At 44.9% G+C, this 288,358-nt stretch overlaps 2 protein-coding genes across 4 annotated transcripts; one reads left to right on the top strand and one right to left on the bottom strand.

The window, feature by feature from the left end:
• Positions 1 to 35,506: 35,506 nt before the first annotated feature.
• On the bottom strand, positions 35,507 to 137,671 carry LOC142296295 (programmed cell death 1 ligand 1-like). Of its 3 annotated transcripts, none has more exons than XM_075339728.1 (7): positions 137,613 to 137,671; positions 68,566 to 68,636; positions 59,023 to 59,382; positions 54,729 to 55,019; positions 52,673 to 52,771; positions 41,231 to 41,377; positions 35,507 to 36,088 (listed from the first exon to the last, which is right to left on the bottom strand). In XM_075339728.1, the coding sequence occupies exons 2-7, from the start codon at positions 68,627 to 68,629 to the stop codon at positions 36,048 to 36,050; spliced, it is 1,002 nt and encodes a 333-aa protein (XP_075195843.1). In that variant the 5' UTR covers positions 68,630 to 68,636; positions 137,613 to 137,671; the 3' UTR covers positions 35,507 to 36,047. The 3 variants fall into 3 exon arrangements, with proteins under 3 accessions (XP_075195843.1, XP_075195824.1, XP_075195833.1); XM_075339709.1 differs by lacking the exon at positions 137,613 to 137,671 and adding an exon at positions 112,036 to 112,106; XM_075339718.1 differs by lacking the exon at positions 137,613 to 137,671 and adding an exon at positions 72,366 to 72,413.
• A 201-nt stretch (positions 137,672 to 137,872) lies between these two features.
• Positions 137,873 to 239,988, top strand: PLGRKT (plasminogen receptor with a C-terminal lysine). Its single transcript, XM_075339742.1, has 5 exons — positions 137,873 to 138,104; positions 154,138 to 154,220; positions 217,571 to 217,701; positions 230,968 to 231,077; positions 239,661 to 239,988. Exons 2-5 carry the CDS (start codon positions 154,140 to 154,142, stop codon positions 239,780 to 239,782), a joined length of 444 nt encoding a protein of 147 aa, XP_075195857.1. The 5' UTR covers positions 137,873 to 138,104; positions 154,138 to 154,139; the 3' UTR covers positions 239,783 to 239,988.
• The last annotated feature ends 48,370 nt before the right edge of the window (positions 239,989 to 288,358 follow it).

The following is a 288,358-nucleotide window of genomic DNA, read 5'->3' on the forward strand; positions in this document are numbered from 1 at the left end:
TAGCGAGCGTGTAAGTACCCGCCCCCGTCGCGCATGCAATTGTTTGTGATCGCTGCCGTAGCGAACATTATCGCTACGGCAGCGTCACACATACTTACCTGGTCGGCGGCGTCGCTGTGACTGCCGAACAATCCCTCCTTCAAGGGGGAGGGACGTTCTGCATCACAGCGACGTCACCGCAACGTCACTAAGCGGCCGGCCACTCAAAGCGGAGGGGCGGTGATGAGCAGGACGTAACATCACGCCCACCTCCTTCCTTCCGCATTGTAGCCGGCGGCAGGTAAGGAGATGTTCCTCGCTCCTGCGGTGTCACACACAGCGATGTGTGCTGCCGCATGAGCGCTGAACCACCTGGATAAACAACCCTTACCGATTTTTGAGTTTCGGACGACCTCTCTATGGTGAACGATTTTCACCATTTTTGAGGTCGCTTAAGGTCGCTGGTCAGTGTCACACGCTGCGATATCGTTAATGACGCCGGATGTGCGTCACTAACAACTTAACCCCGACGACAAAACATTAACAATATCGTAGAGTGTAAAGCCCCCTTTAGTCTTCCAGTCAGTATCATTACAGCGATACCACATTTATGTAGTTTTTTTATGTTTTCCACTTTTATACCATAAAAACTATTTTATAGAAAAAAAGCCTGTTTTTGAATTGCTGTATTCTGCTATAACTTTCTTTTATTTTTTTTGCTGATAAAGCTGTATGGTGGTTGTTTTTTGTGGAATAAGATGACGTTTTCAGTGGTACCATTTTTATTTATATATGACTATTTGATTGTGTTTTATTCCACTTTTTTTGTCAGCTGTATGATGAAAAGGCAGTTTTTGCAACATTTTTTATTTATTTTTTACTGTGTTCACTGAAAGGGTTAACTAGCATGACAGTTTTATAGCTCGAGTTGTTATGGATACAACAATACATATTTTTTGGAATTATTTATTTATTTTTCATTTCCCAATTTCTTTTTAATACTTTTAACATTTTTTTTTACTTTATTTTTACTTTTTTACTTGGTCCCTTTATGGGACACTAAGTTTCAGTGATCTGATTACTGATATAATCCACTGCAGTAATTGATCAATGCAGTGGAATATAATTGGCAGAGCTGCAGTAGCAGCTCTGCGAATTCGCCTCAAACACCATGCATGCAGCATGGTCTGTGAAGCGATCCATAGCTCAGTAACCAAGGGTCATCATGGTGACGACCCTGGGCTACCATGGCAGCGATATGATCACATTACAGGGACCCAATCGCCAGGGATTCCTCTCCGTGCCTCCTGAATGCTGCGATCGCATTGGTCACAGCATTTAGGAGATTAATCTGCCAGGAGCGGCATGGGGAACGCTCCTTACAGTGAGAGCTGGGTCTCAGCTGTAAGATCAGTCGGTGACCAGGTAGCGTTCACGGGGGTACAAGCACAAGAACCCCTGCGATCGCATGACATACTGGTACATCATCGGTAATTAAATGACCTAAAAATATGACATACCAGTACATCATAAGTCGGGAAGGGGTTAACATCTCTCCACAGGTGTTCAATGGTATTTAGATCCGGACCCATTGCTTGCCACTTTAGAACTGTCCAGCACTTTATTTTCATCCATTTCTGGGTGCTTTTTGAAGTATGTTTGGAGTCATTGTCCTGCTGGAACCCCTATGAGTAAGACACAAACCCAGCTTTCTTACATTGTGCATTACATTGGGACCAAAAATCTTTGGTAATCTTCAGATTTCATGATGCCTCGTACATAGGTAAGACACCATGTGCCAGCAGCAGCAATACAACCTCAAAACATTTTTGAACCACCATATTTGACTTTAGATACTGTGTTCTTTTCTTTGTAGGTCTCATTACGATTTTGGTGAAACATAGAATGACGTGCTTTACCAAAAATTGATATTTTGGTCTCATCAGTCCACAAGATGCAATAACAGAAAGGTTTTGGCTTACTCACGTACATTTTGGTAAACTGCAGGCTAGATTTTTTATGTCTCTGTGTCAGCAGTGGGATCCTCCTGGGTCTCCTGCCATAGGATTTAATTTCATTCAAATGTCAATGGAAACACAACACACAGCTAGACAGTACCCCTATTGTCATGTAGTGTGGCCGGTGGCGGTAGTCATTGGCCAGGTAATCATCCTCCATGCCGTGCCACCCTACATGAAATTGGAAGCCCTGGCTGGGTGTAGATTCAGGCTGGGAGAAATATATAAATTCCACAGCCTGTTGTTTGGTTCGTAGGTTGGTTCACCCTGAGATTTCCTTAAGGTACATCATTACCAGTTGCACCGGAGAGGGAAGCTCTTTCTCTTGTTTCTATAGCGTCACATGCCAGTTGCTGTTCCCATCTCTGTGTACTATCCACACAGACATGGTCTTGTTCAGTGGCCCAATCAGCATCCTTCGATGTCACCTCTCTCTCTCTCCTCTCCCTTTTTTGAGCCTTTTAAGATTCTCTCTCCTCTGTCCACTTCTCTATCTCAGAGGCAGTGCTTGGCCATTCAACTCCCTCAACATACTAGACGGCCGTCCACCTTCATGAAGAATGTCAAGGTGCCACCTCGCATACCTCTTTAGTGCTGCCCCTCTCATCATGGTAATTTTTAAACTACGGCTTTCTGGTATTGCACCATTTTACTAGCCCTCTCTGCTGCAGCTGCAACTGTAGAAGTTTGTGTATATCCTTCTTTGTCTATGTCCCTCTGTCCTCCTTCCACTGTGTTATTGTCACGTCCCCACCGGAGCCCGCTCCTGCGACTTCTGCTCCGATCGCCAGACGACGCCATGTTCCCACCATGGATAGTGCTGGTGTTGGGAGAGGATTCGGTGCCCGTGGCTCTGCGGAGCACAGGCTCCGCTCATCCACTAGGCTGGGTTTCCCTGGAACCTGCAGTACCACTGGCTGACTGTAGGTGGTGTGTGTGTCTTCCAGCTGAAGTTGCCAACATTCACCTGCAGCCAATGGGAAGACACCACACCCTTCTTATGTCCCCTCCTGTCACATGACCACTGCCAGAGATAGTTCTGTACTCCTGGCTCATGTGTTGTCTGTATGTTGATTCCTGTGCGCTGACCTTTGCTTGTTTTTTGACTACCCTCCTGCCTGTCGTTTTTGTACCTTGCTGCCAGTTCCGGATTTGACCTCTGCTTTGTCCCCTCACTACGCACTTGCCTGCCGATTTGGTTCCTGTTTTGCATCTCCTGGTTTTTGACCCTGCCTGATGACCACAGACATCAGCCTACCACAGGTAGTTATCTCTAGAGCTCTGTGTAATTCCAAATCCCTGTATAGGGGTTAAAGGGTTGCAGAGTTCTTGGGGTCCTGCTTTGTAAGCGGCTTTTCTCTAGACTCCCCTTACAGCCGGTCTGAGTCTGTGGCTCCAATCAGGCATTACATTATCTCTGGCCCACTAACACAAAAAAAAAAAGAGATGGATCCTCTCCAAACTGTGATGGACCAGGTGCTGACCCTGTCTGGCTTGGTTTGGGGACTCGCACAGCAAGTACAAGAGCTCCAATCTGCCAAGGTTTAAGCTTCTGCAGCACCTCCCTCATCATGTCCAGAGTCCCGTCGACGTCAAGGGAGCAGATCACGTTGGGGAGACCATCATGGAGAGCCTGGATATCAGAGACAATCGCTTCCAGAGCAGCAACTGCACCTGAGTGAGCCCCAGGATACTCACTCAGGTGCCCAGGTACTTCCTGTAGACCCTATAAAGTTAATGTTACCTGTCTCATTGTCTCACCAGGGAAAAGCTGTGTGGCTGCAGGCTTTTGTTGATTGTGGCTCTGCTGCTAATTTCATAAATTCTGATGTAGCAAAAGAGCTGGGTTTGCCTTTGCTGAGACTGAACTCTCCCATTAAAATCTCTGCTATTGATAATACCCCTCTCACTCAGGGTGTGGTTAACCTTGTAACTCCAGAAATCTCTATCCTTGTTGGGGCTCTGCATGTAGAATCAGTGTCATTTTTTGTTCTTGAGAACCTGACAGCAGCAGTGGTATTGGGCATGCCATGGCTGCGCAACATAACTCGGTCATAGACTGGCACCAGGGTGAGATTGTGCGCTGGAGCGATGAGTGTCAGGAGACGTGTATGCCGTTATCTGTTAACCTGACTAGAGCTGAACCTGTCCTCGTACCTCATGCATTCAGGGAATTTGCTGACGTGTTCTCTGTTTCTGACTCTCAAAAATTACCTCCACACAGAGATTATGACTGCCCCATAGATTTGGTCCCCAATTCCCGACTCCCCAAGGGTAGGATTTATAATCTTTCTGGTCCAGAACGTCAGGCTATGAAAGATTATATAGCAGACAGTCTGCAGAGAGGGTTTATCAGAGCATCCAGGTCACCAGCGCTGGATTCTTTTTTGTGGAGAAAATAGATGGTGGCTTCAGACCTTGTATTGACTACCGTGAACTTAATGCTATTACTGTAAAGAATCAGTACCCTCTGCCACTCATCCCTGATCTCTTTAACCAGCTCACAGGAGCCCAGTACTTAACGAAGCTGGATCTCAGGGGTGCATATTGTCAAGGTCAGAATGACGATGATGATGAGACTCAAAGGATCTCTCGATATCCGGCTGCTGTTTCTAATTAAAAATGTCATGTGTGCACACGAGAATGAAAAATAACTGCACAGCAAGTCAGTTATATCTATCTCCATGACTGGCTCTTAACCAAGTGTGTTCTTTATTGTTTGAAAGAAACTCTAGACCAAACAGTAAGGGGGTGTAAACAAAAGTTTTAGTCCAATCAGGTATCGTAGGTCAGGGCTTCATGACGTAGAGAGATCTGCATATTCTTCTTGGATTGGTCAGTCCAGGCTCCAGGAATTTTCCTTTGTCCATCTGTGTTGGGTGTAGAACAGGAAATGGTGGCCATTTTCAAGCTATACATATAGTATATACTGAGTCTAAGGAAAATACACTGAATATGCAATATACATATATACATGTTAGTAAGAAACAAAAGCATTCACAAATATGTGTGTTAGTTCACATCTACTGAACTATATAACTGAGTCTATGAAATGGCTGAATTAAGTATTTTTGGATACTCAATTCTTTATCCTCAACAGTCCCCCCTAAAGACTTACTTCTGCCATTTCTAAATTCTAAGGGTACTGTGTTCCCTTAGGAAGAGAGGTAGAAAGATCTGTTGAAAAACCTGCCTAACTGAACGTTGAAACATGGGCGGAAAGGGGAAAGGGGTTTTCTTCACCGGTTTGAGACCAAGGACTCCTAGGCGAGTCCTCACCCTTTGTAGTTGGACTTTCCCATGTCTCAAGGTTCTCTAAGTCCTCTCTTCTAACTGTTCTGGCAATGCTGGTCTAAAACTGTACAGGGTTTTCTGAAAAGGATAAGTATGAGCAGGACGCTCAGTGCAGCTCTGGTTGATTAACCCTTCTACAATGCGAGGTGTGGATCCATAGATGTTTCTGTGGTTGGATCAGCTCCTCTAGTGTTGACTCATGGATCTTTCTCGCTTGTCCTTTAGGATCAATCAGTTTCCTGACTGGAGACCATATGCTAATAGCTCTGATTTAAAATCTGGAATTGGAGAATACACCTGTTTATCACACTATTCAGTCAATTATATAAAAATATACATGTCTATGCTAAACCAAAAACATCGTACATAAAAACCTGTTTATTACGAAAAGAAAACAAAACATATACATTTTGTATACGATTTACTAGTTGCCACTTTTCTATAAAATATACACTTTTTGTAAACACATTTTTCTTTACATACCACCTTCATGTGCTTCTCAACAATAATGTCGTTTTCTGCACTGGAATACCTCTGACCAAACCTGGAGAGAGATTTACACAACACGCACAGACTTGCATACAACATGCTCATGATATACATCTATAATCAGTTTGCAGTCTCTAAGAATGGGTAGAGCAGGTGCAGGGTGTTTCTACGGACTCTTTACAGTTTTTTTTCTCACTTCGTTCTAAGCACTTGTCTCACAAGACTGGGTGAATCTGCCCACCTGGGTACTGAACCCGGTGTCACCAAAGCACACACTGACAATTGTCTTTCACAGATGTTACCTGGGCCATCATTAAGAAGAGCTCTCATGGCAGAGAAAGCTTACCACCCTTTGTCCACAGACCTTCCTCAGTCAGCTGGCTCCTTGCATGTCACACTCCATTCCTTGTTGTATCGCTTGTTCCTGTAGGGATTTAAGAACACAAGGAGTGACAGAAGTCACTGACGTGACCAATGTCACCAAGGCATGGTTGGTATTGGTGAAAGACTCTCAACTCTAGGCCCGTTCACTGCTTCTTGGTCAGCTGCACCTCTGCGAGGATCTCCATCCGAATCCATCAGCTCAGATCTAGACTTTCTTTTCGGCATACCTAATTCATTTGACAATAGGAAATAATCTACAACCTACATACACCTCTAAAGACTCTTACCCACTCCTGTTCTACCCATCAAGAGAGGCATTTAATGCATCACTGTCTCCTGTATCAATAGGATTGGAGGGAGTGGTCGAATTTAGACTACCTCATGTGGTGTAAACAGCAGCATATCCAATGCAGAATCGACCACCATCTGGTTTCATCTATAAAAACAAAAACTAAAAAAAAAAAAAATATACATTAGATCATTCTTATAACTTTATCTCTGATCATAATACAGTTAGTGGTCATCTATACCTCACATGACTGAGAATACTAAATAAATAAACAAACAAATAAATAAACAAATAAACATATAAAACAAGACTTTCCTATTTCAGTTAACAGATATACCTCATAGTAATCTAATAAACATAGCCTGTGGGGAAAAAGGTCAGCTTCAAAACCTATCTAATATGCCTGCTGCGCCCTCCAAGAAACTGGAGAATATAATTAATACCTTATTCCCCCCTTGTTTAATTGTTTATTTACCAATATGGCGAAATTCAGCATTTTTATGCTGGTATTCCCTAAAAGAAAAGATAAAACAGCAGGTAATAAATTAGCCACATACTAAAACCTAAAATGGACAAACACTGAAAATAACGTACATCTCACAACACTATACATTACTGGGAAATTTTAAAAAACTTACAATAAACAACACTGTATCCATAAAGAAAAGAAAAACCTTTCATAGTAGAAACAACTGAGACATGATTAAATGACAGCTGTGACTGGGCGACTAACCTGCAAAAATATATGAATTGTTTAAAAATAATCGTAAAAAACAGAAAAGGTGATAGAGTCACAAAATAAAAATATATTGTTCAAATAAATCGCCATTAAAAACAAAACAACACAGAAATTAAATTGCACATCCCATGAAATTTAATATTCCCTATTCAGGTATAAGCAATAAACTAAAAATGGGAAATCCTAAACTCCAAGGGTTAAACCAAACTTACGTCACTATTGGGGAAAGACACATTCCATCAAGACACATTCTATCCTTATCTCTTAAAAGTGAGAGAGGAAGAAGAAAAAAAAACCTCATCCTTTGTTATAACAAAGACGTAGCAGTGAACACATACATTACCCATATCTACATTGGATGCATTATACATTTTTCCTAATTCCTTTTTACAAATGGATTTGATACATTTTGACATCAGTATGGGTAAGTCGTTTACAATTTTTGTTTTAAATTAACTAACAGTACAAAGATATATATATATTTACCTTCCTCTATTTTATTTTATGATATAATGCTGCAGGACTTCTAAAATACCAATTGATTTTATGTAAACAGATATCTTTCCACATCAATTCTGTAAAAGTTTCACTTACTTATCTTTGACTTGCATTTATGGGATAGCTGAGTAAACAAATATACTATTTATACTTATTCAAATATGTTAGTCAATTATACCACAGAACACCTCCCACCGGGGATGGGTGGAGAGCTTTGAACAAAGAGCCATTGCGAGGGGTGTGGCTTATGAGGTGTACTGCCATCAGTGGGTGTAGCAAGACGGCTGCCACAGGAAGTTCCAGGCACCTGACTTCCGGGTGTAGCATCCATGTTGTGACTCTCTGGGTGTACTGGGAGTGGCTGGAACTACATAGTAAACCAGGGATACTTTTAGTGCCTGTAAATTTGCATTCCAGCATACAAAGGAGAGATTTGATTAGCACCAGATATAATGACTTCTAGAGAAGAACAATAAGGCACCGCTAGAGAAAAACATTTAGTGATTCTACAAACAGCAACAGACAGTGAATAGGGTCTTTGTCCTTCATTATAAACTCACTACAGATTAATCTGAACTTCAATACATGGATTGCAGTCTGCCATCTAGTGGTAGTCCAACGATATTACACAACTTTTTGCAATCTTTTATATTTTTTCCGTTTTTTGTAACTAGGGCGACAGCGTTCTCAGCTTTTACTAAAAACAACATATTTATCTTTTGAACAGAGTATACAGTGCTTAATTGGACCGGCCGGCTCCAACCGAAATTCTTTCCCGTCTCGTTATGAAGACCTACCCTCTCATAATAGTGACTCACGTTTAATACGCAGGGGAATACGCTAATTCCGACACTTTTACCTTAACTAAAGTGAGTTCCTTTCCCGCCTCGTCTGCCACGCAGACAGTGACATGCGCCTGAACCGCAGGGGAATACGCTAAATCCACTTTAAGTTAACAGAACCCTTCCCGCCTCGTCTATTATTTATCCAACATTCAATATTCAATATCTAATATTCAATATCTAACAAACAGTGGCTGTGTTATCCGCAACAAAGGGGAATCGCTAGTTCTCATACTTCTGTTCAAAAACAAACAATTTAAAAAGACTGAAAAACGCATTAATTTCTCTCTAATCCAAACCAAAATAACACTTGTCTTTCTTTCAAATCATTACAACTCATCTGTTTGCTTTACTATACAAAGGCTGCAGCCATCTCCTGTATATTACCCAACTGACCCCTCCTTTCTCTTCACTGCAAAAAGCTGTGCTGTTTTGACCACTGGTATCTGCCTCTTCACTCTTCCACCCCCCTTGTTTCTCAGCTAAAAGACAGCAGAGACCGAGCTGTGTAATTTGATCTCTGCTCTGTCTCAAGCAGCTGGTGGACATATGGCCCCCACCTTTTTGCTTCCTCTGAGTGTAAGAATGTAAGGGCTTCTGCTCCCCCCTCTCGCATTCTTTGTTCTCAATAGAAAGACTGTCATGGATATCCCTGGGCTTAACCAGACCCCCGCAGTCTGCCTCTTCGCTCTCAGTGAAGAAGAAAAAAAAAACTGCAGGCAGTGGGTGATTAACCTCCCCCCCTGCTTTTTCACAGAACAAAGACAGCAGCTCCTTAGCCTCCATTTTCTCTCCCTCCGTGAACAATAACAGACAATTAACTCTCCGAGAACCAAACAGAGAAATCACAAGCCTGATTAACTATACACTTTATACAACCCAACAGCTACTCAAAAAAAACACCCCATTTCTAATTACAGACAGCCGGATACTTTAAAACCTACCCCTAGCCCCTATGGGGATTGGGTCCGTTTCTTGCCCACCGGCGAGTGACAGTCACACCGTTAGGTCTCCGGTGCACTACCATTCTCCGGACTAGTGACCACCCACTTTCGCCAGGTGTCTCTCGATCCACAGATAAAACAGCACACACAATGTATATGATGCTCACCGTGAAACGGAGGGTGATCAAGTCCTCGATATCGAGCAACACCTGGATACTTGTGGAGCAGCCCCCAGACATCCGGAAAATGGAAGCTCTGACTCACCCTTCTCGGTGGTCCCATCTGGGGTGCCAACTGTCAAGGTCAGAATGACGATGATGATGAGACTCAAAGGATCTCTCGATATCCGGCTGCTGTTTCTAATTAAAAATGTCATGTGTGCACACGAGAATGAAAAATAACTGCACAGCAAGTCAGTTATATCTATCTCCATGACTGGCTCTTAACCAAGTGTGTTCTTTATTGTTTGAAAGAAACTCTAGACCAAACAGTAAGGGGGTGTAAACAAAAGTTTTAGTCCAATCAGGTATCGTAGGTCAGGGCTTCATGACGTAGAGAGATCTGCATATTCTTCTTGGATTGGTCAGTCCAGGCTCCAGGAATTTTCCTTTGTCCATCTGTGTTGGGTGTAGAACAGGAAATGGTAGCCATTTTCAAGCTATACATATAGTATATACTGAGTCTAAGGAAAATACACTGAATATGCAATATACATATATACATGTTAGTAAGAAACAAAAGCATTCACAAATATGTGTGTTAGTTCACATCTACTGAACTATATAACTGAGTCTATGAAATGGCTGAATTAAGTATTTTTGGATACTCACTTCTTTATCCTCAACAATATAACCTAATCCGCATCAGAGAAGGAGGATGAGTGGAAAACAGCATTTAATACTCCAGAGGGACACTATGAGTACCTAGTAATGCCTTTTGTGTTAAGCAATGCGCCGGCTGTCTTTCAGAGCTTTGTTAATGACATTTTCAGAGATATCTGTGATCAATATGTGGTGGTCTATCTGGATGACATCCTGATTTATTCTCTTGATGCTAAGTCACATGTCAAACATGTCCGCACTGTACTCCAGAGACTCAGGGAGAACTCCCTATTTGCTAAGTATGAAAAATGGGGTTTTTTTTGTTGATGAGGTTCATTTCCTGGGTTATATATTGTCTGCAGAAGGCTTCCGCATGGATCCCTCTAAGCTACACCCGATTAAGGAGTGGGTGCAACCCAAGTCCCTGAAAGCCTTGCAGCGTTTCCTTGGGTTTGCAAATTATTATCGCAAATTTATTAGGGATTTTTCCAAGATTGTCAAACCCCTCACTGATTTGACTAAAAAGGGGGCTGATGTGGTTAATTGGAAGCTAGAGGCGATCCATGCCTTCGCTACATTAAAAGAATGTTTTTCCTCAGACCCGATTCTGGTTCAGCCTGACCTTATGCGTCCGTTTATTGTGGAAGTCGATGCATCCGAGGTTGGAGTGGGAGCGGTGCTATCCCAAGGTACTCCGTCTCTCACTCAACTCCGTCCTTGTGCCTTCTTTTTCCGCAGATTTTCTCCCACCGAGACAAACTATGATATTGGTAATCGTGAGCTGTTGGCCATTAAATGGGACTTCAAGGAATGGCGCCACTTCCTCGAAGGCGCCAAATATAAGGTCACAGTCATCACAGACCATAAGAACCTCTCTTATCTGGAATCTGCTAAGAGACTCAATCCTAGGCAAGCTAGGTGGGCATTGTTCTTCTCCAGATTTGATTTCATGGTGACGTTTTGGCCTGGTACCAAGAACACAAGAGCTGATGCACTTTCCCATAGCTTCTGTCCCTCTCAGTCAGAAAACATCGAACCAGTCCCTATTTTAGGTAAGGGCATTGTTGTATCATCGGTATCCATAGATTTGAGAGAACAAATCCGTGATGCCCAAGACCAGGCCCCTGAAACCACTCCTGACCGTAAACTGTTTGTCGCTTCCCCACTTCGTTTACGGGTACTTCAGGAGTCCCATAATTCTGTCCTTGCAGGTCACCCTGGTATAGGCAATACCCTCTGACTTGTAACTAGGAGGTTTTGGTGGCCAACCATAGCAAAGGACTGTAAGGAATACGTACTGGCCTGTGAAACTTGTGCTCGAGCCAAGACACACTGTACCCATCCCGCTGGATTTCTCCAGTCCCTACCTATTCCAGAAAGTCCCTGGACCCACATCTCCATGGACTTCATCACTGACCTTCCACCCTCAGAAGGGAAGACTTGTATCTGGGTAGTAGTGAATAGATTCAGTAAACAGTGTCATTTTGTTCCATTGTCCGGTTTACCTAATTCTGAAACGCTTAGTAGGTTGTTCATTAGGCATATTGTGCGGTTACATGGGGTTCCTGAAATATTGTTTCTGACAGAGGAACGCAGTTCGTCTCGAAATTCTGGAGGGCTTTTTGTAAAAAGATTAATATAGAGTTATCTTTTTCTTCTGCCTACCACCCAGAGACCAATGGTCAGACTGAACGTACTAATCAAATATTAGAACAATATCTCCGGTGTTTTGTGTCTGATCATCAGTTTGACTGGGTGGAATATCTGCCGCTAGCTGAGTTTGCCATTAATAACCAGTATCAGGAGTCTATCCAGACTACCCCTTTTTTCTGCAATTTCGGATTGCATCCACATTTTGGGTCCTTTTCTTTCGCTATGGTGGATACTCCTGAGGCTGAAAGCACTGTGAACAAACTGAAGGCTATCTGGTCTGAGGTGAAAGAGAACTTGAAGAAGGCACAGGGTGGTCAAGCCTCAGCTGCTAATAAGAGGCGTTCCAAGGGCCCAAGCCTTGAAGTTGGGGATAAGGTATGGTCGTCCACCCGTCATATTACACTCAAGGTCCCTTCTGCTAAACTGGGTCCCAGATTTATTGGACCTTACAAGATAGTCGAGGTCATCAATCCCACAGCTTTCTGCCTGAACCTCCCTCAGTCCTTCAAAATATCGAACGTGTTCCACAAATCTCTTTTCAAGTTGTATCGTATTCCCATTCATCCAGTCAGGCCCCCCCTCCTCCTGTTTTGGTCAAGGGTAACCTGGAGTAGGAAGTACAGAGAATCCTTGACTCCCGTATTGTTAGAGGGGCGGTGCAGTATCTTGTACATTGGAAGGGTTATGGCCCGGAGGAGCGGTCATGGGTCCCAGCAAGTGAGGTCCATGCTAAAGGTCTTGTCAGGCGATTTCACCTCCAGTTCCCTGACAAGTGGGGTTTTGAGGGTCCGGTGGCCTCTCGTGGAGGGGGGGTACTGTCACGTCCCCACCGGAGCCCGCTCCTGCGACTTCTGCTCCGATCGCCAGACGACGCCATGTTCCCACCATGGATAGTGCTGGTGATGGGAGAGGAGTCGTTGCCCGTGGCTCTGCGGAGCACAAGCTCTACTCATCCACTAGGCTGGGTTTCCCTGGAACCTGCAGTACCACTGGCTGACTGTAGGTGGCGTGTGTGTCTTCCAGCTGAAGCTGCCAACATTCACCTGCAGCCAATGGGAAGACACCACACCCTTCTTATTCCCCCTCATGTCACATGACCACTGCCAGAGATAGTTCTGTACTCCTGGCTCATGTGCTGTTTGTATGTTGATTCCTGTGCGCTGACCTTTGCTTGTTTTTTGACTACCCTCCTGCCTGTCGTTTTTGTACCTTGCTGCCAGTTCCGGACTTGACCTCTGCTTTGTCTCCTCACTACGCCCTTGCCTGCCGATTTGGTTCCTGTTTTGCATCTCCTGGTTTTTGACCCTGCCTGACGACCACGCACTACAACCTACCACAGCTAGTGATCTCTGGAGCTCTGTGTAATTCCAAATCCCTGTATAGGGGTTAAAGGGTTGCAGCGTTCTTGGGGTCCTGCTTTGTGAGCGGCTTTTCTCTAGACTCCCCTTACAGCCAGTCTGAGTCTGTGGCTCTAATCAGGCATTACAGTTATATTGCCATAAAGGTAATCGGTCTTAACTAGAGATGAGCCACCCCCCTAGTGTTCGAGTTCGGTTCGTCGAACGGAGGCTCTGTTCGACGAACGTTCGACGAACTCCTTCATACCCCATTGAAAACAATGGCAGGGAAACACAAACACATAAAAACACATTATACATGTACACATACAGTTAATAAACATTTCCATTACACTTACAGGTCCCCGCGACACGTCCTGCACACTGTCTCCCGCCACTTTTCCTTCCGATAATCGCTGCGTCCTCCCGGTAACCAGCACTGATGATAGGACCTTCCGTGACGTCAAAATAGCATGTGACCAGTCACGTGTGTATTATCTCATTGACTACAGACTGGTCACATGGCTAGACATCATGCTAGCTCCTGTCAGTGCATCTCTCCAGTACGCAGTGCTCGTTTGTGCATCTCCGTTTACCGGCGAGATGCTCTGGCACACGGTCGGCTTCCCTGTTCCTGCATGTGGGCGCTCTTTACAAAGTAAGCCCACATGCAAAGACTGGCTGCCACAGCTGGTGAATTGCGGCACTGGGAATCACGTGATCGGAGCACCGTTGCTATAGTAACCTGCCTGTCAGATTACTTTAGCAACAGTGGCAGCAGTGACGTCACCGCTTACAGCCCCCAGCCTCTGCTCACTCACTGAGTGATTAGACTGCACGGGAGCAGCAACATCTTTCTCCCATGCAGTGCTGTCTGATGTAGCAGAGCTGCATGGGTTGAAGGAGAAAGAAGACAGAAGACCAGGATTGTGGAGGGATGAGAGGGAGTAATAAACATGGAGTCTCTAAGTGTGTCTGTGTATTTATTTCTATTAAAGTATTTTTGCTCTGTGTGGTATAATTTTTTTAAACCCTTTATTGGAGATTCTTAATGGCCGGGTCAAACTTGCCTGACATTAAGAATCTCTGGCTTAATACAAGCTAGTAAAACAAAGCTAGTATTAACCCATTATTACCCAGCAAGCCACCCAGCTTCAGGGCTGCTGGAAGAGTTGGATACAGCGCCAGATGATGGCGCTTCTATGAAAGCGCCATTTTCTGGGGCAGCTGCGGACTGCAATTCGCAGCAGAGGGGCCCAGAAAGCTTGGGCCAACCTGTGCTGCGGATTCCAATCCCCAGCTGCCTAGTTGTACCTGGCTGGACACAAAAATGGGGCGAAGCCCACATAATTTTTAATTATTTCATGAAATTCATGAAATAATTTAAAAAAAAAAAAGGGCTTCCCTATATTTTTGGTTCCCAGCTGAGTACAACTAGGCAGCTGGGGGTTGGGGGCAGTCTGTAGCCCACATAATTTTTTTGGGGGGGGGCAAAAAACTCCTGCATACAGTCCTGGATGGATTATGCTGAGCCTTGTAGTTCTGCAGCTGCTGTCTGCTGTCTGTCTGTATGTATGTATGAAATTCCTGGTGTCACTCCAATATTAGACATGGCCACCATGAATTTCTAGTACAGATAAAAAAAAAAAAGCACAACACACAGAAAAATATTTTTATTAGAAATAAAACACAACACAATTAGTGACTCCATCTTTATTGAAATAAAGAACTCCCATCCGCAGTAATCCTGGGTCAAGGGTCCCGCGCCATCCAATCCGGATCCAATATCATCTGATCGGTTTGCTGTAAGGCAAAGCGACCAGATGATGTGTCAGATTCAAGGGCCTGAATCACATGACCCAGCAGCTGATCATATAAACGGCTTTTATACAATCAGCTGATGCATCTGTGCAAAGAAAAAAAAAAAACAAAACACACACTTCTGTGCAGACTCCTATCCGACAACAGCAGCTGATAGTTTAGCCGGCTGGGCGGTAAAAAGCCGGCCTCACCGCTCGACTTATAGTGTCAGCTGATGCCGTCAGGTGACCGCATCAGCTGATCATCGCCAGGTCTGACAGAGAGAAAAGAGAAGAGAGAGAAAAGAGAGAGAAAAGAGAGATAAAAAAGAGAAAAAGAGGGAGAGAGAGAGAGAGAAGAGAGAGATAGAGAAGAGGAGAGAGAAGGAAGAGGGAGAGAGAGGGAGAGAGGGAGAAGAAGAGAGAAGAGAGAAGAGAGATAAAAAAGAGAGTGAGAGAGAGGAGAGAGGAGAAAGAGAAGAGAGAGGAGAGAGAGAGGAGAAAGGCGTGAGAAGAGAGAGGAGAGAGAGAGAGGAGAGAGAGAGAAGAGGGGAGAAGAGGAGAGAGAGAGGAGAGAGAGAAAGAGAGAAAAGGGGAGAAAAGGAGAGACAGAGAGAGAGAGGAGAGGAGAGGAGAGAGAGAGAGAGAGAGGATGGAGAGAGAGAGAGAAGAGAAAGAGAGGAGAGAGCAATGTAGCCTCATTCCGTGAACTGCTCTGATTTTAGAGGTGCGGCCCGTGGCTCACAGATGATGTCCGGCTCCTTCCCTCAGTGCATAATTAAATTAAATTAAATTATAATTATAAATTAATAATTATAATTTAAAATTAAATTCTTTACCGGGGCGGCCGGGACTTGAACTCGTGAACTAATGCTCCCTAGGCAGTAGTGCTAACCATTGAGCCACGTTTTCTAATGAGAAACATAGGAAGATTTAGTCATCTTGACCTCTGCATTGCAGAGTGAAGTCTCCGGTGACAGCGCGGCTCACTTCAGGTGCTGCGTGAAGAGGACACAGATCGCTCGTTTTCTATGGGGCTCCCTGTCATCTTCATGTAGTAGAGCTGAAAGCGTCATGTGGATTACTTCGGACCTGGATTGTTGTTTGGGGATTAATAAAGAGGTAAATGAGGTGTTTTTTTGTCTTTTATTCCAAATAAAGGATTTTTCCTTGTGTGTGTTTCTTTACTTTCACTTACAGGTTAATCATGGAAGGTATCTCGGGGAGACGCCTGCCATGCTTAACCCTGTGATTACCTCGATTGCCACCGCACCAGGGCAATTCGGGATGAGCTGTGTAGAGTCCCGGGACTGTCGAATCTAATGGATGCGGCAATTCCGGGCGGCTGCCTGCTGATATTGTCATGGTGGTGGGCTCCCCATAACGTGGCGCTCTCCATGCTGACAATACTAGCCTCCAGCCATGTGGCTTTATCTGGGCTGGTATCAAAATTGGGGGGAACCGCATTTTTTTTTTTTTTTTAATTATTTATTTATTTTACTGCACGATATAGACCCGCCCACCAGTGGCTGGGATTGGTTGCAGTGAGACAGTTGTCACTCATCGTGGGGGCGCGTCTGACTGCAACCAATCATGGGCGCCAGTGGGTGCGGAAGGCAAGGAATAACTGATTGAATAATGAAGCGGCAGCCATTTTCAAAAGAGGAAAAGCTGCCGGAGATTTGTGACAGCCGTGCAGCGAGGCACCCGTGATCGGTGAGTAGGAAAGAGAGAGGGATTGTGCTGGGGACACAGGACGCATGCAGATACGCAATGTGCGCACATACTTACTGTGAAAAGCCACGCTTTTGTTGATTGAACCGTTCTCGAACATAACTCGAACTGCCGAACTTGAAGCAAATCGTTCGAGTTCGTCGAACACCGCCCAAAATCACTTGAACTTGAAATAGGAGAACCATTCGACTCGAACATCGCTCAACTCTAGTCTTGACAGTATACAAGGTGGGTGGAGGGACAGTTAGAGCCTAGGCATGTGACAGCAAAGAGAGGAAGGACTCTTTTAGGGACATTAGTGGAGCTTAGGGGAAAAACTGGTCATTGTCAGAAAGTCAGTGTCCCCATTGATTCCAGTGTATTTTGCCACGCACAGGACAGTCGTTATCCATATGCATCTATCACGCCATGCACCGGACATTCGCCAGTCCGAGTGTGAAAGCTGGCACTTGCAAGTGCTACTGTAGCACTGCCAGACTAGCGGCAGCTGTATGACTTGCAGTAATGGGCTTACATATGTCATGCCTTCACAAGTATCTATGGCAAATCTGTGTAGGTTTTCAGAACTGCTGAACCACTAAGTTGAACACGTGGACCAGACATAGTCTGGTTTGTTATAGCAGAGCAATTAGTTTCAGAAGAGCCTGTTGCCACTTCACCGAGGCAGTGCTTCCAACTTCGACTGAGTGCTTCGACTGAGAAGGACGACGTGCTTTCAGATGGCAATTTGAAGATGGTGAATGAAAAGGATGGGATACTGGCGTCAATCTCACGAGTATGATTATATAGACCTTCCCCATAACTGCATTGGTCAGGGCATGGGTGATGGATGATGCTGGTCTAACACGGGGATGGCACACTGGGAAAAATAGTGGCGGCTGGAGACAAAGTACTGAGGGACAGCTGTGAGGTTGCGGAATGCCTCATTGTCCACAAGCCTTACCAGCAACATTTCCAGGGCAAGCAGTCTGGAAATGTTCCTGTTTAGTGTTTGGGTTTGTGGGTGGGTATTTACATTTACATACCAAGGCCTGGGGGATAAGGACAGCTAAACGCTGCACTTGGTCAAAGAATTTGTTGTGGCTACTGATGGTGCTTGCAAATGTGCAACGATAAGTGCAGGGTGGGAAGCATCCACGCCTGCATTCTAGACAGGGGATTAGGAAACACAGAGGAAGATGCAGTGGTGTCACCCACAGACTCTGTTTGTAGACCCAGACATTCAGCTCACCTAGTCGGGCACTTTGAAGATATTCGCCTGAGCATGCTGGTGGTGATCAGGCTTTTTAGTAATCAGATACTTCCTGATCTTGGTATTACATGGGTTGAAAATGACCACTCTTTTAATCACCGCACCTCTTTTAAAAAAAGTTCCAGACTGTTGGACACCTAACCCATGACCTGGCAACTTGCCACGTGTGGGTGCAATGGGGAACAGTTGCTCGCCTTCTTCCTCTGGACATCCAAACAAACTGCTAGTTGCTGCAGATTCCTTCCAAACTGCTTTGCTATCCTCGCTCTGCATCGCTCCTTCCCAGGTTGGATCAGTGACTGTATTGTCCACCAACTCTGGTGCACCTGAATTGTTGACTTAACAACATCATTTGTTGACAACTGTGTCTCATCATCTACCTGTTGAGACACTAATTTCTGATCCTCACCGTCGTCTTCTTCTGACTGTCGCTGCTCAAATATTTGGATATCACTACACATGATCTCCTCATGTCCCTCTTGAAACATGCAGGGCGAGATGCCAGAATCAATAAATGGATATTGAAACACCTCCTCGGAGTGTCCAAGTGTGGGATCAATGGTCTTCTGGGACTTGCCATGGAGAAAGGAAGGAGGATCAGGGTTAGGCATATGTGGTCCAGACTCTTGGATAGTTATGCTGGACTGTGTGGAAGACAGAGTGGTGCTGGTAAATGTACTGGAAGAATTATCTGCCATCCAACCGGTCACTTGTAAAGATGAGCAAACCTTTCAAAGCCAAGCCTTACCGAACAAACACTATGTTCGTCGAACCAAACGCCGAACCTTTTCGAATACCTTTGGATTCAATGGGATGCCAAACCTAAGTCAGAGAGAACACATTTAGGGGGCTCAAAAAGTTTCCAAAACAGCAAAAATATGTTTTATAGTGCAGCTCTACTGTTTTGGGATAGCCATTAGCTTCCTAGTCTATTGACATAAGAAATATTGAGGTGGATGAGAGACAGGTGGTTGGTGCTCCACATCTCTGCCAGTATAGACTTACAGTATATGGGGTTCGGCGTCCAATCCCAAACAGAAGTCTGGCCGGACCCACCGAATCCGAACATCTGTGGGTTTCCTCATCTCTACGGTTTAATATAGCGCCCTGGAAAACCAGGTAGATGTACATGTAGGCCCCCGCACAACACCTATCCAACGAAGGGTTAAATCAGCCGACCTGAAACCCTAGTCACCCCCCCTCAGGGAAGGACTGACACACCAGTGAGCGGGACCAGGCGGATAGCGAACGCCGACCTAGGGGTTTGGAGAGCCCAGGGTGGGAAAACAGTGAGTTAACGTTCAAGTCCAAGTGGAGTGGAGGTGCAAGCTGACAGGTGCCAGGGTCAGAGCCCTGACACCTTGGCAAGGTGGCAGACAGTAGCCAGAGTCTGCAGGAGACGGGAAGACGGCTGTGGAGATCCGAGGTGGACCGGGGCAGGGTTGGAGCCCGCTGGTACCGACACCGGAGAACCGACCCGGAAACCGTGTACATAGAGGGGGTACTCGGACCCTGAAGCCAGGACCGGAACCAACGGCCTAGCTAATTAACCGATTGAGGGCAGGATTCTAGGTCCTGTCCCAACCTAAGTCCCGAAAAGTAGACAACCACCCACAGAAAGGGATAAGGCAACCAGCAGGGCCCGTAGATCCCAAGGGTCAGCGTCAGACGGGCACGGCTCCCAACAAAAGGACCGGGAGCGGACTCCCGCGTTTCACACCGGGAAGTCCTACCTACAACACACTGAGTGCAGAGGAGAGAGACTTTGACTACCAACCCGGGTGTGGGATCAGATACACCCATCTGCGGCAGCCGGCCACCATCACCTTGGTTTACCACAGGACTTGTGTGCTTTATTCGACCGTAACATCCCCGGCCTGGCCGGGTGCGCCGGCCCCTGCACTCACTATCCTCAGCATAGAGACACTGGGCCCAGGGACATCCATCCCTACCCATGGAGGGGTTAACATCCAGCTGCCAGCCCAACGTCCCCAGGAGCCCCGCAATGGCAGCGGTGGTGCAACATCTCACGACACACCGTAGGTGGCGTCACAGACATTTTACAACCAATCTCGTATAAATACGTCCCCTTTTATTCGGAGTGTCTGTGCGAGACCCCCGGGTCCGGAGAACCCCTCGAGCCGCACCGTAGATCCGGATCCGAGCAACGCCGGCTGCTGGCATGGGGGTGGCACACCCCGAAACTTGGCGTCACAAACAGGATTCTTACCTAATCAGTTACCCGGTGAAAGTGCGCCTTGTCCTGGACTGTCAGCGGTGCTCCGCTGCAAAATTTTTGAAAACCGCCATCTTTGCCGCCATTTTTGGATGCAAAAACAACAACAACCCAGCGTCTTCTTTCCCGAGAAAAGGGCGTGAAGCTGAATCCCCGCCCCCTGGAAACAAGGCCGGAAGGAAAACCCTGAGGCCGAAATCAAAACTAGCAAGCCGCATCAGACTGCTCCCGAAAAACCAAGGGGGAGTAGCGGGAAGGTCTCCGCCCCAAACGTCGTCGCTGGCAGGGTAGCGCCCGCCGCCGAAGTGGCGGCGCCCATGAATGAAGCGGCAGGCGAAGATGCAGCGGCTCCCGCTCTGGTCGCAGAAGCGGTGGGGCCTACGGTTCCAGCAGTCGCCCAAGTCATGCCGATCACCTTACCTTATGTACCCGGCGCTGCCTGGTTACCTCAGTATGATGGACGACTTGATGCCCTGCAGGTATAAAAGAAGTAGATATATGCCGTTCTTGATATGTACGCCAGCGTGCAGCGGTGGTCTTGGGGCAGCTGACCGGTGCCGCTGAGCAGGAGGTGGAGACTTGGGCTGATGCTGACCGGGCCTCGGTAACCGCCATTTTTGACAAGTTGCAGGTTGCTTTTGAAACGCACACAGAAGCGGAGTTACGAATGCAGTTCTACCATTGCCGACAGCGTCCCCAAGATAGCATCTTGGACTATGCCTTAAGGCTGCAGATTGTCTTGCGTACATTGAGGCAGATGGACTCCATCAATGAGGTTGATAGCAGTAAGATGCTGGTGGAGCAGTTCTTGCAGGGGCTGGGGTCCGCTGAGGATCACAAGCAGCTGCGGCTATGGGCCTTGGAGCACCCTGACTTGAACTTTGCGGTCCTAAAGGACCGGGCCATAAAGGCCCTACAACCATCCGAAGATAGTGCTCCTGCCCTACCACCCTGGCCGGCTGACACTGCTCATGTCTCGGTGGCGCCCCCTCCCTTAGCCTTACCGGCATCAGCCACAACGTCTGAGGCTCCAGAAGATTTAGCATCGCAAGTTCAGCGCCTGAACAAAGACGTCACAAGGATCCTCGCCGCCTTCCAGCTTCCACCAAAGACCAAACCACCGGAAAAGATTCAGCTCGCCGACAGCCCGGAAGACGTCACTTGGATGCAAAGAGGGAGGAACAGCAATAGTAACCGGTATGGACCACCCGTTTGCTACAAGTGCAACAAGACTGGCCATTATTCCCGCCGGTGTCCTTTAAACAAGCAACCCCTGAGGCCAAGGGCCAGTCCTCAGGAATAGACCCTCAAGGCCCAGCTGACTGGCGTGACCGGTATGTTGGAGGACGTCCCATTATCTCCCTTGCGGTGGATGGTATCCCAACATTCGCCCTCCTGGACACTGGCTCGCAGGTAACAACCATTCCTTATGTACTGTACAAACGTTATTGGGCTGACAGTGAACTCACCCCACCTGATGCCAGCTTAACCATCATTGCGGCCAATGAGCTCCCTATGACCCAAGTCGGGTTTAAGGAGGTAACTTTGAAGGTGGAGCGAGTGGAGCTGCAGCATCAAGGACTCATTGTGGTATAAAATGACCCCAGTGACTGTAATCCAAAAATAGTCCTAGGGACAAATGTGATTGAGAACTGCATGAGAGAAGTACTACATTTATTGCAACAACTGTCTGCCACGGCAAGAGTGGGCTGGCAGAGGGCTCTGCAACGTGAAATTCGGGCCCTCCTGCAGCGGCAACAGGTGAACATGTCAGGTGGTGAGATTGGTGATGGATGTAGCACCTCTAGTGGTGCCTCCGTGGAGTGAGATGATGATTTGGTGCAGGGCAGCAGTAGGCCCCAGGGGACAGGATTACCCGGCAGTGGTAGAACCTCTACCTTCAGAGCACTGGCCCACAGTAATGGCTGCCAGAGGGGTGATTGTTGTCCGGAAGGAGAGAGTGCCCGTGAGAGTGATGAATTGCGGAGAGGAAAAGGCTAGGCTACCCCGCTATGCCACTATTGCTAAACTCTTTACAGTAAGCACTGATGCCATCCAGGTGGCAACCTCCACCGTCACCGCATCACCATCAGACAGTGCACCAAACCAGCTAGAAGAGTGGTGTTGAGAGTTACATGTAGGCACTGACTCTACACCCGCACATCACAAGGGAGGGGAGTACAGGGTAGTGCAGGAATACGAGCAGGTATTCAGCAAACACCCGCTAGACTTTGGAAGGATCAAGGGGGTCTAACACCATATTCCTACCGGTACACACCCACCCATCAAGGAGAGATGGGTCTCTGCAAGTTCAACAGCATGCCTTTTGGGTTGTGTAACGCTCCAGGAACCTTCCAGAGGCTGATGGAATGCTGCTTGGGACACCGAAACTTCGAGACAGTTCTGCTGTACCTGGATGATGTTATTGTCTACTCCAAGATGAACGAAGCACATCTGGAGCACCTTGCTGAGGTTATTTGAGGCTCTTTCTAAATACGGGATGAAACTGAAGCCCTCCAAGTGTCATCTGCTGAAGCCTAAAGTACAGTACCTCAGGCACGTGGTGAGTGCCGAAGGCGTAGCGCAGGATCCAGAGAAAGTTACAGCCATTCAAAACTGGCCAAGGCCTACCACGATCAAAGAGGTGAGGCAGTTCCTAGGTCTAGTGGGCTATTACCGTCGCTTCATTAAGGGCTATACCAAAATGGCCGCTCCTATGCAAGACCTCATGGTGGGACAAACCAAGAATAGACAGGTCCCTGGTCCCCCGTTTACTTGGAGTGAAGAGCAGGAAAGGTCCTTCTAGCAGCTGAAGTTTGTCCTGACTGGAGAAGAGATCTTAGCCTACCACCACTATGGCCTCCCGTTCATTCTATACACGGACACCAGTAACGAAGGCCTGGGAACTGTCCTGTCCCAGATGCAAGATGGCAAGGGGAAAGTGTTTACCTACGCAAGCAGGAAGCTCCAACCGACGCAGAGAAATCCCGAGAATTATACAGTAGCTCTTTCAAGCTGGAGTTCCTGGCACTCGTCTGGGCGATAACCGAGAGGTTTAAGCATTACCTGGCTTCCACAAAATTCAGTGCCTATACAGACAACAACCCTCTAACTCACCTGGACATGGTGAAGCTTGGCGCCCTAGAACAACGCTGGGTGGCTCGGCTAGCAAATTATGACTTCACCATCAAGTACAGGGCCAGCCGTAAAAACACCAATGCAGATGCGCTGTCTTGGATGCCGCACTCACCTGATGAGGGAGTGGATGAAGACGAGTTGGAAGAACTTGAGTTGCCTGCGTTCCATCAACTTGACAGTGAGAAAGGAGCCAGGTCATATAGTGGCCAGCAGGAGGCAACCTTCAACCCTTTGCCCCACCATGGGTGGCAGGAAGCTCAGGACAAAGACCCTGCAGTCCGGTTAATCAAGATGCTAATCTCACAAACCCATTCCAGGATGGGGCCTGATGCCCCCACAGAAACACAGTGGCTGTGGAGAGAAAGGGACCGGTTGTACTTACATCAGGGAAAATTGTACCGAGGGCTGATTAATCCTAAGATGCATGAGAAGGTCTGCCAGATCGTAGTCCCGCAAGTGTATGTGTCCGTGGTCTTGGAAGCGTACCACGATGGAGCCGGACACTTTGGCTGGAAGAAGTTGGAGATGCTGCTACGGGAGCACTTTTACTGGATCTGAAGGAGAGAGTCCATCGAAGCATGGTGTAGGGATTGTGGTCCTTGCGTGCTAAGAAGGAAGGATGGAACCAGCCAGCGAGCCTCGTTGCAGCCAATTGTCACTCACGGCAGCCACTGGAGAGGCAGATTGGAGGAAGGGCCTGCGGTAGAGTTGGCCGAGGCCCAGTCACTACCAAAACCAGTGACTAACCTCCAGGCCAGGGGTCCCCGGACTTGGGAGCCCGGAACAAGGACTGCTGGCTAAGGAACATTTAATATGGCCCATGTGGGTGTCACCCGGACCCGTTCCTGGACTTGGGAAAAGGGGTGCCAACCAGTTCTTAGAGGTGGCACCAGGCTCAGGTTTGTTTGGGTGGGAGCAACAAGAAGGTCCCGTTCCGTTTAAATGTGCAATGTTTAAGAAATGTGCCTCCCGTAAGGGAAGAAATTGTAAATATGTTATTATACTTGTATATGTGTTTTTCTACTTTTAAAGTTCCAGTTAAAAATAAATGGTGGTGGTCAGACAGTCCGCAGACGGCCTGTATTCAACCAAGGGGGAATGTAGCACCCTGAAAAACTAGATAGATGTACATGTAGGCCCCCGCACAACACCTATCCCACGAAGGGTTAAATCAGCCGACCTGAAACCCTAGTCACCCCCCCTCAGGGAAGGACGGACACACCAGTGGGCAGGACCATGCGGATAGGGAACGCCCACCTAGAGGTCTGGAGAGCCCGGGGCGGAAAAACAGTGAGTTAACGTTCAAGTCCAAGTGGAGTGGAGGTGCAAGCTGACAGGTGCCAGGGTCGGAGCCCTGACACCTTGGCTTGGTTAGACAAAACAATCACTGATCTCGGGGAGACCAGCCAGAGAAAACACTGCCGACAGCCAACAAAGACACTCAAAACAGTGAAATCCTAGGTGCATTGCCCGCTGGGAAGTATGCAAATCAAAAAAGGTCCGTGGAGCTTTGGTTAAGAGTCTCGACACAGAACTAGCCAGATAGCCAGGACTACGCTGCTGGATTTTTTCTATAGTCTCCAAGCATGTATACTAATTCAGTAGACACTAAACCAACTTGGCATACATTTAAGGGATGTTTTAAATGTGGAATGCCACTTTGCGGTTTATGCAAATATATACACACGTGGTGAAAACTGTAGGTACCCCTCGTTTAATGAAAGAAAAACCCACAGTGGTCAGAGAAATAACTTGAATCTGACAAAAGAAATAAATAAAAAAGCTATGAAAATGAACAAATGAAAGTCAGACATTGCTTTTCAACCCTGCTTCCACAGAATTTTTTTAAAAAATAAAACTCATGAAATAGCCCTGGCCAGAAATGATAGTACACCTGAAAATAATGTGAGAAAAGGGACATGTTAAATCAAGGTGTGTCCATTAATTGGCATCACAGGTGTCTACAATCTTGTAATCAGTCAGTGGGCCTGTATATAGGGCTACAGATACTCACTGTGCTGTTTAGTGACATGGTTTGTACCACACTCAACATGGACCAGAGGAAGCAAAGGAAAAAGTTGTTTCAGGAGCTTAGAAAGAAAAGTATAGACAAGTATGTTAAAGGTAAAAGGTTATAAGACCATTTCCAAGCAGCTTGATGTTCTTGTGACTACGCTTGCACATATTATTCAAAAATGTAAGATCCATGGGACTGTAGCCAACCTCCTTGGACATGGCTGCAGGAGGAAAATCGATGACAAATTAAACAGATGGATAATAAGAATAGTAACAAAAGAGCCCAGAAGAACTTCTACAGAGATTAAAGGTGAGCTTCAAGCTCAAGGAACATCAGTGTCAGCTCGCACCATCCGTCGTTGTTTGAGCCAAAGTGGACTTCATGGGATACGACCAGGGAGGACACCATTGTTGAAAGAAAAAAAAATCATAAAATTTGCCAAACTACCTGTTGACAAGCCACAAAGCTTCTGGGAGAATGTCCTATGGATAGACAAAACAAAAATGGAACTTTTTGGCATGGCACACCAGCTCTATGTTCACAGATAGAGAAATTAAGCATATCAAGAAAAGAACACTGTCCCTACTGTGATATATATTGAATGCTCGGTTATGTTCTGGGGCTGCTTTGCTGAATCTGGCACAGGGTGTTTTGAATCTATGCAGGGTACAATAAAATCTCAAGACTATCAAGGAATTCTAGAGAGAAATGTATTGCCCAGCGTCAGAAAGCTTGGTCTCAGTCGCAGGTCATGGGTCTTGCAACAGGATAATGACCAAAAACACACAGATAAAAACACCCTAGAATGGCTAACATTGGATTAATGGATAACAATGGATAACATTGGATTATTCTGAAGTGGCCTTCTACAAACCATGACCTAAATCCTATTGAGTATCTTGGAAAGAGCTCAACATGAACATGCCGTGTAGAAAAGGCAACCTTCAAACATGAGACAACTGAAGCAGTTTGCTCTTGAGGAGTCGCCAAAATACCTGAGGTGCAGAAGTCTCATTCATATTTACCGGCATCATTTGATTGCAGTGATTACCTCAATAGGATGTGCAACAAAATATTAAGTTAAGGGTACCATCATTACTGGCCAGGCCTATTTCATGAGTTTTATTTATTTTTTTACAATTCTGTGGAAGCTGAAAAGCAGCAATGTCTGACTTTTATTTGTTCATTTTCAAAGATTTTTAATTTATTATTACTTTTCTCAGATTCAAGTTATTTCTGTGACCATTGTGGGTTTTTCTTTCATTACACGAGGAGTATCAACAATTTTGACCACGTGTGTATGAAATGTGAGTCATTTATGTCCGTTACAACTGGCAACCTTTTCACATTGAATACCTTCATCAATTGTAACACTAAAAATATAAAGGCTCTACAATGCGGAAATTATAAAAACTAAAAGTCCATATACAGTTAGGTCCAGAAATATTTGGACAGTGACACAATTTTCACGAGTTGGGCTCTGCATGCCACCACATTGGATTTGAAATGAAACCTCTACAACAGAATTCAAGTGCCGATTGTAACATTTAATTTGAAGGTTTGAACAAAAATATCTGATAGAAATTGTAGGAATTGTACACATTTCTTTACAAACACTCCACATTTTATGAGGTCAAAAGTAATTGGACAAATAAATCAAACCCAAAAAAAAATTTTTTATTTTCAATATTTTGTTGCGAATCCTTTGGAGGCAATCACTGCCTTAAGTCTGGAACCCATGGACATCACCAAACGCTGGGTTTCCTCCTTCTTAATGCTTTGCCAGGCCTTTACAGCCGCAGCCTTCAGGTCTTGCTTGTTTGTGGGTCTTTCCGTCTTAAGTCTGGATTTGAGCAAGTGAAATGCATGCTCAATTGGGTTAAGATCTGGTGATTGACTTGGCAATTGCAGAATGTTCCACTTTTTTGCACTCATGAACTCCTGGGTAGCTTTGGCTGTATGCTTGGGGTCATTGTCCATCTGTACTATGAAGCGCCGTCCGATCAACTTTGCGGCATTTGGCTGAATCTGGGCTGAAAGTATATCCCGGTACACTTCAGAATTCATCCGGCTACTCTTGTCTGCTGTTATGTCATCAATAAACACAAGTGACCCAGTGCCATTGAAAGCCATGCATGCCCATGCCATCACGTTGCCTCCACCATGTTTTACAGAGGATGTGGTGTGCCTTGGATCATGTGCCATTCCCTTTCTTCTCCAAACTTTTTTCTTCCCATCATTCTGGTACAGGTTGATCTTGGTCTCATCTGTCCATAGAATACTTTTCCAGAACTGAGCTGGCTTCATGAGGTGTTTTTCAGCAAATTTAACTCTGGCCTGTCTATTTTTGGAATTGATGAATGGTTTGCATCTAGATGTGAACCCTTTGTATTTACTTTCATGGAGTCTTCTCTTTACTGTTGACTTAGAGACAGATACACCTACTTCACTGAGAGTGTTCTGGACTTCAGTTGATGTTGTGAACGGGTTCTTCTTCACCAAAGAAAGTATGCGGCGATCATCCACCACTGTTGTCATCCGTGGACGCCCAGGCCTTTTTGAGTTCCCAAGCTCACCAGTCAATTCCTTTTTTCTCAGAATGTACCCGACTGTTGATTTTGCTACTCCAAGCATGTCTGCTATCTCTCTGATGGATTTTTTCTTTTTTTTCAGCCTCAGGATGTTCTGCTTCACCTCAATTGAGAGTTCCTTAGACCGCATGTTGTCTGGTCACAGCAACAGCTTCCAAATGCAAAACCACACACCTGTAATCAACCCCAGACCTTTTAACTACTTCATTGATTACAGGTTAACGAGGGAGGCGCCTTCAGAGTTAATTGCAGCCCTTAAGAGTCCCTTGTCCAATTACTTTTGGTCCCTTGAAAAAGAGGAGGCTATGCATTACAGAGCTATGATTCCTAAACCCTTTCTCTGATTTGGATGTGAAAACTCTCATATTGCAGCTGGGAGTGTGCACTTTCAGCCCATATTATATATATATAATTGTATTTCTGAACATGTTTTTGTAAACAGCTAAAATAACAAAACTTGTGTCACTGTCCAAATATTTCTGGCCCTGACTGTATATATATACATATATACAGTTAGGTCCAGAAATATTTGGACAGTGACACAAGTTTTGTTATTTTAGCTGTTTACAAAAACATGTTCAGAAATACAATTATATATATAATATGGGCTGAAAGTGCACACTCCCAGCTGCAATATGAGAGTTTTCACATCCAAATCAGAGAAAGGGTTTAGGAATCATAGCTCTGTAATGCATAGCCTCCTCTTTTTCAAGGGACCAAAAGTAATTGGACAAGGGACTCTTAAGGGCTGCAATTAACTCTGAAGGCGCCTCCCTCGTTAACCTGTAATCAATGAAGTAGTTAAAAGGTCTGGGGTTGATTACAGGTGTGTGGTTTTGCATTTGGAAGCTGTTGCTGTGACCAGACAACATGCGGTCTAAGGAACTCTCAATTGAGGTGAAGCAGAACATCCTGAGGCTGAAAAAAAAGAAAAAATCCATCAGAGAGATAGCAGACATGCTTGGAGTAGCAAAATCAACAGTCGGGTACATTCTGAGAAAAAAGGAATTGACTGGTGAGCTTGGGAATTCAAAAAGGCCTGGGCGTCCACGGATGACAACAGTGGTGGATGATCGCCGCATACTTTCTTTGGTGAAGAAGAACCCGTTCACAACATCAACTGAAGTCCAGAACACTCTCAGTGAAGTAGGTGTATCTGTCTCTAAGTCAACAGTAAAGAGAAGACTCCATGAAAGTAAATACAAAGGGTTCACATCTAGATGCAAACCATTCATCAATTCCAAAAATAGACAGGCCAGAGTTAAATTTGCTGAAAAACACCTCATGAAGCCAGCTCAGTTCTGGAAAAGTATTCTATGGACAGATGAGACCAAGATCAATCTGTACCAGAATGATGGGAAGAAAAGTTTGAAGAAGAAAGGGAACGGCACATGATCCAAGGCACACCACATCCTCTGTAAAACATGGTGGAGGCAACGTGATGGCATGGGCATGCATGGCTTTCAATGGCACTGGGTCACTTGTGTTTATTGATGACATAACAGCAGACAAGAGTAGCCGGATGAATTCTGAAGTGTACCGGGATATACTTTCAGCCCAGATTCAGCCAAATGCCGCAAAGTTGATCGGACGGCGCTTCATAGTACAGATGGACAATGACCCCAAGCATACAGCCAAAGCTACCCAGGAGTTCATGAGTGCAAAAAAGTGGAACATTCTGCAATGGCCAAGTCAATCACCAGATCTTAACCCAATTGAGCATGCATTTCACTTGCTCAAATCCAGACTTAAGACGGAAAGACCCACAAACAAGCAAGACCTGAAGGCTGCGGCTGTAAAGGCCTGGCAAAGCATTAAGGAGGAAACCCAGCGTTTGGTGATGTCCATGGGTTCCAGACTTAAGGCAGTGATTGCCTCCAAAGGATTCGCAACAAAATATTGAAAATAAAATTTTTTTGTTTGGGTTTGGTTTATTTGTCCAATTACTTTTGACCTCCTAAAATGTGGAGTGTTTGTAAAGAAATGTGTACAATTCCTACAATTTCTATCAGATATTTTTGTTCAAACCTTCAAATTAAACGTTACAATCTGCACTTGAATTCTGTTGTAGAGATTTCATTTCAAATCCAATGTGGTGGCATGCAGAGCCCAACTCGCGAAAATTGTGTCACTGTCCAAATATTTCTGGACCTAACTGTATATATATATATATATATATATATATATATATATATATACATACATATATACATACATACATACATACATACATACATACATACATACACACACACACACACACACACACACACCTTTATATATTAGATATATGCATATGGCTGACGATTCTGTCAGGAGTTCATCATTTTAGTGACCCAGAAAACGGTGCATGCAGCTGTTTTTCCGGGCTGTCAAAATGATGATTAGCGGTTAATGTTTGATTGATGAGGACTGTTTGAGAATTGGAGATTTTCCAAGAGTGATGGTGGGATTGTGGAAGGTTGGAGGTCAGTATGCAAAGGAGGATCTCAGCTCCCCCGATAAAGGGATCACATGGGTCCTTTCTCTGTGAGACGGTGCAGGGACGTTTGCTCCATGTTCAAAGAGGCAAAGTCCGGCAATAGAAAAAAGTTGTTTCCAGCATCACGTCAAAGAAATGAGGTTAAAAAACAATTTTATTCCATAACTTACTTGTGCAGATCTAGCCGGATATGTCTAAGACTAAGAACCTCTGTTAGGTGTGAAACGCGTCAGACATTGTTTTATACTTCGTGGACGTCCATCCAACCTAGTGTTGGTTTTAACCTTATTGAATATAATTGTTTTTTAACCTATTCTTGGACGTGATGCTGGAAACAACTTTTTTCTATTGCCGAAGGTTCGAGGGGTAGAGGCGGAGCTGTGGTGGAGTCTGAAGGGGGCCCAAAAATTTTGTCAGTATCGGGCCCGAAAATTCCTGGTGGCAGCCCTGGCTGGAGGGACCTGGGGTGGCTGCCAGCAGTGTGTGCGTTTTCACTTTCATGCATCATGCCCCCGGGGCCATCACCAAGCAGCTAATTAACGCCGCTGGGAGCCGACACTGTTTCTATAACTGCAGACTAGCCAATGCAGAGATGCAGACTTGCCCACACTGCGCGCAGCCTGTGCTGAAGAGGAGGGAGTGGCCAGGCAGTAGCTTCTTATAGTGAGAGATGCCAGGAGGAGAACAGCCAGTCAGGAGAGGGGGAGGGGCTTGTTCAGTACAGCAGCGGGAGAATGAAATGATGAAAAGGAAAACAGCGCAGGAGTGAAAAAGGAGTAGAGACAACAGAAAAGAGAGAAAAGCACAGAGCAGAAAAAAACAGTGAGAAGTGGAGAACAGAAGGAATAGAAAGAAAAAGCAGAGGACAGGAGGAGCAGCCAGGAAGACTCACAGGAAGTGCAGCAGGGAGGCCTGAGCCACTATCATCATCTCTCACAGCACAAGAGCAGGTGAGTATTATAATGTACAAACGTCTGCCTGTAACACTACAGAAAAACTGCCATGTGCTGTGCCATCACTGTGTGTGTGTGTTGCCCCTGTGCCAATACTGTGTGTGTGTTGCCCCTGTGCTGTGCCATCAGTGTGTGTGTGTGTTGCCCCTGTGCCATCACTGTGTGTGTGTGTGTGTGTTTGTGTATTATCCCTGTACTTTGCAGAGTTTTACTATAGATCCTAAGGCTATAAAGAGGGTCATAATCGTTACCATTAAATGGAGGAGACAGGTGTGAAAATGTATATTGTGTGTAGTGAGGGGCACAAAGAAGGACATCCCTACTTTAGGCCAAGTTCACATATTGCAGATTTTTTAGGGATTTGCGGTGTGAATCCACTGGTCTTGGTGCAGTGGCCTTTGCTCAGTAACAGGATGGTGATTATATACAGACTCTATGTGGTGATATTTGGTCATGGTGTGGCAGCATTATTTTGCAATGTAATAATACATTGCAAACCTTTTATATGGTGGGTGTTGTTCAGTAACACTATGTAGTAGTATGTGTTATTTCTGACTATAAGACGCCCCCAGTAAAGCATGCTGGCCCCCAGTAACATGTATAATGATTATTATGATAAAATTTTGTTTGCTTTTTTTATTGGTGGGGGGGCCCCATTCAGACTTTTTGCTATGGGGCCCCATGATTTCTATGTACGCCCCTGCTGAACAGATTAATGGAGTCAAGAGAATTCCTAAAATAAGTAAACATTCCCTTTCAGGAGTATACTGCCATATTCTTGAAGCATTTACGGTGATGTAACTAATATGTCTGTCTGCGGTACAGACAGGGTTAACAGCCCATCTCGAGGTGGTGATTGGTCTCCATTACTTTGTGGACGTGAGGTTTATTGGATTCTATGTATGGAAACTTGTTTTCCACAAAGTTTAAATACAAAACTGATTTATTATACTAGTATTAAGAGAATATCGCTAAACATACAAGCGAGATACATATAAGCCAGATTAGATGTACAAAATGTAATACTTGCTATATACACGTTTATTTATAACTTTCACTGTATCTACATATGAAATAGTTGAAAAAATAATTGTTATATAATTGTAAGTGATTTATTAACTGCTCGACATTCATGTGTTGTAAGATCACATTCTGAAAGTTTTTTCTGTTATCTTAATTTTTTCTAATTATCCTAATTAAGATGTGTCTAATTCTAATCATGGGAGGTCATTTCAATTGGAAACTAGCTAATATGAGATTAGTATAAAAGTTATCTTTTTTCATGTTTGTTATGTTATAATAAAGATTAGTTATTACTCAAAACATGTAGGCGAGTGTTTCTATTTTTAACAATGATTTTTTAAACACTAATACAGTGGTGTTTTTATAGAAGATATCATCAAATTTTGTGCAGGAGGTGGATATACCCTTTCCTTTTCATAAGAGCATAGGTGTAGTGTGCACATAGCCTTATTGATTCTATTTTACTGTTCTTTACCTTAATTCTGAAACAGTAGTGGCCCCAAATATCAATGATATATGCATCCTATATGCATGAAATATATAAATAACCTTACACTAAACAAGAGTATGCAGGACACAATTAAAAGAGAACTATAAATATATAATTTAAAATCTTCCATAATAAAACAGCACTAAAAAAATAGACAAACAACATGGACAAATAGAACAAGAGGTGAGTATTCCTGAATAGTCAACAGGTGTCGGCTCCATGATAAGCACAAAGAAAGAGAAAAATATTTATGTAACAAAAGGAACACCCAAACGTAAATAAATACTTCAGATAAGGTATTACAAAAATATGTATTTATTACAAAAATAAAACGTCATCATAATTATTATGCATTTCATAAAGTGCATTGTAGATATACTATATAACGAAACATATTATTAAAATCTGGAATTGATGTAAGAAATTGCAGTGTACAAAATGGTATCTAAAAGGTAACGTTTCTCGTTGTGGAAAGTGACATACCTGGCATGTAATGTAAGTAGGCTTATACGTGCGCAGTGCAATGTTCCTCTGGGAAATCAAATATGAAGAAGCAATTTGCAGAGAACAAAATATAATCCATATGCCTACTTGAGTTCCACAGAATATACAGCTCTTCAAATGCTAAAAATTGTTTTATTCATCCTTATTCATAGAAACAATTAATTTGACTTTAAAATATTCTACAATTTGTAAGTTTTGGTACATTAAGGGCATGTGTTTATGGCCAAATTTAACTCCATAAAACCTCTGAATCATAAGGAGCCATGATATTACTCTTTGAAGCCATACTGTACCTTTGTAATTCTTCAATTTCATACAAAAGCCAGCATAAAAAAAGTTATGTCAAATTGGATAAAAGAATAAAACAGGATCGGCAGACAACCTGGATGGTTCTGAAAGCACTGCATGACCATTTATTGATATGAGACACACATGGAGGAAAATAATGCCAAATCCCAGGTAGTAGAAAATGAATTATGATTCGAAGAAAGGATATCCAACATCACTAGCAGAGGATAAAATCTTATCAACTCTTTTCAGTTATTTTTAAAATATCCGGATCCTTCATGCCATGGATTACAGTGCTTTTACTCAGGTTCTGTTTAATAATGCGGAAATAAGATGTTTGTCCTCCTCTGGTGGCACTGGATATCTTTTGCTTTCATCATGTTACATTGGATGAGTTATAACCACATTTTCCTCTTGAAATATTGTCATGCAGAGGTGCCAAATGGCTGCACATGGAGAAATAAAAAACAGAGGAGCTATCTTGGTGCAGATCAGCAAGGTAAGAATGAGGAAACAGATGATTGCTGAAGAGGCTCACCTAGAATGGCACAACTCTGTAACAGCACGAACGAGACTGCAGCAGAACGCCGATCCCAATCCAGGATGAAGAGATGAAAGATGTAAGAAGAAACCTCGGCAATGGAGAGGAGCAGTCAGGAACTGGATCAAAGGAAAATGATTTTATTTTAAAACAACGTGTTTCAAGAGCAAACCTGCTCTCTACATCAGGTTTACAAAAAAAGGTAAAAAACCCCCCACATATACCGTATAGCCATTTGAACAGGTGTTGCTTGTCTGGCTAAATTGGCCCATGGTTAACTCCTTGTGAACCAAGTCGAACCTTGATTTAAACAATTCATAATAATATTCAATAATAATAATTAATAATGCTAGTTTTTCATACATGATTTTTTGTATGTTTAAATCAAGGTTCCCCCTAGGTCACAAGAAGCTAACCAAGGGCCAATTTGGCTAGACAACCCCCATCTGTTCAAATGGCTATATATGTGTGGCTTGCCAATTTTTTGTAAACCTAATGAAGAGAGCAGGATACTCTTGAAAAGCGTTGTTTTAAAATAAGAATTTTCCTTTGATCCAGTTTGTGACAGCACCTCTCCATCACCAAAGTTTTTTTCTTTCTTATTTCAAATGGCTACACATGGAGCAGCTAAATCTCCATACTTGCTGAAATGTGCAGAATATTCTATTTTAAGTATAGGAAAAAAAATTAAATACAACACAACAGTGTAAAAGTAGTAAAAATGTATCTCAGCAGATATCTTGGGACACTGCAGGTTATGATCCAGTTATTAACCTTTGTTTTTTCCAATTTTGCCAGTTATTCAGTATACAAGAAATGTAAACAGTTAAGGGTGCTTTACACGAGATGAGCTATCGTGCGATGCATCATCGGGGTCACGGTTTTTGTAACGCACATCCGGCATCGTTCACGACGTCATCTCGTGAGACACCTCCGAGCGGCGCAGTATCGCTCACAAATCGTGAGTCGTGTACTCGTCACTCCGTTTTAAAAAATTGTTTAATTAAAATGGCGCCGGTTGTTCATCGTACCCGGGGTAGCACACATTGCTCCGTGTGACACCCCAGGAACGATGAACACAGCTTACCTGCGTCCCACGGCTCCCGGCGGCAATGTGGAAGGAAGGAGGTTGGCGGGATGTTTACGTCCCGCTCATCTCTGCCCCTCCGCTTCTATTGGCTGGCGGCTGTTTGACGTCGCTGTGACGCCGAATGTCCCTCCCCTTTTAGGATGAGGATGTTCACCGCCCACAGCGAGGTCGCTCAGCAGGTAAGTACGTGTGATGAGGGTTTCATGACTTTGTGCGACACGGGCAACGATTTGCCCGTGACGCACAAACGACAGGGGGCGGGGACGATCGATCGTGAAATCGCACAATCGGTCGTCTCGTGTAAAGCAGGCATTACTCCTATAGAACAGTCTTCTGCTAATCCACATGTTATTCAATCCATAATTGAAGAACTACGGCATACAATTCAATGTGAACTAGAGGTACAGTCAACAAAGTTACATGAAAGTGCTACTAAAGACTTCTAAAAGTGATTAGCTATAGGTTTCTTTATTATTATTGACATATAACACAAAGCATAATTCAAAAACAGACAATTTTCTGAACCTGTCAAACAATCAACCTCAAGGATGTAAACATTCTACTCTCATAAAATAAACATAAAATATTCTCCATCACTTGTAGTTGAATGAATGGGCAGATCTCAGGAACTCTTCAGGAGTCTTGTGACTGTGTTTTCCACATCTGTAAAAATAAATTGAACCCACTATGAACTCAATCACTTAGATGCAGTTAAAGGTAACCTGTCAGCACAATTTTGTAATGTAAAGTATAGACAAGGCCATAATGGCATGGTAATCCAGATTAAATTGATATCTATGGTGAGGAAATACGCTTTTTTGTTCTTTTTTTAAACACCAGGTGAAGTTTTCTGCTAATTAGATTTTGGTATACAGGGGCTAGACTGTACACTGGGTCTTGTCCTCTCAGTCTTTGATTCCCTGGCTTCTCCGCCTGCCTCCGGTCTGTGAATGATCTGCCTCTTCTGTTTGAAATCTCAGCGGTGACCTGTCATTCACAGACCAGAGGTAGGCTGAGGGTCCAGGGAATCATAGGCATAGACGAGAAGACCCAGTGTATAGTCCGGCCCCTGTGCACCAAAATCTAATTAGGAGAAAACTGCAAATGGTGATTAAAGAAGAACCACAAAGCAAATTTATTCACCATAGGGATTCATTTAATTAGTATTACCACGCCATTAGCATTATGTCTTTACCTTACGTTACAAAATCGTGCCGACAGGTTCTGTTTAATATTGTTTAAACCATTTGTAATAAAAGTCTTATAGGAAAAAGTACAGTTTATCAAACTAGAATAGTGAACTTTCCACAGAAGTGCATATTCTTTCATCCCTAGGTTTATATACCAATTCCTGACATATCCAGAACAATACTGAGTATAGGAGGCTTATAACTTAGTCTGTCACTCTCTTTCAATAACTGAGGACTTCTGCCACTCGTATCCCACTGTTATGATCTGAACTGTCCAGGACCAAGATATCCTCTATTGATAGCTAATTGTTGACCCAGTTACAGTGGTGATACCACTTGAGTTATGTTATTACTATCATAATATATATTATGTAGTTATATGATATATTTCCTGAACTAAATTATATTCTGCTATATAGTATATGGTGAGTGCTGCCATGTGCACCCCAAATTTCAAAAACGTTGGGACACTGTAAAATACATTAATTTAATAACTCCTGGTCTGTACTGTGTGAATATATATATATATTATATATACACACACATATATATATATATATATACATAGATATACACACACACATATATATATATATATATATATATATATATATATATATATATATATATATACACACACACACACACACACATAATATATACATATTTGTTATATATATATATATATATATATATATATATATACACACACACATATATACACATGTGTGTATATATATATATGTGTGTGTATGTATGTATAAAACAAACAAACATGTATATATATATATATATATATATATATATATATAGATAGAAATGCAATAATTCATAAATCTCATATAGCCATATTTTATTCTTAACGGAACACAGAACACAGAAGTGAATAGTTGGACATTTATTATATTTAATTTGAAAAAAATATCACCTATATAAACTGAGGACAGAAAGACATTGAAGAAAGTTGAAAAAACGTTAACTAAAGGCTGGAAAAGTAACGTGAGTGGTAATAATGGAAAAAAAAGCCGGAGGGTCAATTTTCAACTAAGTCATATGAGTCTGTATAAAAAGAGCATGTTAGGCCCCTTTCACACATCAGTTTTTTGCCATCAGTCACAATCTGTTATCTCGATGGATCCGTCACAGATTGTGGCTAAACTGATGCGACTGATTGCAGTGCTCCCAGAAGTGTGAAGGTAGAAAGAATATGTCTGGACTTAAGTCCCGACTGTGCTCTTCACCCCAAGCTGTGCCCAGGGCTAACTGATTATGTGTGAAGATGCTTTTCGACAGACCGACTATCTGGGGGCTAAATAATAAATTGGTGCATGCTTAGTTAAAAAAAAAAAAAGGAATTCATCTCCGGATTCCGTCATTTGATGGATAACGACGGATCCTGCGGCCATAGGCTTCCATTCCACCAAACGACAGATTGCAACGGATCCGTACACAAATAACAAATGTTACTTTGGCCGTCATCGCCGTCCGACGGACAAACCTTTTTTGACGGATCTGTCCATCCGTCACTAATACAAGTCGATGAGAAAAAACACAAGATCCATCAGTCGCTGGATCCGTTTTTTTCAAAATTCGATGGATTGTGACTGATGGCAAAAAAATGATGTGTGAAAGGGGCCTTAGAGAGACAGATTAGTATAAATGATGGTCAGAGGTTTACCAATGTGTGAACAACTGAAACTAAAAATTGTGAAAATGTTCATCAATGTAAACTTGCAAATACTTTGAAAATCCCATCATCTACAGTACATAATATCAAAGGGTCTATTGCTAGGTAGTGTCATGCCCTTTTCCGTTTGATACACACTATCATACTACATATTATACTACATATATTTGTATCAGTGATGTGCAAAATCTGTGTGTTAAACAGTGATGCCTGTGTGACAAATACTACCACACTGGGGACTGCAGAAAAGCTGATGGTGGAGTGTGAGGAACTGAAAGGCAGTAACTGTGTGGCTAAGCCACAAGAGTACTAAAGTTCCCAGACACCTACTAAACAGCATTGCTGCCAAGAAAGGTGACCAAAAGAGAGGCTGTGACAATCACGCGAAGAGTGTGGTACATTGAGAATTACACAAAGAATGAGCCAGATTATAGCATAAGCAGCTAAAGACATCACCAGCAGGCTGAGACACATGTCAGTTAAGTCTCACAGTTATCAGCCTACTCTTGTTCTAACTCTGCTTCCCTGTGAATAAGTTGTTGAACAGTCTTCTGATTACGCCTGCATTGCTTCTGAGATCCATGACTGGGGAACAAGCCTACAATAATATTTATAGGGGCATTCCAGAACCTAACCTTGATAATTGCTGCTCCTTTTAAACAGATATGAGGACTGTCCAAAGCAAGTAACCTCAGTTACTCCCATGATTATCTTATATAGGAGGTACTGAATATTCCTAAAGTTCTCTGTCCACTTCAAACCATTAATTCTTAGAGTTAACAGCTTGAGGCCAGACACCATTAGACACATTCAGAGGTTTTGTGAAATCTTCTGGGTCAGAACTGATTAGCCAATACGTGAAGGATTTACATAATGCGAGGCAGCTGGTCTTCATGCTGTGGCTGAACAGTGTACTGTATATTCCTGAAGCGCTGAATGTGAAATGCTTTTTCTAGAATTTCAGGCTCACAAAGGAAGGATCGCAAACATGTTCATGCTCCTCCTCCTTTTATTATGTTCATGTACTCACTCGAACAAAGATCTCTGTATACAGTAAATGTTTCCCTGCTTTTCCATTGAAAGAGCAAAATGTAACATAGACATAAATTTAAAAGAAGCATGGGTCAATAATTATTTCTAGAGAATATGTACAGTTAGGTCCAGAAATATTTGGACAGTGACACAATTTTCGCGAGTTGGGCTCTGCATGCCACCACATTGGATTTCAAATGAAACCTGTACAACAGAATTCAAGTGCAGATTGTAATGTTTAATTTGAAGGTTTGAACAAAAATATCTGATAGAAATTGTAGGAATTGTACACATTTCTTTACAAACACTCCACATTTTAGGAGGTCAAAAGTAATTGGACAAATAAACCAAACCCAAACAAAATATTTGTATTTTCAATATTTTGTTGCGAATCCTTTGGAGGCAATCACTGCCTTAAGTCTGGAACCCATGGACATCACCAAACGCTGGGTTTCCTCCTTCTTAATGCTTTGCCAGGCCTTTACAGCCGCAGCCTTCAGGTCTTGCTTGTTTGTGGGTCTTTCCGTCTTAAGTCTGGATTTGATCAAGTGAAATGCATGCTCAATCGGGTTACGATCTGGTGATTGACTTGGCCATTGCAGAATGTTCCACTTTTTTGCACTCATGAACTCCTGGGTAGCTTTGGCTGTATGCTTGGGGTCATTGTCCATCTGTACTATGAAGTGCCGTCCGATCAACTTTGCGGCATTTGGCTGAATCTGGGCTGAAAGTATATCCCGGAACACTTCAGAATTCATCTGGCTACTCTTGTCTGCTGTTATGTCATCAATAAACACAAGTGACCCAGTGCCATTGAAAGCCATGCATGCCCATGCCATCACGTTGCCTCCACCATGTTTTACAGAGGATGTGGTGTGCCTTGGATCATGTGTCGTTCCCTTTCTTCTCCAAACTTTTTTCTTCCCATCATTCTGGTACAGGTTGATCTTTGTCTCATCTGTCCATAGAATACTTTTCCAGAACTGAGCTGGCTTCATGAGGTGTTTTTCAGCAAATTTAACTCTGGCCTGTCTATTTTTGGAATTGATGAATGGTTTGCATCTCGATGTGAACCCTTTGTATTTACTTTCATGGAGTCTTCTCTTTACTGTTGACTTAGAGACAGATACACCTACTTCACTGAGAGTGTTCTGGACTTCAGTTGATGTTGTGAACGGGTTCTTCTTCACCAAAGAAAGTATGCGGCGATCATCCACCACTGTTGTCATCCGTGGACGCCCAGGCCTTTTTGAGTTCCCAAGCTCACCAGTCAATTCCTTTTTTCTCAGAATGTACCCGACTGTTGATTTTGCTACTCCAAGCATGTCTGCTATCTCTCTGATGGATTTTTTCTTTTTTCTCAGCCTGCTTCACCTCAATTGAGAGTTCCTTAGACCGCATGTTGTCTGGTCACAGCAACAGCTTCCAAATGCAAAACCACACACCTGTAATCAACCCCAGACCTTTTAACTACTTCATTGATTACAGGTTAACGAGGGAGACGCCTTCAGAGTTAATTGCAGCCCTTAGAGTCCCTTGTCCAATTACTTTTGGTCCCTTGAAAAAGAGGAGGCTATGCATTACAGAGCTATGATTCCTAAACCCTTTCTCCGATTTGGATGTGAAAACTCTCATATTGTAGCTGGGAGTGTGCACTTTCAGCCCATATTATATATATAATTGCATTTCTGAAAATGTTTTTGTAAACAGCTAAAATAACAAAACTTGTGTCACTGTCCAAATATTTCTGGACCTAACTGTAGATCTCGCCATAATTCATTGGTCAATCAATTTCACTTGAAGTTTTGAAATGGTTAAACACCGAACCAAGAAAGGTTTATATATGTTAGTTATACTAGGAAAGGTACATGTGAAAATAAAAAGGGGAGTATTTACCAACAACTGAGTTCTCAGATATGTTTCCAAAATGTCCGCTGGAATATTGGCTAGTCGGCATATCAGCATTGAAGCTGAGAGTCTCATTTGTACATATGCTGTTATTCAAGTCTGTTTTTATCTGCTTAAATCTTTTGTTGTATTGTCCTGTGGAAAGTCAAATACCAAGAAACTGATCAAAATCAGACACAATCCTACATGTTTTCTTAAATAGGCAAAATGCAGTGTGAGCTAAGGTTAAACCGGATGGACCTGAGGTTAAACCGGATGGACCTGATGTTGAACCAGATGGACCTGAGGTTGAAGCAGATGGACATGAGGTTGAAGCAGATGGACCTCAGCTTCAACCAGATGGACCTCAGCTTCAACCAGATGGACTCAGCTTCAACCAGATGGACCTCAGCTTCAACCAGATGGACCTCAGCTTCAACCAGATGGACCTCAGCTTCAACCAGATGGACTTCAGCTTCAACCAGATGGACCTCAGCTTCAACTAGATGGACCTCAGCTTCAACTAGATGGACCTCAGGTTGAACCAGATGGACCTCAGGTTGAACCAGATGGACCTCAGGTTGAACCAGATGGACCTCAGGTTGAACCAGATGGACCTCAGGTTGAACCAGATGGACCTCAGGTTGAACCAGATGGATCTAAGCTTGAACTAGATGGACCTAAGGTTAAACTAGATGGACCTAAGTTTGAACTAGATGGAGCTAGGTCTTTTTTTCAACCTATGTAACTATGTAAGTACTAATTTAATTTAATTTGGCAAATAATAAAAATAAGTAGGAAAATCTACTGGAGTTGTAAATTCTGAGAACAGTGACACAAAGCAAAAACTGATGATGGTGACATTATACAATTATATTTTTATTTCTCCATTACAATCAAAATGAATAAAAACGCAACTTTACAAATTAACTTCAGGAAAAATAGTCTTACGGTTTTGAGTCTACAACTCTTAAGCAGAGCTCTGTATTTTCATAGTAACAATCTACAAACAAATTGATTGTTACCTTATCCAGAGTGCAGATATAATGCACCATAACTGCAGGATTAGAGTACAGAGTTTGATTCTGGTACTTGGAGGCAAGCTTATTTAAGTGGTGTGCTTTTATAATTCATTTGGCACACTTATTCCTCCATGCCCATTATTAAGACTAGCATATGAAATACCAGTCTTAACTTCTTCACCCCCTGGCGATTTTTTGTTTTTGTTTTTTCCGCCCCTACTGCCATAACTTTTTTTATTTTTCCATCAATATAGCCATATGGGGGCTTGCTCTTTGTGGGAAAAGTTGTGTTTTTGAATAACACCAATCATCCTGCCCCATATTGTACTGGAAAATGGGGGGAAAAAATTCAAGTGTGGTGAATTTGCAAAAGAAGTGTAATTGCACAATTGTTGGTTTTTTTTTTTATTATGTTCACTATATAGTAAAACTCAGCACGCAATATGATTCCTCAGGTCAGTACGAGTTTGCACATACCAAACATGTGTAGATTTACTTTTATCTAAGTGGTGATGAAACAAAATTCAGACGTTTGGCAAAAAAAAAAAAAAAAGAATTGCACTTTTGTCATTTTCCGAGACCCATTGCATTCTCAGTTTTTGGAATCTGGGGCTGTGTGAGGGCTTATTTTTTGCATCCTGAGCTGAAGTTTTTATTCATACCATTTTTGGGTAGATACTATGTTTTGATTGCCTATTCTTGCATTTCAGTGCAATGTTGTGGCGACAAAAAAAAATAGTTTCGTTTTGTTTTTTCCGTCACTACACCCATTATAAATCAGAATAATAAATCTTATATTTTGATAGATGGGGCATTCCTGAACTTGGCTATTTCAAATATGTGTATTTTTTTTTACTGGGGCAAAAGGGGGGTGATTTGAACTTTTACATCTTTTAATTTTTTTCATATTTAAAACTTTGTTTTATATTTTTTATTGATTTTACGAATCCCCTTAGGGGACTTTATGACTGTACTGTCTGATCGCTTGTGCTGATCTGTGCAATGCTTCAGTACCACTCTGATCAGTAGAAATGTTGATCTCCTGTGAATGCCGGCGCTCTGCAGGAAGTGAGTCCTGACAGCGACAGGGGTCATCAGCTGACCACGTGCTGCCATGGCAACCTCGCTGGAGAACGTTAGATTGAGTTGTCAGAGTTTGACAGCTCAATCTAAAGGGGTTAACAAGTGCAGGTGGATCGGAGCTGACATGCGTGGAGAAACATTTGGGCTTGCCATGTGAGCCCACATCAAAGGGAGAGAAAGAGACCTAGGATGTTTATATACGTCCTAGGTCGTTAAGGGGCTAATAAATTGGGACCTTAATTTTAATTCTGTAGCTTTTAATTGCACCGGGGCATCAAAAAAGGAAAATAAGGCCATGTTCACATGTTCAGAATTTTACCTCAGTATTCGTAAGCCAAAAGTGGAAAAGTCGGAGAAACAAGTATCATGAGAAACACGAGCACCACTTCTGCATTTTTTTTCCCACTCCTGGTTTTGGCTTACAAATACTGAGGTAAAAAAAAACGCATTAAAATACTCAACATGTGTTCATTGCCTAAAAGCAGAACCTGTGTTATTAACATCTGACTTTATTTTCTGCTTATAAACATATGTTGTAAAAAAGACAAAAAAATTGCTCAGCTCTCCAGCCGCCCCTCAGCTTGTTACCTGCCTATGCTACCTTGCCACATCGATTTTATGATGTGCAGTGACCTTTAGGGCGGCTTTGCACGTTGCAACATCGCACGTGCGATGTCGGTGGGGTCAAATCGAAAGTGACGCACATCCGGCGTCACTTTCGACATTGTAATGTGTAAAATCTAGATGATACGATTAACGAGCGCAAAAGCGTCGTTATCGTATCATCGGTGCATTCTCTGACATTTCCATAAAGCCGGTGCCGTGACAGGTACGATGTAGTTCCTCGTTCCTGCGGCAGCAGACATCGCTGTGTATGAAGCCGCAGGAGCGAGGAACATCACCTTACCTGCCGCCGGCGACTATACGGAAGGAAGGAGGTGGGCGGGATGTTTACATCCTGCTCGTCTCCGCCCCTCCGCTTCTATTGGCCACCTGCCGTGTGACGTCGCTCTGACGTTGTACGACCCGCCCCCTTAGGAAGGAGGCGGGACGCCGGCCAGAGCGACGTCGCACGCCAGGTGAGTGCATGGGAAGCTGCTGTAGCGATAATGTTCGCTACGGCAGCTATCACAAGATATCGCTGCTGTGACGGGGTGGGGACTATCGCGTGCGACATCGCAGCATCGGCTTGCAATGTCGCAACGTGCAAAGCCCGCCTTAGGCCTCGACGCAGCTGATATTCCTGACCTATAGTGAAAAGGCTGGAAATGTGACACGTGATGGTGAAAAGAAGAAGAAGACCGGAAGACGAGCACTAAACAGAAGGGTGGCTAGATAGATGAGAGGTGAGTATTTATTTTTTTTATCATTTGCTAGCTGTTTATGGTTTTTGGTTTAGGAAATTAGCTGCGATCTGGCCACCATTTAGCTGAAGTTGCATTGTGTGAAATACAGAGTAATCTTTATTTTGGAGAATAAAGATTTTTGACAATTTTGAGTAGAATTTAATTGAACTACAAGTAATTCATTCATCTCTATTGTTAACTGTTATCAAGGGAATTAATCTGACTTCCACATAAATCCAGAAATGATTGAAAAGTTTGAGAAGGATCATTATTGATAAATGTGTGGCTTTTTATGACCTATGTAATTAATATACAGTCATGGCCAAAAGTGTTGGCACCCTTGAAATTATTCCAGAAAAAGTATTTCTCTCAACAGAGAGAAACATGGGGGGGAGGCAAATTTGACAAAATTATTGGCGCACCTCAACTTAATATATGGTTGCACACCTTTTGGAATAATAACTGCAAATAATTGCTTCCTTTAACCATCAGCAAGCTTCTTACACCTCTCAACTGGAATTTTGAACCCCTCTTCTTTTTCAAACTGCTCCAGGTCTCTAATATTTAAAGGGTACCTTCTCCTAGTAGCAATTTTAAATTCTCTTCACAAGTGTTCAATAGGATTTAGATCCGGACTCCTTTGTGGACACTTCAGAACTCTCCTTATCCACCATCCGGACTATCCTGCGTTGCAAACTTTCATGAGTTTTTCTCTGCCCTCCACGTCCAGGGAGATTAGCAACAGTGCTGTTAGGGCCAGGTGGACGGACAGACCCAGGAGGTGGATCCACTGGGCCGAACTCCTTGATGGTGGTAAGGGGTCCGGTAGCTGGAGCACTACAGGTAGCTGAACAGTCCGTGCACAAGAGTACAACGGAGAAGTCCCTGGGACCACGGAGTCACTGATGGTAGTCCGGGTGACGGAGCTCCGGTTCGGAAGCCGAGATGATGTCAGGCGGAGTCCGGAACCTTGGGAGCGAGATGACGGGTCACCGCAGGGATCAGAGACGGTACGGACTGTCAGGATGGCAGATAGACAGCGTTCGGGTCTCGGGATTCGGCAGGACCGGATGGCACGGCAGGATCGGCTCTAGAAGAGAGAGAGGTGAGTATCTCACAGGAACACAAGGAGACCTGACTCCTAGCTAGAGAAACACGAAGATCAGGCCCCGCCCACTTGGACATTAAACCCCTTTATACCCTGTACCTGTGTGCTTCATTTCCTGTCAATTGACGCTGGCCCTTTAAGAAAGGGTCAATGACCGCGCGCGCGCCCTAATGCGCATGCGCGCGGCCCGGGTGCCAGAAGCCAGAGCAGGAAGCTGAGGGAAGGAAGCAGCAGAGCCAGGCTGGGGCTGAGAAGCCGACGGGCGCCGGGAGCGGGGACCAGGACGCCTGGGAAGCGCAAGCGATGGACGCTGGAGAGCGGGGAGCGGCGGAGACCGGACCGAAGAACCGGGGAGCGAGGCAGGGGAGCCGGAGAGCGTGACAGGTGAGCCGGGGAGCAGCGCAGGGGACCCGGGGAGCGTGACAGTACCCCCCCCCCAATGCCCCCCTCCCCGCAACCGGGACAGGAAGGCACGTATCAGAGGAGTACCCACATTCTCCCGGGGCTCCCAGGACCTATCCTCAGGACCATACCCTGCCCAGTCCACCAGGAAGAACTGTCGACCCCGTACGGTCTTCATGGCCATGATATCCCTTACCGCATAGATGTCGTCATCGGCAATAGGAGGAGGAGCCGAACTGGCAGCAGCGGAGAAGGGACCAAGGACAACCGGCTTGAGCAGGGAGACGTGGAATGAGTTGGGTATCCTCATCGTGGCCGGGAGCTGTAGCTTGTAGGAGACCTCATTGATCTTGTTGAGGACTTTAAACGGCCCGATGTAGCGAGGACCCAGCTTGTAGGATGGTATCTTCAATCGGACGTACTTGGAAGCAAGCCAGACTAGATCTCCAGGAGAGAAACACGGAGGGTCCAGACGTCTCTTGTCTGCGTGTCTCTTCATCCGCAGGGAAGCACGCCCAAGGGACGCCTTGACAGAGTCCCAAATGGTTGCAAAGTCACGGGCTACAGTATCAGCAGCAGGGACATCCGAAGAAGGGGATACAGGCAATGGGACGGAGGGCTGAAGTCCATAAACGACATGGAAGGGAGAGCTGGAGGACGACTCACTGATGTGGTGGTTATGGGAGAATTCAGCCCAAGGAAGAAGCGTGGACCAGTCGTCGTGATGGGCGTTGACATAGTGACATAAGAAGGAGGTCAAGATTTGATTTACCCTTTCCACTTGGCCATTAGACTGAGGATGGTAGGCAGAAGAAAAGTCCAGAGTCACTCCCAGATGTTTGCAGAGAGCCCTCCAGAAGCGGGAGGTGAACTGAGTTCCTCTGTCGGATACAATGTGTGATGGAAAGCCATGTAAGCGGAAGATGTGATGTATATAGGCGTCCGCGAGTTCCTGAGCAGAGGGCAGTCCAGCCATAGGGATGAAATGAGCCATTTTAGAGAACCGATCCACCACGACCCATATGACTGTGTGTCCGGAGGACAATGGCAAGTCCGTAATAAAGTCCATCGCTATGTGTTGCCACGGAACTGAGGGTATCGGCAGAGGCAGAAGACGGCCATATGGCAGGTGTTTGGGCGTCTTGTTCCTGGCACAAGAGGAGCAGGCAGAGACAAAAGCAGCGACGTCCGTGCGAAGGGATGGCCACCAGTAATGACGTACAATCGCACCCCATGTTCTCTTCTGACCAGCATGACCGGCTGTTTTCGAGGCATGACCCCAGTGTAGCACTTTTTGCCTGTCAGTCTCAGAGACATAGGTCTTCCCGGGCGGTATCTGGGCCAGGGTGACAGGGGCCACCGGAATGATTTTGCTAGGACAGATGATGGGTTGGGTAGTCTCCTCCTCCTGCTCCATGGGTATGAAAGACCTGGACAAGGCATCAGCGCGTACATTCTTGTCCGCGGGTCGGAAATGGAGCTGGAAATCAAACCTGGCAAAGAATAAGGACCACCTGGCTTGCCGTGGGTTCAGTCGCTGAGCGGACCGCAGGTATTCCAGGTTCTTGTGGTCCGTGTAAATAATCACGGGGTACACTGCTCCTTCCAGAAGGTAGCGCCATTCCTCCAGAGCCAGTTTGACTGCCAATAGCTCTCGGTCACCGATGGTGTAGTTGCGTTCAGGCACTGAGAAGCTCTTGGAGAAGAATCCGCAAGTCACCATCTTCCCGGAGGAGGACTTCTGCATGAGCACTGCTCTGGCTCCCGAGGAGGAAGCATCCACCTCCAAGGTGAACTGGCGGTTTAACTCCGGACGGTGGAGTACAGGAGAGGAGGCAAATGCCCGCTTCAGAGAGCCAAACGCGGCGTCGGCCGCAGGTGACCAGTCCTTTGGATTAGCCTCCTTCTTGGTCAAGGCGGAGAGAGGAGCAGTCAGAGCAGAGAAGTGAGGGATGAACTGGCGGTAGTAGTTGGCGAACCCCAGGAAGCGTTGGATTGCCTTCAGTCCAGAAGGAGGAGGCCAGTTAAGAATGGAGGAGACCTTCTTTGGATCCATCTGCAGTCCGGTATCGGAGATGATGTAACCCAGGAAGGGGAGAGAAGACTGCTCAAAGACACACTTCTCGTACTTGGCGTACAGACGATTCTCTCTCAGTCTTTGTAGAACCAGCTGCACGTTCTCTCTGTGGGTCTGGAGGTCCGGAGAGAAGACAAGGATATCATCCAGATACACCACCACACAGACGTAGAGAAGGTCCCGGAAAACGTCGTTCACCAATTCTTGAAAGACTGCTGGTGCGTTACACAGGCCGAAGGGCATCACGCAGTATTCATAATGCCCATCGCGAGTATTGAACGCGGTCTTCCATTCGTCCCCAGAGCGGATGCGGACCAGATTGTAGGCACCCCGAAGATCCAGCTTGGTGAACACACGAGCTCCTCTAAGCCGGTCAAACAATTCGTGAATGAGCGGCAGAGGGTACTTGTTTTTCACGGTGATTTGGTTTAATCCCCGGTAGTCTATACATGGGCGTAAGTCGCCTTCTTTCTTCTTAACGAAGAAGAAGCCTGCTCCAGCAGGAGAGGAGGATCTCCGAATGAATCCCCTTGCCAGGCTCTCTGTGATGTAGGTAGACATGGCCCTTGTTTCGGCTGGAGACAATGGATATATCCGTCCTCGAGGTGGTGTTGTTCCCGGGAGCAGGTCGATGGCACAATCGTAAGGACTATGTGGCGGAAGTACCTCAGATTCCTTTTTATCAAAGACGTCCGTGAAGGACCAATATGCCGAGGGTAGTCCCGGTAGGTTTTCTGGAACCGGAGGTCGTCGGATGGGTTGTATGGTCTTCAGACATTTATCATGGCACGAAGAGCCCCATCGGGTGATTTCACCAGTGCCCCAGCTGACTGATGGTTCGTGTGTCCGTAACCAGGGAAGTCCCAGCAGGATTTGATGGGACATGTGTGGGAGGACGTAGAGAGCGATGTTCTCGGTGTGCAGGGCACCGATACGCAGTTCGACCGGCCTGGTGATCCAGGAGATGGTGTCAGAGAGGGGTCTCCCATCCACAGAGGCAATCACTAGGGGCTTGTCGAGTGGAGTAACAGGCACCTGGTACTTGTCCACCGTGGCCTGCTGGATGAAATTGCCTGCGGCCCCAGAATCGAGGTACGCCTCAGCCGTGAACCGCGTCTCTCCCGTTGTCACTTGCACAGTCCACGTAACCGGGTCTGAGAGAGTCCCAGCACCTAGGGTGGCCTCTCCTACCAACCCTAGGCTTTGGAGTTTCCCGGCCTCTCTGGACAGGAGCGTAGAAGGTGTGTGCCCTCTCCGCAGTAAAAGCAGAGGCCCTTGGCGAGCCGCTCGGCTCGACGTTGTTCAGACTGCCGCACATGGTCGATCTGCATGGGCTCGTGGACGGAGACACCAGATGCCGTTGATTGAAGTACGAGGGGCTTCTGCGGAGGAGAGGAATGCCGTACCGGACGTCTCTCACGGGACACCTCTTTGGATCGCTCCTGAAAGCGTATGTCCACTCGAGTCGCTAGAGTAATCAGGGCATCCAGGGTGGACGGTACGTCACGACCCGCCAGCTCATCTTTAATTCGCCCCGAGAGTCCTTCCCAGAAGGCGGCGGTTAGGGCCTCGTTGTTCCACCCGAGTTCCGAAGCCAAGGTGCGAAACCGGATTGCGTATTGACCCACCGTCAGAGTCCCCTGACGTAACCGGAGAAGAGAGGAAGCAGACGCGGAGGCGCGTCCTGGCTCGTCAAAGGTGCCACGGAATGCCTGCAGGAACTCCTGGATGTTTGTGGTCACAGGATCCCCCTTCTCCCACAAGGGGTTCATCCACGCCAGTGCCTCACCCTCTAGATGGGACATGATGAAGGCGACCTTGGCTTGGTCGGAGGCAAACAAATGCGGCAGCTGCGTGAAATGGAGGGAGCATTGGTTTATGAATCCCCTGCAGGTCTTGGGGTCTCCGGCGTACCGGGGTGGTGAGGCCAAACGAAGTCTGGAAGCATCCGAAGAAGTCGCCACGGGAGCTGGAGCCGTGGATTGACTAGTGGAAGCCCGGGATGCTGAAGACGTAACTGACGCTTGTAGCGTGTTCAGGCGGGTGTCCACAGAAGACATGAATTGCAGCATGCGGGTCTGGACTTCACGCTGGCGTTGGAGTTCCTCCTGTACGGCTGCTAGTGCTTCAGCGGGATCCATGGCCTGATCTTACTGTTAGGGCCAGGTGGACGGACAGACCCAGGAGGTGGATCCACTGGGCCGAACTCCTTGATGGTGGTAAGGGGTCCGGTAGCTGGAGCACTACAGGTAGCTGAACAGTCCGTGCACAAGAGTATAACGGAGAAGTCCCTGGGACCACGGAGTCACTGATGGTAGTCCGGGTGACGGAGCTCCGGTTCGGAAGCCGAGATGATGTCAGGCGGAGTCCGGAACCTTGGGAGCGAGATGACGGGTCACCGCAGGGATCAGAGATGGTACGGACTGTCAGGATGGCAGATAGACAGCGTTCGGGTCTCGGGATTCGGCAGGACCGGATGGCACGGCAGGATCGGCTCTAGAAGAGAGAGAGGTGAGTATCTCACAGGAACACAAGGAGACCTGACTCCTAGCTAGAGAAACACGAAGATCAGGCCCCGCCCACTTGGACATTAAACCCCTTTATACCCTGTACCTGTGTGCTTCATTTCCTGTCAATTGACGCTGGCCCTTTAAGAAAGGGTCAATGACCGCGCGCGCGCCCTAATGCGCATGCGCGCGGCCCGGGTGCCAGAAGCCAGAGCAGGAAGCTGAGGGAAGGAAGCAGCAGAGCCGGGCTGGGGCTGAGAAGCCGACGGGCGCCGGGAGCGGGGACCAGGACGCCTGGGAAGCGCAAGCGATGGACGCTGGAGAGCGGGGAGCGGCGGAGACCGGACCGAAGAACCGGGGAGCGAGGCAGGGGAGCCGGAGAGCGTGACAGGTGAGCCGGGGAGCAGCGCAGGGGACCCGGGGAGCGTGACAAGTGCCATGGGTGGTAAACGTCTTCATTATGCTGCACACCGTGGACAAAGGAACATCAAGATCTCTGGAGATGGACTTGTAACCTTGAGATTGTTGATATTTTTCTACAATTTTCGTTCTTAAGTCCTCAGACAGTTATCATCTCCTCTTTCTTTTCTCCTTTCTAAGGGGTACTTTGCACACTACGACATCGCTAGCCGGTGCTTGCGATGCAGAGCGTGATAGTCCCCGCCCCCGTTGCAGCAGCGATATCTTGTGATTGCTGCCGTAGTGAACATTATCGCTACGGCAGCTTCACATGCACTCACCTGCCCTGCGACGTCGCACTGGCCGGCAAACCGCCTCCTTACTAAGGGGGCGGGTCGTGCGGCATCACAGCGACGTCACACAGCAGGCGGCCAATAGAAGCGGAGGGGCGGAGATGAGCCCACCTCCGTCCTTCCACATAGCCAGCGTGAGCCGCGGTGACGCAGATAGGAGATGTTCCTCGCTCCTGCGGTTTCTCACACAGTGATGTGTGCTGTTGCAGGGGAACGAGGAACAACATCGTACTGTCACTGCAGCTACATTATAGAAATGTTGGACACTACACCGATGATACGATTACGACGCTTTTGCGCTCGTTAATTGTATCATAAAGGATTTACACACTACGATATCGACAGCGACGCCGGATGTGCGTCACTTTCGATTTGGCCCCACCGACATCGCACCTGCGATATCGTAGTGTGCAAAGTACCCCTTAGTGTGGCACACACAATGCAAAGATTCAGTCAAATTCTCCCCCCCTTTTATGTGGTTTTAGGTGTAATTTTCATATTGCCCACACCTGTTACCGACCACACTTGTCAGTTTCAATGAGCATCATATACTTAAAACAAACTTATTTATCCACAAATTTGGGAAAATGTCAACAATTTTGTCCTGAGCATTTTTGGGGGTTGTGGGGGAAATTATGTCCAATTTGCCTTATAAACATGTGAATAGCAAAACGTGTAATTCCAATAATTTTATAGGAGAAATAATTAATTTTCTGAACAATTGCCTACACTTTCAGCCATGACTGTATGCCTTGTTGGGCGCATATGTCAATATCAGAGAGAGATCTGTACTTAAAACACACAAGAAAACTAGTACAAAAATCCTCTTGAGGATGTAGCTGGTAGTGACCCATTGAGTTCACCATATAATTAATTGACTCTTTTTCCTGACTATCTTTGCATCATTCCTGATTTGACATTTTAAAACACTATTATTTAAATTCTGCTTTTGGAGGGGGAACTTCATTATTAGAATATTTTAACTGTATTTTAGGATTCATGGAGGGATCTGCACAAGAAAATTGGAAAATTACAAATACGAAATACAAAGAATAAGGGAAAAAAATGTACAACATCTTTAGATCACTATCTGTTGATGTACAGAGAAACACAAGTTTTCTATACAAAAAAAAATAATATATAAATTGACTTACCACACACTACTGCCAAGATAACAACTACTACTACAATAAATATTGCCAAACTGGCAAATGAAAGTTTCCATTCTTGAGATTTCTGATTTTTTACAGTTTCTGAAAAAACAATTATGTAAAAATAACAAAAAAAAATAGAATAAACAATTATATTAACACTACAGTGTTGTGGTCATTTACAATATAGCACATAATTTTGCATTGACAAGTGGCCATATGAACACCTGTGTTTGGGGTCAGAATTCTGAATTCAATACTTACAGGGAACAGGAGCTACATAGATGCATTAGATTCTGTGGATAATGTCAACCTTGTCAATCAAGACAGGCAGACGGTGATTGCAGGGACAGAGGAGACATCAAGCACAGACCAGAGATACCCATATCACCCAGACACACTGATTAGCATAACGCACAGAACAATTATAAAAGTTACTTTCTTAACTATATGGGATAGCTGGGCTCTTATAAAGATATTGTAGGAATGCTTTTAAATGAGACTGAAAGGTATGGTAATAACGTATACTGGTTCACTATAAAAGAACATTACATATGTGCATATTTGTACATAATAATTATGTAGGTTATGCTGCTTGTTCAATAGTATATTGGTATGTGTTCATTATTAGTGGTCACTTTTCACTGTACGTTGCACAGCAATTAGGCCATATGGATCATATTATTTTTGTGGTCAGAGCAATTAAGTATCCCTGAGCTCTCTTTAGTGATCACAAAGATCGCTCATTATGTTTTTTTCCAAGAACTGGTAAATGAGGTATGAATATGACCTAAATGGGGTATTCCCATCTCCAAGAGGCTATCCCAATATGTAGTAGATGTAATAATCTTATATTAATAATATTATCAACTACCTCCAATTATAAATGTAGCATAGTTCTTCTGATTCACCATGTTGCTTACCCCATGTGCAGGGCATTGCAGGACCTTAGGTATTCATGGTTACGACCACAAGCAACTAGCTAACTGTCACTATATGCCTGGTCCAAACCATGGATACGTAAGGTCCTGCAATGCCCTGGCCATGAAACAAGCACCATAGTAAATTAGAAGAACTATACTACATTTCTAATTGGAGGTATTTGCTAATATTATTATTATTATTATTACACCTACTACATATTAGGACAGGATCTTGGAGATGGGAATAACCCTTTAAGGAACCTCATCTATAATGCCTTCCATTTGTGATTATTGAGCTTCACACATGACAGAAGCCATGCTAATAGAATAATTGTTCATATGAAATTCAATTAAGGAAACTGTATGTACTCCTACAAAATGAGAGGTACCATAAGGCCCCATGCTCATTTATGAGAAGCCTGGATTTGTACAAAAAACTGTAATACTGTCATATGCCTAAGGGGTACTTTGCACGTTGCGACATCGCTACTGCGATGTCATCGGGGTCGAATCGAAAGTGACGCACATCCGGCGCCAGTAACAACGTCGCAACGTGTAAAGCCTAGCTGCGCCGATAAACGATCACAAAACCGTCGTAAATCGGTGATCTGTGTAGTGTCGGTCATTTTCATAATTTCGCTGCAGCGACAGGTACGATGTTGTTTCTCGTTCCTGCGGCAGCACACATCACGGTGTATGAAGCCGCAGGAGCGAGGAACATCTCCTTACCTGCGTCCCGCCTGCAATGAGGAAGGAAGGAGGAGGGCGGGATGTTTATGTCCCGCTCATCTCCGCTCCTCCGCTTCTATTGGCCGCCTGCCATGTGACATCGCTGTGACGCCGCACGACCCGCCCCCTTAGGAAGGAGGTGGGTCTCCGGCCAGAGCTACATCGCAGGGCAGGTAAGTGCGTGTAAAGCTGCTGTAGCGATAATGTTCGCTACGACAGCTATCACAAGATATCGCATGTGCGACGGGGGCGGGGACTATCGCGCTCGGCATCGCTACCATCGGCTAGCGATGTCGCAGCGTGCAAAGTATCCCTTAGTGTTATTGCCTTAACAGAAAGCAAAAAACTTGAAAAAAAAGAAGAAAGTGGAAACACATACTGTATAAGTGTTACAGAAAATGGATTACCTGATACCGTAAAAGTGAGGGATGTTGCATTATGATTTATTTCATTCCAGAAGGTACAAGTGAGAGTTGTACTAGATGTTGCTGGGATTCTGACAACACTGGTGACATTGTACAAACTGTCAGCAGTTAGTGTGTAGCTGATGTTCTGGACCACAGTGAGATTCTCTGTGTCTAACACCCAGGTGACATTTGTCTTTGGATATCCAAATGATTGACAGGAAACTTCCCGGACTGTCTCTCCAGAAGTATTAATCACATCTCTGACTTGTTTTGTTATCTTCTTGTATGGTGCTAAGGAAAAATAGTATTGTATTTTACCATTAGATGTAATCACTGAGAAAAATATAATGAACTGGGTATTATTTGAAAGCTCAATACAATGAATATGAGGTGTGGTATGAATTCTACATTTAAAAAGGTATTTTGTCAAGTTACTAATTTGCTTTAATTAGCATGAAAATAAGCAAGTTTGCAATTGACTTGCTCTTTCTATCTGCTACCACTCTACTGATATGATAGCTTTTATCTTACATATTGTACAGCTCGTTTCCATGGAATTGGACTAGTAGTGCTTGACCAGACCCTGGTCGTGTGTGTGCAGGAGTTACATTCCAGTAGAGGAGTTATCTCCTAACATACCAGTCAGCTCTCTCCAGCTCATTGATTTCTATATCGTAGTGAGCTGCTCATCACCCTCAACCACTTTCTCAGCCCTAAACACCCAGCATCACAGCTCTCACTTTCCTGAGCTCTGTGGATATTCAAATGCAGCGTATAGGCAAACAAAGTGATAACAGTACACACTCCAGAACAAACCACTGATAGCCGAATGTGCAAAATCTTGTGAGGAGCTTTACATTTCTTCCAATACAAGAGCTCTACTACTGAACAGAACTGTCACTCAAGGAGGAGAGACTGCCGGAAGCCAGTTTCACACATCCTTCTTTTTGCCGGTTTGGCGGATCCGGCGCGCTCCCGTACAGTGAATACAGTACAATGAGAGCGCTGTTACTTCCGGGTCACATGCGCCGGTCACATGACAGCATGACAGCTGTCATTGTACTGTATTCACTGTACGGGAGGCCGCCGGATCCGCCAAACCGGCAAAAAGAAGGATGTGTGAAACTGGTATTACCAGAAACCAGGTAAAATATATCTTTGTACCGTGTTAGCCAGTAGAGATAAAAAAAAGTTGTTTAAAAGAACTGAGAGGCCTCAGTGGTTGATACCACTATTATTGCCATCTTTTCAGTTAGCCATTAAAAGGTATCAACCACTGAAGACTCTCAGTTCTTTTAAACAATTTTTTTTAACAGAAACCAGGAAGTAAGGAGTCTACAGAGTTATGAGCTGCTCAAGAGACAACTTACTTCTTCAATAACCTTTTAAGTGTAGATACACTTGCAACGTTTCCCAGAAAGTTCAAGGCTTGTATTTTTAGAGTCAAGGACATGATTGACTGAGTCCTGTGATATCAGGAAAATATTGTTCAAAGAATATATAATGCAATTTTTGGCTAATTGAATTGTTTTTAAATAAACATAAATGGGTCTTTACAAAGTATAAGGAAAGAGCCTTAGAAAATAAAAAAAAAAACATTGATTGATAGACTTTTGTTTGTTTTTTTATCTTTTTCTTTATGTTTCTCCTCTGTAAGGTTGGGGGTGGAGGCTAGGGTGAGTTTAACAGGTTCTTTTCACATGTGTTGTGAATTCTTCCCTTTCTTGAAAAAAGAATGACATATGGTAGAACAAATCTTCCAATACCTGTATAAATACAGATTTAAAGCTTTATTTCCTTCTAAACCCTTCATGGCTGAGGCAGTAGTAATCCATCAAGGCCCTGACTGAAGGTGAAGCTACGTGAACAGTCAATAGCAGCTGTGCTACACTTTCCATAACTACCATTCCTTTTTATAAGCGTTACAGAAATAGTGTACCTCAGTCCATCTTGTCTCTATCCATTGTTTTACCTTCAGTGCTTGAAGCCATGAAAGGCTGAGATGGGAATAAACCTTTAGGCTTTATTTAAACTGCTGCCAAACTGTGTTTGGCATATACATCTGCACCAATATGTCTGATGTGCTGACAGGTTGCTATAGGCAAAGAAACCCGATTCATTATAACTGGCATTTTGTACACTAGTCTTAATGAGTGGCAGTCAGGAATAAGACGCAAAGAATTCATTAAGACATGAAAGCCACTTGATGTACTTAACTTTATCAGTGGCTCTGTGCACCTTGCCAGAAATATTACTCCAGTCAGTGGCTGGAGTAACATTTTTGGTGTAAGAAATGTCACCATGTTTAATGACTTTGCTGGGCAAACGTTCCTTCCTCACCCAGCTCCTGGTTAGCTTCGCTAAGCTTCGTGGAGCTGCTCAAAACTGCTGTGAAAATGCTAAAAGTCACAGCATTTTTGCGCAACTTCATTTTGTGCAAAAATTCTCAGTCTTTTGAAGGTGTTCTACAACAGACGTCTGGAGTAAACACCATGATGAATGGGGGCAAAAGGGTTTGCAAAAGGAGGTACTTTTAGAATTGATATACAGTACTGACCAAAATTTTGGACACACCTTCTCATTCAAAGAGTGTTCTTTATTTTCATGACTCTGAAAATTGTAGATTCACATTGAAGGCATTAAAACTATTCATTAACACATGTGGAATGAAATACTTAACAAAAAATTGTGAAGCAACTGAAAATATGTACTATATTCTAGGTTCTTCAAAGTAGCCACCTTTTGCTTTGATTACTGCTTTGCACACTCTTAGCATTCTCTTGATGAGCTTCAAGAGGTAGTCACCGGAAATGGTCTTCCAACAGTCTTGAAGGAGTTCCCAGAAATGCTTAGCACTTGTTGGCCCTTTTGCCTTCACTCTGCGGTCCAGCTCACCCCAAACCATCTCGATTGGGTTCAGGTCTGGTGACTGTGGAGACCAGGTCATCTGGCGTAGCATCCCTTCACTCTCCTTCTTAGTCAAATAGCCCTTACACAGCCTAGAGGTGTGTTTGGGGTCATTGTCCTGTTGAAAAATAAATGATGGTCCAACTAAACGCAAACCGGATGGAATAGCATGCCGCTGCAAGATGCTGTGGTAGCCATGCTGGTTCAGTATGCTTTCAATTTTGAATAAATCCACAACAGTGTCACCAGCAAAGCACCCCCACACCATCACACCTCCTCCTCCATGCTTCACGATGGGAACCAGGCATGTAGAGTCCACCCGTTCACCTTTTCTGCATCGCACAAAGACATGGTGGTTGGATCCAAAGATCTCAAATTTGGACTCCTCAGACCAAAGCACAGATTTCCACTGGTTTAATGTCCTGTTCTTTAGCCCAAACAAGTCTCTTCTGCTTGTTGCCTGTCCTTAGCAGTTGTTTCCTAACAACTATTTTACCATGAAGGCCTGCTGCACAAACTCTCCTCTTAACAGTTGTTCTAGAGATGTGTCTGCTGCTACAACTCTGTGTGGCATTGACCTGGTCTCTAATATGAGCTGCTGTCAACCTGCTATTTCTGAGGCTGGTGACTCAGATAAACTTATCCTTCGCAGCAGAGGTGACTCTTGGTCTTCCTTTCCTGTGGCGGTCCTCATGTGAGCCTGTTTCTTTGTGGCGTTTGACAGTTTTTGCCACTGCACTTGGGGACACTTTCAAAATTTTCCCAATTTTTTTCGGACTGACTGACCTTCATTTCTTAAAGTAATGATGTCCACTCGTGTTTCTTTACTTAGCTGCTTTTTTCTTGCCATAATACAAATTCTAACAGTCTATTCAGTAGGACTATCAGCTGTGTATCCACCAGACTTCTGCACAACAAAACTGATGGCCCCAACCCCATTTATGAGGCAAGAAATCCCACTTATTAAACCTGACAGGGCACAGCTGTGAAGTGAAAACCATTTCCGGTGACTACCTCTTGAAACTCATCAAGAGAATGCCAAGAGTGTGCAAAGCAGTGATCAAAGCAAAAGGTGGCTACTTTGAAGAACCTAGAATCTAAGACATATTTTCAGTTGTTTCACACTTTTTTGTTAAGTATTTTATTCCACATGTGTTAATTCATAGTTTTGATACCTTCAATATGAATCTACAATTTTCAGATTCATGAAAATAAAGAAAACTCTTTGAATGAGAAGCTGTGTCCAAACTTTTGGTCATACTGTACTATCAGAGTACTTTTTTGTTTTTAACTTTACTGAAAAGAATAGTTGTTCAAGGTTTCAATACAATAGAGAAAAGTTGTCCTGTGTATGTACATTATAAAGACACAATAGGAAAACAATTACCTTGCACTTCCAGATTTAGCACTTTATAGTCTGATCCGTGGGAAGATATAATGCACAAATATTGACCTGCATCAGTCATCTTTACTTTATTAATGTGAAGAATGGCCCTGCCATTGTGCAGTTCCTCCAGTAAAAGCTTTATGCGGGCACTGTAGTTCTTGTCTTGCAATATTTCAACATCCTTGCCATTAATATGCTGTACTACATCTACACTGTCCACTTCATCTCTGCTGTGCTTCCATAAAATGGTCAGCTTTTCAACATCTGTTCCCATGTCCAACGTGAATTCACATTCCATTGAAACATTATTTCCATATACTGCAACATAATGGGACTTTTTCGCCCGCACTGTAAATAACCCTGAAATGTAAAATATATCAAGTCAGGAGACATTGATGAAATGATAAATACAGCGGTAACTTCTTATTCTAAGCAGTTAACAAATCAAACTTTAACCATGTCACACCGATCACACAACTGCATTTTGTATTTTGGCAGCAGTACTACACCTCAACCCTCCATGGTTGTATAGAATGAAATTTAAAGGGAACCAACCAGCAGGTTTTTCACATATTAAAGGAGTTGTCCGACATAAACTCAAAAATTTTTGTTAAGCTAATCTGTGCTGTATTGTCATATAAATCACACCTACATTGTTATTTTTTGTTTTCTAACTTTTGTTCCTCTTGAATTATCCCTTTATTCTCTGCAGCTTCTTGTTTACATTCAGATCCAGCAAACATGACCACTTCCTGTGCAGAACCTCAGTCAGAGCTGTCACCACCCGCCTCAGTGTCCAGCCTCGCCCTCTGCCCGCCCCCTGCACACACATTCCCTGTCAATATATTCTGCCCCAGCACCTGACCTATTATCACTACAGCATTGCAAATAACAGCCCCACATCGGGCTGTGCACCGCACACGCACACATATGGCTCTGCACCGCACACATATGGCTCTTTACCGCACACGCACACATATGGCTCTGTACCGCACACGCACACATATGGCTCTGCACCGCACACATATGGCTCTGCACCGCACACGCACACATATGGCTCTGTACCGCACACGCACACATATGGCTCTGCACCGCACACATATGGCTCTGTACCGCACACGCACACATATGGCTCTGCACCGCACACATATGGCTCTGTACCGCACACATATGGCTCTGTACCGCACACATACGGCTCTGTACCGCACACGCACACATATGCCTCTGCACCGCACACGCACACATATGGCTCTGTACCGCACACGCACACATATGGCTCTGTACCGCACACATATGGCTCTGTACCGCACACATATGGCTCTACACACGCACACATATGGCTCTGCACACATATGGCTCTACACACATATGGCTCTGCACACGCACACATATGGCTCTGCACACGCACACATATGGCTCTGCACACATATGGCTCTGCACACGCACACATATGGCTCTGCACACATATGGCTCTGCACACGCACACATATGGCTCGGCACACGCACACATATGGCTCTGCACCGCCCGCCCCCCATCCCATCCCCATCGGGAACACATGTAAGGAATACATACTCACCCGTCCTCGTTCCCCGCCTCTCCTGCACGTTCGCGCGCTGTCTGTGCTCTGACGTCACCACTGTGCTGAAGAGAGCTCAGACAGCGGGAGGGACAGTGATGAGAAGCAGCGCTGCGCTGCTTCTCATCAGCACTTTCAAATGTACCGGCATCTGTGATCTGTGATGCCAGTACATTTTAATGTGTGATCCTGAGCAGGGGCCCGGTGCTGGAGCTGACACCACGGCAGCTGCCGCCAGGCCCCGCCCCCAGGTCACGGACCCCACAGCAGTGCAGGGGGAGGTTACTGGAGAGTAACGGAGGTGCGGGGGAATCTGTGGGAGGGTGAAGGGAAGGGGGCGGTGACTCCTCGCACTGTACAGCCCAGCAGGGAGGCGACATGCTGTTCCACATTTGCATGTCAACATGGTCCTGCCCATGTTGACATGAAATGACCGGAAGCAGCAAAATCGCGGCAGGAGCAGGAGCTCTGAGCCTTGGAAGAGGGGCTGACAGCAGGGCAGGTAAGTGGTCTCTATCTACTTACCTGCCCCAATGTAGCCCCATAGGGTAATAAAAAAAAAGTCAAAGAAGCCGGATAACCCCTTTAAGTAAAGGCAGTGCCATACTTGTGCTAGGATGGTGAATCAAATCATATCTTCAGTGTATAGATTGGATCTTTGATTGCAGAAAAAAACATTAAAAGATTAAAGAAATGAGTGTATTACTTGAGTGGCATGTGCATTGTGCAATGGGGCGGGCCTTTGGGTTGGGCCTTTGGTAATGATTCCTCCTCCAGCTGTTCCTCCTTCTGTTTAAATTTCTCCCCTCTGCCGCCACAATTAACACTATCACCGGGGCTTGTGCAGTATTATGTTCAATTTTGTCTCCAACTCTTCAATAAAATGTAGCCGGAATCAGCACTGCGATCTCTGGTGCTATTTTATTAAAGACACTGTAAAGACGAGTATGAGCAGCAGTCGAACATGCACAGAATCAAATTTTTTTTATCAAGGCATATGACACTGTTCATAGTCATCTTCACAGTCCTCAGTAAAATGGTGCCAGAGATCGCGGTGCGCACATGCGCTGATTCCGGCCCCATTTCATTGAAGAGTTGGAAAAAAACTTGAACATAATACTGCACACTCGCCATCCATTGTATTACTCACAGGGGCAGAGGGGAGAAATTTAAACAGAGGGGAGGCAGGCATCAAGGGGAGGAATCATTACTGAAAACACAGCCCACAAAGTCCAGCCCTGATGCACATGCCACTCAACTAATGCACTCATTTCTGGACCAATGATAATGTTTTTTTCTGCAATCAAAGATCCAAACTCTAAACTGAAGGTATGATTTTATTCACCATCCTAGTGCCAGTATGGCACGGCACTGCCTTTTACTTTATATGTGAAAATCCTGCTGGTTGGTTCCCTTTAATAAGTTTCAGCTTAGTCACCATTTATCATACCCGGATGGTGTCTCTGTTAATGATAGGATTTAACCAGATTTGTTTTCTTTATCATGTGTGTTTTTTTAAAAAGGGCAGTGGATTTGGAGAAGAAAGGAGAAATGGAATGCATATGGTGAAATTCTACATTCAGATGGATTTCCATTTTCTTCCAGTGCACCCCACTAGTTTTCATTTGTTGGGCTACATGTGGGATAGTGAATATTACATAGATTCCTGTTTGCCCATTGTTTGTTCTAGCTTATGTTTTTATTTTGAAGCCTTTAGTTTGTTTGAGTAGTTCGGGATCTGTCTGGAATTTGTACTATAATTCATTACTTGGACGATTTCTTTTGCTTTGGTCCTTCTGATTCAGCAGTTATTGTTCACCTTAAAAAAGGTAGCGTTAGCATACGGGGTTCCATTGGCTGCTGAAAAGATAGATGGCCAGCTACGGGTTATATATTTTCTGAGAATAGCTATTAATTCTGTAACTATGGAATGTAGGTTTTACAGTTGTCAGTAACTGCTTTAAAGTGGCCCAAGAAGGTGCGCTTCTGGGTGATTCAGTTGTTGTTTTGCAAGCTTCATTTTACCTGCTGGATTATGCCATTGGGTTGTGTGTTCTCTAGATGTTTTTCAGCAGCCATGGAGGGTAAGCAGTCTCCAGCATATTTTGTTTGCATCAAATGGCAGATTAGAGCAAATTTGGCAGTTTGGGCTTCATTTTTGGAAAAATACAACAGGGATTCATTGTGGATGGATAAGTTAGTACACTAACAGTTGTTGCAGGATCAGTTGGTTTGGGGGAATTTTTTCAAGGTCACTGGTGTGTGAAGAGTGGCTCAGTTTCTGGCAAGTGATGAATTAGGTAAAGAATCTGGCTTTACTGGAATTTTTTCCAATTATAGAGTGGCACGATCTATGGGGGTCTGTGTTGGTAAACAAAAAGTTGAGTTTTCATTGTGACAATTTCTTGGTGGTTTACACAATTAATACCCTTTTGGCTAAGTCCCCACAAGTTGTGGCTTATTTACATCCTTTGGTGTTACGGTATTTGGAATGGAATGTGTGTTTAGAAACAAAACATGTTACAGGCGTGTCCAACGATATGATTGATGCATTGTTTCTCATTTCAGTTTGAAAGATTTCGGTGGCTGATGCCTTGGAAGAACGAAGTAGGATCCAAGTGCCCGAGCTGGATGTAGGACCTAATAACGATGTAGTTGTTGATTTAATTAGGCAATCGGTGACTGGGGCTACTTGGTGCTAATATAGCAAGGTTTGGGATGAATGGGAGGATTTAGGCATGTGGATTCTTCTTATAAGGATAGGTTATTTCTGCTAATGTCTTTGGTGGGTCAAGACTTTGGGGCTGGCATGTCAGTGTCGGCAGTGATGCAGAAGTTGGTGGTGTTGGCCTTTGTATTGACATTACAAGGTTTTAGGGATGTGAGAAAGGATTTTTTGGTTAAGCATTCGCTGAAAGGTTTTTGCAAAGGTTCTTATAGTTGGGATAGCAGGAGGCCAGCTTCCTTTGATGCTGTGCTTTTTAAGGTCTTTCTGCTTTTCAAATTATGAGTTGTTATTTTTATCTACATTTGCTTTGGCCATTTACAGGACTTTTCATATTAGTGAGTTGTGCAGGAAGAAAGAGGCTTGTTGTTGAAAAGCGTGCAATTGATGGTGGATAGATTGGACTTTTTTGTGGCGAGCAAAAACGAATTAAACTGGTTGGGGTAAAATGGTGGTTTTGTGTGTGGTTTTGGGACATGATGCATGCACTATGATGGTGGTAAAATATTTGAGTATTAGGGATAGTTATCCCAGTTCGTCCTTGCAACACCAGGATGATTTTTCACTTTGTAAATATCAGTTTATTGCTGTTCTGAAGGAACATTTGATACATTTGGGTGAAAAATCGGAAGAGTATGGGTCACGCGCTTTATGCATTGGCGCAGAGACGGAAGTGTTATGCTGGGATTAGGTTGACAAACTTGTTTGTCATATTGGGTGTTGAGAATCTTTGCATTGTTGTTTGTATGTTTGCCTTCATTTGGTTATGATTTAGTTGGCTGTTTGGATTTGTGATATATTGATGGTCCACATATGAGCTAACTTTGTGTTGGTTATCTTTTAATATAGGTGCGTGCTTATTTTCCTAGGACACTAATAGGTGTACTAGGGGACATTTCAATCTGACGTTCATCCCAAAAACCAGCAGTTAGGTCAAGATAGGTACTTGGCAAGGATAAAGTGTCAGGTGTATCATTTTTATATTAATACAGAATGGATCGTTCAGTGAAAGGGCTTATCTTACAAGTGGAAGGTAATGACATTGGTATTAGATCTTCTAGAGAGTTAATTCAGTATATTAATACCCTTAACGACCGTGGGCAGTAAATTTACGTCCTAGTGGTCATAATGTTTATCCCCACCTGCTGTGTGGGCTGCAGATGGGGATCAGCACACATGTCAGCTGATAAAAAATTAAAAATATACACACATTTGAATCACAGAGTGTTGATTTACTGGTCCTGAAGAAGAGGTCTTAGACCTTGAAACGCGTAGACCCATGGAATAAAAGATTGCTTAATTTATCAACATCTCCTTCTGGATTACTGGCGGATTGCGCGGGTTTAACCCCTTCTCCCTCTCCACTTTGAAGTCTGAAACACGTGGGGCCGCTGCAGCTGCCATTATCTCATGCTATCTGTGGTGGTTGTGACCTCTCACAACCTCAATCGGTGAGTGCATTTACCATTTGCTAACCGTGTGTTTTATCTGGTAAAACCCTATCAGCGCTTCTCTTTTCTAGTTTATCTAATGACTCAGCTCCTGGAAGAAACAGCCAAGTGCTGCTTATTAGAAGAGATGATCATTTCTCCCTTTCTGAGCGTTGCTGCTCTGATCAGGAGCAATGAATGAGCGATTAGACTGCTGATTGTTATAGTCCCCTATGGGACCTAGTAAAATAAAAAAAAAAGTAAAAAAAAAAAAAGTTTAAAAAAACCCCAAAAAGCATAAAGGTTCAAATCACCCCCTATTCACCCCATTTACAATTAAAGGGTTAAAAAAATTAAAAATATACACACATTTGGTATCGCTGCATTCATAAATGCCCGATCTATCAAAATATAAAATCAATTCTGAATCAATCTGATCGGTGAAATTTCCAAATGCCAAAATTACGTTTTTTGGTCACCACAAATTTTGTGCTAAATGCAATAACAGGCGATCAAAACGTAGCATCTGTGCAAAAATGGTACCGTTAAAAATGTTAGCTCGAGACACAAAAATAAGCTTTCACTGAGCCATAGATCCCAAAAAATGAGAACTCTGTGGGTCGCGGAATATGGCGCGAAACTTATGCCACTTTGCTCGAACAAACTTCTGATTTTTTTTTAACCCATTAGATAAAAGTAAACCTATACATGTTTCATGTCTACGAACTCACACCGACCTCAGGCATCACACTGACACATCAGTTTTACCATATAGGGTACACAGTGAATAAAATATCTAAAAAACAGTAGTGCAATCTCACTTTTTTTTTGCAATTTTTCCGCATTTGGCATTTGTTTGCCGTTTTCCAGTAAACTATATGGTAAAACTTATGATTTCATTTAAAAATACAGCTCGTTCTGCAAAAAACAAGCTCTTACATGACCATATTGACTGAAAAATAAAAGTTACGTCTCTTGGAAGAAGAATGGCAAACAAAAATGGAAAACGCAAAATCGGCTGCTCGTGAAGGGGTTAAATTTGATTTATTAAAGGTTTTGGTCTACTTACAAGGGGAGTATTATCATCTGGTCAGATAACATGGTGCAGTTGACTTAGAGATATGCAAAGTTTGTTGACAAATGGAATAAAACAATCACTAAAGTGCATAAAGTCATTGCCCGTTTTGTTACCAGGAATGGCAGGATGGTGCTGCATCATAAGGAATTCAAAACCCCTTCGAGGGATAATTTATGGTGTTCATCTCATTGCCATCGGCACTGACTTTTTATTCTGGATCTGAGGATGGTACTGAGCAAACCTTAAAGGTATGGTGGGTCCAAAATGCTCACCTGTCAGTATTCACATGTGGTCAGCAAGCTACAAGCAGGACATCCAGCTCAAAACCAGTCAAATTCGCAGTGGTGCTCAGCGAAAAGTGCCCCAGGCATGGGGAAACAAAGGTACTTCAGCACAGAAGGAAATCCATGGCACTCACTTCCAGTGAATAAAATCTTCTTTTGTTGCAACATATTAAAATGCACCTCTCACTAGAGGCCAAGGCAGGAGTGGGGGGAAGGGAGGGGGAAGGGAGGGCAAAGAGCAGACAAGTGCAGATTTAGTCATACGACGGGCGGACTTGTAGAAGTGCAGTTGCGCAAAATGGTCCGTCATCTGACCGAATCTGCACTTGTCTGCACTTTGTCCTCCCCACCCCCCACTCATGTCTTGGCCTCCAGTGAGAGGTGAATTTTAATTAGTTGCAATAAGAGAAGATTTTATTCACTGGAAGTGAGTGCTGTGGATTTCCTTCTGTGATGAAGTACCTTTAATAAAAGGCTGCTGTGCCCATTTTACCCAAGTCAGTAGCTGAAATGTGTTTATGTTACATACGACCAAATACCCGCTTGAATTTATCATGTTATTTCAGTGGAGTACAAGTATTTGATAAACCAGATGTGTCAGAATTGCTGAAGGCTCTGTTAACATGGGCTCTTTGGGATTGCAAAAAAATGTCATAATATATATATAAGACAAACTTATTTAGCCAAAGATGTTAATTCTGTATAGGCAGGGGTGATCACTTTTATAAGTCCTGGTACACTGTTGGGCCTCATGCAGATGTCCTTCTCGTATATAGAAACATTTACTGTTTTCATCATTTTTTGAATCAGAGTTTGGTCAATGTCAGTTCTTACCATCAGTGGTTTTCAAATATAAAATAAATAGATACATTTCAAAGCTTCTCCTATACATTGCAATGTTTATCAGGGATAGCACACGGATTGCATACTGATGTTACCCATGTGCTGTTTATTATTTCCACAGATCCACACACTTGTAGGAGCAATTTTGATCCATGACTTGGACATGTTGTGATTTTTTGAGGACCCCCTCAGTTCACAATATGGGTACATGGATAACCCCATCTAATTCCCAATGTTTGACCCCATTAAAATAAAAAAAGCTTATAGTCACCTCCTGGTGTTGGCGCTTGCATTCCCATGGCTCACGTGAGGTTGTGACGTCAATCAGCGCCAGCGTCTCTTTCCGTGCCTTCGGATGTATGAGTAATCAAAAGGAAATGAGCGGCCTGCAGTCGCTCTCACTTCCTATTGATTACTCAAATGTCCAAAGGCCACAGGAGAGTGAGTGACGGCACAGCTGGATCCGCATTGGTATGGGAGAGTATAAAGGCCACGTCTCCCTAAGCGACATTGCTGCTGAGTCATGGTGTTCGTGACGCAACAACGATCTTGCTAGCGATGTCACTGTGTGTGACATCCTGCAATGACCTGGCCCCTGCTGTGAGGTCGTCAGTCATTGCTGAAGGTCCTGGACCATTTTTTGGTCTTTGCTCTCCCGCTGTGAAGCACACATCGCAGTGTTTGACAGCGAGAGAGAAACGATCTGAATGTGCAGGGAGCTGGCTTCTGCGGACGCTGGTAACCAAGGTACACATCGGGTAACCAAGCAAAGGCTTTGCTTGGTTACCCGATATTTACCGTGGTTACCAGCGTCCGCAGCTTCTAGAAGCCAGCTCTCTGCTGCCTGCACACGTAGCCAAGGTACACATCGGGTAACTATAAGCAAAGTGCTTTGCTTAGTAACCCGATGTGTAGTATGGTTACCATGCACAGCGTCGTTACACGGGATGCTGGTGGCTGGTGGCTGATCTCTGATCGCTGTGGAGATCTGCCTGTTTGACAGCTCACCAGAGACCATGGAGCGACGCTCCAGCGATCTCTGCTAGGTCAGATCGCTGGTGGGATCGCTGGAGCGTCGCTAAGTGTGATGGTACCTTTAGGCTATGTGTGCACATTGCGTAATTACATGCAGTTACGCTGCGATTTGCGCCGCAGCGTAACTGCATGCATCCTGCGTCCCCTGCATAATCTATGAAGATTATGCAGGAGATGTGCGCACGTGGCATCTTAGAGCGCAGCGCTTCGGCTGCTGCCCAAAGTGCGCGTTCTAAGAAGTGACATGTCACTGCTTTCCTGCGATTTGCCTGCAGCCCCCGCTCTGTCTATGGGAGGGGCTGCAGTCAGAGCGCATGGAATTGGCTTTTTTTTTTTTTTTTATTACGGACTGTTTATGCGGCAATTTGAAGTGCATGTGTGCTGTTCAAATCGCTGCAGAAATTTCTGCAGGGACAGAACGCTACGTGCGCACATAGCCTTAGTGTTTATATTTTAATGAGACCAAACATTGGTATTGAGAAGACGTTGTCCTAGTAATGGACAACCGAATTAAATATTAGCTTTGTTGTTTATACAGATTCCAATGATTAGAAAATAAATAACTGCTTACCACTTATAATGGTACAACACTTCCACAGTAGAACAATAACCAGAAAATAATTGTATGCAGCCATCTGGAGCCTAAACCACAAAGACAATAACACAGTGCAGACTGTTAGAGCATCCACATGACAAAGCATTGTGAACAGTAACTATAAGATTTTATCAAACAACTAGACAGATAAAAAAGATATATAAATTTAATATACAAATACGTTCTGGCATATTATTGTTAAGGAGACATCGTTGCAACATAAAGAGAAGAGCTCTGTATAAGTGTAAGTATAAGTGTAAGAATGACAAAGTTTAATTCCTGTGAGAAATAAAAACTTCACAGTGTTGTTAAGATACTTACGTGAAGTACGGTACTTTTGTAAAGCCCTTAGGATACATTCACATGTGACAAATTTGTTGTAGAAATTCATGCTATTATATAATCAATACAGAAAACTATGGCTTGTTGCCACAACATCTGCATTCAGATGGATAGAAATTATATCAGTTGCAGAATTTTCTGCAACAAGTTTACAATGTGTGAATATATTCTTAAGATCAGCTGCTTGACTTGCAGAACTCGCCATCCAATAGCAGTATGCCATGGTTATCTGCCATCTACAGTGAAGCTGCCACCTGGTCACGACAAATTCTGTTAGTAACTGTTTCTACTATTTGCTGTTATTGGGCAATGAGTGTTTCCTGAAACATGTGCCGTAGCACTGCAGTTAAATGGCAGCAGGAGAACAGTGCGCGAAGGAAGCCACTCATGGTTTCTTATAGCACCACCTCTTATTGAATTGTCTGGAAATCTACTGTATACAGTTAGGTCCAGAAATATTTGGACAGTGACACAAGTTTTGTTATTTTAGCTGTTTACAAAAACATGTTCAGAAATACAATTATATATATAATATGGGCTGAAAGTGCACACTCCCAGCTGCAATATGAGAGTTTTCACATCCAAATCGGAGAAAGGGTTTAGGAATCATAGCTCTGTAATGCATAGCCTCCTCTTTTTCAAGGGACCAAAAGTAATTGGACAAGGGACTCTAAGGGCTGCAATTAACTCTGAAGGCGTCTCCCTCGTTAACCTGTAATCAATGAAGTAGTTAAAAGGTCTGGGGTTGATTACAGGTGTGTGGTTTTGCATTTGGAAGCTGTTGCTGTGACCAGACAACATGCGGTCTAAGGAACTCTCAATTGAGGTGAAGCAGAACATCCTGAGGCTGAAAAAAAAGAAAAAATCCATCAGAGAGATAGCAGACATGCTTGGAGTAGCAAAATCAACAGTCGCGTACATTCTGAGAAAAAAGGAATTGACTGGTGAGCTTGGGAACTCAAAAAGGCCTGGGCGCCCACGGATGACAACAGTGGTGGATGATCGCCGCATACTTTCTTTGGTGAAGAAGAACCCGTTCACAACATCAACTGAAGTCCAGAACACTCTCAGTGAAGTAGGTGTATCTGTCTCTAAGTCAACAGTAAAGAGAAGACTCCATGAAAGTAAATACAAAGGGTTCACATCTTGATGCAAACCATTCATCAATTCCAAAAATAGACAAGCCAGAGTTAAATTTGCTGAAAAACACCTCATGAAGCCAGCACAGTTCTGGAAAAGTATTCTATGGACAGATGAGACAAAGATCAACCTGTACCAGAATGATGGGAAGAAAAAAGTTTGGAGAAGAAAGGGAACGGCACATGATCCAAGGCACACCACATCCTCTGTAAAACATGGTGGAGGCAACGTGATGGCATGGGCATGCATGGCTTTCAATGGCACTGGGTCACTTGTGTTTATTGATGACATAAAAGCAGACAAGAGTAGCCGGATGAATTCTGAAGTGTACCGGGATATACTTTCAGCCCAGATTTAGCCAAATGCTGCAAAGTTGATCGGACGGCGCTTCATAATACAGATGGACAATGATCCCAAGCATACAGCCAAAGCTACCCAGGAGTTCATGAGTGCAAAAAAGTGGAACATTCTGCAATGGCCAAGTCAATCACCAGATCTTAACCCAATTGAGCATGCATTTCACTTGCTCAAATCCAGACTTAAGACGGAAAGACCCACAAACAAGCAAGACCTGAAGGCTGCGGCTGTAAAGGCCTGGCAAAGCATTAAGAAGGAGGAAACCCAGCGTTTGGTGATGTCCATGGGTTCCAGACTTAAGGCAGTGATTGCCTCCAAAGGATTCGCAACAAAATATTGAAAAGAAAAATGTTTTTGTTTGGGTTTGGTTTATTTGTCCAATTACTTTTGACCTCCTAAAATGTGGAGTGTTTGTAAAGAAATGTGTACAATTCCTACAATTTCTATCAGATATTTTTGTTCAAACCTTCAAATTAAACGTTACAATCTGCACTTGAATTCTGTTGTAGAGGTTTCATTTCAAATCCAATGTGGTGGCATGCAGAGCCCAACTCGCGAAAATTGTGTCACTGTCCAAATATTTCTGGACCTAACTGTATATGCAGGAAGCATAGTGTATATTTTATATTCAGATGGCACACTTTGGGCTCGATTCATTAGGACTTGTGTTACACATGCACACCACTTAATGATATAATTTAAATGGCATGCGCTTCCCACCAGAAATACAGTCCAGTCAGAGAACGGAGTACATTACTTGCAAAATTTACTCCACTAAAATGGCATAGTTTTAATTAATCAGATGTGCAAGCTTAGCCACGCTGCACCCCACCCGTGCTACACCCACTTTGCCAAATCTGGCCGTAACTGAAGTGAAAATGTCAAATGTTGCATAGTGTTTGCTCAATTTCTAAGGCTATGTGCGCACTTTGCGCCATCGTAGTTGCAGTTCTAAATGCATCCTCTGGCAGAAATTGCTTTTGCCAAAGTTGCTTTTTGACCACAAAATCGCGGTAAATACGCGTGCGTTTTACTGCGTTTTAGACGCGTTTTTACCTGCGTTTCCATTGCTTAAAGTCAGATTAGTTTTGATTACAAAGACACTACTAAATAAAGTTTAGACATACCACCACTATGAAAAAAGGGGAAAAAAATGAAAAAATATAGTTATTTAAATCATAATGAAAATAGTTATATTTAATATAATTATAGCGGTTTTATACTATTTATCGCTAAAATAGCAATAAAATAATATTTTCCATTAATTTAATTGTCGGACATAATTTATGTAGTCCAAAACGCATTCCTTTCTGTAGGTAAAAAGCAGGTAAAACGCTGGAATTTTGACGTTTCTTGCTTTTTACAACTTCTCATTGACTTCAATGTTAGCAAAACGCAGCCCAAATGGCAAAAACAATTGACATGCTGCTTCTTTGAACGCTGAGTTTTTGCCCAAAATTATGCAAATTAATCGCTGCGTTTTGAACTGCAAAGTGCGGACAAGAATTCCCCATTTTCCATAGACTTTGCTGGAAAATCAAAACGCATGCCTTTTAGCATGAAAACGCTGCAGTTCAAAACGCTGCGGAAAAACACAGGTAAAAACGCAAAGTGCGGACACAGCCTAAGTAGTGCACAAATTTTGCAACAAATTAATGTGTTTTACACCACACCAGAAAACTGGTATACATACCTTCAGGAATCGGCCCTATATTGTCTTACCATGCTCAAAAAAATAAAGGAAGAACTTAAACACCACAATGTAACTTCAAGTCAAACACAAATAACTAAATACTAAATAGCAGCCAAATAACATAGTTTACAACAGTGACCTGTGGCTTGCTATTCTGCACAGTATGTTTTTTAGTCATTTGTAATTTTTTTTCCATCAGGAATCTAAGGACTGAAAGGTTAAGAAATAATGTTCTAGAAAATACTTTGCATTCTTCTCCACAGAATGTTGGCGATCAACTCGCACAAAGGTCATCGATGAGTTTTGCAAGTGCAGATCTAAGGACTTTGGGAGATTTTATCACACTTCCTGGATTTCATGATACTGTATGACAGCCCTATCAAGAAAAAATATGTCAATTGGTCTCCAGAGTTCAGAGGCAAACCACATAAAGTTCTGTTTACACCTGAGTTTTTGAAATCTGGGTCTCTGTTCGGTCCTAGGAAAACAACAGAAGAACTCAACTAACTATAATAGGCTATGTTTTATTTCCAATATGGTATGGCATTTCTATTACTTTACTGGTATATATGGAGAAATAATAATTGTTTCAGAACCGCCATAGTTTTTGTTGTCATTCTTGTAACCATTATATGATAGAGCAAAGAATAATGCAAAGGAGTACATTGGCAACTCTTTTCAGTCACACAAAAAAATAATGGCAGAGCCGCATATGTAAGTTAACAAACCAATAGCACTTAAGACATCTCTAAAGCTTGGCAAAACATAGTAACTACCATAACTTACCTGCTTTTCTTTCTCTCCCTTAAACCCTTTCACAACCTTGGACGTACCTGTATGTCCAAGGCCGTGTCTGCCTTTCTTAATGCAGTTTCGAGCTGTGAGCATTTTTACCCACACGTTGGCTAATCTGATCAGACAAGATGTGCAACTAACAGGCCTGTTAACCAGTTAGATTGCGCTGTCCAACTCTGACAGCGTGATCTAACAAATATTGGTGGGGAGCGCGCCAATCCCTGCCACCATCGGCGGTGCCATGATGCCATCACAGGGCGCTAATGGGTTGCCATGACAGCTCGGGGTCAGATGACAACCCCTGTCGCTCTCTTGGGTCTCTTCCTGTGAATGCCAGCAGAGCGCCAGCATTCATTGGACAATAGCATTTCTACTGATCAGAGGGATGATGCAGCATTGCGCTGAACAGCAGAAGTGATCAGATAGTGCAGGCTTCAAGTCCCCTAAGGGAACTAATAAAATCAATAAAAAGTGTTAAAAAAAAGATTAAAAAATATGAAAAAAAACTAAATGTTCCAATCACCCCCCCTTTGCCCCATTGAAAATAAAACTATTAAAAAAAAAGATACATATATTTGGTATCGCCACATTCATAAATGGACGATCCATCAAAGTATGAAATAAACCAATCTGATCGGTAAAGGGCGTAGCGAGAAAAAAAATATCAAAACTCCAGCATTACATTTTTTTGGTCGCTGCAACATTGCATTAAAATGCAATAACAGGTGATTAAAACATTGCATCTACTAAAAAATAGTATACGGTAATTAAAACTTTCAACTCAGGATAAAAAAAAAAAGCCATCACTGAGCTCCAGATTCAGAAAAATGAGACTGCTACGAAAAATGGTGACAAAAGCGCAATTCTTTTCATTTACAAATTTGAGACTTTTTTTCACGACTTAGATAACAGTAAAACTATACTTGTTTGGTATCTACAAACTCATACTGGGGAATCATACTACCAGGTCAGTTTTACCATATATTGAACATGATCAATAAAAGCCCTAGAAAACAATCTTTTTTTTGCAATTTCACTGCATTTGGATTTTTTTCCTGTTTTCCAGTACAATATGTGACAGAATGAATGGTGTCATTCAACATTACAACTTGTTCCACAAACATTGCATCGCATCGCATTGATACTGCCCCTTTTCATTTGGGCACATGACTGCAGAAAGAGTGAGTCCCACATAGGGACTAAGTAAAAAAGTAAAAATAAACGTTTTTTTAAAAACGTGATAACATTAAAAAACATAATCACAAAAATAACAAAAAATAATTCCAATACATACTTATATTTGTGTAAAATAAAAAAATGTAGAAAACACTGTCATACAGCTTACAAAAAAAGTGGAATAAAACACGATCAAACAGTGATATATAAATAAAGATTTTACCATTGAAAGTGCCATCTTGTCCAACAAAAAAATCAAGCAACCATACAGCGCCACCAGAGAAAAAAATACAGATATACTTCTTAGGAAAAAAATTGTTTTTGCATTGCTGTATTCTATCAAATAGTTTTCATGGCGGAAAAGCAGCAAAACATAGAAAAAAAACTATAGGAATGTGGTATCGCTGTAATCGTACTGATCTGAAGAATAAAACAATTTTATCACTTTTAATGGGTGGGTGAACTGTGAAAAAAACAAAACAAAAAATTCCTGTTTCTTATTGATTCTGCCTCATAAAAAGTAGAATAGAAAGCAATAAAAAAAAAATATATGGCCTGAAATGGTACCAATAAAAACTCCAACTCATCACTCAAAAAACAAGCCCTCATATGACTGATATGTTAGCAGAAAAAGAAAAAAAACCATAGCCTTCAAACTTTTGTGATACAAAAAACATTTATTTTGTAAAGAAACATTTTAAGTGAGATAGAAACCAAACCTAAAAAAACTATATAAATCCGGTATCGCTGTAATCGTACTGACCGGAGCAATACAGGCACCTAATCAGTTATACCGCACAGTGAACGGTGTAAAAAATAAATAAATAAATAAATAAAGCCAATTCTGCAACCATCATTGATTTGTTCCCTTTGCCTCTAAGGCCTCCATCACACATCCGTGTATCCTGTCCTGTATCCTGTCCATGTGATGTCAGTTTTCACATGTACCGGGGACACGGACACATGTAGACCCATTAAAATCAATGGGTCTGCGCACACGTCCGTGTTTTCACATGGACCATGTGGTGCACACAGGTGTTCATGTGCTCCACATGGTGACATGTACGTTTTCCGCCAGCACCGTGGGTGTCACACATACCGCACACTAATGTGATTCGTATTACATCAGTTGAACTAAAATGGGGAGACAAAAGGGCGCAATAGGGTCTTACCCGATATAACATATGATGTTAGAGAAGGTACAGTAACACTCACCTGGTGGGGTTGTGCCAGTCACAACTCCTTCAAAGGCATGTGAGTGTCCGCGTGGTTCAAGCAGCGGCCCCGTAGGCACGATATAAATATAATGGTGAACAAAAGAAAAACGGGTATATGCCGCGCTTAAAAACCACTGAGTTGGAAGTGATATAATATTTCTCTTTTATTTACAGCATTCCTACGCGTTTCAGAGACAACAGACCGTCTCCTTCTTCAGGGAAAAAAAGAAATCATACAGACAATCAAAGGCTGACATCTTATAAAGGATCCATACTGCCACGTTAGCAGCTATGATGTCAATCGCCCCTCAGGATTGCAGGGTGATGACTCAACAACACGTGGAGACAATGGACACATTGAAGGAAAAAGAAAAAGAAAAGGGAGGGTTTTTTTTATATATATATACATATACATATAAAATTTCCATATCATTACTCATTTATGGTTTGGGAATAAAAATGCAAATAAATCTGGATTTTTTTGTGGTTATTTCTTGTGTAGGAAAAAATATATTTGTGGACTTGTAAAATGAAAGGAAAATGGTGCGAACCTATAGATCATATACTTGATCAGGAGGGGGGGGTGAAAGCCCATACCTTTGCTCTAAAGCAACAGACAATCAAACAGTCTAAATTAACCAAGGGCTGATGTGTGATCAGAAGGGAAAACAAAGCCGTGATAAGTGAAATGATTCCGATTTAGTGTAGTCAGTTTTATCCTATTTGCATTTGATTATTTAGTGATTAACAGGATTAGAAGATGTGAAATTTTCACAGTAAAAATGCGTGTTCCCATGACTAAGAGAAAAAAAGGGGAAAGGATTATCCCCGAACTGATGGGACCATTACTAAACAAAGGTATTATCTCCACTAATGGGACCAATGTTTAAAAACAGCAGACAGATCAACTCGGCTGCCGGCTGATGTGTAGTTAGAAGGGCAATAAAAACATCGGTAGTAAAATGGTCCGAATTTTACAGTTGGAAGAAACCTATTTGTGTGCTATTTTGGGCTTGATCATTTATTAATTGGGAGGGATAGTGAAATGTGAAGAATTACGGTGAAGCAATGTTAACGGTATGTGACCATAGCTAGAAGATGAAAGAGGATGATTATATCCACAGAAATGGAATGGTTTCAATTGTCCGGGTGAATGGAGTTCAACTGAAGGTGGAGGAGGACGCATGCGTGAGGGGATGGAGCGGGTGCTGAACTGTCGGGGTGAGAAGAGTTCAAACCGTGGGAAAAAACCTTAGTGCGCAGTCGCATGAAAAAATAGCTCGGCAAGGGTAACCTTGGGTCAGAACTAGAGGTATAACATCCACTGCGATATAGAGTAGTGGAAAGAGGACAAACAAGAATTATCCAGCAAAGACAAAGCTACAATTCAGAGAAATGATCGGATGAAACACCACTAATATTGCTAATAGATAGAAAAAAGGGGAGGGGGGGGGAGGCAATCACCATTCGAAAAAAATAAATAAAAATAAATGAATGGAAAAGAAATTTTGTGAATTGAACATGATTTAAAAGGGAAACTTGCAAATTAATTTTGCAAGCGATCTCTAGGTCAGTTGTAATGATATGGAGATTTGAATTAAATGGATCAAAAATATGAAATATATTTTAGGGAATACGAAATTTACATGTAAAGCGGCAAAACACATATAAAAACATATAATACTTTATGAAACAACTATATAAAACATATAATACTATATAAAACAACAATAAAACCTTCTGGTTAAAATATGGTAAAAACATAAAAACATGGAATCATCAGGACAACAAAATGGTCACCAAACCAAAGGATTAAATCCATCAAAACAATATAAACAATATAAACAAATTTTATACTTTGATCATCTTGTCAAATATGGGTTCATCAAAGACATATAATAGTCACTAAGGACTTGCTAAAAAGGGACCCGGCATTAAAATGAAGTAACAAGATCTGAAGATAAAATATACAGAAGATGGATATAGATATTAATGATTTAACAAGGTTGGAGTCTAATAAAAAAGGTCTGATACCTCATTCAAGCCAAAGGGTTTTAAGGTGTTTAATTTGTGTATCCAGAATGACTCTTTCCTACTCAAGGCTTCGGTCCTATTGTGCTCAATAGGGTCAATCTGCTCAATGGGGGTGATCTTGAATTCCAGTCTTTTCTCATGTATAAGAGTACAGTGTTTTGAGAGCCCATGCAGGAGAAAACCAGTTTTAATATTATGGCGATGTGAATTCAACCTGTTATGGAGGGCCTGGCTTGTTCTGCCCACATATTGTTTGCCGCAAATGCAGTCAACCAAATAGACAACAAAAATTGTTATCTATTTGGTTGACTGCATTTGCGGCAAACAATATGTGGGCAGAACAAGCCAGGCCCTCCATAACAGGTTGAATTCACATCGCCATAATATTAAAACTGGTTTTCTCCTGCATGGGCTCTCAAAACACTGTACTCTTATACATGAGAAAAGACTGGAATTCAAGATCACCCCCATTGAGCAGATTGACCCTATTGAGCACAATAGGACCGAAGCCTTGAGTAGGAAAGAGTCATTCTGGATACACAAATTAAACACCTTAAAACCCTTTGGCTTGAATGAGGTATCAGACCTTTTTTATTAGACTCCAACCTTGTTAAATCATTAATATCTATATCCATCTTCTGTATATTTTATCTTCAGATCTTGTTACTTCATTTTAATGCCGGGTCCCTTTTTAGCAAGTCCTTAGTGACTATTATATGTCTTTGATGAACCCATATTTGACAAGATGATCAAAGTATAAAATTTGTTTATATTGTTTATATTGTTTTGATGGATTTAATCCTTTGGTTTGGTGACCATTTTGTTGTCCTGATGATTCCATGTTTTTATGTTTTTACCATATTTTAACCAGAAGGTTTTATTGTTGTTTTATATAGTATTATATGTTTTATATAGTTGTTTCATAAAGTATTATATGTTTTTATATGTGTTTTGCCGCTTTACATGTAAATTTCGTATTCCCTAAAATATATTTCATATTTTTGATCCATTTAATTCAAATCTCCATATCATTACAACTGACCTAGAGATCGCTTGCAAAATTAATTTGCAAGTTTCCCTTTTAAATCATGTTCAATTCACAAAATTTCTTTTCCATTCATTTATTTTTATTTATTTTTTTCGAATGGTGATTGCCTCCCCCCCCCTCCCCTTTTTTCTATCTATTAGCAATATTAGTGGTGTTTCATCCGATCATTTCTCTGAATTGTAGCTTTGTCTTTGCTGGATAATTCTTGTTTGTCCTCTTTCCACTACTCTATATCGCAGTGGATGTTATACCTCTAGTTCTGACCCAAGGTTACCCTTGCCGAGCTATTTTTTCATGCGACTGCGCACTAAGGTTTTTTCCCACGGTTTGAACTCTTCTCACCCCGACAGTTCAGCACCCGCTCCATCCCCTCATGCATGCGTCCTCCTCCACCTTCAGTTGAACTTTATTCACCCGGACAATTGAAACCATTCCATTTCTGTGGATATAATCATCCTCTTTCATCTTCTAGCTATGGTCACATACCGTTAACATTGCTTCACCGTAATTCTTCACATTTCACTATCCCTCCCAATTAATAAATGATCAAGCCCAAAATAGCACACAAATAGGTTTCTTCCAACTGTAAAATTCGGACCATTTTACTACCGATGTTTTTATTGCCCTTCTAACTACACATCAGCCGGCAGCCGAGTTGATCTGTCTGCTGTTTTTAAACATTGGTCCCATTAGTGGAGATAATACCTTTGTTTAGTAATGGTCCCATCAGTTCGGGGATAATCCTTTCCCCTTTTTTTCTCTTAAGGCCCCGTCACACTAAGCAACATCGCTAGCAACATCGCTGGTAACGAACAACTTTTGTGACGTTGCTAGCGATGTTGCTGTGTGTGACATCCAGCAACAACCTGGCCCCTGCTGTGAGGTCGTTGGTTGTTGCTGAATGTCCTGGGCCATTTTTTAGTTGTTGCTGTCCTGCTGTGAAGCACAGATCGCTGGGTGTGACAGCGAGACAGCAACAACTAATGTGAAGTGAGCAGGGAGCCAGCTTCTGCTGAGGCTGGTAACTAATGTAAACATCGGGTAACCAAGAAGCCCTGTCCTTGGTTACCCGATATTTACCTTAGATACCAGCCTCCTCCGCTCTCACTGCCTGTGCTGCCGGCTCCTGCTCTGTGCACAGATAGCTGCAGCACACATCAGGCAATTAACCCGATGTGTGCTGTAACTAGGAGAGCAGGGAGCCAGCACTAAGCAGTGTGCGCTGCTCCCTGCTCTGTGCACATTTAGCTGCAGCACACATCAGGCAATTAACCCGATGTGTGCTGTAACTAGGAGAGCAAGGAGCCAGCGCTAAGCATTGTGCACTGCTCCCTGCTCTGTGCACATTTAGCTGCAGCACACATCGGGTTAATTAACCTGATGTGTGCTGTAACTAGGAGACTGGGGGCTGGTCACTGGTTGCTGGTGAGCTCACCAGCAACTCGTGTAGCCACGCTCCAGCGATCCCTGCCAGGTCAGGTTGCTGGTGGGATCGCTGGAGCGTCGCAGTGTGACAGCTCACCAGCAACCTCCTAGCAACTTACCAGCGATCCCTATCGTTGTTGGGATCGCTGGTAAGTTGCTTAGTGTGACTGGACCTTTAGTCACGGGAACACGCATTTTTACTGTGAAAATTTCACATCTTCTAATCCTGTTAATCACTAAATAATCAAATGCAAATAGGATAAAACTGACTACACTAAATCGGAATCATTTCACTTATCACGGCTTTGTTTTCCCTTCTGATCACACATCAGCCCTTGGTTAATTTAGACTGTTTGATTGTCTGTTGCTTTAGAGCAAAGGTATGGGCTTTCACCCCCCCCTCCTGATCAAGTATATGATCTATAGGTTCGCACCATTTTCCTTTCATTTTACAAGTCCACAAATATATTTTTTCCTACACAAGAAATAACCACAAAAAAATCCAGATTTATTTGCATTTTTATTCCCAAACCATAAATGAGTAATGATATGGAAATTTTATATGTATATGTATATATATATATAAAAAAAACCCCTCCCTTTTCTTTTTCTTTTTCCTTCAATGTGTCCATTGTCTCCACGTGTTGTTGAGTCATCACCCTGCAATCCTGAGGGGCGATTGACGTCATAGCTGCTAACGTGGCAGTATGGATCCTTTATAAGATGTCAGCCTTTGATTGTCTGTATGATTTCTTTTTTTCCCTGAAGAAGGAGACGGTCTGTTGTCTCTGAAACGCGTAGGAATGCTGTAAATAAAAGAGAAATATTATATCACTTCCAACTCAGTGGTTTTTAAGCGCAGCATATACCCGTTTTTCTTTTGTTCACCATTGTATTACATCAGTGTGACACGTACTGGAGATAACACAAGTCACATAAAAATACAGAAATTTTATATTTACCTGTCTTTGGCGCTGCGGTCTCTGGCACTACTTTTGCTTCTGGGCTCACTCATTATGCTCATTGCATATTCACTGCACTCACCGTGGAAGTAACAGCAGCACCACAGACAGAAGTACTGGGGACAGGTAAGTATACCAGCTCATGCTGTCTGTGTGCTATCTAGATGTCACACAGATAGCACAGGGACAGCACATGTAAAACACACACGAACATACATACGTACCTTCATCACAGACCATGCAAAACATTGTGTTTTGCACGGAGGTGTGAAGGAGACCTAAAAGCTGGCAGTACGATGCGGCTCATATTTATGCTGCGCTCTACGCTGAGTGCTTGCACAGGGGATTACGTGTAAAGGTGCCTGCCCACAATCAATGTTAGCAGCATTTTGGATACAGCATGTTTTCACTGTGTCCAAAATGCTGCAATGTACAGTACAAGCGCAGTGATGCGCTCATATTTATGCGGCTCATATTTATGCTGCGCTCTACGCTGAGTGCTTGCACAGGGGATTACGTGTAAAGGTGCCTGCCCACAATCAATGTTAGCAGCATTTTGGATACAGCATGTTTTCACGGTGTCCAAAATGCTGCAATGTACAGTACAAGCGCAGTGATGGGATTTATAGAAATCTCATGCCCACTGTGCTTCTTTTCTCCGCAGCATAAACTGACGCGCAGCACGGCTTCCAGTCCTATTAACTTATACTAGCGGAGACACGCAAGTGTAATCCACTGGGAAAACAGAGCAAACGTTCACAGCGCCCCAAACCCTGATCGTGGCCATGGGCCACTGCAGTAGTCTGCGGAAAACACTCCTGCACAAAAAGACATGCTGCGTCCAGGACACCACATGTGCGGATCATGGTTACATACCCTAAATCTCTGAAATATGTAATTCAGACAAAATTCCCATAGGAAAATTTACTGTAATGAGAAAGAGGGAGTCACTTTGACCTTGTGTCTGGTCTGTGGTCCAGCTGTGTCTGTCTTTTCATGCCTCTTTTTAGGCGTACAAAAAAGTGTGGTCATCAACAGTTTTGTTCACCTTTGAAAAGACGGACAACGCTGAACAGAAGCCAAAAAGTGTCCGGAGTCACTCTGCTGCCTCATTATTGAATGGATCTGTTGCGGAAACCTCAATGTAAGTGCTCAGCATAGAACACAAGATAAATGTGAACTAATCCAAAATGATCTGTTAACAAAAATATAGGGGGCTTCCACATTACTGGTAGCATAAAGGCTCTTGAAAATCGCAATGGCTCCCCCCTTAAAAAAGAAATCCAGCAAAATCTGCACTCCCAAATCCAAATCCCCCCCTCTCTTCTGAGCCCCACAACGTGCCTAAACCATAGTTAGCGTCCACATGTTTGGCATTATTGTAGTGAGGAGAGCCCGCCTAAATGTAAGGGGTGCAGGTTTCCAGAAGAAGGAGCTTGGCACAATGTACAGGCACTGCAATGCATTGGGCACAACAAGGACTTCTTTGCAATGTTTAATTCTGCAACATTCACTGCTTTTGACACCATGGGTGTTTTCCAGAGACTAAATAGTCACTACAGCCATAGATAAATTCCCAGAGGGGTGTAATTTCCCAAGTTTGGTCACTTGAGGGGATTTCTTCTGTTTTGGCACTTAGGGGCTTTGCAAAATGAGTCCACAAACTATTCTAGGAAAAACTGTGCTCCAAAAATCAAATGGTGCTCCTTCCTTCCCTCATAAGCCCTGTGGTACAGCCAAACAGTACTGTACTGTCACATATGGGGTATTGCCACATTCAGGAGAAATTGTGTTATATATAACGGGGCCTTTTTTTTAACCTTTTCTCCTTGTGAAAATTTGAAACTTGGGGTTAAAACAACATTTTAGTGGCAAAAATTTAATTTTTTCTGTTCACCTCTCAATAGTATAAAATTTTGTGACCCACCTGTACTGTCAATATGCTCACTGCACAGCTAGATGAATTCATTGATCGGTGCAGTTGGCAAAAAGGAGTCACTTTTGTTTTGGGTTTCTGTTGTTCTGGCACCTCAGGGGCTCTGCCAATGTGACATGGCACCTGCAAACCATTCCAACTAAATCTGCACTCCAATATGGCTCTCCTTCCCTTCTTCACTTTGTACTGTGCCTCAAACGTAGTTTTAGACCACCTACGGGGTATTGTCGAACTCAGGAGAAATTGCACAACAAATTTCATGATGCATTATCTTCTGTTACCCTAGTTAATTTGAAACACATTTGAGTTTAAAAATGTATTTTTCATTTTCACAGCTCAACAATATAAACTTCCGTGACACACCTGGGGGTTCCAGGTGCTCATCAAACATCAAGATAAATTCCTTGAGGGGTCTAGTTTCCAAAAGAGCTACACTGTTTAGGCACAACAGGGGCTCTCCAAACGTGTTCAATAATGGTTCCAGCCAATTTTGCAGTGAAATCGCGCTCCTACCTTCCTGCCGTGTGCCCATATAGTAGATTTCCACCACATGTGAGGTATGAGCGTACTCAGGAGAATTTTTACAATAAGTTATATGCTGTATTTTCTCGTTACCCTTATGAAAATGCAAAATTGTATAGCTAAATTACTATTTTTGTGTAAACGTTTCATTTTTTCCTGACTCATTGCTTTAGTTCCAGTGAAGCACCTAAAGGGTTTATACATTTATTGGATGTGGTTTTGAGCAGTTTGAGGGGTGTAGATTTTAGAATGGTGTATCTTTTGGGCATTTTCTGTCATATAGGCCTCTCAAAGTCACTTCAAATGTGATGTGCTCCCTAAAAAAAATGGTTTTGTAAATTTTGTGGGAAAAATGAGAAATTGCTGATAAACTTTGAATCCTTCTAACTTCCTAAGAAAAAAAATATGTTTAAAACAATGCACTGATATAAAGTAGACATGTGGGAAATGTTATTTATTAATTATTTTGTGTGACATAACAGTCGCATTTAAGGGCATAAAAATTCAACATTTGAAAATTGTGAAATTTTCATAATCTTCACAAAATTTCCTATATTTTTACATGTAGATGCAAAAAATATCGTCCTAAATTTACTACTTTCATGAAGTATAATACATCACGATAAAACAATCCGTTGAAGAGTTCCAGAGTTATAACCTGTCAAAGTAACACTGGTCAGAACTGAAAAAAATGGCCTGGTCATGAAGGTGAAAAAAAGCTTGGGGGTGAAGGGATTAAAGGAAATCTGTCACCAGGTTTTTGCTTTTTCTTCTAAGAGCAGTGTGTTGTAGGCAAGAGATTCTGAAACTAACCATGTTTAACTTTGATTACTGGGTGTAGCCGTCCTAACACAGTGTGCATTTGTAGCTTTAGTCATGTAGCACAGTCCCCACCCACACAAGGCCCTCAATAGAGATGTGATTGATACCTCATATTTAATGCACAGCAGGGGGCGGGCCAGAGAACCTGGCACAAGGGAGCCAGCCACAGCAGTGATAAGTGCTAAAACCAAATATAGCAAATAAACAAAAGATTGGATAGTGACAAGACAGACATGCCTGAACTTTCTGTTTAAACCCTTAAAGCATGCTGGCTTTAGCTTATATAGCAAAAACGTTCTGACAGATTCCCTTTAAGTGAAATCCATAGCTGAAAAATGTATGCTAACAAGTTGCAAGGGCAGTGAGTGTTAACTGCACGTACAGCGCTCCTGCTTCTCTGCTTTCCCCTCTCCTATCCTTGACTGAAAAATAGCAAAAAGTTTGGAAAAAAAATCCAGACATTTCACTGCCCGTCTGTTTTTGCACACCTGTATAGTGTATCTGCACATAATGTCGTTATCAGACGATATTGTGCCTGACAAAGTGCTTAAAGGGAACTTGTCATGTAAAAAAACGCTATTAACCTGCAGACATGGGATTAATCTGCAGGTAACAAAGTTCTGACACCATGCGGCCACAGCAGTGAGAACCCCGCTGGCATGAGGAAATATTAAATTCTCCTGGCAGTCTCTGGTTTTCAGTCATGAGAGTGGCATAGGCACGATTTCAGTCATCGCTCTGTACATAGTGAGCGGTTAGAATAAAACTCAATCTTCAAATAGATCTGTTTAACTTTATTCTGAACTATCCTTCAGGCAGTTTCCCCTTGGAAGATGCTCTCTAGTAGTGATGGGCAGACCCGGACTGTAAAAGTCCGGATCTGTACAAGTTCAAAAGTACCCAAGCACCAACCCGGACCCGGAGTTCTCATGGAACTCCGAGTAACAATCCGTGTCCGGCAACTCAGGTAATTAAAAAATATAAAGAAAGAAAAAGGGGAGGGCAGGTGTGTTATACTTACCGATTCTCTCGCGCAACTGTACACTGCTTCCGGGGCAGCTCACACTGCTTCTGGGGCCGCTTATTAACCTCATACATATGCACTGATGCACTGCTTCCCCTGCCCACTGGAAGGCCAAGCACCTCTGATTGGTTGCAGTCAGATGCACCCCCACCCTCTGTGACAGCATGTCTGACTGCTTTCAATCACAGACGCTGTGTGTGCATCTATATTTATATATATATATATATATATATATATATATATATATATATATATATATATATATATTGATAGGTAGCAGCGTTGTTTGGGCAAAAACGTGAGGCAGTGAGGCAGCAGCGTGTTCACACCAACAGTCTATTTATTGTTGCAGCATAAATAGATCCAATTTCCCACAGTCAAAGTCTCTTCCAGATCATAGCCGGTGCATATAGACAAATTCTTTGCATCAAAAAGTCTTGTTACCTTAGGACCCCGATAACCGCAGGGATCTGTATAAGGTTCTCCTAGGCTGACACTCTTGGCCTGTGTTCACTCCACACAGAGCCAGCCCAGCTCACACCGCATGTGTTAGCTTCACCAAGCCTGGCTCTCAACTGAGACACACCCTGCTGTGCTCTGCATGAGTTTAAATGAAAATGCCGGACATGAGGATTGCTACAAAACCTGGACTGGGAGGAGGGATCTGTCTCCCTGTTACCCTTTGTGCTATACTCCCAGTAATAGCTATAGCAAACTCAGAGGGTTTCCAGACACATTCTGGGGGACACATAGCGGTCTTCAAATATTACCCCTGTCACTGCCTCACATATCCCCCCCCTCAGTTCAAACGGGCGGGGTTGAACTTTTGCCAACATACAGGGACCTCTGGACAGGGCATCCGCATTGCCCTGCAATCTACCAGCCCGGTGTTCCACAGAAAAGTGAAAGTTCTGCAAGGAGAGAAACCACCTGGTGACTCTAGCATTTCTCTCCTTAGCATTCCTCATCCAGACCAAAGGGGAGTGGTCTGTCACCAGGCGAAAGTGTCGCCCCAGCAGGTAGTAGCGTAGGGATTCCAGAGCCCATTTTATGGCCAGGCACTCCTTCTCCACTATGCTATAGTTCTTCTCTGCCGGGGTGAGTTTTCTACTCAAATAGGTGACCGGGTGCTCTTCTCCATCTACCTCCTGGGACAGAACCGCACCCAGACCCACCTCAGAGGCATCTGCCTGTACTATAAACTCCTTTTGAAAGTCAGGGTTGACAAGGACAGGCTGACCACATAGGACTACCTTTAGCACCTGAAAGGCTTCCTCTGCTTGTGTAATCCAGTGGACCATGACCGACTTCTTCCCTTTTAAAAGATCGGACAAAGGCGCCGACCGTCCAGCAAAATTGGGTATGAATCGTCGGTAATACCCCATTATACCCAGAAAGGCTCTTACCCGTTTTGTGGTAAGGGGACGAGGCCAGTTTTGAATGGCTTCGATTTTGTTTACTTGTGGCTTGATAACCCCTTGGCCTATCACATACCCCAAGTAACGGGCTTCTTTGAGACCCATAGCACATTTGCTTGGATTCGCCGTCAGACCAGCCGCTCTGAGCAAATCCACTACCGCTTGTACCTGAGATAAGTGGGTGCTCCAGTCACTGCTATAGATGATGATGTCATCCAAATATGCGGAGGCATATGGTTGATGGGGTTCTAACACTATGTCCATTAATCTCTGAAACGTGGCCGGAGCCCCATGTAAACCAAATGGCAAGACGACATAGTGATAGAGCCCCCCTGGCGTGACAAAAGCGGTCTTTTCTTTTGCCGCCTCTGTCAGCGGCACCTGCCAGTAACCTTTAGTGAGATTGAGAGTCGTGAAATACTGGGCCCGTCCCAGTCTCTCTATCAGCTCGTCGACCCTGGGCATGGGATACATATCAAACTTCGATACCTCATTTAACTTTCGGAAGTCATTACAGAATCTTAAAGAACCGTCTGGTTTCGGGATCAGCACAATGGGACTGGCCCATTCGCTCGTGGATTTTTCAATAACCCCTAGTTGGAGCATCTTTTTTACCTCCTCCGCAATGGCTTGCCTACGAGCCTCTGGTACCCGGTATGGCCTCAGGCGTACCCTTACTTGAGGCTCGGTGACAATATCATGGTGGATTACGGTTGTTCGGCCGGGTAGGCTTGAGAACACATCCGTATTCCGCTGCACTAATCTCCGAGACTCCCGTCTCTGCTGTTTTGAGAGAGAATCCCCTATCCTTACTCCCAATTCATCATCAGGGGACTCCTCCTTTGTTGTTGTCAAGGCACCTGAAAAGGTTAGGTCCAACGTTACGCCAGCCACCATACATTCCCTGTCTTTCCACGCCTTCAGCAGGTTTACATGGTAGATTTGCTCTGGTTTTCTTCTACCTGGCTGATAAACTATAAAGTGTACTTCCCCCACTTTCTCCCGGATCGCATAGGGACCTTGCCATTTGGCTAAGAACTTACTTTCTGCAGTAGGTATTAGGACTAAGACACGATCTCCCGGTTTAAAAGACCTGATGGAGGCCTTTCTATTATACTGAGTACTTTGGGCTGTCTGAGCATCCAGCAAATGCTCTTTAACAATGGGCATTATTGCCGTGATACGATCCTGCATACCCATAACGTATTCCACTGTGCTTTTGTGAGGGGTGGGCTCCTATTCCCAAGTTTCCTTAACTATATCCAGCAGTCCCCGCGGATGTCTGCCATACAGTAACTCAAATGGCGAGAACCCGGTGGAAGATTGTGGGACCTCGCGGATAGCGAACATTAAATAGGGCAATAACATGTCCCAATCTTTCCCCTCTTTGGAGACCACCTTTTTCAACATAGCCTTTAGAGTTTTATTAAAACGTTCCACTAGACCATCAGTCTGGGGATGGTACACCGACGTGCGTAGCTGCTTGATCTGGAGGAGTTTGCACAGTTCCTTTGTAATTTTAGACATAAAGGGAGTGCCCTGATCGGTCAGGATTTCTTTGGGTAACCCCACGCGACAGAACATAGCAAACAACTCCCGAGCAATAAGCCTCGCCGAGGTGTGACGTAGTGGAATGGCCTCCGGATAACGTGTCGCGTAATCCATCACTACCAGGATGTGCTGGTGACCACGGGCTGATTTTACAATGGGTCCGATCAGGTCCATAGCAATCCGCTCAAAAGGCACCTCTATAATGGGTAATAGTATCAGAGGACTACGGAAACGGTGCGTTGGTGCGGTCAACTGACAAACTGGGCAGGACTCACAGAACCTCTTAATTTCTGCGCCAACCCCTGGCCAGTAAAACCGCTGAAACATGCGTTCCCGCGTTTTCTCTTCACCTAGGTGCCCACTCATTAGGTGGTTATGAGCCAATTCCAAGGTCTGACGGCGGTACGGCTGAGGGACCACCAACTGTTCCACTATTTCCCCCCGGATTGTATCAACCCGATAGAGCAACTCTCGCTTTAGAGCCATGTAGGGAGTTTCCAGCCTGGCACCAGGCCGCTGGGGTACCCCATCAATTACCTGTACATTTCCACGTCCAGGAGCCAATGTGGGGTCCCGGAGCTGTGCTGTTCCGAAATTATCTGGAGACACGTTCAACTCCGAGATTGCCTCGGGTGGCTCAACCTCTCCTGCCATTACCTCTAGGGGGAACCTGGCAGGGTTACACTCTGTCCCTATACTGGTGACCCCTACGGCAGGTATCCCTGAGTCGGGATCGTCCGGCTCAGGGCCTGGTTCAATCATACACCTCGGAGGGCTAGGTCGCCTCCCACATAATGTCCAGAACAGGGGCAAGTCTCTTCCCAAAATAACAGCATATGGAAGTCTTTTCATCACCCCCACTTCATGTTGTACCTCTCCACACGAGGTAGCAATGGTGACCCTTTCCATAGGGTATTCACGTAGGTCTCCATGAATACAAAGTACCCCTACTTTATGTCCCGTAGGGTTTTCCCCGGAGACCAAGGAGGCATGTACAAGAGTCACTAAACTTCCTGAGTCCAACAAAGCCTCTGCTGTATAGCCATTAACACGTACTTTGCAGAGATGGGGCTCCTCCCCCATAGTAACAGTGCTTACGGTACAAACAGTATGGGCATACATTGATACCCGGCGAGCGTACCGGCAGTCCATGGGTTCTGATGTGAGTGGGCACTGTGCCATCACATGCCCGAGCTGATGGCACCGCCAGCACATAACAGCAGAGGTGTCCCTGTTTCGGGTGTCTGACTTTGGGGAACCGGGACTCCTGCTGACCTTAGTCTGGGGTTTACTCTCTGCCAGGGCTGAAGACGGGGCAGCACCCGAGGAGGGACGGGAGTCTTTTACCAACTGTGAAGGGGGCGTATCCCTACGGAGTGCCCGCCGTGAAGCAGAGTCCCGGACCAACTCATGGGTAGCTGTGTAGCGTTCCACCAAATTCACTAGCTGGTCTAGGGTACCGGGGTCCCCCTGTCCCACCCACCGTTGAATGGGGCTGGCAAAGTCCGCACAAACCGTTCAATCACCACCCGCTCAATCATCTGTCCGTGGTTCAAGGTCTCCGGCTGCAGCCATTTTTTTACAAGGTCCAGTAAGACATGGGCCTGTGAGCGTGCAGGTTTTCCCTCCTCAAAGGACCACTGATTCACTCGTTGGGCCCGGAGATAAGTGTTAACCCCCATTCGTGCAAGGATCTCACCTTTCAGTGTGCCATAGTCCTTGGCATCCTCCGTGCTGAGATCCAGGGGGTTCACCTACCAAGAACGGGGCCACGACATCAGTCCAACGGTCGATAGACAATTTCTCTCGCTCAGCGGTCCTCTCAAACACGGAGAGAAAGGCTTCTGGGTCATCCTCTGCACTCATCCTCATAAGTGCTGCCCTTACTCTGTCCTGGGCCGCAGGAAGGACTGGATGACCTGGAGTTACCGCTGGGAGCGCTTCTCGCAGAGCAGAAAGCTGCTTAGCCAACAAGCTGTTTGTCTCCTGTTGCTGAATGAACGCCCGCTGGAGCTGGACATTGGTTTGTTGCTGCTGAGCATTAGCTTGGGCCAGCTGCTTTACAAGATCCTCCATGGTGGCTGCTGAGTTAAACTGTAACTTTGCAGGCTTGATCATAAACATGTGAAAACTGGGTTGTTGCCCCTAGCGACCAGGCTGCAACGCCTGCAGGCTTCGTGGACCCGCCGATCCACCGCAAACAGTCAGTAGAAAAAAATTATTATTTTTTTTTTTCTTCCGGGTAAGTACCTCTTAAGGCCCCGTCACACACAGTGATAAATCTTTGGCAGATCTGTGGTTGCAGTGAAATCATGGACATATTGTTCCATTTGTACACCGCCACAAACCTGCCACTGATTATCCACAATTTCACTGCAACCACAGATCTGCCACAGATTTATATCTGTGTGTGACAGGGCCTTTAGGCCATTGCCCTTAGCAACCAGGCTGCCATGCCCGCATTCTCCACCATAATGTGAGGTAGCAGCGTTGTTTGGGCAAAAACGTGAGGCAGTGAGGCAGCAGCGTGTTCACACCAACAGTCTATTTATTGTTGCAGCATAAATAGATCCAATTTCCCACAGTCAAAGTCTCTTCCGGATCATAGCCGGTGCATATAGACAAATTCTTTGCATCAAAAAGTCTTGTTACCTTAGGACCCCGATAACCGCAGGGATCTGTATAAGGTTCTCCTAGGCTTACACTCTTGGCCTGTGTTCACTCCACACAGAGCCAGCCCAGCTCACACCGCATGTGTTAGCCTCACCAAGCCTGGCTCTCAACTGAGACACACCCTGCTGTGCTCTGCATGAGTTTAAATGAAAATGCCGGACATGAGGATTGCTACAAAACCTGGACTGGGAGGAGGGATCTGTCTCCCTGTTACCCTTTGTGCTATACTCCCAGTAATAGCTATAGCAAACTCAGAGGGATTCCAGACACATTCTGGGGGACACATAGCGGTCTTCAAATATTACCCCTGTCACTGCCTCACAATATACACACACACACACACACACATACAGTATATATATATATATATATATATATATATATATGTAAAAATAAATAAATTGGCCCCACGTATTATGATACCCAGCACAGATAAAGCATACGGCTACAGGCTGCAAATCCCAACCGTGCGCTTATCTTGGCTGGGTATCAAGGTAAAAGGGGCCGTGTGTGGCTTTTCAAAATTATTTTAAAAAAACGGCATGCGCTCTCCCTAAATTTGATACCTAGCCATGAAAAAGCTGACAGCTGGGGGCTGGTATTCTCAAGCTGGAGAGACCCATACTTGTTGGGCCCCCATAGCCTTAAAATTAGCAGGCTGCAGCCACCCAGGATTGTCGCATCCATTAGATGTGACAATCCCGTAACTTCACCCGACTCATTCTGATTGCCCTGGTGTGGTGGCAATTGGGGGTAATAAGGAGTTAAAAACAGCTCACAGATGCCACTAAGCCCTAGATTAGTAATGGGAGGTGATTACCAAGGTAGATAAAAAAAGAACAATCATGCATAACACCAGGGAAAAAGAGGCATATACAGCAAGTGCATGTAGCAATGGCGTGTGGGTTGTAAGGATGTGACTGGACCTATGGACAATATAATAGAGACACAGAAATATAGAACAAAAGTTCTAAGAGAACTGATAAGGTCAAAAATAGTAATTGTATTAATTAAAAATAGTAACCGACACAACCAGCAGTTAAACAATGAGAAAAAGGCACCACATGCAATGTGAAGAACACACCTGTGCAAAGGATCACAAAACCCCCCAGAAAGCAACTGAAAAGATCCTATAAAAAGACACTTCAGGAATTAAAAAGACCCACTGATTTTGGAAGTGTCTTTCTTGGGGGGAAAAAAACTCAGCTGGTATTCATGGGTCTAAAAAAAAACTGTGTGTATACATACCCCATGTCTGTTTTTGCACATCTGTTTTGCTGATCCAATTTGCTAGTCTAATTTGACACCCATACATGCTATATGGAGCAGCCTATTGGAGTATTTGGATTTTTGGATATGTACCAACCAATCTAGCATTTCTAGAAGGGAGGGAGAATTTGTTTGAAAAAACCCAAAAACCTAGCCAAAATGGTTTTTTTTCTGTTTTTTTTTTTTTTTTTTAAATCCAGACATTTACCTGAGCATGTGTGCGTTTGCACACTTGCTTTACTATTCCACTTTGAGATCTGTACATGCCATACAAATACAGCAGCTTGTTGTCACATTTAGTTTTCTGGACATGTACCTACCTAGCATTTCTTGTTACTCCATTTTTGGCAAGGGGGAATAATTGGGATTGATAAGATTGAAAATATGTAATTAAAGTAATTTATTCATGGAAGGTAAAAGAGAATGTGTCAATGGCAATGGGGAAATAGAAAAATAAAAAAATCATACAATGGCTATGAATGTGGAAGATGCAAGAAGTAGCAGCACCACCATCACTGACCCCAGCCATCCAAGCAGTAGTACTATCAAATGCAATTTCCTATTGGCCTACTTTGCCACTGGCAAGCATATTAGCTGTAAGAAAGTGGATGGTGTTAAGGTATATATGGCACATAATTCATTTCAGTCACAGCTGGATGATGTTACCTCTAACAGTGACACAGTCAGTTTGAGTCATTGTTCTGCACTGTCATCCTCCTCCAACATCATGACAATTAATTTTTTATAATGAAGACTTTTAATTCCATCTATGCTTCTTTGTGTTTTGCTACCTAGTCCTAAAAAAATATGTCACAACAGCTTCTTTCAGTAAATTTTTGGATGAGTCTGCTTTCTGCACTAAGATGATAAGCAGAAGATTGCGGACATGATTCAAATGCCTAGTTGTGTTGGTGGCTCCTATTAGTTGTGTTGGTAGGGGCACTGGCAGTGAAGGTGGTAGTGGCATTCTGGAGTCAGGATATGTCTAGGAGGTGGAAAGTAGGCAATGGAGAAAAAAAGCTAAGAACATTTTCTGTTACGAGGGGGACCCGGGGAAGCGTGCCAAGATGGGGAATGGACAGCTTCCGCCGGTCAAGGTCCACTGTGCGGTGTAAGGGACCGCTGCTATGGTGGGTGAAGAGTGAGCGGGTTGCTGCTAGCGATCGTCTGGAATGTCACAGACGATCTACGTACACCGGTCTGCCCTAACCCGTGAGGGTTGTATGGCAGGGATCACACGGCTCGGTGTACCTGTTGCACGGGGAAGCACAGAGGTGCCCACGCACGTGTGCCAGTGGAAATCACGAGAATATGGCACGAGGGTAGCACAGAGGTGCCCACGCACGTGTGCTTTCAATAACCAGGTGAGTCCGGTGGAGACTCGAGGAGCTCACCTGGAACAGGAACACGGCCTGTCGAAGGAGCTACTGCCGGAGCAGCAAGGCAGGGACACGGCCTGCAAACCAGGTGCTGCCTAAGCAGCAAGGGCCAAGCCCACGGAAGACGATAATGCCTGAGCAGTGGCGTGGCAGCACGCTGCCAGACATCCAAACATAGAAGGACGGTCGCGCGCCGCCATGATGGCAGGAGGAGCTTTTAAGGAGGTGTCGCTCCAGCCAAGGGCGGGCGCGAGGCGGAGATGACGGACTTGACCCAATCAGGATCCACGACGTCCCAGCCTGGCCAGTCAGGATTCACCACGTCACCAGCCTCGTCATCAAGCCGTGTGACGTGAGTGGGCGAATCAGGACCCACCAAGCATTGCACATGCTCACCCTCCTGCCTCTGGGAAATAGAGGCGGGATCCTCGGTCTCACAATGTGTAGAGATAACGGGAGTCTCACTGCTTCCCTGAGCAGAAAACCTCTGCACATTGCGCAACCTCACAGACCTTCGGGGCTGCTGAGCAGGAGGAGCTGCGGCAGGCAAGGAATGGGAGACCGCCTCATTCCTTGCAACAGGAGTACCACTAGGTGTCACCCTTGTGCTGCCTCTCTGAGGAGGTTTCTCCTGCAGTCTGGCAGACCTTCGGCGCTGCTGAGCAGAGGCGCTCGTGGCAGGCAAGGAGACTGCCTCATTCCTTGCCACAGGAGAGCCACGAGGTGTAACATTACCCCCCTGTCTAGGCCCCCCCCTGCCCGTGCTTGAAGGCCGCTATCAAACCCGGGGCGTGGATATGATCCTCCAATTCCCAGGATCTATGCTGCGGACCACGGCCGACCCACTCCACGAGGTAGTACCTCCTGCCCCGTATGACTTTTGTCTCCACAAGCTTCGCCACCTCAGGGTCGTCGGACGGAGAGTCGGTTTGAGGCGTCAGGGACCCTGAGAACTTATTAAGTCGTACGGGTTTCAGGAGGGACACGTGAAAGGTGTTGGCTATAGCCCAGCGTGGAGGGAGCTGGAGTCGGTATGCCACCGGGTTTACCTGCTCTAGTACTTTAAACGGACCCAGGTACCTAGGTGCGAACTTGGCTGCCTGTACCCGTAGGTTAACATTCTTAGAGGACAGCCACACTAGGTCACCAGGGGCGAAGGATGGTGCCGGGCGGCGGCGCACATCAGCTGTTGTCACCATCCGGTCTTTAGCCCTCTTAAGGGCCTCTTGGGTGTTATCCCAGATCTCCCGGGCCTCGGTCGCCCAATCCTCCACTCTAGGATCGGGTGACGTAATGGGCATCGGAACCGGGATTCTGGGATGTTGTCCGTTATTGAGCAGGAACGGAGTCTGGCCAGAGGATTCATGGACCGAATTATTAATGGCAAATTCGGCCCAAGGAAGGAGGTTAGCCCAGTTGTCGTGGTGCGCGGAGATAAAATGGCGGAGGTAAGTTACCAAGGTCTGATTGGTCCTCTCCACCAGTCCATTGGTTTCGGGATGGTATGCGGAGGAGATGTTCAGCTCTATCTGCAGGAGCTTACAGAGCTCTCTCCAGAAGCGAGACGCGAACTGGGGACCCCGGTCGCTCACCACCTTGTCAGGCATGCCATGCAGCCTAAATACATGCCTAATGAATAAGGTGGCGAGAGCACGTGACGTCGGGAGTCGTGGGAGAGGCACCAAGTGGACCATTTTAGAGAAGTGATCCGTGATGACCCATACGACCTTGTGGCCTGCTGACTTGGGCAGATCTCCCAGGAAATCCATTCCCACCACTTCCCAGGGACGATCCGGCACTGGCAGTGGGTGAAGAAGACCTGCCGGTCTCTGCCGGGACGGCTTATTCCGTGCACACGACATACAGGCTCCCACATACTCCTGTATGTCCTGGGGTAGTCTCGGCCACCAATAGTGCCTGGTCACAAGGTCTCTGGTCCTTTTGACCCCAAAGTGACCCCCGACCTTGGAGGCATGGGCCCACGATAGCACCTCATTCCGTAATTCAGGGGGAACGAGGGTCTTGCCAGGTGGCACCTGGTCCAAGGAAGTGGGAGTGACCATCCTCAAGCTGTCCGGGGGTAGTATAAGACGAGGCTCCTCCTCGTCCTCCTCCAACACAACCATACAACGTGACAAGGCATCGGCCCGTACGTTTTTCTCACCGGCCAGGTGGCGGATAATAAAGTGGAACCGGGAGAAGAACAAGGACCAACGGGCCTGCCTTGGGTTCATGCGTTGTGCTGTCTGGAGGTATGTGAGATTTTTATGGTCGGAAAATACTTCAAATGGATGCTTCGCACCCTCCAGGAGATGCCGCCATTCCTGGAATGCCAGTTTCATCGCCAGTAACTCCCTATCCCCTATGGAGTAGTTCCTCTCGGCCGGAGAAAAGGTTTTGGAGAAAAAGAAACATGGATGCTTCCTTCCTCGTTCGTCTTTCTGGTACAGGACTGCACCAGCACCGACCGAAGAGGCGTCTACCTCTAGTAGGAAGGGTTTGGAGATGTCTGGACGATGAAGGATGGGAGCTCTGGAGAAGTAAGTTTTGAGGGTGTGAAATGCCTCTACCGTTTCCCGTGTCCATGCTTTGGGATTAGCGCCCTTGCGGGTAAGGGCAATGATGGGTGCTGCCACCGTCGAGAAGTTGGGAATGAACTGGCGATAATAATTGATAAACCCCAAGAATCGCTGGATCGCTTTCAGCGAGCGGGGCTCAGGCCATTTCATCACTGTCTCCAACTTCCCCGGATCCATTGCTAACCCCTGACTGGACACGATATACCCCAGGAACGGCAAGGATTCACGTACAAAAACACACTTTTCTAGCTTAGCATATAACGAATGAGTGCGGAGCCTCTTAAGTACTCGGATGACATCCCTCCGATGGGTGGCAAGATCGGGGGAGAAGATAAGGATATCATCCAGGTATGCAACCACGGAAAGATACAAATCCCGGAAAACATCATTCACAAAGTCTTGAAATACGGCGGGGGCATTGCAGAGTCCGAAGGGCATTACGAGATACTCGTAGTGACCGTCCCTGGTGTTGAAGGCGGTCTTCCACTCATCGCCCTCTCGGACTCGCACTAGATTATACGCCCCGCGTAGATCCAGCTTCGTGAAGATCTTTGCCCCACGGAATCGATCAAATAACTCCGTAATGAGGGGCAAAGGGTATTTGTTTTTGATCGTGATTGCATTTAATCCCCTGTAATCGATACAGGGGCGTAGATCCCCTTCCTTCTTTTGCACGAAGAAGAACCCCGCACCGACCGGTGAAATAGACTTGCGAATGAACCCTTTTGCCAGGCTGTCCTGAATATATTTGGACATAGCCTCCGTCTCTGGAGCAGAGAGGGGATACACTCTGCCCCTAGGGGGCTCGGAGCCTGGCTTCAGGTCTATTCGGCAATCGTATGGCCGGTGGGGAGGAAGGGTATCTGCGGCCCTCTTGGAGAAGACGTCCCTGTAGGCCTCATAAGGTGTCGGTAAACCTGGCTCCCCTATATTCCCTGAGGACCCAACCGACCTAATGGTAGCGGGTGGTTCGGTAGTCACGAGGTGCTCCCTACAGGATCCTGCTCATGATGAGATCTCCCCTGTTGCCCAGTTGAGTATAGGAGCATGCTGTCTCAACCAGGGGAGGCCCAGTAGGATCTCATCCGTCCCCCCTGGAAGCACCAGGAAGGACACCTGCTCATGGTGTCCTGGTGGTACTTCCATCCTGAGAGGGATGGTGATCTGGGTGATGGAATCGACTAGTAGGGACCCGTTGACTACCCGAACCCTGAGTGGCTTGGGCAAGAGAACCAGGGGAACTGAGTATCGGGTTGCCAGGGAGGTCGAAATGAAATTGCCATCAGCGCCTGAGTCCAGGCAGGCCAGAGCAGAGAAGAGAGTAGTGCCAAACTGCAACTGGGCGCTGATAGTTAACCTAGAGGGAGAAGCAGCGTCTAGGAACCCCCCTCTGATGGAAACTAGACGCTGTCTTTTCCCGACGGTTTGGGACATCGGGTAGCTATGTGTCCCCTCTGCCCACAGGAAAAGCAGATGACACCAGACCGAGAACCTGGGGTAGAGGAGACCGCTTTGGACACCTCCATTGACTCCACGGAGTCGCCTACAGAGCTGGCTGGGAGACCTGTCTGGTGGAAGACGGGAGCCAGACGCTTTTTAGGCCGTGAGGACGTGGGTGCTGAAGAGACCTCGAGCCTCCGCTCCGCCTGGCGGATGTCTATGCGAGAGGCAACCACAATCAAGGACTCTAAAGTAGCAGGCACCTCACGCGTGGCCAGTGCGTCTTTGACGAACCCTGCCAGGCCCTCCCAGAACACAGGGACAAGGACCTTATCCGGCCAGTCCAGCTCTGCGGCAAGTGTCCTAAAGTGTACGGCAAAGTCCCCGACTGAAGCGGACCCTTGCCGAAGTCGTAGGAGGCGCAGCGCGGAGTCGTGGGTGACTTGAGGCCCGAGGAACACCATTCTCATGGCCCCAAGATAGGCTGCTAAGTTATTCACCACCCGATCTCCGCGCTCCCACAACGGCGTGGACCACTTCAGCGCTCTCCCTGTGAGCAGGGACTGGACGAAGGCTACCTTCGCCTTCTCGGTAGCGTAAAGAGTCGCGGACAGCTCTAAGTAGGTGGTGACCTGGTTTATAAAGCCACGGCACTCGGAGCTGTTCCCGCTAAAGCGCTCTGGAAGCGCAAGGCGAGGAGACCTTCCGCCCAATAGCACAGCCTGGGTAGCCGCCTGGGTGGCGACTGTCGTCAGAGTAGTCTTGTCGGAGGAAGACTGCTCCACTGCTGCCAATCGTGATTCCAACTGCTGCACATAACGCAGCAACTGCTGCTGCTCTTCAGCCATAGCCAGACCTTTGGCGCGACCGTAATATTACGAGGGGGACCCGGGGAAGCGTGCCAAGATGGGGAATGGACAGCTTCCGCCGGTCAAGGTCCACTGTGCGGTGTAAAGGACCGCTGCTATGGTGGGTGAAGAGTGAGCGGGTTGCTGCTAGCGATCGTCTGGAATGTCACAGACGATCTACGTACACCGGTCTGCCCTAACCCGTGAGGGTTGTATGGCAGGGATCACACGGCTCGGTGTACCTGTTGCACGGGGAAGCACAGAGGTGCCCACGCACGTGTGCCAGTGGAAATCACGAGAATATGGCACGAGGGTAGCACAGAGGTGCCCACGCACGTGTGCTTTCAATAATCAGGTGAGTCCGGTGGAGACTCGAGGAGCTCACCTGGAACAGGAACACGGCCTGTCGAAGGAGCTACTGCCGGAGCAGCAAGGCAGGGACACGGCCTGCAAACCAGGTGCTGCCTCAGCAGCAAGGGCCAAGCCCACGGAAGACGATAATGCCTGAGCAGTGGCGTGGCAGCACGCTGCCAGACATCCAAACATAGAAGGACGGTCGCGCGCCGCCATGATGGCAGGAGGAGCTTTTAAGGAGGTGTCGCTCCAGCCAAGGGCGGGCGCGAGGCGGAGATGACGGACTTGACCCAATCAGGATCCACGACGTCCCAGCCTGGCCAGTCAGGATTCACCACGTCACCAGCCTCGTCATCAAGCCGTGTGACGTGAGTGGGCGAATCAGGACCCACCAAGCATTGCACATGCTCACCCTCCTGCCTCTGGGAAATAGAGGCGGGATCCTCGGTCTCACAATGTGTAGAGATAACGGGAGTCTCACTGCTTCCCTGAGCAGAAAACCTCTGCACATTGCGCAACCTCACAGACCTTTGGGGCTGCTGAGCAGGAGGAGCCGCGGCAGGCAAGGAATGGGAGACCGCCTCATTCCTTGCAACAGGAGTACCACTAGGTGTCACCCTTGTGCTGCCTCTCTGAGGAGGTTTCTCCTGCACTCTGCGCAGTCTGGCAGACCTTCGGCGCTGCTGAGCAGGAGCGCTCGTGGCAGGCAAGGAGACTGCCTCATTCCTTGCCACAGGAGAGCCACGAGGTGTAACAATTTTCCACACAGACACAACAGTTGAGTCAGGGATCATCATTGTATGGTAGAAAAGTTCTGAGATTAGCATGCAAAGGTGGTAACTTCATAAGAAAATGAGAGTGTTTGCATTGGTGATAAATAGCAGAGCCAATATTTTGCTTAAAGATTTCCGGAGTTAGATGTATTAGCTTTGCAATTAGCTTGGGAGTAGATGATGCTCAACAGCACCTAAAAAGTCTTGTCAAGGTGGTTGCGAGTCCTATGTTTCAGGTGTAGAAATTATTTTCCACACTGCCAGCCCATGAATCTTTTGCTGTGTGCAAGATGAAAATAAGTCAAGGACATCCAGACATGAACAGATTATGAACTACAGGTCTCCATCAACACATGAAGTAACATCACATGCTCATTTAGGAATAGCAAGCTGACCAGTGATATGAGCTAGGTCCAAGCTGTTCAACTACCCCTTTTCCTCTCACTTATCATTCTGGTAGCCAGTTTGCATCCTCAGTAGGAATTTGGTTGGTATCTTCATTATCATCCTCAACTACTGTTTGTCACACATATAACTCCTCCTTTCTGTCTCTCCATCAGATATCCACACCTGATTTGTGTGGCAAGAAAAAAAAGAGAGTGTCTTATGCGCATGTATGCCTACTCAACCCCCACCTGGTTAAGTTGCTGGTGGTGCAGTCGCTGCCATACCACTTAGAGGATTCCACTACCATTCTGAGAAAAGACTGTGTGAACTCAATGTTGCTAGCAGATTTTCAGAGGCTATTATTTCTTGCAGAATGGGGTGCACACTCTATGTTCTCATGTGCAGAAAAACGTGGACTGCACTCTTGACTTGGAATTGAGATTGAAACTGTACTTCACTATGGACAGCAACTATGGACAGAAACTGAATATGTCTTTCATGTCCACTGAGTTCATGTTTTGAGCAGCAGTGATTCATCACTGCAATCAGCATAGGTAGTGAAGCCTCCACAGTTGGTCACTGGGTCGGGTTCCAATGTTTGAGCACTTTCTGATTTGCAACGTTGCAATGCAATTAAATTTAGCACTGCATATGTTGGAGAGTCTGTATGAACAGCATAAAAGGGTGAAAGATAGTATCATGTAGCAGGCAACCTAATGCTTGGGTTACTTTGAATTCTGCTATTGGCAGCTGATGAGGAATGTCTCTTGTCTATTTAAGTTATTAGAAAATGCTACAAAAGTTGTAAGTAGTGAGAACTGTGGCATGAACAATGTCCTCCCCCTAATATTTATATTGGAAAAACATTCACAAGACTACAACAGAGGGATGGAGAAATAAGAGCAACTTATATATGTTAATCGCTAGCCCAGGACTGTTTAAGACCCTTAAGGTTAATGTTATATTCAGCAGAATGTAGAGTAGGGAGGAAGAGATGCAGGAGGATGTAGAAGGGGACATGGATTTATCCCAATAACACAGGCAGAAGACAAGAATGCCAGTTATGTAATGTCATGTGGATGATGACGACAACACAGGCTATAAAAACTGTGATTGCAGGGTGCAAAAAGTGAGTTAAGTGAACAGGGCCCTAGCTCATGCTGGAGGATATAGCAAGCTGCATGCTTCATGGCATATGTGATGACAGGCATATCATTAGCCTTGAGCAAAAGGATGACTATTGAATAGCCATGTTTTTAGATTTTTGTTATAAAAGCAAAATAGAGAAAATATTCCCAGCTTACAAAATGGAGTAAAATTTGACACTTTACCAGGAAAAGCTGTGTAATTGCACAGTAAAATTCACTCAGAGTATGTCTATTAACTACACGTCTGATTAGGAGACCCCTCTCTGATCCTAGCAAATCTAATTCTCCCCTGCCTGTACAGGTGCTGGGGTTGCAACAAGGAGCCAGGCAGCAACTATTATGGTATATACAGTCATGGCCAAAAGTTTTGAGAATGACACCAAAATGATATTTTCACATGATCTGTTGCCCTCTGGTTTTTAATTGTGTTTGTCTGAGGTTTACATCACATACAGAAATATAATTGCAATCATATTATGAGTACCAAAAGGTTATATTGACAGTTAGAATGAGTTAATGCAGCAAGTCAATATTTGCAGTGTTGACCCTTCTTCTTTAGGACCTCTGCAATTCTCCCTGGCATGCTCTCAATCAACTTCTGGATCAAATCCTGACTTATAGCTGTCCATTCTTGCATAAGCAATGCTTGCATTTTGCCAGAATTTGTTGGTTTTTGTTTGTCCACCAGTCTCTTGATGATTGCCCAAAAGTTCTCAATGGGATTAAGATCTGGGGAGTTTCCAGGCCATGGACCCAAAATCTCTGTTTTGTTCCATGAGCCATTTAGTGATCACCTTTGCTTTATGGCAAGGTGCTCCATCATGCTGGAAAAGGCATTGTTGGGTGCCAAACTGCTCTTGGACAGTTGGGAGAAGTTGCTCTTGGAGGACATTCTGGTACCATTCTTTATTCATGGCTGTGTTTTTAGGCAAGACTGTGAGTGAGCCGATTCCCTTGGCTGAGAAGCAACCCCACACATGAATCGTTTCAGGATGCTTAACAGTTGGCATGAGACAAGACTGGTGGTAGCGCTCACCTCTTCTTCTCCTAATAAGCTGTTTTCCAGATGTACCAAACAATCGAAAAGGGGATTCATCTGAGAAAATGACTTTACCCCAGTCCTCAGCAGTCCACTTCCTGTACCTTTTGCAGAATATCAGTCAGTCCCTGATGTTTTTTCTGGAGAGAAGTGGCTTCTTTGCTTCCCTCCTTGAAACCAGGCCTTGCTCAAGCAGTCTCCGCCTCACAGTGCGTGCAGAAGCACTCACACCAGCCTGCTGCCATTGCTGAGCTAGCTCGGCACTGCTGGTAGTCCGATCCCGCAGCTGAAACAGTTTTAAGATACGGTCCTGGCGTTTGCTGGTCCTTCTTGGGCGCCCTGGAGCCTTTTTGGCAACAATGGAAGCTCTCTCCTTGAAGTTCTTGATGATGCGATAGATTGTTGACTGAGGTGCAATCTTTGTAGCTGCGATACTCTTCCCTGTTAGGCTATTTTTGTGCAGAGCAATGATGGCTGCACGTGTTTCTTTAGAGATAATCATGGTTAACTGAAGAGAAACAATGATACTAAGCACCAGCCTCCTTTTAAAGTGTCCAGTGGTGTCATTCTTACTTAATCATGACTAATTGATCGCCAGCCCTATCCTCATCAACACCCACACTTGTGTTAATGGAACAATCACTTAAACAATGTTAGCTGCTCCTTTTAAGACAGGAATGCAGTGATGTTGAAATGTGTTTTGGGGGTTAAAGTTCATTTTCTTAGCCAATATTGACTTTGCAAGTAATTGCTGTTAAGCTGATCACTCTTTATGATATTCTGGAGTATATGCAAATTGCCATTAGAAAAACGTAAGCAGTAGACTTTATAAAAATTAATATTTGTAGCATTCTCAAAACTTTTGGCCATGACTGTAAGGCTGGAACGATGGACCAGATATTTTTTCTGCTGCTGCATCTAACATGACAACTATTAACAGACAGAAATGTACTACTTGTACAGCCGAGTTCAGACGTACCTGGACTGTGTCATTAATGCAGCAGAGACCCTAAGCCCCGACCCTATGGACTTTGGCATCATCAGATTGGACGTAATGTCTTATTCAGCCTCCAATTTACTGTCTGAGCGGGTATTCAGTTCTTCTTTTTCCAAACAGCAAACCTATTGCTGCTCCTAAACAAGGATGCCAAGGCTTGCTAAAAAGATTCCTAATTTTACAAACAACAAGACTGTTACTACTCCTCAAATAGGGATCATTTTTGAACCACCACTTGCCCAAAAGCCACATCTACTTCTCTGTACTTTGCTTCAGTATAAACACTTGCACAGCAGTCATCTGCCCCCCAAAAGGTATACATTGTGAACCATTTGTACATTTTAAATGAGCATAAAATGTCTGTCAGTTTAGTGTGTTAATAGTCAGGCTATGGGTGAACCCTGGTTACCAAACATTTACCCACATTCATATGTGTTGAGGTCATGTGGACATTAATAACGCTTTATTTGTGCTAAAGAACTCAAAATTAGTTGAATTCCTTTCCTAGGAAAGTGAAGAGTGTTACATACAACTCTTGAGGAGAAAAGTACAGAGTATCTTGTATTAAAGGGAATGTGTTATCAGAAATGACCGATTGTTTATTAAATCAGGGTGTTATATGCGTTATATCTATTTATGAAAAAAATGTTGGCAAGTCTTCTCCAGGAAGTTGGAGAATTTACAGTATAGTGATTCACAGCAAATCAATTAGCTGTAAATCAATTTTTCAGGAAATATTTCACCAAGCTGATGTATGTGAATTTCAAGACATTAATTATATATATAATGGGCGGCACGGTGGCTCAGTGGTTAGCACTGCAGTCTTGCAGCGCTGGGGTCCTGGGTTCAAATCCCACCAAGGACACTATCTGCAAGGAGTTTCTATGTTCTCCCAGTGTTTGCGTGGGTTTCCTCCGGTTTTCTCCCACACTCCAAAGACATACAGATAGGGACTCTAGATTGTGAGCCCCAATGGGGACAGTAGTGCCAATGTATGTAAAGCGCTGTAGAATTAATAGCGCTATATAAATGAATAAAATTAATTAATTAATTATATATGTATATATGTATAATAAAACAAAGGGCGTTTAAAATCTTCAAGGCTGAGAATACAGCAACATCATTTCAGAAGTATAAAGATATCAATAGGAAATGTAAAAAAGAAATCAAACAAGCAAAATTATCTACTGAAACAAAAATCGCCAATGACATTAAAATAAATCCCAAAATCTTTTATAAATACATTAATGCCAAAAGGAAAACAAAGGATAGTATTGGCCCCTTAAAATATAATAACAAGTTAGTTATAGAGGACAAACAAAAGACTGAGATATTAAATTAAAAGGCATTTCTCATTTGTGTTCACCAAGGAACTGACTGTACCAGGGATCATTCAACAAGTCAAAAATCAAAGTTCACCACCTGATATAATTAATTTAACGCAAGAAGAAGTACATCTATGTCTGGGTAAATTAAACATTGACAAATCCCCAGGGCCAGATGGCATTCATCCACGAATATTGAGGGAATTAAGCTCCGTAATCAATAGACCGCTGTATCTCATCTTTTTAGACTCACTTGTAACAGGGTTGGTGCCTCAGGATTGGATAATTGCTGATGTGGTACCGATATTTAAGAAAGGTAAGAGGGTAGATCCGGGCAACTACCATCCAGTAAGCCTGACATCAGTAGTATGCAATGTTTTTGAGAGTATTTTAAGGGATGACATGCAAAAATATATTGCAGAAAATAACTGACAAACAGCATGGAATCATGAAAGATAAGTCATGTCTAACCAACCTGTTGGGGTTCTATGAGGGGGTAAGTGCAAACCTGAATATTGGTAATGCAGCTGATGTGATTTGTTTGGACTTTGCAAAGGCATTTAATACTGTACCACTTAATAGCCTTATACTAAAGCTCCAGAAGCAAGGACTAGGGGAAACTATATGCAACTGGGTAAGGAATTGGCTAAAAGATAGGAAACAAAGAGTAGTCATAAATGGTATATTCTCTAAATGGGCCATAGTCAGCAGTGGGGTGCCGCAGGGATCTGTGCTAGGACCAATTCTTTTTAATCTCTTTATTAATGACCTTGTGGATGGGATTGATAGTAAAGTGTCAGTCTTTGCTGATGACACCAAACTATGTAGGATAATAAAAACTGACCTTGATAGTACAATATTATAAAAAGATCGGGATAAGATGTCAGAATGGGCAGATACTTGGCAAATGAGATTTAATGTTGATAAATGTAAAGTAATGCATCTAGGACGGAGTAATCCTATAGCTGCGTATACATTAAATTAAGTAAACTCGGGACTACAGAACAGGAGAAGGACTTGGGTATTGTCATTACAAATAAGCTGAGCAGCAGCACTCAATGTCAGGCAGACGCTGATAAAGCAAACAAGATTTTAGGATGTATAAAAAGAGAGATTAGATCCCGTGATCCCAACGTATTGTTACCCCTCTATAAATCACTTGTAAGGCCACATCTGGAATATGGGATCCAGTTTTGGGCTCCACATTTTAAAAAGGACATTCAGAAGTTAGAGTCAGTTCAAAGGCAGGCAACTAGACTACTACAAGGGATGGAAGGCCTCCCATATGATGACAGGTTGAAAAAGTTAGATATGTTTAGCTTAGAAAAAAGACGTCTCCGAGGAGATCTCATTTATTTGTATAAATACATGTGTGGTCAATATAAAGGACTGGCACATGACTTATTTCTTCCAAAGACAATACTAAGGACCAGGGGGCATACACTGTAGTGGAAGAAAAGCGATTCCGGCAGCTAAATAGAAAAGGGTTCTTTATAGTTAGAGCGGTCAGACTGTGAAATGCCCTACCACAAGAGGTAGTAATGGCAGATACTATAACAGCTTTTAAAAAAGGGCTGGATGATTTCCTCAATACACACAACATTGTTGGTTATAAATGACTTAGTGACCAAATGCAGAACTGGTGGAGGAAGGATGAACTAGATGGACTTAGGTCTTTTTTCAACCTAAGTAACTATGTAACTATGTAAAAAGCGCAATGTTTTTGCACTAATTTTTGAAAATCTTGCAATTGTCGTGCCGTGGCTTCAATGCATAAACACAGCCCAAGTCATTCACCAGCGACAAGGTGACCTCATTGCATAGACCCTAACTCATACTGACTCAATTCTCTATTTGCCTAATCAAGCCTCAAATGAATTGGGTAAGAAGTAAACATAATACAGCTGGCCTTGGTCTATATTTTTCTTAACTATAGGAGAGTCTAATGCGGGCATCACACGAGACGATCTGTCGTGCGATGCATCGTCGGGGTCACAGTTTTCGTGACGCACATCTGGCATCGCTTGCGACGTCGTTTCGTGTGACACCTCCGAGCGATGCTGAATCGGTCACAAATCGTGAGTCGTGTACTCGTCGCTTATTTTTAACCCCTTAAGGACGAAGCCAGTTTTGTCCTTAATGCCCAGGCCATTTTTTGCAATTCTGACCAGTGTCACTTTATGAGGTCATAACTCTGGAACGCTTCAACGGATCCCGGTGATTCTGACATTGTTTTTTCGTGACATATTGTACTTCATGATAGTTATAAATTTAGAACGATATTTTTTGCTTTTATTTGTGAAAAAATCGGAAATTTGATGAAAATTTTGAAAATTTTGCAATTTTCAAACTTTTAATTTTTATGCCCTTAACCCAGAGAGTTATGTCACACAAAACAGTTAATAAATAACATTTCCCACATGTCTACTTTACATTAGCGCAATTTCTGAAACAAAATGTTTTGGGGTTAGGAAGTTAGAAGGGGTCAAAGTTCATCTGCAATTTCCCATTTTTTCAACAAAATTCACAAAACCATTTTTTTAGGGACCACATCACATTTGAAGTGACTTTGAGAGGCCTAAGTGACAGAAAATACCTAAAAGTGACACCATTCTCAAAACAGCACCCCTCAAAGTACTCAAAACCACATCCAAGAAGTTTATTAACCCTTCAGGTGCTTCACAGGAACTAAAGCAAAGTGGAATGAAAAAAAGCAAAAAATAAAATTTTACCTAAAATGTTGCTCTACCCCAAATTTATTCACTTTTAGAAGAAATAACACAACAAAATGAACCCCAAAACTTGTTCCCCACTTTCTTATGAGCGCGCCAATACCCCACATGTGGTCAGAAACCTTTGTTTGGACAAATGGGAGGGCTCGGAACAGAAGGAGCAATATTTGAATTTTGGAAAGCAAATTTGGCTGAAATAGATTGCGGGCACCATGTTGCATTTACATGTCCGCTAAGGTACCTAAACAGCAGAAACCCCTCACAAGTGACACCATTTTGGAAACTAGACCCCTTAAGGCTTCTATCTAGGGGTATAGTGAGCATTTTGGATCCACAAGTACTTCACAGATTTTGATAACGTTACGTTGTCACATTGAAAATTTTCATTTTTTTCTCAAAAATGTTGCTTTAGCATCAATTTTTTCACTTTTTCAAGAGGTAATTCCAAAAATTTGACCCCAACGTTTGTTACCCACTTTTTTATGAGCGCGGTGATACCTCACTTGTGGTCTGAAACCTTTGTTTGGAGAAATGGGAGGGCTTGGAACGGAAGGAGCAATATTTGAATTTTGGAAAGGAAATTTGGCTGAAAAAGATTGCAGGCACCATGTCGCATTTGGAGGACCCCTAAGGTACGTAAACAGCAAAAAAACACCACAAGTGACCCCATATTGGAAACTAGGCCCCTCAAGGAATTTATCTAGATGTTTGGTGAGTACCCTGAACCTCCAGGTGCTTTACAGAAGTTTATAACGTTGAGCCATGAAAATAAAAAAATAAAATTTTACCACAAAATTGTTACTTCAACCAGGTAGCTTTTTTTTTCACAAGGGTAACAGGAAATAAATCACCATGAAATTTATTGCGCAATTTCTCCTGAGTTTGTTGATATCTTGTATGTGGTGGAAATCAACTGTTTGGGCACACTACAGGGCTCAGAAGAGAAGGAGTGCAGTTTGACTGCAAAATTGGCTGGAATCAATAGCGGACGCCATGTTGCATTAGGAGAGCCCCTGAGGTGCCTAAGCAGTGGAGGTCCCCCACAAGTGACCCCATTCTGGAAATAAGACCCCTCAAGGCTTTAATCTAGGTGTATATTGAGCATTTTGAATCCACGAATACTTCACAGAATTTGATAAGCTTAGGTTGCCATATTGAAATTTTCATTTTTTTCACAAAAATGTTGATTTAGCGACACATTTTTCACTTTTTCAAGAGGCAACAACAAAACGTGTACCCCACAGGTTGTTATCTAATTTCTTGTGAGCGCAGGGATACCACACATGTGGCCAAAAACCTTTGTTTGGATAAATGGGAGGGCTTGGAATGGAAGGAGCACCATTTGAATTTTGGAAAAGTTGAAGTAAATTGCGCGCACCATGTCACATTAGCAGGGCCCCTTGGGCACCTATACATCAGAAACCCCCCACAAGTGACCTCATTTTGGAAACTGGACCCCTCAAGGATTTTATTCAGGAGTATAGTAAGCATTTTGAATCCACAGGTACTTCACAAAAATGTTGCTGTAGCAACAAATTTCTCACTGTTAAGGGGGCTTTACACGCTGCGACATCGCTAATGCGGAGTCGTTAGGGTCACGGAATTGGTGACGCACATCCGGCCGCATTAGCGATGTTGCTGCGTGTGACACCGATGAGCGATTTTGCATCGTTGCAAAAACGTGCAAAATCGCTCATCGGTGACATGGGGGTCCATTCTCGATTATCGTTACTGCAGCAGTAACGATGTAGTTCGTCGCTCCTGCGGCAGCACACATCGCTATGTGTGACGCCGCAGGAACGAGGAACCTCTCCTTACCTGCCTCCCGGCCGCTATGAGGAAGGAAGAAGGTGGGCGGGATGTTCCGGCCACTCATCTCCGCCCCTCCGCTTCTATTGGGCGGCCGCTCAGTGACGTCACTGTGATGCCACACGGACCGCCCCCTTAGAAAGGAGGCGGTTCGCCGGTCACAGCGACGTCGCCGGGCAGGTAAGTATGTGTGATGCGTCTGCGCGATGTTGTGCGGCGCGGGCAGCGATTTTCCCGTGTCGCACAACAGATGGGGGCGGGTACCCACACTAGCGATATCGGGACCGATATCGCAGCGTGTAAAGTAGCCTTTAGGCTATGTGGCCATGATCCAGCGACACGGCGTCTAGTACACAGTGTCAGCCTCCTGCAGAAATGTGAGTGTTGTCCACGGGAGAACGCAGCTGCCCATGCCCACGATTTGGGTTCAGGCTGCTGTGGACTTTAGTTCTATTCTACCTGCAAAGAACACTCATCTCCGCAGCATAAATTGACATGCTGAGGCTCGGGAAGCTGCGCCACAGGTCGGTTTATGCTGCGGAGAAAAGAAACACAGTGGGCACGGGATTTCTAAAAATCCTGCCACTGTGCTTCTACTGCACAACGCAGCGTTATGGACGCAGGGAAAACACTCTGCGCCCAAAACGCTGCAAACCCTGATTGTGGGCACACAGCGTAAAATGCTACAGTGGATGAATGGATAGATGTCAAACATATATAACGTCCCACCCCCCTGCATATTCTAAGCTGGCGCCCTTTAGTGCCTTTCATGTGACACTAAAGGATGCCTAGCCTTGTATTTAGCCCAAAAAAAAAAAAAAACAATTAAAATAAATGACGTGGGGTCCCCCCTATTTTTGATAGCCAGCTAGGGTAAAGCAGACAGCTGTAGCCTGCAAACCACAGCTGACAGCTTCATCTTGTCTGGTGATCAATTTGGAGGGCTCCCCAAGCTGTTTTTTTTTTTTTAATTATTTATAAATAAATAATTAAAAAAAACAAACAAACGTGGGGTCCCCCCAAATTAGATCACCAGCCAAGGTGAAGCTGACAGCTGGGGTCTGGTATTTTCAGGATGGGAAGAGCCATGGTTATTGGACTCTTCCCAGCCTAAAAATAGCAGGCCGCAGCCGCCCCAGAAGTGGCGCATCCATTAGATGCGCCAATTCTGGCGCTTCGCCCCAGCTCATCCCGCGCCCTGGTGCGTTGGCTAACGGGGTAATGAATGGGGTTGATACCAGGTGTGTAATGTCACCTGGCATCAAGCCCAGCAATTAGTTATGTCACGGCGTCTATCAGATACCCGACATAACTAATTGACAGTAATAAGAAAAAAAATTGACAACAAAAAAAAATTTATTTGAAAAAACACTCCCCAAAACATTCCCTGATTGACCAATTTATTGAAAAGAAAAAAAAAAATCCACTATAATCCATTTGGATGTCCCACGTCGCCTCTGGACCTTCTAGAATATGGGGGACACGTTCAGGGAACGTATCCCCCATTTTCTAGGAGGGCAGACCCTCCATTTGAGGAGAGTGGGTGCAAAAAGCTGCACCCACCCTCCCCGGGTCACAGCTGCACAGTGCTGAGCAGCATCAGCAGCCAGCGTCCTGAACACAGGAAGCTGTCATCTGCTCGGCACATGTGACCGGAGTCTGCAGAGAAGGAGGAGGGGGCCGCGGGGGATCAGCGCTCCGGTATGTATGACACCGGGGGACACCGGGGGGACACCAGGGGGGGGTAGGGGGGGACCCGGCAGGGCCTAGGGAGCAGGTTTCTGTCGTATGTGTTATGGCACATACGACAGAAACCATAGGAACACTGTAAATGCGGCCGGCGCGCTGCTGTGATCGGCGGTGCGCGCGGCCATCTTGGATTTTCGGGAGGGGGTTGGGGGTCGGGGGGGGCACTTTGGGGATACCGAGGGGACCGGAGGGAACCGGGAAAAAGATTTATCTCCCATCTGGCATGTTTGTTTATGCCAGATGGGAGATAAATGATTTTTTACCGGCGCGGTCATTTACTATAACTTGATGATCGGTATACGGTGTATACCGGTCATCAGGTGAGCGGGGACCGGAAAAACCGGCCCGAATCATGATCTCCAGGGTCTCAGCTACCCCCGGCAGCTGAGACCCCGGAAATTTTCTGACTCTGGGGGGCGCTAGACCCTTTTTTCCGACCGCCGTTTTAAAACGGCAGAAAGGAATAAGTACCCTTTTTTAGTGCCGTTTTAAAACGTAACGCGGTCGTAATGGGGTTAAAAAATCATTTATTTTTCATGGCGCCGGTTGTTCATCGTACCCGGGGCAGCACACATCGCTCCATGTGACACCCGGGAATGATGAACACAGCTTAACTGTGTCCCGCGGCACCCACTGGGTATGCGGAAGGAAGGAGGTGGGCGGGATGTTTACGTCCCGCTTATCTCCGCCCCTCCGCTTCTATTGGCTGGCGGCTGTGTGACATCGCTGTGACGCCGAACGTCCCTCCCCCTTCAGTAAGAGGATGTTCGCCACCCACAGTGAGGTCGCTCAGCAGGTAAGTACGTGTGACGGCGGTTTAACGACTTTGTGCGACACGGGCAGCGATTTGCCCGTGACGTACAAACGACGGTGGCGGGTACGATCGCTCGTGCGATTGCACAATAGATCGTACCGTGTGACGCCCGCATAACAAAATAATTTACCTCAAATGCCTAAAAATAATATATTCTAGCAATATTTCTACCAAGGATGGTCAAAGTTATGGAAGAATGCCTGCAGTGAGATAGTCTGTCCAAAGCAATATGGTGGACATCAAGGTACACAGATTTTTAGCAGCTGGAAGTATACATTGATTAGACTACCCACATAGGAAGTAACATCAGCATACTGCTATACATAATCAGTGCTAACATACTGTCCCATATACTACTGTGTCAGCAGAAAATCCTATAAAAACAGTGCCGACAGAGTTCACCCCAAAACAAAATGCCAAAGACTGCTCCATAACCAATAATGTCAACAAACAGGCCATCGCAAACGGTACAATAGTGCCAGCAAATGGCTCTAATTAACATTATCTTCAACATTGTACATCATTATATAGATAAAAAATGTATGCGTGTGTGTGCATGTATATATTATGTGTGTATGTGAAGGGGTGTGTGTGTGTATGTGTGTGTGTGTGTGTATGTGAAGGTGTGTGTGTACACATGTATGTATATGTGTAATTTTGTACACTTACCCAGAAAACTAAGTCCACTGTGCATTCATAGCCGCTCTGTACTGTTGTGTGCTTCCTCCATCGTATCACATAAATATGCACAATGAGGAAGTGATTTATAACTGGGAAACCCTACTCAGTTTACTGTACAGTAAATACTTTACGGTTGTGGGAATATGACAATGTATTCGAGGAAACTAGCTTTTGAAAGAAAAATTATAGCCTATGGCTTTTTCATTTTTGCTTAACTCCTCATAGTGACTTCACTCCTTAGATGAAACCTGACAAGCTCATCTATATGCATACCTAGTTGAAAGAGGGAAAGGAAGGCAGCTTTAAAGGCTTGAGAAAATATTAGATTTTTATTGATAGAAAAAATGTTTCCATAAAACACATATCGAAAAGACAACAATACAATTTACGATATGAGATGGTGCGTGCAGATGGATTAAAAAAAGAGTGGAACACTGTATGTGTGTTTTATGGAAATTTTTTCTATCTATAAAAATCTATTTTCGCAAGCCTTTAACACTCCCTTCCTTTCCCTCTTTCAAATGTGATTATGGAGTGGCTTTTTTGTAAAGTATGCTAGACATGAATAATACTAATTCCTAGAGTATGTGCAAAAACATTTTTGGGGTGTTTACATACCTAGTGTAGCAATGTTGTGCTATAGGAACATGGAACTGCCAACAACATGGGTAAGATACATACAGTATATCTCCAAGCTAATATTAGTAGTTAGGAGCTCAGTGAGGGTCACATACCGCCTTGCCACATGATATAGACTGTCCAATCATTGGCTAAAAATGAAATATAGGTCAGCTCTTATATAGGGTACCTTACCTGTTATTTCTTTTTCTCAGAATTTGCTTGCTTGATTTTATCTAATTTCCATCATAGCAGAGCTGTTACCTGAACTACAGTTTCACTACAGTGTCTATGAGAAGTCTGACCAGTGTTGGAAAATGCAAATCAAAGAGGTGCATTGCAATTATGTAATAGTATACAAAGGGCAGGGGTGCTGACAATGCTAGAAGCGAAAAGTAACCCATGGAGAAAGACTGATCCAAACATCTATAAAACTACCTAAAATACAACAATACAAAACTAAACAGTGCGGAGACCCTCCTGATGTCTAGCCATCTTGAAAATGCAAACAAACTATTGTATGTGCCTAAGTATTATGGAAAAGACCTGGGAGAGATGGTAAGCCACATCTAACTAATGGGAATAGTCTTTAAACACCACAATCAGTCAATGAAAACGATATAAAAAAACATGATCACATACATGGATTATATAAATGTAAAACAAGCCCCACAATGTACACATATATAAACATCATCCACTATGTAAAGATTATTACAAAATGTATGTTCCCATGTATAGACACAGAAAGATTCTGTTGTGTACCAAGCTCACAAGATGCTAGTGGACCAGAAGCCCATGGGTCACTCCCAAGATATGAGTGAGATGAGGAAATAGTAATTGTAAAAATTATAACCTGACGGTAATTTTGTTTGTATCAGGTTTTATTTTTGCAATTACATTGTACCTTGGTGGCTTCTTTTTCATTTATATAATCCATGTACAGTATGTGATCATGCTATTTCTATATTGCTTTCATTGACTGATTGTGGTATTTAAAAAATATTCCCATTGGTTATATGTGGCTCTCCATCTCCCCCAGGTCTTTTCCATATTAGTCGGGCACGTGTAATAATTTCTTTGCATTTTCAAGCTGGCTATACATCAGGAGGTTTAGTTTTGTATTGTTGTTTTTACAGATGTTTGGCTTTAATAAACTTCACTGATATTATTAATCTGGTGGAGTCCTCCAATTCTTGCACAGTCTTTCTCCATGTGCTACACACGATAAGTGTTAGCAGCATTTTGGTCACAGCAGGTTTTTTGCTGCATCCAAAATGCTGCGTTGTACAGTACAAGCACAGTGGATGGGATGTACAGAAATCCCATGCCCACTGTACTTCTTTTAGACGCAGTGTAAACTGACCTGCGGCGCGGCTTTCTGTGCCGCATGACAATTTATGCTTGTGGTGACATGAGCGTTCTAAGCAGGAGAACACAGCTAAAATCTACTGTGCCCCAGAATCCTGATCGTGGGCACGGCCACTGTGTTCTCCTGTGGACAACACTAGCGTCTTCAGAAGAGGAATGACTGTGTCTAGAACGCAGTGTCTCCTGATCGTGTGGACATACAGCTTCCAGCACACCACCTGCCTCATAAATAGTTCCTGCTTCTCCACCCTATTTTTCTCTGCACATTAGATTGTGTATTGTCTATAAACACAAGTGCTTTGCAGGATCATCAAGAAGTCAGTGCATGTAGAACTGAAGTGTTTTAAGAAAAGGTCACAATGAAGATAATATATAGACTAAGTAGAATCATAAAAAGATTACTACTACACAAATATTAAGGTAAGTGAGCCCCAACTAAGGTCCTAGGAATGCTCTTTTTCTGATAATCGTGCAGACAAAACAGGCTGAAGCTCACCTAACTTTGCTTTAACTGTAATAATTCTAAAACAAAATCAGATAAAGTTAACATTACTTGGATAGACCAACAATACAAAAGCTGTCATAATATACACAACTTCTAGCAAAAAAAATGTTTTGCTTATAGGTTTTTTTGGTTGAAAATTCATTAATAATTTAGCCAACAAGCAACATAAAAGTTGGAGGAGACTAAAATCAATTTGTATACTATGATATCAAAACTTTTTTGTCATCTGTTTCAGTCACTTTTGGTTGTGTACGGTAATTCAGCAACAATGTCACCATCTAGTGAAAAAAAAACAATTCTACATATCCTGGACTTGCCAATGATGTAATTGCCAAGAAATGAAGAATGACTTTCCAACATAGATTCTTGTAAGGAGACCTGTCGGTTTTTCACATAACAGTCAGTTCTATTGCACATAGTCCTCACTGCCGATAAGAAATGGTAGATGTACATATAGATTGTAAGGAATGCTTAAATGGGGTCCCTGGATCAATTTAAATATGTTACTATTATTTTTAGGCTATGTGCCCACGCTACAGGATTTATCGCGGATTTGACGCGGATTTTGACGCGGATTTAGCGCGGATTTGCCGAAAATCTGCAGCACAGCTACTCCCCAGCCATTTCAATGGCATTTTGGAAATGCTGTGCCCATGCTGCGGATTTTTCCGCTGCGGATTTTGCCGCGGATTTTGATGCGGAACAAACTGCAGCATGTCAATTGTTTGGTGCGGATTTGGTGCGGATTTTCTGTTTTGAATGGGGAAAAAAAAAAAAATAAAATCCGCATCAAAATCCGCGGCAAATCCGCGGTAAATCCGCGGTAAATCCGCGGCAAATCCGCGGGTGCGGATTTGCCGCGAAACTTGCGGATTTTCAGGCAAAAAAATCCGCAGGGACCTTTTACTGTGGACACATAGCCTTATAGTATCAGTAAGGGCGCAGTCACACGACCGTGGGTGCAGTCACATGGCGGTATCACTAATCCAAGGACTGTACTGCAAATCTCGGACTGGCGGTGGCTCTCCTGACCTGAGCGTGACAGCTGCATAGAAATACACACTGTCATGCTCAGGTCAGGAGAGCAGATGGCCAGTCCGAGCACTGCAATGTGATCCTAGCGGGGGAGGCGGGGGAGGTCGCAGCACTCAAAACAGGACATCAAAAAGGACAAGAAGTCCAAAAATAGGTAGACACACTGTCACACAAATTCAAGGAGTCCACTTGGCGGCATAAATCAATAGATAAAGGTCAACAGCATCCCAGAGCAGGTGAAGGAATCAAATAACTTCTTTATTCTGCAATAAATGCACCATTCAACCTACCATACCGTATTTTTGCAAAAGATCTATGGCAGGTCGAACCATTGCATCTATGGCTAGAGTTGAGCGCGGTTCGTGGTTCGAGGTTCTCCAGTTCTAAGCTCGAGTGATTTTTGGGGCTGTTCGAGATCGAACTAGAACTCGAGCTTTTTGCAAAAGCTCGATAGTTCTAGATACGTTCGAGAACGGTTCTAGCAGCAAAAAGCAGGGCTTTTTACAGCTACAGTGTGCAGGAGCCATCGCTGGCAGCCTGCCAGAAGCTGGTAACCAAGATAAACATCGGGTATCCAAGCAAAGCGCTTTGGTTAGTAACCCGATGTTTATCTTAGTTACGTGCAGGAAGCCCACACTTCCCCGCTCAGCTCGCTCCGCCCCCTCCTGCCCGTGGCATGTACACATACACACACACACACACACACATGGTCCCGCTCAGCTTACCTGCGGTGATGAAGTCCCGCCATCCCGACCTCAGCGCTGTCACTGTCCTCCATGGCCGCCGCTTGTCACATCACCTCTCGCTTCCGACCCGAGACGTCACGGACCTCTCGCGATACTTGATGTGAAGGCGCCGGTCATTGACCTCAGTGACAGGGGCTGTCGGCAGTGCTGGAGATCAGCGCAGGTAATGTACCTCGCTAACAGCAGCACTTGTCATGCCCTGCAGTGACCTGGGCTGACCCATTGATGTTAGCTCAGGTCACTGCATTGCTCTCCCAGTCAATGGGGAACATCCTGCTCTTCATTGACTGGGACAGTGTGGATCGTCATGGCAACCCCTTGGATTACACCAGACCTGGATTTGTTTTTCATTCTAATAAATTGGTTAAAGAGGGAATGTTTTGGGGAGTGTTTTTTCAAATAAAAATGTGGTTGTCGTCTATTTTTTTTTTATTACTGACTGGGTTGGTGATGTCGGGTATCTGATAGACGCCTGACCTCACCAACCCCAGGGCTTGATGCCAGGTGACATTACACATCTGGTATTAACCCCATATATTACCCCGTTTGCCACCGCACCAGGGCGCGGGATGAGCTGGGGCGAAGCACCAGGATTGGCGCATCTAATGGATGCGCCACTTCTGGGGCGGCTGCGGCCTGCTATTTTTAGGCTGGGGAGAGTCCAATAACCATGGACCTCCCTAGTCTGAGAATATCAGGCCCCAGCTGTCTGCTTTACCTTGGCTGGTAATCCAATTTTGGGGGACCCCTACGTGTTTTTTTTTTTTAATTATTTATTTAATTTAAAATAACAGCGTGGGGTGCCCTCAGTTTTGGATTACCAGCCAAGGTGAGGTTGCCAGCTGTGGTCTGCAGGCTGCAGCCATCTGCTTTACCCTAGCTGGCTACAAAACTAGGGGTAACACTACGTCATTTTTTTTTTTTCATTTTTTTGGCTAAATACAAAGCTAAGCACCCCTTAGTGCCACATGAAAGGCACCAAAGGGTGCTCCACTTTTTCTCCATTTTTTCTCCACTTTTTCTACATTTTTTTCTCCACTTTTTCTCCACTTTTTCTCCATTTATTCTCCACTTTTTCTCCACTTTTTCTCCACTTTTTCTCCATTTATTCTCCACTTTTTCTCCACTTTTTCTCCATTTATTCTCCACTTTTTCTCCACTTTTTCTCCATTTATTCTCCATTTATTCTCCACTTTTTCTCCACTTTTTCTCCATTTTTTTCTCCACTTTTTCTCCACTTTTTCTCCATTTATTCTCCACTTTTTCTCCACTTTTTCTCCATTTATTCTCCACTTTTTCTCCACTTTTTCTCCATTTATTCTCCATTTATTCTCCACTTTTTCTCCATTTTTTTCTCCACTTTTTCTCCATTTATTCTCCACTTTTTCTCCATTTATTCTCCACTTTTTCTCCACTTTTTCTCCATTTATTCTCCATTTATTCTCCACTTTTTCTCCACTTTTTTCTCCACTTTTTTCTCCACTTTTTTCTCCACTTTTTCTCCATTTATTCTCCATTTATTCTCCATTTATTCTCCACTTTTTCTCCACTTTTTCTCCATTTATTCTCCATTTATTCTCCATTTATTCTCCACTTTTTCTCCACCTTTTCTCCACCTTTTCTCCACCTTTTCTCCACTTTTTCTCCATTTTTTTCTCCACTTTTTCTCCATTTATTCTCCACTTTTTCTCCACTTTTTCTCCATTTATTCTCCACTTTTTCTCCACTTTTTCTCCATTTATTCTCCATTTATTCTCCACTTTTTCTCCACTTTTTCTCCACTTTTTTCTCCACTTTTTCTCCATTTATTCTCCACTTTTTCTCCACTTTTTCTCCATTTATTCTCCATTTATTCTCCACCTTTTCTCCACTTTTTCTCCATTTTTTTTCTCCACTTTTTTCTCCACTTTTTTCTCCACTTTTTTCTCCACTTTTTTCTCCACTTTTTTCTCCACTTTTTTCTCCACTTTTTTCTCCACTTTTTTCTCCACTTTTTTCTCCACTTTTTTCTCCACTTTTTTCTCCACTTTTTTCTCCACTTTTTTCTCCACTTTTTTCTCCACTTTTTTCTCCACTTTTTCTCCACTTTTTCTCCGTTCTTTTTCTATGGTCGGTCTACCCATTAGCTCTGCCATGCATACTGTAGCTCTACACCTACTGCACATGTTACTTTATGATTGACATCTCTTTCGTACCAGAGCTGTCTAAGCCTACTCTGACCCCATATTTGTCATTACTATATTGTCCTTGTACTGTATTATGACATTTGTATCATGTGTTTCATTTCTTGCTGTGTTGCAATTTTTTTGCTGCATCCCAATTGCACCTCTACATTGTTCGAGTTTATGTTATTGTTCTCTCACTCTTATGTGATACTGATTATTGTCATTTTTCATGATTACATGCAGATAAGTCCAATCTGACGAAGGCTCAGGCCGAAACGTCATTTGTAACTTGTTTTGGACAAAAACATATATGCTTATGAAAAAAAAATTTTCTTAATACGGACCAATAAAGAGTGATTTTGCATTACTATCCGTTGTGACTTACTGACTTAGTCTGGGAGATATAGAGTGCCGAGGTTACTCACTAATTTTATCTATTATTACCTCTGAGCACCTATATACCAGTGAGCAGAGCTTCCTCTACAGTAGTTCTCCTGATTAGGCATGCCCTTACCTCATGAGCAGGGCATTGCAGCTTTGGTAGCAACCATTACGACATGGACTCTGCTGCTGTGGACCCGGGGAGAGTGAGTGCAGATTCATTGCACCCACACTCCTCACATGAAGGGTCCGCACTCCTAGAAAATGGGGGATACGTTCCCTGAGTGTCTCCCCCCCATATTCTAGACGGTCCAGAGTCGTCGTGGGACCCCTTTATTTTTTTTCTTACAATAAATTGGTGAAAGAGGAAATGTTTTGGGGACTGTTTTTTCAAATAAATTTCTTTTGTCGATTTTTTGTTTTTGTTAGTACTGACAGTTTATGATGTTGGGTATTTAATAGACGCCATGACATCACAAACTGCTGGGCTTGATCTCAGGTGGCTTTACAGCTAGTATCAACCCGATTTATTACCCCGTTTGCCACTGCACCAGGGCACGGGATGAGCTGGGGTGAAGCGCCAGGATTGGCGCATCTAGTGGATGCGCCACGTCTGGGGTGCCTGCGGCCTGCTATTTTTAGGCTGTGAAGGCCCAATAACTATGGACCTTGCCACCCTGAGAATACCAGACCACAGCTGTCCGCTTTACCTTGGCTGGTGATCCAATTTGGGGGGGACCCTACTTTTATTGTGTAATTATTAATATTTATAAAATAATTATAAAAAAGAGCCTGAGGGGACCTCCACATTGGATCCCCAACCACGGTAAAGCTGCCAGCTGTGGTTTTCAGGCTACAGCCGTCTGCTTTACCCTAGCTGGCTATCAAAAATGGGGGGACCCAACGTCATTTTTTTTTTTAACTAATTTTTAAATAGAAAAAATTAATGGGCTTCCCTGTATTTTGATTGCCAACCAAGGTAACGGCAGGCAGATGGGGGTGGCAACCCATAGCTGTCTGCTTTATCTGCGCTGAGAATCAAAAATACCGCGGAGCGCTACGTCATTTTTTTAAAGATTTATTTTTACAGCACTGGGATGTCCAGCAATCAAAATACAGGGAAGCCCATTTTATTTTTAGTTATTTAAATAAATAATTAAAAAAAATATATATGGGCTCCCGCTGCATTTTTTGTATTGCTAGCTAAGGGTAATCCAAGCAGCTACTGGCTGCTAACCCCCACTGCTTGGTGTTACCTTCACTGGCAATGGAAAATCCAGGGAAGCATTTTTTATTTTTTTTGCCAAAAAACTACAAAAAAAGGACGTGAGCTTCGCCATATTTTTGTATGCTAGCCAGGTATAGCAGGCAGGTGCTGGAAGAGTTGGATACAGCGCCATAAGATGGCGCTTCTATGAAAATGCCATTTTCTGAGGCGGCTGCAGACTGCAATTCACAGCAGTGGGGCCCAGAAAGCTCAGGCCAACCTGTGCTGCGGATTCCAATCCCCAGCTGCCTAGTTGTACCTGGCTAGACACAAAAATGGGGCAAAGCCTACGTCATTTGTTTTCTAATTATTTCATGAAATTCATGAAATAATAAAAAAGGGCTTCCCTTTATTTTTGGTTCCCAGCCGGGTACAAATAGGCAACTGGGGGTTGGGGGCAGCCGTACCTGCCTGCTGTACCTGGCTAGCATACAAAAATATGGCGAAGCCCACATAATTTTTTCAGGGGGCAAAAAACTTCTGCATACAGTCCTGGATGGAGTATGCTGAGCCTTGTAGTTCTGCAGCTGCTGTCTGTCTGTATGGAGAAGAGCAGACAGCAGCTGCAGAACTACAAGGCTGAGCATACTCCATCCAGGACTGTATGCAGAAGTTTTTTGCCCACCAAAAAAATGACGTGGGCTTCGCCATATTTTTGTATGCTAGCCAGGTACAGCTGGCAGCCACGGGCTGCCTCCAACCCCCAGTTGACTATTTGTACCCGGCTGGGAACCAAAAATATAGGGAAGCCCGTTTTTTTTAATTATTTCACTTATTTCATGAAATAATTAAAAAACAAATGACGTGAGCTTCGCCCCATTTTTGTGTCCAGCCGGGTAAAACTAGGCAGCTGGGGATTGGAATCCGCAGCACAGGTTAGCCCGAGGTTTGTGGGCGCCTCTGCTGCGGATTTCAGTCCGCAGCCGTCCCAGAAAATGGCGCTCTCATAGAAGCGCCATCATCTGGCGCTGTATCCAACTCTTCCAACAGCCCTGGAGCCGGGTGGCTTGTTGGGTAATCATGAGTTAATACTGGCTTTGTTTTACCAGCCAGTATTAAGCCAGAGATTCTTAATGTCAGGCACGTTTGACCCGGCCATTAAGAATCTCCAATAAAGGGTTAAAAAAAAGACACCACACAGAGAAAAAATACTTTAATAGAAATAAATACACAGACACATTAGAGACTCCATCTTTATTACCCCCTGTCAGCCCTCCACGATCCTGCTCTTCTGTCTTCTTTCTTTCTAGTGTAGTAGTAGTGACGATTGTAGTGAGGATGAGATTCACCAGCTCATCACTTGGGGCTGGGGAACCTCCATCCTCACTACAATCATCACTACAATCGGGAAGCAGCGTGCAGCCTTCACTCCGTGAGTGATCAGTGCTGGCTGCTAGCGGTAACGCTGACAGACGCGTTACCATAGCAACGGTGCTCTCGGAGCCGCGGTTAGCGGTGACGTCACCGCTAACTGCGTTGCTATGGCAACGGTGATCTCCGTTAATGACCGGCTGTGTCAGCCGGTCCCTAACGGAATGGGGAGTCGACCGTCTGCTAGAGCATGTCGCCGGTACACGGCGATACACATATGTGCACCGTGTACCGGAGAGATGCACTCGCAGGTCCTACATGACGTGTCATAGTCATGTGACCAGTCTGTAGCCAATGAGATAATAGCCACGTGACTGGTCACATGGCTATTTTGACGTCACGATAGGTCCTGCATCTCTGCTGGCAGTGCAGGTCACCGGGAGGATTCAGCGATCATCGGATGGAATAGCGGCAGGAGACAGAGTGCAGAAGGGATCGCGAGGACCGGTAAGTGTTATGGCAATGTTTATTAACTGTTTGTGTACATTTATAATGCATTTTTATGTGTTTGTGATTGCCTCCCATTATAGCCTATACGTTCGAGTTCGGTTCGTCGAACGCTCGACGAACCGAACTCGAACGGGACCCCCGTTCGGCAAACCGGCCTCGAGCCGAACCGGGACCAGTTCGCTCATCTCTATTTATGGCAAAATAAAGAAGTTATGTGATTCCTTCACCTGCTCTGGGACACTGTCAGTCTTTATATAATGAGTTATACGGCTGTCTGACTGTGCCCTAATACATATATATGAATACTTTCTTTGTGTATTAAAATAAACTTGCAATACTGGGCTTTAAAGGGGGACAACCCACATAACATAAATTAAGCCTATATATTCCTGACAACCCTGCCAATCCCAGTTTCACGTGACCGCTTGTCACCCTAGGTAAGGGGAAATACCAAGTGAACGACAAAAGGAAAGGGAAACCCTGTGTCTAGAGAAAGAGAAGATGGTGACTTCTGACCAAACCTACCGCTGGTCCCTGTGGTCCCTCACCACCCTAGATAGGGACAAGTATCCGGTGCAGAACCTAAGTATCCATAGTGCTGGGTCCTAAATAGCGAATGGATGGAATGAGCTGTTCGTCAAACCCACTAAACACTATAGACACAAGGGAGACACACAGGGGAAAAATGCTTATCTACAGATGACACAGGTAGAAGCTCAGCAAAGTTTTCATCAAAGATATCACAGAGGAGTACAAGCCACCTGCTTGCAACCGAGGCTTGAATGAACTGAAAAATATCAGCAGCACCAGTCCAAAGAAGGAAGGGGTATTTAAGCACCAAGAGAATACTGATGATCAGCAGCTGGGTGGAAGGTGAGCTCCTGCTGGGTCCAAAAGGGGGAGAGATGAACCAGCAGGAAAGCTACCTATACCAATGAATACTGACAGTAGGAACAATGGAAAGTCAGGGAGGATTTTGAGCAGCCAAACGCTGTGACCTTCTCTGGCCAGAAACCACATGACTGTCTGTCACCCATAGCACTGCTGCAGCCAATCAGCTGCCACTGATCAGCTACAGCCTTCAGTCACAGTTCAATCAGTAGTCAATAGTTTTTAAATTTATACTTTTAGTGCTCTTTACCTAGGCTACAGAAGTAGTTGGTAACGTATCGGAAGTGAATGAATTCCTAGGCAAGCAGTGTGCACTTGCAAGCTGTTTACTATACAGCTTGCCAGCACAGCTCTGGATAACTGGATCTGGCCAGCTTTATTGTCCCTGCGCTCTCAATGCTGCAGAGGCAAAGCGACAAGCAGCATCAGAGGATGCACAGATCTGGCCAGCGAAGCAACCATACATAGCAAGCAGGAAACAAGAAGGAAGACGAGTGGTGTGCTCCTTGTACAAAAAGATTAGACAATCCCTTTAAATAACATTATATGAAATAGAATAAAAACAGCCATAAGCATAAAAAGCTATTGTTTTTACTTGCTTTCCGCAAGTATCATGTTTATTTGTTGCTTGGTTGTTAAAATAGCCATTGGCCTATAGGCCGGCAGTCGACGACATCGAATGACAGATGGCAGTGATGTCATTACCATGTGCCGAGCACTGACATCAGCCGCCAGCTTCTGATATGCTGGCAGCCATTTTAACGGCCACGCCGGATTTAAACCAGCAAGAGGATGCCACTCGGGAATACGCATAATATCTATAGGGGGCTATATGGGGGCGCATTCTGTTTATATGGAGATATGTGGTGGTTAATACTGTCTATTGGGGACTATGTTGGGCTCATACTGTATATGGTGCTATGTGTTGGCTCATACTGTATATAGTGGGGTTATGTGGGGGCTAATGCTGTATATTGTGTATATTGCTGTGTGGGTTCATCCTATATACAGGGAGGCTATGTGTGAGGGCTCATACTGTATATAGTGGGGCTAGGTGGGATCTCATGTTATTTTATAGGGGGCTACGTGTGGGCTTATATTTTATATAGGGGGGTATTTGATGGTTAATACTGTTAATACTACATTTGCCTTGATCAATGTCGTGTCCACTAGTCGAGTTCTGGCCGGCAGCAAGTATATTGCATACTTGGCCGTTGTTCCCGGCTCTGACACGAGTGTGTGCGCTGGGAGCATCACAAGTCTGAAATCACAGTTTGGCATACAGAGTGACTGGCAGAGGTTTTCTTATAGACCGGACAACCCCTTTAACATTATTACAGGATAGGGGACATTATTAAATAAAGGGACCCAGGATGAGGGACATTTTTAGTTTATGGTGGTATGTGGGGGCCATAATTACTGAAGGGGCCAATTAGGAGACATTTTTAGATTAGCATGAGAAAAAGTTTGGTGTGCACTATAACATTGAGTGAGTGCTATCCAATAAAACATCAAATAGCACTCATCTGTGTTATATGCAAATGTGAGTGAGCACTTACATTGAGGATACTGTTTTCCTTGGGGGGGAACAAAAGGGAGGTTCTGTAAAGGCCACTTTACACACAGCGACATGGCTAGCGATGTTGCTGGTGAAAGCACCCGCCCCCGTCGGTTGTGTGTCACGGGCAAATCGCTGCCCGTGGTGCACAACATCGCTAGGACCCGTCACACTATACTTACCTGCCTAGCAATGTCACTGTGGCCGGCGAACAGCCTCCTTTCTAAGGGGGCGGTTCGTGCGACGTCACTAAGCAGCCAACCAATAGAAGCAGAGGGGCGGAGATGAGCGGCCGGAATATCCTGCCCACCTCCTTCCTTCCTCATTCCCGGCGGCCACAGGTACGATGTTGTTCTTCATTCCTGCGGTGTCACACATAGCGATGTGTGCTGCCACAGGAACGATGAACAACCGGCGTCCTGCAGCAGCAACGATATTTGAGATTAGAACAACGTGTCAACGATCAACGATATGGTGAGTATTTTTGATCGTTAGTGGTCGTTCGTACGTTTCACACGCAACGGCGTCGCTAATGAGGCTGGATGTGCGTCACGAATTCCGTGACCCCAACGACATATCGTTAGTGATGTCGTTGCGTTGAAAGTGGCCTTTAGGCTATGTTCACATGGTGCTTATTTGCTGCTTTTTTTCTGCAGGCAAAACCTGCTCTCTTGGTAGTAAAGAAGCTGCTTACAAAAAGCAGGTTTTACTGGGGTTTTTTTTGCTATGTTTTGGTGTAGATTATATGTATCACTTGTATACAGTACATGGTTAATAACATTAATTTAATTCACAAAAAAGCAGCAAAAACGTACGGTTGCAGTATTTGTTTCTATGGTGAAAAACACACTGCAAAAACGCTGAAAGAATTGACATGCTGCAGTTTGAAAAAACGCAGCAGTTTTCCAATTCGCTATTTCTGAAGTCTCATAGCTTATGCTGGTACTATAAAAAGCAGGTTTTAATTTACATTTTATAAAAACAAGTGTGAACATAGCCTTTCTGTGCAGGGCGGCACTATGTCTCTTTTTTCTGGGGCAGCATAGTGTGAAGTTAGGGAAAAAGTGGGGAATAGGCTCTAGAAGTGATCAGATATACATGTTTGTGTGATATTTTCTGCAGAGATGAGTCCTGGCTGGAAGAAGTTTTAACGGTCTGCACCAGATGAAGAGGAAAAGCGAAGATGAATGACTTCACTTAGAGACATCACTGGTGAGTGTATTACATGTACACAAACACACACACACACACACACACTATATAGTATATACAGAGCTCCTGCGTATAATGGTGATACTATTAGTATTATTACTATTGAAGTTTCTATTCAGGATGGTGGTATTTGTCCCTTGTATGTGATATTATTCGGTCAACATGTGGTGGTAATATATAATGTGGTGGTATTTGTCCCTTGTATGTCGTATTATTCAGTCACTATGTGGTGATATGATGCGGTCTGGTCATGATGTGGCAGTATTTGTCCCTTGTATGCGATATTATTCTGCCACTATGTGGTGGTAATATGTGGTCTGGTCATGGTGTGGTGGTATTTGTCCCTTGCATGTGGTACTATTTGGCCACTATGGTAGTAATAGGTGGTCTGCTCATGGTATGGCAGTAGTTGTCCCTTGTATGTGGTATTATTGGTCTTGGTATAGTGAATTGTATTGTGTATGGAGGTTATTTGTTCACTCTGATATTAATTAGATTATTTATTTCAATTACAGATTAAATACTTGTAAGTTTAACCCCTTCCTGTCCTGTGACTATTGCACAGTAGCGGAGATACATTTACAGAGGTTTTCTGGTGAAAACAAGTAACTAACTCTCCACAGGATACAAGAGAACTTATTGATTGGTTTGGGTCTGACTGCTGGGGCCTGAAACGATCTTCAGTATGGGGAACTTTTATCCCCATTAGACTGGACTTACTGTTTGACTCAACCACTGATCCATTAATTCGCTCAGTGGCTGTGTGGTCTGCACTTGGCCTTTTCTGGCAAAGAAGATGAATGGAGCTGAGGTCACACATCCGACCTGTTGCTGCATTTTAAAATTAGATTAAAAGTGCCCCGTCAGAGCCCACAGAGCGCTCCGTCCTATTAATCCGAAGGACCCCCGTCCAAGGGACATTATCTGCAGGGTCCACTTCTTTGCTCTCAAGGAGGCGATCCTGTTGGCGGCAAAGAAATAATCTGATCTTTCTTACAACGGGACCCCTATTAGGATCCTACAGGACCTTTCCCGGCATTCTCTGGCTCAAAGAGCTGCCCTCAAACCACTACTGGATGTCTTAAAGGACAGAGAAATACAGTTCCTCTGGGGATTTCCATTCTCCCTCTCGGTTCGCCAGGGTTCGAAATATTTTGTTCTCCGCTCCACTGATGATCTGCCGTCATTTACAGCGGGGTTGGACTTGACGACTATCCCCATCCTTATTTGGCCTAATACCTTACTCCTCCCATGGGGGCGAGGCAATGTGCGGAGCCATACCATGAGTCAGCGGCCTTCGGGTCTCCCTCGGAGAGAGGGGAGGTCCGAGGGCAGAGGGCGCCCACGCCCAAACCACTAAAGTCATTAAAATCTCTTATGACTCCACCTGAAGATATTGTGGACTGCTGAGAACTTGCTTTCGGTTTCTGTGGTGCTGGTCGACGGTGTCAATTACATCTCTGCATTGGGATGCTGGTGTTTGTTTATGTTGGTGTATAACAGTACACGTCTTTCTTTCAGCATTGCTCAGTTGAGAAGGAATTGCCTTTTGGTTATACCTGACCACTTTTCCCCCCAAATAAGTTGTGAACCCCTGCCCTGCTGGTTGTAAGTGGGCATGCTCCCGTTGATTGCATGGTCATGTTTAGTGTTAATTGCGGAGGTTTTACCTCTGCTTCTGTTTTATCTTTCTGACTTCTCACTTTTTCTCTTTTTCCTATTTCCCTTTCTCCACACTGGATTTTGCCATGGGGACCATGCACTGAAGCCACAGTCCTACTCACCTCTCACTGCAGACTTCAAACTCCATTATGAATGGCAGACTTAAACATCGCGTCCTTCAATGTGAAGGGCTTCAACACCCTGGAGAAATGAGCTCAGATCCTTTAATCATCTTCATAAGCATAAGATACACCTCATTTGCCTTCAGGACACATACTTTAAAACTAACCATATCCCAAAGATTAAAAACAAATACTACACTACATGGTTTTTTGACAACAACTCGGAGACACATTCAAAGGGGCTGGCGATAGCCTTGCATAGATCCCTCCCTCATCAATTCCTGGGTCTCAAAATAGATGACGAGGCATGCTATATTGTGCCATCGTTGTCATTAAGCGGCCACGATTTTACGATCATTAATGCATATGCACCCAACCAGAATCAGGACTGCTTTGTCGCCTAGTTGGTACGCACGGCCCTCCCTTTAATCAAAGGCTCAGTAATCCTGTGTGGGGACCTAAACATGACACTAGACCCTGCCATGGATAATTCCAGAGGTCGGTCAAGCCTTTCATATGCGCTAATTAAGCGAGTGGAGAAATCTCTATTATAACTTCAACTGTATGACGCTTGGAGCATACAGCATCCCTCAGATAGGGATTACAGTTTTTATTCACACTCGCAGGACTCGTACAGTCATCTGGATTATGTCCTGGTTCAGCATAGTGTTTTATCCTGGCTCTCCTATACGGGGATTGGTAACATTCTATGGTCAGATTACGCCCCAGTGTTTTGTTCCATACATGTACCCACTATGATGAGGACGATGGCATCCTGGTGACTTAATGAGTCTCTGCTACTAGATGAGAGCTGTGTTTCAGATGTTCGAACCTCTATCTCAACTTTTGTTGAGGACCACGCATCAGATACCACAGCGCCGGTATTTAACTGGGAAGCTTTGAAATGTGTCCTCCGTGGGACTCTCATCAAACATGGTGCCTGCATTAAAAAAGAAAGGGCCCAAGCCATTAAGGAATCTCTCCAGAGAGTCACAACCCTAGAATATTTTCATAAACGTGTGCTGGCAGCCTCAACACTTCAGTCGCTACCGAAAGCTAGGCTGGAGGTTAAAAAATTACTGGATTCCTCATATAGACACATTATTCAATTGGGTAGAAGCAGGTTCTGCGAATTCAGCGACAAACCAGGTAGACTGCTAGCTAATGCATTGCGAGCCAAAAGGGCAACAGCCCTGATCCCTTGCATTAAGGATTCCTCGGATAGGCTGGTGCAGGTTACCCCTGAGATCTCAGATGCCTTTCATAAATACTACTCTAAGCTGTACAATTTGCCCCCCACTCCCACCTCGAGATGCCCTCCGATGTCACAACTAGCGCCCCCTCTTTCCCCTTCAAAAAATTGAATAGAGCCATAATTGAAAGCCTTGAGGCCCCATTTGCACTTGAAGAGCTCTTGCAGGTGATTCAGGATGCACCTGGCAATAACAGCCCAGGCCCAGATGGACTAACAACAAAGTTTTATAAATCTTTCTCGGCTATACTTGCTCCCCCGACGCTGAAGTCTTTCAATTCGATCTCTGAAACCACCTATTTCCCAGTGGACTCTACATCTGCGCATATTATGGTTATCCCTAAAGCGGGTAAGGACCCGAGTATATGCGGGAGTTATACACCGATTTCTTTGCTTAATGTAGACATTAAGTATTATGCTAAACTAATCGCCAACAGATTAAATCCTGTCATGCCGGACTTGATCCACCTAGATGAGGTGGGATTTGTCCCGTGACGAGAGGCTAGGGATAATACCCTGAAAACCCTGGATATTATTCAATATGCTCAGGCCCGGGGGATCCCATTGATGGTCCTGTCATTGGATGCTGAGAAGGCTTTCGACAGGATATCTCTCTCAAACTTTGACACACTTTGAATTGGGCCCCAACTTTATGGTTAAGATACTGGCTTTGTATCATTCCCCATCGGCGTGTATAAAGGTAAATGGCACCCTATCTGCTCCTGTCGCCATTCATAATGGGACAAGGCAGGGGTGTCCCCTATCCCTGCTTCTCTACATTTTGGTGATGGAGCACCTCATGGCTGCCCTGTGAGCCAACTCGGACATATGCGGGATTAGGATAGCAAATCAGGAATACAAATGTTTGGCTTTTGCTGACGATCTCTAAAGGCTGCTTTACACCAGACAATCTATCGTGCGATAGATCGTCGGGGTCACGGTTTTTGTGACGCATATCCGACATCGCTGGCGATGTGCCGGCCTGTGTGACACCTCCTAGTGACGCAGTATCGCTCACAAATCGTGAGTCGTGTACTGCTCGCTAGGTTACATAATATCGTTTAATTTAGTTGTTCATCGTTTCCGGGGTAGCACACGCCGCTCCGTGTGACACCCCGGGAACGATGAACAGCAGCTCACCTGCGTCACGCGGCCGCCGGCTATGTGAAGGAAGGAGGTGGGTGGGATGTTTACGTCCCGCTCATCTCCGCCCCTCCGCTTCCATTGGCTGGCGGCCGTGTGACGTCTCTGTGACGCCGAACGTCCCTCCCACTCCAGGAAGTGGACGTTCGCCGCCCACAGCGAGGTCGCACGAGAGGTAAGTGCGTGTGACCGGGGTTACCGACTTTGTGCGCCACGGGCAGCGATTTGCCCGTGACGCAAAAAGGACGGGGGCGGGTACGATCGATTGTGAAATTGCACAATCGGTAGTACCGTGTAAAGCAGCCTTTAGACTACCTCACCAACCTGCTTGTGGCGCTCCCGCCTTTGATGTCCGAATTGGAAAGCTTTGGCAGGTGGTCGAACTTCCGAATAAACCAGGATAAATGGGAGACATTGAACATCTCCCATCCCCAAAATGTAGTTTCCTCCTTGAAACCTAACTATCACTTCAGGTGGCCCCAAAGCAATAGCATCGGGTACCTGGGCATCACCATTCCATCTGACCTGACCAGACTGTTTCTACATAACTTCCAACCATTCCTTCTTAAATTGGAAAAGGATCTGGATACATGGCATCAAGGGACCATGTATTAGTCTGGAAGAGTTGGCGCCCTCAAAATGACAGTCCTGCCCAGATTGTTATACCTTTTGAAGACGGTGCCCGTTCACATCCCCGTGTCATACTGGCACAAGCTCCAGAAATTATTTATTAAATTTATATGGTCCAAGGGTTGGCCTAGAATACGAGGAAGCGTTTTGACCCGACTAAAGGACGTGGGTGGTTTGGGGCTTCCGGACTGCAGAGGGTATCACTTAGCAGCAGCCCATGCACGGGTTCTTGACTTAGTGCATGGTGAGAGGTCTAAATTGTGGGTGCATATGGCCCATGACATTTGCTCTCTGTCGGTGTCAACACTTCCCTGGACGTAGCCCCTACTCAACCGCTGCAAGCTCATGGTAGGGTATAGTGTTCGGCAGACGCTACGCACAATACATGCTCTGGGAAGGAGATGCGGTCTGATTCGTAGATGAGGACCGATGACTCCGGTGACGGATACTCCGGGATTTCCTCCGGACGCCTCCGCTACCCGTTTCTTAGACGGTTCCAAGAGGATGCCTCTGATGCATGTAGCCCCACAAGGAACTATTCTCCCGTTATCCATGATCTTGGGGAAAAAAAACCCAGAAACTACGCCATAATTTTGAATACGCACAGCTCCAACACTTTGTTTCATCCCTTACACAAATGAATGAGTTGTCATTCTCTCAATCTGCTTTTGAAACCATGTGCACAGCGACAATGGTCCCTACCGACACCAGCTCAGGTATATACAAAATGCTGATCTCTAAGGGCTTGGATTCCCTTCCCCCCTTTTTGTGGAGCGTGGGAAGGTGAACTCAACCAACCTTCTCTAAAAAAACAAAGGGAGCGCTGCTTTCATTTGTCACGTAAATCAATAACTGCTACTAAGTCTCAGGAGACTAGTTATAAAATTATCTCGAGATGGTACAGGGTTCCTTCCCTTCTTCACAGGGTGCCTGGAGGTCCCGGATACTTGTTGGCAGTGGGAAGCTCCATGGCACATATATGGTGACCGTGTGTTGCCCTGACGACTTTTTGGGATGGGGTCTTAGAGGTGGTCCGGGAGGTTTTGGGGGTTGTAGTGCCCAAACGCCCTGAGGCGGTCTTGCTTTACATGTTTCCAATGTCCCATAAAATTTACCAAAAAAATCTGTGCTGCGGCATCTCCTTCAGGCAGCTAAGACCGTTATTCCTCGCCACTGGAAAACTGCGGATGTGTCAACCTTGGAGGAGTGGATTGGCGAAGTGAACATGTCTGATGGAGAGGATCCTGGCCCAATTGCGGGGGGAGGTGGAGTCTGTGACTACCAAATGGTTTTATTGGGAGTCCTATCTGTCGGGGTCTGGTGCGAACCTATGACATGACCCCATTTCTGAAAGCGAAGCTCTGCCTTCCCTTATGGACATGACTGGTGAGTGCTGGCCCAGCGGTTTCTCCCTCTGTGCTGTTTCTTCTTTTTTCTTCTCTCTCTTTGGTACTTTTCCTTTCAGATGTTCTCCTCTTTTGTGTTAAGTCTATGTTATAAATGATGAACCTATTGTATGGCCGGACTTTATAGTCCTTTTATTTTCAAGTTGCCATATGAAAGCTAACTACATGGTTTAAAGTGTTATGTTTTTCATGAAAACCAATAAAATCTTAAAATATCAAAAGTGCCCTGTCAGGGATAAACGTTCCCCATTCTTCCAATTGGTGCAGTTTCCAAAGGTCCGATTCCAGCAATTAATAAGTTATCACCTACTTATTCTGTGGATCCCGTGGATCGGTGATAACTTGTTTTCACCAAAGAACCCCTTTAATGCAAACTGCCATAATTGTACATCCCAGTTATGGTCTACACAATAGATGTGAAGGAGCTGTCGATATTTTACTGTCAACACTCCACTATAAGGCTGCTTTCACACTACGTTTTTTAACATGCGTCCTGAACATTTTTTTGCTGCAAAAGCGGATCCAGTGCAAATGCGTTTTCATTTCAATGCATTTGTAATGGACTTGCGTTAACATGCGTTGACATGCGTTTGCGTGCAGTTTTGTCAGAATCCAGCGACTTGCAGTTTTTTAACATTGTTTAAAAACGCTACTTGTAGCGTTTTTGAGCTGCATCCAAATACTGCAAGTCGCTGGATCCTGACTAAACAGCATGCAAACGCATGTGAACGGTGGTATACTGATAGACGGGATCCTGTTTGGTGTACTGAGCATGCCCAGAAACCACAGAGCGTGAGTTTGTTTCTCTGTCTCTCTCTCTCTGTCTCTTTCTCTCTGCCTCTTTCTCTCTGCCTCTTTCTCTCTGCCTCTCTCTCTCTCTTTCCCTCTCTCTTTCCCTCTCTCTCTCTTTACCTCTCTCTCTCTTTACCTCTTTCCCTCTCCCTCTCTCTTTCCCCTCTCTCTCTTTCCCAGCGGCATCTGAATTTGCAGTCTGTCACGTTCAGTTCCACTGACTCCCGATCACATGACTCCAATGCCTGCCCATAAACGTCAAGTAGCAGGATCCTGTAAAATAACACTTACATTTGCATGCGTTTTTCTTTAGAAAAACAGGATCCGCTTTTACAGCAAAAAAATGTTCATAACGCATGTGAAAAAAACGTAGTGTGAAAGCAGCCTAACAGGGATAAAGCTAACAGGTATTTTGCATATAGCTGTAGAGTGGGCCACTTGAGTCAATTCCTTCTGTGGGCCTACACAACTACTGAAAAAATATATATTTTTAGAAAAAATATCTTGCTCACTTTCCCTGGCATTCTCATGACTATGCTTTTCGGTCCTCTGTGTACCTACGTAAAGTTATCGTCTAGCAATAGTTTGTGGTGACAATCACAGTCTGCAGCGGTCACATGGCTTTTGCAGTAGTTTTCCGAAACAAAATCATTGAGTGTAAACATACCAGAGCATCACTCAATCTGACATCAATATGACGGCAGACGCAGATGTGACGCCCCTGGACTATCAGGTCGTCACAGGGTACTGCACAACCTGTCCTCCCATGCAGTATTCCACCTCCCTCTTGGTTCTGGGTCCCTATCTTAATGGTGCTGCCTCCAACAGCAAATCAAATCCTAGATACACCCTGCACCCCACCCAACAGGCACACCAGTGGACGGCTTGAGTGGAATAGAGTCGCCCACCTGGGGGGTCAGTTAGGGGAGGTGAGGAGTGTAGTCGGTGAGGAGTGAGGAACCCCTTGAGCTGTGAGGAGCTCAGAGGAGGCTGAGAGTAGTGGCTCCCAAGAGAAGCTGTCTAGGTTGCAGATGGTGGACTGGACCTAGAGGAGTCAGACCCCTGGTCGCAGGGGATTGTGGCAAGGTGCTTGGACCTGTCGAAGAGGATGGCCAGCAGCCTAGCACTGTCATCGGTCCGGGACCGAAGGCACGGCAGGGTACACGGACCCTAGGTCGGGGAGAAGCTTCAGGCAACCCGATAATTCCCCTGAGAACGGAGCCTTTATGATCGGTTCCCACCCGCTCCAGAATCGGGGCATTAGCGCAACGAGGGGAATAGGACTTTCCAACCCAAAACGGTCCAGAAAATCCCAAGCGTGAGCCCTGAGAGCAAGCTTCCACACTTAGCCACAGTGGGGAGCGGGGCCCAACAAGTTTCAGACTACTGGACCACCACGTTGAAGTTAAACTTAGTGCCAGGGGGCAGGTTATGGATCAACAGGCAACACTATAGGGGACAGGACCCGGACAAGCTCCCCTCAGCGGCAGCGGTACCCAGAGAATTGGTTTACCTGGTTGTCAGCATCTGCTTATGGACTGAGTAAGTACGAGAGTGACCCCTGCATCCCACGGCATCCCCCTATCTGTGGAGGGCTACGACACATTGCTGCCCCACTTCATCACCCCGAGGACTCCCAACGGCAGTGACGGTACTCCCAATTACTGTACACCACAGGTGGCGTCACTAACTATATCTAAATTCCCCTGTACATCCCCCCTTTCATTTGAGTTGCTGCACGACCCCGGGTCCAGAGACCCTCGAGCCACAGCGAACCCGGATCAGAGTAGCTCGGCTGCTTCCTCGGGGGCGGCACACAGACACAAGTGAGGATATTGGAAATCAGTGGTAAACTTTATGTGATCGAACTGGAAATGCACTGTGGTGTCTGTTATAAAAAGACCCTACAATGCAAATGTGAACAGCGGCTAAGGCACTGTGTGAGACTGAGAGTGGGTAATGAGTTAAATCAGTGGATTTGGACTCATTAGTTTACCCACAGTATGTATCCAGTGCTACACAAGCACTTCTGTTTCTTTTTTGGGGGTTGTTACACACAATGCATTTAACATTGTTTCCATTGCACTTTTTATTTATTTTTTCCTATATCATTTTAGTCTGTATGTTTGTTACTAGTGTCTACAAAAACTGTAGCAAATGGAAATTATGTAGGTATATCACAGAAACAGAAGGAAATGCTCCAGCAATATTACAAAATCTTTCTTCTGGAATGATATTTTAGGACTGAATGCTGAACAATTTTTCCCCTGACTTCATGTATAGCTGTATATCTTTGCCATCATACTCATATCTTTCAGAAACAAGGAAGTTCATGGAAAGTTTATCCCCAAAGCAAAGGTGACTTACCAGAAGACTGTAATGGGGAAATTGAAGAGGAAACATTGTTGAGCAAATAAGTTTGCCTTAAAGGGATATTCCATCTCATAAATAGATTGTATGTTATTAGGATATGCCATCACTCTGATTAGTGGGTATTCCAGCACCTGAGTCTATTTCCCCAGTTGCATCCCCAGCCACCCATACTGGAAGGAGCTGTGAAATAGTCCCTCTACACCACCAAGGAATAAAACTGTGAAAGGGCTGCATCTCTACATATTAAGGAACAATGAGGTATGAGAGACCAGATTTCTGCCAGTTTTGAAGTGACGGAATATACTGCTAATAATCAAGCAGCTTAAAAGATTGGGATATACCTTTAAAATAAACTCTAGACACTCAGGGAATTGAATTTCACATATATAGTGCTGTAGGGGGGCATCACAATGTGGCGGAGCTGTAAAGGCATCACACTCTGTGGGGCACTGTGGTGGCCAACACATGGTGTAGGGAGAAACATATGAGGTTTGTGGGAAGGTGTATGTATGAGCATCAAACTGTTGGGGGGGGGGGGGCTTGTTGGGGGGTAATGAACTGTGTGTGAGGACTGTGGGGGCATCATATTGTTTGTATGGGACTGTGAGGACCTCATACTGTGAGAGGTGGAGACTGTATAATAGGTCCACAGTGAGTTCCACCATATAATTTTCATCATATAGAGTTTCTCCCAATCAATTTAGTGTCCCCAACACATTATGATGCCACCATATTCCTGTAACACAATATGAAGCCCCAGAGTCCACCAAATTCAGAATTATAATCCCATTCCCCCACACAGTTTGAGCGCCACACACAGAATGATGCCCCACAACTACCCCCAACACACTGTGATTATCTCAGAGTCCACCACATAATATGATAGCCCTGCAGACCCCCCCCCCCCCCCACACACTGAATAATAATCCCACAATCCCTCACAGAGTATGATGCCGCCCCCCCACCTCCCACAGTGTCACATACTGTAGGATGAGCCCACAACCCCAACACAATATGATACTCCCACACAGACATGGAATGTTAATCCCACAATCCCTTTCAGAGTATGATGGCACCACACACACACCTCACAGTCCCCACATACAGTAGGATGATCCCACATCTACCCACACAGTATGATGACCCCAGAGCCCACCACACAGGATGATTACCCCAGAACCCCCACATACAGTAGGATGATCCCACAACCCCCCTCACAGTATGGTGACCCCAGAGCCCCCCACACATTATGATGACCCCAGAGCCCCCCACACAGTATGATGACCTCAGAGCCTCCCACACAGTATGATGACCTCAGAGCCCCCCACACAGTATGATGACCTCAGAGCCTCCCACACAGTATGATGACCTCAGAGCCTCCCACACAGTATGATGACCTCAGAGCCTCCCACACAGTATGATGACCTCAGAGCCTCCCACACAGTATGATGACCTCAGAGCCTCCCACACAGTATGATGACCTCAGAGCCTCCCACACAGTATGATGATCTCAGAGCCTCCCACACAGTATGATGATCTCAGAGCCTCCCACACAGTATGATGATCTCAGAGCCTCCCACACAGTATGATGACCTCAGAGCCTCCCACACAGTATGATGATCTCAGAGCCTCCCACACAGTATGATGACCTCAGAGCCTCCCACACAGTATGATGACCTCAGAGCCTCCCACACAGTATGATGACCTCAGAGCCCCCCACACAGTATGATGACCTCAGAGCCCCCCACACAGTATGATGACCTCAGAGCCCCCCACACAGTATGATGACCTCAGAGCCTCCCACACAGTATGATGACCTCAGAGCCTCCCACACAGTATGATGACCTCAGAGCCTCCCACACAGTATGATGACCTCAGAGCCTCCCACACAGTATGATGACCTCAGAGCCTCCCACACAGTATGATGACCTCAGAGCCTCCCACACAGTATGATGACCCCAGGGCCCCCCACACAGTATGATGACCCCACAGCCCCCCACACATTATGATGACCCCAGAGCCCCCCACACAGTATGATGACCTCAGAGCCCCCCACACATTATGATGACCTCAGAGCCCCCCACACAGTATGATGACCTCAGAGCCCCCCACACAGTATGATGACCCCACAGCCCTTCCCCCACAGTGTAATGTCTTTCACTCAATTATCGTGTGTTGCAGTAACACCCAGGCTTTGGAGCTTAGGGGGGCACAAAAGTCTCCTTTGGCCCATATGTCTAATACCATTAAAGACCCGTGATAGTAGGGGTCCATGCTGCTGGGTGTAGGGTTGGATGGCACAGCTGCTGCCTGCTACCAAAGACCACAAATAATGGAGGGTGATTGTGTGAGGAAACCTCACTGGGGCATGAGTGTGGGCCACATGCAATGGTTGTACCTTTACAAGTAACCATTCTAAAACTAGAAGTAAAAATTGCCAGAAAAATCTTCAAACTTCAGGCAAATTTTACATGTGTTAAAACAATACAAACACCCTCCAAGAAGGATCCTGAAATATCTGCGCACACTAATAACTAGTGTCAGTTCTGCGTAGTGACCTCACTTTGCTATCTCTGTGGCCTGAGGCAGCTGAGGTAAAACTTCCCATATTGCACCTGTCTAGTATCGCCGGAGCATGCGTAGTTTTCTGGCTTTACTCCTGCGGGAATGGACTCTGCAATGCTGCTTACAATAAATATACGCACTGCTCGCTGGAAATTACGTGCTCGCAAATTCCCAGTCACGTGATTTCTCTGTAAGGTCATGTGACTGTAGAAAAGCTCGCGCTCACCCTGTTGTAACGCATGAAAGTGACCAGTAGATGTCGCACAGACCCAGCACGTATAACTGTCAGCGGCACATATCGCTCCCGGTCCGCCCACTGGCTGCAGACACGCCCTTCCTGTACGGGCGGCAACACCTTCTGTTAACTCCTCTCCTACTGGAAACGAGCCGCATTTGCCTTGTGAACTGTAATTAGCCTATATGTACAGAGCGGACGGGAGACAGTTAACGAGCGCTGTCATTGAGAAGCACAGCCTGACCTTTCTCCTCCGCCCTGTAACGACTGCTAGGAAGGCAGCCCGGGACTGGGACGCGTGCACACGGTAATCTGACATGTCTCCCCGCTCCCATAGCTAGGAGCTGCCAGTGTGCCGGGGAGCGGAGGGATAGGAGCTGCCAGTGTGCCGGGGAGCGGAGGGATAGGAGCTGCCAGTGTGCCGGGGAGCGGAGGGATAGGAGCTGCCAGTGTGCCGGGGAGCGGAGGGATAGGAGCTGCCAGTGTGCCGGGGAGCGGAGGGATAGGAGCTGCCAGTGTGCCGGGGAGCGGAGGGATAGGAGCTGCCAGTGTGCCGGGGAGCGGAGGGATAGGAGCTGCCAGTGTGCCGGGGAGCGGAGGGATAGGAGCTGCCAGTGTGCCGGGGAGCGGAGGGATAGGAGCTGCCAGTGTGCCGGGGAGCGGAGGGATAGGAGCTGCCAGTGTGCCGGGGAGCGGAGGGATAGGAGCTGCCAGTGTGCCGGGGAGCGGAGGGATAGCAGCTGCCAGTGTGCCGGGGAGCGGAGGGATAGGAGCTGCCAGTGTGCCGGGGAGCGGAGGGATAGGAGCTGCCAGTGTGCCGGGGAGCGGAGGGATAGGAGCTGCTAGTGTGCCGGGGAGCGGATGGATAGGAGCTGCCAGTGTGCCGGGGAGCGGAGGGATAGGAGCTGCCAGTGTGCCGGGGAGCGGAGGGATAGGAGCTGCCAGTGTGCCGGGGAGCGGAGGGATAGGAGCTGCTAGTGTGCCGGGGAGCGGAGGGATAGGAGCTGCTAGTGTGCCGGGGAGCGGAGGGATAGGAGCTGCCAGTGTGCCGGGGAGCGGAGGGATAGGAGCTGCTAGTGTGCCGGGGAGCGGAGGGATAGGAGCTGCCAGTGTGCCGGGGAGCGGAGGGATAGGAGCTGCTAGTGTGCCGGGGAGCGGAGGGATAGGAGCTGCTAGTGTGCCGGGGAGCGGAGGGATAGGAGCTGCCAGTGTGCCGGGGAGCGGAGGGATAGGAGCTGCTAGTGTGCCGGGGAGCGGAGGGATAGGAGCTGCCAGTGTGCCGGGGAGCGGAGGGATAGGAGCTGCCAGTGTGCCGGGGAGCGGAGGGATAGGAGCTGCCAGTGTGCCGGGGAGCGGAGGGATAGGAGCTGCTAGTGTGCCGGGGAGCGGAGGGATAGGAGCTGCTAGTGTGCCGGGGAGCGGAGGGATAGGAGCTGCTAGTGTGCCGGGGAGCGGAGGGATAGGAGCTGCCAGTGTGCCGGGGAGCGGAGGGATAGGAGCTGCCAGTGTGCCGGGGAGCGGAGGGATAGGAGCTGCCAGTGTGCCGGGGAGCGGAGGGATAGGAGCTGCCAGTGTGCCGGGGAGCGGAGGGATAGGAGCTGCCAGTGTGCCGGGGAGCGGAGGGATAGGAGCTGCCAGTGTGCCGGGGAGCGGAGGGATAGGAGCTGCCAGTGTGCCGGGGAGCGGAGGGATAGGAGCTGCCAGTGTGCCGGGGAGCGGAGGGATAGGAGCTGCCAGTGTGCCGGGGAGCGGAGGGATAGGAGCTGCCAGTGTGCCGGGGAGCGGAGGGATAGGAGCTGCCAGTGTGCCGGGGAGCGGAGGGATAGGAGCTGCTAGTGTGCCGGGGAGCGGATGGATAGGAGCTGCCAGTGTGCCGGGGAGCGGAGGGATAGGAGCTGCCAGTGTGCCGGGGAGCGGAGGGATAGGAGCTGCCAGTGTGCCGGGGAGCGGAGGGATAGGAGCTGCTAGTGTGCCGGGGAGCGGAGGGATAGGAGCTGCCAGTGTGCCGGGGAGCGGAGGGATAGGAGCTGCCAGTGTGCCGGGGAGCGGAGGGATAGGAGCTGCCAGTGTGCCGGGGAGCGGAGGGATAGGAGCTGCCAGTGTGCCGGGGAGCGGAGGGATAGGAGCTGCCAGTGTGCCGGGGAGCGGAGGGATAGGAGCTGCTAGTGTGCCGGGGAGCGGAGGGATAGGAGCTGCTAGTGTGCCGGGGAGCGGAGGGATAGGAGCTGCTAGTGTGCCGGGGAGCGGAGGGATAGGAGCTGCCAGTGTGCCGGGGAGCGGAGGGATAGGAGCTGCCAGTGTGCCGGGGAGCGGAGGGATAGGAGCTGCCAGTGTGCCGGGGAGCGGAGGGATAGGAGCTGCCAGTGTGCCGGGGAGCGGAGGGATAGGAGCTGCCAGTGTGCCGGGGAGCGGAGGGATAGGAGCTGCCAGTGTGCCGGGGAGCGGAGGGATAGGAGCTGCCAGTGTGCCGGGGAGCGGAGGGATAGGAGCTGCCAGTGTGCCGGGGAGCGGAGGGATAGGAGCTGCCAGTGTGCCGGGGAGCGGAGGGATAGGAGCTGCTAGTGTGCCGGGGAGCGGAGGGATAGGAGCTGCCAGTGTGCCGGGGTGCGGAGGGATAGGAGCTGCCAGTGTGCCGGGGAGCGGAGGGATAGGAGCTGCCAGTGTGCCGGGGAGCGGATGGATAGGAGCTGCCAGTGTGCCGGGGAGCGGAGGGATAGGAGCTGCCAGTGTGCCGGGGAGCGGAGGGATAGGAGCTGCCAGTGTGCCGGGGAGCGGAGGGATAGGAGCTGCCAGTGTGCCGGGGAGCGGAGGGATAGGAGCTGCCAGTGTGCCGGGGAGCGGAGGGATAGGAGCTGCCAGTGTGCCGGGGAGCGGAGGGATAGGAGCTGCCAGTGTGCCGGGGAGCGGAGGGATAGGAGCTGCCAGTGTGCCGGGGAGCGGAGGGATAGGAGCTGCCAGTGTGCCGGGGAGCGGAGGGATAGGAGCTGCCAGTGTGCCGGGGAGCGGAGGGATAGGAGCTGCCAGTGTGCCGGGGAGCGGATGGATAGGAGCTGCCAGTGTGCCGGGGAGCGGAGGGATAGGAGCTGCCAGTGTGCCGGGGAGCGGAGGGATAGGAGCTGCCAGTGTGCCGGGGAGCGGAGGGATAGGAGCTGCCAGTGTGCCGGGGAGCGGAGGGATAGGAGCTGCCAGTGTGCCGGGGAGCGGAGGGATAGGAGCTGCCAGTGTGCCGGGGAGCGGAGGGATAGGAGCTGCCAGTGTGCCGGGGGCGGAGGGATAGGAGCTGCTAGTGTGCCGGGGAGCGGAGGGATAGGAGCTGCCAGTGTGCCGGGGAGCGGAGGGGGAATATAGCCGGGTATGATAAGGAGCAAGTGCCGGGGACAGGAGCCCAACCTGGCAGCATGTCTGTACATAGATCACGTCTGTCTGTCCACTCCTGACTTCCTTTTTCCATTTATTTTCTTTCTTTCCTTCCTCCTGTCTTTTTAATCCCTCCTTTTTTGCTTTTAACTTCCTTAATCCTTTCCTTCCTTCATTCCTCCTTTAATTCCTATTTTTCCCTTTCTTTCCTTCTTTTCCCCTTTCCGCCCTCCTTTCTTTAATCCCTCCATTTTATCTTCCCTTTCTCCTTTTTTCCTCCTTTCTTTAACCCCTTTTCCTTCTTCCCTCCTTTCTCTAATCCCTCCTTTTCCCCTTTCCTTACTTCCTTTCCTTTCTTCCTCCTTTCTTTAACCCCCTGCTTTTCCCCTATCCTTCCACCTTTTTCTTTTATCCCTCCTTTCCTTCCTTCCTCCCTCCTTTCTTTAATCCCTCCTTTTCCCCTTTCCTTACGTCCTCCTTCCCTTCCTCCTTTCTTTAACCCCTTCTTTTCCCCTTTCCTTCCTCCTTTCTTTAATCCCTCCTTTCCTTCCTTCCTCCCTCCTTTGTTTAATCCCTCCTTTTCCCCTTTCCTTACTTCCTTTCTTTAACCTCTTTCCCCTTTCCTTCCTTTTTTCTTTAATCCCTCCTTTTCCTCTTCCCTTCCTTGTTTACTCTTTAAATAGCTTGATAATTGGCCTAAATATTTCACCAATCATCCCACATCTAGGTTTTTTGTTGTTTTTCTTATTTGTATGATGAGGTAGTTTTGAATGTAACTCCTATGGGTTTTCCGGTTTCTAATTATCCCTCTCTCTCGGCTGCAGTTTGTTTAAAGAATTAAACGAATAGAAAAAACTGCTTAAGGCCTCATGCGCACACTACGTTTTTTGCTGTGGTTTTTTTTTGTGCAGTTTGTGGCACAAAACTATATGCATTTCCTTCCCCAGCAAAGTCTATTAGATTTCAGTTTTGCTGTGCGCACGTTTCTTTTTTTCTGCTGCAATTTTGTGGTGACCACAAAGATGCAGCATGTCAATTTTTTGTTTTGCGTTTTGTCCCTGCATTTTTCACTAGTGATGGGAGTTGGTCAGCGAGGGATTGATCCCTGGTATCTAGCCGGATGCCGGTCCCCATATAAGTCTATGGGGACCAGAATGTGGGGCAAATGGGTAGAGGCAAGCACTTCATACTTACTGAGTCACCGGCGCAGCTGAACACTCCCGCGACTGCTCATTCACTTCCAGGGCCATTCATTACCTTCACTGCATATGCACTGATTCCCCTGCCCACCAGAGTCTGATTGGTTGCAGTCAAACACGCCCCCACAAGTGTGACACTTCCAATCACAGACCCGGTCTGCGGGTCTCATATGGTATAAAAATAAAAAAAATTTACTTAGGGTCCCCCCATATTATGCTACCCAGCACAGATAAACCATACGGCTATAGGCGGCAGCCCTCAACCGTGCGCTTATCGTGGCTGTGTATCAAAATAAGAGGAACCGCATGCTGCTTTTTTTTTTTTTTTAAATTATTTACATTTTTAAGAAATGGCGTGCAGTCTACCCAATTTTTGACACCAAGCAAGATAAACCAGACAGCTTGGGGCTGGTATTCTCAGGCTGGGGAGACACCTGCATATTGGGCCCCCCAGCCTAAAAGTAGCAGCCTGCAGCCGCCCAGAATTGCTGCATCCATTAGATGCAACAATCCCAGCACTTTTCCCAGCTCTTCCCAATTGCCCTGGTGCGGTTGCAATCGGGGTAATAAGGGGTTATTGTCAGCTCACAGCTGACACTAAGCCCTAGATTAGTAATGGGAGGCGTCTATGAGACCATCCCATTACTAATCTGTAAGTAAAAGTAAATAAACACAAACACTGAAAAAAATCCTTTATTTGAAATAAAATAGAAAAAAAGTACCCTCTTTCACCACTTTATTAACCCCAAAAACACTCCTGCAGGTCCTACGTAATCCACATGAGGTTCCACGACGATTCTAGCTCTGCTACATTTAAAGTCATGCTATCATGGAACATGACCACCTGCTGTGAGCTCCAGGCAGAAACTAAGTGAGCCGCGCTATCAGTTGTGACATCACTCAGGTTAGCCACAGCTGGAGGTTCTCATGGCCCTCCAACAGTGACTGCAGGTAACCTAACCTCAGGGGACCTCTATGAACTCAGTGACTTCACCTTACTATTTTTCACCTATTGAATAAATAAAAAAAAAAACAAAACGCTTTGTCAAAAGTGCATGGTAAACACGTGTTTTTGGATACGTTTTTGTGGCCACAGGCTGTTTTTTTGAACCACAGGGTGCAGGTTTGTTGTGAACACAAAACTGCAGCGTTCAGACATAGCCTAAGGTCTCATTCACACATCTGTGTATAACATTGATGGTTCACAGTCCAGCCCCAGAGTCTCTAGACCCAAACTGAACAGTCTTGTAGGCACATATGAGGCTGCCATGTTCGGTCTTGAGACCTGCGACCAGTCCCTTTGGCACAGTCTGTACTCAGGCGGCGACATATGGATGTGTGAATGTATCCTTATTCACCCTCCCCAGATAAAGCACTTCGCCACTGCATCATAAATGCTGTGCCCATTCAGTGAGTGATCAGTTCCGGCAGAGCCACAGAGTTCGCCAATTGACTTCAGCTCTCTCAACGTGGCATCAGCATTGTAGACAATAAAAGACACCAGGAGCAGTGGCAGAGACTCAGTACCGGGCCCCTGAATGATAATAAAAGTGTGCCAGGGGAGAGAGGTTTTCCAAAAAAAGAAAACCCACTAAAAGAGGTTTACCACTACTTTTTCTTTGATAGCCTAGTGTTACAATAGACTATCATTCTTGGATGCTCCAATAAAACAGCAGGTCCTTCTTTTCTATAGTGGCCATGACCCTCTGGATCTGCAGTACCCAGCCATGACCACTTTAGAAATGACGGTGCTGTTGTGTTCTGGGAGAATCTGAGAACTTCCGGCGCTAGTTACAGCTGTTTGGCAGTGGTGTCGGTTTCGCACCACCATCAATCACATATTAATACTCTACCCTAATGATAGGCCATCATTAAAAAGAAAAAGTAGTGGCCAACCTCTTTAATGGCCAGACCTGAGAACCAGTCATGAAAGCACGAATTTTTTTTTTTTTGCCTCCCTGTTTTCCAGCAGACATAGCATTGTTTATTTTTTTCACTGGCTCGACTATATAAAGGCTTTGTATTTTTGTGGTACAAATTGTAATATTTTTCGGGTGAATGTGGTGTATATATTACTGTATAATTTATATAATTGGTATGTTTGGGACAAAATTACAGAAAAAAAAAGCAATTTTTGATTTCTTTGATTACATTTTTTACTGTTTATGTTTCACACCAAACAACCCATTGAATACATTTTCCAGGTCACTCCAGTCATGAGGATACCGAATATATGCAGTTATATTAAAATGTGACAGAACTGTAGAAAAAAAAAGAGATGGACCATTCATCCAAAAATCATACATTGATCTAATTCCGCTAGGCAAAAATGTAGAACACTGAACATGGCTTCAGGCCACACCACTCCACAAGAACAGCAACAATGGCCGCCACCAAGTGAATAGTTCGAAAAAAACAACAACTCCCCTTCACATATTCTATTGTGAACTGAGACCACAAAAAAATAGCATGAATTCCTCTTAGGCCTCCTTCACACGTCCGTGTCTCCGGTATGTGTTTGGTCCGTTTCCTCACGTGCCGGAGACAAGGGCACACGTAGAGCCATTAAAATCAATGGGTCTGCGCTCACGTGCGTGTTTTGCCATGGACCGTGTGTCCGTGTGCTCCACAGGTAGACATGTTCGTCTTTCTCCAGCATCACGGGTGTCACACAGACCGCCCATGGACCGCACAGATGTGATCCGTGTGAGGCCTCTTTCACACGTCCATGAAAATCACGCAAGTTTTTCACGGACGTGTCAAAGGTGCGTATTGCCCTACGTGTGCCGTGTTTATGTTATCCGTGAGAACACACGGAGAACAGGAATTTTCTGCTCACCTGTCCCTGTCGCTGCTGTCCATAATGCTGATCTTCGGTCTCCCTTCCTACCGACTCCCCACTGCTGCAGCTTCCGGCCCGCAGTGGGGTGAATATGCAAGGAGCATAATGAGCGGGGATCGGAAGCAAATTACAGCATCGGCAGAGACAGCAGCGCTGGAGAAGGTGAGTATAGAAATTCTTTTTATTTCACAGGCACGTGTGTTTTCTCCGGTGCGTGTCACACGGATCACATCCGTGCGGTCCTTGTGACACCCGTGATGCCGGAGAAAAATGGACATGTCTACGTGTGAAGCACATGGGCACGCGTATGCTCCACACGGACACCCGGTCCATGGGAAAACACGCATGTGAGCGCAGACCCATCGATTTTAATGGGTCTACGTGTGCCTGTGTCTCCAGCACGTGAGGAAACGCACCAAAAATGTACCGGAGACACGGATGTGTGAAAGAGGCCTGACGCACCGGAGAAAACACACGTGTCTGTGAATTAAAAAGAATTTCTATACTCACCTTCTCCAGCGCTGCGGTCTCTGCCGCTGCTGGCACTTGCTTCCGACCCCTGCTCATTATGCTCATCGCATCTCCACTGTGGGCCGGAAGCAGCAGCAGCGGGGAGTCGGCAGGACCGGAGGCCGTAGATCAGCACCACGGACAGCAACACCAGGGTCAGGTGAGCAGATGGTTCCCGCTCTCCATGTGTTATCACGGATAGCACACGGAGAACACATGTGTGCCATAAACACGGCACATGGAGGGCAATACGCACCTTTGACACGTTCGTGAAAAACGTGCGTGATTTTCACGGATGTGTGAAAGAGGCCTTACAGTGTCCTGCTAATTTAAAAACACTTGGGTCAAATGGCAGGAGTGCTGTTCCAAATAAAAAAAAAAAAAGTGATATTATTTTATGACAAAAGTCATATTTTTTTGTATGCATTTGTTTGCGATAGGCACTCTGTTCTGATATATAAATTGATACATACATATATATATATATATATATATATATATATATATAATGGCGTTCTGTAGTGTAAGACATTAGCAGCACATTTTTTTTTTTTTTTTTTTAACCAATCCGTTTTTATCGAAATTGTACAAAAAAAGAATATATAACATACATACAGAAAAAAGAAGGAAGGATTTGCCACTACAGTTTCCTTAGGTGGGCCACTGCCCTTGGTACATATATAGCCCTCGTAATACACTTAATGCTGACCAATATATACTTTTATTTAGGATTTGCTAGTTCATCTGCTCTATCTCTTATTCTCTTGGTCTCCCAGAACCCTTGTGACAGTTTTGTATTTACAAGTTGCTATAGTGTTTCATTTTCTGCTTTTGCATAGCTAAGCCCACCGATCTATATATTATACCATACTAGAAAGCGGCTATGTTAGAGAGTGTGTCGATAGCAGAATAGAGAGAAAGGAGGGGTGGGGAAAACATTCACAAGGGTACTAGGGAGGGAGGTAAAAGAGGAGTTATAAGTGTGCACATTTTTTTTCTATGATGTGTTCCCATGAATGACCTTTTTCATCTTTTACGCAGCGGGGGTGAGACGTTTTTATTGATACCATTTTGGGATAGGACATTTTGGTCGCTTGTTACATTGTTTTTGGTATTTAAAAAAACAAAACGTAATTTTGGCGTTGTTTAATTTTTTCCCGTTTATGATTTTTACCAATTGAGTTAATTATTTTTGTTTCTTGATTGATTGGACTATTCTGTGCGTACCACATGTGTATTTTTTTTATTTATGTTGAATTTTTTTTTTGTAATACTTTTTAAAAACAGATTTTTTTTCACTGTATTCCTTTGCTGACTTGAAGTTGCGATCGTCTGATCACATGTGAAATAATAATAACAATCACATAACATTGCTGTAAATAGTAAAAATCACAGTCTCCTTTGAGGACCGACAACTGGCAATGTTTCAAGGGTGCTTCATGATGACAAGCATGGGGTTTTCAGCAGACCCCTGTTCATGTCACAGGCTCATTAATAGATGCATAGAATACATTAAATGCTGCTGTCAGAGTTTGACAGCGGCATTCAGCAGATTCCCAATAGCGGGCAGCGCCTTGTAACACCCGTGCTTGTTAGCTGCAGATCCTAGCTGTAATACGCAGCCATTTCCTGACGAATATGGAGGGAGCTCACCCCGTGAGTCTACTCCATACATCCGCTTCCGACTTGCGCTGTTTATGTACAACGGATCTCATGAAGGGGTTGAACCCTATTTAGAGCCATGGGCAGGCGAAATCTTGGGGTCAACACAGTAAATTATTTCCTCTGGATGTTGCTGGTCTTGATCCAGTGCCTTTTTTCGGTTTGCAATTGCCGTCCTCTTTCCCTGCTTCGTGTGGATGACACGTTGATTGTTGTCAGTAGTATCAGGGGATGTGCTGCCAACCATTTGCATGTTGTATGTGGACAGAATGATCTTAAGGCTGGTTTCAGACGCCCAGGTTTAATCAGGTACCAGTCACACGCATGTTTATGGTCACACGTGTGTCATACGTCTGTTAGACGTGTGACATCGTGTTTGCATACGTGTGACACGTACCGGGTAAAACACGTGTCTCTGCAATGAAAAGATGTTCTATATTTACCTCTCTCCAGCGATGCTGTCTTCTGCTCTGCTGCCTCCCGCTCCTGACCCTCACTCATTATTTTCATTGATTATTCACTGCCCGAGGATTTGTAAGCCAGAGCATCGCGGGGACAGGCTGGGTACAGCACCGCTGGGGACAGCACTGCCGGGGACATCGCCAGTGACAGGTGAGTATACAGCAGTTTGTGCAGTGACATCCAGGGGGTCATCGAAGTTCCCAATGAACATTCATGAACCCCTGGTAGTCACCATTGTGACACTCGCTGTAGCGCAGTTGTTACAGGGGTGTCATCAGGAGGTCATCAGAGTTCATTGGGAAATCCGATGACCTCCTGGACGTCCCTGCACACACACTGCTGGCAGGATACTCACCTATCACTAATGATGTCCCCGTCGATGCTGTCCTCGGCGGTGCTGTCTCCAGCACTGTCACCGCGATGACCCTGTTCCCAGCAGCTCACTGCAGTGAGTAATCAATGAAAATAATGAGCGGGGGTCAGGAGCAGGAGGCAGCAGAGCCGGAGACAGCATCGCTGGATACAGGTAAATATAGAAAATCTTTTTATTTAAAAACCCGTGTTTTCTCTGGTCCGTGTCACACTGATGTCACACGGATCACATCAGTGTGCGGTCCGTGTGACACCCGTGCTGCCGGAGAAAAACGGACACATCTCCGTGTAAAATAGCGGGGTCACACGGTCCGTGTGAAAACCCGGCCGTGTGAGTACACAATAGGGTAACATGGGTACGTGTGACATCTGTGTTAAAAATGGATGTCACACGTATCTAAAACCCGGACGTCTGAAACCAGCCTAAGGCTAAGTTGACATGAGTGTATAAAAAAAATTGTTCTAATTTCGTCCAGAAAATCAATACTTTTTTACGTGTTTTTTAATCTATATTCCATCCATTATGTATGTGTATTTATACATAAGCAATGAATAAAATTTGTAATTTTAAATGCAGTTATATTAAAGAGTAACCACCGTTTCAATTTTTATTTTGTAAATCAATAGTACACATGAAAATAAGAAACTATGCAATATATCTTATCATGAAACTCTGCTTTTTTTTTTTTCCCTCAAGGACTGATCATTCATTTTCAAAATTCTCAGTTCACTGGTAAAATCTGTATTTGATGAAGACAGATTTTTACATTACTGAAATCAGGGTTGGGACAGGGTATTTTGGTGTCTTGGCCAAATGACCCTTATTGCGCCCCCACCACTGCACAGCTCTCCGCCTCCAAGCACAGCAATTGGTCAGATAAGATAACAGGACTCCGAATGCACACCCCTCCTTTCCCTCTGATGGGTCAGGTACCAACCTCTGATGACCATTTCCACTAGAATTGTTACCTTTTGCACCAAAAAATACCAGCAAAAGTTAAAAAAAACCTGGTGTACTCTAGAGGGGAGGCTCAACAGGGAATGCAATTTGAAAGTTGGATATAAAATCATTCATTGTTCGCTGACCATTTGCACAATACAAGGGACAAATAGAAATATTCATCCTTGACGTACTATATTTTAAATATTAGACCCAAAGATAGTCATGGAAACTAATATAGCTTAACTGTATAGGGAGACGTTTGATTTCAAATAAGGTTTCCATCATTTGGTGGATATGCTAAAGGAAACTAAACAGACCCCTATTATAAATAGTGTGATATGTCTGATGGTATTAATTACAAAATGATGGTCCATTTCAAAACAAATACAGCTTGTGACAAAACTGGCGGTTTTTCTGATGCCGTATTTTTGTACAGATAGTGATTTTGGTGATGTATTCTATTTGTGATGGCTGTGCTGGTGCTGTATTCTTGTACTACTACTACTGATGGCTCTGCTGAGGTATTGATGTAGTGATGATAGTTTTGCTGATGTATTTATCACCAAAACAATCATCAGTACATGAATACAAAACTTCAGAACAGTGATACAAAATCATCAGTACATAAATAATTTACAAAGCCATCAATAGTAAATAAATATGGCACCAGAACCATCATCAGTACATGAATACGGCACTAGAACCACTATCAGTACATGGATACAGCACTAGAGCCATCATCAGTACATGAATATGGCACCAGAACCACCATCAGTACATAAATTCACCATAATCACTATTCTTATATGTCTACAGCACAAGAATCATTGTCCGTATATGAATACATTAGCTTAACCACCATAACTACTTGGATACACAAACCAAGCTTAGCGTAGTTATCAATTGTAGTCAGATCATACATTTGTAGCGTATGCACCTACAACTCCCTGTATGTCCTTAACAATGATAAGGAGATGGTATGAGTTGCTGCCAGCCATCATCACACTAAGCATAAAGGAACCACAATAGTGATGAAGCTCAGACAGTATCACAAATAAACATTTACATCCAGGCAACTTATATGTGACATCTTCCCTAATTAAGTCATTCTGTTTCCTTTAGTCTTGTAGAGATGCAATGATGATTTTTCATACCCACAGCTCATCTCTACAGACTTCCATCTCCAATGGTCTTCTGGAGTACATTTCCACATGGTGCCCTTAAAAATAAGAGTGCTATTAAATTGCCCCTTGCATAACAATGTCTGTCCATACTGTCCTAAATAAGCCTGGTACATTATGTGGCCTCCAGAATGTCTGCTCTTATGAACTACACCCACCTCACTGTCCCCCTTAGTGAGCTATAAGCATTATCAGTTGTAACGCCACATCGTCCGCCTTTATGAACCACGGCCTTTATCATAACTTCCGCGTCTCTATTGTTCTTCCTTATGCTCTCAATATCTCCACACTGACCCCCGGACATGCTAACCTCTCTCCATACTGTGCCCTGATTTCATGCTGCCTTCTCTCCATATCCATTATGTATCCCTTTTCCACACTGTGCCCTCATACTGCTCACCACACTGCCCTTTTCAAACTGTACGCCTTCCTCACACTGTCCCCCTACACAGTATGATGTCCACCACAGCAACCCATACAGTATAATGGCCCCCACAGCCTTTTATATACAGTATAATGTCTTCAAAAGCAACACACATAGTATTATATCCACCACAGCCTCACAATATACAGTATGTTGTCCACCACAGGCTCCTATACAGTAGATATGATCACCAGAGCCCCAATATAAGGTCCCCAAATAGCCCTCAATAAAGTATGGTCACCACAGTCCCTTATACAGTCTCTTATAAAATACAATGTCTCTACAGGCCCCAGTATAATGTGCTCTACAAGCCCCCATATAATATGATGATGTTCCCACTTCCCACAGCCTAGTTATATTGTCCCCCACAGTCCGTCCCCAGTGTAATGTCCCCTACACACCCCCTTATACAGCTTTGGCAAAATGTAAGAGACCACTTCCAAGTTTTCAGTTTTTCTGATTTTTATCTTTATAGGTATATTTTTGAGTAAAATGTAAATTGTTCTTTTATTCTATAAACTACTGAGTGACAACATGTCTCCAAATGTCCAAGCAAAAAAAATTGTATTTTTATTTTCTGAAAATGAGAAATGGTCAAAATAACCAAAAAATGCATTGCTTTTAGACACCTCAAATAATACAAAGAAAACAAATGGTTTTGATGTGGTGGGCCTTCATTTACACATTGATTGACCTAGCTGTGTGGAAAGGCACATTGTCCTGCTGGAAAAAAACAGGCCTCAGAGTTGGGGAACATTGCCTGAGCAGAAGGAAGCAACTATTTTTCCAGGATAACCTTGTATGTGGCTTGGTTCATACATCCTTTCCAAAGATGTTTGTTGAATTTTCTTTACCTAATTTTCAGCTTTGCCCAACACCTGGTCTTTTAATGGTTAGACGGAGACCTGGAGAGGCGTACAAGCCACAGTGTTTTGCACCCACTGTGAAATTTGGTGGAGCATCGGTGATGATCTGGGGATGCTGGAATTGGGCAGGTTAATCTTTGCTCCTCCACCTGTAACCCAGAGGTATAGGCAAATTGCTCATCCATGAGATTTGCCTTGGCACCACTATCCAGAAAAACCTGAATGGAAACCTCATGCGCCTTCATGTTCACTTTGGCAGGCAAGAAACGCTGAGTGGCCATCATAGAGGAAATGCGTAGGTCAAGGCAGGAATCCCCCCAATCCCCCTGAACCTAGCAGTTTTACGCGAGGCGGCCTTTTTTGGGTACAAGAGGACATGATCTAATAAAATGCTCTCTTTTACCGCAGAAAACTCTCTGTACACCTGAGATGTCCCCCCCCAAGCTACATGGGCTCAACTGAGGACTCAGGAAGCACCTCTGAGGCTGATGCCCTGTCCAACATGGACATGGTATCATAAGACCTCTGGCGGAACCGGCGATCTATACAGATCACTAAGGCCATCGCTGACTTCAGAGAGGGAGGGGTCTCATACATCACTAAGACCTCCTTGACCCTCTTAGATACACCCTGAAAAAACTGGCTCTTGAGAGCAGGGACGTTCCACTACACATCAAATGCACAGCGCCGGAAGTCAATGCAGTAATCCACCACCGGACGATTCCCCTGTTTACGTTAACGGGTGGATCTTGGCCTCGGCCAATGACACCTTATCGGAGTCATCATAAATGAGTCCAAGAGCGGGAAAAAACCACATCCAGTGACCCGAAAACGAGGGAATCGGAGGCCAGGGAATATACCCATGCTTGTGGGTTTCCACTAAGCAAGAAAACAACAGTTCCCACCCTCTGAGCCTTATTCCCGGAAGAAAGTGGTCGCAGTTGAAAATAAAGCTTACAGGCCTCCCGAAAGGAGACAAACTGACTGCGATCACCGGAAGCGGCAATTTGGGGTCAAGAGCACTGGCCGCCAACCCGGTTTGCACCTCCGGAGGAGACATGGCTTGCAGCTGAACCACCTCCACTTAGATCTGCTACCTGGAGAGTTAAAGCCTGCAGCTGCTTAGCTAGACCAGTGACCGGATCCACAAGAAAACATAGGGTGAGCCAATGATAATGTCACGGGGTATATGGAGATAGGACAGGGGCCTTTAAACTGGCCTTCAGACTTGCAATAGGTAGGTTTGATGGTAATCAGGTCCAAGCCCCCAGAATGAGGTGCTCACCTTTCTGCAGGGATTAACTCCTGCAGAGCTGAAGACCAGTGAACCTGAACCAGCCGATGCTCGGCTCTGGCTGAACAAACCAGAAGCCTCGGGTTGCTTGTCAGACTCTGTAGTGTGAACAGAGTCTGACGCCACCATGCCAGGAGATGTGTGCAGAGCTGAATACCGCATGACATGAGGTGGATAGCTGACGTGGCCTCCACAATCGCCCAACCTTAACCCAATGGAGATGCTTTAGGAAAAGTTGGATCATAGATTTATGGCAAAGCAGCCAACAAGTGCTCAGCACCTCTGGGAACCTCAAGATTGTTGGAAATCCATTCCAGTTGACTACCTGATGCAGCTGCTTGAGTGAATGTCTAAGGCTATGTGCACACGTTGCATAGTGTCACTGCTGAAAATTCTGCAGTGATTTGGCAGTGTATGTGCGTTTCAAAACGCATGTATTGTGACTGCCGAATTGATGCAGAATTCATGTGCTCTGGATGCTTTCTCTCCCTATAGACAGAGTGGGAGCAGCATCCAATGCGCACAAAATAAGTGACGTTGCTTTATTGAACGCAGCGATTCGGCAACAAATTGCAGCATGTAAATCTCTGCGTGCGGATGGAATTTGCACAAGTCACAAACTTTGCTGGGGACACAGGACGCATGTGTTTACGCTGCAGTGCAAAGCGCTGCGTAAACGCATTGAAATACACAACGTGCGCACATAGCCTAAGAGTGTAGAGCTTTAATCAGAATAAAATGGCACTACTTTGAGAAATGTAAGATTAAATACATATTTGTGATTGTTTCCTTACTCCTTGTACACATTCCAATAACAACATTGCATTAACAGGTATGTCCAAACTTTTGACCAGTACTCTGAAAGCATTTGAGGTTCACATTTCTTAAAGTGGAAAACCCCTTAAGTTCCTTTATAAGATGCTACCTTTGACTGATACTTTGCCAAAGGAAAAATATAAAATGTGCGTGATCTTTAGATGTTCTATATTTTTTGTAAAGAGTAACACATATATCCCAAAGACACGCTGGTAAGTGTCTATTTCACGTCACTCATGTAGTTTTGTGACCTTACTGTATCTCTATGTTGCTCATTTACAGATACAAATTTTCCTATTTTACCACTTCTTTTACTTTTTTCATTGTTTTATATGCATATTAGTTTTATTTTTCAGTCTTGAAGTAATTTTTGACTTTCTAATGTTAAGTGATTTTATGGATTTGCTTTTAGACATGGGGTCCTTATTCTCTAGAACGATGGATGAAAACATGAAAAAACAGCAGGAATTCATGTTAATGAACTCACAACTTCAGGTAAGTAAATCTTAACTATATCTTCATACAGATGTAGCAAGCGCCAAAGATCACCAGACTCCTATGTGTAGTCCACAATATCTGCATGTCAGACCTCACTTGTTAGGTTAAAGGATTAGTCTCATTTCTGTGGAAATGGCAGTATCTTCTAGGTGTTGGCCATCAGAGGCAGGGGTATGAGAACAGACAAACGTGGTGTTTGTATAACATCCACTGAAATGAATTTGAAATTATCTGGATTTATGAAAAAAGAAGAGCTGTTACTTGAGCAAGCTATGCTATTGGAGTAACTCCCTAGTTGTAGAAATGGCGTAGCTCACTATACTACACTGTTGGAGTTATGCTAGCTATGGTGGATATGCAAACAGCGTAGCGCAAACAGGGCTGGCTGTTTTAGAAACCTCGCCTCTGGTGATTGGAACCTACAAAAAGTTATATTCTTTTTGTCCATGAAAGGGGCAGAGATGGGAATAACCATTTAAGGATTGATACATCTGTACATACCATTAAAAGGGAACCTGAACGAATAGCAAAACTCTATAATAAAGTGTAAATTATAATTAATACAAAAGGTATAATCAGCTCACTTATCCCAAGGGTGCTAAGTATCTGAATTCCACAGCATAAACAATTCAAAAATTAGTAATCGATCCAGCACCTCCATAAAATGCAAAAGTTTTACTTCATCTGATTAAAAACATATCAAAGAATGTGGCATGACCATCAGAATTACTGTTCCAAAGACAAATACAATGAGTTGACACGTTTTGAAGGAAACCTTCTAACTCATAACCTCTTAGCTTATGAGTAAGAAGGTTTTCTTCGAAACGCGTCACCCTATATTGTATTTGTCTTTGGGATAGTAATTCTGATGGTTATGCCACGTTCCAAATGTTGTAAATTGTAATTAATCTGATAGAATTCCGCTCTGCTTTTAATTTTTATCAGCAGACTATAAACGTCTGCTTACAGACAATATGTGCAGTTGGTACTCCTTTTGTTCAGGACACATTTTACAATATACTATAACATTGTCTAAGACCTCATTCAGATGTCTGTATTTCAAATTTGAGTTCTATCCAAGATATTCACTGATAGAACACAAACCCATTATAGTCTATGGGGCAGGGTTGTTCACAAAAAGAAAAGGAAACATCCTATTTTGATCCTAGTGGGTTGCACCATGCTTGTAATTTATTTTAACAAGTTCCAATTCTGGGTTCAGAAACTCTATAGTTTTACATTTTAGATACCATTCTATGTTTCAAAAGATTACCGTATTTTTCGCTTTATAAGACGCACTTTTGTTCCCCCAAATTTTGGGGGAAAGTAGGGGGTGCGTCTTATAATCCGAATATACGGGGGGGGGGGTGTATATATATATATATATATATATATATATATTTATTTATTTATTTACACACTACAGAGTCCAGGGGAGGTGGGGGCAGCTCTGTAGCTCTGCTGGGGGGCTTGTGAAAGCTGGGAGCGGCAGCGTTTGATCTCCTGCACCGCACAGCCGCTGTCCACCACCATGGTGCTGAAGGCGCACCGCGGCGATGGGCTGGGGCAGCAGTGTATATTATATCTGCCTGCGCCCTCCTTTGATTGCACATGCCCCCTCCCCCTGTGTTAGCTATGGCCCCCATGCTGCTGCCCATAGTAAAATAATAAACTCTTTACTCACCTCCTCCAGCGTGTCTGCCCGGTCTCCCTCCTGCTGCTGTGATGATTCACGCAGAGATATCACTCTGCCGTGCCGATCACATGACCGGCCGAGAACCTGGAAATGCAGGAGGCCGGAGCTCAACCCCGAGGAGGGGGACACGAGACAGAACAGTGCTGGAGAACCAGGAAATGCAGGAGGCCGGAGCTCAACCCCGAGGAGGGGGACACGAGACAGGACAGTGCTGGAGAAGGTAAGGAAAGAGTTTATTTTACTAAAAGCAGCAGCATGGGGCGATATCTAACACAGGGTGCTGTGTGCCAGCAATAGTGGGCCGTGTGCAGCCACAGTGGGCCGTGTGCAGCCACAGTGGGCCGTGTGCAGCCACAGTGGGCCGTGTGCAGCCACAGGGGGCCGTGTGCAGCCACAGGGGGCCGTGTGCAGCCACAGGGGGCCGTGTGCAGCCACAGGGGGCCGTGTGCAGCCACAGGGGGCCGTGTGCAGCCACAGGGGGCCGTGTGCAGCCACAGGGGACCGTGTGCAGCCACAGGGGGCCGTGTGCAGCCACATTGGGCCGTGTGCCAGCCACATTGGGCCGTGTGCAGCCACAGGGGGCCGTGTGCCAGCCACAGGGGGCCGTGTGCCAGCCACAGGGGGCCGTGTGCCAGCCACAAGGGGCCGTGTGCCAGCCACAGGGGGCCGTGTGTCAGCCATAGGGGCCGTGTGGCAGCCATAGAGGATGTGTGCCAGCCATAGGGGACATGTGGCATCACTGGGGGACGTGTGTCAGCACAAAGGGGCTATATTCAATATAAGGTGGCCATATCCAGATTAAGAGGGCTAATTTTAGGATGGGGGGCTATGAGGGACATATACCCTATATGATTTGTTAGACGGATACTGGCATTGTAAGACGAACCCCATTTATTAAAAAAATCTCTATTCCTTCACCAAATTTGGAGGTGCGTCTTATAATCAGGTGCGTCTTATAAAGCGAAAAATACGGTAATTTTAAAGATGACTTGTCATCTCCTCTAACATATCTGTTTTAGTAAATAATTGTATTCCCCATAACATAAAAAAATAATTCTGGAATAGATTTTTAAGAAGTTGATATTGTGCAGTTTCTCTTATATTCCTTCTACAATGACCCAAAGCACACCTCCAGATTATGCATGAACTATTTAGGGAAGAAGCAGGCAGCTGGTATTCTATCTGTAATGGAGTGGCCAGCCCAGTCACCAGATCTCAACCCTATTGAGCTGTTGTGGGAGCATCTTGACCGTACGGTACAGAAAAAGGACCCATCAAGCCAATCCAATTTGTGGGAGGGGCTTCTGGAAGCATGGGGTGAAATATCTTCAGATTACCTCCGCAAATTAACAGCTAGAATGTCAAAGGTCTGCAAAGCTGGAATTGCTGCAAAGGGAGCATTCTGTGCCGAAAGCAAAGTGTGAAGGAGAAAATTATTATTTCATTATTTCTAACCTAGTCAATGTCTGGACTATATTTCCTATTCATTATGCAACTCATTTGATAAATAAAAGTATGATTTTTCATGGAAAAGATAAAATTGTCTGTGTGACCCCAAACTTTTGAACTGTAGTGTATATATGTACATATTTAAACTTTCATACAACTAGTAGGCCTTATTTTAGACTCACATTTCCTGTTCTTTACAGACTTTTCAACAGTCTCATTATCATCAAAGACAGGAAATACAATGAAAGGAAACCTCTTAATCTGCAGTGAATAACACATTCACAACAGATGAACGTCAGAGCTCACCCACAACTCACTGTGACCTTTGCCCAGATTAGAGCATACCCAATTAATACTTTAATACAAACAAACAGGGTCTAAAGGGTGCTTTACACGCTGCGACATCGCTAGCAATCTCGTTAGCGATGTGACACTCCAGATCGCAGATGCGATCTGCCGAGATCGCACATAAATCGTTTTTATAGCGCCGGTCACATATGCGATCTCGGCAGATCGCATCTGCGATCTGACGTTTCACATCGCTAACGAGATCGCTAGCGATGTCGCAGCGTGTAAAGAACCCTTAAGTCATTCTTTTTTGCAATGTCCAAGTGAACAATATGAAGTAGGAGTCTTAATATTATCGTGGACACAAAAGGTAATAATGGCTGCAGAGCGGACTAAACCTTTTTGTTTTCACCTCTCTGGAAGATATTAGCAATGAAAAAGTTTTAGGACCTAATGAGTTAAATTTTAAGTTCAAGTGGGTGTTTTTAGATAGCATTAATTGGGGAAGTGTACTTTTTCTCCCTGCATGATTTGACCAATCATAAGCAGGCAACAACACATGTTTTGACCAATCATAAACAGTCACGAACACTCAGAAGAACACACCCCTCTGGTATTGATAAATCGCGGCCACAATGTCTGTTTTGTAAATCTGAATAGGGTTGTTTATGCAGCACGCACATGGATTTTATATGTCCAATTTCCACCTTTGGGGAAGTTCCATGTTCAACATTTAAGTTTTTACTGTCATCTGTGAGCAGCATGATGTAGAGGGCTGGGAAACAGATTTCAGCAATATGTCACTTGCCAGTCTGCAAGCTGTTATTTTGATAAAATTACTGTTTTCCATGCTGCAGATTTACCAGTTCTTTGAATGCTGAGCTTTTATAAATCTGCTCCCACCATTGATTGGCAGCTTTCTGTGTGTACATTGTGCATAAACAGAAACCTGCTAATCATTGGTGGAGGCAGGGATATACAGAGCAGGGGGACTATATGGCATGTGACAACTAGTCCTCCAATAATAATGTATTGCTGGTAAAACAGTGATTTTATTAAAACTACAAGATATAGCCTAGTAAGTGATACATGGCTAGAATCAGGCTCTAAGCCCATATATCATGCTGCATTCAGATTAAATAGCAAAAACCTGGTGATAGATTCCCTTTAAATATTACAGTGGAACCTCGCTTAACGAGTAACCCAGTTAGCGAGTATTTTGCCTAACAAGCAAAGCTTTCTGTAAATTTGTAACTCTGTTTACGAGAAAGCCTTGCTGTACGAGCAAAATACTCACCGCACACACTTCCGGTTCCGTACATCCACCGCGCTCTAACCCGCTCTTGCAGACCACACAAACACACACAAGCACGCACAAACACAAACAAACACGCACGCACACACACATATTATGCTCACCTTACCTTCCGTTCCCTCGCCGACTTCCTGGAACTTGTATGTATCAGGTAACCAAGGCGACCGATGCCGGACCTTCAGCTCCCAGCACGCCGACGTCAAAGGCAGGAGCCGCTTGCCTCTGATTGGCCAGCGCGCTGCCTTTGAGTAGCGGCTGACAGGGGAAGGTCCTTTCTCCACAGGATGTGTATCCGGTAACCATCGCGACGAGGGAGGCACTTCCCCTGTCAGGCGCTACTCGAAGGCAGCGCATCGGCCAATCAGAGGCAAGCGGCTCCTGCCTTTGAAGTCAGCACGCTGAGTGCGGAAGGTCCGGCATCGGTCGCCTTGGTTACCCGATACACGTCTTGTACGGGCGAAGTGCAAGTTCCAGGAGACCAGCGAGGGACCGGAAGGCAAGGTGAGCATAATCTGTGTTTGTGCGTTCGTGTTTGTGCATGTGTGGAATGGTACAATAGGGCACCAGGATGGGACATTTAACAAGTTGTGGAACGAATTGTCTGCATTCCAATGATTTCCTATGGGAAATCTTGCTTTGCTGAACGAGTAACTTGGTTTACAAGCACACCCCCAGAATGGATTGTTCTCGTTAACCAAGGATCCACTGTATTATGAAAAGCTTTTATAATTTTCAATAGAATGTCTACAGTTTTTGAATAGTGTTTTATATTGTTTTGCATGAGTTGAGGTGCAATACAGCATCATATAAACTGCAGTTCTTCAAGAATTTCTTTTCAAAAAGATGGAAAAGTATATATCCAGCCAATAAGTGATTCCACAGGAAGGAACTCCCTTGTAAATAGATAAGTGGCACAGTGCTTCTACAGGAAGAGATAAGTAATGATTAACTAGGTATGTAATGGATATGACATTTCAATGAAAATTTTCATGTGAGACAGTTAAAGGGCTCCTATCAGGTGCAATATGCACCCAGAACCACAAGCAGTTCTGGGTGTATATTGCTAATCCCTGCCTAACTGTCCCTGTATACACTAGCATAGGTAAAGAGAGCTTTAGAAAAAGTATTTCTAAAGATCTTTTATCATATGCTAATGAGCGAGGGCAGTAGCCCTAAGGGCGTTGCTTCCCTTGCTAGTCGCCTCCATTAGCATGTTAATACGTCCTTGTGGGCGTGCTAACATGCTAATGAATGCGCAGCTTCAGCGGATGATCTCACATCTGTCCGCCACCATCGCCGCTAGATGCTGGATTTCGGCTCAGTGCGCATGATCCCAGAGTTTGGGTCATGCACACTACTTCAGGTTGAAGCCAGGACGCAAACACCCGGCTTCATAGTGCGCATGACCCAAATTCCGGGGTCATGCGCACTGAGCCGAAATCCAGCGTTGGACGCAATGGTGGCGGAGAGGTGAGTGAGATCATCCTCTGACGCTGCGCATTCATTAGCATGTTAGCACACCCACAGGGGTTTACTAACATGCTAATGGGGGCGACTAAGAAGGGAAGCAACGCCCTTGGGGCTACCTCCCTCGCTCATTAGTATACGATATAAGATCTTTAGAAATACTTTTTCTAAAGATCTCTTTATCTATGCTTGTGTATACAGGGATGGTTAGACAGGGATTAGCAATATGCACCCAGAACTGCTTGTGGTTCTGGGTGCATATTGGACCTGACAGGTTCCCTTTAAAGGGAACCTGTCAGGTCTCCTGTGCACCCAGAACCACAAACAGTTCTGGTTGCGTATCTATGATCCCTGCCTAACCGTCCCAGCATATAGTAGCACTTATAAAAAGTATTTTTAAAGATCATTTATGAGCTGCTATTTGGCCTGTGATTAGTCGTAGGAGAGTGAGTTCCATGGCTAGTCAGCCCACTTAGCATGTTATCACGCCCCTGTCGGCTTGATAACCTGTTTTACAGTGCCCAGCATCATGGGAGTGTGGTACAAAGCCACGCATGCGCTAGGCTTTCTACCCGTCAGCATTGAGCTTTTTTGACGCCTGGTGTATGCGTACCCAGCTTCAAAGACTCTCACCGCCAATAATCGCCCGCACTTCTGGTCATGGGCACTGCTCCGCTCTGAAGCCAAGACATATACACCCAGCTTTTGAGATCTGCCCATGACCGGAAGTACGGAGGACTTCCGATCATAGGCAGTGAGCGCCCTATATGTGTAGGCTAAGCAAATGTGAGCAGATTAGTCTTATCATCGATTCCGATAATATACATTCTAGATTCGTTCACAATGGGTTTGAGAGCTGGTGAAAGAATTTTTTTGTTTCTAAACTTTTAGTTCACAGGCTTTTTTTTCTTTTAAGTTTTACAACTTTTCTCATTACTTGATGATTTCCATTAAATTCATTAGAGAGAGGAAATCATTTTGCAATTATTTGACTCTTGACATGGTCATTTTCTCCTTCCTTCAGCCTATTCCCTCTGTCCATTTAAATTATCATCCCATCATTACTAATCGATTACTGGACCATTCAGCTGTTTATTATATATCATCTGCTATCTAATGAGCTAGCCTTGCTGCTAACCATTAATTTCTATGTGCCTCTTCAAAAACCTATAGATTGTGTAGCGTGTTTACCGTAAAGTAGTTTGCGTAAGGTCAGATATGTCTTGCAATATACCATTATCCATACTAGCTGAAATTAGAATTTTTCAAGTTGATTTCTAGGTCCAAATTGGGGGGTGTCAACATCCAATTATTTTTTTTTACATTTGAACTTTAGGTGGTGTAGTATTCTGAATTCTTGACTTTAAGTTCCCTTGGGGGAACCGGCTTTACGCCCATGATCTATCCTAACAATAGTACTAAAAGTCATTGAACACAGACAAATACAAATATACCTGTTACATTAGCTAGGAATGGAAAGGTCAAATGTTGATGTAACAATGACGAACAGAAGAGAGCCTGAAACCAGAGGTGACATTCTTAAGTTATTAGCGCTGAAAAGCTGAGTCTCCACATAAAGCGCTGCAAGTTCACAGATTCTCACCGGTTGGAGAATTGCTCACTTTCTGTGTCAACTTTCTGTCCAGCAACAAAATAATTGCTTGTATGCCTGTGTCACTGAGATCGTTATCTGGATCCTGCTAATTTGATCTTATCTGCCAGTAATTGTTCACATTTTGTCTTCATTATCCCTGAACCACAGCTGTCCAGCCTACGTAGTCACTCAAAACAGTCATCATTAGTTAGATAAGTGAGTGGAAATACGAACAATCCAAAATGAGGATAAAATGGTTCCTGTCAAAGAAGATTTTCTAGTATCTGCAGTAGTGGAATTATTTTTGGCTCATCATTAATGCACTTGAAGAATTATGATAAAAGTACAGTAACCTTTATATGTTCTAAAACTGTATCTTTGCTACTTAAACCCATAATATATATGATCTATTCTACGGTATATATCATCAGCGTTTGTTCATATACGTCATACTGATCGGGCGGGGTACTGCCTGTGTACTTGTGTAATGAGCTACAGAAGCCTATCTGACATACTGTAGCTCCCTCTGTGAGCCCACCGGGCTATCATAGCTCCTATATTAGTCTAGGGCCATTTGCCCACGTTGAGCATTTGGTGGGTTAGTGAAAGCCAAAACCTGGAGTGGAACAATCAGAGTATCATGGAAACCCGGCACCACTTCTGCATTTTTTATCCACACCTGGTTTTGGCTTACAAATACTGGGGGAAAAAACTCACCAAATACTCAACGTGCGTACGTGGCTGTATTAGGTTCAGTGAGAGGTTGGCTCTCATAAAATGCCTGTCAGTGTTATACAGACCGGCATAATACACTGCTGTATAGAAGTATTGCATATACTGTATATTAAATGAGCAATCACACTTATTTAAGTTCAAGTTCCTCAGTGAAATAAAAAGAAAAGATAAAAAAGTAAGCATAATAAAATAAAGCAGAAATTGCCATTTTGCCTTACTAATTTTTCTGTTAAGTAACTCATGAAAAATAATATTAAACAAAAGTACACATAATTGGTATTGCAAGTTCACTACGCTATAAAAATGTTCTGTTGTTTAACTAATACAGTGAGTGCTGTGGGAATAAATGCAAGAATTACCGTACTGTTTTTTGTTGACTGTCTTCCAAAAAATGTGATGAAATAAATGGTCAAAAAACATCACGTCCCCCAAAAGAGTATCAGTTAAAACTCCGAGTCATCCCTCAAAATAAAAGCTCTTACACAGTATAAAAAAAAACAGACTGTGGACAAAAAAGCGCAATAGAGTCTTAACTGGTAAACAGCATAGAAAGGGTTAATGGAAAAACTCACCTATAGGGGTTGTGCCAGTCACAACTCCTATACTGGTGTGATCACAGCTGCAGCCCCGAAGTTTATAGGTACTCGTATATGTGGTTGTAGAAAAGACCGGGTTTCATGCCGCTATTGTCACCAATTCCAGGAGGCAGATAGGGTTAATGCATGTCTTTTATGTAAACAAGAAACAGGTCAACACGTTTCCAAGGACTCAGCCCTCTTCCTCTGGCATCGTTTTTGGGAATTGTTTTTATGGCATACATTGCAGGGCTGTGGAGTCGGAGTCGGAGTCGTGGAGTCGGAGTCGGAGTCGGAGCTCATTTTGGTGGAGTCGGAGTCGGAGTCGGTATAAAATGCACCGACTCCGACTCCTAAAATATATAATAAATTGGGGACAGGAGTGCAATGCAGAATGTGCTGAATATTTTACTAAATAACAACATTTAGTATAATGCTTATATTTAAGTGAAAAATTTATTGTAGTACAATGTGAACATCAGACATTTAATTGTTTTTATGATACAATAATCAAGATATTTGGATAGAACATAAAATATTTATTGGAATACAACTTTAGAACACAAAAAAACTAATAAATTGTAAATATGTAATATATATAATATATATATATATACAGTGTATATACACACACACAAGATATATATGTAATCTACTGTATATTACATAGTGTATTACATATTTACAATTTATTACAGTTTTTTGTGTTCTAAAGTTGTATTCCAATAAATATATTTTATGTTCTATCCAAATATCTTGATTATTGTATCATAAAAATTATTAAATGTCTGATGTTCACATACACATATTCATGTACTACAATAAATTTTTCACCTAACTATAAGCAATATATGTAGGAGTCGGAGTCGGAGCCGGAGTCGGAGCCGGAGTCGGAGTCGGTGCAAGAGAATTTGAGGAGTCGGAGTCGGAGTCGAAGGTTTGGCTTACCGACTCCACAGCCCTGATACATTGTGTGGTAAAAATTATCTGCCAACATGCTTCTCGTCATCAGTATGATTACGGTGATACCACAATACCAAATGTCCATTTTTTTATTTTTTTTATTATTATTATTATTATCATTATTATTATTATGTTAGTGGTAAAAAAAAAAATAAAGTTTGAAAAAAAGGGGGTTAATGGTTTAAGGAGTCAACCTGTCAGTGCTCAGAAGATATGCCGCAATGGCATCAAATTGGTTTGCATGGCTGTCCATCCCAGTAGGAAACCTCTTCTAAAGATGATGCACAAGAAAGCCCACAAACAGTTTGATGAAGACAAGCAGACTAAGAACATGGATTAATGGAACCATCTCATGACACCAAAATAAACTTAAAATTTGGTTCAGATGGTGTCTAGCGTGTGTGGCAGTAACCATGGGAAATTAACATGGGAATTAACACTAGCACACGGTCCCCAGTGCTGAATTGCCTCATCCTTGCTGACTGGTTGTAAACTTTTGCTTGGGCTTCTTGCACCTGGAGGAGATCCACCTTCATGATGGGCATTACTCTCCTGCATGTGGGTGATGTCCTTAATGACACCACTATAGGGTGTAATTTCTGTTTCCCAGGTCTTTTTCACTATATCTAGGTGTCCCCAAGGACAGGAGTTCAAACAGAAAGAACATGGTACAGGCTTGTTGAACTTCCCTGATGGAAAACGGCAGATACGGGAGAAGATAGTCCCAGCCATCCTTCTCTAAAACCTTCTTCAGCACAGGTTTTGGGTTTTATTAAATTTCTCGACAAGACCTTCCGTCTACAGTTGGTTCTCTGACATCTTCAGTTGGGTGGAAGTAACAACAAACTGCAGCACCTATAGTCACTGCCCGCCTGTGTAAGCACACAATCTGGCGGTATTGGGCCGCTCGTCCAATGTCAAGGGATCACTTGATTTCACATACCATGCAATAAAATAGATGACAGCGTCCTCTTGAGTGAAAATTTTCTTCCTTTTTATTCCATCATAGTTCAAAAAAATGCGACGTTTCGGCACAGGATGTCTTTGTCAAGAAAATTTTCACTCAAGAGGACGCTGTTGTCTATTTTATTGCATGGTATCTTCAGTTGGGTGATCTGGAGGACTTTACAAAATTCCCTCATCACTTTACTCATAAAGGGAGTTCCTTGGCTTGTCGGAATCTCCTTTAGTATTCCTTTCCAGGCAAACATGTGGACCGGCTCTCTAGCTATGCTTTTCGAGGAGGCGTTTCTTAGGGGTACCACTTCTGAGAACTATGTCGCATAGTCGAGGACCAGCAGAATATATTGATGTCCTCATGCAAACTTGGCCAGTGGTCCCACTAGATCCATGGCCATTCATTCAAAGGGCACCTCTATAATAGACAATGGCACTAGGGGACTATGGAAGTGAAAGGTTGGAGCAGTTAGTTGGCAGGTAGGAAAGGATCTCCAATAGCTTACTATCTCTCGGTGAGGGCCAGTAGAATCTCTGAAACCCGCTCTTGTGTTTTATCTATGCCCAGATGACCACACAAGACATGTGAGTGGGCCATGTCCAAGATCCTACACCTATAGTGCCCTGGTACCAACAATTACTCTATTATCTCCTCTCTCAGCTCGGTAAGCCAGTATAATAAGTCCCCATTTACCGAAAAATGTAGGTACTGTAGTGCCTGTCCCCGCTCCGAGGTCCCGACGGGGGCGCCCCTCCTCTGACCTACCCGGTTCCAGCGTGGTGTCCATATGCACCCCCGCTCCCAGTCTCCAGCAGGGGCGTCCTCCCTCTCTCCAGCTCCACAGCTTCCTCCCCTGCTCTGGGCCCTGCCACAGCCTTCTCTCACTCCCAGGCTGCACACTCTGCTTCTGTGTCTGTTCCTAGGGTGCGCTTGCAGCCACACCCCCTCTCGTAAAGGGCCGGTGTCTCATTACCCGGAAGCTGTTCCTAAGGTCACCTGCAGTCCCTGACAGAAGTTCTGTCGCTTATCTATGTTATGTAAATAAAAACTTATAACCTGACTTTAAACTCTTCCATTGGTTTTATAAATTACTCTTTTGAAAGATGGAACCCTCCCAAATTTGACCATTTAATGAACACAGAAAGGTCAAATTTTAGCAAGACAAAAGTTTTGTCGCCTTATCATATAAGGCACCCCATCCTAGTTTACATCCTCACCTGTGCTCACTTAATGATCGGTTAATTAGTGGATGTGTATAAAAAGAAACCCAGCACTCCAGACCTTTAGTTAAACTGCAACTTGACCTCTGACAACATGCGAAAAATCCACCCTGCGACCAAAGCCTTGATTATCAAGAGGCTGAAGAACAGATCCACTGCAGAGGTGGCTGGCACCTTTAATGTGTCTCAGCGTCAAGTACAAAGAATTAAAAAAAGATTTGAAGAGACTGCAGATGTTTTTGACAAGCCCAGGTCTGGCAGACCACACAAGACAACTGATCAAGAGGAACGTTTTTTGGTTAGAAAATCCAAAGCCAGCCTCTCTTCCACTGCAGCAGTGCTCCAAAAGGCCTGGTCACCCCAAGTCCCTAACAGTTTGTAGGATTCTGTCTCGAAATGGCCTCTATGGTCGAATCAGTGTCCAGAAGTCAGCACTAAACAAAAGGCAACTAAAAGACCGTGTGTCATTTGCCAAGTCCAACAGCCTGCTAAACAGATGGGTGATGGAAAGTGGCAGAAGGTGGATTTCTCTGATGAATCTTCAGTTGAATTACACCACAGCCGCTGCAAATACTGCAGGAGACCTACTGGAGACCGTATGGATCCAGAAAACAGTTAGGTTTGGTGGTGGAAAGATCATGGTCTGGGGTTAAATTCAGTATGGGGGTGTGCGAAACATTTGCAAGGTGGAAGGCAATATCAATAGCCTAAAATATCAAGAAGTATTAGCTACCTCTTACATTCCCAATCATAAAAGGGGTTACATTCTGCAGCAGGATGGTGCTCCATCTCATACATCCATCTCTACAACAAAGTTCCTCCTGGCAAAGCAGATCAAGGTGCTCAAGGACTGGCCATCCCAATCACCAGACATGAACATCATTGAGCATGTTTTGGGTAGGATGAAAGAGGAAGCTTGGAAGACAAAACCAAAGAATCTAGATGAACTCTTGGAGGCATGTAAGACTGCATTCTTTACTATTCCTGTTGACTTCATCAATAAATTGTATGAATGATTGTTGAACCGCATGGATGAAGTCCTTCAAGCTCATGGAAGTCACTCAAAATATTAAATTTGCTCTAATAGCACTACAACTTCATTCACCAATGTTATGCAACATATCTTTGTATTAGAAGTTAATTATTTGTTTGAATTTCACATTACTTTCTGTGGGTGACAAAACGTTTGTCTTGCCAAAATCTGACCTTTCTATGTTCATTAAATGATTAATATTTCAGCTTCGCAGCAACTTTATTTTCATAACCTAAACCAAATTTGGGAGGGTTTCAGCTTTCAAAAGAGTAATTTATGAAACCAATGGATGAATTTAAAGTCAGGTTATAAACTTTTATTTACATAACATGGATAAGCGACAGAACTTCTGTCATGGACTGTATTACCTTAAAGGTATTTAAGTCTGCCTCCCCTTACAGGAGGTGCCTGAGTAACGTTGCCTATAGTGCATTGCTATTTCTCAAGTCCCCGTTTGTTAATGTGTCTATTTCCAGTACCAGTCTCTTGTTACTAACCTCTGTCTCGTCCTAGTGCCTGTTCACCTCCATTGCCTGTGTTCCGCCACGTCAGAGTTTTTTACCACAGTGCCATCTGTTTGAGCCATCATCAGACTGTCACCGCACCTGAGCCTTCACCACAGTGCCGTGTCATCTGTACCATCACTTCAGTGCCATCTCATCTCCTCCTTTACCTTGGTGCCACTATTTCTCGGCCTCCTGTAAAGGACATTGTGACTGTATCCATCCGTAAGAGACTACCCCCTCTGGTCCCTGGCTGCCGTGCATTTAGGCCTTCTATTGGAAGCGCCGCACAGACCCTGTATAGTAGTTTGCTGTTGGTCGCTTCCTCAGGGGAGTCAGGTGGGTCCAACCCTGGACGCTCGCCGCCCCTCAGTGAGTGTAAACAGCTACTTGATGTCGGCTCCATCTCCTGAGCTATCCAGTTTATGACAGTGACCGTATCAAACACCCCTTTTAATGTTAGGTTCCTAAGGCTGCTTTCACACGTCAGTCTTTTTCCATCAGTCACAATCCATTGTCTTGACAAAATATTTAGCAGGATTCAGTTTTTTCACCATAGATTTGTATTAACGATGGATTGCGACTGATGGTCTTGCATTGCATCCACCGTGCGACGGAACTTTTGACGCAACCCGTCAAGAGGTATAATGGTTATCTATGGTGCAGGATTCCGCCGTAATCCGTCACACGACGGAATCCAGTGCTGGATTCCGTCATGTTCTACTTTGCATGCCCAGCATGTCTGGCACTCCCATTGGGCTGTCCCAAAAACAAACAGATCACAACGGATCCGTCAAAAAACAGACGCACAACGGATGTAACGGACACGACAGATCAGTTATTTCACAGGATTCCTGTGAACGGAATCCTGTGAAATAACACATCCGTTGCGTCCGTTGACAGCTACAAAACGACGGATGTGTCGTTCCGTCGCAACGACGGACATGGCGAAGTTGAAACGACTGAAGTCTGAAAGTAGCCTAAATTGGGCAGTCCCAAAATTTTCCCCTGTCAGCCTTGAGGGGTGCTGCCTCCTCTTCATCACCAACCAGCACACACAAGGGAAACCTATCAGTACCCAGTTTTGATGGGGCTTTGTTAGGAACGAACTGGCTGTTATCTGAGCAATTAGGGACTCCCACCTTCTGCCACAAATTCCAGATCACAGCAAAGTCCCACCATTATAATTTGATGTAACAAGTCCAGTACCACACGACTCTCATGGGATTCTGTGCCCTGGTTTGTCTCAACTACCACTCTAGCGACAGGGTAGTCTTTAGAGTCCTCATTGATGCAGCAGATACCAACCTTCTTTCCAAGACTGAATCAGAAAGGGAGTGTGGGCCTCACTAGAGTTACCAAACTCCCAAAGTCTAACAGGCCAGTCATTGGCACGTCATTTATGGTGGCAGAATATGCCTGCAGCCCATTGCTGGGTTGACAATCTACACTGCAAGATGGATAGGCATAATAGGAACAGCGTCGCCCTATGCTGCAGTCCAGCGGCTTGGTGATTTAAGGAACAACGAGCGACTACGGGACCTGGGCCGTAACACCTCCATCAAATTATGTCCTTAGCTAAGTCCTTTGGCAATGCCTCAGCCACGCCTTGGGACCTTGGACACAACCCATTTGTGGCTGTAGTCCTCTTCTTTTGGGTATCCACCTCCTGTTGGAAACCCCAGTATGGATATGGCTAGTCCTGTTGCTTTCCTAAGGAATCCTCTACCACCTGGTACCTCTCCCCGAGTCTAACCAGTTCATCCATGTTCCAGGGATCTCCCTGGGCAAGCCATGTCTGCATTGGCCTTGGAAGGGCGTGGACGAACCAGTCCATTAACACCCGTTCCACCATCTGTGCTAGACTGGAAGGCCACTTTCAAATATAATTGTATTAAAAATTCCCTGCTGTTCCCTAACTACACTATGTAACTAGTGTTCTATTTTTTTTTCAATTTCCTGTCTGATAACGAATCGTTAGAGAATCCCATTGCATGCTGGGAAACTTAAAACTGTCATCAGGGAGCAGAATCTGTGGCAGTGACCACAGCCTCTGCCCCCTCCCTGAAACGAATTGTCATAATGACGCTCTTTCCAGAGGCTTGTCTGTCGCTCTTTGTCCCTCCCTGCTCTGGCCCTCCCTGCGCCATGCACTGTGCAATCTCCACCATGCAGAGAGCTCTCTGTTAACATCTTATATCTGTAATGATCAGCCGGTAACTGGGCAGTGTCTATATCCGACATGAAGGATACCAGCCCCACCCCTGTTGGTAATGTGCCGCCCCAGGAGCGCTGATCCTGTTCGGGGACGCCACAGTGCAGGGAATCTTCTGGCCACGGGTAGGTCAAGTTGACTTCTATCGGAATCGTGACGCCACTCTCGGTATTTGCGGTCAGGGGTGACCGCCACTGCAGTTTAGGGGACGCCTGGGGCTGATGTTAGATGCAGTCAGTTGTTGTGGCCTCCCGAGAGTGAGGCTGGCCCCAGGGCCCAGTGTAAGTTTGTAGTACCACAGATCGCAGAAGAACTCACACACAAGCAGCAATGTCTTTCAGGGTTTTTACTCACTTTCAGATGGTAGCTGTGAGTCAACCTGGGCGATGCTATGATGAACCAGGAGGAACCAGGTATCCCTTCGGCTGATGTAGGGGTGACTGCTGACTCGCCTTCCTAGCCCTTCTTGTTTTGAGGTGACCCCGACTTGGAGTCTTGTGGGGATCACCCAGGAAAGTCGCTTCTGCCGTTCTCCCCTTTCTGGCCCGTTTGCGGGCAGCGTGGACCAAGTAATTCTGGCTGCTTGCCTTCTGTCACTTATGGACCCCTCGTTGCTGCTGTAGCTGCGGACTCTGTGTAGGTTGGTGAGACACATACAGTACCCTCACCAGCAGGTTTAGCAGGCCGATTAAATGGGTTCCTGCTCTGGGGACCTGTTTCCCCGTGCAGGCTGGGTCTACCGGCAGTCCCCTTACTCAGCCACCTCTGGCTACTGCCCTAGGTGGTTTTCAGGCGGCACTGCTAGGTAAAAATCAAGAAAAACGGAGTCATGTTCCAATTTTCAATATAAAAGTACAATTTTATTGAATACAAAATCTCATAAAATCACATATAGTAAAAGAAGGGGAAAAAGGGGTAAAGTGCAAAATAAGGAACAGCAGAATTACCGCAAGGAAGTAATTTGGTGAGCACAAGGGTCTGGTGGGACATGAAGCATTCCACAATATAGTCTAAGGGCATTCAATACATCCTACTTCATGCTCCCAGGGTGCTTACACAGTATTGCCAATGCTTAAGTCAGCCAAACAGGTGATTAAGTTACACACCCATCAGTGTAAGGGTCAGCACACCACCTCCGTACAAAGTATCAATATGACACATGACAAAAATAGTAAATCAGTGTATTTAGCCTACCTAGTAGCCCATGTCATACATCCACATGTCCCATGCACGGAGGCTGAGGGAAGACCCAAACACTGCGTGGTAAGGACCATCTAGAGTGCAACAAATGGTCCGGGTATGAGGAACTCAGCGTGCATGGGTGCAAAGCCAGTTAATCCACTGCACACTGCAACCACCATGTAAGTTAGCTGAACGGGTGATTGAATTACACACCAGTCAGTGTGAGGATCAGTACACCACCTCCGTACAGTGGATCACTAAGGCACATGACAGAAGGAGTGTCTGTACATATAGCCTACCTAGTAACCCATGTCATGCATCCATATGTCCCATGCACGGAGGCCGGAGGAAGACCCAAACACTGAGTGGTGAGACAGTCTAAAATGTACCAAGGGGTCTGGGCATGGAAAATTCAGCATACATGAGTGAAGGCAGATTAGTCCAATGCCTGCTGCAGTCACAAGGCAAACACTCGTAACACCAGGTTTGTACAATCAAAAGTGCTCACCCATGTTGAAGAGACTTGGTAAGTGCAGTCCTAAAGGCCCCGAAGCTGCATTTCGCGTAGGGCTTCCTCGTGGGGGCCGTGCTTTTGATTAAGTGTGCCGGGCTATTTAAAGCCCCAAAAGTAACAATGAGATGACTCACACGTAGCGCATGCGCAGCGCGAGCGGACACCCGTAGCGCGTCACTTCCGGCCTCAGAGCGATGCCACGGGTCAGGGAAATCCATGGTGACGTCAGGCAATCTCGCCCACATCACTCGCAGAGACCTTCTGGGACGCGTCCAGGATGCCGGTCCACGGCGCGCATGCGCAAAAGTCATCTCACAAGTAAATAGTAAGTAAAAAAATATAGGAGGAAGTGAATATAGGAACAGGGATCATACATAGAATGACACAGCATTTATATAGCAAAGATGTATAATTACAGTACATATAAGGGCGAAAACAAGTTTTTTACAATACAATGCAAAGTAGGTGCTTTATTTTCGCTCCACAATGATGGCGTCAGATGAAAAAATTGTAGATCCCTAAAACCTGAATAAAAACAGGAAATAAAAGAAATATAAAAAAGATAATGAAAATGGTGAAAAGACACACAAGATTAAGATTTGCTAGGTAGCCTTTCTCCCCCGCCAGCAGCCACTACAGGTGCAGGGTCTAACAGGGTCCTGTTCCTCTGCTCTACCCTCCAGATGCAGCTCCACACCTCCTCCTTTGGCTGCCACTGCACACTCCCCGTCTCCAGTCCCACTACCCACCACTAGCTGGGATGCAAGGGCCACGCCCCCTCCCTGGGTGCGCCCAGGAGTCCCCTCTAAGCTGAGTGTGTGTTCCTGGTTCTAAGTGTCTGTGTGTCCACACCCTAGTCAGCCTCTGGGATTACCTGTTTTGTACTGACCCAGCGTGGGTGCAGTACTCAGTGGTGCCTGACCAGGTCAGGGGCGCCACATTCCCCCTTAGTTACCAACAGCACGCTCTCGGGCTGTAAAGACAAAACATTTAAAGTGCAAAACGTCATAAAAGAATCATAAAACATACCAGGTACCATTTTTCACCACCCTCCACCCACAAGTTTGTTACCCACCCAAAACCCTCTCAGGAGGAAGGTCACCGGTCCTTTTAGCAACCAGGTCTGGGACATCTGTTTTCCCAGACCATTCCTCCAATCTTCCTCTCCTGGGGCTGGTGGTTGAAGACAAGCCCCTCTCCCGTTGAGCTGCATCTTCGGCCACTTCTGGCAGGATGTAGAGGCGGCTTTCTTGGTCAGGGTCACTTCAAGCAAACGTAACCACTTCTTTTGTTGTGGAGAGCCAAGCCCCATAAACAGGTGTGCTCCCTTGTTGTAGGCAAGCCAGGCCCCATAAACAGGCATGCTCTTGGCTTTAGGAAAGCAAGCGCCATCACAGGCATGCTTCCAGGTGGTGCAGAGCCAGGCCCCATAAACAGGCGTGCTCAGGTTGGTACCAAAAAGGTAAAACTTTTATACACTGCGAGAGTTTGTGGCTATAGCCAGTTCATAGCCTAATGGTCCTTAGTAACTGCACAAGCCAGGTGCAAGATTTTGTAAACGATTTCTCACATCAGTTCATGTGGGCACATTCTCTTGAACTTTAACGTTGCAAACTGGTCAACTGTAACTTTCTTACTTTTCTTTATTCCGCCTTTCTCCTCTCACTGGCGCTTGACAATGCTCTTGCGCTGTCATCTGATGCTTCATCTGGATCTGTAGCTGTATCTCCATCTGTAGCTTTGTCTTCTTCTTTGTCTTTTTCTTTGTCTTGCTCTTTATCTTGCTCTTTGTCTTGTTGTGGGGACTTGTTGGGAACGGCAGGGCTGTAGCTGGGATTCCTAGGGCATGGCATTACGTCCAGTGCATACCAGCCTTGTTGACCTTGGTGTCTGGTAAACTCTACAAGGTCTCCCATGTGTAGATCACGGCCAGGATGTCCTCTGGGAAGATGGGACCGGACATCCCGTCGAATCACAAAAATGCCTCCTTTATGCCGGGCGCCACTATAAAGGCGTAGCCGGTCTTCAGGCTGAACTCCTCAACCACTCCGCGGTAGAGAGGACCTCTAACCTGGTACGTGGCTTTTCTGAGGGACTGTTTTTCCTCCAAATCCCAAACTGTCACTTCCTCCTTCTGCCTGTCCAGGGAGTGCTGCACAGGGGGTGGTCTTGCTCTGGCACGACGCCGGACTCTGCTGGCTGGCCTCCTCTTCTCTGCCTCCTCGCTGTCTGCGGGCTCCCAGGTCACGTGCAGGCTGGGCATGTAGACTCTTAACTCTTCCTCTGCAGTGGAGGTTGTTGGAGCCTCTTCCCAGCGGGAGTAGGGTAACATCTCTGCCTCCGGGCCTCCTTCAATTTTAATGGGTGCTGTATCCTCCTCCAACTGTTCAGGGATCGGGTCTTCAGCCTCCAGGCCTCTCCTCCTCCCCCTTAGTGATGTTGGGCACTCCTCCTGTGACTCCGGCAGCAGCGCTGGGGACAGGCGTTCTTCAGTAGGCCAGGGTGGTGGGCTCTTCCTAGCCACGGCAGTTGCTGGGACCGCTCCGGGTCCGGGTGACCGCCTGGGGACTATGTACCGGTCCACCAGATCTTTGGGGTAGCGGGCACTTAGCTCCTCTTAGAGCCTCAGGAACACTGGATTGTCTCCCGGCGGGGACGCAGGACCTGGTTCCTTGGTCGGTGGCTGGGGCGCGGTGGCTGCCTCTGCTGTGCAGGCTGGGGTAGACGGCGTTGCAGCCTGGTCTGGTCTTTCCGGACAGGACGCTGCTGCGGGCTGGTCTGGTCTGGCCAGACGTGGCATGGCTGCGGCCTGGTCTGGTCGGACGGGACACTGCTGCGGCATGGTCTTGTCTTACCGGGTGTGGCGTCGCAGCATGGGTCGCAGCAGTGATCACAGCAGGCATCGCAGCATGGACTTCAGCGGGCATCGCTGCAGGTATCGCCTCCGGTAACTGCGCCAGCGGGGTCAGCATAACCGAGCGGACAGGGGCAACATGTGACTCACCCAAAGGCATCAGCATCGGGGTCTGGGTGGTCGCCGCCTGGTGTGACACTTTATCGCGCGGTCCACCTCTCGTAGGCCCGAACCGCTGCAGCCATCTCCCCGGAGCTCGGTACGTCCCTCCATTACTTGCTTCATAATTCTGGCTTGCAGCCGGTCGCAGAACTGGGCAAGCTCCCAGTCCCACCAGGCAGCGGAGCCTGGCTCTGGGTCACCACGTGCGGACGCCATGCTTCCTGTGTTACTGTTCTCCAAGTCTTCTCTGCATCTTCTTTTGCTGAGTTTCGTTTCTCCTTCACTTCCCGCTGTCTCGGGACAGATCCGCCCCATCACTCGCGAGGTCAGAGCGCTGCAGCGGTTCTCTGGGTAGCCACACCTCTTCGTGGGCGGCTACTTCTTTCTGCGCGGGCTGCTGTTGTTTCTTGGCGCACTTTCCATGGTGGCAATATGGCGGTGCTTCAAATTAGCCTTTTTCCCTTGCCAGCAGCCTCTACAGGTGCAGGGTCTGACAGGGTCCTGCTCCTCTGCTCTACATTCCAGACGCGGCTCCACACCTCCTTCTCCTATGGCTGCCACTGAACACTCCCCGTCTCCAGTCCCACTACCCACCACTAGCTGGGATGCGAGATCCACGCCCCCTCCCTGGATGCACCCAGCGGTCCCCTCTAAGCTGTGTGCGTGTTCCTGGTTTTAAGTGTCTGTGTGTCCACACCCTAGTCAGCCTCTGGGATTACCTGTTTTGTACTGACCCAGCATGGGTGCAGTACTCAGTGGTGCCTGACCAGGTCAGGGGCGCCACAGTAACACCAGGTCAGAGGCGCCACAGTAACATTACTTGTCTTCTGCAAATCGGGTATAGACACCACTCTGTAACAAGCTGATCATTGCAGATCTGAGTCAATAAGAGTGAATGTTGTGCACGGTGCAGTTCGCACAGCACAGGGATGGACAGCTATTATAGAGCAGGGAGTGGCAGAGAGGGACAGACTAGCCCTTGGAAGAGTGTCATGATGCAGATTAACATCAAAGAGGGAACAGAGGCAATGATCCCTATCACAGACTCTGCCCCCTGATAACAGCTGTTTGAGAATCCCAGTGTATGCTGGGATAATCAAATGATTTATCATCAGACAGGAAAAAGAAAAAAAAAATAGAATAGTACTTAGTCTAGATAGGGAACCATAGGGAATTTTTAATACAAATATATTAGAAAGTAGCTTAAACTATAGCATCAAATATATAGGGATTTAAATTAAATTTACTTTTGCTTTAGGACCAACCCTTTAACAGCTTGTACGTCTCCTGCTGGTTTTGTTGTTATTGAGCCTGCACCAGATATTTGACCAGGTTGTCCACCTCTGCTTCCTGGCTTATGGGCACCTTCACCCAAGACATTCAGTTTGTCTCCAGCAATCAAATGTTTTCTCTGGGAATAGTGCCCACATTCTCCACCAATTGTGCAGTTCTGACCCGCTCGGTTTGAGGCAAGCACAGGAATGGTTTTCATTTAAATCCAGAAGATTTATTCCATCCTCATACTGTATCTGTATACCTCTTCAGAAAAATAGAAACAAAACAGCCTTTTTTGGCAGAAAATAATGAACAGAAAGTAAAAGGTCTGTACATTTACTTTCAGAGTTCGCTCAGTATTTCACAATACAATATCCCACAGGAGTTGTTTCAACCTCCACACATACAGGCAGCTGTGATACTACTGGTCTCCATGTTAAGATATGAACCACCAACAGTGGTGGGTTATGTGAGCAGCCAGACCCACCAATCTCTCCGGCTGCTGGTAAAACCCGGCCTTGGCGTTCCTTTATAACTTGCTTACTGTTAGGTGCTCTAGAGCTTATTTGTGTGTATGTATGTATGTATGTATGTATGTATGTATATGTGTATATGTGTGTATATATATAATATAAAGCTGAGTGTATGTGTGTATGTGTGCATGTCCGCTAAAGAAATCCGTACCGTCACATTTACAATCATGAAATTTTGCACAGACACTCCATGTGACTCAGGGAACGTCATAGACTATGTTTAGGTGGGAAAAGTTTTAGGCTAAATCCGCAGCATTCCCCTGGAATCCGCACCTTTTCATAGGTGCTGATTTTGTGCGGATTTGTCGCGGATTTGACGTGGATTTCGTTTCGGATTTTGCGATTTTTGTTTTGTTTTTTTTTTACATTCAATTGAATAGGCAAAATCCGCAGGTAAATCCGCAACAATAAATGACATGCTGCAGATTTTTCCGCACGGAAATCCGCATGATTTCCGCTGCGGAAAAATCCGCAGCGTGCGCACAGCATTTCCCAAATGCCATAGAAATGGCTGGGGAGTAGCTGTGCTGCAGATTTCTGAAAAATCCACGGCATTTCCGCGAGAAATCCGCGGCAAAATCCGCGCATTTTCGACAGCGTGGGCACATAATCTTACAGTTACTCTCCAAAAATCCTGCTTCCATTAAACTGAATCGAGGTGGGAGCTATAGGTTATTAATAGAAACTGTCAGTGGTTGCTATAGGAACAAAATAAACTGTTAGTATAAAGTATAAGAAGCTTATGTGTGAGGTAATAAGATGTCGGTGGGGAGAAGGATAAAGAGAGACAGAAAAAGACAGACTGACAGAGACAGACTGGGAAAGAGACAGAGAGATAGAGACAGACAGAGATAGACGTGGAAATAGACAGCCCTGGAAAGAGACAGATGGGCATGGAGACAGACCAGGAAAGAGACAGATGGGCAAAGACACAGACGGGGAAAGAGACAGCCCTGGAAAGAGACAGCCCTGGAAAGAGACAGCCCTGGAAAGAGACAGCCCTGGAAAGAAACAGACGGGGAAAGAGACAGACGGGGAAAGAGACAGACGGGGAAAGAGACAGACGGGGAAAGAGACAGACGGGGAAAGAGACAGACGGGGAAAGAGACAGACGGGGAAAGAGACAGACGGGGAAAGAGACAGACGGGGAAAGAGACAGACGGGGAAAGAGACAGACGGGGAAAGAGACAGACGGGGAAAGAGACAGACGGGGAAAGAGACAGACGGGGAAAGAGACGGACCTGGAAAGAGACGGACCTGGAAAGAGACGGACCTGGAAAGAGACGGACCTGGAAAGAGACGGACCTGGAAAGAGACAGACCTAGAAAGAGACAGACCTGGAAAGAGACAGACGAGGAAAGAGACAGCCGGGCAAAAAGACAGTCCTGGAAAGATACAGTCCTGGAAAGAGACAGCCAGGCAAAGAGACAGGTGGTTATGGTGGTTTCCTAAAAAGAGCCACTCCTTAGCTAGGTCCTTCCCGGAGGGATATCTGGCTAGTTTCTGTGTCGAGACTCCTAACCGAGGCTCCACAGACTTTTTTGATTTGCATATTTCTCAGGGGGCCATGCGCCTAGGTTTTCAATGTGTTGAACGCCCTCGTTGGCTGCCGGAAGTGTTTCCTCTGGCTGGTCTCCCCGAGATCATGGATTGTTTTGTCTTGACAGAGATAGAGACATACAGACACAGAGATGGAGACAGATAGACTGATACAAATACAGACAGAGAGACAGAAAGACAGACAGCGACACACATACAGAGACTGGGAGAGAGACCGAGACACAGTTACTATCCCGGGCAACGCCCGGGTACTACAGCTAGTATATATATACATATTGTGTATATCTGTGTGTGTGTGTGTGTGTGTGTGTGTGTCTATACTCTTTTAGTCTTTTAGTGCCTTCAGCAAACCCATGGCAGTCATAGTTGGCAATTGGTCCCTACAATTGTGTCTCGGGGAATTATTATGGGAACCAGTAGGCGCCAATGCATTGCATTTAAACGCAGCTGAAAGATTAACATGATCAATTCCTGAGCCCTATCCACATATGCAAACTAGCTTCCAGGACATTGATACAACGTCATTCTGCAGGAAAGTAATATATTTGAACTGAAGTCTGAACTTCTCCCCGATACCTGCATTGGTAAATGTGCTATGAGCAAAGAGTACACAGATATGAAAACTTGTGTAAATAAAGCCTGCTTTACACCTTACGATATCACATACGATATCGTATGCAATCGTACCCGCCCCCATCATATGTGTGGCACGTTCAATTGGTTGACCGACTTGCACAAACGATTATTTGCCATCACCCGTACTTACCCTTCCATACAACCTTGATGTGGGCGGCGAACATCCACTTCATGAAGTGGGAGGGACGTTCGGCATCACAGCGACGTCACGTGGCAGCCGGCCAATAGAAGTGGAGGGGCGGAGATGAGCGGGACGTAAACATCCCGCCCACCTCCTTTTTTCCGCATAGCCGGCGGGAGCCGCGGGACGCAGGTAAGATCTGTTCATCGTTCCCGGGGTGTCACACACTGAGATGTGTGGTACCTCAGGAACATTAAACAACCCGACGTGCAATTTTAAGGAAATGAACGACGTGTATGCGATGAACGGTTTTACGTTCAATCGCAATCGCGCGTAGCTGTCACACGCTACAACAACACTAACGATGCCGGATGTGCGTCACTTACGACGTGACCCCGCCGACACATCGTTAGATTTGTTGTAGCGTGTAAAGCCCACTTTAAGCCCTAAAAGTCTAGCTACAGGTTTTTCTTATAATTTACTAAATATAAGATATTATCAGATTTGTCAAATTGTTCTTTATTTTTATTTATTAAAATTTGATTTGCATTCATTTGATTTCCCATATGTTACAATATTACAAAGCATTCAGTTGTATGAAAAAACAGGTCTTAACATTTGAGGTCTCCTAGGACTGTATCCAAACCCTTTTGTTTGAAAATGAACACATCCTTAGTAATGTTAAAGTGACCTAACCTTGGAAACAGAGAGTAAAGGCTACTTTACACACTGCGATATCGGTCCCGCTAGTGTGGGTACCCGCCCCCATCTGTTGCGCGACACGGGCAAATTGCTGCCCGTGTCGCACAACAGCCGTCACACATACTTACCTGTCCGGCGACGTTGCTGTGACGGGCGAACCGCCTCCTTTCTAAGGGGGCGGTCCGTGCGACGTCACTGAAGCGTCACTGCACCGCCGCCCAATAGCAGCGGAGGGGCGGAGATGAGCGGGACGTAACATCCCGCCCACCTCCTTCCTTCCGCATAGCGGCCGGGAGGCAGGTAAGGGGAGCTTCCTCGTTCCTGCGGCGTCACACGCAGCGATGTGTGCTGCCGCAGGAACGAGGAACAACTTCGTTACTGCTGCAGTAACGATTTTTGAGAATGGACCCCCGTGTCGCCGATTAGCGATTTTGCACGTTTTTGCAACGATGCAAAATCGCTTATCGGTGTCACACGCAACGGCATCGCTAATGCGGCCGGATGTGCGTCACAAATTCCGTGACCCCAACGACTCCGCATTAGCGATGTCGCAGCGTGTAAAGCCCGCTTAACATGGTAGTAACCAGCAATGCATTTAAAGGGAATTTGTCAGCAGGTTTTTGCTTTGTAATCTGAAGACAACATGAGATAGGGGCTGAGACACTGATTTCAGGATGTGTCTCTTATTAGGCTGTGTACTGTTGTTTCAATAAAATGACTGTTTTATCACCAGATTATCACCGCTTTGAGACTTCGTCGAACAACACCCCTAGCACTGATTAGCAGCTTACAATATACAATGTACACAGAAAGCTGTGGTGTTGGGGGTTTAGCTTTCTGAGCTCTGCTACATGCGATATCAAAAACTGATTGTGTTCGTACTGCTGCACCTAGTAAACTAAGCATTACAGCGTTGAAATCAGAGTTTCTGTTCCTACATTATGCTGCTCTCAGGTGAGGTAGCAAAAAGCTAGTGACAGATGTCCTTTATTTATATCACACAGAAAGACTTTTCATGTTTTTTTTAATTATAAAAACAGACGCAAAATTTTCCCTGTTAGCCATTTATGATTGGGTAAATCGTATTGTTGAGATCAACTATTCAAACTGGTGGTGTTGCTGCCAGCGGTAACATCATTGTGCTGTTACTCAGATGAGTGATGTGCCATGTATTCCATAATGCCCTCTGCTTCTTTCCCACTAATTGTTGCCTACATTTGGTAATACTACTGAATGGACAGCTGATCTCAGTAGTAGTGGTGGTTCTCCTGCTGCTAGCGTCTCCCAAATTAATAGTTGTATTATTTTTTTTTCTTTACACTACCAAATCCATTGGTACTTTTTTCTTTTATCATACATTTTGTACAGCACTATAATTAATTTTGACATTATCTTCAAACACAATTAGGCTATGTGCGCATGTGTGCGCTCTTCACCGCACCGAAAATGTGCGCTTCAGAGTGCAGCTGAAAAGCTGCGTTCTGAAGCGCATGGTGCCGGCAGATTCGTGTGCTCTGCATGCTGCCTCTCCCTATAGACAGCATGCAGAACGCACGAAAGAAGTGACATGTCACTTCTTAGAACGCAGCGATTCGGCAAGCAGCCGAATCGCTGCGTTCTAACATGCCACGTGCGCACGGCTCCTGCACAATCTCCATAGACTGTGCAGGGGACGCAGGACGCATGAAGTTACGCTGCGCTACAAAGCGCAGCGTAACTGCATGAATTACGCACACGTGCGCACATAGCCTTAGCCCTTACCAAAAAGAATGTAACAAGAAAGGCTATGTAGCTAAGTATATGTAAAGAATGCAAAATGTGACAGTAGGCCACACTACAAGTGTGGCTTTTACGGTTGTCAAACTGGGCTAGTAAAACAAGTGTACAAAAATAGATGAACCCAGTTAAATTGACACTTTTTTAAACCTTTTTTTCTATTTTCTTAACAAAATGATATAATCTTCAATAAGAAATACTAGGTAGGTACAGTATACGTCCAAAAAGCCAGCACGTACAACAGGTCGCTGTATTAAGGTGGCATATACAAATTTGACTAGTAAACAGATCTACAACAAGAAATATTTGTGCGTTGCACGCATTCGTTGTGAAGTAGACAGTCAAAGTTAAAATCTGGATGGGAATTTTCTTTTGTATTTAAAAGAAAGAAAGAAATAAACATGAAAAAAACGATAGTCGTTTATGAAAAGTAATCTGATTTCAGATATTGTTTTTTGGTAAAATATTGTGCTGCCTTGCATTAATAATATTGTATTAAGGATAATGAGAAAATGTGTAGTTGTAATTCAGAGCAGCAGGACTGATGGCAGCTACACCATATCACTGATCCATCAAAATATCACTGCTGCTGGCACACCCGATCAACTGAATCTCTGTGTTTGCACACTGCTACACCCAATTTCTATAGTGTACAGCACAATTCTGCCTGGAGTACAGGAGTATTGTCTATTGGTTTAGGGCTTTCTCGTCCTATCTCTAACTCTGAGATCTTAACGCTGATGCCCTCTCACTATCGTAAATTTCCCTAAAATAACTGCTGCATTCCATGCTTGGCTTTTATACAGGCTATGATAGTCCCTCCTGAACGGCTGTGCTATACCTTGTAATGTAATAGTTGAAAGGCATTATGGAGAAGTCTGTGTGTTCACACCTTATTTTTTGGCGATGTAAACAAATCAAATCGTAAATTGTTTAACCCCTTAAGGACGAAGCCAGTTTTGTACTTAATGCCCAGGCCATTTTTTGCAATTTTGACCAGTGTCACTTTATAAGGTTATAACTCTGGAACGCTTCAATGGATCCCAGTGATTCTGAGATTGTTTTTTCGTGACATATTGGGCTTCATGTTAGAGGTAAATTTAGGATGATATTTTTTTATTTTATTTGTGAAAAAATTTGAAATTTGACAAAAAAAATTAAAAATTTTGCAATTTTCAAACTTTTAATTTTTATGCCCATAAACCGGAGAGTTATGTCACACAAAATAGTTAATAAATAACATTTCCCACTTGTCTACTTTAGATCAGCGCAATTTTTGAAACAAAATTTTTTGGGGTTAGGAAGTTAGAAGGGTTCAAAGTTCATCAGCAATTTCCCATTTTTTCAACAAAATTTACAAAACCATTTTTTTAGGGACCACATCCCATTTGATGTGACTTTGAGAGACCTGGGTGACAGAAAATACCCAAAAGTGACACCATTCTAAAACCTGCACCCCTCAAGGTACTCCACATTCAAGAAGTTTATTAACCCTTCAGGTGCTTCACAGGAACTAAAGTAATGTGGAATGAAAAAAAATAAAAATTAACATTTTACCTAAAAATTTTACTTTAGCACTAACTTTCTTACTTTTTCAAGAGGTAACACCAAAAATTGGACCTCACACTTTGTTACCCACTTTCTTATGAGCGCGCCGATACCCCACATGTGGTCAGAAACCTTTGTTTGGGTAAATGGGAGGGCTCGGAATGAAAGGAGCAATATTTGAATTTTGGAAAGCAAAGTTGGCTGAAACAGATTGCGGGCACCATGTTGCTTTTACAGATCCCCTAAGGTACCTAAACAGCAGGAACCCCCTCAAGTGACCCCATTTTGGAAACTAGACCCCTTAAGGCTTCTATCGAGGGGTATACTGAGCATTTTGGACCCACAGGTACTTCACAGATTTTGATAACGTTACTTTGTCATATTGAAAATTGTAATTTTTTTCTCAAAAATGTTGCTTTAGCATCAATTCTCTCACTTTTTCAAGAGGTAATTCCAAAAATTTGACACAAATGTTTGTTACCCACTTTTTTGTGAGTGCGGTGATACCTCACATGTGGTCTGAAACCTTTGTTTGGACAAATGGGAGGGCTTGGAACGAAAGGAGCAATATTTGAATTTTGGAAAGGAAATTTGGCTGAAAAAGATTGCGGGCACCATTTGGAGGACCCCTAAGGTACGTAAACAGCAAAAAACCACCACAAGTGACCCCATATTGGAAACTAGGCCTCTCAAGGAATTTATCTAGATGTTTGGTGAGTACCCTGAACCCCCAGGTGCTTCACAGAAGTTTATAACGTTGAGCCATGAAAATAAAAAAATAAAATTTTACCACAAAATTGTTACTTCAACCAGGTAGCTTTTGTTTTCACAAGGGTAACAGGAAAAAAATCACCATGAAATGTATTCTGCAATTTCTCCTGAGTTTGGTGATATCTTATATGTGGTGGAAATCAACTGTTTGGGCACACGGCAGGTCTTGGAAGGGAAGGAGTGCAATTTGACTGAACATTTGGCTGGAATAATTAGTGGACGCTATGTCGCATTTGGAAAGCGACTAAAGTGCCTAAACAGTGGAGGCCCCCCACAAGTGACCCCATTCTGGAATCAAGACACCTCAAGGCTTTTATCTAGGTGTATATTGAGCATTTTGAATCCACGAATACTTCACAGAATTTGATAAGCTTAGGTTGCCATATTGAAAATTTTCATTTTTTTCACAAAAATGTTTCTTTAGCATCACATTTCTCACTTTTTCAAGAGGCAACAACAAAACGTGGACCCCACAGGTTGTTATCCAATTTCTTGTGAGCGCAGGGATACCCCATATGTGGCCAGAAACCTCTGTTTGGATATATGGAAGGGCTTGGAATGGAAGGAGCACCATTTGAATTTTGGAAAAGTTGAAATAAATTGCGCGCACCATGTCACATTAGCAGGGCCTCTTGGGTACCTATACATTAGAAACCCCCCACAAGTGACTCCATTTTGGAAACTGGACTCCTCAAGGATTTTATTCAGGAGTATAGTAAGCATTTTGAATCCACAGGTACTTCACAAAAATGTTGCTGTAGCAACAAATTTCTCACTTTTAGGCTATGTGGCCATGATCCAGCGACACGGCGTCCAGTACACAGTGTCAGCCTTCCTGCAGAGATGTGAGTGTTGTCCACGGGAGAACGCAGCTGCCCATGCCCACGATTTGGGTTCAGGCTGCTGTGGAGCTCTATGCTACCTGCAGAGCACACTCATCTCCGCAGCATAAATTGACATGCTGAGGCTCGGGAAGCTGCGCCACAGGTCGGTTTATGCTGCGGAGAAAAGAAGCACAGTGGGCATGGGATTTCTAAAAATCCTTCAACTGCGCTTCTACTGCACAACGCAGCGTTATGGACGCAGGGAAAACACTCTGCGCCCAAAACGCTGCAAACCCTGATTGTGGGCACATAGCCTAAAATGCTACAATGGATGAATGGATAGATGTCAAACATATATAACGTCCCACCCCCCTGCATATTCTAAGCTGGCGCCCTTTAGCGCCTTTCATGTGGCACTAAAGGGTGCCTAGCCTTGTATTTAGCCCAAAAAGAAAAAAAAAGAATTAAAATAAATGACGTGGGGTCCCCCCTAGTTTTGATAGCCAGCTAGGGTAAAGCAGACAGCTGTAGCCTGCAAACCACAGCTGACAGCTTCACCTTGGCTTGTGATCAATTTGGAGGGCTCCCCAAGCTGTTTTTTTTTTTAATTATTTATAAATAAATAATTAAAAAAAAAAAACAAACGTAGGGTCCCCCCAAATTAGATCACCAGCCAAGGTGAAGCTGACAGCTGGGGTCTGGTATTCTCAGGGTGGGAAGAGCCATGGTTATTGGACTCTTCCCAGCCTAATAATAGCAGGCCGCAGCCGCCCCAGAAGTGGCGCAGCCATTAGATGCGCCAATCCTGGCGCTTCGCCCCAACTCATCCCGCGCCCTGGTTCGGTGGCAAACGGGGTAATAAATGGGGTTGATACCAGATGTGTAATGTCACCTGGCATCAAGCCCAGCAATTAGTTATGTCACGGCATCTATTTGATACCAGACATAACTAATTGACAGTAATAATAAAAAAAAATTGACAACAAAAAAAAAATTTATTTGAAAAAACACTCCCCAAAAACATTCCCTCTTTGGCCAATTTATTGAAAAGAAAAAAAAAAATCGGGTCCCTGCTGTAATCCATTGTGAAAGTCTCGCGGCGATTCTGGACCTTCTAGAATATGGGGGGCACGTTCAGGGAACGTATCCCCCATTTTCTAGGAGTGCAGACCATCCATTTGAGGAGAGTGGGTGCAAAGAATTTGCACCCACCCTCCCCAGGTCACAGCTGCAGACTCTGTGCAGCAGCAGCAGCCAGCGTCTGAGTCACAGACACAGGAAGCTGACAGCCACGCTCTGCACGTGTGACCGGCGTGCACTGTGAAGGAGGAGGGGGCCGCGGGGGATCAGAGCTGACAGGTACGGGGCACACCGGGGAACACCGGGGTGGGAATAGGGGGTGACCTGGCAGGGCCTGGGGAGCAGGTTTCTGTCGTATGTGTCATAGCACATGCGACAGAAACCATAGGAAAGGGGGAAATGCGGCCGGCGCGCTGCTGTGCGCGCCGGTATGTGCAGCGCCATGTTAGATTTTCGGGAGGAAGGGGGGGTGGGGGGACACTTTGGCGACACCGGGGGACCCGAAAGGACCGGGGGATGAGATTTATCTCCCATCTGACATGTTTGTTTATGCCAGATGGGAGATAAATGATTTTTTACCGGCGCGGTCATTTACTGTAACCTGTTCATCGGTATACGGTGTATACCGGTCATCAGGTGAGCGGGTACCGGAAAAACCGGCCAGAATCATGATCTCCAGGGTCTCAGCTACCCCCGGCAGCTGAGACCCCGGAAATTTTCTGACTCTGGGGGGCGCTAGACCCTTTTTTCCGCCCGCCGTTAAAAAGCGGCGGATCGGAAGAAGTACCCTAATTTGTCGCCGTTAAAAGGCATATCGGCGGTCGTTAAGGGGTTAAACTTCCCTGGACAGGTAAATTTCATGAACTTCGACTTAAATTTGATTGGCATCATGTTGACCCCCTCATGTAAATCCCAATAAAAAGGTAGCAGCTTAAATGTGGGTATTCATTAGAATTAATTTGATGTAAAGAGTATTACTTGAGCATTTAAAATAACATGTTTTATATTAATGCAGTTAAAATATAAGCTGTCAAGAAAAAAACAAAGATCACTTAAACCAAAGTCATGATCACTTGCATAAAAGGGGGTAACCTCTGACTAATTTATTAGCACTATCACTTTTAAAGCCAGTGACCTTTTCTCCTTTGCCTTTATCTGTCACATTGTATTGAGTCAGCTTGTGTTCATTTTGCTATTTTTCAGGGCTGTCTTCAAGTATCTTGCCATTCAGTATATTTTTTTTTATCACATCAGGTTTACTGCAAAAGTAACTCCTTTTTATCATATGTTATTAATGTACACAAACATAAATGTTAAATGTATTGTTTTGCTCAAAACAGGTGAATGCAAGGCCACGATAGCACAGTTTATCCCTTCTTAAATTAATCAGTGTTATGTAAATTATTAAATGAAAGTATTCTGCAATCATATACTTACAGGTCCCGCAACACGTCCTGCAGACTGTGTCTCCCAGCCACTTCTGCTTCCATATCCGATCATTGCTGTGCCCTCCTGGTAACCACCAGTGACTAAAGGACCTTCCATGACGTCATAGCCATGTGACCAGTCAGGTGTGAATGTTGTATTACTTCATTGGCTACAGACTGGTCACAAGACTATGGTGTCATCAAAGGTCCTATAACTGAACTTTGATTGTCGCTGTGCGAGTCTTGCATCGCATCACGGCACACAATCTCCTGACAGGGGCCGGTCAGCTGCATGTCTCCATGCAGCTGATACGCTTCTGTCCGAAGAGCGTCAGGTGCGGGGTGATGCAATGCGAGACGCAAGTGAAATCATCCTCTCACTGTCAGCCTACTTCTTGCACTGTACAGAGCGATGTAGCGGAGCTGACAATGCTCTCTCTACTTCTCACACTGTATAAATGCTGTCTGTGCAGAGTGATGAAGCAAAGCTGACAATGCTCTACCTGTGGATTACGTCGTACTAAGGATTTTTTTTATAATAAAGATGGAGTCTCTAAATGTTTTTTTTTGTTTTATTTCTAATAAAATTCGGGCTTAGTACCATCTGAGAATACAAAGCTGGTGATAACCCCTTTCTTACCCAACTTGCCACCCGGCACCATAGCCTCTGGGTGAGCCGGTTAAAGCATCTGGAAATGGCATTAAGAAACTGCGCCATTTCTAAGGGCAGCCTGAATGGCAATCAAAATACAGTGGGAGCCCACATTTTTTTTTATTATTTTTTTAAATAATTAAAAAAAAATTTTTTATGAGATTCCCTGTATTTTGATTGCCAGCCAAGGTAAAACCAGGCAGATGGGGGTGTCAGCCGTCCGCTTTATCTGCGCTGAGAATCAAAAATACTGCGGACTTCTACGTCATTTTTTTTTAATGATTAATAATAGCGTTCTGCGATATTTTTGATTCTCAGCGAAGATAAAGCTGACGGCTACGGGCTGCCAATCCCATTTGCCTGGTGTTACCTTGGCTGGCAATCAATATACAGAAACCCCATTAATTTTTTTTTAATTATTTGAAAGAATAATTAAAAAAAAAAAATGCATGGGCTCCCGCTGTATTTTGATCGCCAGTCAGTTAAAGCCAGACAGCTGGGGGCTGGGATTCTCAGCAGCCCGCAGCCGCCACTGGAAATGACGCATTGTTTCTTAGCACCATTTCCAGGCACTTTACCTGGCTCGTCCAGTGGCCCTGGTGTCGGGTGGCACGGTAGGTAATAAAGGGGTTAATACTAGATTTGTTTTCTCAGAGGGTACTAAGCCCGAAATTCATGGTGTCACACCAAATTAGACATGGCCACCATGATTTTCTAGTATACAGTAAAAAAAACACAACACAGAGAACATTTTTTTTTAATTAGAAATAAAATTAAAAAAAAACTTAGAGACTCCACCTTTATTATAAAAACAATCCTTAGTCCAACATAATCCAAAGGTAGCGCATTGTCAGCTTTATCACTCTGTACAGACACAGTCTATACAAAGTGAGAAGCACAGAGAGCCATGTCAGATCTGCTACATCAAGCAGGCTGACAGTGAGGGTATGACTCGTGCAGTCTCGCATTGCATCACACCGCACATGATGCTTTTCAGACAGGAGCACATCAGTTGCATGGAAACACATGCAGATGACCCGCTGCTGTCAGGAGATTGTGTGCCGTGATGCAATTCGACACTCGCACAGTGACAATCCAAGTTCAGTTAACAGGACCTGCGAGACGTCATAGCCATGTAAGCCCGTCTGTAGCCAATGAGGTAATACAACATTCACACCTGACTGGTCACATGGTTATAACGTCATGGAAGGTCCTTTTAGTCAGCGGTGGTTACCAGGCGGCACAGCAATGATTGGACCCGGAAGCAGAACGGCCCGGAGACAGAGTCTGCAGGATGTATAGCGGGACCTGTAAGTATAATGAGAATGTTTATTATTAACTATATTCTTTATTTTACAGCCCCCCGCCCCATCACATAACTGTAAAGTCCAAAATCGGTGATCGGACGCAAGATCGTGTTATTTCAATCCCGGTCTTTAGAAAACGATCGTGCGAGGCTCCCTGATCCCGACCGTCAGGGGCATCGCCCATCACTATTTCCAAGTAATTTTGACCAGTGGTGGTTTGTCCCTCAAAGATAAACGGGCTGCATACAAGTAAATAGTCCACTCTGATACAGCACAAAACACGTTCATTTTTAGATAGACACATTCAACCTCCAGGGTGGCATGTGGATTCTCATTCCCCATACCCTCCCATTATGGCTATTGACCTTTCCACTTAAGTGAAAAGTCACCTCATCACTGAAAATGATCCTTGACAGCAGGTTATCATCATTTTCCATTAACAACTGGGGATTCCTGCAAAGTTCAAGTGGCTTCTCATTGTCTTGAATGTGTAATTTTTGGAACAGTTGATGTTAAGGCCCCGTCACACTAAGCAACATCGCTAGCAACATCGCTGCTAACGAACAACTTTTGTGACGTTGCTAGCGATGTTGCTGTGTGTGACATCCAGCAACAACCTGGCCCCTGCTGTGAGGTCGTTGGTTGTTGCTGAATGTCCTGGGCCATTTTTTAGTTGTTGCTGTCCCGCTGTGAAGCGCAGATCGCTGTGTGTGACAGCGAGACAGCAACAACTAAATGTGCAGGCAGCAGGAGCCGGCTTCTGCGGAGGCTGGTAACCACAGTAAACATCGGGTAACCAAGAAGCCCTGTCCTTGGATACCCGATATTTACCTTTGTTACCAGCCTCCGCCGCTCTCCCTGTCAGTGCCGGCTCCTGGTCTGTGCACATGTAGCTGCAGGACACATCGGGTTAATTAACCCGATGTGTGCTGTAGCTATGAGAGCAAGGAGCCAGCACTAAGCATTGTGCGCTGCTCCCTGCTCTGTGCACATTTAGCTGCAGCACACATCGGGTAATTAACCCGATGTGTGCTGTAACTAGGAGAGCAAGGAGCCAGCGCTAAGCATTGTGCGCTGCTCCCTGCTCTCTGCACGTGTAGCTCCGTGCGCTGGTAACCAAGGTAAATATCGGGTTGGTTACCCGATATTTACCTTAGTTACCAAGCGCAGCATCTTCCACGCGGCGCTGGGGGCTGGTCACTGGTTGCTGGTGAGCTCACCAGCAACTCGTGTAGCCACGCTCCAGCGATCCCTGCCAGGTCAGGTTGCTCGTGGGATTGCTGGAGCGTCGCAGTGTGACATCTCACCAGCACCCTCCTAGCAATTTACCAGCGATCCCTATCGTTGTTGGGATCGCTGGTAAGTTGCTTAGTGTGACTGGACCTTTAGGAAAGGTAAAACCTCAAGTGTTTGTATAAGATCTTTCTTACGGTGCCTTGCGTGATGTCTAACTCTGGGTTAGTTATACACACTGACTTCTTGGTGCTACTCAAAAATACTTCTCTAGCGCAATCAACAACTTGCTCCTAGACCGATAATAAGCCTAAATGTCCCTTTCTCTGATCATAGATGCATCCTTTGTCAATTAAATTTTTGTACCACTTCAAATGGACTTGTTAGCAGGTGGATCCACATTAAATTTACATTTGCAAGCAAGGTGTGCAGCGTCACAACACTGTGTTTTAGCAAATTACAAAACGCATCAGCTGCATTGCGCCATCTTGGATTTCACAGCCCTTCGGTGGTGGCAGAAGTGCACAGAGATTCTGCGGAGAATAAATACATTTTATGTGTTGATGTATCTGCAGTCACCATATTTATAAACATATTCTAAAACTTTTTTATTTTCCTACTAAATAACAGCTATATTCCCCTCCAGTGCAGGCGCCATTTCAGTGGTGTCCGCACTGTCTGTTCTGTCGCTAGTAATGTCACTTGAAGTCTGCAGCCAATCAGCAGCTGCTCTCTGGCTTCCTCCAGATATCTGATTTGTCTGAAGGAGCGGAGAGGGAAGTGGCTACCGACTGGCTGTAGGGCTCATGTAACATAACAAGTCACACCAGTACCAGGGAAGCCAATACCTACACTGCTAAGATGGCCACTGCAAATATTTCAAAAAACTGACCCGCACATCCTACAGGTGTGTATAGGTGCCAGCTGAAAAAAACCTAGCAAATACAAAATGGATGCAGCCGCACACTAAATTCCATCAATGTATAAGGGAACTCTGGTACTGCATTACTGCTATATAAAAAAATGAGATTTTTAGTTTATGAATTGGCCAATTCATGTAAGCCCGGAAACCGCAAGGTAAATCTCAATATTCCGGGTCCCTAACTAAAATGCCACTATCTAGGTTAAAACCATCCATGTCTGGGCAGCCAGACTAAAAATCTAACTTGAAATGCCACTATCTGGACTAACCTCCATGTCTGGGCAGCTAGGACTCCTGGTATAAGGATTATAAACACAGCCTGGTTTATAGGGCGGAGTGCTCAGTCACAAAGAAACTCACTGCTAATATTTAAAAAAACTGACCCGCACATCCTACAAGTGTGTATAGGTGCCAGCTGAAAAAAACCTAGCAAATACAAAATGGATACAGCCGCACACTAAATGCCATCAATGTATAAGGGAACTCTGGTACTGCATTAATGCTATATGAAAAAATGAGATTTTTAGTTTATGAATTGGCCAATGCATGTAAGCCCGGAACCAACGGCAAGGTAAATCTCAATATTCCGGGTCCCTAACTAAAATGCCACTATCTAGGTTAAAAACATCCATGTCTGGGCAGCTAGACTACACTAGCATAGATAAAGAGAGCTTTAGAAAAAGTACTTCTAAAGATCTTTTAGAATATTCTAATGAGGCCAGCGACTAATCGTGAGGGTGTTACTTTGCCCGACTAGCCACCCTCTTATCGTGTTAGTACGCCTACAGGGGCCTGCTAACATGCTATTCAATGCAGCGTCACCAGCGGTGAGGCGCGTACCTGTGTCTGCAGTGAATGCTGAGCTGAATGCCATGCAGTTCTGGTCATGCGCAGTATGAAGCCTGGGTCTACGCGTCCCAGCTTCAGACAGGTCTCGTGCACATGACCAGAAGTGGTGCGGGGCATTCAGCTCAGCTTTCACCACGGACACAGGTACACACATCACTGCTGGTGATGATGCATTGAATAGAATGTTAGCACACCCCTGTGGACATACTAACATGATAACAGGGTGGCTAGTCTGGGGAAGTAAGGCCCTCACGACTAGTCGCTGGCCTCAGTATATGCAAAAAGATCTTTAGAAATACTTTTTCTATGCTAGTGTATACAGGGACGGTTAGGCAGGGATAAACAATATACACCCAGAACTGCTTGTGGTTCTGCGTGCATATTGCACCTGACAGGTTTACTTTAACCCTTATTCTTACTTTGACTTTGGCATTTCTATCACTACTTTGCCATTTCTCATATTTTTTTGCCCTCTACAAGTTGCTAATATGGGTTTATTGGTTGTGACCTCAGGGATTGGGTGTTTGGATAGTTGATTTGTATATTTTCAGTCCTATGTGTACCCTTTAAAGTGTTTGTACAATTTTGTGTGTCCTTGACTGTTTAAATACAATTTGATTGATATATATATATTTGGAATCCTCTTTCTATGTATACTTCTTATTTTCCTCTTAATTAGGTGTTTGCATATAAATTGATTCCTAAATTACATTTGATGATGCCCATCTTATTTGTTTTCTATTAGCTAATTGCCAAGTTGCACATTTGCTGATGAATATTTAATCCATGGCATTTGATTATCAGCACCTAGTGCTACTTTCTCCTCTTATTTCCTCTGAAAGTGGTATTGGTGAATTTAATTTTCCCATACTGCTTCTGCATTTTTGCCTAGTTTTTGATAAATAATGACATTGTGATTTATCTTCTATTATCATTTATCTGAGTTTCTTTTAACCAAATTTTAAGACCTTCTAAAGACCAGATGATTTTTTTAATTATGTCCCCCTATAAAACCATACAATTCAGCATGTAATTATTTTTTCGCAAGACTGTATATACCTTAGCAGCATCATATTTTTGCAGTTGAGGTAGTATCAGTTTATTAGGGCCATTATGGTTTGTGATTTCAGTGCAGTTTAAAGGAAGTAGTCATCGATGTAGTGAGAATAGAATAACGTTGTTCATTTAACCTTGTTCTGCGCAAGACTGAACTTTCATTAAAAACATCCGTAGGAAAACAAAACAAAGCAAGGAGTCAAAAGTAATAATGAGAATCTGTTCCTATTAGAGAAAACATGAAACATTTGCTTCCTGACAGTATTGATTAGGGCACAAAGGTCTTGTGCGTTTCTCAGGCTTTTGACAAGTAGAACAAGCGGCTGTGTTTCATTGCACATCCTTCACACATTTGTATCATTTATACTGACACACTAAATAAAAGCTCAAATTAGGTCCTCAGAGGTAAGATTTCCGGGCATTAGTTGCTGCCACGCTTCATTATGACGACATTGTATGATCTCGTCAGTCTGGATGTATCAATTACTGAGAGTTGCGTGCCTTATTCTTCTTAATTGTCTGCAGTGTTTGACAAAGTTTAAATGAGTGCTTTCTGATCATCTTGTACATGTGTTTTCCCTGGAGGTGTAATGAATACTTCCAAGAAAAAAAAGTTGGGATAGTAATTTTCCACCAAGAGGTACAAAATTTTTAGAAGCATGATGCCTTCTTTTTAAAGAGAACCTGTCACCAGTTTTTTGCCCTATAAGCTGCGGCCACCACCAGTGGGTTCTTATATACAGTATTCTAACATGTTGTATATAAAAGCCCAGGCCGCTGTGTACAACATAAAAAACACTTTATAATACTCACCTAAACCGGTCGCTGCGGTGGATGTGCCTCAGGTGGGCATCTTCGTCCTCCGGTGCTGGCACCGCCTCTTTCAGCCATCTTTGTCGCCGCCTCTGTGGTTTTTCTGAAGCCACAGTGCATGACGCGTCCGACGTCATACACACTCGCTGGCATTCAGGTCCTGAGCAGGCGCACTTTGATCTGCCCTGAGCAGGACAGATCAAAGTATTGTACTGCGCATGCACTAGATCGGCGAGTGTGTATGACGTACATGTGTCATGCACCGCGGCTTCAGAAGGAGGACGAAGATTGCCGAAAGAGGCGGCGCCGGCACCGGAGGACGAAGACGCACATCTGAGCCACATCCACCGCAGCGACCGGTTTAGGTGAGTAAGTGTTTTTTATGTTGTACACAGCGGCCTGAGCTCTTATATACAGCATGTTAGAATGCTGTATATAAGAGCCCACTGGTGGTGGCCGCAGCTTATAGGGTAAAAAACTAGTGACAGGTTCCCTTTAAAAGCAGTATTTTAGTGGATTAATAATGGGAATAGTAAAGGTAAAAATTCATACTAAACACTCCAAATTGGTTGTCTTGTTTAAGAAACCTTTTTTCTTATAAACTTTTAGGAAATTTTGATTCAACAGATAGGGCACTCCAGTTGTGAAACCTTGTCTATTAACTAGATCTATTGGTTATAGCAGGAATCAGCCACACACAGTGACTCTCTCTTTCTCTGGATTACCCAGCAGGTCTATGCTTTACATTAATAGGCACTGTGTAATACATCATTTGTCCCGAGGTGGTGCAACAAGAAAAATGAGCACCTAATGAGCCAATTCTCTGGTAGTATATTTATTTACCACAGATACATTTCACAGTCATCCAGCATAACATTGGTTAAACCACATGTACGCCGTATATGCCTGTAATACTACTGTATGTTCTGAGGATTTCGATTGCGTTAGGGCAATGACAACAGAGACGAGTTCTTGGTACAAGATGTTATATAATATGTCACCACGGTAGATACACAACGGGAATAAACACAGTAAAACAACACACAAAACGGAGCGAAGGGGATTCCCGGGGCCACGCACCGGACTCCCCCAGGGAGACCACCAGAGCGAACCCCTGTACAGGGACTGTCCGGCAATCAACCCTGGAAGGCCTAAATGTGCGGCAGCCGGTACACAAGGGGCAAGTGGTATAGTCCAGGAGTGTCCGTACGGGATGATTGTCCAGAGTGGTTACGAACCGGGCAGAGTGCTGATCAAAGACGGCAGACGGAGTCCGGGCACAGCTTGAAGAAAACCGGGTATGGTCCAGAGTCGGTCGGTAGAGTTTCAGGAGAATCCAAGGCAATCAGGAAGTAGAAACAGCAAAGCAGGAGCACACAGCAAGCAGTATACTCAGGCACTGGACTGGGCTGAGAGGCGGCCTTTTAAGCAGCTGGACAGGAAGTAGGGCAACAGAACCTTAAACTCCATGTTAACTGAGGGCAAGCTCATTCAAAAGAGAACTGGAAAACCTGGAAACCTGACATTACTCCCCCCCCCCAGAGACGGCCTCAGGACGGATCAGGGCCCGGCTTGTCCGGGAACCGTCGATGAAACTGAGCGATCTTCCGGGGTGCCCGAATGTTACCCACCGGTTCCCAGGAATCGTCCTCGGGGGCGTACCCCTGCCAACGTACCAGATATTGAAGCCGACGACGATGGAGCCGGGAGTCAATAATGTCCTCAACCACGAACTGCTCCTCGCCGTCGACCATCACAGGTGGAGGAGGAGGCACAACACGACCACGAAACGTATTAGGGGAGACAGGTTTGAGGAGAGACACATGAAAGACCGGGTGTACCTTTAGATGGTGCGGCAACCGTAGCCGACAGGCCACAGGGCTCACGATCCCGGTGATCTTAAACGGACCGATGAATTTTTGTCCCAGCTTCTGCGAAGGAACACCCAATCTCAGGTTTTTGGTGGATAACCATACAGAGTCCCCTACCTTGTACATGGGTGCCGGTTTCCGGTGAGTGTCTGCCGACCTCTTGTAACGCTCCTGGGCCGTAGCCACAGTGTCCTTTAGAACCTCCAGATTCTGTCGAAGCTCTGTCAATCTGTCCTCCACCGCCGGCACCGAAACCGCAACCGGTGACCTAGGCAAAACATTCGGATGATAACCCAAGTTAGCAAAAAAGGGCGTTACCTTAGTGGAGCTGCTCTGAGTGTTGTTATAGGAGAACTCCGCCAACGGAAGCATCTTCAACCAATCGTCTTGGAGATGGCTGACATAACATCGAAGGTATTGTTCCAGGGTTTGATTCGTCCGTTCGGTTTGCCCATTTGTCTGAGGATGGTATGCAGAAGACAAACAGACATCAATCTGGAGTGCCGTACAAAAGCCCTTCCAGAACCTAGACGTGAACTGCACGCCCCGGTCAGAGATGATCTCGTCTGGTACCCCATGCAATCGGAATACGTTCTGGATAACCAAATCCACTGTCTCTGCGGCTGAGGGAAGACCGGTACACGGAATGAAGTGAGCAGCTTTAGTCAATCGATCCACCACCACTAAGATGGTATTGTGCCCGCCTGAGACTGGCAACTCCACAATAAAATCCATGGAGATAGACCCCCAAGGGCGAGATGGCACGGGTAACGGTTGGAGGAGTCCCGTAGGAGCCACACGAGGGACCTTGCACCGGGCACAAACCATGCATGAGTGGACATAGTCCTTTACATCCTTTAGACAGGTAGGCCACCAGAAAAAACGGCTCAGAAATTCCTGCGTCTTCTGTACCCCCCTATGACCAGCCAACACGGAGTCATGGACCAACTTGAGAACCCGAAGTCTTACGGCCTCCGGGACATAAATGCGTCGCTCTCTCAACCACACACCATTCCGAAGAACAAGAGTTACATCATTCGGGGGGGCAGCAAGAAATACGTCACCATCATAGGCCAGCTTGATGTCCTTCCACAAGTCCTGGTCCTGGATTACTCCAACGAAATTGGCATCCGATAACACGGTCTGAGACGGGGTTCCAGGCACGGAGTCCACGGCGTGGATTCGGGACAAGGCATCGGCTTTCCCATTACGTGAACCTGGACGGTATGTAACGACAAAATTGAATTGGTTAAGAAATAGGCTCCAACGGGCTTGCCGTGGAGACAGGCACCTGGCAGACTTAAGAAATTCCAGATTACGATGATCTGTGAGTACTATCACTTGCTGCGCGGCTCCCTGTAAGTGGTGTCTCCATTCCTTGAAAGCGGAAATAATCGCTAACAATTCCTTGTCCGCAATGTCATAGTTCCTTTCTGCAGGGGACAACCGGCGGGAAAAGAAAGCACACGGATGTAAGAGACTCTTGTCCCCAGTCCTTTGAGAAAGGATGGCCCCTAATGCGTAGTCGGAAGCGTCGACTTCCACGATAAAGGGAAGTGCGGGATTCGGATGTACCAATATAGGCGCTGAGGTAAAACAAACCTTGAGACGATGGAAGGCTTCCTGGGCCTGGGCGGACCACACAAACTTCTGTCCTTTCTTGGTTAACAGAGTGATGGGACGAACGATCTCTGAAAAATTACGGATAAAACGTCGGTAAAAGTTGGCAAAACCGACAAAGCGTTGTACCTCTTTGACGTTACCCGGTTCCGGCCAGTCCAGAATTGCTTGTATCTTGCCAGACTCCATGTTCAGTCCCTGAGGAGAGATGACATACCCTAAGAATTGTATCTGTGAGCAATGGAATTCGCATTTCTCCAGTTTAATGTACAGGTGATTTTCCCTCAGCCGGGTAAGTACGGTCTTGACGTGCTCCTGGTGTTCCTGTAAGGAATCAGAAAAGATTAGGATATCGTCCAGATAAATCACCATGAATTGGTCCATGATATCCCTAAAAATATCGTTAACTAGATGTTGGAAAGCCGCGGGAGCGTTACAAAGTCCAAAAGGCATCACTAGGTACTCAAAATGTCCATACCGACATCGGAACGCGGTCTTCCACTCGTCTCCGGGACGTATGCGAAGTAGATTATATGCCCCACGGAGATCCAATTTGGTGAATATTTTTGCCTGTTGGACCCTCTCCAATAGCTCAGGAATCAACGGTAACGGATACCGGTTCCGGATGGTTATTTTATTCAGTTCCCGGTAGTCAATACAGGGTCTCAGAGTCCCCTCTTTCTTTTTCACGAAAAAGATGGGTGCCCCTGCTGGTGAGGTAGACGGGCGAATAAATCCCTTGGCTAGGCTCTCATCAATGTATTCTTTTAGTGCTTCTAGCTCAGGTGCCGCCAACGGGTAGACATGGCCAAACGGAATCTCCGCCCCTGGAAGTAAGTCTATGGGGCAATCATACGGTCTATGCGGGGGAAGCCGATCGGCTTTTCTTTTGTCGCATATGTCAGCAAAGTCATCATAAACCGGGGGTAGAACAGGTACCTGTACAGTGCCCTCCGCATTCGGTGTTACTGGAACCGGAACAGTTGGACTAATGGTCGGACCACTCTGCGGTGGGAAGGTTATTTCCTTAGTTTCCCAATCGATGACCGGATTCGTAGACCGTAGCCACGGAATACCTAAAATAATCGGAAAATGAGGAGAAGAAATTATCATGAAAACAAGGGTCTCCTGCTGACCTGGCTTCATCACGCATTCTAGCGGTACTGTTTCCTGATCCACTGGTCCAGAGCTTAACGGAGATCCGTCTACCGTCTCCATGGTAACCGGTGAGGATCTTTGCTGAGTCCGGATACCGTGTTTCCTGGCAAAAGAGGAGTCCATGAAATTTCCCCCTGCCCCAGAATCTATCATTGCAGAGGTAGGTATTAGATGCCCCTCCCACCGGATCTGAATGGGGAGCGAGCAATGGGTATATTTCCCTTCTGAGTCCTTCAGTGAGGTTGACATTACAGTCAAGGGAAATACCGCATCCAAGTGCCCACTTGCCTCAGAGATATCGGACTCTGCGTCCGTGTTGTCACACTCTGCCATGGCTGCCAATACCTTATTTGGGCGATTCGGACGTTTCGGGCAGTCGATCAAGAAATGATCCGATTGACCGCAATAGAAACACAAACGCTCACGGAGCCGGTGTTCGCGACGTTCGTTGGTCTCTCGCTTTTGCAGAGAGTCCACTTGCATAGGAACGTCCTCGGCCTCCCGTGGTGTCCTGAGAGCGGGTTCTCTAGAAGGAAACGCAAAGTTGTTTACACGGTTTACAGCTGCCCATTTTTCCTGTCTACGCTCCGTCAAGCGGGTATCAATACGCACACAGTGCTGGAGAAACAGTTCAAAATCCCCTGGAGATTCGGAACGAGCTAACTCGTCCTTGATGGTACTGGACAAACCTTTTCTGAATACAGACAATAATGCATTGTTTCCCCAGTCGGTGTCTACCACTAACCTCTTGAACTCAGTGGCGTATTCAACGACAGAACGCTTTCCCTGACGTAAGGAAAGGAGAGCCGATTCAGCGGTAGCACGGCGATTCGGATCATCAAACATTTGCGCCATTGCGTTCAGAAAGTCATCCAGGTGATTTAAACGGATGTCCCGATTCTCTATCATAGGATTAGCCCAAGCCAGTGCTCGTGAGGTTAATAACATGATTATACATAACACTTTGGACCGGTCAGAACGGTAATAATCAGCATGTACATCAAAAAACAGTATACATTGGTTCACAAATCCACGAAACTGACTACGATCACCATTGAAACGGAATGGGGGTAACCTAGGCATACCGGCAGCTGATACGGACGTAGTGGGGACGGCTTCCTGAGCCTCCACTCTGACTTGCAAATCCTGAATAGCCGGACCCAGTACCTGGTGATCATGGCCCAGCTGTGCCTCCACATCTCTGAGTTTAGTTTGCACCGCCTCCATCTCCTGCTGCAAGGAGTTGATCATGGAAAAGAGCTGATCTACTCGTGTCTCAGTCATTGCCCCAGCGAAATCCTCTTATGGCCTGAGTATAATGTAATACTACTGTATGTTCTGAGGATTTCGATTGCGTTAGGGCAATGACAACAGAGACGAGTTCTTGGTACAAGATGTTATATAATATGTCACCACGGTAGATACACAACGGGAATAAACACAGTAAAACAACACACAAAACGGAGCGAAGGGGATTCCCGGGGCCACGCACCGGACTCCCCCAGGGAGACCACCAGAGCGAACCCCTGTACAGGGACTGTCCGGCAATCAACCCTGGAAGGCCTAAATGTGCGGCAGCCGGTACACAAGGGGCAAGTGGTATAGTCCAGGAGTGTCCGTACGGGATGATTGTCCAGAGTGGTTACGAACCGGGCAGAGTGCTGATCAAAGACGGCAGACGGAGTCCGGGCACAGCTTGAAGAAAACCGGGTATGGTCCAGAGTCGGTCGGTAGAGTTTCAGGAGAATCCAAGGCAATCAGGAAGTAGAAACAGCAAAGCAGGAGCACACAGCAAGCAGTATACTCAGGCACTGGACTGGGCTGAGAGGCGGCCTTTTAAGCAGCTGGACAGGAAGTAGGGCAACAGAACCTTAAACTCCATGTTAACTGAGGGCAAGCTCATTCAAAAGAGAACTGGAAAACCTGGAAACCTGACAATGCCAACCGATTGAACTGTATACCATAAGTTTTTGAACATTCATCCACCATTCAAACGTAATTTCTAAAATCTAAAATAAATATCCAGCTGGTACATAAAGATTTGGTTATATACTTCACCTTGTCTGTATGATAAGGTAAACGTTTCTGTAATGTCCAACCATGTATGCTGCTTAACACTTATATTGAAGTCATGTACTATAAGAGATGCTCAGATTAGGATCCAATTATCCAATTTATCTTTTCCATAGCAATGCATTTTCATGTTTAACTCCCACACACTGGTGTCAAATAAAAATTATTGAGCTGGTTGGAAACTGTGAATTAGGTGTACTGTGTTCCACCTGGTGCCCACTAATGTAAATGTCTTAATACTTAGGTTAATACTGTAGTCACTGTAAACAGAATGGAAAATTGGTAACATTCTTTAATTTTGTAGAGTATTCCATCATGCATAGAATATTGACATTTTAATAAAAGTCAATAATGTGGTTTCAGTGTGGAATTCAATGTTTGGTTGGGTTGTTGTTTGTTTTTTTTTTCATATTTTAGACATCCCTCACTTTTTTCCATTTTTCCTAAACATATGTGTGAGAATTCATTGTACCATTTTCATCAGTGTGCTCCGATGAAGTCCCATCAGCCTCCCGGGAGGCGATCACTAAGTTACTAGGGCAGCAGGGGGCCTACTGAAGGCCTGTCGCTGCCATCTTTGTACTTCTGTGGAGTTCAACTACAGGCTGAGCTTCATATAGCTTCCACTATACTATGGGTCCCCAATTCCAGTCCTCAAGGGCCGCCAACAGTGCATGTTTTCAGGATTTCCTTAGTATTGCACATGTGATAATTTAATCACCAGCACAGTTGATGATTCCAACACCCATGCAATGCTGAGGAAATCCTGAAAACATGCACTGTTGGCGGCCCTCGAGGACTGGAGTTGGGGAACCCTGCACTATACTGTGATATTGCAGTATATAGTATGAGAGATCAAATGATCGAAAGTTCAAGTTCACTAAGTGACTAAAACTAAAAAGTTTTTAAAAATTTAAATTTTAAACAACTTACCACCCTATTCCTCCTATAAAAAAAATATATTTGGTATTGTCATTTCAATAAAAGTTCTTGTTTATCATAATATTAGATTAACCCAGCATTGTAAACTCTGTAAAGAAAAAAAATACCAGAATTGTGGGGGTTTGGACATGCAGCCATAAAAAATGCTATAGAAAGCTAACTAAACGTTGTATGTACTGCAGATAAAACCTCCTCACACAACTCTATCAATTTAAGAATAAAAATTAAAATGTTATAGGTTTTGTAAAATCGCGACACAAAACAATGTTTTTATTCACCACATAAAAAAATGAATGTATGTTTGGTATCGCTGTAATCATACTGACCTGGACAATCACACCTCTAGGTCATACCTACCGTACAATGAATACCATAAAAACATAACCCCCCACCCCCCCACCATTTCATCAAAATTGGACATTTTTCCTATTTTTCACCACATTCCATGGTAAAATGGATGGTATTATTCAAATCAAAAACTCAACTCACAAAAACAAGTTCTTGCATGGCTTTATGGGTAGAAGAATAAAAAAAATATGGTTCTCAGAAGAAGAAAAGGGTTAATCCAGTTCAACAGTGGAGTGCAATTGCAGGTAACCATGAACAAAAGAAGGGGGGATCCTGCTTCCAGATTGTCCCTAAAAAACTTCCAACTTCCTTGACTTGAAAAACAACACAGACCGTGTTCGAAACGCATTGCCGTTTCCTTTATCTCTCTGGCTTCACTGTAAATTTTATTTTGATGCATGTCCATTTCTCTTTTTTTGGATTCTATATCACTAAAGATTTGGAAGTTTTTAAGAACAATCTGGACGCTGGATACCCCCTTCTTTTGTTCTCAGAAGAAGGGGTAAAAAAACTAAATTTGCTCCACTGGTAGGGAGTTAATAAAACCGTATTGCATAAAAAATTTTGGTTTTGTTTGTTTTTTTTCCAAAAAGCATGCATTTAACTAAAAGTAATCTATATCTTTTATAAAAAAAAAGTCATATGGTCCATTACTTAAAAGGATTATCTAAGACTTTAACATTGATGACGTCATCCATGCAAAGGTCACCGTAGTGCTCCTGCATGCGTAGATGCAAGGAAAGGTCAAAGACCGCCTATGCATGCACACTACAATACTTTAATCTGCCCTCAGTAAGGCAGATCAAATGCGCAGGAGCACAATGGCAGCCTCTGTATGGTTGACGTAGGACGCATAATCCACACAGGTCTGGGAAAGAACGGCAACTGCACAAAATGAAGGAGGCGCTGGACCCGAGAGCAGTGACACCCATCGGACCGGACCGCCCACTAGTTGAGTATTATAAAAGTCTTTTTTACGTACTACAAAGCGGTCTGGTTACTTATATACAGCTTTCTACAATGCTGTATATAAGAGCATACTGGTGGTGGCCGCAGCTTATAAGGGAAAATCCTGGTGACAGGTTCCCTTTAAAGTCCCAGACAACACCTTTAAAATTTATGGATTGCATAAAACTAGATTTGTATCACTTCTGATATGATAAGTTTATTACACCCTGGTTTGGCAGTTGATGTTTGTACTATATTTGGAACTGAATTCTCCAGTGACAATTAACTCCACTAATGGTTGCACAGGTACCATTTGCAATTATTAGGTATTGTTTTGTCCTGTTTTTAGTGACTTAATGTCTGTTCTCTAAATTCAGATTAATAAAATATTATAAAAATTGTGTTGCTCCTTGTGGATTACTTATTGATTGTGAATTGTTGACTTAATTCTGAAGGAACTCATTAACAATCCTTTTCCAACCCAATAATTTAATCTAAATGTTTTAAGAGGGAAAACATTTTTGATTTACGGGTTGTAATTTTCTATATGACACCTTGGGGGCTTTAATTTTTTTTTTCCATTTCTATGAAGAGCATTATGTTTATGAATAATACTTGTGATGCCTGGTAATGAGGCCAGGATTATTATACATCATGTTATTCTGATACTATGTTATGTTTTACTGGTACTAATTTTATTACATGTGATGTGATTTTTTTACATCATGGTCTGCAGTAATGTGTATGGAAGGTTTCATTACCCTAAATGCCACCATACTTAATAACATTTGTATTTATCTATTTGACTTCTTTAAGCATAACATTATGATGTGAGACCTACTTCAGCGGGTAATTACTTGTCTTTTTTATTATTCATTGTTCTGTTCTCAGCCTCATAGCTTTTTTTGCAATTACGTGTTTACAATTTTAATGCAATAGCAAGTCAAATTAAATATATGAGAAAATGGATCCTGCATGATAAAGGTCATTGTCCGACTATTGTCCACTACCACCAGTTTTTAAACGTTGTACTTCCAACTCCTTTGTGCACCCTAATGTACATGTACATCAGTGTGCGTTAATGGAGCAGTCTTAGGACGTGCCCATGCAGGGCATATGTCAGCTGTAATACATAGCTAGTACATGCCCATAACAGCAGTGATCGGCGCTGAACAACCTCTTGTATGCTAAATAAAAGAAGAAATGAAAAAAACTTAAAGGGAACCTGTCACCACTTTTTCGGCCTATAAGCTGTGGCTACCACCACTGCGCTCCTATATACAGCATTCTAACATGCTGTATATAAGAGCCCTGGCCGCTGTGTTGAACATAAAAAACACTTTATAATACTCATCTAACAGTCGCGCTGCGGTAGAGTTGGGTCAGATGGGCGTCTCTGTTTTCTGATGCCTATCAGCTATCTTTGTCTCCCTTCTTCTGTACCCACGGTGCATGACACGTCTACGTCATTCACACTTGCCGGCATTAAGGTCCTGCGCAGGCGCACTTTGATCTGCCATGAGCAGGGCAGATCAAAGTATTGTAGTGTGCCTACGCAGGTCTGGCGTGTGTGTATGACCTAGCATGTGTCATGCACACAGGCTTCAGAAGGAGGACGAAGATGGCTGAAAGAGGCAGTGCCAGTACTGGACAACGGAGACGCCAACATGGCCCAACCCCAACGCAGCGACCATTAGGTAAGTATTATAAAGTGTTTTTAATATTCTACACAGCGGCCTAGGCTCTTATATACAGCATGATAGAATGCTGCATATAAGAGCCCAGTGGTGGTGGCCGCAGCTTATACGCCAAAAATATGGTGACAGGTTCCCTTTTAAGCGCAAAAAAAAATGAAAGCTCCCAAAGAAGTTAAAAGTAATGTGTCATCACAGAATTACTTACTGTTTAAGTGAAGGTTTTATGTTTTTTAACTTTTTGGGGCTTTTTAAGAAATGCTTTTTTTCTTATCACAATAAAAAAAATAGCAGTTTGCAATTTTCACATGGGCCCTTGTGGCTCTTCTGGACTCATTTTTTTTATCAGAACAATCTAAATGTACATTAGCAGCAATTGATTCATTTTTGTCTATTGAAACATGTAATGAGCGTGTGCAAAAATAATTGTGATTCAGCAAGGTGAGCTATGACATTATCTTTTGCGAGAGGTTGTTCCAATGTTAGTATTTGTATATAGAAGTGTTACCTGTAATTGTATTCCTGCCTGTGATGACAATGAGGCTGATGAAAAATCTGTAAAAAGCAGGAAGTAGGAGTGTAAATTGTTCACAATGGCTCTTATGAAAATGTAAAGCTTTCTCATTTTTTTAATGAAGATTGTAATGTGAAAAAAAATTAAAACTACATTTAAAGGGAATCTGTCAGGTGATTTTGTGTTATTCTAATGTTATCTTTAAATAGAGCTTTAAATACCTCTCAGGAACAGTAAAGGTCCAGTCACACTAAACAACTTACCAGCGATCCCAACAACGATAGGGATCGCTGGTAAGTTGCTAGGAGGTTGCTGGTGAGATGTCACACTGCGACGCTCCAGCGATCCCACCAGCAACCTGACCTGGCAGGGATCGCTGGAGCGTGGCTACACAAGTTGCTGGTGAGCTCACCAGCAACCAGTGACCAGCCCCCAGCGCCGCGTGGAAGATGATGCGCTTGGTAACTAAGGTAAATATCGGGTAACCAACCCGATATTTACCTTGGTTACCAGCTCACGCAGCTACACGTGCAGAGAGCAGGGAGCAGCGCACACTGAGCGCTGGCTCCCTGCTCTTCTAGTACAGCACACATCGGGTTAATTACCCGATGTGTGCTGCAGCTAAATGTGCACAGAGCAGGGAGAAGCGCACACTGAACGCTGGCTCCTTGCTCTCCTAGTTACAGCACACATCGGGTTAATTACCCGATGTGTGCTGCAGCTACATGTGCACAGAGCAGGGAGCAGCGCACAATGCTTAGCGCTGGCTCCTTGCTCTCCTAGTTACAGCACACATCGGGTTAATTAACCCGATGTGTCCTGCAGCTACATGTGCACAGAGCAGGAGCCGGCACTGACAGTGAGAGTGGAGGAGGCTGGTAACAAAGGTAAATATCGGGTAACCAAGGACAGGGCTTCTTGGTTACCCGATGTTTACATTGGTTACCAGCCTCCGCAGAAGCCGGCTCCTGCTGCCTGCACATTTAGTTGTTGCTGTCTCGCTGTCACACACAGCGATCTGTGCTTCACAGCAGGACAGCAACAACTAAAAAATGGCCCAGGACATTCAGCAACAACCAACGACCTCACAGCAGGGGCCAGGTTGTTGCTGGATGTCACACACAGCAACATCGCTAGCAACATCGCTGCTACGTCACAAAAGTTGTTCGTTAGCAGCGATGTTGCTAGCGATGTTGCTTAGTGTGACGGGGCCTTAACTTTCGTAGCTGTACATTATCATGATGTTATCTTATTTAAGCTCAGTAGCATTTAGTGTGATGTAGTAGCTAGTCAAGCATATGTAAATACACACTTCATATTATCTGCACCCTCTTCCCCTGGTTGGTTCATCTTCCAACTGAGAAAGGTAATTATCTTGAACTGCGGATAAGAACTTGCTGCTTTTAGCACAACCTGAAGATTCCGTGTCCCATTTAATGTGTGGATAAAAGTTGAAATCCACCATAATAAGGACCCGATTATTTCCTGCCTTTTTAATTCATTGCAGTATTTCATCCTTTATCGTTCAGCTATGTTAGGAGGCTTATAGTAACCTCCAATTACCAGCTTTCCTTTATTGCCCTTCCCATGTATGCTTGCCCATACTGACCTAGATTGTCACAGCTCCCTCAGTGTCCTCATTGAGCATAGTAAGATTTTGTTAGATATAACAAAAATACACACCCCTGCACCTTTTTTTGCCTTACATGTCTTATGTGAATGTGGTGAAACCCCCTATGTTGGTCACCCAGCCATAGCTCTCATCCAGCCAGGTTTCAGTAATGCTCACCATATTGTAATCTGTGGCTGGCATACAGTAACATGCAAACGTTTGGGCACCCCTGGTGAAAATTACTGTTTTTTCAAACAGCAATTTGAAGATGAAATGATCTGTAAAAGGCATAAAGTTAAAGACAACACATTTCCTTTGTATTGTAGGCAAAAAAAAGATCTTTCACATTTTAAAAACTACGACAGGCAAAATGGGCCAATGCAAAAGTTTGGACACCCTTGGAGATCTGTGTCCTCAGATGACTTTGACAAAGTTTCCTACCTTAATTAGCCTGCTAGGATTAAATCTTGTTCACCATCATGGTTAGGAAAGGCCAGGTGATGCAAATTTCACAGCTTTATAAAAACCCAGCATCCTCTAACCTTGTAACAAAAACCAGCAGCCATTGGTTCTTCTAAGAAGCTGCCTAGCACTCTGAAAATGAAACTGGTGGAGCCCCACAAGTCGAGTGGAAGAAAAAAGTGTGGCAGAAAAAGGTGCACAAGCAACCCTGATAAGCACACCCTTGATAGGATTGTTAAGAAAAGGCTATTCAAAAATTTGGGGGAGATTCACAAGGAGTAGACTGCTTCTAGAGTCAGTGCTTCAAGAGCCACCATACACACATGTATCCAGGACATGGGTTACCGCTGTCAAATTACTTGTGTCAAGCAACTCATGACCAAACGACAACGCCAGAAGCATCTTACCTGGGCCAAGAAGAAAAAAAAATGGACTTTTGCTCAGTGCTCCAAGGTGTTGTTTTCATATGAAAGTAAATGTTGCATTTCATTTGGAAATCAAGGTCCCAGAGTCTGGAGGAAGAGTGGAGAGGCCACAATCCAAGCTGCTTGAGGTCTAGTGAAATATACAGTTAGGTCCAGAAATATTTGGACAGTGACACAATTTTCGCGAGTTGGGCTCTGCATGCCACCACATTGGATTTGAAATGAAATCTCTACAACAGAATTCAAGTGCAGATTGTAACGTTTAATTTGAAGGTTTGAACAAAAATATCTGATAGAAATTGTAGGAATTGTACACATTTCTTTACAAACACTCCACATTTTAGGAGGTCAAAAGTAATTGGACAAATAAACCAAACCCAAACAAAATATTTTTATTTTCAATATTTTGTTGCGAATCCTTTGGAGGCAATCACTGCATTAAGTCTGGAACCCATGGACATCACCAAATGCTGGGTTTCCTCCTTCTTAATGCTTTGCCAGGCCTTTACAGCCGCACCCTTCAGGTCTTGCTTGTTTGTGGGTCTTTCCGTCTTAAGTCTGGATTTGAGCAAGTGAAATGCATGCTCAATTGGGTTAAGATCTGGTGAGTGACTTGGCCATTGCAGAATGTTCCACTTTTTTGCACTCATGAACTCCTGGGTAGCTTTGGCTGTATGCTTGGGGTCATTGTCCATCTGTACTATGAAGCGCCGTCCGATCAACTTTGCGGCATTTGGCTGAATCTGGGCTGAAAGTATATCCCGGTACACTTCAGAATTCATCCGGCTACTCTTGTCTGCTGTTATGTCATCAATAAACACAAGTGACCCAGTGCCATTGAAAGCCATGCATGCCCATGCCATCACGTTGCCTCCACCATGTTTTACAGAGGATGTGGTGTGCCTCAGGATGTTCTGCTTCACCTCAATTGAGAGTTCCTTAGACCGCATGTTGTCTGGTCACAGCAACAGCTTCCAAATGAAAAACCACACACCTGTAATCAACCCCAGACCTTTTAACTACTTCATTGATTACAGGTTAACGAGGGAGACGCCTTCAGAGTTAATTGCAGCCCTTAGAGTCCCTTGTTCAATTACTTTTGGTCCCTTGAAAAAGAGGAGGCTATGCATTACAGAGCTATGATTCCTAAACCCTTTCTCCGATTTGGATGTGAAAACTCTCATATTGCAGCTGGGAGTGTGCACTTTCAGCCCATATTATATATATATATATATATATATATATATATATATATATATAATTGTATTTCTGAACATGTTTTTGTAAACAGCTAAAATAACAAAACTTGTGTCACTGTCCAAATATTTCTGGCCCTGACTGTATCTTTGTACCGTGTTAGCTAGTAGATATTCTTTTAAACAATTTTGAGGTCTAGTGTGAAGTTTACACAATCAGTGATGGTTTGCAGAGCCATGTCATATGCTGGTGTAGGTCCACTGTGTTTTTTCAAGACCAAAGTCAGCGCAGTTGTCTACCAGGACATTTTAGAGCACTTCTTGCTTCCCTCTGCCGACAAGCTTTTTGGAGATGGAAATTTCATTTTCCAGCAGGACGTGGCACCCGTCCACACTGCCAAAAGTACCAATACCTGGTTTAATAACCACAGTATCACTGTGCTTGATTGGCCAGCAAACTCCCCTGACCTAAACTCCATAGAGAATCTATGGGGTATTGTCAAGAGGAAAATGAGAGATACTAGGCCCAACAATGCAGACGAGGTGAAGGCTTCTATCAAAGCAACCTGGGCTTCCATAACACCTCAGCAGTGCCACAGGCTGATTGCCTCCATGCCACACCACATTGATGCAGTAATTCATGCAAAAAGAGCCCTAACCAAGTATTGAGGGCATTTACTATACAGACTTTTCAGTAGGCCAGCATTTCAGAGTTTAAAACAATTTTTTCAGTTGGTCTTACATAATATTCTAATCTTCTGAGATAATGACTTTTTGGTTTTCATTGGCTGTAAGCTATAATCATCAACATAACAGAAATAAACGGGCAGCACGGTGGCTCAGTGGTTAGCACTGCGCTGGAGTCCTGGGTTCGAATCCGACCAAAGACAACATCTGCAAGGAGTTTGTATGTTCTCCCCGTGTTTGCGTGGGTTTCCTCTGGGTACTCCGGTTTCCTCCCACACTCCAAAGACATACAGATAGGGAATTTAGATTGTGAGCCCCAATGGGGACAGTGATGCTGATGTATGTAAAGCGCTGCGGAATATGTTAGCGCTATATTAAAATAAAGATTTTTTTATTTATATATACAGTCATGAAAAAGTTTGGGCACCCCTATTAATGTTAACCTTTTTTCTTTATAACAAATTGGGTTTTTACAACAGCTATTTCAGTTTCATATATTTAGTAACTGACGGACTGAGTAATATTTCTGGATTGAAATGAGGTTTATTGTACTAACAGAAAATGTGCAATCTGCATTTAAACAAAATTTGACCGGTGCAAAAGTATGGGCACCCCTACCAATTTCTTGATTTGAACACTCCTAACTACTTTTTACTGACTTACTAAAGCACTAAATTGGTTTTGTAACCTCATTGAGCTTTGAACTTCATAGGCAGGTGTATCCAATCATGAGAAAATGTATTTAAGGTGGTCACTTGCAGTTGTTCTCCTATTTGAATCTCCTATGAAGAGTGGCATCATGGGCTCCTCAAAACAACTCTCAAATGATCTGAAAACAAAGATTATTCAACATAGTTGTTCAGGGGAAGGATACAAAAAGTTGTCTCAGAGATTTAAACTGTCAGTTTCCACTGTGAGGAACATAGTAAGGAAATGGAAGAACACAGGTACAGTTCTTGTTAAGCCCAGAAGTGGCAGGCCAAGAAAAATATCAGACAGGCAGAGAAGAAGAATGGTGAGAACAGTAAAGGACAATCCACAGACCACCTCCAAAGACCTGCAGCTTTATCTTGCTGCAGATGGTGTCAATGTGCATCGGTCAACAATACAGCGCACGTTGCACAAGGAAAAGCTGTATGGGAGAGTGATGCGAAAGAAGCCGTTTCTGCAAGCACGCCACAAACAGAGTCGCCTGAGGTATGCAAAAGCACATTAGGACAAGCCAGGTACATTTTGGAGGAAGGTCCTGTGGACTGATGAAACAAAGATTGAGTTGTTTGGTCATACAAAAGGCGTTATGCATGGAGGCAAAAAAAACACGGCATTCCAAGAAAAGCACTTGCTACCCTCAGTAAAATTTGGTGGAGGTTCCATCATGCTTTGGGGCTGTGTGGCCAATGCCGGCACCGGTAATCTTGTTAAAGTTGAGGGTCGCATGGATTCAACTCAGTATCAGTAGATTCTTGACAATAATGTGCAAGAATCAGTGACGAAGTTGAAGTTACGCAGGGGATGGATATTTCAGCAAGACAATGATCCAAAACCCCGCTCCAAATCTACTCAGGCATTCATGCAGAGGAACAATTACAATGTTCTGGAATGGCCATCCCAGTCCCCAGACCTGAATATCATTGAAAATATGTGGGATGATTTGAACCGTGCTGTCCATGCTCGGTGACCATCACACTTAACTGAACTGGAATTGTTTTGTAAACAGGAATGGTCAAATATAACTTCCTCCAGGATCCAGGAACTCATTAAAAGCTACAGGAAGTGACTAGAGGCTGTTATTTTTGCAAAAGGAGGATCTACAAAATATTAATGTCACTTTTATGTTGAGGTGCCCATACTTTTGCACTGGTCAAATTTTGTTTAAATGCGGATTGCACATTTTCTGTTAGTACAATAAATCTCATTTCAATCCAGAAATATTACTCAGTTCATCAGTTATTAGATATATGAAACTGAAATAGCTGTTGCAAAAACCCAATTTGTTATAAAGAACAAAGATTAACATTAATAGGGGTACCCAAACTTTTTCATATGACTGTAGATAATTCTGTTTGTAATGACTATATACCGTATTTTTCGGACTATAAGACTCACCTGACCATAAGACGCACCCTGGTTTTAGAGGAGGAAAATAGGAAAATAAAATTTTAACCAAAAAATATGGTCATGACACACTGTTATGGGGCGAGGATCTGCTGCTGACACTGTTATGGGGGTAATTCTCTACTCTCAAATTCTCTACTAAGGTACCCCATCCTGGTAAGGATCCTCCTGCCTTGTATATGATCCTGCTCATATACCCCCCATCCTGCTAATAATATACCCCCCATCCATCCTGCTCATGATATGCCCCCATCCATCCTGCTCATGATATGCCCCCATCCATCCTGCTCATGATATGCCCCCATCCATCCTGCTCATGATATGCCCCCATCCATCCTGCTCATGATATGCCCCCATCCATCCTGCTCATGATATGCCCCCATCCATCCTGCTCATGATATGCCCCCATCCATCCTGCTCATGAAATGCCCCATCCATCCTGCTCATGAAATTCCCCCATCCATCCTGCTCATGAAATGCCCCCATCCATCCTGCTCATGATATTCCCCCATCCATCCTGCTCATGAAATGCCCCCATCCATCCTGCTCATGATATGCCCCCATCCATCCTGCTCATGAAATGCCCCCATCCATCCTGCTCATGAAATGCCCCCATCCATCCTGCTCATGATATGCCCCCATCCATCCTGCTCATGAAATGCCCCTATCCATCCTGCTCATGAAATGCCCCCATCCATCCTGCTCATGAAATGCCCCCATCCATCCTGCTCATGAAATGCCCCCATCCATCCTTCTCATGAAATGCCCCCATCCATCCTTCTCATGAAATGCCCCCATCCATCCTGCTCATGAAATGCCCCCATCCATCCTGCTCATGAAATGCCCCCATCCATCCTGCTCATGAAATGCCCCCATCCATCCTGCTCATGAAATGCCCCCATCCATCCTGCTCATGATATGCCCCCATCCATCCTGCTCATGATATGCCCCCATCCATCCTGCTCATGAAATGCCCCCATCCATCCTGCTCATGAAATGCCCCCATCCATCCTGCTCATGAAATGCCCCCATCCATCCTGCTCATGAAATGCCCCCATCCATCCTGCTCATGAAATGCCCCCATCCATCCTGCTCATGAAATGCCCCCATCCATCCTGCTCATGATATGCTCCCATCCATCCTGCTCATGAAATGCCCCCATCCATCCTGCTCATGAAATGCCCCCATCCATCCTGCTCATGATATGCCCCCATCCATCCTGCTCATGATATGCCCCCATCCATCCTGCTCATGAAATGCCCCCATCCATCCTGCTCATGAAATGCCCCCATCCATCCTTCTCATGAAATGCCCCATCCATCCTTCTCATGAAATGCCCCCATCCATCCTTCTCATGAAATGCCCCCATCCATACTGCTCATGAAATGCCCCCATCCATCCTGCTCATGAAATGCCCCCATCCATCCTGCTCATGAAATGCCCCCATCCATCCTGCTCATGAAATGCCCCCATCCATCCTGCTCATGATATGCCCCCATCCATCCTGCTCATGATATGCCCCCATCCATCCTGCTCATGAAATGCCCCCATCCATCCTGCTCATGAAATGCCCCCATCCATCCTGCTCATGAAATGCCCCCATCCATCCTGCTCATGAAATGCCCCCATCCATCCTGCTCATGAAATGCCCCCATCCATCCTTCTCATGAAATGCCCCCATCCATCCTTCTCATGAAATGCCCCCATCCATCCTGCTCATGAAATGCCCCCATCCATCCTGCTCATGAAATGCCCCCATCCATCCTGCTCATGAAATGTCCCCATCCATCCTGCTCATGAAATGCCCCCATCCTGGTAAATGGCGTGTATCCTGTGGCACAGGAAAAAAAAAATAAACGTTTATACTTACCCTTCCTCACTCCCTGAAGCACCGATCTCTGTCTCAGCTGCAGCGCCGCTGTGTGGAGCAGTCACCGGTGTCTGCAGCATCGTGTCTTCCTGTCTGTGCCGGCGGTAAGCTAATCGATTCTGGTGGATACTAGCGGTGCGCACAGCGATGACGTCATCGCGGTGCGCGCCGCTAGTGTCCAGATCAGCTGACCGCCGGCACAGACAGGAAGACGCGATGCTGCAGGGGGGCGGCTCCACACACGGTGACGGGTGAGTACACTGATTCACTGCACCCCGCGCTGATAATGATGCACGGGGGGCAGTGAATACAGCCGCACATGATCACTCCAGGCTGTAGTTGCCAGGGGTGATCACGGCCGGCTGCTAATTATGCACGCACCCCCCCCCCGCCCATCACCCCGCCCACCTGTCAGTGCCGGTTTCGCTGAGAGATGATGGGCGGGAGGATGGGCGTGCATATGTAATGAGCGGGCCCACGTGGTCACGGCAGGCTGTTACAGCCTGCTCGTGCCGCCGATGACCCGCTGCACCGCGGCACCCTCATTCCCCGCAGCCTTATAGTCAGACCATAAGACGCACCCCCCACTTTCCCCCAACATTTGGGGGGAAAAAAGTGCGTCTTATGGTCCGAAAAATACGGTAAGCATTTCCTTTTTGTATTGAATTACTGAAATAAATTAACTTTTGATGATATTCTAATTTATTGAGATGCACTTGTATGGCATTCATGGAAAAGTCATGAGAAGAAAATATCTCCTGCATCCTCACCATAAAATGTAGCATCAAAAGTATGCAAAAGAACATCTAAACAAGCTAATGGGTTTTGGAAACAAGTTCTGTGGACCAATGAAGATAAAATAGAACTCTTTGGCCAAAATGATCAAAGGTACTGTATGTGTGCCGAAAAAAAGCACAGAATTCTAGGAAAAGAACATATCGCTAACCATTAAGTCTTGGGGTAAATCAATGATGCTTTGGGGTTGTGTTGCAGCCAATGGCACGGTGAACATTTCTCTGGTAGAGGGAAGAATGAATTCAATGAAATTTCAACAAATTCTTGATGCAAACATAGCATCATGTGTAAAAAGCACCATGTGTAAAAAAGCTGAAGTTGAAAAGAGGATGGCTTCCACAAATGGATAATGATCTTAACCACACATCAAAATTCACAATAGACTACCTTAATGGTACAAGCTGAAGGTTTACAATGGTCCTCACAGTCTCCTGATATGAAGATCATTGAAAATTTGTGGCTAGACCTCAAAAGAGCAGTGCAGGCAAGATGACCCAGGAATCTCACATAACTGGAAGACGTTTCTAAGGACAATGGCTTAAAGTCCCTCACACGAGAACTGAAACTCTTGGCTGGCTACAAGAAGTGTTTGCATGCTTTGATACTTGCCAAAGGGTGTGTTACTAGGTACTTAAGATACATGGTGCCCAAACTTTTCCATGCGCCCTTTCTTGTTAAGTTAAAAATGTAAAAGATTAAAATTATTTTGTTGTTGTCTAAAATACAAAGGAAATGTGTCCTCCTTAACTTTATGCCTTTTAGAGATCATTTCATCTTCAATTTGTTTAAATGTTCACAATAACAGTGATTTTGACCAGGGGTGCCCAAAATTTTGCATGGCACTGTAAGAGTCTCCAATTTATTCATTTTGTTTGCAATACTTCTTGCATTTGTCAGCAGACATTTATTACTCCTACTCACCTGCCTACTTTCCTCGCACTTCCCAGGCCCCAAAATCGTCATTGACCCCTACTGTCTGATTCTTTCTGTCTACTCTATCTATTCCCTTATTTGCTTTTCAGGGGGCGATGCACCTAGGATTTCACTGTCTTGAGCGCCCTTGTTGGCTGCTGTCAGTGTTTTCTCTGGCTGGTCTCCCCGAGATCAGTGATTGTTTTGTCTTGTTGGTCTACTAGGCATTGCTCCCACCTGGCCAGAATCCTACTCCACACTGATGAGGGGCAATACCCCAAAACAGCTGTCTGTGGATGGATATCTGGCCTTGGTAATTCCCTTGTCATCTTTAAACTTGTCAAAGAGTTGGATATTGACTGAAAGGGCCACTTGATATGGTGGTTATGGTGGTTTCCTAAAAAGAGCCACTCCTTGGTTAGGTCCTTCCCTGAGGGATATCTGGCTAGTTTCTGTGTTGAGACTCCTAACAGAGGCTCCACAGACTTTTTTTTTGATTTGCTTATTTGCTCCACTGTCTTAGTAAATTTGTCCATTCATCCTTCCTTCATTTATATAACATTTTCCAATGCCATATGCTGAAAAACAGCCCCACACCATGGTGTTTCCACCTCCAAACTTCACTGTTGTTATGGTGTTTTTGTAGGGATATAAAGGGTCTTTCGGTCTAATATATGTATTATGGCATTCAAAGAGTTCAATATTGGTCTCCTCTGGGAAATCAGTGCTGGTCCAAAAGATGAGTAGAATATTTTGGTTTTTTTGGCTATTTTTGGGCTTATTGACAGTAACTTTTAAAGTAGGTAAAAGCCCCTTTATCACCCTAGCTTCCATATTACAGCCATAATTTGTAGTCTGACTGCAGCTCTAATGACCCAATCTACCAGAACTACGGTATTTCTATAATGATGTTAATTCCGGTCAAAACACCTGTAGATTTGGTAGGTATGGGACTTTAGTTCATAAAGAGGAATGCTTAATTGTATTAGCTTTTATACATGTCATTTTCAGGGCTGTACAAATTACTTGAACAATATCGCCAGTGCAGTTCCTAAATAAATATACGGTATATATTTAGTCACACCGGCCCCTAATTTATCTATTTCTGGTCATTATGGAATTGTCAGTTTGACGTGTGTATATACCTGATTGCAAGTAATGATCACCAAATGGGTAAACTCCTTATAGAAACTAACATTTCCAAACACAAATTTAGCAAACATTATTTGCACCTGATTTAGGCTATGTGCGCACGTTGCGTACTAGCCCTGCAGAAATTTCTGCAGCGATCTGAAGAGCACATGTGCGCTTTAGATCGCTGCAGAAATGTCCGTAGTGAGCGCCGATTCCATGCGCTCTGCCTGCAGCTCCTCCCATAGACAGAGCAGGAGCTGCCGGCAAAGCGCAGGAAAGAAGTGACATGTCACTTCTTTTTGCGCAGCGCTTCGGCAGTAGCCGAAGCGCTGCGCTCTTAAACGCCACGTGCGCACGGCCCCTGCACAATCTCCATAGACTGTGCAGGGGACGCAGGACGCATGCAGTTACACTGCGCTACAAAGCGCAGCGTAACTGCATGTTTTTACGCAACGTGCGCACATAGCCTTACACTCACTAACCACCTAGTACTGCCTTTATTAGCAGACTTTTTATATCACTAAATATTGTAAATCATGATACAGTACTTTGGTCCAGCATCGGATGTTCAGTGAGATTGGATGTTTAGTGAGGCTCAGTGAATGCTCTGTGCTATAAAATATAGCACTATAAAAATATACAAAATAACAATATGAAACACATGCAAACTAAAGACACACACATTCATACATCTCATTCCTCTACCACCCAGTAGCTAATGTCAATAAACATCTCATATCTCATGGAGCAATTTGTCCAGTGAGGCAGAGCAGCTTCGTCTTGTAAGAAATATAGAAAATGTAATGAAAAAATGCGAACAATGAGTTTTTGGGTTTTTTTTTTACTTTTACCAGTGTTGTGTCCTTAACACAATAAAATAAGTGTTCCAAAATAAAATGGGGTTAGAAATGCAACTTAAAAATAGATAAAACTCAATCTGATTACCATTGTAGATATTGTGATATTGTCCACACCTGCTCAAATACCTAAACTTTAACAAATTGAATTTATGTGCAAGATACGTAGGTGGTAGAAATCCAATAGAATACAGATGGATCACCAAATCTGGCTAAGAGTGAACCCATAATTTCTTTCTAACTATAGGAAAATTGCATTGCTTATCTTATAACGGAGTTTGTCTTTTATTGTTTTTCCATTTACAGTTAGAGAGGCAGATCATAATGCAGAATCAAATGCGAGAGAAGCAGATGGCCATGCAGATTGCCTGGACTCGAGAGTTTTTGAAGTATTATGGGACGTTTTTCAGCCTAGCTGCGTTTGGATTAACAGCAGGGTTTGTTATTATTATTTATTCTAATATCTAACATAAGAAAATAATCAAACTTCAAACCGGTACCATTAGTTTCTCATCTATGTGGACTTTGTTAAAGGGGTGGTTCACCCATATTTTTTATTGTCTAGATCGATATTATATTGAGAAACAATGTTTCTCTCAAATACCTTGTGTTGTCAATAGTGCCTGTGAGAGGCGCTATTGCAGACCTCTGCTCCCCGTCCAGTGACGTACCCGTCCAATGCTGCCTCGTCACATCCGTGCAGCCGGCTACATTCTGAGCCCATCTGCTCCCTGCTCCTGCTCCCTCCTCCCTCACAGCACGTCTCTTGCTTGCAGCGTTTCTGCGAAGAGGGAGGGGGAGCAGGAGACGCGCTGTGCTAGGAGGGAGGAGGGAGGCGGGAGCAGGAGACGCGCTGTGCTAGGAGGGAGGAGGGAGGAGGCAGGGGGGAGCAGGAGACGCGCCGTGCTGTGCTAGGAGGGAGGAGGGAGCAGGAGACGCGCCGTGCTAGGAGGGAGGAGGAGGGGGGAGCAAATGGGCTGTGACAGCAGTGAAACACCGCTCACAGCTCAGAGTCTGGAAGACTGTAGCCGGCTGCACGGATGTGACGTGGCAGCCTTTGACGGGTACGTCACTGGACGGGGAACAGCGGTCTGCAATAGCACCTCTTACAGGCACTATTGACAACACAAGGTATTTGAGAGAAACATTGTTTCTCAATATAATATCGATCTAGACAATAAAAAATATGGGTGAACCACCCCTTTAATGGGAATCTGTCACCAGGTTTTTGCTCTCAGATTAGGTGTCAGAAACATGGTGACAGATTCCCTTTAGGCGGCATTGTTGCATATTCAATTTCCGTGGCTGTGAAAATTTTGTGACGTTTTGTGATCTTTACTGGTCCAGCTTGTTTTAAAAAAAATTCAAAAAATAAACCAGAGCTGGTGTTTTAGTGGAAAGGCATGGTGACTTAACAAATTTGCTTTAATTTGCTATAGAAATTGGCTATCCCCTTCTAATAAATTTGGTACATCTGACCGCACTAGGCTTTTGATCAATACAAAGAAATTTCAATTTTGATGACTTGTCCTCATTGTGTTTTTCAAACTTTTTGCTGTCAAAGGTTAGAAACCCACTTTAGTGTATGTGCACACATTAAATATTGTCTATACACGTTTCTTCTGAAAATATTGAAGTGTTGGCAGTAAAAACACTGCATATCGTGACGCATTTTTTCCCCATTCATTAGAATAGGTAAAAAATACTGCAAAAACACTGACACAATTGACATGCTGCAGATTTTAAACTGCTTCAAATCCGCAAGGAAAAAATACGCAAATTGTACACAAGACTTCAAGATTCCCATTTATTTTGCTGGTATAGGAAATCCTTAATTTTTTTTACAAAACTGTATGGGAAAAAAACACTAGAAAACTGCACCAAATACTCTAGTAAGAGTTCACAGCCTCCAGATGTCCCAATAGCTGGTAACTCCAGGAACCTTAAAGGCTCCCATAAAGGGAACCAATCACCAGGATTTTCGTATATAACTTAGTGCCAGTATAGCACTGGCTTTATCAGGCTGATTTTCTATATACCTTTAGTGGTCAGCTCGGTTGTTTAGGTTTTTAAATCTAAGAAAGTAAAATTTATAAAATCAGCAGCTTCTTGAGTGACAGTAGCTGAGGATCAGATAATATCTGGGGGGGTTATCCCCTCCCTCTGTTAGAATTAGCATAAGTATTATACAATCGACCTAGCAGGACCTGTGGTGAGGTCATACCCATGTGGCCAGAAGGGGCGGGGCCTCAGCCAACAAAGCTGATATCAGGAAGCAACATTTTTTTGTTGGCTGAGGCCCCGCTCCTTCTAGTCACATGGCTATGACCTCACCACAGGTCCTGGTCACCATAGGGTCATCATATGACCCTGTGTTACCATGACAACCACCAAATCCACATGATCACGTCACGTGACTTCCGGTATTGGGCAGTGAGTAACCTTCTTCCGCTATTGCTGTTAATATGGCGCTGTCACATCTTGACAGTGCCTTTTAAGGGGTTAACAGGTACGGGTGGATAGCGATTCCACTCGTACCTGCCAGGCACACATGTCAGCTGTACAAATCAGCTGACAAGTACGTGTATCCCCGCCTGCAGCAGCAGGTGGGGATTAACACTGTGACTGCAGGGACATAATATTACTTTTCGTGGTCATTAAGGGGTTAAATGGAATTATTGCATTAACCAATTACATCCAAGCTTGTGCAGATGGGTGAAAGTTGCCCATCCAAAGCAGGGCTATGACTTTCCTAGTCATAAAGATAGTCTCACGCAGAAAAAGTTTGATATGATGAGTCCAGGAACCCTCGTCCATGACTCCAAAAAGACAGAACAACGGATCAAGGGGTACGAGTAAGGAGACTATGGAGGATAAAATCGATGCAACCACTCGCCAAAAGGTGATAAATACCGGGCAGCTCCAAATTATGTGGACAAAGTCAGCACCTTCATGGTATGGTAAACACTCCAAGGTTGTCAAATGATGCATCCGAAATAATCTCAGTGGGGTTAAATATGCTTGATGTACTTTATATAATTTAATCATTTTATTATTGATTGAGGGGGGAGACCTTAGTTGGAGATTCCAAGATCTCCTCCCAATCGTCTTCCTGGAGGTCGGGGACTAACAATTCCCACTTTCCCCTAACAGCCAATGTTTGGGACTCGTTCCCAACAGATAGCAAATATGTTTACAGAGAGGATATCAAACCTTTAGGCCCCAGAGACCTAAGAATCCCTATTAAATGGAAGGAAGAGATAGAGTTACCATGAATGTCTGTTCTTCGTCATATGTAAATGGGTTGTCCAGCACTCTCCTTGATTGCGTGAACTGCATATAGACAGGAAACCATAGTGTTACCATACCACCAGCCGCTGGACCGCTGTGGCCTGTGATTGGCTGCAGTGATGAGGTGGCTTAAATACTCTATCAACGAATGCTCAAAAGCCACCCTCCACTACAGCCAAAAGTTGCAGCAATTTGGCAACTGGTGGAACGTTGACATCACTGATCCAGGTAGGTGCAGGTAGGTGACTATGGCTTATTTTGTTATTATTTACATACCCCATGGGCAAAGTTTGTCTTTGCTTGGATATAACAGCTTATTGGATGTAGTATAGTTCTCCTGATTAACTATGCCGCTTACCTTATGTGTAGGACATAGCAGTAGCATAGATATCCATGGTTGCGACCACTCATATAGTGACAGTGTCTAGTGGTCAGAACCATGGATACCTAAGCTACTGCAACGCCCTGTACATGAGGAAAGCGGCATATGTATTTAGGAGAACTATACTACATGTCTAATTGGAGTCTTTTAAGGGCACGTTACACGCTACGATTTATCAAACGATATGTCGTTGGGGTCACATCGTTAGTGACGCACATCCGGCCTCGTTTGACATATCGTAGCGTGTAACACAAATGAGCGACTATGAACGAGCAAAAATACTCACCTTTTCGTTGCTCGTTGACACGTCACTCATTTTCAAAAAATCGAACGTCCTTCTGTGCTCCGGTTGTTCATCATTCCCGAGGCAGCACACATCGCTCCGTGTGACACCCCGGGAACGATGAACTGCAGCTTACCTGCGGCCGCCGGCAAAGCAGAAGGAAACATCCCGCCCACCTCTGCCCCTCCACTTCTATTGGCCGGCCGCTGTGTGACGTTGCTGTGATGCCGAACGTCCCTCCCCCTTCAGGAAGAGGATGTTCGCCGCCCACAGCGAGGTCGTTTGGAAGGTAAGTACTTGTGACGGGGGTTTACGACTTTGTGCGACACTGGCAAGAAATTGCCCGTGCCACACAAATGATGGGGGCGGGTGCGATCGCACGAGAAATTGAAGCGTGTAAAGTAGCCTTTACTCAACTAGTCCAAAAATAATATAAGCATGACACTTAAAGAATACCAAATACAACCAAAAAAGTCCCCCCACAATGTAAAGAGGACAATAAGCGATTCATGGAGGAGGATAATCACATATTTTATTAGGAACATTAAACATAAGACAGTATAAAATTCATAAAAACAGAGAGGAACTCCTGAGGAGGGACTACAAATGCTACCTAGTTTTACATGTAGGACAAAGACCACATCAATGGTACAAAACCTACAAATCATTAGGTGCGTAAATATCACTGGATGTACCGAACTGCTGAATAGTAAAAGCTAAGTAGCAAACATTTTTCAGAAACCCAGTGAAAATGCAATAGTGCCAGGGCAAAATTAAGGCAATTACTTGCAGTCAAACAAAGTACTACAAAAAATATAGCACATATGAACAGTGGCATAACTAGAGTTTGATGGGCCCTGGTGTAAAATTTGGACATGGGCCCCCTTATGTTGGTAAGATGTACAGTTGAAACCAGAAGTTTACATACACTATCTAAAAAGACAAATATGTATGTTTTTCTCACTGTCTGACATGAAATCAGAATAAACCTTTCCCGTTTTAGGTCAATTAAGATTACCAAAATTATTTATATTTGCTAAATGCCAGAATAATGAAAGTGAGAATGTTTTAAGGCATTTTTATGAGAAAAACATGCATATGTGTCTTTTTAGATAGTGTACGTATGTAAACTTTTGGTTTAAACTGTATGTATATGTATGTATACATTTAGCGTTCTAAATCCTATAAAGACATACGACTTGCCCCTTATTATGTAGTATTGTCCCCCATCCTGTTTTAATATCCCACATCCTGCGCTCCTTCCTGGTAAGTATGTACCCCATCCTGGCATATATGTCCCCTCATCTTGGTATATATGTCCCCCCATTAAAATATATGTCCCCATCCTGATGTCCCCACCTTGGTATATATGTCTCCCATCCTAGTAATCATGTTCCCCATTCTAGCCCATATCCTGGTGTATATATGATCCCATCCTGGTGTATATATAACCCCATCCTGGTAAAAATGTCCCCCCATCCTGGTATATATGTCCCCATTCTGGTATATATGTCACCATCCTGGTATATATGTCCCCATACTGGGCCTCTCCTGGTATCTACTGTCCCCCTCCTGGTATCTACTGTCCCCATCCTGGGGCCCTCCTGGTGTATGCTGCACTCCTACTGGGCCCATTTTGGTATATACTGTCCCCTTCCTGGTATCTATTGTCCCTCTTCTGGTAAATATGTCTGTTCTGTTTAATGCAAAAAAAACAACAACATTGTACTCACCCTTCCTGGCTCCCATTTTGCGCTGCATCCTCCTGTGTAGCCAGCGCACAGTGGCTGGCAGCTTTCATCGGTGTCAGTGTTATTGCAATGCATGCTGTCATTGCCATGTACCGCCCTCAGTCACTGGAACGCAGATGAAACCTGCCGACTTCTATTTGGCAGGCAGCATATCACAGTATCACAGTACAGGGACCCGACGGGTCTCTGCACTGCAATGCATTTCAGCTTTATGTGCAGCCTCGGACGCACATCCAGCTGAAGGAGGGACTGGGGCTGGTGGGCCCCCTACGCCCCTGGGCCCTGTCGTGGTGGCAATCCCTGAGACTGCAATCATTCTGCCCTTGCCTATGAATGTAATTACATACAGCTGATGTAACTTTAGAAATGAGGCAGTGAAAACATGCAGGAGAAACAAGGAATAACAGTGATGCAGCAGGTTAGGGCATTGAATCAATAAGCCACACTAAATATTAGTGTAGAGAAGAGTAGCACAGTGCAAAACAGTGTAATTAAAATATACCATATTTTTCAGAGTATAAGACGCACTTTTCCTCCCAAAAATTTGGGAGGAAAATGAGGGATGTGTCTTATAATCCGAATATTGCTTATCGGGAGGTAGTGGAGAATAGTCACAGGAAGCAGGAGCAATGCTGCCGGCACTGTACTGGTGCTCACTGAGAGCGATGAGGCAGAGGCCATCCTGAAAATGTCATCAGTACGGGCTTCAAATAATGGCACCCGGAGTCGGCGCATACACAGATGGAGCTCTCGGATCAAGGTCTGATCTGCACACGCGCCTCCTCTGGCCATTTAATCTCCCAGCAGTGGACTTAAGGAAAATGGCACCCGGAGGTGGCGCATGCACGGATAAGATCTTGGCTTGTCATTGAGCCGATAGCTCAATTTGCGCACGCACCGACTCCGGGCGCCATTTCTTTGAAGCCTGCACCGCCGACAGTTTCTGTATGTTCCCTGCCTCACAGCTCCTCAGCGAGCATCTGGGACACCCGCTGCACCACCGCCCTACTCCAGCACTGTCCCTGTCTCCTGTGACCCTGCTCCACCACCGCTGTTGCCCCCTTCCAGGTAAGACACCACCGGATAATAAGACGGACCCTTTTTTTTTCCTCTAAATTTGGGGTGTGTCTTATAATCCGATGAATCTTATAAAACAAAAAACATAAAGATAAAACATTTTAATGTTATGGGGAGAAATCAACAACAAGTGGGACACAATTGTGAAGGTGAGGTGGGAGAGTCTGTCCATAGGACAATAATCAGTCTACACTGCATACCGCCTTTATGGAAGAGAGGCAAGAAGAAAGCCATTTCTCAAAGATATCCATAAAATGTGTCATTTAAAGTTTGCCACAAGCCACCTGGGAGACACACCAAACATGTGGAAGAAGGTGCTCTGGTCAGATGAAACCAAAATCGAACTTGCTGAGCACAATGCCAAACGATATGCTTTGCTTTAGCAGGGACAGAGAAGATGGCTAAAATTGATGGGAAGATGGGTGGAGCCAAATACAGGACCATTCTTGAAGAAAACCTTTTGGAGTCTGCAAAAGACCTGAGACTGGGATGGAGGTTTGTCTTTCAACAAGACAATGATCCCAAACATAAAGCAAAATCTACAATGGAATAGTTTACAAATAAACGTATCCAGGTGTTAGAATGGCCAAGTCAAAGTCCAGACCTGAATCCAATCGAGAATCTGTGGAAAGAGCTGAAAACTGCTGTTCACAAACACTCTCCATCCAACCTCACTCAGCTCCAGCTGTTTGCAAAGGAGGAATGGGCAAGAATTTCAGTCTCTCGATGTGCAAAACTGATAGACACATACCCCAAGCGACTTGCAGCTGTAATCGCAGCAAAAGGTGGCACTACAAAGTATTAACTTAAAGGTGACGAATAATATTGTACGCCCCAATCTTCAGTTTTTATTTTTTACAAAAAATTAAAATAAGCAATAAATATTGTTCCCCTTCACAATTGTGTCCCACTTGTTGTTGATTCTTCACCATAACATTAACATTTTTATCTTTATGTTTGAAGCCTGAAATGTGGGAAAAGGTTGAAAAATTCAAGGGGGCCGAATACTTTCTCAAGGCACTGTATGAAGAGAAATCCAACACACCTGCCTTAAAAAACTAAATGGAGCCAGACCAGCCACCAATGTCACGCCTCTGCGCTGTGCCAGTCATTGCACTGGCTGCCCATATATCACAGGATCCAATTCAAACTGCTTGTTCTCACCCACAAAGCTCTCCACAGTGCAGCACCCTCCTACATCTCCACCCTCCTCTCTGTCTATCATCCCACCCGTTCTCTACGCTCTGCAAATGACTTTCGACTAACATCCACACTAATTCGAACCTCCCACTCCCGAATCCAAGACTTCTTCCGAGCTGCACCAAACCTCTGGAACGCTCTACCCCAAGAAGTTAGGACAAATCACAACTTACTCAGCTTCAGATGCTCCCTAAAAACGCATCTTTTTAGGGCGGCCTATCACACTCCCTAGCCAAACTAATTTCACATAATCCCTCTACAACTTCTCAGAACATAACCCCACGTCAAACTCCTTGGCACCCAAATGCATCTCAAGGCTCTTGCCAACTGGTCCAGGAAGCCATCATCTATCCCCCATGAGCTGGCTGGATTGTCATTTTAAATAAACACTTGTACCTTGCCCCTCCCCCCATCTCATTGTAGATTGTAAGCTCTCACGAGCAGGGTTGCCATTTTTCCTTTTAAATACTGTAGCCTCTATAATTGTTACTTGTTTGTATATGTTTATGTATATGATATGTATATGTTCCTCCTGAATTGTAAAGCGCTGCGGAATATGTTGGCGCTATAGAAATAAAGATTATTATTATTATTATTATTATTCATATGCTGACATGAGAGCTACTATAAGGCCTGTTTCACACGTCAGTGAAAAACAGACGTTTTTCTGACGTGTTAAAAACGCAAATGTCCCTTTGTGTGGCGTGAGTCACGGCACACATGGGTTGTCCATGTGATATACGTGATCCGTCATCCGTGATATCTTATGGCGATAAACTCACCTGTCCCCGCACATGCTGTCTGTGGTGCTAAACTTTTCGGCTTTGCTGTGTTTCCCCCCCGCTGCAGCTACTTCTGGGTCATGGTGTCATGCATAACTGAATATGCATGACAGTAATTAGCCGGCTTCAAAGCAGCAGCCAGTAGAGACAGCGTTGCTGGAGAAGGTGAGTATAAAATGCTTTTAATTTTCAATGTCCGTTTTTTTTCTGGTACGTGTTTCAGGGATCACACCATAGTGTGGTCCGTGGGACATCAGTAATGCCAGAAAAAAACGGACATGTCTCCATGCGGAGCACACGGACACGTGTGTATGTTGCATGGAGACACAGTCAGTGAAAAATCACTGATGTGTGAGCAGACCCATTAATTTTAATGGGTCTGCATATGTCTTTGATTCTGGTACGTATAAAATAGGTACCAGAATCACTGAAGTGTGAAAGAGTGTCAGCTGATGGCTGAAAATCCTAGAGGTACTACATATAGTATTCAGGAAGGTGAAACGTCTCAACTGCCGTGCCATGTGCCAGTATGCCAGGTAGACGAGCCCTCCACCCTGAAGAGCATTTCACCTAGCTTCACCTTCCTGAATACTATATGCAGTACCTCTACCACTCATATAGTGACAGTTACTTAGTGGCTAGTGGTCGTAACCATGGGGATACCTAAGCTAATGCAATTCCCTGTACATAAGGTAACTGACATATCTAATAAGGAGAACAAAATATATATCTAATTGTAGGTATTTTCTAATATTATTATTGCACCTTCTACATATATGATGTTGGAGATTACCCCTTTAACTGTATCGCCGTGCACAGTTAAGCTCTGTGGTGTCATGTGACGTCACCGTGTTGGTCTGCCCGGGACCTGCCACTGGACTCGACAGGTTGAGATGATTATATAATGTTTGGGGTTTTTTTTATTTCAATATTGTGTGATGACCATTATATGTTGGGCTGCTAAGGGGCCCCTCAAATAGTTGGAGCTACTAAGGGGGCCTGCATAAATAGTGGGAACTACTAAAGGTTCTGCATAAATAGTGGTGGCTACTAATAAGGGCACTCGTATATAGTGGGGGCTACTAATGGGCCCACATACATAGTGAGGGCTATTAATGGGCCTCTCATATATAGCATAGCGGCAGCTACTAAGAGGGCCATCAAACCCAGTGGGGTTTGACCATGATACAGCTCTGGTGCTACTAAGGAGGCCGTGATGCAGTATGGGGTACTAAAGTGCCATCATACAGTGTGGGGGCTTCTGTGGGAACATCATACAGTTGAAGGGCATTAAAAGGTGTATAGGGGAGTATCATACTGTGTATTAGGATCTGTGGTACCATCATACTGTGTATTGAGATCTGACGGGACATCATACTGTATTTAGGGGAGCTATTGGCTCATCATACTGTGTATAGGGTGCTGTGGTTGTCTAGAGGGGAGCTGTGCGACAAACATACTGTGTATATAGAGCTGGGGTGATGTTATATTGAGTATATGGAGCTTTGGGACCACCATACTGTGTATAGGGGTGCAGTATGAGCATTACACTGTGTATAGGGAGTCTGTACAGTAGTAAACTCTGGAAATTATTAAATGATAAGTGGGAACTTATGGTAATAAGGGCAGTCAGAGTATTGTGACTGTCAAAGGGGTACACAGGAGATTATTACTTTCTAAGTGGCAAAATGTGGGCACTGTTTCCTAGTTCAGTTGCACAGGGCATTAATATATTCTAGATGTTTTTTTTACCTTTAGACACATATAATATTATAGATATCCATAGGGGTCATCAAAATTTAAAAAAATGCAAAATACCCCAATAAATTATTTTATTGTTTAATAGAATAAAATCAGATAAAAAAAACACCCACTTGTAAAGACTTGGTACCGGGATGTGCACAAAAGTCTCAACATGCCTTAATACACAATATAGGGAGAGGGGGATATGAAGATATTAATAAATTCCACCCTAATTATTCCCCTAACTATTAGTTCCCTCATTACAAAAGTGACTCATCCTATTACTTCCCGATACCAAGTCTTTACAAGTGGGTGTTTTTTTTATCTGATTTTATTCTATTAAACAATAAAATAATTTATTGGGGTATTTTGCATTTTTGAAAAATGTTTTTACCTTGTAGAGGGCACTAAGGAGGCATTACTATGTTAGGGGTAGAGTGGTGAACATTATTATGTGGGGTAGTATGAGGAGCACTGTTATATCAAACAATAGTTGTAGTATTAGGGACACATACGACAGCAGTGACTCAGCATTGGGGTGACAGCAGGATGTGCAAGTTGGGAAAAGATGGGGATGGTGCTGAAAATGTGAGATGTCAAATGTGTCTTTGTTGTAAACTCTGAAGATGAGTCATGGCTAGAAAAAGTTGTCATGTCGGTCTGGAAAAGACGGGAAAAGTGAATGCCTGCATCAGAAAGAACGTCACCTGTAAGTCACAGTATATACAGTTAGGTCCAGAAATATTTGGACAGTGACACAATGTTCGCGAGTTGGCTCTGCATGCCACCACATTGGATTTGAAATGAAACCTCTACAACAGAATTCAAGTGCAGATTGTAACGTTTAATTTGAAGCTTTGAACAAAAATATCTGATAGAAATTGTAGGAATTGTACACATTTCTTTACAAACACTCCACATTTTAGGAGGTCAAAAGTAATTGGACAAATAAACCAAACCCAAACAAAATATTTTTATTTTCAATATTTTGTTGCGAATCCTTTGGAGGCAATCACTGCCTTAAGTCTGGAACCCATGGACATCACCAAACGCTGGGTTTCCTCCTTCTTAATGCTTTGCCAGGCCTTTACAGCCGCAGCCTTCAGGTCTTGCTTGTTTGTGGGTCTTTCCATCTTAAGTCTGGATTTGAGCAAGTGAAATGCATGCTCAATTGGGTTAAGATCTGGTGATTGACTTGGCCATTGCAGAATGTTCCACTTTTTTGCACTCATGAACTCCTGGGTAGCTTTGGCTGTATGCTTGGGGTCATTGTCCATCTGTACTATGAAGCGCCGTCCGATCAACTTTGCGGCATTTGGCTGAATCTGGGCTGAAAGTATATCCCGGTACACTTCAGAATTCATCCGGCTACTCTTGTCTGCTGTTATGTCAACAATAAACACAAGTGACCCAGTGCCATTGAAAGCCATGCATGCCCATGCCATCACGTTGCCTCCACCATGTTTTACAGAGGATGTGGTGTACCTTGGATCATGTGCCGTTCCCTTTCTTCTCCAAACTTTTTTCTTCCCATCATTCTGGTACAGGTTGATCTTTGTCTCATCTGTCCATAGAATACTTTTCCAGAACTGAGGCTTCATGAGGTGTTTTTCAGCAAATATAACTCTGGCCTGTCTATTTTTGGAATTGATGAATGGTTTGCATCTAGATGTGAACCCTTTGTATTTACTTTCATGGAGTCTTCTCTTTACTGTTGACTTAGAGACAGATACACCTACTTCACTGAGAGTGTTCTGGACTTCAGTTGATGTTGTGAACGGGTTCTTCTTCACCAAAGAAAGTATGCGGCGATCATCCACCACTGTTGTCATCCGTGGACGCCCAGGCCTTTTTGAGTTCCCAAGCTCACCAGTCAATTCCTTTTTTCTCAGAATGTACCCGACTGTTGATTTTGCTACTCCAAGCATGTCTGCTATCTCTCTGATGGATTTTTTCTTTTTTTTTCAGCCTCAGGATGTTCTGCTTCACCTCAATTGAGAGTTCCTTAGACCGCATGTTGTCTGGTCACAGCAACAGCTTCCAAATGCAAAACCACACACCTGTAATCAACCCCAGACCTTTTAACTACTTCATTGATTACAGGTTAACGAGGGAGACGCCTTCAGAGTTAATTGCAGCCCTTAGAGTCTCTTGTCCAATTACTTTTGGTCCCTTGAAAAAGAGGAGGCTATGCATTACAGAGCTATGATTCCTAAACCCTTTCTCCAATTTGGATGTGAAAACTCTCATATTGCAGCTGGGAGTGTGCACTTTCAGCCCATATTATATATATAATTGTATTTCTGAACATGTTTTTGTAAACAGCTAAAATAACAAAACTTGTGTCACTGTCCAAATATTTCTGGCCCTGACTGTAACTGTACTGTAATCTCTTATATGTTCTGCAGCACTGGTATCTACCAATATACGATCACTATATGGTGGTAATATCGGAATTGGCCTTTGTATAGACTTTTTTTTTTCAGTGCGATGATCTGCTGAGGGTTTACTATACTCACTATTAGGGTAGGTTCACATGACCGTATTCTCTCCATCCGATAAAAATGGTCTGATTATGCTGATAAGACTTTGATCAGAGTGGAATCCGTTTTTTTGTCAGATGTGGGCAAGAATTCAAAAGAAAATCTCCATCTTCTCTATTCTGTCATTCTATGAAAATGGGACCACACTCGGATGTCCGATTTTTTTCACGGACTCATAGAGTTGAATGGCTGAGTTCAATCCAATTTATGGTGGCAAATCATGCATGTTGCAATTTATTTTTTTCCTTGGACCCACCCGGTCCAGACGTGTGTACTGCTTCATTGAATAACATTGGTCCGAGTGCGATCTGATGTTGTGTCGGATCACACGCGGACTGAAAATATGGTCGCCTGCATGAGCCCTTAGAGTGCGTTACCATAATTTTAAACGTGGTTACTTGGTTAAGGGCCCACTCACAAGTTTTGTCCCCTCAACCAAACTCCTACCTATACCTTTGCAGCTGAGTATTAGGAAATTAAAACTTACACCTGGATAGCTATTCCTAATCTGTTTAATTATGATTTTACTGAACATAATACATATTTCTTAAAAAAAACCTATAGTCCATTTGTTTATTAAGAGGCATCATTTAAATCTGTGTCATAGTCTATACTGTACTTTTAATCTCAGACACTTTGACGTTTGTGCAGGGCAATAAAAAGAAAGAAGCCAGCTTTATTTATTCCTGTTATACCTCTGGGATTTGTTTTCGCATACCAGTATGATATGGGCTATGGGACCCTAATTCATAGGATGAAAGGTATGTGTATATGATTACCTAATATACTATTTTTCTAAAAATACTTTGACTCTTGATCCTAAAGTCTTATTCATGCCACACAAACCTGCAACTCCAAGCTTCTTACAAACAGAGAAAGCATTTTTTAGGTTTACCAACTATAAAAGTCTGAGAAACACTCATTTCAGGATGTACAGTTCCTTGAAAAAGCACCCTGTGAACTTTTTCAACACGTTCACGTTACACTCACAAACGTAAATGTATTTAATTGGGATTTATGTAATACACCAACACAAAGAAAGTAGTTGTTAAGGGTAATGGAAATGATTCATAGTTTTTCTAAATATTTTAAAAATATGAATCTAAAAATTGGCATGTGCATTTGTAATCATCTCCCTGTAGTCTGACACCCCCTAAATAAAATCCTGGGTTAACAATTGCCTAATTAATACATTGAATCCACCTGTGTGTAATTTATTTTCAGTATATCTACAGCTGTTCTTTGCAGGCCTCAAAGGTTTGTTTGAAAACAGAGATCAAACGGTATCAAGAAAACCTAGGAACACTCCAGACTGATCAGGGATAAAGTTGTTGAGTACAGCAGGTTTAGGTTATAAAAAAAAAAAGCCCAAACTCCGAACATCTCATGAAGCACTGTTCAATCCATCATCTGTAAATGGAAGGAGTATGATATAACTGCAAGCCTACCAAGAGATGGCCATCTACCTACATTAACATCCCAAGGAAAGAGAGTACTAATTAGAGAAGCGGCCGAGAAGCCCCTGGTCACTTTGGAGGAGCTGCAGAGATCCACAGCTCAGGTAGGAGAATCTGTCCACAGGACAACTGTTAGTTATATACTCCACAGATCTTTCCTTTTTGAAAGAGTGGTAAGAAAAAAGCCATGTTTGAAAGCAATTCATAAGAAGTCCTGCTTACAGTTTGCAAAAAGCCATGTAGGGGACACACAGCAAGCATTTGGAAGAAGGTGCTCTGGTCAGATGAGATCAAGGTTAAACTTTTTGGGCTAAATGCAAAATGCTATGTGTGGGTAAAAGTAACACTGCACGTCAGCCTGAATACACCTTGGTCAAACTTGGTGGTGGCAGCATCATGCTGTGGGGATGCTTTTCTTCAACAGTGAAGATGGGCAGAATTGATGGGAAGATGGATGGCACTAATTACAGGGCAACATCAAGGGCAACATCTGCAAGGAGTTAGGCTATGTGCGCACGTTGCGTATTTGCATGCAGTTACGCTGCGATCTGCACTGCAGCGTAACTTCATGCGTTCTGCGTCCCCAGACGCACGTGGCGTCTTAGAGCGCAGCGCTTCGGCAGCTGCCTGAAGCGCGCATTCTAAGAAGTGACATGTCACTTCTTTCCTGCGCTCTGCCTGCAGCTCCTGCTTTGTCTATGGGAGGGGCTGCACTCAGAGCGCATAGAATCGGCTTTTTGTTCACTACGGACTCTTTCTGCAGTGATTTGAAGCGCACGTGTGCTGTTAAAATCGCTGCAGAAATTTCTGCAGGGCCAGTACGCAACGTGCGCACATAGCCTTAGTATGTTCTGCCCGTGTTTGCGTGGGTTTCCTCTGGGGTCTCCGGTTTACTCCCACACTCCAAAGACATACTGATAGGAAATTTAGATTGTGAGCCCCAGTGGGGACAGTGATGATCTTGTCTGTAAAGCGCAGTGGAATTCATAGCACTATATAAGTGAGTAAAATAAATACAAATAAATAAATCCTGAAGGAAAACCTGTTAGACACTGCAAAATACATGAGACTGTGGTTCACCTTTCATGAGGACATTAACCCTAAACATACTGCCAAAGCTACAATGGGATGGTTTAGATGAGAACAAATTCATGTGTGTGAATGGCCCAGTCACAGTCCAAAACTAAATCCCATTGAGAATTTGTGGCAAGATGTGAAAATTGCTGTTTACAGATGTTCTCCATCCAATCTCACTAGAGTTAGAGACATTTTGCAAAGAATAATGAGCAAAAATTTCAGCCTCTAGATGTTCAAATCTAGTAGATACATGCCCCAAAAGACTTGCAGCAGTAATTGCAGAGAAAAGTGGTCCTACAAAGTATTAACTTAGGGAAGGGGGGGCGAATGCAATTCACATCACAATTTTCAGATTTCTATTTTTAAAATATTTAGAAAATCAAGTATTATTTTATATTCACTTCACCAATACTTGATACTTAGTGTTGGTATATCACATAAAATCCCAATAAAATCTATTTCAATTTGTGGGTGTAAGGTGAAAAAATGCAGAAAAGGTCACTCGGTATGAACAATTTTTCAAGACACTATATATACCAAAGTAAAAAAAAAAGCAGAGAGTGACCATTTAGTGTATTCATGTGATGGAAAATGTGTTATATTTGTATATGCCTTCCCCTGACGCTCGCGTTTTGGCGTTTCCTTCTTCCTTCCTCCTTCGAAGAAGGAAGCGCCGAAACGCGAGCGTCAGGGGAAGGCGTCACAACCCATAGTCCAGTGCCTGGTGCCTCTGCAATAATCAGGTAAAATGTATTTTCTGACTGTTTACACCTAAAGCGCCAGCACCTGGATGGCGTTAGTACTGATAACGGGTACATGATTAGGTGTTTGTGTGCATTTATACATGACTAGAAGGTGGCCCGATTCGAACGCATCAGGTATTCTAGAATTTATTGTGTAGTTAATGTATGATTTTTGTTATATATATAGATATTGTTGTGTGTAGTTGCCAAGTGTTTGTGTAGGGCGCTGTAAATGTTCTGGGTGTTGTCTGGGTGTGGGGGTGTGTGAGAGCGGTGTTGTTTGTGTGTTGCGCTGTTTGTTTTTTTTTGCATTGTTTGTGGAGCGCTGTGTGTCTGCAGCATTGTGTGTGTGTGGCGCTGTGTGTGTTGCGCGGTTTGTGTGGGTGTGGGGTGCGTGTGTGTGTGTTTTGGGGGAGGTATGTTTTGTGCAGTGTGTGTGTGTGTGTTGCGCGGTGTGTGCGTATATTTGTGTGTGCCGCGTTGTTGTCTGTGTGTGTGGGTGTCTGTGTAGGGCGATGTTTGTGGTTCCCAGTGTGTGTGTGGTGTGTTGTGCAGTGCGTGTGTGGCGGTGTGTGTGTGTTTTGGGGGGAGGTGTGCACCCCCATCGTGCTTCATCCCCCCATGCTGCGCACCCCCCATCGTGCTTCATCCCCCCATGCTGCGCACCCCCCATCGTGCTTCATCCCCCCATGCTGCGCACCCTCCATCGTGCTCCATCCCCTCAGAGAGGAGTATGATAGGAGGACTATAATAGGAGGAGTCTAATAGGAAGAATAGTCCTGGGAGGAGAGGAGTCTAATAGGAGGAGTAGTCCTGGGGAGAGAGGAGTATAATAGGAGTAGTAGTCCTGGGGAGAGAGAAGTATAATAAGAGGAGTAGTCATGGGGGGTGAGGAGTCTAATAGGAGGAGTAGTCCTGGGGGGAGAGGAGTATAATAGGAGTAGTCCTGGGCGGAGAGGAGTCTAATAAGAGTAGTAGTCCTGGGGAGAGAGGAGTATAATAGGAGTAGTAGTCCTGGAGAGAGAAGTATAATAGGAGGAGTAGTCCTGGGGGGAGAGGAGTATAATAGGAGTAGTAGTCCTGGGGAGAGAGGAGTATAATAGGAGTAGTAGTCCTGGGGAGAGAGAAGTATAATAGGAGGAGTAGTCCTGGGGGGTGAGGAGTATAATAGGAGTAGTAGTCCTGGGGAGAGAGGAGTATAATAGGAGTAGTAGTCCTGGGGAGAGAGAAGTATAATAGGAGGAGTAGTCCTGGGGGGTGAGGAGTATAATGGGAGGAGTAGTCTTAGGGGGTGAGGAGTATTATAGGAGTAGTAGTCCTGGGGAGAGAGGAGTATAATAGAAGGAGTAGTCCTGGGGGGTGAGGAAGATAATAGGAGTAGTCGTCCTGGGGGGAGAGGAGTATAATAGGAGGAGTAGTCCTGGGGGGAGAGGGGTCTAATAAGAGGAGTAGTTCTGGGGGGAGAGGAGTCTAATAGGAGGAGTAGTTCTGGGGGGGAGGTGTCCAATAGGAGGAGTAGTCCTGGGGGGAGGTGTCCAATAGGAGGAGTATTCCTGGGGGGAGGTGTCCATTAGGTGGAGTAGTCCTGGGGGGAGGTGTCTAATAGGTGGAGTACATATATAGTTACACTGCACACTGAAATGGGCCTTCACACACAGCTAAGGCACGAGAGTGCCAGCATCCACATAGGCTCTGACTACATGCCATTGGCATACAGGACCCTATTGTCTAATTGTTCCACCCAAACCTATAGCCACAGTTAACTCTGTGAATAAGGCCATAGGCCGAAACGTCAGAGATTACTTGTTTACCCCAAAGAAGTTCTATTCCTTTGCTTGGCTCTTTTGATTCTGAATAAAATCATCATTTATTGACATTTGAGTGTGCAGTGTAACTATATATGTACTTGTGTGTGGGACCTTCCCCATCACTAGCACCTCATCCCCCTATTAGTGTGCACGCCTTTCTTTCTATCATTAATAGGTGGAGTAGTCCTGGGGGGAGGTTTCTAATAGGTGGAGTAGTCCTGGAGGGGAAGTGTCTAATAGGTGGAGTTGTCATTGGGGGGAGGGGTATAGGTGCCCAATGTGTGCGGAAGGCGGGGCTGAGCGGCCGTGTGCCTGGGGCAGGGCCGAGCGGGCGTATGCCGGGGGCGGGGCCGAGCGGCCAACTTGTGCCGGGAGCGGGGCCGAGCGGCTGTGTGCCGGGGGCGGGGCTGAGCGGCCAATGTGTGCAGGGGGCGGGGCCGAGCGGCCAATGCGTGCCGAGCCGAGCGGCCAATGCCACCGTTGTCACTGTAATAACGTCATTTTGGAGCAAGACAGACAGACAAAATAAGGTAATTATATATATAGACTAGACTTTTTTTTACGTATGGTTATTTAACCCTTTGTTGCACATGACACTTTATATCAACCCCTCCCCCTTTTTTCCTCCATAGCTACATAATGGTTTTCCTTTGATCACATATACTATATTCTGTGTAATACCTATTTTTTACATTGACAAGCACCTTATTCTATATATATGTATAACCTTGGGATAACAATATATGTGCCATAAGTATCTTTTCATGCAGCACAGTTTTATGAAAATTATATTCATGATTCCATACATTTTGCCCTGTGAATAAATTTAACTTATGGTGTGATGCCTTATTTCATTCAAGTAAATGGCTGGTATCTTATGAGATTTTTTTATTGTATTTTTATACTCAATAAAGGTTATTATTATTATTATTGATCTTTGTTCGGTTTTTCTTCCCCCTTCCCTCTCCCCCCCCCCCCCTTTGGTGTATTACAAAGCATTGCATAGAGTAAATTGAGAATGCTGCAGATTTGAAAATGCTCTGCATGCACTAATTTTACTGTATATTGTTCCCATACATGTGGATGAGGTTTCAAATCCATTCACTTGTATTGTACTATAAATTCCTGCTGACTGGGAGTAAGGTATCTGCACTGCAAATTCGCCTCAAATTCTGGACACATGGACATAGCCTAACCAAAATCTATTTACTGTTAATTCTGTATGAAGAGTGGTAACCACCTACCCCACAGCTTTAAATCATTACAGATGCAGGTCAATTGTTTGTACTGTATACATTTTAGTATTGCTAGTTAATTTGTACAACTATCATCTTGCTGCTTGTGAAAATAAAGTCATGTAGCTAATGTGTTCTGTCCGCTATTGATTGCGGTTATCCCTGTATGTTTAACATAGGTTAATGCTAATTACTGTTCTAGTGGATATATTATGGCAACAGATTTTTGTGCAACAAGAAATAATCCCTATAATAGACACATAATTATTTCAATATGTACAACGCAATGAGAAAAGATGCAATGGAAATTGTGATGTAAATTTTTACAGACAAAGCCTCTGCATTATGTATGTTCAGGTTTATTAAGGGGATTTCTTCAAAATAGGAACACCTGTTTTCATTGTAGCATTGGATAAAGTACTAAAAGGCAACTTGTTTATTCAATACTATAGTTTTAATTTTTCTTTTTTACTACTGTATCCCACTTGGATTTGTTTTTTCCTTTTCTTTCATTACATTATATTGTGGTGTGAAAACTTAAACATGTCCTTAAAATAGCAAACCTTCATATAGATATGTCTATGTAAAAATAAAAGTATTAAGGCTCTTGAAAGGAGAGCAAAAACAAAAGCTCAAAATTAAATTGGTCAATAGAAGAAAAAAAATAATCCAGCTTCCGGAATAATATAAAATCTTGTGCAAGCTTTATTTTAAAGGATGTAAAAAATACTTGTCATTACAAGGGACAAAATAGGGAGCCCATGTGCGGCTACGCGTTTCGAATGCTACCTGCGTTCTTTGTCAAGCCTTTGTCAGGCTTGACAAAGAACGCAGGTTTTATATTTTATATATATATATTATATACACAAGATTTTATATTATTCCGGAAGCTGGATTATTTTTTTCTTCTATTGGATCCCTGCACTTCCAGAGTGTTATCCTTGCATTCCGGACCTTGCCACAGCTGAGCTGGATCACCTTCTTTCTCCCCTAAAATTGCTCAACCATGAAGGTGTTAAACGGTTTGATTAATAATTTAAAAGAATCCCTAGTTATATCATATCTTGTTTTTGTAGTTGTAGTTTCTAATAGCAAAACCTTTGCTGTATTAACCACTTTATGACACATCTTTCCCCGCACATGTGCCTCCAACAGCCAGGGCTAGATTGGCCAACCGCTCGCAGCTGTTAACCAGTTAAATCCTGCTGTCAATCTCTGACAGCGGGATTTAACACTCACTGGCAGGGAGCAATGTCATTGCAGGGCACTGATGGGTTGTCATGACGATCTTTTTGCGACCTTCAGCTGCAAGCCACTATTGATAGGAGGTCCTGATTTGCGCTATACAGAGCAGTGTTTTTGCACTGTTCTGTATACCATAAGTGATCGGCCAATGCCAGCTTCAAGACCCCTTTTGCTCCATTTGAAAATGAAAAAAACAAACACATATTTGGTATTGCTGTGTTCAGTACTGTTCGATAAATTAATCCAATCGGTAAACAGCTTAATGGAAAAAGAATTAATAACTCCAGAATTATTTTTTTGGCTGCCGCAGCATTGCAATTGCTGGTGATCAAAATATCGTATCAACCCCAAAATGGGATCAGTAAAAATGTCAGCTCAGGGTGCAAGAAATTAGTCATCACTGAGTCTCGAATCCCAAATAATGAGAACGTTGTGGGTCTCGTAAAATGGAGACAAAAGCAACATTTTTTTATATGACCCAGGTTATTAGCCGGAATTCCGTGAGAAGCACATTTGAAACCGCAGGGATCCAGACTTTCACAGTCTGGATCTGTGCAGTGCCCGTGCCAGCAGCCGCCGCTCCTCGGATCCAGACCTTCAGGGGTGGTGGCTTGAGGGTCTCCGGACCCGGGGGTCTCGCGGACACGCCGAATAAAATGGGGGACGTAGGTGTACGGACTGGACCGTATTGAGTTTGTGACGCCACCCACGGTGTGTGGTGAGGTAGGACACCACCGCTGCTGTAACGGGGCACCCGGGGGAGATGTTGTGCTGCGAGTTGTTAAGCCCTCCATGGGCAGGGATGGTGGCCCCGGGACCCGGTTGGTGCGTGCAGGGGATGGCGACCGCAGGGGGTACTGGTGTACTCACAGTTAGGAAAACCCACAAGTCTCTGGTAAACCAAGGTGGTGGTGGCCGGTGCCGCAGCCGGTTGAGTTCGGGATCCCCACCCGGCTGGTGGTCTCTATCCTTTTTCTGCACTGTTTTAGTAGAAAGACTTCCTTGTATGAAACGTAGGAGTCCGCTCCCGGCTGGATGTGGCCTAAGAAGCCGTGCCCGCAGACGCTGGCCCGTGGGATCTATGGGCCTTGGCGGTGACCTCTTATCCCTAATTGGTGGGCTGTTGTCTTCTATGAGGGACTTTGGGTGGGACAGGACCTCTAGTCCTGGCCTCAATCGGTTAATTGACCAGTTCCAGTAGGTTATGGCTTCTGGCTTCAGGGTCCGAATACCCCCCTTTGTGCTACGGTTTCCGGGTCGGTTCGCCGTGTCGGTACCGGCGGGCTCCAACCCTGTCCCGGTCCACCTCTGTTCCACCGAGCCGTCTTCCCGTCTCCTGTTGACGGAGACCACCATCTGCCTCCTAGCCAGTGGCACCAGGATTCCTACCCTGGCACCTGTCAGTTTACTTCAGTCCTGACACACAGGCCTGACCTCCACTACCAGACTCTGAACTGATCAGGACTGGTTTGCTGCTTTTCCCACCCCGGGCAGTCTAAACCCCTAGGTGGGTGTGCACCAACCGCCTGGCCACGCCCACTGGTGTGTCCAACTGTCCCTAAGGGGGGTGACTAAGGTTTAATGGTTAGCTGTGTGTTTCCTAAGGAGGGAATGGTGTAATGCGGGGGTCTAACTGTGACTACCCTTCACTACTTGCAATCTATTTTCTTCAAACTGTTGTGACACTTTTTCTTTATGTAAAGTTTAACGTGCTATCTGTGCTATTATGTTATATAGTCAATGATCCCTGTAGTAATTATGTATTTCTCTTCTGTTTAGGTACTGCTGAAGATATTCTTGAAAAAGAGCATAATTTACTAGACATACCTCAAGGTTTACCCACATTTGAGCTGATTGAAAAGGCACGAAAAGCCCAAAGAAAGTTCTTTGTAGAAAAGTAGAATGAGCCTCCAGTATTAACACACCAAAGGAGAATTGTAATTCATTAATAATATTCCGTCCAAGTCTGCAGTGACTAATTTCTACCCACATCGGTGCTAGATTCTGTAATACTGTACCACAGCCGCAGACTTAAAATGAAATGAAAAACAGTAAAAATATTTTATTTAGATAATTTCCAATAAAAACTTAATAACATCCTTGTAAATGCCCTGTGTCAATTTATTTTATTTTTATTTTAGTGTCACAAAATGCTTTTGGCAAAATAGGTACACTAAAGTCCCACCTGGAAGTGCCCACTTTGATCTACGTTTACATGAACCCTTCCTCTTTAAAAAGACAATTCCTGCTAATTTAGGACAGTTGGCAACTAAGCAAAACCATACAACAGTAAAGCTGGCCATGTTGCCCATTGAAGCCAACCATAGCACTGCTTTCAACAGAGAAACCTCTGCACTGCTCAAAGCAGGGCTGTGGAGTCGGAGTCGTGGATTCAAAGCCAGTGTCTATTTTGGCGAAGTCGGAGTTGCAGTGGGGATAAAATGGACCGACTCCTAAAATATATAATAAATTGGGTACAGCGGTTCAATGCAGTATGTGATGTATACTTTTTCATTAGAATTTGGGAAAGTTATGAAAAGTCCTATAAATGTCTGTTCTATTCCTGGATAAAAAGTGAGTATTTGCGCCCTTAATGAACAATACATGGAGAGCACAAGACTGCTACAAGCAGTTTCAATCACTCCTGCAAAAGTGTCAAATAAAGGAAATAGTCTAAGAATAATACTGCTGCACAAATAGCCCTGCCATTGGGGTCAAAACACAGGTAAATTAGAACAGTTAAGCACCACAGAAAAAGTGGCAAGGTAACATATATATTTCAACCAAGGGGGGCACTCACTGTGACCATACGTAACCTATAGTTATATCCAATGAAAACCGGAGGTTAGAAGCAGGGAGACTCCGTCTTGAGGCTGGTTACAGATATTTTGCTTGAAAAAATGTAACTGCGGAACGGAGTCTGAGTAAACTCCGGTTACTCCAGTTACTGAGTGCTCAGAATTTAGTAGGTCTACTTTATGTTGCACCAACCTCGGAGACCATTCCTTGGTGCGGAGTACTGTCAGGGTCTATCCCAGCACAGCAGAGCGGTCCCCCGGTCTCCTAGGTGCGATGCTGCAGCTGGATACCTTGCCTGTTGGCGTCCCAAACACAGCAAGACGCCGGACACACATCAAGCAGGAGCAGGATGGGTGACGGCGCCACTGAGTATGGTGGCTTATCTGTAACCAGCCCCAAGACGGAGTCTCCCTGCTTCTAACCTTCGATTTTCATTGGATATAACTATAGGTTACATATGGTCACAGTGAGTGCTCCCCTTGGTTGAAGTATATATGTTACCTTGGCACTTTTCCTGTGGTGCTTAACTATTTTAATCTACCTGTGTTTTGACCCCAGTGCCAGAGCTATTTGTGCAGCAGTATTATTCTTAGGGGTATTTTGCACACTTCGACATCGCAGCTGCGATGTCGGTGGGGTCAAATTGAAAGTGACGCACATCCTGCGTCGCTGTCGACATCGGAGTTTGTGAATCCTTTTTGATACGATTAACGAGCGCAAAAGTGTCGTAATCATATCATCGGTGTAGTGTCCGACATTTTCATAATTTCGCTGCAGCGATGGTACGATGTTGTTCCTTGTTCCCCTGCGGCATCATACATTGCTGTGTGAGAAGCCGCAGGAGCGAGGAACATCAGCAAACCTGCGTCACCGTGGCTCACGCCAGCTATGCGGAAGGACGGAGGTGGGCGGGATGTTTACGTCCCACTCATCTCCGCCCCTCCGCTTCTATTGGCCGCCTGCCGTGTGACGTCGCACCACCCACCCCCTTAGGAAGGAGGCGGGTTGCCAGCCAGAGCGACGTCGCAGGGCAGGCATGTGCATGTGAAGCTGCCGTAGCGATAATGTTCGCTACGGCAGCTATCCCAAGATATCGCTGCTGCGATGGGGGCGGGGACTATCGCGCTCGGCATCGCTGCCATCGGCTTGCGATGTCGTAGTGTGCAAAGTACCCCTTAGACTTGTTCTATTCCTAGTCAAACAATCTAGGCATTTACTTGAGATGAATCTGTGCTACACCTCACCTACAGGTTATAAGTAGTAATGTTACCATTTTACTACAGTAAATTTATCACAAACATGAGTTATATACACTTGAAATCAGAAGTTTACACACACTATCTAAAAAGACAAATATGCATGTTTTTCTCACTATCTGACATGAAATGAGAATAAACCTTTCCCATTTTATGTCAATCAGGAACCAATATTAATTATATTTGCCAAATGCCAGAATAATGAGAGCAAGAGATTGTTTTACGGTATTTTTATTACCGTACTTGCTGCAGAGTCAAAATGTTTCCATACTCTAAAGGCCCTGTCACACACAGAGATAAATCTGCGGCAGATCTGTGGTTGCAGTGAAATTGTGGACAATCAGTGCCAGGTTTGTGGCTGTGTACAAATGGAACAATATGTCCATGATTTCACTGCAACCACAGATCTGCCAAAGATTTATCTCTGTGTGTAAAGTGGCCTTTAGAGTACTATGCCTTTAAACAATATGGGACAGCCCATATGATGATCACATGTCTTTGAAAGCTTCCGATAGGCTTATTGGCAACATCTGAGTTAGAGACACACCTGTGGATGTGTTTTAATGCACACATGAAACACACTGCTTCTTTGTGTAGCATCATGGGAAAGTCAAAAGATATCAGCCAAGATCTCAAGAAGAGAATTGTGGACTTGCACAAGTCTGGTTCATCCTTGGGTGCAATATCCAGATACCTGAAGGTGCCTCGTCCATTTGAACAAACAATTATATGCAAGTACAAACAAGATGGTAATGTCCAGCCATCATACCGCTCAAGAACACCATCCCAAATATGAAACATGGGGGTGGCAAGATCATGTTGTGGGGTTGTTTTGCTGCATGAGGGACTGGTTGACTTCACAAAATAGATGGCATCATGAGGAAAGAAGACTATATAGCAGTACTGAAGCAACATCTCAAGACGAGTTGAGCGCGGTTCGTAGTTCTCCAGTTCGCGGTTAGAGTGATTTTGGGGGGTGTTCTAGATCAAACTAGAACTCGAGCTTTTTGCTAAAAGTTCGTTAGAACCGTTCTCGAACGTAACTCGAGCTATCAGCAAAAAGCCAAGCTAATTACTAGCTGGCTTTTCACTGTAATAGTGTAAGTCACTCTGTGACTCACACTATTATGAAATTTCAGCGGGCACTGCGCGTTCAGATCACTGCTGTTGGGATAATGGCGATCGCCATTTTTTTTTTTTTTCTTTTCTTCCTTCCCTAAGCGCGCGTGTAGTGGGGCGGGCCAGCATGTCACCCAATCCCAGACACACACACAGCTAAGTGGACTTTTTGCCACACAAGCAAGGGCATGTGTCATAGGCTGTCCAAGTCACATGTCCTTGCATTATAAATACGGGCATTTTCCCGTCTGGACGCCATTATCTGCCTTCTGTGTCTGGGTGGCAGTCACCGCTAACGCAGCTCCTGCCGCCGATCCTGCTATGTACGCTCTACACACAGCGCTCTAGAGATTAGTGATAGAAGTTTAATTCAGCCCTTTTCAGGGCTCATTTCATCCGGCTCAGAGCCATAGGTGACAGTCAGGTCCGTGGAAACAGTTTTTAACAGCTACAGATAACTGCGTCTGTGTAGCTAAGCTCAGGGACTTCCTTGCTGCATTTCACCATTAGGAGGGATAGAAAGTGAGGCTTCCTTTCCTCTACACTGACCCACAACCCGGCCACTGTACCCTCCTGCCCTTTTTAGCAAAGCCATTTTAATTGCAGAGTGCTGCCAGTTAGTGCCATCCAAAGAGTGGCTGCTGTCCTCCATTATTGTGGCACTTGTGCCTTGCAAGTCCCACCACCTCTGCATTCTCCCCTCCTGCACATTTTTGCAAAGCCATTTTAATTGAAAAGAGTGCTGCCAGTTAGTGGCATCCAAAAAGTGGCTCTTGGACTCCATTAGTGTCCCACTGGTGCCAAGCAATTTCCACCACCTCTGCTTTGCACCCTCAAGCTCATTTTTACTAAGCCATTATAATAGCAAACACTGAGAAAACTTAGTGGCATCCAAAAAGTGGCTCTTGGACTTCATTAGTGTCCCACTGGTGCCAAGCAATTTCCAACACCTCTGCATTGCACCCTCAAGCTCATTTTTACTAAGCCATTATAATAGCAAACTGTGCTGCCAGTTTAAGGGCCATAGTTGCATTGTCAGGGATAGTCTGTGTTGTTTCTTCTGTTGTCAATAAAGCTAGACCACCTCTGCAATCTACACCACCTTTCAATTTTTACTACCATATTTTAAGTGGACAATCTTGTCGCAATCAAAATGAGTGGCAAAATGACAGATGCTGGTGGAAAGGGGAACAGGCGTGTTTGAAAAGGAAAAAAAGTTTGTGTCCGTGGGGAAGGTGGCAAAGCTCCATTAACATCTGCTGAAGATAGGCCATCTTCCAGCAAAAGTAAGATGTCTACTACTTTCCGTGGACAATCCAATGTGCTCCCTTTCCCTTTTTTACGGACACGAACAACTGGAACAAAGGTAGATGATGCCCAAAAAAAGAACATGCTTGAATGGATCTCAGGTGGTCAACAAACAACAAATGCCCTCTCCTCCACCTCACCTACCGCATCCAAAAAAAAACAGTCCTCTGAGTTGTCATCCCAATCACACTTGCTTTCTCCCAGCTCTCAAGTCTCCATCCGCCCTGCACAGTATGGTGAAGCAGAGATGGCTGAGTCTGTAGAGCTATTCAGTCACACTATAGCCTGGGAATCAGAGGTCTGCTCCCAAGCTACAGTGAGTACAGACCAGGAAATGGTCTGCAGTGATGCCCAGAACCTTTGTGACTCAGATTCAGGCCATGATGACCAAGTTTCTGAGCATAATGTTGACCCTTATTCACAAACTGTAACACCTGTTGTTATAGACAATGAGGAACATACTGATGACGATGAGACGCAGATACCAGATTGGGATGACAACTTAAATATTCGGTCAGGGCAAGAAGAGGCTCGGTCTGAGGGTGAGGGGAGTGTAAACACAACGCTTGATGAAGAAGTTCTAGATCCCACCTACTGTCAACCCACAATCAGGCACTCGACGAGGTCAACAGAGGCGGGGGAGGAGGATGCAACTGACGACGAAGTTACCTTGCGCCTTCCTAGACAGAGGAGGAGTACTGGTAGCACGTCTAAAACTGCATCCTCAGCCACCACTCTGCCTCTGAGCACTAGTCGGGGTGGCTCAGCAGGTCGCATGTCCTCTAAGCCTTACCTAGCCTGGTCCTTTTTTGACCTTGCAAAGGATCGCCCAAATCATGTGATCTGTAAAATTTGTCGGAAATCTGTTAGTAGAGGAAAAAACCTCAGCAGTTTGACAACTTCTTCCATGAATCGTCACATGAATAAATATCATATGTCCCAGTGGGAAGCTCACCATGCTGCAATGCGGCCTACCAGAGCGGACCATCCACCGCCTGCCCCTTTCAGTGCATCCGCGCGCTCTTCATCTTCTAGGACTGTTGGGACAGCTGTCACACCTGGTTTTCCACGCACAACTTCCACCACTGTAACTGCAACAGGCAGTTTGCTTGGTAGGTCGTCAGTTGGTTTGGAAGGGGAAACAAGTGCGTGTGTGCAGCTCTCTCAGACATCGATAGCACCAACGTTGGATGAAGGCAACATCATGTCTATGCCTGCACTTTCCCCACAAACCTGCATTTTTTCAGGGACACCCTACTCACCACCGTCTACACACAGCAGCCAGATCTCTGTCCCTTAGATGTGGACAAATAAAAGGCCATTTCCTGCGACCCATGACAAAGCTAAGAGGTTGACTTTATCCCTCTGTAAGCTCTTGGCTACCGAAATGCTGCCTTTCCACCTGGTGGACACACAGGATTTTAGAGACCTTATGTTTGTCGCTGTGCCCCAGTACCAGATGCCCAGTCGCCACTACTTCTCTAAGAAAGGTGTGCATGCGCTACACCAGCATGTCGCACACAACATCACCGCTTCCTTGAGAAACTCTGTGTGTGAACGGGTGCATTTCACCACCGATACTTGGACCAATAAGCATGGACAGGGACGTTACATGTCACTGACTGGGCACTGGGTAACTATGGTGATAGATGGTGAAGGGTCTGCTGCACAAGTCTTGCCATCCCCACGACTTGTGTGTCAATCCTCTGTCTGTCCAAGTTCCTCCACTGCTTCTGCCTCCTCAACCTCGTCTGGGTCCTCCACCTCCGCCCCAAGCCTGCCTGGTCAGGCCACCAGCGTTGTAACTGCGCAGAAGGAATCACGCACCCCTCATTACTATGCTGGCAGCAGAGTGCAACACCATCAGGCAGTCTTTAGCTTGACGAAATCGGAGTCACACAGCGGCTGAGTTGTGGGCAGCTCTGGAGACTGAGTTTGGTAAATGGTTGTCTCCACTCAACCTGCAGCCTGGTAAGGCCATGTGCGACAATGCTGCAAACCTGGGTGCGGCCCTTCGCCTGGGCAAGGTGACACACGTGCCTTGTATGGCTCATGTGTTGAACCTTGTTGTCCAGCAATTTTTAATACACTATCTCGGCCTAGATGGCCTTCTGAACAGGGCACAAAAACTGTCTGCTCACTTCCGCCGTTCAATCGCCGCAGCTGAGCGACTTGCATCGCTCCAGAAGTCTTTTGGCCTGCCGGTTCATCGCCTGAAATGCGATGTGCCGACACGCTGGAATCGACTCTCCACATGTTACAGCGACTGTGGCAGCACCGCCGAGCCCTGGTGCAATACGTCATGACGTATAGCCTGGGCCAACGAGATGCAGAGGTGGGGCAGATCACCCTGATGGAGTGGTCTCAGATCAAGGACCTATGCACCCTTCTGCACAGTTTCGACATGGCGACGAATATGTTTAGCGCTGACAATGCCATTATCAGCATGACAATTCCAGTCATTTACATGCTGGAGCACACGCTAAACACTATTCGGAGTCAGGGGGTGGGACAACAGGAAGGGGAGGAACTACAGGAGGATTCATTTGCGCAAGGGACAACAACATCACCAAGATCCAGACGTTCATCATCACCAAGGCGGAAGGCATGGGACCATGGGGGACAGGGATCATGGTAGGGCGCATGGTAGCAGGCGAAATGTTGAGGAAGGTGCAAGAGAACATGAAGAAATGGAGGACGAGCTGTCCATGGACATGGAAGACTCAGCGGATGAGGGAGACCTTGGTCAAATTTCAGTTGAAAGAGGTTGGGGGGAGATGTCAGAGGAAGAAAGAACGGTTAGCACCTCTATGCCACAAACACAGCGTGGACTTGGTCCGCATGGCTGAGCAAGACACATGAGCGCCTTCTTGCTGCACTACCTCCAACATGACCCTCGTATTGTCAAAATTAGAAGCGATGATGAGTACTGGCTTGCCACACTATTAGATCCCCGGTAGAAGTCCAAATTTTGTGACATAATTCCAGCAATAGAAAGGGACGCACGTATGCAGGAGTATCAGCAAAAGCTGTTACTCGATCTTAGCTCGGCTTTTGCACCAAACAACCGTGGTGCACGGAGTGAATCTCCCAGTTGTAACTTGACAAACATGGGACGGTCTCGTCATCTTCAACATTCTACCCGTACCAGCAGCGCCGTAGCCAGCGTTGTCTCTGAACGTGTCTTCAGTGCTGCTGGGTGTGTGCTGACAGATAAGCGCATGCGTCTGTCCAGTGACAATGTGGACAGACTAACGTTCATCAAAATGAACAAGTCATGGATCCTCAAGGAATTTACTACCCCTGTGTCATCCTGGGGAGAGTAAATGCTTGTGTATTTTGAATGTGCTTGATGCAAATCTACCTGTCAAGTGTACAACTGGGGCACAAGTGCTGCCACTGAAGGGGTGTCTGTGTGGCCCAATTTTTGGAAAAAAGGGAGACTCCACTTGGAGTAACCCTTGCTTGCAATGTTTCTAAAAATCATCCAAGATGAACAAGTCATGGTTCAGCAAAGACTTTACTACCCACCCTGGTGTCATCCTGGGGACAGTTAAGGATGGCGTATTTTTGAATGTGCTTGATGTAAATCTATCTGTGAAGTGTACAACTGGGCACAAGTGCTGCCACTGAAGGGTGTATGTGTGGCCCAATTTTTTGAAAAAAGAGAGACTCCGCTTGGAGTAACCCTTGCTTGCAGTGTTTCTAAAAATCATCCAAGATGAACAAGTCATGGTTCAGCAAAGACTTTGCTACCTACCCCGGTGTCATCCTGGAGACGGTTAAGGATATCCAAAATGTTGGACCCCAGTCATACAGTTTAAGGGCAATGGTATCGAATGCTAATGAAATGTATGTAAACGTTTGACTTTACAGAAAGTAATAAAAATGCCTTAAAACATTCTTTCTCTCTCTCATTTTTCTGGCATTTGGCAAATATAAATAATTTTGATAATCCTAATTGACCTAAAATGGGAAAGGTTTATTCTGATTTCATGTTGCTTTAGCCCGAACTTAACTTAACTTTTGCAAGACAAAAAAGTAAACTCTGCAGCTTGTTGCCTACTTTCTTATGGGTATGGCGATACCCCACATATAGTCAAAAAGTTCTGTTTGGACAAACGGGAGGGCTCTGAATGGAAGAAGCAATATTTGAGGTACCAAAACAGCAGAAACCCCTACAAATGACCCCATTTTGAAACTAGTTCAGAAAGAGTGAAGTCCAGCGGATCACAGGCAAAGTTGATTAAAAAATCCTCTTTATTTTCATTTCATTAAAAAATGGATAGACAACATCCACAAAGGTACATTTATCCAACGCGTTTCGACATAACGCAGTTTCGTAGATTCTTATTCATGGATGGAATGAATAAGAATCTACGACACTGCGTTATGTCGAAACGCGTTGGATAAATGTACATTTGTGGATGCTGTCTATCCATTTTTAATGAAATGAAAATAAAGAGGATTTTTTAATCAACTCTGCCTGTGATCCGCTGGACTTCACTCTTTCTGAATTGGTTCCCTGTACCTGGGATTTCCGTGCTGGATCAGGTGGTCTACTCCACAGACTTATGCACTATAGCAGTGAGCTGGAATACGTTTCTTTTGAACATTTTGAAACTACATCCTTCAAGGAATTCCTTTATGGTTGTTTTGAGGATGTTGAACCTATAGATGCGTCACAGAAATTTTTAACGTGGATATGAAAACTAAAATTACCTTTTGTTCTGCTAAAATGTTGTTTAGTTCCAAATTTGTAATTTTCACAATGGATATTAGGAGAAAACGAACCACATAATTTGTTGTGCAATTTCTCACAAACGCGGTGATGTCCTAGATGTTGTCATAAACTACTGTTTGGCCACATGGCAGGGCTGAGAAGGAAGCAGTGCTATTTGGTTTTAGGAGCAGAGATTTTGCTAGAATAGTTTGCAGGCTATATTTGTGGAGCCCCTAAGGTGCTAGAACAGCAGGAAAAAAAATACTCCATTTTCTACAATTCCACCTCTTAGTGAATTCATCTATGGCTTCAGTGACTATTTTGTAACATCCAAGCCATACTTTTGTTCTGTAGAGCTGCAATCATGCCAGCTTAGTGTCCATATATTGTGCCTAGCTTGTGATTCAGGCAATACGAACACCGTAACTTGTTAATTGGGTACTCCCTGCAACAATAATGCCAAATAAGCGGCTGCTTACATTGGTTTAGGCACAGTGGGGCTCAGAAGGAGGGAGCATTCGGATTTGGGAGTGCAGATTTCACTGGATATTATTTTGGGAGAGTTGAAAAAGCATTTGTTCTTCCAGAAACTTGTGAACCCGATATTCCCAGTGACAGATGATGGACCAGAGTGGGGGCTTTTTTGTAGCATTTTGGATTACATAACATTTTTGATCACTTTTAGGGTACGCTCACACGAGCGTGAAAAACAGACGAGTGCAATGCGAGAAAATCTATTCATTGGGTGCGAGAGATACATGGGAATGCACTCGGATGTTATCCCAGTGCAGTGCGATATATGCACAGGCTGACAGTGGAGGAGATGGGGGGGATTAACCCCTCCCTCTCCTCTGCAGCGTCTGCCTTCAACTTCACAGCTGTGACCCGATCGTAAGATCGGTTCACAGTCGCATGACACTTGGCTCACGCTCGCAGCAGAGCCTAAGCCAGGGGTCATTAGCGTATCGCATCCGATGCTCTCGCATCGGATGCAATACGCTAGTGTGACTCCAGCCTTAGTAAGGCTGGGATCACATTCTTGTGTTCTACGCTGAGCACTTACTTTGGAGTTTCCTTTTAAATCTCCCAAAAATGAACTCTTGCAGAGCCTTTGTTCTTCCAGTAATTTGGAAACCCCGTTATTTCTTTCCAGTGACAGATGATGGACCTGAGAGGGGGCTGATTTTGTGCAGGATAAGTTATGGGTTTTTGGTAACATTTTGGGGTACATAACATTTTAAGATTGCTTTCAGTATAAGACTGGGATCACATTCTTGTATTTTACACTGAGCACTTATGTCAGGGTTTCCATGTAAATTCTCTAAAACTGCCATTCAAATGAAGCCTCCAAAGGAACCACTCAGTATAATAAGTCAGATGGAGGCGTTTGGTGTCTGGTCCGGTGGGATGCATTACTTTAGGCAAGCACAGAATTGGGGTCTTCCACACTTGTGCGCTAAAAAAACACCTAAAATCAGAGGTCTCAAACATGTGGCCCCTCAGGTTGTTTCTTGCAGCCTGCAGGCACATGAACCCAGTAACGATCACAGCCATCAGTGCTTTATTTCAGATGAATGTTTTGCCGAAGCTTCGCAGAGTCAAACTCTCTATGCACAACTCAAAGGCAGCCACTGGCCAATCAGAGACAAGCAACTGACGGGTATGACCTCAGTTGCTTGCCTCTGATTAGCCAGAGGCTGCTATTGGAATTGTGCAGAGAGAACTTGTACGGTAAAACGGTCATCTGACAATGGCTGCAACTATTAGAAGGTCCATGTGCCTGCAGGCCGCATGAAGCAAGACAGAGGACGCCGATGGAACAGAGAGCAGGTGAGAAAAATGTTTTGGTGTGTGTGTGTGTGTGTGTGTGTGAAGAATGGCACAATAGAGGACCAGGATGGGACATTGCTACAAGAAGAGGTCCAGTAAAGGGAATATTACCACAAGAGTAGGACCTGCCTGGCCATATTACTACCGGATGGGCACAAGGATTTACACATTACCACAGGATGAGGACCAGGATGGGCACATTACTACAGGATGGAGACATTACTACAGGAAGGGCACAAGAATGGACACATTACTACAGAATAGGCACATTACTACAGGATGTCGACAAGGATGGGCACATTACTACAGAATGAGGAACAGGATGAGGATTTTACTACAGGATGAGGACCAGGATGGGCACATTACTACAGCATAAGGACCAGGATGGGGCATATTACTACAGGATAAGGACCAAGATGGGGACATTACTACAAGATGCTGACAATGATGGGGCACATTACTACAAAATGGGGACAATGATGGGGCACATTACTACAAGATGGGGACAAGCATGGAGCACATTACTACATGATAAGGACCAGGATGAGCACATTACTACATGATAAGGACCAGGATGAGCACATTACTATAGGATGAGGACCAGGATAGGACACATTACTACAGGATGAGGACCAGGATGGGGACATTACTACATGATGGGGACCAGGATGGGCACATTACTACAAGATGGTGACAATGATGGGGCACATTACTACAGGATGGTGCATTGATGGGGCACATTATTACAAGATGGTGACAAGAATGAGCACATCACTACATGATGAGGACCAGGATGAGCACATTAATACAGGATGGGGACATTACTACAGGATGAAGACAAAGATGGGCACATTACTTCAGGATAGGGACAAGGATGGGCACATTACTACAGGATAACTACCAGGATGGGGCATATTACTACAAGATGAAGACCAGGATGGGGACATTATTACAAGATGGGGGACATTACTACAAGATGGGGACAAGAATAGGGCATATTACTACAAGAAGGCGACAAGGATGGGAACATTACGACAGGATGGAACTAAGGATGAGCACGTTACTACAAGAGGACAAGGATGGGTACATTACTACAGAATGGGGAGCAGGATGGTGCACATTGCTACAAGAAGGGAAACAAGATGAGGGACATTGCTAAAAGATGAGGACCAGGATGGGAACATTACTACAAGATGATTGCCAAAATTATTATATGGTGCTAATTGTAAAGCTGTAGTACTTACAAAAGTGGCTAAAATGTAAAATAAAATCAATATAAAGCATGAATTTTTATTTTACCAGAAAAATGTTTTGATATCTAATATATAAAGCAGAGTGTATGTATTTATATGGGTATGTGTGTATGTCCGCTAAAGGAATCTGCACCATCGCATTTACAATCACGAAATGTTGCACAGCTGCCTCATTTGACTCAGGGAACGTCATAGAGTATGTTTTGGGGGGAAAATTTAAACCCACGCTTTACAGTTATTCACCAAAAAAACCTGCTTACATTAAAGTCAATGGAGCTGGGAGTTACAGGTCAATAATAGGAGCTCTGATTGGTTGCTATAGGCAACGAAAGATATTTTTAGTATAAATAGTCTATGTGACAGATAATATGATGTCAGACAGAGTGGAAGAGAGGGAGAGTGAGAGAGACACTAAATCACTATACGGGGAAACATCGGGTACCACAGCTAGTATATATATATATACATATATATATATATATATATATATATATATACACTAGCTGTACTACTCGGCTTCGCCCAGGTTAATAACTGCTGTTAACAAAATAGAGTGTATTAACAAAAAATTATTCTGCACACAAAAGACACAAAACAAATAGATAGAAATGTAATTATTAAAAGGCAAAAACTAAGCTAATAGAAGCATGTCACAACATATATTGTCTCTTTCCCTGTCTGTCTCTTTCCTCGTCTGTCTCGTTCCCAGTCTGTCTCTTTCCCCGTCTGCCTGTCTCTGTCTGTCTCTTTCTTTGTCTGTCTCTATCTCTGTTTCTTTCCCATCTGTCTCTCTCCAGGTCTGTCTCTTTCCCAGGTCTGTCTCTTTCCCCATCTTTCTTCCCGTCTCTTTCCTGTCTGTCTTTGGCCATCTCTTAGTCTGTGTCTTTTCCTCTCTGTCTCTTTCCCTGTCTGCCTGTCTCTGTCTCTTTCCTTGTCTGTCTCTATTTCTCTGTCTCTTTCCTCATCTGTCTCAATCAAGGTCTGTCTCTTTCTCCATCTGTCTTTGTCTGTCTCTTTCCCTTTCTGTCTGTCTCTGTCCTTGTCTGCCTGTCTCTTTCCCCATCTGTCTCTTTCCAGGTCTGTCTCTTGCCCCGTACATACATATAATAGGCAGGTCATGTGACTGACAGCTGCCGTATTTCCTATATGGTACATTTGTTGTTCTTGTAGTTTGGCTGCTTATTAATCAGATTTTTATTTTTGAAGGATAATACCAGACTTGTGTGTGTGTTTTAGGGCGAGCTTGGTGTATGTGTGGTGAAATGTGTGCTGAGGGTGGTATATGTACCAGACTTGTGTGTGTTTTAGAGCGATTATGTGGTGAGGTTGGTGTATGTTTGGTGAAATGTGTGCTGAGGGTGGTATATGTGTTCAAGCACAGTGTGTGGCGCATTTTGTGTGTGTGTTAATATCCCCGAATGTAGTGAGTATCCCATGTCGGGGCCCCACCTTAGCAACTGTATGGTATACACTCTTTGGCGCCATCGCTCTCATTCTTTAAATCCCCCTTCTTCACATCTGGCAGCTGTCAATTTGCCTCCAACACTTTTCGTTTCACTTTTTCCCCATTATGTAGATAGGGGCAAAATTGATTGGTAAATTGGAATGCGCGGGGTTAAAATTTCGCCTCACAACATAGCCTATGATGCTCTTGGGGTCCAGACGTGTGAGTGTGCAAAATTTTGCAGCTGTAGCTGCGACGGTGCAGATGCCAATCCCGGACATACACACATACATACATACACACACAATCAGCTTTACATATTACTAGCTGTACTACCCGGCTTCACCCGGGTTAATAACTGCTGTTAACAAAGAAGAATGTATTAACAAAAAGGTATTCTGCACACAAAAACCACAAAACAAATAGATAGAAATGTAATTATTAAAAGGCAAAAACTAAGCTAATAGAAGCGTTTCACAACATATATTTCAACACCACAGATATTTAACACAGATTTAACTAAATTGGCCAAGTAATGTGCTCCGTCTGTCTCTTTCCCCGTCTGTCTCTTTTCCCTTCTGTCTCTTTCCCCGTCTGTCTCTTTCCCTGTCTGTCTCTTTCCCCGTTTGTCTCTTTCCCCGGTCTGTCTCTTTCCCCGGTCTGTCTCTTTCCCAGGTCTGTCTCTTTCCCAGGTCTGTCTCTTTCCCAGGTCTGTCTGTTTCCCCGTCTGTCTCGAAGCATTTCCCGAAGCATTTCACAAGATATATTTCAACACCACAGATATTCCACACAGATTTAACTAAATTGGCCAAGTAATGTGCTCCATCTGTCTCTTTCCAGGTCTGTCTCTTTCCTTGTCTGTCTCTTTCCCCGTCTGCCTGTCTCTGTCTGTCTCTTTTTTTGTCTGTCTCTATCTCTCTGTTTCTTTCCCCATCTGTCTCTTTCCCAGGTCTGTCTCTTTCCCTGTCTGTCTCCCCGTCTCTTTGTCTGTGTCTTTTCCTGTGTCTCTTTCCCTGTCTGCCTGTCTCTGTCTGTCTCTTTCCCCATCTGTCTCTATCAAGGTCTGTGTCTTTCTCCACCTATCTTTGTCTGTCTTTCTGGCTGTCTCCTCCTTTCCTGTCTGCCTGTCTCTGTCCCTGTCTGTATGTCTGTCTGTCTCTGTCCCTGTCTGCATGTCTGTCTGTCTCTTTCCCCATCTGTCTCTTTCCAGGTCTGTCTCTTTCACCGTCTGTCTCTGTCTGTCTCTTTCACCGTCTGTCTCTTTCACCGTTTGTCTCTGTCTGTCTCTTCCCCTGTCTGTCTCTATCTCTCTGTCTCTTTACCTGTCTGTCTCTCTGAATGTATTTTGTTCCTATAGCAACCAATCACAGCTCCTACTAATAACCTGTAGTTCCAGGCTCCATTTACTTTAATGGAGGCATGTTTTTTTGGAGAGTAACTGTAGAGCGCGGGGTTAAATTTTCCTGTCAAAACATAGTCTACGACGCTCCATGGGTCACGTGTCTGTGCAAAATTTCGTGATTGTAAATGCGATGGTGCGGATACACTTTTCGTTTCACTTTTTCCCCATTATGTAGATAGGGGCAAAATTGATTGGTAAATTGGAATGCGCGGGGCTAAAATTTTGCCTCACAACATAGCCTTTGATGCTCTCTCGGGGTCCAGAAGTGTGAGTGTGCAAAATTTTGTGACGGTGCAGATGCCAATCCCGAACATACACACACACATACATACATACACACACACACACACACACACACACACACACACACACACACACACATTCAGCTTTATATATTAGATATATATACTACAGTTCAAAAGTTTGGGGTCACCCAGACAATTTTGTCTTTTCCATGAAAAATCATACTTTTTTTTATCAAATGAGTTGCATAACGAATAGAAAATATATAGTCCAGACATTGACTAGGTTAGAAATAATGATTTTTACTTGAAATAATAATTTTCTCCTTCAAACTTTGCTTTCGTCAAAGAATGCTCCCTTTGCAGCTATTACAGCTTTGCAGACCTTTGGCATTCTAGCTGTTAATTTGATGAGGAAATCTGGAGATATTTCACTCAATGCTTCCAGAAACATACGGTCAAGCTGCTCCCACAACAGCTCAATGGAGTTGAGATCTGGTGACTGGGCTGGTCACTCCATTACAGACAGAATATCAGCTGCCTGCTTCTTCCCAAATTCATGTATAATTTGGAGGTGTGCTTTGGGTCATTGTCCTGTTGTAGGATGAAATTGGCTCCAATCAAGCCCTGTCCACAGGGTATGGCATGACATTGCAAAATGGAGTGATAGCCTTCCTTATTCAAAATCCCTTTTACCTTGCACAAATCTCCCACTTTACCAGCACCAAAGCAACCCCAGACCATCACATTACCTCCACCATGTTTGACAGATGTAGTCAGGCACTCTTCCAGCATCTTTTCAGTTGTTCTGCGTCTCACAAATGTTCTTCTGTGTGATCCAAACACCTCAAACTTCAATCCGTCTGGCCATAACACTTTTTTCCAATCTTCCTCTGTCCAACGTCTGTGCTCTTTTACCCATATTAATCTTTTCCTTTTATTAGCCAGTCTCAGATATGGCTTTTTCTTTGGCAGTCTGCCCTGAAGTCCAGCATCTCGTAGTCGCCTCTTCACTGTAGACGTTGACACTGGCGTTTTGCAGGTACTATTTAATGACGCTGCCAGTTGAGAACCTGTGAGGCGTCGATTTCTCAAACTAGAGACTTTTATGTACTTGTGTTGTTGCTCAGTTGTGCAGCGGGGCCTCCCACTTTTCTTTCTACTCTGGTTAGAGCCTGGTTGTGCTCTCCTCTGAAGGCAGTAGTACACACCGTTGTAGGAAATCTTCAGTTTCTTGGCAATTTCTCACATGGAATATCTTTTATTTCTAAGAACAAGAATAGGCTGTCGAGTTTCACATGAAAGTTCTCTTTTGTTCTGGCCATTTTGAGAGTTTAATGGAACCAACAAATGTAATGCTGCAGATTCTCAACTAGCTCAAAGGAAGGTCAGTTTTATAGCTTCTCTAATCAGCAAAACTGTTTTCAGCTGTGTTAACATACTTGCACAAGGGATTTCTAAACATCCATTAGCCTTCTAATACAGTTAGCAAACACAATGTACCATTAGAACACTGGACTGGTAGTTGTTGGAAATAGGCCTCTATACACCAATGTAGATATTGCATTAAAAACCAGACATTTGAAGCTAGAATAGTCATTTACCACATTAACAATGTATAGAGTGTATTTCTGTTTAATTTAATGTTAGCTTCATTGAAAATAAATTAGCTTTTCTTTCAAAAGTAATGAAATATCTAAGTGACCCTAAACTTTTGAACTGTAGTGTATACACACAGTGTATGTCCATGGTTCTAGTCCAATTATAGATAAAAACACTCATATTTCTAAGTATGTAGTAGTCCACCCAGTCCTTTGTTCAAACAGTCACAGAACATGTGGTCTTCTTCACAAATCCCCCATTCACTTCCTGTCTTTGTCTTAACCATGCTTCGGCCACCATTTTGTATTTGAATATAACCACATGCTATGTTGGCCATTTTAGATTTGGACATATCATGTGCTTCGTCCACCATTTTAAATTTAAACACTGTGCTTATGACAGCCGTCTTAGATTTGGACACAACACATGCTGAGATGACCCAATAAGCCACTGCCACCCAAGAAGCAGTACATGGCTCACCCACATGGTGAAATGACCCAAATATGACTGCCACCTTTGACATGATACGGCAGTGGTCGCTCATAGGGTACATTTTTGTAATACAGATAACTCAAAACTCTGTCCTTCATTTTCCTTTCCTGCTCTACCCACTTTTCTCTGTACAATCTTTCTGAGACTCTTCACCATAGACAGGCAGCAGGCAACAAACCATTATCTTCTAAAAGAGCTTTTTTGTTCTTTCAAAACAATTTTCCACTATAGAGGCTGCAATCTTCCCCCTTTTGGCATTCCACATAACTTCATAAGCTTTATACATTGTTTAACATGACTTTTCCCTTCACGAATCACGACTAATGTACACATGTCTAATTTGCCATCTGAATTTAACCTAGTGCCCATACAGCACAACTGCATCAATTTCTCCATCTTTCTCTATACAGAGGAGAAAAAAATCACCAAAGAAACAAAAAATACGGGGGAGATGACTCACAACTGAGATGCTAAAGAAAACTTTGAGTGTGCAGCACACACTTGCTATCCGTCCCTGTCCTGCCACATGGTTCCTGTCTGATTTCTGCGTTCCGTAATTTAACTTAAATCCATACTACGTCTCGTACCCAGCCTTTTACACCAGGCCCCGTATCAAGCCTCACTAGGAGGTCTTGTACTTAGCCTTTTACACCAGGCCCCATATCAAGCCTCACTAGGAGGTCTTGTACCCAGTCTCTTACACCAGGCCCCATAAATAGCCTCACTAGAAGTTCTTGTATCCAGGCTCTTACAACAACTTTGAGAGCCCTTGGAAAGAAATGCCTAACCTCACCAATTAAAACCGCACAATATCTCTTGGCCTTGTACCAAATCTTATCAACCACTTAAGTCTCCACTAGAACCTCAAACCATATCACAGGCGACAACCACGAACCATACCATGTCTCCCGACATCGCTCAACAACCCACTTGCTCCCTTAACTACCAGTCAATCTCCCCTCGACACAACACATAACAGGCAGCAGGCAACTAAACATGTGACGGTTCTTCCACAATCAATATGGCCACCAGCGGAGAGACCCTTCTGCCATCACAGATACCACAAAGGCCGGACACGGTCAGGCAATCAGCGCAGCCCACGTCAAGAGCCACAGGAAAGACTACAGATTATGAAAAAATCAGCAGACTCACTGTGTTCTTGTTAGGAGTTGATCAGGCTCCATGATGCCATGATCCCAGCGCATTGGGCCTTTCCAGTCACCGATCCTCAGGGTTTTAGGCTGTCTCCTGTGGTGGCCCCATGTTCATGGTGCCAAAATGTTAGGATGAATACTCTAAAATGTTCAGCACTTGCCTGCTCCTGACCTAATTGGTGTAGATCAAGTGTATGCATGAAAGAATTAACACCAGACAAATGGTTAGATGTGAAATCTCTCCTTGGTCAGAGATTGGTGCAAGAGACCTTTATTTCATCAGAGCTACAACTTATATAAATTAGGGTATGGGGCGTGGTTAGCTCTGTAGTAGGCATGTTCGGATATGTCCATTGGCTGGTGGGTTGAACAATGGGTTAGTCCATGGGCTGATTGGTGGGCAGATTTGTGACATCATTGTGGGCTGGTCTATAAAGTCATCGTGGGCAGGCCCTCAGTGTGGTGGGTTGGCGGGTCTATTATATCATCGTGGGTGGATCTGAGGTATCGTTGGTGGGTGGGTCTATGACGTCATCAGTGGCCATCTTGGATTTATATCACACATGGTGACAGGGCTGTATTTGGCCTTCGTGCTGCCCTAGACACTTTAAGTGGTCGCACCCCTTACTGACAATGTAAAACTATGATTTTGGGCACACGACATCTATTTAATGTGGATCTACTCTGTAACACACTTGAAAAAGTGCTAAACGCTATAAGAATGAAGATCTGCACTTGCTGTGCACACGTTCAGTTTTATTTAGCTTATTGTTAACAGCTTCAGATTTTCAAAGACACTAAAGGCCGCTTTACACGCTGCGATCTCGCTAGCGAGCGTACCCGCCCCCGTCGGTTGTGCGTCATGGGCAAATTGCTGCCCGTGGCGCACAACATCGCTCGGACCCGTCACACTACTTACCTGCCTAGTGACGTCGCTGTTCCCGGTGAACCGCCTCCTTTCTAAGAGGGCGGTTCGTTCGGCGTCACAGCGATGTCGCTAAGCGGCCGCCCAATAGAAGTGGAGGGGCGGAGATGAGCGGGACAAACATACCGCCCACCTCCTTCCTTCCTTATTGCTGGTGGCCGCAGGTAAGGTGAGGTTCCTCGTTCCCGGGGTGTCACACATAGCGCTGTGTGCTGCCGCAGGAACAACGAACAACCTGCGTCCTGCAACAGCAACGATATTTGGGAAATGGACAGCGTGTCAACGATCAACGATAAGGTGTGTAATTTTGATCGTTAGTGGTCGATCGTACGTGTCACACGCAACAACGTCGCTAACGAGGCCAGATGTGCGTCACGAATTCCGTGACCCCAACGACATCTCTTTAGCGATGTCATTGCGTGTAAAGCCCCCTTTAGGCTATGTGTCCACGGGACTTTGTACCTGCGGATATTAAACATTTAAAAATTGTTCAAAAGACCCCTTAGAAGTGCACAGCTCAGGAGACAGGACTATGACTTTCTACAGCATCCGCTCTGCATGCTCTTCTAAAAGAGCTTTTCAGTTGTGGTTGGGGGTCTCTGGACCAGATTTCTCACCAATCTTCTCAGAATTATTGGGCATAAAATATAAAAGAACAAAAAGTTCAGTTACTCTTTGAGGTGCATTTAAAACGCTGCTAATAATCAGAAACCGAATGATCTATCTAAACCGGCTGTCACATCACCCAACACACAAGCAAAAGGTTTGTTTGTCGGGTGAAGTGATTTTTCCATGTACATAAATAAACATTTATATAAGGGACAATTCCACTACAAAAATCACACACAGTTTAGCTTAAAAGGGGTTGTCCGGTCTAGAATGACAAGTCTGTAGTTCGACTATGTGTCCCTCTATGACTGCAGACTTATGAATCCTCCGAGCGCACTCATGGTGGTCAAGTATGCGATATGCAGACTCCTAGTGAGAACTCCATAGGTAAGGATGGTTGACCTTGGGGAGATCAACATCCAGGACTGCGGAGCACCATCACGTGTTTCTCAACGCAAAGATTCTAGAGCAATGCCCCCTGGGAAATATGCAAAACAAGGAAGCCGCGGAGACACCATCACATGTTTCTCAACGCTGGCAGGAAACTAGCCAGGTTTTTCACTGGGAAGGAAAAACCACGGGAAAGGCAGTCTCCAGTCAAGGAAACCACCTATGCCAAAACATGGTATCCATCCACATACAGCTGTTTCGGGGTATTTGCCCCTCATCAGTGTGGAGTAGGAAACTGGCTAATGGGAGCAATGCTTAGTAGAAGACTACATAAGCAAGGATGGTTGACCTTAGGGAGATAAGGGGCCTTGTTCTAGTGTAACTGCGTTGAGAAACACGTGATGGTGCTCCGCGGTGCTGGATGTTGATCTCCCTAAGGTCAACCATCCTTACCTATGTAGTCTTCTACTAGGCATTGCTCCCACTAGCCAGTTTCCTACTCCACACTGAGGGGCAAATACCCCAAAACAGCTGTCTGTGGATGGATACCATGTTTTGGCATAGGTGGTTTCCTTGTCTGGAGACTGCCCTTCCCGTGGTTTTTCCTTCCCGGTGGAAAACCTGGCTAGTTACCTGCCAGCGTTGAGAAACATGTGATGGTGTCTCCGCCGCTTCCTTGTTTTCCTATTGAGAACTTGTCTAGTGGGTAGGGCCTCACTTAATGCACTTGTATTGAGTGAGGTGGCCTCCCCTAGACGGGTTCTAGCTGGGACTCTGCATATCGCATAATTGACCGCCATTCCCGGCACAGACACCAGAGAATCCTCGTAGCACACAGTGAGTGCACTTGGAGGAATCACAAATCTGCAGTCACAGAGTGACCCACACAGTGACTGCACACTCGTCATTCTTGACTGGACAACCCCTTTAATATTTGCTTCAAAATCTATTTTTTAAAATGCAAATTAGGGGCTTTGGTGCACCCTTGGCATGGCCTATGCCTTGGTGCACTCTTATATTTGAATATGAAGCCAGTCCCTTCTGTTGATTGACAGCACTCACTTAGTAAGATAGGTAAAATCAGACATACAAGCTAATATTAGACAGCACTCACTTTTACTAATGGAGCGCTGTCAAAAACAAAAGACTTTAAAATACAAATATAAGAGCGTAACGGTGCACCGAGACAAAACCCACCCCAACGGTGCACCGAGACAAAGCCCACCCCAACGGTGCACCAAAGCAAACAGCACCCCAACGGTGCACCAAAGCAAAGACCACACCAATGGTGCACCAAAGCAAACACCACCCCAACGGTGCACCAAAGCAAACACCACACCAAATGGTGCACCGACACAAAGACCACCCCAACGGTGCACCAAAGCAAACACCACCCCAACGGTGCACCAAAGCAAAGACCACACCAATGGTGCACCAAAGCAAAGACCACACCAATGGTGCACCAAAGCAAAAACCACACCAACGGTGCACCAAAACGCCCTCATTTGCATATTAAATAAAAGTAGATTTTTCTGCAAATATTAAATGGTACCTGTCACCAGTTTTTAAGTCTATAAGCTGCGGCCACCACCAGTGAGCTCTTATATAGGGCATTCTAACATGCTGTATATAAGAGCCCAGGCCGGTGTGTAGAACATAAAAATCCCTTTATAATACTCACCTGGGGGGGCGGTGTGGTAAAGACTGGTCGAATGGGTGTCTCCGTTCTCCGGTACCGGTGCCCCCTCCTTCGGCCATCTTTGTCCTCCTTCTTCTGAAGCCTGGGTGCATGACACATCCTACGTCATCCACACTCGCCAGCATTGTGGTCCTGCGCAGTCGCACTTTGATCTGCCCTGAGTGCATTGTAGTGACCCTGTGCAGGACCTCAATGTCTGCTAGTGTGGATGACGTAGAACACGGCATGCACCCACGCTTCAGAAGAGGAAGGACAAAGATGGCCGAAAGAGGAGGCGCCGGTACCAGAGAACGGAGACACCCATTCGACTAGTCTGCACCGCACTGCCCTTTAGGTGAGTATAAAGTGATTTTTTATGTTCTACACAGCGGCCTGGGCTCTCATATACAGTATGTTAGAATGCTGTATATAAGAGCCCACTGGTGGTGACCACAGCTTATAGGCCTCAAATCTGGTGACAGGTTCACTTTAACCCCTTCAGCCCCGGGGCACTTTCTGTTTTTGTTTTTTGCTCCCCTTCTTCCGAGAGCCATAACTTTTTTATTTTTCTGTCAATCTTGAGGGCTTGTTTTTTGCGGGACAAGTTGTACTTTTAAATGAAACCATAAGTTTTACCATATGGTGTACTGGAAAATGTCGAAAAAATTCCAAGTGTGGAAAAACTGCAAAAAAAGTGTGATGGCACAATAGTTTTTGGGATGTTTTATTCACGGTGTTCACTATATGGTAAAACTAATGTGTGGGTATGATGCCTGACGTCGGTGTGAGTTTGTAGACACCAAACATGTATAGGTTTACTTGTATCTAAGGGGTTAAAAAAATTCACAAGCTTCTCCAATAAAAGTGGCGCACGTCTTGCGGCATTTTCCGAAAACCGTAGAGTTCTCATTTTTTGGGATGTATGGCTCAGTGACGGCTTATTTTTTGCATCTCGAGCTGTCGTTTCTAATGGTACCATTTTTGCGCAGATGCTACGTTTTCATCGCCTGTTATTGCATTTTGCATAAAACTTGCGGCAACAAAAAAACGTAATTTTGGCGTTTGGATTTTTTTGCCACTACACCGTTTACCAATCAGATTAATTGATTTTATATTTTGATAGATCGGGCATTTCTGAACGCGGCGATACCAAATATGTGTATATTTATTTATTTTTTAACCCTTTAATTTTCAATGGGGGGAAAGTGGGGTGTTTTGAACTTTTAGGTTTTTTGTTTTATTTTTTAAAACTTTTTTTACTTTTTTTTTTTTATTTTACTAGTCCCCCTAGGGGGCTATAGCGATCAGCAATCCGATCGCTCTTATCTATCTGCTGATCACAGCTATACAGCTGTAAACAGCAGATTCAGTCACTTCCTGTTTCTCTCTGCTCCCGGCCGAGGGAAAACGAAAGTGAAACTTCATAGCTGCAGGCGTCATCACATGACCCTCTGCTACGATGGCAACCACCGAAAGTCATGTAATCACTCACATGACTTCCGGTGGGGGTGGCGGTAAGTAAAAATCATTGCCGCGTGCATATAGATCTCGCTGCCAGACTTTGGCAGCGAGATGTAAGGGGTTAATGTTACGGATGGAATGCGATTCCACTCGTAACATGCAGGCATACATGTCAGCTGATATGTGTTCCGATCAATGCTGCCTGCCCGCCGCAGGGGGCGGGGCTTAACGGGACACGCTCCATGACAGATATATCCGTCAATGGTTGTGAAGGGGTTAAAGAAGCACTCCGGTCATTTTTTCCCCTAAACCTGAGTAAATGTTACTGTAGTTTACGGTCTGTGATAATTCACTCACCGATCGCTGTTTTCTCATGTCCCCGACTCCATGATGACTTCACATCCACATCTCATCTCTGCAGACTTCCCTCTTCTCCGGTGTTCTGCAGCACATCTCACCATGGTGCCCTGTAAAATAATAATGTCATTATAATGTTCCTGAATAACAATAACCACAAATGCTGTGCCATAAATAAACCCTATGCTGTGAAAAAAATAACTGCTCCTCACTGCGCTCCCCACAAAAGAATATTATTCCACACAATCCCTCCTATAAAATATTCCCACCACACCGTCCCCACTTAGGCTGGTTTCACACTACGTCTTTTTAACATCCGTTGAAAACGTTTTTTTTAGCGGAAGTACGGATCCTGCTTTTACAGCAAATAACGTATGCAAACGCATATGTTATTTTGCAGGATCCTGCACTGGATGTTTAGGGGCGGGCATTGGAGTCATGTGATCGGGAGTGAGGGGAGCTAGACTGGGAGCCGGCTTCTGACAGCTGCAGACGCTGGTAACCAAGGTAAACATCGGCCTTGGATACCCGATATTTATCTTGGTTACGAGTGTCTGCAGCTGCTAGGAGCAGGGCTGCCTGCACGCGTAACCAACGTAAACATCGGGTAACTAAGAGAAGTGGTTACGCGATATTTACCTTGGTTACGAGTGTCCGCAGCTCTCAGGTGGGGGAGAGGGAGGGAGGGAGGAAGGGGGAAAGACAGATAGAGAGAGAGAGGGTGAGGGAGGGAGAAGGAGAGAGAGACAGATCACGCGAGACTGGTTCTGGGCATGCTCAGTACTTTCTGGGCATGCTCAGTACAAAAGCAGGATCCTGTCTATCAGCACGCCAGCGTTCACCTGCGTTCGCGTGCGTTATAGTGCGGATCCGGTGACTTGCAGTATTTTGACGCAGCTCAAAAACGCTACAAGTAGCGTTTTTGAAACATGTTAAAAAACTGCAAGTCACCGGATCCGCACTATAACGCACGCAAACGCAGGTGAACGCAGGTGGACGCGAGTCCATTGCAAATGCATTGAAATGAAAACGCATTTGCACTGGATCCGTACTTCCGCTAAAATAACGTTTTCAACGGATGTTAAAAAGACGTAGTGTGAAACCAGCCTTATATACTATGACCGCCACACTGCCCCTGATAAACTAAAACACCACACTGCCCTTCCTTATAAATTATACCCACCACACCTTCCACAGTTATAAAATATGATCTGCACATTATCCTCACATCATACTGCCCCCTCCTTACAATGTCCCATGCATGCTGCCCCTCTCCATGCTGAGCCTCCTATGCTGCCCCTTCTTAATGTACTCCAAATGCTGCCTGCCCCTTTTCCATAATGAGACCATCATGCTGCCCCACTCAGCACACAGAGACCACCATGCTGCCCCACTCAGCACACAGAGACCACCATGCTGCCCCACTCAGCACACAGAGACCACCATGCTGCCCCCCTCAGCACACAGAGACCACCATGCTGCCCCACTCAGCACACAGAGACCACCATGCTGCCCCACTCAGCACACAGAGACCACCATGCTGCCCCACTCAGCACACAGAGACCACCATGCTGCCCCACTCAGCACACAGAGACCACCATGCTGCCCCACTCAGCACACAGAGACCACCATGCTGCCCCACTCAGCACACAGAGACCACCATGCTGCCCCACTCAGCACACAGAGACCACCATGCTGCCCCACTCAGCACACAGAGACCACCATGCTGCCCCACTCAGCACACAGAGACCACCATGCTGCCCCACTCAGCACACAGAGACCACCATGCTGCCCCACTCAGCACACAGAGACCACCATGCTGCCCCACTCAGCACACAGAGACCACCATGCTGCCCCACTCAGCACACAGAGACCACCATGCTGCCCCACTCAGCACACAGAGACCACCATGCTGCCCCACTCAGCACACAGAGACCACCATGCTGCCCCACTCAGCATACGGAGACCCCCGCGTTACCTCACATTTCATACCGAGTCCCCTACATTGATCCACTCCATATTGAACCCCCCATAATGACCCACCCATACTGACCCCCCATGCTACCCGTTTTCCATAATGAGCTCCCAATGCTTCCCCCTCTCCATACTTAGTGAGTTGATACACAGCACTTCTGGGGTTGTGCACAAGGAGGGTCCAAAACCGCCTCAAGTAGATGTAGAAACTTGGCGCTCGATCAATGTGAATAGTGGTTTTTATTGTGAAGAACTTGTAGGACCACATAGACAGTGGTGGACACCACGTCATACCCAGCCACGCCGCTCGCCACGCTACTATACTTTCTGAGGACCCTCTGCACTCACACTGATGAAGGTCTTTTGACCTAAACATCTGCGCTTGTGCTGGTCCTACAAGTTCTTCACAATAAAAACAACGGTTCACATTGATCTTGGGTGCCAAGTTTCTATATCTACCCCTCTCCATACTGAGACCCCCAACATACCGAGTCCTTATACTTTTCCCCATCGATATTGTCCCTTGCACTATCCCTCCCTCTGTAAGCCTCCCTAAACCCCCCCATCTACCGCATTAGGCCCCCTACAGCAATATGCCCCCTAAACCCCCCCTCCTACAGCAATATGCCCCCTAAACCCCCCCTCCTACAGCAATAGGCCCCCTAAACCCCCCTTCCTACAGCAATAGGCCCCCTAAACCCTCCTCCTACAGTAAAGGGTCCCCTAAACCCCCCTCCTACAGCAAAAGGTCCCCCTAAACCCCCCTGCTACAGAAAAAGGCCCTCTAAACCCCCCTCCTACAGCAAATGGCCCCCTAAACCCCCCCTCCTACAGCAAGAGGTCTCCTAAACCCCCCTCCTACAGCAAAATGTCCCCTAAACCCCCCCTCCTACAGCAAAAGGCTCCCTAAACCTCCCCTCCTACAGCAAAAGGCTCCCTAAACCCCCCTCCTACCGCAACAGGCTCCATTAACCCTCCTCCTACCGCAACAGGCTCCATTAACCCTCCTCCTACCGCAATAGGCTCCATTAACCCTCCTCCTACCGCAACAGGCTCCATTAACCCTCCTCCTACCGCAACAGGCTCCATTAACCCTCCTCCTACCGCAACAGGCTCCATTAACCCTCCTCCTACCGCAACAGGCTCCATTAACCCTCCTCCTACCGCAACAGGCTCCATTAACCCTCCTCCTACCGCAACAGGCTCCATTAACCCTCCTCCTACCGCAACAGGCTCCATTAACCCTCCTCCTACCGCAACAGGCTCCATTAACCCTCCTCCTACCGCAACAGGTTCCATTAACCCTCCTCCTACAACAACAGACTCCATTAACTCCCCCTTCTACAGCAACAGGCTGCCTAAACCTCCCCCTTTACAGCAATAGGCCCCCTTGACCACCATCTTCTTTAATAGGCCCCCTAACTATGAGACTTTACTAATAGCTCCCCCTAAACACTGTCGAGTCATAGGCACCTCCAGACTACAATAATAGGCCTCCTAATCCCCAGACTATAGCCTCTTCTGCCCCTCCACCACAATCCTAACTTTATAGCCTCTGCCTGCCTCCCCTCTCCCCTTCTCCTGCCTTCACTTCACAGCATTAGGAACTCTGCAAGTGATTAATCACCTGCTCCTGTGCTGCTGCTGCTGCCCTCCTCCTCCTCCTCTTTCCGGAGCTGCAGCTCCTCCTCCGGTGTCCGTCATCCTCCTGCAGCTGGCTCCGGTGACTGTCCTCCGCGGCATCTACAGTTTTGGCCGCCACAGCACGGAGCTGATTGGCGCGCCTCTGACCCCGGAAGTGCAGGCGCCGGCACTTCCGAGGTCAATCAGCTCCCTGTGCCCGGCGCCCGTAGTCTATTTGTATGCGCGTCTTAAAGACGCAGATACAGATAGATGGAGGTGCGCCTCTCAACCCTCCCGCCCCCTCTGAAAACACAGCGGATTTAATAGACTGTCTAACGGAGGGGGAGGAGGATGTAAAAAAAATATTTTTTTTTATTTTTTTTGCAGCCAGAAGGTGCCGCTCCCCCGCAACGCGGCGCCCCAGGCACTGGACCACGGGTGCCTAATGGTAAATACGGCCCTGCATGGTGATATATCTGAACTTTCTGTGTAAGGGGAAATAATATGTTTCATCTGTGATTTCCCACAACCTCCTGTGTCTCGAGGTTAATTAAGTATTTGATCCAATGGCCCTCCTCAACATTAGGGCTTGTGTTTTGTGGGACTGTTTTGCATTCAATCAGCATTTGAATTTATAAGCAAATTTCGCTTCAGATTGGAAACCTGTTACTCCAGCCTTTGCCATGACTGTGAAGTACTGCTGCCAGGACTGAAATACATTTCTGGAGCAAGTTACGCTTCTAAACTTGTACAGATTTATTTAGCGAAGATTTTTCTTTAACTTGATAATTTTATGGGTATTAAAAGGACGACATAGTATTCCAGCAGGGCAACGACCCAAAGCATATGTTGAGATTGGCGAAAAAATGGTTCAATGACAACACAGTCCCCAGACCTCAATCAAATCAAACATTTGTGGGTATAGTTGAAGAAAAGGCTGTATACATATCCAATTGAGTCAACCAGTATGCACCCACAAGATACCCTGGAACAGATTTCGGTCAATAAATGTTTGAATCTGATAAAGAGCATGCTCAGAAGGATTCAGGTAGTGTTTAAAGCCAAAAAAGGATTTACAAAATACTAACAAAGTAATACAAATTAAAATTTACATTTTTAAGCGCAAAACAGAAACAGTGCAGTCACATAACAAGAATCTGCATAACTAATCATACTGACGAGCAAAAGGGTAACTTTCAGGCCCTATATCTCACCATCCACTACAGCTTCAAACATGAGTCAACCTTGATTTTATAGACAATCATATTGGCTATCTTATACATAAATTTGACTTGAAACTATTTAACAAATGATTAGTTATGGAGATTCTTGTCATTTCACTGCATTGTTACTGTTTTGCTCCTAAAAATCTAAATATTATTTTTTAATTATTTTGTTAGTATTTTGTAAATCCACATTTAGCTTTCCGCACTGCCTGAATCCTTCTCGGTATGCCCTCAATCAGATTCAAGCATGTCTCAACTGAAACCTGATCCCAGCTCTCTTCTACAGTTCCCAATGTTGGTGCATGCTGGTAGACATGAGCGAACTCATGGAATTTCGGTTCGGACTTTAGATAAAGTTCGGTTTGTGACCCAGACTTGAGCTGATCCTCAAGGAAGTCACTAATTGGGCAGTTTGGGTCTTTTCCCACATGCAGCCAGCCATAAACAGATCACTTCCTGGAGGGCGGATAGGCAGGGTTTTTCCATTTTTTTTTTTTTTTTTTGTTTGGTGCACGCTACATCTGATCATGCTGTTGTTACCCTCAGTGCACGCCGTTCAAACACTAAGCAGCCTGCACTGGGCTGAGAACCGATAGTACCCGAGCACCGCGGTGCTCATATGAGTTATTTTCATACATAAACCACTCAAACTCCAAGCCCAAACTCTGTTGTTTTTTTTGTAAAGTTTGTGTTCGGTACGAACACCAAACCTTGGATTCAGTCATCTCTACATACTGGTCAACTCACTTGGGTGCATATACAGATTTTTCTTTAAATCTACCGACAAGTGTTCGATTGGGTTGAGGTCTGGGGATTGGGGGGTCAATCCAGCACCTCTACCTAATTGTCTTTGAATCATTTTCTCCAATCTCGACGTTTACTAACTAATCATAGGCTAAATGATAGTGTCATATTCAAAGCTGTAGTGGATGGTGAGAGATTGAGCCTGAAAGTAAAAAGTTCAAAACATTGTAACTCTTTTGCCCGCCACTGAAGTCATGCAGTGATGGTGGTCCTAGTGATATATTAATGTAATGATGATGGCGATTAATGTAATGATCTGGAGTTGTATTCATGTTCTGATGTTGGTTCTGGTGCTGTATTCTGAAAAGAGCATTTTGTACTTTACTCATGTACTGATTATGGTTTTCATGCTTTATGCATGTACTGATTGTGGTGCAATTTTCGTGTTCTGATGGTGATTATTGCACTATATTTATTTGCTGATGGTGGTTCTGGTGATGTATTCCTGTAATAATGGTGGTTCTGGTGCTGTATTTATGTACTGATGAAGATTCTAGTGCTTTATTTATGAACTAGTGATGCTTCTGGTTCTACATTCATGTGCTGATGATAGTTCTGGTGCTGTATTCCTGTAGTGATTGTTGTTTATTTGCTCTATTCATGTACTGATAGAGGTCCTGGTGCTATGTTCATGTACACTTTATGGTTCAGGTACTTTATTCATGAATTTGTGGTGGTTCTGAGGTTGTATGTATTACTAATGTTGGTTCTTGTGCTGTATTAATCAACGGTTGCTGGTTATGCTGCTGTATACATATACTGATTGTGGTTCTGGTGCTTTATTTATGTACTGTTGTTGGTTCTGGTAATGAATTCATTGACTGATGGTGGCTCTGTTGTATTCATGTTGTGATGGTGATTATAGTTCTTTATTCATGTACTGATTATGGATTTAATGCTTTATTCATGTACTGATGGTGGTTCTAGTATAAAGGTTCTGGTGCTATATTTATGTAATGATGGTGGTTCTGGGGCTAAATTAATTTACTGATGTGGTTATTGGTGATTTATTCATGTACCTATGACAGTTATAGTGCTATATTCATGCACTAATGATGACTCTCGTGTTGTATCCATGTAAGATGTTGGTTCTGGTGATGTATTAATATACTGATGATTATTCTGGTGCTTAATTAAAGTTCTGGTGCTGTATTTATGCACTGATGATGGTTTTGATTAAATATATTCAGACTCTATGGAAAGCAGGAAATTATTATGATCAATGTTTGCCAGCTCTCTATATAATTGAGCAGTTACAGGTTTATAAAACACTAGCTGTAGCACCCGGTATTGCACGGGATAGTAACTGTCTTCCTGTTTCTCTCCAGTCTCTGTCTGTCTCCCTCTCTGTCTCTCTCTCTCTGTCTCTTTGTCTATCTGTCTCTTTCTATGTATGTCTCTGGCTGTCTCTCTGTCTCTTTCCCTGTCTGTCTATCTCTTTCCATGTCTGTCTCTATCTCTTTCCCTGTCTGTCTCACTATCGCTTTCCCTGTCTGTCTCTTTCCCTGTCTCTCACTATCTCTTTCCCTGTCTGTCTCTCTCTGTCTGTGTCTGTCTGTCTTTCTACCGTGTTTCCCCGATAGTAAGACACCCCCGATAGTAAGACGTAGTGGGGGTTTTGGGGGGGTCGGCTAATGTAAGACGTACCCCGAAAGTAAGACATAGTAAATGGAAAGCGTTATTTTTTTTTTCTTCTTTACAGTACCGGCCGAGCGCCCAGCTGAGCGCCCTGACATGCCGGCGGCCGAGCGCTCAGCTGAGCGCCCTGACTTGCCGGCGGCCGAGCGCTCAGCTGAGCGCCCTGACATGCCGGCGACCGAGCGCTCAGCTGAGCGCCCTGACATGCCGGCGGCCGAGCGCCCAGTTCTTCTTTACAGTACCGGCCGAGCGCCCAGCTGAGCGCCCTGACACGCCGGCGGCCGAGCGCTCAGCTGAGCGCCCTGACATGCCGGCGGCCGAGCGCCCAGTTCTTCTTTACAGTACCGGCCGAGCGCCCAGCTGAGCGCCCTGACACGCCGGCGGCCGAGTGCTCAGCTGAGCGCCCTGACATGCCGGCGGCCGAGCGCCCAGTTCTTCTTTACAGTACCGGCCGAGCGCCCAGCTGAGCGCCCTGACTTGCCGGAGGCCGAGGGCCCAGTTCTTCTTTACAGTACCGGCCGAGCGCCCAGCTGAGCGCCCTGACATGCCGGCGGCCGAGCGCCCAGTTCTTCTTTACAGTACCGGCCGAGTGCCCAGCTGAGCACCCTGACATGCCGGCGGCCGAGCGCCCAGATGAGAGCCGTCACATGCCGGCGGTCGGGCACCCAGCCGAGTGCCCTGACATGCCGGCGGCCGAGCGCCCAGCTGAGCGCCCTGACTTTCCGGCGGCCGAGCGCTCAGCTGAGCGCCCTGACATGCCGGCGACCGAGCGCTCAGCTGAGCGCCCTGACATGCCGGCGGCCGAGCGCCCAGTTCTTCTTTACAGTACCGGCCGAGCGCCCAGCTGAGCGCCCTGACACGCCGGCGGCCGAGCGCTCAGCTGAGCGCCCTGACATGCCGGCGGCCGAGCGCCCAGTTCTTCTTTACAGTACCGGCCGAGCGCCCAGCTGAGCGCCCTGACACGCCGGCGGCCGAGCGCTCAGCTGAGCGCCCTGACATGCCGGCGGCTGAGCGCCCAGTTCTTCTTTACAGTACCGGCCGAGCGCCCAGCTGAGCGCCCTGACTTGCCGGAGGCCGAGGGCCCAGTTCTTCTTTACAGTACCGGCCGAGCGCCCAGCTGAGCGCCCTGACATGCCGGCGGCCGAGCGCCCAGTTCTTCTTTACAGTACCGGCCGAGTGCCCAGCTGAGCACCCTGACATGCCGGCGGCCGAGCGCCCAGATGAGAGCCGTCACATGCCGGCGGTCGGGCACCCAGCCGAGTGCCCTGACATGCCGGCGGCCGAGCGCCCAGCTGAGCGCCCTGACACGCCGGCAGCCGAGCGCTCAGCTGAGCGCCCTGACATGCTGGCGGTCGAGCGCTCAGCTGAGCGCCCTGACATGCCGGCGGCCGAGCGCCCAGTTCTTCTTTACAGTACCGGCCGAGCGCCCAGCTGAGCGCCCTGACATGCCGGCGGCCGAGCGCCCAGATGAGAGCCGTCACATGCCGGCGGTCGGGCGCCCAGCCGAGTGCCCTGACATGCCGGCGGCCGAGCGCCCAGCTGAGCGCCCTGACACGCCGGCGGCCGAGCGCTCAGCTGAGCGCCCTGACATGCCGCAGCCGAGTTCCCAGCTGAGAGCCGTCACATGCCGGCGGTCGGGCGCCCAGTTCTTTCCAGTACCGGCCGAGCGCCCAGCTGAGCGCCCTGACACGCCGGCGGCCGAGCGCCCAGCTGAGCGCCCTGACACACCGGCGGCCGAGCGCTCAGCTGAGCGCCCTGACATGCCGGCGGCCGAGCGCCCAGTTCTTCTTTACAGTACCGGCCGAGCGCCCAGCTGAGCGCCCTGACTTGCCGGCGGCCAAGCGCTCAGCTGAGCGCCCTGACATGCTGGCGGTCGAGCGCTCAGCTGAGCGCCCTGACATGCCGGTGGCCGAGCGCCCAGTTCTTCTTTACAGTACCGGCCGAGCGCCCAGCTGAGCGTCCTGACATGCCGGCGGCCGAGCGCCCAGATGAGCGCCCTGACACGCCGGCGGCCGAGCGCTCAGTTGAGCGCCCTGACATGCCGGCGGCTGAGCGCTCAGCTGAGAGCTGTCACATGCCGGCGGTCGGGCGCTCAGCCGAACGCTCAGCCACCGAGAAATGTTGCAGTAATGTTGTCCGTGGTCCATCAGGACCACAGACAACATACAAAAACACACAGTCTCAGTGCCCTCATGTGCAGCAATCGCGGCAAGTCCCCATACGGTACATTGCATGGAGACTTGCTGGGATTGCTGTGCGATTTTTTTCCAATATAAGACATACCGCGAAAGTAAGACATAGTGGGACTTTTGGGGGTAAAAAGAATGTAAGACACTGTCTTACTTTTGGGGAAACACGGTATCTCTTTCCCTGTTTGTCCGTCTATCTCTTTCCCTGTCTGCATTTTTGCCAGCATTTTTGAGCCCTTCAAGTCAATACCCTGCATCTTTGTGGTTAATAAAAGATGCAGTGTGTGAACATAGCCAAAAATACACAAAGGAACTAACAGATAACATCAATAAATATATGTCACCCTCTCTACTGGACCTAATACCAGACAATCCCCAAAAAGGTACCTTCTACATGTTCTCCAATATACATAAAGACGGTAATCCTTAAAGTGAACCTGTCAGGTCCAATATGCACCCAGAACCATGAGTAGTTCTGGGTGCATATTGCTAATTCCTGCCTAACCGTCCCTGTATACACTAACATAGATAAAAGGATCTTTAGAAAAAGTATTTCTAAAGATCTTTTACTGTATGCTAATGAGCGAGGGGACTAGTCCCCTGGGCTTTAGTTCCCCTGGCTAGTCAGCTCCATTAGCATGTTAGTACACCTCTGTAGGCGTGCCAACATGCAAATGAATACGCAGCGTCACAGGATGATCTCACTCACCTCTCCGCCGTCATTGCGTCCGATGGGGATTTCGGCTCAGTGCGCATGAGCCTGGAGTTTGGGTCATGCACACTACTTCAGTTTGAAGCCAGGATGCATATACTTGGCTTCATAGTGCACATGACCGAAACTGTGGGGCCATGCGCACTGAGCTGAAATACAGCGTTGGACGCTATGGCGGCGGAGAGGTGAGTGAGATCATCCTCTGACGCTGCACATTTATTAGCATGTTAGCACGCACACAGGGGTGTACTAACATGCTAATGGAGCCGACTAGCAAGGGGAACTAATGCCCAGGGGACTTGTTCCTGCGCTCATTAGCATACGATAAAAGATCTTTAGAAATACATTTTCTAAAGATCCCTTTATCTATGCTAGTGTATACAGGGACGGTTATGCAGGGATTAGCAATATGCATCCAGAACTGCCCGTGGTTCTGGGTGCATATTGGACCTGACAGGTTCACTTTAAGTTAGGAGGCACTCATATTTTCCATGTCCTGTTGTAACATTCATTTAAATGTGATTTTGTCTTAGTAATTAATTTGTAATTTCGTCTGAAGAAGGGGCCATTGGGCTCTTAAAGCTTGCTAATATAATTTTTTTGGTTAGCCAATAAAGGTATTACTCCTAAAATACTTTTGTCATTCTTGGGGCATAAGTATTTGAATCCATTCTTCCAACAAAATTTACAAAACCATTTTGTTGGGGGACCTTTATCACATTTGAAGTGATTTCTTTGAGGAGCCTAGGTGACAGAAAATACACCAGAGTTGCAACATTTTAAAAACTGCACCCCTCAAAAGTGCTGAAAACCACATTCAAGAAGTTTTTTAACCCTTTTGGTGCTTCACACGAACTAAAGCAATGTAGAAGGAAAAAATGAAAATTTGACTTTTCCCACAAAAATGTTACTTTAGCCCCACTTTTTACATTTCCACAAGGGTAACAAGACAAAATGCACCATACAATTTGTTGAGCAATTTCTCCTGAGTATGCCAATATCTGATGTGTGGTGGAAATCTATTGGGTACACGGCAGGGCTCAGAAGGGAAGAAGCACCATTTGAACATTGCCATGTCTAGTTTGGAGAGCCCCTGATGTGCCTAAACAGTGGATCTTCCCCACAAGTGACCCCATTTTGGGAATTAGACTCCTCAAGGAATTTATATAGATCTTTGGTGAGCACCTTGAACCCCCATGTAGTTCACAGAATTTTATAATGTTGCGCTGTGAAAATAAAAAAAAAATACATTTTTACCACAAAAATGTATCTTTAGCCCCGAATCTTTCATTATCTCAAAGGTAACAGGAGTGCACCATGCAATGTGTTATGCAATTTCTCCTGTGTATGCTGATACACCATGTGTAGTGGAAATCTACGTTTTAAGTGCATGGCAGGGTTCGGAAGGGAAGGAGCGCCATTTGACTTTATGAATGCAAAATTGTTTGTAATGGTTAGTGGACGCCTTGTTGCATTTGGAGAGCCCCTGATGTGCCTAAACAGTAAACGTCTTATACAAGTGACCCCAGTTTGCAAACTAGACCTCTCAAGGAATTTATCTAAACATTTGGTGAGCACCTTGAACCCCCAAGTGTTTCACAGAATTTTATACTGCTGAGCTTTGAAAATAAAAATATACATTTTTACCACAAAAATGTTGCTTTAACCCCAAATCTTTAATTTTCACAAGAGTAAAAGGAGAAATGCTGTAAAATTTGTTGTGCAATTTCTCCTGAGTTCGCCAATATCCCAGAAGTGGTCAAAAACTACTTTTGAGGCACGGTACATCGTGAAGAAGGGAAAGAGCACCATATTTGAGTTCAGATTTAGTTGGAATGGATTGCGGGTGACATGTTACATTGGCAGAGCTTCTGAGGTGCCAGAAAAGCAGAAAACCCTACAGGGTCATTCCATGGTAACCTACATTACATTCACAAGCCAAAAACTGAGTTAATAATGGCTACAGACTGTTCTCTGAAGGCAGGCACAAAAATGAGTGAATGTATATTGTACATTGAACTATTCTCAATAGATTTCAACACAGTTTGATTTTTCAACAATACAAATTAAATACAAAATACAATGTTATTACTTGGTAACTTATGTTACTTTTTGTGTAACGTAAATTACCAAGTAATAACATTGTTTTTTGTATTTAATTTGTATTGTTGAAAAATCAAACAGTGTTGAAATCTATTGAGAATAGATCAATGTACAATATACATTCACTTATTTTTGTGCCTGCCTTCAGAGAACAGTCTGTAGCCATTATTAACTCAGTTTTTGGCTTGTGAATGTAACGTAAGTTACCATGGAATGACCCCACAGGTGAAGCCCATTTTACAATTTTACAAAGTGTATCTCTCAAAAAAATCATCAAGGGGTGCAGTGAGCATTTTGACACTACAGGTGGGTTACAAAATGTTATACTATTGAGTGGTGAAAAAAAAAATTAAATTTTTACCACTAAAATGTTGTTTTAACCCCAAATTTCCATTTTTCACAAGGGAAATAGGTAAAAAAAAAAAAAGGCCCCATAATATGTTATATAGTTTCTCCTGAACGTGGCAATAACCCACATGTGACTGTACAGTACTGCAGGGCTCAGGAGGAAAGAAGAGCCATTTGATTTTTGGAGCACAAATTTTCCTAGAATAGTTTGCGGACTTTATTTGCAGAGCCCCTAAGTGCCAGAAGAACAGAAACCTCCTCAAGTGACCTACTTTTGGAAATAATTACACCCCTCTGGGATTTCATCTATGGTTGTAGTGACGATTTACTCTCTGGGAAACACCCATGGAGTTAAACACAATGAATGTTTCAGAATTAAAAGTTGCAAAAAGACCTAGTCGTGCACAGTAAATTAAGCGGGCTCTCCTCACTACAATAATGTCGCACATCGTGACGTTAACTGTGGTTTAAGCACATTGTGGGGTTCAGAAGGGAAAAGTTCCTTTGGATTTGGGAGTGCATATTTTGCTGGTTTTCTTTTTTGAGGGGGAGAGCCATAGCATTTATCGAGAGCCTTTGTGCTACCAGTAACATGGAAACCCCCTATATTTCGATTAACGGATGACGGACCTGAGTAGGGACTTGTGTTTTTGTAGATTGGGTTGAATGTTATTTGGTGGCAATTTGGGTACAGAACATTTTGGATCAGTTCACATTTATCCTGTGCTTTATAGTGGGCACTTACATCAGGGTTTCCATCTACATCTCCGAAATATGTGATTCAGGTGAAATCCTCAACCGATCCATTCAGTAATGAGGCAGGAGAGTTACTCCAGACTCCGTTTGGCCTCTGTGCAGTGGTGTCAATCTTTTCAAAGGTGAAAAAAAACTGATGATGACTGTAGTTTTGTGTTCACCTAAAAAGATGGACACCACCAGACCACAGGCCAGACAGGAGTTTAAAGTGACCCCCTCTGCCTCATTACAGTGAATTTTCAGTTAGGAATTTTGCCGGAATCACATATTTCAGAGATTTACATGTAATACTTGATGCAAGCGCTCGGCATAGAGTGCAGTATAAATATGAACTGCACCGTACTGCGATGTTTGGGAGTAGTATGAACAAATCAACAGCAGTTGAAGAATTGGCTTTATTTATTTTTTCGTTCACTGTGTAGTATAAGTGATTGGGCAGCTTTATTAATCAGGTCAGTTAAATTACAGCGATACCAGATTTATATAATTTTTTTAGCATTGGCTACTATTACACTAAGACCACTTTATTACAAAATAAAGGTTTTTTTGCATCACTGTATTTAGAAGGCTATATTTTTTTTTCCTGCAGACAGAATCACGTGAGTTCTTGTTTTTTGAGGAATCAGTTGAAACTTTTATTGGTACCATTTTGGGCCACAAAATATTTTTTGATTGTTTTCTTTTCAGATTTTTGTGACTCAGAATCAAGAAGAAACAGCAATTCAGGAATTGTTTGTTTTTTTGTTTGTTTTTTTTACGCCGTTCAATGTGTCGTAAAAGTGATAAGACAGCTTTATTTTTTGGGTCAGTACGATTGCAACGATACCAGATTTATATAGGTTTTATTTTTTTGTGTGCTTTTACACCATAACAGTATTTTATAGGAAAAAAATAGTTTTTGCATTGCTGTATAGTGAGAGCTATAGCTTTTTTATTTTTTTTTCGCTGACAGAGCTGTGTTGCAGCTTCGTTTTTGTGGGACAAGATTACATTTTCAGAGGTACCATGTTTATTTACACATGACTTTTTTGATTGCTTTTTATTCCACTTTTTTCTGAGTTGTATGATGAAAAGACAGTTTTTGCTATTTTTTTATTTTTTATGGTGTTCACTGAAGGGTTTAACTGGTGTGACAGTTTTATAGATCAGGTTGGCGATACCAAATATGTGTATTTTTTAACATAAATATACATATTTATTGGAATATTTTTATTTTCTGTTCTTTATTTTATGATTTATGATTTTTATAATTTTGTTTTTATTTTTTTTTACTTAGTCCTTATATAGTACATTACTTGTTCTTTTCTTGATCTCTGGCATAATGTATTGCAATGCTCCAGCATTGCAAAACATTATACTGTCAGTTTTACATTGAGGTGGATGCCAGGAGTATGATTCCAGGTGTTTTCCAAAGCTTGGTTATGGCAATGATTGGGACCTTGTGATTAAATCGCAAGGGCACCGTTCAGAGGGGAGAGGGAGCACGATCCCTCACACAATCCCGTAATTGCAAGATCAATTGCGACATTTAGGGGGTTAAATAGCCATGGACGATGCTGGGACTGTCCCTGGCAGTGAGAGTTGGGGCTCAGCTGTTAGATAAGCCAAGTTCCCAGCGGCAATTAGTTGCCCGTGGCGCACAAAGTCGTTAACCCCGTCACATGCACTTACCTCAAGGACGACCTCGCTGTGGGCAGCGAACATCCTCTTCCTGAAGGGGGAGGGACGTTTGGCGTCACAGCGACGTCACACGGCAGTCGGCCAATAGAAGCGGAGGGGCGGAGATGAGCGGGATGTAACATCCCGCCCACCTCCTTCCTTCCGCATTGCCGGCGGGACGCAGGTAAGCTGTGTTCGTCGTTCCCGAGGTGTCACACGGAGCGATGTGTGTTGCCTCGGGAACAATGAACAGCCGGAGCACAGAAGGAGAACCGACATTTTGAAAATGAACGACGTGTCAGCGAGCAACGATAAGGTGAGTATTTTTTTTTAACTTCGTTTTATTAATTCCAAAAACATGTGGTACAGAATAAATCACACATAGCATTACTCAAGTACTTTCCAGGAATGTCTGTCAATAGCATGAACAAATAGTAACATTAACAGATAAGGTAATAAGATTTTCATAGCACTATCTGCACCTCTGTCGACCTTGTCAACTGCATGCTACAACACTGATCCTGCCAGTACATACTGATATACAGTTAGGTCCAGAAATATTTGGACAGTGACACAAGTTTTGTTATTTTAGCTGTTTACAAAAACATGTTCAGAAATACAATTATATATATAATATGGGCTGAAAGTGCACACTCCCAGCTGCAATATGAGAGTTTTCACATCCAAATCGGAGAAAAGGTTTAGGAATCATAGCTCTGTAATGCATAGCCTCCTCTTTTTCAAGGGACCAAAAGTAATTGGACAAGGGACTCTAAGGGCTGCAATTAACTCTGAAGGCGTCTCCCTCATTAACCTGTAATCAATGAAGTAGTTAAAAGGTCTGGGGTTGATTACAGGTGTGTGGTTTTGCATTTGGAAGCTGTTGCTGTGACCAGACAACATGCGGTCTAAGGAACTCTCAATTGAGGTGAAGCAGAACATCCTGAGACTGAAAAAAAAGAAAAAATCCATCAGAGAGGTAGCAGACATGCTTGGAGTAGCAAAATCAACAGTCGGGTACATTCTGAGAAAAAAGGAATTGACTGGTGAGCTTGGGAACTCAAAAAGGCCTGGGCTTCCACGGATGACAACAGTGGTGGATGATCGCCGCATACTTTCTTTGGTGAAGAAGAACCCGTTCACAACATCAACTGAAGTCCAGAACACTCTCAGTGAAGTAGGTGTATCTGTCTCTAAGTCAACAGTAAAGAGAAGACTCCATGAAAGTAAATACAAAGGGTTCACATCTAGATGCAAACCATTCATCAATTCCAAAAATAGACAGGCCAGAGTTAAATTTGCTGAAAAACACCTCATGAAGCCAGCTCAGTTCTGGAAAAGTATTCTATGGACAGATGAGACAAAGATCAACCTGTACCAGAATGATGGGAAGAAAAAAGTTTGGAGAAGAAAGGGAACGGCACATGATCCAAGGCACACCACATCCTCTGTAAAACATGGTGGAGGCAACGTGATGGCATGGGCATGCATGGCTTTCAATGGCACTGGGTCAATTGTGTTTATTGATGACATAACAGCAGACAAGAGTAGCCGGATGAATTCTGAAGTGTACCGGGATATACTTTCAGCCCAGATTCAGCCAAATGCCGCAAAGTTGATCGGACGGCGCTTCATAGTACAGATGGACAATGACCCCAAGCATACAGTCAAAGCTACCCAGGAGTTCATGAGTGCAAAAAAGTGGAACCTTCTGCAATGGCCAAGTCAATCACCAGATCTTAACCCAATTGAGCATGCATTTCACTTGCTCAAATCCAGACTAAAGACGGAAAGACCCACAAACAAGCAAGACTTGAAGGCTGCGGCTGTAAAGGCCTGGCAAAGCATTAAGAAGGAAGAAACCCAGCATTTGGTGATGTCCATGGGTTCCAGACTTAAGGCAGTGATTGCCTCCAAAGGATTCGCAACAAAATATTGAAAATAAAAATATTTTGTTTGGGTTTGGTTTATTTGTCCAATTACTTTTGACCTCCTAAAATGTGGAGTGTTTGTAAAGAAATGTGTACAATTCCTACAATTTCTATCAGATATTTTTGTTCAAACCTTCAAATTAAACGTTACAATCTGCACTTGAATTCTGTTGTTGAGATTTCATTTCAAATCCAATGTGGTGGCATGCAGAGCCCAACTCGCGAAAATTGTGTCACTGTCCAAATATTTCTGGACCTAACTGTATATATATATAGCATGTAGTCAATTTTAATCAATGTAATCTGTAGTCTCTAAACCTAAAGAAAACGAAAATTAGTAACAATAACTATTCCTATTCTATACCGCCTAGCTATGCCACTGGAATGCACTTCATTATCCAATACTGAGTATGAATCTATTATTGTAACAGTAATCAACCTGAGGCTTCTTCGAGTGTGCCGGGGGAGGAGTTCCACATATCCCACATTTTCCTGAATTTTTCCGGATGTCCTCTATTAAAGTATACCACCCGCTCATATGGAATTATCGAGTTAACCAGTTTAATCCAGGCTCGCACAGTTGGATTTGAACCCCCCATCCACCTCAAGGCAATTAATTTCCTGGCCAGGAACAATGTCTCTCTAAGAAGTATTCTTATGTAGTGATCTCCCATCCCGTCCTCCATTACTCCAAATAGGCACAACAGAAGGTTGCATGGAACAGGCATCAACACCATTGAGGACAACTGGGAAGTCACTTCCTGCCAATACGTGTATATGATCGGGCAATTCCACACCATGCGCAGAAAGTTTGCGTCTGGTCCATGGCATCGTGGGCATTCCGACGATCGTAGTAAATAAGCGAGTGGGAGTTATGTATGCCTGATGTATAAAATAGCATTGTATCAATCTATTGTTGATGGACGGAGATACCATAGTTGGAGACTCCAGTACCTCATCCCACTCCTCTCCCTGTAGACAGGGAATTAGGAGCCTCCATTTATCCTGTACCGGCAACGGCACCGATTCCACTCCAACCGATAACAGGTGTGTATAGATAGCTGAAATCATACCCCGGGGCCCCTGTGACTTCATTATGCCTATCATTGGGAACGACGATATCAATGCCCCTGACCCTGCCCTCCGCAGGTGAGATTGAATCGCTGTACGGAGCTGCAGATACCTAAAGAATTGTGAGCGTGGAACATTATAATCGGTTTGTATTTGCCCAAAAGATTTAAAAACAGCAGTTCCTGATACATAAAGATTTCCCAACTCGAGGACTGTATGAGCTATTCAAAACTGTGCCGACGGGTGGTCCTTTAGGGTAGGAAAGTAACCATTGCCCCATAACGGAAGCTCTGCCACTGCCCCCTCAAAGCGCGTTACTTTTTTGGCTTGTCGCCACACTGATCGTGCCAACCTTAAAATAGGCAACAGCCTCGGGACATTCGCCCTGTCCGACTCCAGAAAGCCCAACAGACAGTCTGCCCCTACCGCACGTGCCAAATGATCCTCTGAGTTAGGCAGCTGACAGTCCAGCATCCATGTACCCAGCATCTTGAGTTGTCCTGCTAAATAGTATAGGAAAAATTCTGGTAAGGCCATCCCTCCCAATGACTTAGATCTCTGTAGGATGGACATCCGGAGTTTAGGCCAAGCCTTCCCCCAAATAAAGGATGAGGTGAGTGAGTTAAGTGTGGAGAAGAAGGACCTGGGCACCAGCACCGCACTATGTTGCAGAGCATAGCTAAGCTTAGGAAGCAAAATCATTTTAATTAAATTTATCCTTCCGACCACTGAGAATGGCAATTTTCCCCATAAGTTATACTTAAGTTTGACATGATCTAAAAGTGGTAATATATTCATCTTAAGATCCATTGTGTGGTCTTTCTGAATATGTTTACCTAAATATTTGAAGCTAGATACAACAGGCAAGGGTGACATATCATCCATCGGGACCTCTGACCCATGTGTTAATGGCTTAAGGGCTGACTTGTCCCAGTTAATATAAAGGCTGGAGAATTCTCCAAATCTATTTATAGCTTCAATGACGACTGGCAAAGTGGCACGTGCCCTATCCATGAAGACAACCATATCATCTGCGTATAGGCCAATAGTGTCTGTGCGATCTGCTATGGTAATTCCCATGATAGATGGATGAGTACGGATCCGAATTGCCAAGGCCTCGATAACTAAGGCAAATAGGGCAGGAGACAAAGGGCACCCCTGACGTGTACCTCGTCCCAAAGAAAACGGTGCAGATGATACATTATGGACTATGAGTCTAGCTGTAGGGGATCTATATAACATGTGAATCCAGTTACTGAACTTTGGGCCAAAAGCAAACCTCTGGAGACAAGCTGATAAAAAAGGCCATTCCACCGAGTCAAATGCCTTGGCCGCATCCAGCGAAGCCAAGGCCCACTCGTTATCTGGAACCAATGTACTGTACTGCACTATAGACTGGACCCGTCTAATATTTATAGAGGTATTTTTCCCTGGCATAAAGCCTGTCTGATCCGGATGTACTATGTCCAGTATGACAGAGTTGAGCCGGGATGCCAATATTTTGGTGAAGATCTTATAATCAACATTAACTAATGATATAGGTCGATAGGATCCACACTCCAAAGGGTCCTTTCCCTCTTTCTTCAAAACAATAATATGTGCCTCATAGAAGGAAGCAGGCAACAAGCCACCATCAGAGAAATCCGAGAAAACTTCCAGAAGAACCGGGGCCAGGGTCTCAGAATACTTGACATAGAATTCTATAGGAAAGCCATCCGGGCCCGGGGCCTTCCCCCTTGCCATCTCAGATATGGCCGTAGTTATCTCTTCTATTGTAATATCTGCATCTAGGAGCTCGCACTGTGCCTGACTCAAAGTGGGGAACTCTAAATCTGCAAGATAGTCTAAGCAGTCCTGGGTTCCATGAACGCTTCTGGAGCTATAAAGTGTTTTATAAAAGGTGCAGAAACTTTGTAAAATGTCTGCTGGGGATGTGACAATCGTACCATCAGCTTCTCGTATACCCAATACTGTATTAGAAGCGTTTTGCTGTCTAACCATATATGCCAACAATTTACTTGACTGGTTCCCCAACTCAAAATATGACTGCCGAGTAAAAAACAGTTTACGCTTAGACTTGGTCTCTGAGTGTTGCACATACGATCTATATGAATGTAACCATTCCGTCTTATTCCCCTCTGTCGGGTTTGATATATACCTTGCCTCTAGGGTCCTAAGTCGCCCCTCAATTTCTTCGTCTTCTTGTTTAGTCAACCGTTTTATATATGTAATAGTCGAGGACAGACACCCACGAAGATAAGCTTTGAGGGTATCCCACACCAAGTTATTTCGGGGTTTAGGGTGGGCTGCCAAGAATTCCTCTAGTTGAAGCGGGGTTCTGTCACTTTGATCAATTAATTTGAGCCAAAAGGGATTTAGCCGCCAGGAAGGTCTATTAATAGTCTGGTCAAATTTAAGAGTCAGGGTCACCGGACAATGGTCTGAAATACCCCTTACCCCATGGACCACATTATCCACCCAGGTTGCTACGTTGCTCGACCCAAAAATATAGTCCAGACGGGACAACGTGCGTCTCGTGGAAGAATGGCAGGTGAACTCCCGTGTATTAGGATGTCGCAGCCTCCAGAGGTCCACCCACCCTCCTCCCTCTATGCACTGTCTTAGGTCAGTCAAAGTCGAGGTCGCGGGCCGCGCTACCCCATCTAGCCTAAACCTATCCAAGTCCTCGTCGACCACTAAGTTAAAGTCCCCCATACATAGGATATACGCATCCGGATAATTAAGGGCGAAGCTTAGCGCTTGTTTGAGAACTGAAGTACGGGCAGGTGGGGGATTATAAATACATAATAGAACATAGTCCCTGGAATCTATAGATACAAATACAAATACAAACCTTCCTTCTGGGTCTCTTCTAACCACCTTGGCGTCCCACCGAACAGATCTATGTACCAAAAGGGAAGCTCCCCTAGAATAGCTGGTGTGAAATGTATGTGCCACCCATTGCACCCATGGTTTCTTCACCACCTTAGCCGTGTCCCTTGTGAGGTGGGTTTCGACCAACGTCACCAGCTGAGCCCCACAACGCCTGATTTGGGAAAAGATCTTAACCCGCTTTTTGGGTGACCCAAAGCCACGGACGTTCCACAAGGCCACGGACGTTCCATGTTGTAAAAACTAATTCTGGCCCCATGTTATACGTCTTGCCTCTATATGACCAGGATCACAGATACAAGTATGTAGATCTTGTATGCCACAGAAAGGACTCCTCCCCAGCATTCAGCCTCTTTTTCAGATTTCTCTCGGCCACATCTTATCCTACAATAAAATATATTTAGCACACCAGCAGCATTATGGATATCCCTGTAAAAAAGCGGGGTTAATAACCATATAACTGTTAACCAAAAAAAACAGCAACAAGCTCTGGAACCTCTTCTCGTAGTCCTATTAAGCATCCCAATTACCAATGGGGATACCGTCACTGAACACAGTGTCCTAGTATAGGTGGTGCGGGAGCGCAAGATTCAGGGCTCCTATTCTGCCAGCATCCAGACCCCAACGCATTTCTCCAGCCCTGAGACACAAAAAAGTCCAGAATAGGTTAAGAGAAACGACAGTAGAGAGAGGGAGTCACAGTAAGGAGGGAGCCCCAAAGGAAAAAACCTCCGCCATTTGAGCACAATCTCAACGCCTTTTGTTCCCCGACCCCGGGTGGGGGTGGAGCCGGAGCCAGTCCTCTGCTTCCGAGGGAGTGGAGAAAAATAATGAGGATCCTTCATGTACTATGCGGAGCCGTGCAGGGTATAGCATGGAATATGCAATGTGTCTGTCCCTGAGCTTCTTTTTCACCTCCAGGAAATGAGCTCTTTGTTTCTGGAGGTCCACAGAGAAGTCCGGGAAGATTGAAAGAGTGGTGTTGTTGTATTTGAGTGGGCCCTTCAGTCTAGCCAAACGGAGAGTTGTATCCCTGTCCTTACAATTGAGAAGTCGTGCTAAGAATGGCCGCGGTGGCGCACCCGGAGGTAAGGGCCTGGTCGGGACCCTATGTGCTTTCTCAACCGTGAAGGTGGATGAAAACTCATCCCCAAGAGTAGATTTGAGCCACTCCTCCAGGAAGTGTTCCGGTTGTTGACCCTCAGATTTCTCAGGCAGCCCAATTATTCTGATGTTATTGCGGCGCATACGATTTTCCAAGTCATCCGCTTTCTGGCGCCACAAATTCATGGACCCAGCCACCTTTGTCAGTTTAGTGGCCAGTGGTGTAATTTTATCCTCTAGCTCAGATACCCTTGTCTCGACTTCAGTAGTACGTGTTTTCAGGATCTGCAGATCCTGACGTAAGAGGCCCATCTCCGTGCGTACCTCCTCAATCTTCCCTGAAAGAGAGGTTTTACACGTGGATATCGCCTCCAACAAAGGTTCATATACATGTCTTAGGGTCAGATCATCTTGGCCTCCTTTATCCTCTGCTCTTGGTTTCTGATCCCCATGGTTCTCTGAACCCTTGTGAGAAGTAGCCCTCATAGCTCTGGGAGTGTCTGAGGGGTTTCCTCTAGCAAATTCCTTGAGCTTGTCAGCGGCTCCTGAGTTCTTGGGGGGGCTCATGATGCCTCTCCAGGTATATATGTAATCAGGGAGAGGGTCTTTGTGGCCTCCTGCCCACCTCCCAGTAGCTGGATGACAACTATGGAGTTAGGTATCAGTGATGAGGGTCCCCAATCCAAGCCCCTGTATTATATGTGGCTAGCAGTTTGTAGCTGGGTTATACTGTGGGGGATGGAAGAGGGGAGAGGAATTCTTAGAGGTGTACTGTGTGTCTGGGGAAGAACCGTGGGTCTTTTTTTTCAGGGCACACACCACAGATCCTCCACCACATATGGGGTTAAAGTCCCTTCACCGCTGCTAGGCTGTGTAAAGCTGCCTCATGCTGACTGCCAGCCTGCGGCCTGTAATGTAAATATCCTCCAGCACGTCTCCGGTTTCTGTAATGTAAATATCCTCCAGCACTCACTGTGTCTCCGGTTTCAAGGCCACCCACTGCTCTCCTGAGCATAGCTGGTTGCTCCAGTCGGATCCTTTTTATCTCTGCGGGGAGTAGGTCTCCAATTGTCAGATCTGCAGGACGCTGCACACACTCTGCAGAACTGGCAGCATGCAGGCAAAATGGCTACTGTGTCTCCCTCTCCAGACTCACAGATCTTCACCACCACTGCCAGAAGCCTGGGGAAATTTCAAGTGGAGTTGCTGGGCTGTAGGTGAGGTTCTCCTTGCAGGAGGAAGAGCTGGCTGTCGATTGGGGACTGATTGCCAGGTATATTGCAGGATTTAAGTCCAGATCACGGGAGCCCCTCTAGCCTGCGACCGTTCTGCTTGGCTACATAGCCACAAGGTGAGTATTTTTGCTCGTTCACAGTCGTGCGGAGTTGTCACACGGTACGATATCTCTGACACTTCCGCCCCTGCCTTCATCCTGCTGAAGAAGCATTAAGCGACACGTGTCCGGGTTGAGAGCTGCATTCCTTCCCCCCTCTGCTTTGTGTCAGGAGCTCCTACTATTGTTTACTCTATGGGTAAGCCGTGAATCTTATCTTATACTAATTGTTTAATCCTGTTAGACGGCATTTTCCCTGCAGTAGCTGGGAGCTACATTATGTCTAGTGACAGCGTACACCTCTGGGAGCTGTAACTAAGATATGGGGCTTAAGGTCCAGTCACACATAACGAGATCGTGAACGAGATCGCTACTACGTCACACTTTCTGGATCGTTTATGAGTCGTTGTTGAAATCGCATGTTGGGTGTCACACATAACGAGTTTATGAACGAGCATGCGTCCCGTATAACGATCTTTCAAATCGCTGGGACCCTGTCACACAGCAACTATGTTAACGATTCCAATCCCATTAGGGGCGTAGTAAAATGCAGTGAGTCACGTAGGCGTGCATTTGCGTCGCCTTTTCCATACCCCCCTCCGCTTTCATTGGCAGCCAATACTGCGTTCTGATTGGGCGGCCGGGCGGGCGTCGCCTTTTCCACACCCTCCGCTCTGATTGGTGTCCAATACTGCATTCTGATTGGTGAAATGGTGACGTAACTACACACTATTGTTCTCAGCGCCAACCAATGGGTGCAGAAGGGGCATGGAAACGGGGACGCAACAACACGCCTTCGTGCATCTCATCTAGGTCGTCAACGAAATCGTTAATAGGGTGTCAAACATACAGATTCATGCAGCCCAGCAGGACTCCAACGAGCCAAAAATGGCCCACGCTGTTCGGCATCGATCAGCGATTTCGCAGCAGGGGGTGAATCGTTGGTACGTGTCAAACGTGACGAGATCGCAATTGAAGTCGTTCTTGCGTCACAGAAACTGTGACGTAGTAACGATCTCGTTTACGATCTCGTTATGTGTGAAGTGGCCTTTAATCTACTATTTGTCCTA

This window comes from Anomaloglossus baeobatrachus, chromosome 1, assembly GCF_048569485.1.
Source record: "Anomaloglossus baeobatrachus isolate aAnoBae1 chromosome 1, aAnoBae1.hap1, whole genome shotgun sequence".
Taxonomy (NCBI): domain Eukaryota; kingdom Metazoa; phylum Chordata; class Amphibia; order Anura; family Aromobatidae; genus Anomaloglossus; species Anomaloglossus baeobatrachus.

What these genes read in the sequence shown, in the direction of transcription:
- LOC142296295 (XM_075339728.1), bottom strand. Translation starts at nt 68,629, where the DNA reads ATGGCTGCATACAATTATTTTCTGGTTATTGTTCTACTGTGGAAGTGT. An exon ending in GCTAAATCTGGAAGTGCAAG is followed by an intron (nt 55,020 to 59,022) that starts GTAATTGTTTTC and finishes ATTTTTCCTTAG; the next exon opens with CACCATACAAGAAGATAACA. An exon ending in TATCTTGGCAGTAGTGTGTG is followed by an intron (nt 41,378 to 52,672) that starts GTAAGTCAATTT and finishes GACTTTCCACAG; the next exon opens with GACAATACAACAAAAGATTT.
- PLGRKT (XM_075339742.1), top strand. Translation starts at nt 154,140, where the DNA reads ATGGGGTCCTTATTCTCTAGAACGATGGATGAAAACATGAAAAAACAG. An exon ending in TAATGAACTCACAACTTCAG is followed by an intron (nt 154,221 to 217,570) that starts GTAAGTAAATCT and finishes TTCCATTTACAG; the next exon opens with TTAGAGAGGCAGATCATAAT. An exon ending in CCTAATTCATAGGATGAAAG is followed by an intron (nt 231,078 to 239,660) that starts GTATGTGTATAT and finishes TCTTCTGTTTAG; the next exon opens with GTACTGCTGAAGATATTCTT.